Genomic DNA, 288,358 nt, shown 5'->3' with positions numbered 1-288,358 from the left:
GAAAATTCTGTGTTCTTAGAACATAGTTCTAGTAACTCAATCTCTCTTTTACTTTTACCTTTATATACGAACCTTAAGTGTCTGCGTTTCTCTGCTAATATTAATTGCGCTATACGCTTAGTAATTTCTATTAAATCATTAGCATTATGACTTTTCTTCCCATTATGGCTGGTGTAATGCAAACATATTTTATGAAATACACCGTCTACAGTGCTAATTTTTACATTAGGGCCTCTTCTAGACAGTAGTACTTTCTGAGAAAAGTTTACGTTGGACAATTTCAAAACCTCGATAAGAAATATCCACAAATGTTCCAACGGCAATGGGACGCTGGCTTCATTATACATAAACAGCACAAACTTATCAACGCATTCCTGTAGTTCTTTTAGGTGATCTGATACTTTTCTTACGTTCAGTGATTCTTTCATTGTGAGGGTGTCGTGAATCGTACGTAAAGCTTTAGAAATATCTTCTAGTTTCTCAGTTATGAAGATTTTTAAAAAAACGCACACCGTAATTAGAAATGACACTTCAACTTTGGCCGACATTATATAAAAATATCGTAACGGTAGTCCTGGGTTAATGTTCTCAGCATCCGCTGAAAGCAGAGCGTTTGTCAACATTTCGAAATTTTCAAAATTAGACATCTTGCAAACACTATTTTCTTTAATTACACTAGATACTATTGTTCATCTTCAAGCAAAACTATTTTAGCAGATAAAGCAGGATTACATTTGAATACTAAATTATTAAAGTTATGGTTTATGGAATTTACTCAAACTCAACAGTTGCACTATCTTTATCTTCAATCACATATATTTTAGCACATAACGCAGGATTGAATTTGAACACTAAATTATTAAAGTTGTGGTTTATGGAATTTAATCAAAGAAACACAGCAGTTGCACTATTACAAATGCGCAGAATTTAAAATTGGCCAATCAAATAGCTTCAAAAAAACAATGAAACAGTGTTGGCAAATCATTGTTTATCGGTTCTTGGTTTCCTGAATACAGTTCTTTTTCTTTTTATAACAATTTAGACGTTACTCTATTTATGGGCAAGAGTTGCTACCCAATTCCGCAGAGAGCCTCAGAAAGCTTGTCCTTACTAATTCCGAAGATTAGCAACATCTGCAAAGATTAAAAATGAAAAGTATTTTATTATTTCAGTACATTAAGCCTGAAGATATATCAGTATATTTATTAACCCTGTTACACACGATACCAAAATTTTATGCAATTTTTGGTTGTTTACAACATTTGATACAACCATTCTAAAATAGAACTTGTGGGCCTTATGCAGAGTCGTTTTGAAGTCTGATTAATCCATACTACGAGATTGACTACCGGATGGTTATCAAAATTGTATTCAGAGTCTCTGATTAGGACGTAGTATTTGACGAAGTTAATCACATGTGACTAATTAATCTAGAGCAGACGCTAATCTTTTACCCACGGTTTAGCGTGCGACGCAACATTTCGTATTTCATGTGTTTTCATTTTTACAGACTACGCATGCGCTCATCTACTTTTCCGCAGTTGCCACATTTATTTTTCTCACCCGATGCTTTGGGGTTATATAAGTTAATCATACCCAAATCAACTTTTTAGTTGTACTCAAAGTAGACTCTGAATACCAAAAAGTGCACCTTCCTTAGTAAAGAGTTAGTATGCTTCTAACTAGTCTGTGACTAACACTCGATTAACGAATTGTCACTGAACACCGCCCTCAAAGTCTACTTTCAGTATTACTGAAACTGATTTGAGTAAGATTAACTTACTCAACCCCAATGGATCGGATGAGAAAAATAAATGTGGTACCTACGAAAAAGTAGATGAGCGCATGCGTACTCTTTAAAAATGAAAATACATGAAATACGAAATACATAATATTGTGTCGCACGCTAAACAGTGGGTAAAAGATCAGCCTCTGCTCTAGATTAATTTATCAGCTATGATTAATTTCGTCACATACTATATCCTACTCAGAGACTCTGAATACAATTTTGATAACCATCCGTTAGTCAACCACATAGTATGGTTTTAATCAGACTTCAAAACGACTCTGCATAAGTCCCAACATTTCGTATTTCATGTATCTTCGTTTTTACAGACTACGCATGCGCTCATCTACTTTTCCGTTTCCCACATTTATTTTTCTCACCTGATGCGTTGGGGTTATATAAGTTATTAATAACCAAATCAACTTTTTAGTTGTACTCAAAGTAGACTTTGAATACCAAAAAGTGCACCTTCCTTAGGAAAGAGCTACTATTCCTCTAACTAGTCTTTAGACTAGGACTAAACCTCGATTAACGAATTCTCTATGAATATCGCCCTGTATTTCCATCCGATATTGCATTAAAGAAACAAAGATCGCGGAAATAGTTAGGCAGCGCTACTTCCCGTTTACGGAAGGACGAGAAACCTGATACTTTTAGGAATTATTCATTGACTATCCAGCTTTCTAAAAAGTTGGTAATATACCCAATTCTAATTAGTTAATGAGTCATTGATGAAGAAGAAAAGACGTGCCTGTGTTCCGCTCTCGTTGTGTTTTGGTTTGTTTATTTACTTTGACGAGTAGCGCTTTTCATATATTTCATGCTAGCGTAACTGAGTGCATGCTACTGCGTCTGCGCAGATTGATGTTACTGGCGAGTGGGTTGTCTGGAAGGAACGAAGGGAAGAAGATAGAGGAAACCAGGGGGGCACCGCAAACTGAAATTACGAACTATGCCGAACACGTGTGACGTCATGAGGTAAGCACAGCCAAGCCAGTGATGCCAGTTTGTGGGAAATTTCCCGTAAAATGCGAAATTCTAAGCACTGGCGGGAATTTTTCTTTAAAATAGGCTGGAAACGGGAAATGGAGACATTCTCAACTTTTTAAAATACGCTATAGTCGAACAAATATTGCATCATACATTGTATCAAATATTTCATCAAAGTGGAATTTGAACATTTATGATACCAAGTTGTATGCAACTTTTGGGTTGGTTACAACATTTGACACAACTGCTCTAAATTAGAACTTCTTCTATTTCTATCCAACATTATATCAAAGAAAACAAACGAAAATCGCTATGCGGTAGCACTAAAATTGAGTATGTGGACACGGAAAGCAATTGACATTATTTTGATGCATACTAGCAGTAATCTGTTTTGTATAACTATAAAATTAAAGAATATTAGGGCTAAGTACCACAGGCGACTTCCCAAAACTGGCGTAGATTGAGAATATTCCGTGACTTTTTTTTTTTTTAAAAAAAAAAGCAATTTTTTTCACTTTTCTTGATTTAAAATACTTCTTAAGACGTTCTGTCATCTTATTACTTTGGCGCATGCTCAGATTACTGCGTACAAATTGACAATATGCCTGTATATGATGTGTATAGAACGATCATGTGCTATCTTGTTATATGTAGTTATTTCTTCACAAAATTAATTCGTAATGCCTTAAAAATTGTTTCTCATTGTAGGAGTTGCATTCATGAGTGCAGATTCACTTTACGAGGACTTTCTTTAAGGGTCTGCACTTCAGCAAAATTAAACTACCGCTAATTTTAGTTTTTCTATAATATCTTCAAAACTAATAAAAATATTCGAAAAGCAGAAACGTAGTGAACTAGACAATACAATTGTGCATGTGATACTTTTACTACAATTCTCTATCTGTTTTTGGTATGCCGCTATTTATATAACCCACAAAAACTGTTAAATCTATCTACAGTTGCAGATCGAAAGCAGATAGATGAGTTATGATAACGGTATCACACACAAAATCGTATTGTTTAGTTTACTACGTTTCTACTTTTCGGGTATTTTTATTTATTTTGAGGATATTACAGAAAAACTCTAAAATTAGCGGTAGTTTAATTACGCAGTAGTGAAGACCTCTAAGTTGTAACTACGCATCGAACGAATATCATTTAAAAAGAGACTGCAGGAAAAGCATCTTACGATAGGTGGCCATTAAAAGCGAGGATGATATTCAACCGATTCAGAGCAGGAGCACAGCATGGGACCCACTAGTTAGCACAAGGTTTTGTTCGCAAGAGGCAGAGGCATCAATAGCTGAAGGTGAGAGCCAAAATGAGGGTAGCGAAAAACACTTGATGTTGCATAAAATCAAAATAGGTTAGAGTGCGTAATATTTTCGCATTTCTAAATATAAATTAGAAGTTTCCTACACTGAAAAATTCCTCGGGCATTTAATATCCTACAGAACCCTCGTTAATATGTACTCTCTCATTTTAACTGTAAAATCTAACATTTGGTAACTGTTTAGTAATGGGGGGGGCCAACACTAACGAAGACTGAAAACAATGTGCCCTGCGAGACTCTAACCCGCCTTTACTCGCTAACGCTCGCTCGGCAATACTGTGTGAATTAAATGTTATTAAGCTAATCTAACCGAATGTTAATAGAAAATCGCAAAAAAGTCAATTAAAAACCCGGCCCCTTAAAGCTAAACAATAGCCGAACATTTTTATGACGGACTATTTATTCTTAATCAGTGCCCCAAAGTTACAAAAGAAACTCGAAAATTAACTGAATTAGAAGAAATTTAAGCATCGGACTAATAAATAGAATGTAGATTCAAACGTATTTACTGAACAAGAAAGGAACCATGAAAATAAGATTTATTTGGGAATAGCAATAAAGGAGAGAAATGAGACAGAAGTAACTGAATAGTAATTCCATTCATTTCTACAACCTTATTCATTAAAGTTACACCAGCAGGTGCCACCATAAAACTCACATATACGTTCATGTGACCTAACAACTGAATCAAGAAATATAAACAACTGAGTAATGATATTCACCTTTATATTTGATCGTTTATAATGAGTGCGAAAGTTTTACCCATCTTATTTGACCAAATTATCGTCAAAGAAAAGTATGATACAATATTTGATGGAAAAGTTTGACGATGTATAATACGCTTTAGGTGTAAGACCCTTAACACTGAGCTCTTTTGTGATACAAATGAACCTCAAAAATACAAAAAGACTTGAAAAATCAAGTTAATGTAAAGCAATTCCAAAATACCCTGCTTTTCGCTGCTTTTTTGGTGACGGAACAAGCAATGTGCTGCAACACAAAAATCGTTAGGGCAAAATAACTGAATTTATTCTGGCTTTGCTGAACATAGCATTCCCTTCCAAACCATAAAGAACGACATAGTGTTCGTTACAAAAAAGTGTACACAGTATTTTTTAAAACAATGTTTTTTTTACCTTATCATGCATAACTATAAATAATACCTTTTTATACTACGAGAATGAATTCCATTGTACATCATAGTCCGTCTAAAGCGGTATTTTTAAAATTGTTTACTACTAGATGTAAACTATATCTATTTAGGTTAGCGGGAAATTTTGCATCACATCGGGAAATTTTGTGGCTTTGGACGGGAATTTTGCTGTTACAAAACTGGCATCACTAAGCCAAGAAAATACTCGCGTCTGCTTACCCGGTGACGTCACACATCCAACGATTGGGCTGGCGCAACCTGTAGTGTATATACGAACCTTGGAGGAAACATGGTGGAGGTGTGGTAACGTTTGGGACCACGTGCAGCACAGACAAAGGATATATCCTTTGTCTGTGACGTGCAGCGAGTGCACGTTATCAGAATATAGGATCTTGAAGTTAAGTATTGATTCTGAGAGGGAAGATGCGATACGATTGATGCAGGAACATGGCGTGCTGCCATTGAGTAAGTTGTGTTCTAAATGTTGTAGGACGCGTTTTTTTTTGGGGGGGGGGAAGGAATGTGTTTCGTTGTCCAATGAATATATTTTTCATACAGGAGAAAGTACATTATTCTTCACATGTTAGGAATTATTATTTTGCGTGAATAAAATACAAGCAGCATATCACATTTTGAAATTTACAACCTCGTAACGGTAAGCACTTGTATGCTGCTGAGTAGGTCCTTCTAGGCATTAACTTACAGGTGCTTTATATTGATTACAATTGTCACGGGCTATATTTCGTGACCATTCTGTATACTCCTAGGTTCTTGATTCAATTCTCATTAACTTTATTGGAAACAAAATTTTATAATTTCTTTCTTTGTTCTACATATGCATTGCTTATAGGAACAATAGTCTTAATGTTTGATTGCTATTTCCTTTAAATTGTCCAATTTACCTCAAGGAGTGAGTGATTCAAGAAGAGAGGAAATAGAGAGATAACGGTTGGTTGACTAATGCATTCTAGTTTCATCCAAACCTGGAAATTATGTAAACACTTCGTTTTCTTCCTGACGCAAAGGCATCGGATGACTAGTCAAGAAAACGCAAACAACTAACAACTCAAGGCTATGTTGCACGAACAGTGCATACGTGACCTAGTTTGCAAGAAACAGGATATTGGCTCGATATGAATCAAGTAATGCCACAATTCAGGAAATGTCAGTATGATAATGTCATAAAGTTTGGCTTAGGAGTGATGTGATGCTTCCGATCAAGTGAGATACCATCTCCCGAATATCCGACTTCTCCCTCTCCCTCCTTAGACAATCACTTATTTTGATTGTTGACGTAAACAGATTCCGGATAAGCAATTGCGAATGTCTCTTGTCCTATCTTTCTTCCCTCCTCACATTGACACGTGAAGAGGAGACTCATCCTACTTCTGAAAAAAATCCAGAATCGCACCACCACATGCGTCACCAATGACGGAGTCGGGCATAATAAAATGACCGAACACGTGAAACATAGGGTGAGTTGAGTGCGATTGAAAGTGTAATGTTCGTCAAGTGTCAACACCTTGTACGAAGCCTAACATCAGTTTTCAGGTAAATATGTTTATGTTTTAAGTTTTTTTTTTCGGCAGGCAGCCTCGGAACAAATTCAATATGGCAAAGTTCTAGTGGAGAACTCTCAACTAAATTCATTATCTTCCAAATGTTAGAATAACTTAACTCTTTAATTGATTGAAAATTATTGCAATTAATATCTTTCATTGTAATTTGTAATTTTGATTTTCACTTTATTCTCTTATTACTTAAACTTGAAGACAGACAAGATGTCATAATTTGTCAAGGCTTTCAAAATATTGTCTCAGTACTCCTCTGATATATTCTGAGTTTTGCAAACTATGTTTTCTTCTTTCTCTTTTCTTGTTATCTTTATTTTATTTTAATAAATTGTATATTGTTAAATGAAGAAAGAGAGTTCTTCCTTTATACTAGACCTAAACCCACCCTTTCCAGGATAGCATTGTAGGGTACAACTAGATGGGTGTATCTTGATCCCTATATCCCTAGACAAAATTTAACCTGTAGTATCTCATGTTTCTCTGCCTTCTGGCCGGGAAAACAGAGCCGTGAGACAATAATATTGCCCTTGTAATTAATCTGTTATCGTTTCCCTTGGTACTTCCTCTCTTTTATTTCATTCTCGAAATTTGCCCTTGTACTTGAGGTGTTTTTCTAGGAATACCTGTTTTTTCCTTATGGGAAGAATAATAATGTGCCCTTGTACTTAGTGTATGAGTATGTGTGGGGAGATTTCAAAAACACATATCGCATGTCCCGTGCATGTGGATACTTCTTACTGTTGCACTACCTACAAAAATGGTTGTTTATCATGTAAAAGTGGTAATTGAACACCTAACAAACGAAGATCACAGTGTATTCACGCTCCATGTTGGAGTGTAAATTCAACATGATCTTGGTTTGTTTTGTGTGCAATTACCACTTTTACATGATATACAATCATTTCTGTAGGTAGTGAAACAGTAAGAAGTATTCTCATGCACGGAAGATGAGAAGTAACTGTTCTTAACTATTACAAAGATCGCTATGCGGTGGCACTAAAATTGAGTATGACGTAGACACGGAAAGCAGTTGAAATCCTTTTGTTGCATAGGGTAAGAACTGGAGAGCATGAAGATATAGGAAAACACCCGGGAGAAGTTCTCAACAAGGTCACTGGGATATGGTCTTCTAGACTCAGGGTGCCAGTATCATGTAAATTATTTGGTTGCGATAGAAGACTACAATGACACTGGGGATATTCAGTAATGGTTTGCGTAAAGGCAACGCTAATGTTGCGATAATCTGCATAATAGTTATAATAACATTTACGTCGCGTAAAATAAAAACATGTTTTCATCCACATCATGCTCTATTTAAACTTCAATTTCTATGTATACATTTTTCGGTGTCAATAGACGATTTTTTTCTAAAGACAGCGGGCACATTCAGTAACGGTTTGCGTAAAGGCAAAGATAAACTTGCTATAATCGGCATAGTAGTTACAATGACATTTTGCTTTTTCGTGTGTGTTGCGTTAGTGTACGCAGAATTTTTTGAAGATTGGTACGAAATAAGTCGCAGCATTAATTAGGCCGCGCCTCCATTGCTTCCGAATGCGAATGCGAACTGTGAATTCATGTGCCCCTACTAGATCCGAAGTTTTACGAATGCGAATCAAGTTACAGTGTCTCTTTCAAAGCACCAATGTGAAATACTTTTGCTTGAAAATTCGTACCTTAAAGTCTTGAGAGCACGAAGAAGACGAATGTGGATAAATGACATATTTTTATCAAGAAATGAGGAGGGAGAATTTAACTTATTGCCTCAGCTAGAGCAACGAGAAGAGAAGTTTTTCGAGTATTTTAGAGGGACCGCGCCAAGGTTGGGTGACGACAAGCCTGGACACTTTTTGTGTCCAAGCTTGTCGTTGGCCAACCTTGTCGTCAGCGACCCAAAATGAGATATGTCAAAGCATCTCGGGGTCGATCCCGACAAGCCTGGACACATTCAGGAATGTGTCCAGGCTTGTCGTTGGCCAACCTTGTCTTCAGCGACCCAAAATGAGATGTTTCCAGGCTTGTCGGGATCGACCAGGACAAGCTTGGACACCCCAGGAATGTGTCCAGGCTTGTCGTCGTCCAACCTTGTCGTCAACGACCCAAAATAAGATGTGTCCAGGCTTGTCGGGATCGACCGCGACAAGCTTGGACACCCCAGGAATGTGTCCAGGCTTGTTGTCAACGACCCAATTTGAAATGTCTGTTCCAACAAACTCTACCAGTTAAGGCGTTTCCAGTTCGTACATACATGCACTTCAATATAGAGTTGCATGGCTCGCATCTATATCACGGTGGTATAAAAATAACACTGCAGTATAATCAGATAGAACAGTTGCCCTTGTACATTGATAACACTAACTGCCCTTGTACAACCGTACAAGTTAATAAACAGTTGTATTTCTCAGATCATTTAATTTAGAAAACGAACATCTGGTTGCTTAGTGGATTAATACCAAGGTTCTTCGAGACTTTTCGTATTCACCCACCAAGTGACACAAATGATGGTTAGTTGTCAAATATTGAAGGATATGACGAACACAACTATATATCCATTTGTTTATTAAATGTCCAGGCTTGTCGTTGGCCAACCTTGTCGCCAGCGATCCAAAATCGATCCCGACAAGCCTGGAAACCATTAGGAAGGTGTCCAGGCTTGCCGTCGACCAACCTTGTCGTCAGCGACTCAAAATGAGATGTTTCCAGGCTTGTCGGGATCGACCACGACAAGCTTGGACACCTCAGGAATTCGTTCGAGTCTGGCGTTAGAGGATAAATTGAGAAGTGTCCAAGCTTGTCGTCGTCCAACCTTGTCGGAAGCGACCAAAATTAAGTGTCCAGGCTTGTCGTCGTCCAACCTTGTCTGCGTCCCATTTTAGAATGACATCCGTAACATTCTATTACATACTTCACAAAGTCTCACCTGCACTTGAAAAACATTCCAATTTTCGAGAGTGCCTTTCTGCGAAGAATCGTTTGGTTTTGACATTAAGGTAAGAAGCGATTATATTTTTCTTGTATCTATTAATATACCATCAGTTTCGTTTGTTAAATGAATACCGTAAAGTGGGGTGACTTCGGACATTTTTAAAATTTATTTTGGATATAGTATACAACAGTTCCTCATCATTTCCCGAGGACTCACGAAGTTCAGTCTTTTACAGATTATTCATTGAGGATGTAGGAACTTGAAAATGGGGTAACAAAGCGACTTTTATTTACTTACCGACTGATACGAAAATAAAAAAGAACGAACCTGTATTCACCTTTGTTGTTCTTCTTACGTGTTGTTTTTATTCACAACTGCTGATGTTCAAATGTCTGAGGTGTACGGAGTAGTACCATGTCAAGCGTGATTGCTTAGCGGTGTTTGCAGACAGAAAGGAAGCTTTGGGGGTCATTCCGTACAGGTTTTCGTGAAGACTTGTACGTACCCGTTACTTTATGTGCACCTCTGTAGTGCCCTTGTACTTTATATTTCACTATGTGTGTGTGTGTGAGGGGGGACTTGAACGCATATTGCATGTCACGTGCTCGTGGATAGTTCTTACTGTTGCATTACGTACCTATCCTCGAGTATGGAACACGATGAGGAACTGTTGTATACTATTACCGTTTTTTTTGGTTTATGTTTGCAATAATTATAATACCATAATGAAAAAAATAATATAAATTAGTCAAAGCTTTACTTATCATTTGATGGCCAGCAAAGAAAGTAGGCATGGTTACAACAATAGTAAAAAAAACATAAACGATGTCCGGAGACACCTCACATTCTGGGGCTGCTTCGGACACAATTTATTTTTAATGTATTTCCGATTTATGTGCATCGACAGGAGTGTATTCGGACATAATTTGTTAAGTATATTATACGGGGTTATTAACTATGTCATAATTGACTTTTAATAATTGTTTTTCGTTTTCTTTTTATTTATTTTGCATTTATTGTTTTCATTTCAAGATTATGCTTTATTTCAATTTACAATGATGAAGAAACCAATACGGGTAGTGTTAAAAAAACAAGGAAATGAGACATAAGACATTTGAGATTGACAAAAGAAGATACACATTTTTTACTTATATGTAACACACTTATATTGCTTTCTGGGAAACCCTGTACACTGTTCGTGTGCCCATCCTTTGCAAACTTGACACCTGACCCACTCTTCTCCAGGCTTATTCGCGACCGCAGCTCACTGCAAACAATGCATGGGGTATCTTCTGAGTCACTGGCCTCAGAGAACGATGAACTGAAGACATCATCATCATCATCTTCATTTTCGTTCTGTGATCCCTGCTGCTTCAAATCTTGGGGTCCCACACTTGTTCCTGGAACGATGCTCAAGCGTTTCCCTCGACTCAAGGGCCTGTTCTCAGGAGCATTTCGAGCGGCACTAAGCATTTGGACGAATGAGTCCGTCCAAGCTTCATCATCAGGGCTCGCTGGTGGATGAAGATGAGGAATCCTTTTTATCACTTGCTGGCGGTCACATGGCACAATTCCAGCTGCACGAAACCCAGAACAAATGTTTTGTTTTGAATAAATATCAATTTCCACTAGGGGCTTGCTTCAGAATTTTCGAAAATTCTGACTTGGGAAGACATCCACGGTTTTTCTTCTTCCATTCCTCTAGACATCTCTTCCATGATCTCTTAAGTGCTCTGAAGAATGCAATGTCCAACGGTTGGGTGAGTTGTGTTGAATTCGGTGGAAGAAGTATAAACTTTACACCAATTTCATCACACTTCTGAATCACATGATGGGAAACATGGCTGGAAAGGTTGTCTCCAATTAAAACCTTTGTGCCTTGCAGACCCTGTAAGTATGGCACACACAACGTGAGAAACCAATCTTCGAAAACATCCATATCAAACCAACCGGATTTTGTCCTGTTGTATCGTGCACCATCAGGACCATTTTCAATCCATGTTGGATATAAACATGCCGCCTTATATACTACGTACGGTCCGTACATGTAGCCATCTGCAGCAGCTGTAAACATAACCGAAGTGCTGGCTTTTGACGTGTCCCTTATGAGTTCTAGGTGTTTACATCCTCTCTTTACAATCACCTTGGATTTGCCAGGGTCATCTGTAAAATTTGTCTCATCATAATTTATTATATTTGATGGTGGTACGCCATCTAGAGCCTCTTCCAAATTGTCGAAATAGTTGTTTAGCATCTCACAATTAACAGCAGCACGACCTCGTTTTATATTTTCTCCAAATCTGTGTGAAAGTTCAGGGTGACGCTTAAGAAATAACTTGCACCATTCGGAACCTGGGCAATTATTACTAAATCGCTTTTCTACTCTGCCTACTCTGTTCAAATAGCCCTGAACTATGAGCTGAACGTCTGATATTCGACACGGGAAACCCCATTCAGCGCATTTCATGAATCCCTGTACAAGCTGTTCTTCTTCTTTGGATGTCAAACACTTCTGACCTCCATGGTGACCTGGATGCTTGTTTCTTAGTTTGCCTGATACTGTCTCGCAGCTTGCCTTATTGATACTTCCTTCGAAAGGACCGCACTTACGGCCTTTTGTAAATTTTCACTGCTGTAATGTCGATAGGGCCGACCCCCTACAATTTTCTTATACACTCGTACCATGTCCGAAGTCACCTCACACTTGGCTAACAATTCAAATTAACGTTCTCAGCTGAACCTCTCTAATGATTACATTTGAACTGACTGGCTAAATTCAATACCGAACAACAGGTGCGTGCAAGCGGATATGCGACTTAAGTTGACATTCGGCGAAGGCTTCCCAACAAAGAGGTTTTTCAGCCACGCGGTAACAATATAAAATATTGTCGGCAAGAACAAAGACTATTTTTGAAGGGTTGGTGCCAACAATAGAACTTACAATAACTGAAGTCGGTAAAACAAACAATACAGACTTGATTGTAATGCATTGTGGTTTATTTGAAGCACGACAGCAATGAGAGAGTACATTAAAACTCATAGGCGTCATAATGTCCGAAGTCGCCTCAGTTTACGGTATATAATTAATTTAGGTCTTCTGGATATATATATTCAAATTCATATATGGAAACATACAATTTAAATCAAATTATGTAGATGTTACAAATTGCAGCAATTTTTAAATGTTCATAAATTGCCAACTACACACTATTCATTCCCTCTTTTTGTAAGTATACATGAAAATATGATGTAATCAGAGCGGCTCGTAAGGGAAGTCACGTCGGTAAAAAAATAATGTTTTATTGTTTCGAACTAGATGAAAGAAAACTTACCTATATAATCATTCGTATACAGTTAGCACGGCAAACTATCTTCTTTCCTTTTGTTTGAATTGATAAAACTTTAATTTTTGTCGATATGACTTCCCTCAGGTGCTAACTCTGAATATAATATAATATAATATAATATAGTAATATATGCAAGGGGTCTATATCAATTTATACAATTATTATATTGGCTGGTTTGTACTTATGAAACCATTTTCTCCTGGAATTTAATTCACCTTAAAAAATGCATACAAATTTATCAGCAAAATAAAATGAAGTAGTAGACAAGAGAATAACAATGTATTTGTTTCACTTTTTCTGAAGTTTATGTTTAAATAAAGAGAAACATGGTAATTAAGAATAATTCCGAGTGATGATATTTGATGTTTTTGGATTCTGAAACCACTAGCGCAAAGTTACATAATATGTTGAACCTGTCTCATCAGTTTGATAGATCAGTCCTTCTGATGTATGAGATAACTCACTTGGCGATGCAGATGTAGAACGTGATGGCGGTATTGAAGAAACTGTTTCCTCCAATTTTTGTTCATCAATAAAAACTTGTTGAAGTTTAGAGTGTACGGCGAGCTTCCTATGTGTTGGGACTGATTTTAAAAATGGGTGCAAACTCATTAAAAACTATTATATTCCCAAAATCAATAAACAATAAAAAGTTTAAAATTATTAAACACTCATATACTTCGTGATTTCTACTTCGTGATTTCTCCTTGTAAATATTCTATTTAAGATCAAGATTAACAATACAATACAACCACGAAAAACAACACGTCCTACGCAAACGGATTTTTCAGTGGCTTCAAAATATAAAAACCTTCAAAGTGATAATATCAAGCTTATTCAAGGTAATGGCGTCAAAACATATAAGTTAAAATCTTTCAAGGTGTCTATTTTAAATTAAAAAAACATATTTTCCAGCATAAACAGTGCCTTGCTAAAAACAGTTTTTGTAATACTATAAAACCAGGCATTTTTAAAAATTATTATCATTCGACCTACACCTGCTAAGAGTGTGGTATGGTACATTTATTCTGCGTCCAGAGGAACCACCCAGGACTAACAGCGGTGATGGAAGGCCTGTGTTTGTGAGTATAAGCTTTGCGCTGATGAACTTTTGCATGACATAAATGTCGTGAGGGGAGGACTACGGACATTATAAACACACAAGAGTATCAGGGATTTCTCCTTGATAGACCCCTACCATTGTACTACCTATATTTCACATCATAATTTTGTAAATATTGTTTGTATCTATATCGTTTGCATTTATGGTGACGGTTTTAATAAATACCACAAATATATGACACTTGTCATTTTATTAAAATTCTAATTACTTAACGTAACAATTGATTGTTGCTACATTCAATGACACTTGTCATTTTATTAAAATTCTAATTACTTAACGTAACAATTGATTGTTGCTACATTCAATAACATAATTAATATCACATTATTAGTAACATATTAAAACTGATAATCACTGTCATTATGCATAGCATTATTTTCGAGATACATCATCTTTTTTTTTCTTCCAACGCCAATAGTTTTTCACTGAAGTCGGATGACTGTTTTTTAGAAACTGGCTTCTTAAAGCGCTTGGTCCAACTGGCTACATCGGTATTTTCATGGGATGGTCCCGGTAACAGTAATTCGTCTGGAACAGCCTCATCTGTGGTGGCAATTGCCTGCTGTACCTCCGAAGGCGGTAACGTTTCTACATGTTCCAAAGAAATATTCCCTGAGGAAACTCTTGGTATCATTGTTTCGGAGAGAAACATTAAAGATTTAAAATGAGGCCAGGATGATGCCGATTGTGAACTAGCTGCATCTCCCAAACGACCTGACTTCTCTCTCTTTAATTCCTTCCTAAATGTGTCCCGTAATCCGCTCCATCTGGCTCTCAACTTCCCCTCTGAAAATATTAAACATGTAATATTTAGTATTTTTAGTCTCTCAAATAATGAAGCATAACACACTGTTAAATTTATAAACTTTGTTTAATCTCTAATTTGTATCCGGAATGAAATAATGAAAACCAGTGACGGCACCAGCTTTACTTTCTTGGGGGAAAAGGGACGGGCAGAGACTTTTTTGGGGGGCAGTTTATTCTTTGCATACCGAAAACATTTTAACATTCCTTCAGGTACATGATAATACAACATGTGTGGGGGAGGGGGCAGTCGGGGAGTCTTGCTTTCCCTCTAGCGTCGTCACTGGTAAAAACAATCAGTCTATTAAATATATTGTTTACACGTCTGGTTGGACATTAGTGCCACGTAAGATTTTTTTTTTTTTTAAACATAAGGTAAAATCATAGGTCAGCCCTGTTCACATATTATATATTTTGTATGGTGCGCCGCAGGGACATTTGAAACATTGACCTTGGGCTACAAAACCATTTATATCTATACTGGTATTTAAATTTGGGATTCCATACCTTTCCATACGCATACAGATATGAATTGAGTGTCATACAGTAAGCAGGGGTATGGCGAACCAGATGCCGAACGTTCAACGAAAATTTTGCTTCTCCACCAGACATCGAACTCGGGACCATGCGTACAGGCTTGTCCACTAACTATTCAGTACAGTAAGGTTTCTCCAACATTTTTTAAAAGTAGTTTTAGATTTAATAATTCACTGTTTGGGAATCGCTTTTTTTAGTTTTATGTCCCACAATTATGCCCTTTAGGCTAAAGGAGATGGATGAATAATGGAAGGGAAAGAACTGCTGGAATAACAATGTGAGAGGAAACAGGAGAATCTTAAGAAATTCCCCACAATGTTGTCTTCACAAACTCACATGGTCTGGAATCGAACCATGAACCCCAGAGGTAAGCGCTCTATAGCATAGATTAATTAATGTAATTAATCTATGTCTATAGCAACCACCACATCCCTTTAAGAATTCAACAACTGGAATGTAGACACAATAAAATATTATTTACATTCTGAAACTTTGCTCCATTATTGAAAGAAGTGCCAAAATGATAAGAAAAATGCAGGGCCATTCCATCGTCACAGGCAGGACATTTACACTACATTTTTGATGCTTTAAAGTTGTATATTTCTTGAAGTACAGCATAAATTCTGCTAATTGTATGATGTATGAGCAGTACAGACTTAGGAGTATATGTAGCTGATGTTTTCAGTATTTTTTTTGTGTTTAGAGTAGAAAATATTAATTCCTATACGTCTGTCACGGGCGGGGACAAAAAAGAGAAGTGACTTTCGACACACCAAGTGAATGCTACAAAACTCTGTGAATTCTTAGCTCAAAATGCTTTTATTTAAACGGATATGTATAAATGATGAATTTTTTAAAGAAACTTCACAGAAGAAATTTGCCAAATATTTATATTAATAAATAAACTAAACTTTACTGTGTCACAGGCAGGACACTGTGTGAATTATACAAAATCTCAATAAGAATGATTTCAAAAATTAAATAAAATCGAAAATAAGTCAATTTCTGCAGTTCTGTTATAGCATTGTACACAAATAATTCTATTTACTATACTTGAGGCTCGCTTTTATCACATAAAAATAATATGTCGTACACATATTTCTCACCACCTACAGTTTAGGAAATAGTTTTATTTGCCAATTTACACCTACCTTGTACGGAAATTCGTACAAAACACTGTCTAACAGGATATAAAATAGGTGCTGGTACCCAGTGCTCGTGCCGTGGAAAATCAGCGCCCGGGGCGAGAGTATACGACGCGTCGCGACGGGACCCCCGTAAATATGAGTGAGGTCGACAGACCAGCCGCAATGCGTCACCATGGTTTTCGCGATGCGCAAGAGAATTTTCAAAAATAAACCCTGCTTTCCCTTGATTTTGAGCGCTTTTTAATACTTTTTTCCTTCCATTTTATATATATCTTTTATTTTTTTCTCCTGAATTTTGCGCCCCCTTACTTTGACGCCCGGGGCCATCACCCCGCTCGCCGCTTCCCCCACGGCACGGCACTGCTGGTATCAGATATTATTTGATCGAAATCCACGTAGGACACATCTTCAACAGTCTTGAAAATTTTACCTCAATCGCTTACGGTCTTCATATGAATTTTCTTGACTTCTTCGTCTTCTTCCACTGGGCTTTGTGCGATAGTTGCATGTCTATATTTTCTTCTTCTGTCCACTAGAGAAAAATTCCATCAACAAAAATGTTTCTTGTGTTATATCTTCAACAGCTGGTCTAACACAAGCCTTGTTAACATGTAAACCTAAGTCGTCGCTCAGGGTAGCTTCATGGCTTTCGGAATCATCATTTTCAGAATAAGAATAAAAGTCTGTTAGAAATTTAAAGATTTTACACGGATGAAGCTCTGATTTAAAAGTTCGACGAATTACCAAATGTTCGCTGTCAAATTGCAGGGAAAAAACTGTTTTGATTGGAGACATTCAATTGACAAGAGCATTTTCCCGTCTTTTATTCAAAGGGTCTTTTCTTTTATTATTATTTCTGCTGATGATAGTAGTAATATAGTTATATTTTGAAATGAAGAGCTTAAAGCTGATACGAAATCAGCAGTACATTCTACAATTACTTTATTTTGTTTCACAAATTTCCATACTGGCCTTTTTGTACGTATTCCAATCCCATCCACTTCTCCCTTGAAACGAACAAAAAGGTGGCACTAATGATAATATTTATATGATAGTTATTTTAGGTTAAAACATCATACTCACAGTAATAGATAATCCTCTATTTAAGTAAATAATATTCATGCTTAGAAAAGTTTATTTTAGTGCACATGGAATCATTTTCTATCATCAATAACCAATGTACACAAACTTTCCCACCAGCGGCATGCCCACCGTCACGGGCAGGACAAGTTTTCAAATTGAAATAAATCGAAATATATTATTAGTGTTAGTCCAAAATTTGGTAAATGTGAAGTACACGTGCAAATTGTTACTTCTACTAAGTACGAACCACATTCTCAAATTCAGTAATTCAGCACAATAACTTTTGGTAGTTTTCTGCCACGGGCAGGACACTCAAATTGACATTTATATCTTTAATGATATTATAAGCAATTTTTATCCTGTAAACACTTTTTCAACTGCAGCTTGTAGCAAAAAGAAGCATCTTGAATAGCTCGAAGTTACTTCAGCCAAACATGCACAATATACCGTAAAATGTTGCCGATAATAAGAATAAAAAAATTTCCTCGCACCTGACATGTTACAAATTCACAACTTACATAAAATTTTACGTGAAGTCTAAGTATAAATAAGGTTTTCTTTGTGAAAAAGTAAATTTCGTTCCATTTACTTCATATATACGTAGAAATGCATTGGTTTTGATAGTTTTCGAAAATTTGGGTTCAGGCTCACTTTCGCGTGGAATGGCCCTGCAATAGAACATTAAGTTCACTGCTTTGATTATTGTGCGTATATCACCTCTACGGGTAGCATTTTCGCCGATCCCAAGAGGTTCAGCCAAAACATGGCTGAAGTAGCATTCTTATTGGCCACGTACCGATTACGTCACCTATTACTACTACTACTACTACTACTACTACTGCTTTTGCTTTGGATCTGTATAGTACAAGGGCAAACTTATTTTAATGAAAGAAGTTTAATGAAAATTTAAAAAATAATTGTTAAATGACTTTCTAAATATTATTTTAACAAAAGAAATATTTTAAAAATAATAAAAGAACTTTCCTTAGGCAGGAGGCAGGGTTTGAACCCACGCCAAAAACATTTTTTTTACTAGCATATTGCGCTAGCTCACTCAGCCACGAGGTCCGACAGGAGCAAGCGTTTACTTTGTGCTATATATATGTCATGACTCGTGATGTCTTATCTGTATCGGCCAATCAGATCAAAGGATATCTGAAGCTCTCGGGATCCGCGAAAATGCCTGCGTGTATCGTGCTTACGTCATAATTCAACGAAGGAAAGTGAGCATAGACAAAACAAAATATAAGTACGCAGTCAATATGATGTCACCATACCATTCATGCTATAGTTCATTCAAGGAACGTTCAGTACCTCATGTAAACAAATACACGTGGTGATTGTTTCATTTTATTGGTTAAAGAGCCTTGCCGCATCCATGCGGCAGAAGAAAATAGTCCATTGTCAAGTAAGCTGTTTTTCAACGTTTTCGTTGCTTATAAGGTTCATTACCAGAAATACAATTTACTTACAGTAAAATAACAGAAACAACACTCTATCTAAGAACTAAATTTAATTAATGCAATAAAAGAGAATACGCATGCGTAGAAACTGGGTTTGGCCCACCTTATGCGCGAATCACAGTTTACAATATGGCTGCGTGCGGGGAATATGCAAAACGCCGACAGGGTAGAAGCACGTGCTTCTCGAAAGAAGCGGTGACCGATAGCCAATCATCCGATGACTGGCGGAGTAATACCGTTCTACAATGTTTACATCAGGATCAGAAGGTTCGTTGAATGAACTTTAGTAGAATTTGCTGACGGAGCTAATGGAATTTTCTTTTCTTCTCTCTCTCTCTCTCTCCTTCTTTAAAAGGCAATCCACAGAGGTGGTTAAAGCGCTGTTTCTGGCTCGCAGTTTCCTGTCTGAATGTTTAATTTTTAAACATGATATCGTGTAGAAATTTCCTTGCGTTATTTTGATTTCCTTCACCATTTCCTCTGCTCGCAAATTATAGAATAGTCATATGTATGAGTACTATGTACCGGTAAAAATACAGCTCCTTCGTGGCTAAGTGGTTAGTGCACGCACCTTTGGCGTGGGAGACCCGGGTTCGATTCCCGGCGGGAGCTCATGTGGTTCAGATTTCACGTTAATCAGTAGGTCCACGTCTCATATAGCCTCGCTGCTGAAAGGGACGCTAAACTAAAATCAATCAATCAATCAACCGATAATAATAGAAGCGTCAGCTAAAAAGGAGGGACTTGGGGACATTTCCCCCCATATTTTAGAAATTAAATTATATCAGTATTTTAAGACCAGAAAAAATAATACGTAACCATGTATGAACGATTAAAAATAAACCAAAACTAGTGAACAGGCCGTGACAGAGAAGTTAGTCAAGCCTGCAAGTGTATCCCTTATTTAATGTAAACTTATACCAACTGATGGCATTATAAACATATCCTGCTTTCTTTTTTTTTTTTTTTTTTTTTGTTACGTGAAGGATATATCCACAACGTTAGTTATCACATTTACAGATAAATAAGGGGATACGCTGATTTACTGGTAAAGTGATCAGCTATGGGGCTAGGAGTCCGTAGTTCGATCCCAGACCATGTGAGTTGGTGGTGGTCATATTGTCTGTTGGTTTTCTCGGGGCTCTCAAAACTCCTCTCACATTCTCATTCCATCAATTCCTTTCATAATAATTAACTAATCTCTGTCTCATTTAGCCTGCAGAACATAAAGTAGGACGTAAAACTTAACAAATATTTCATTTCGTTTTTAAGTAAACATAGGCCTATTTTAATGTAGTAAAAAGTATTCTATATATCCTTATTCCCTCTTTCTTTTCATTTCAGGTACTTGGCTACTGGAATGCCATTTCGTGCATTGTCATCTTCTTTTCGAGTTTCGAATACCACAGTAGGAAGAGTTGTTCATGAAACATGTAAAGTTATTTATATTTACTTCGAAAAGGATAATTTATCCTTCCCATCTATAGCTTATTTGGAAGAGGTGTCGAACAATTTCTTTAAAATATGGAACTTTCCTAATTGTTACGGTTCCAGTGATGGAAAGCACATCCGCTTGCAATGTCCAAAAAAAATTCTGGAAGCATGTATTACAATTATAAGCGTTTCTATTCCATTGTCCTTCAAGCCGTAGCTGACGCTGATTACAGATTTTTATTTATCGATGTTGGTCACTGTGGAAAATAAAGCGATGGTGGAATATTTTGTAATTCCAGTCTTTATCACTTGTTAGAAACTGGTGCTTTTGGTATTAGGAGGGAAAAAGAGCTACCCGGAACAAATACTAAATTGCCGTATTTCTTTTGGGGGGATTAAGCCTACCCTCTGAAAACTTACTTGATGAAACCTTACCCAAATAGGAATTTACAACGTGAGCAAAGAATTTACAATGATCGTTTGTCACGCGCAAGACGTGTTGTTGAGTGTGCCTTCGGCATCATGACAAGCAAATGGAGAATATTAACAAAGGCAGAACATGCAGATGATATAGTGAAATGTGTTTGTCTACTTCATAATATTATAATTGATAAAGAAGGTGTTCACCCTGCTACTCTTCTTCATGTGCAAGACGCAGTATCAAGACAAGCTCCTAGACCAGAGCAGTCTCGAGTTCGACAGGCTTCAATTGGCCAAAACAGAGGAACCATTGCAGCACACAACATTCGAGAAGCACTTACAATTTACTTCAATAATCAGGGAAGGATACCACAGGAGATGAGTGTTGAATAAATTCGAAGTTCGGTATAAGATCATAACATACAAACTAAATCTGTAACTGTTACAATTATAGTGTTCAGGGAGGATATAACGAGGGCCGAATGGGTGCTTGCCCCTTCCAAATATTCAATGCTTTGATTTGTTTTTAAATTTTCTACAAAACAACGTACCTTGTTTGTAATCAATTAGTACATATTTAATATTGAAATGAATGTGAATTTTAGTTTCAACATTAAATAAGAATAAGAACTGTTGTCAAGGAGTATCGCACTTTTTCACAACTGTAAAAAGGAATTATAGTTAATATAGAAAGGTAGAAACATTCTCTTAAAATCAGCATCCCTCCGGGCAGGCATGAACGCAGAAAAATATTTCGGAAGGGGTCCAAATTCAGTATAAGAACAAATTGTATATAAATGTGTAAAATTAGGCAAAATTTCAAGAAAAGTCGGCATGTCGAGGGATCCAAACCCTAGGGTCCACTCCCTGCGTATGTCCCTGCCCCCGGGGATAATCTTAATTACTACTGACTTCCAGCAAAAGAATAGGGGTTATACATAGGGGGAAATCAATATACCAAAATACTTCGAGTCATTGAACTTTACGTTTCACAAGCTCTAGGAGGCACTTACTCCAGTATGTAAAATGGGCACCATACTTGAGTCTTCAATAAATATGAAACTGTATGAGAGTGTGTTTTAAGAAGTTCTTCGGGGTCTAAATAATAATAATAATAATAATAATAATAATAATAATATCTATTAACTTCCATTCTAGTACTCTTTTTGATTCTTAAGAAATAACAATTTACATAAAATAAAATAAAATTCATTTGTGTGCAAAATAGAGTGAATTTCGCTCCCGTTATTATTATGCTTCAGTGGTAACCGCTACTATTTTTACTTTAAAATAAATTAACTAAATAAAATTAGAGACTACAAAATCAACTCAGGGGCTGATCCATGACAGACTTCTGGCGGGGGGAGGCAGTAGGTTGTAATACTGCTACTTAGAGCTACTTTTAAGAGCTCCAAACCCTGGGATGGGTTTTATTAATATATAAAATAAGAAAGTTTCTTCTTCTGGGGGGATCCGCCCCTGAATCAACCTAATTTCTGAAGAAACTTTTCTCCATGAGTAGAAGAAACCCGTTTTCGCTATTTCAAACATATTTGTCAATAATTATATGTATTCGTAAAATCATCATTTGAGGAACAAAAAGGAAATATAAATTGAATAAACACTTTGCGGGTCGTGTATTAATTAAATCTTCATGTTTTAAAGACTAAACAAAGAAAAATATACATACCTTCCACTCCAAGTTCCTTGCTTACATCTGCCCATAATTTGTTTATGATGTGTCTTTTGTGATAATCAGGATGTGCTTGGTTCCACAATGGAACTTTATCAAAAACACAATTTATTAACGCCTCAACTTCTATTTCCATTATTTTTATTTTATTTTATTTTTAGCTCTGCAGCTTGCAACGTCGTCTGCTTTCACGCACAAGAAACTGTCTTCTCTCACGTAGCGCTCAATTTCTCTGCAGACGACGCTCCATTCGCATCAATTCGGACGAACAATTCCAGCAAGTTGGGATCGTTCGCATTCGCATCTTTTCGTCGGTTTTCGCAATTCGCAGGTCGAAACTAGTTGAGGCGCTCCAATTTATTTACACGTGCTGGGAAATTCGCATTCGCATTCACAATCACATTCGGAAGCAATGGAGGCGCGGCCTTAGAGTCACATGAATAGCTATTTAACCTGATGGGGCCTTATGCATTGTCGTATTGACATGTGATTAGAGTCATACTAAACGCCTGACTACTGCAGGCGTCGAACGCTTTAGTATTGCACTAATTACACGTCAGAACGACTCTGCACAAAGTGCATGGTCTTTAGTTGTAACGAATATTTCTTATTATTATCGGGAAACCCGTCGATTAAGTAATAATAACAAATTGAAAATCGTTATACTTGTTTTAAATTAGTGTAAAGCATCATTCAATGGAATTTAATAATAATACTGCATTAAGAACCCAATCAAGCCGTTTTATGTCGCTAGCATCAAAGTGCAACGTTAAGGGCACCAATTCTTAGGAGCCTAGGCTCTCCAATGCTCATGTGGGCCCCATGTGTTTTATGAATATGTATTTTTATGTATTTGTACAATATTTTACATACCTTGAATTCAATTTATCATAGAAACCTCATGTATGTCTTCTTAGAACCTTATTGTCTGCAACCAAACACACATATGAATCACCCCACACACCCCCAAAGTTACTGAGAAATAGGCGTCCTTGCTCACCGTGACTCCAGTTCAATATATTAAAAAAACACACACATCTGAAGAAAATTATTCATATAATCGAAATAGTCGTCAATGAGAAGGTTACTTGTTCTACACTATCTACTAGTTTGCGATACACAAGCAGTGGCAAAGGGTGGCAAGAGGCCCTGAGGTCCGGCCTACCCATTTACTTTCAGAAATTATAATTAATTTATTTTCCTTGCACAGAATGTATGATAATTTTCTAAGTTGAAAAAAATATTTTATTGTTCGATAAAGAATCGTGGTTAGCAACACTGCGGGGAGGCTCACCGAGCCAAGGATGTGGTAAAATAGAGGATATGTCCTTACCACGAAATCGTGAAGCAATACGTCACAGCATCGCCACGCCCACTCCGCCATCTTTGTTGGCTCAACTTATAATCAATGTCCCATAAGTTAAACCTAAAAATTGAGATTCCTTGCACAGTATTTCTTGAAAATAAAACAAATGAGAGGTGTTGTGAAAGGAATATTACTGTTTACGCAAAATATAACTTGGAATGAACAAAACAAATTTATTATCATTATTATTGGTTTAAAGAATTTGATGCAAATTATAATAGACACACAAGTACAGAATAACGCTTCTTAAGCATTCCAAACTGAAATAGTTGTGATTTATTCTCGTAAGTCCTCTATGCTTTCAACTGTATTCAAAGTTGTTTTTGGCATACGATTTAGGAAAATAATTGACGAAGAACATACTTAGTCTTCGCATTATTATCGAAGACATGCATTATCTTTCGCAAAATATTGCATCCGAAACACTCTTCCTCCCACAAGCATTTCTGATTCTATATGAAGAGATGCCCTTTAGGCTAAGAGAGACGGATGATTAAGGGAAGTGAATGATGGGAGAATCGGTGGAATGAGAATGAGGGAAGAAACGGGAATAACCCGAGAAAACCTACTTACACGATTCTGTCCACCGAAAACTTACTTAGCTGGGCAATAAACCAGGAACCACGCACCAGAGGTAAGCGCTCTGCCACTGAGCCCCCAATATAGTTCACGAAATGCAATATAAAACATGTTTACTACTACTACTACTGTTTTGTCTATTAATTCAAATGGGTCTAAGATAGGAAAATGCTCCTTGATATATTCTGACATATGGGGAACGTTAATTGCAATGGAAAAAAACTATCAGATTGCTGCGTCCTCGTGTTCCCTTTCTCCAGCATACAGTTTCAACTCGTGTGCAGTGGCGACTCTTAAGGGAAGTCACATCAGTAAAAATTAAAATTTTATTGCTACAAACTATTTTTCTTCCCGTAGCTTTTAGTATTTTTTTTTAAATATTAATATGAATTTCCTCCAGGACCACCTCTGTATCACGATTGTATATGTTTATAAAATGAAGATAAGAAGTGAATTTAAGCTGACAAGCCGTGAAATGAAGTATGTGCCCGTGCAATAAGTATTTCGAACCGTGAAATCATCGATTGGTTGGGGTTTAATTGAGAGTCTCTTTCAGCACCAAGGCTAAACGAAACTTGGACTTACAGATTAATGTGAATCCGAACATGAGCTCTCGTCGGGAATCTCCTGCATCTCCTCCACGAATTCGTGCTAATTTTGTTGAGTGTAACCTAGTCTTAACGTGCGTTGCGAACCACGACCAGGGTTGAATCCGTTGCAGATGACAGATGGGACGAACCATAATGTAAGATCAACCCTCACCCTATAAGACCGTTCCCTACCCCATTATCTCGCCTCCAAGAACTGGATTACAAGTAAAGTAACCCATGAGAAGAGAATTGGAGCTGTTTGTCTCGACAAAGTGTCTTGAAAAGGCATCGTCTCAAAAACTGTATATGCTTCTATCAGAACTGCGTGTCCCATCTCATCACGAAAATTCTCGTCTCGTGAGCAACATTAATTATAACACCACTTCACCAGCTCTGCAGTGGAGCACGCAAAGCACTATCCTGAAAAATAAATATTTACTGAATTTTGTAGATCGTGGTCCTGAAACGAACGTGGTGCAACGCTATTGATAAAGTGGGTATGAAATGTTGCCCACAGCTGCTATTTCTTTAGTTATAAAAACAAACTAGGAGAACAAAATAATGATGATTATCATATACATTTAGACGACGTGTTCACTACGTAGTTTATCAGGCTAATGAACAGTAATAATGAAACTTTACGACTCTAACTTATTTTCTAGATAAGAAGTGAGTCTACAGTTTAAATTAGGATCTGAACCCCTTTTGCGTTTAACGATCTACCGGAAATCGGACACGTGCTATATGAGCGTGGATGTCACCTGGCTTTTAGAAGATTTGTACTTGTAGTTACATGCTATATTGACATATGCGAATAGGAACGTTACAAGCGGAAGACGAATGCCAGAGCTTTCTGAGCACGATTGTACATAATTTTCAGTATTTTTCAATGAACGAAGGTTCTTCGATAGATCTTAAAACTATAAATTGCATCCAACGTCCCGTTGAACACCTATTGTGTTGGAGACAAAGGCTTGCTCCATAGTATCAGTAAAATACACAAATGTGAACAAAGTTAAAAATCACATTTTCAAAAGGGCAGGAGACATTGCTGACCACTCAGCTAAGTGGTTGCACACAACGTTACAAGGTATTAACTTTAAAACCAAACCGAAAGGCAATATACACTGAACCAAGGGTAATATCCTGATATTCTTCTGGTAAGAGTAAGGAAGCATATCGAAAGCTTGAGGGAAAAAAAACTGAGACTCAAACTTGGTTACTTACCCACACAAGTGTTATATTAGTAAAATCAGTTTTTTTTTTCTGTTCAGGATTAGAACCAATTCAGGGTCCTAAAAACATGAACGTACTTTTTTTATTTCAGTTACAAAAAAACAATATCCTCATGTGATTTTTTTCTTAATGTTATGAACTTCACATCTAAATATTAGTCGAAGTGAGGGGCTTGTGAATTCAGGCAATGTGCGTTACCTTTATCGAGTTGAAAGCAAACCTTCATCTAAAAATGACTTATTGTTGAATTTTAGAGTTGCTATTTAGACCAAGGTTACATGAGATATGGACTACATTTTAAGTTCCAATCCACAATAATGTGTTAAATTTTCAATGTTCTTTCATCCAGACCCCATGCACCCAAAGAAACATACCACTTCTGTATCGATTGATCACTCTGTCTAAATACATTGTCACAACAGGATAGAAATGCCATACAGAAGTATTTGATATTAGGACAACAAAGAAAAATATAAATCTTTGCCACTAACCTACAGTACCTTTGAACTCAGAAGTCTATGAAAGTCTTATATCAGACACATTTCTGTTGTGAGTTTTATAATAATATCATGGTTTTGTTGCAAAGGATCATAATACTAACTACCCTTATTATAAATGATAACAAATAACAAGAATCTTCAGACTAATTTGTTTGTAATATCCCCTCCCCTCTAAGGATAAAATTTTCAATGAACGCTACCATTTTCATCTGGCGCACAATAATATGCAAAAATTTCTCGGCACAGAAGTAACACGATTGAAGTACCATAAGTTCAGTACCAACTAACAGAAGCACTTTCTACAAAGCCTATTACTAATAGTAAGAAGTGGACACTATCATAGTAGATGTTACAATAGAAAATAACTTTATACATTCTTATTAGTGTTTCCATATTTAATGTCTAATCAATCCAAGAAGATAAGAAAAATAATAGAACACACTTGCTGCAATTAAAAAAAAAAACATTGCAAATTTATTTCCAATGTGATAAGACACTCTTGTACCTTTACGACGAGTTGAATCGTTACTGTAAATCTGGATATTCAGATTTTATCCATGAACAAAAATTACGTTAGAAATAGATCCAAAAACAACAAGGACTACAATTATTATAATATATATGTATAAAACGCAATTCCTAGTTATACAAAACTAATAAGCAAACAGATTAAGGTATAATCTCGGATTATTTTATTCTTTTTGGAAATACCACAGCGTCGACAAAATATTACAAGAGTAGCCTACATGAGAATTTTCGACATGAGCAACTATGACTCGTCGATCGAAAGCCTTACCAGCACTTTTCTCCAAGTATAAATATAAAGCATTAACAGAAATATTGTTTAACCTTACACAGAAACCATGTTACAACAATAAAACGAAAAAACTTAATATAGAAAGTACTCACATGTGCCTGATAAGAGACCGTACACTGTCTCATTTTTTTTATTTATTTATTCATTACATTGATACTGAAATTTTTGGGATAAATAGAATAATATTACAATATAGGTATAAATATACTACAAAAGAGAAAACACATACATCATAACTTTAGGGCGACGATAGATTGACTTTCAGTTTACCTATTAATGAAAGTATAATGCTGGAGAAAAATGTTATACAGCTACAATAATAATTTATAATCACTTTTCACTCCAAGCAGCACAACAAAGTATGAACTCAATAAATCTAACATTATTTTTTTAAACTGTAAAAGTACACAAATAATAAATTATAACTCAACATGTAATGAAAAACATTTATTAGTGAGCGAGCTCTACAACAATCTGAAGGGTTAATAAAAGGAGACTATACCTAGGTTCGATCTGCCATATTTCAGAACTGAGCTGCGATACTTAAAAAATATTTTTGCAGCAATCGGGACACAAAACGTGGACCAATACAAAGCGACTCAAAAATTACAGAATATATATTACGCGTTTCATCTATTGAATTTACCTCTACAATTCTATGCATATGTATTGTATGTACTTGAGTAATACAGAAGTAATAATCGTCTTACTTCCCTACAAAATCTCTTACCTAATACTTAACTAAAACAGACTATTAGAGCACCCCTTAACATTGTTGCGTTAGTCCTATACGGAATAATGGTTTCTACTTCTCTCTGGAATGCACTGTTACTGCCCTTTAAACAATATGTTTTGTGAAGTGTTGCCTTATTCTCTGTTCCCTGTCTGTAAATTTCTTTGCAAGGCTATGGTAGCGAATACTGAGGTATTTATGCGCTATAGCCTTGATCAACAGCACTAAATGATTATCCAATGGATCTTGGTCGAACATATGCTGTTCTAAGCTTTGAAATATTGGCTGTCCAGCAAAATATTTAACAATGGAAGTCACCAAAACATGTATGTTCCTCGGTTCCTTCTCTAGAGTACTTGCCAAACTTTTCCTCAACACTCTTTCGGCAACCTTCACTATTTTTACCACGTCATTACTAGGTCTTGTCAAGTAACCTTTAGTTTTTACTTCAATAAGTCTGGCATTCTGAACAATGTCTGATTTGTCTGCACATTGTAATACGCTTGCACATTCTTCACATCTGAGGGACTTAAGCAAAGAACGTACTACAAAGCCGGCAACATAAGCAACAACTTCCTCTGAATATTCTGACAAAGTCGAACAACTTAAACAATAAGTATGATCTTGAGCATCATCATCTTCGATGTTCATCTGTTCCCTTTCATCGACATCTGAAACGGTTGCTGAGCGGGCTGACGAGTTTAATGCGGCTAATGGTGACTTCACGACGCTGGAACAATATAAAATCTTGATGTTTTCCAACGGCAAACAATTTCCACTATTCACTTGTTGTAGCTGAGTGTGCACAAGTAACTTTCTGTAAGCACTTACAAACTGTAATGATGTCGGGTTGTTATTGAAACCTCCTTTCGAACGTATGTAGCCAAAAAAAATCAATATGGTCTTGGCACATTTTGTATAACGGCAAAAACGTCAGGAGGGGTGTTTGCGACGAAACAAGTGATTCATACAGAAACAGTGCACTCTTAATACACACTCTAAATCCCAGAAATCCTGTTTTACGGTTTGACTCAATCAATAAAGGTCCTCTTGTGGATACTCGAAGCGATGCCAGATAATTATCTGCTTCGTGTAAAAAAGGATAAATCTCATTGAAATTCGAAACATGCATTGGTTTCTTCCACCATGCTTGCTTAAGGTTTCTCGAATTTAAAATGTCGAACAGGCGATTAATTATTCGAATAAACCTAATCGTTGGACCCACATTTTCAAACCCCTTTATTCCCATTTCCATGCACAATGACAGCGCATCAGCCACAGAATCGCTGAACACTTGGGCAGCCAAACGAACTTTCATTTTTTTGCTTGTGGAAGTGAACGTGTGCTTGACGTACTTTATTTCCGAAATGAAGGCCTTCTGATTCCTGAAGATCATGTAGCCTCTTCACAAACTCCCAAGACACAATGTCACCATTATCATCTATAAATGATCCCTTTTCGCCCAAAGTATTGCGAACTAACTTTAACATATGACACACATCTAAAAACACAGCAATCCCCGTATTTTCATACTGAAAAGTTGTTATTAGTTCCTTAGAATCAAGAGAGCATTGCAAATTTCTAGCCATAAACATATTTTGCGCTGCACCATCGAATGTGATAGATGCAATCCTCACACCAGTCCTAAGCAGCAGAGAAAGAGCGCTTTTCACAATACTTGCAAGCTGTTCTCCAGTGAGAGCGTCAACAAGAAAATACCCTATAGGTATCTTCCAGGAGTCATTTACACTAACAACCAAAAGAGCTAAAGCTTCTTTAGCCACAAAGCCACAATCGTCATCAGCTGTAGTGCCAAAATCTACGTAACCATAGAACTTCCCATTCAAAAACGTTACATGTTTTCTTATGGCCATGGAGTCCAAAATTAATGTACAAACTATGGGATAGCTACAAGAAGTTGCCTTCGCCGAAAGAAAACGTAGCGATTTCTCTGTAAAGCCAGGATAACCTCCTACAGATGAATACCACTTGGAAAGGGTTCTTGGGTGAGGTAAGCAGGTATTGAAAGTTTCCCTTACGTATGAATAGGCCCTAAGCGAATAGAAGTGCAGTGTTAGAGCAAACGATCTGAGTTCATCACCATACTTTTTAGGTAGAGGTAAAGTTTCAATTTTCGCAACTTGGCGTTTAAGAAGTTCTTCAGGACCCTTAATTCTTGACAGCAGCTCCAAACCTTCCTCGGAAGTCTTTTTTTTTTTTTTTTTTTTTTTTTTTGCAAAGAAGTCAAGACGTTCTTTAAAGAGGAGTTCTTCGCTTTTTGTCCTGAGATTCTGCTGGATATTTTTTATTTTCTTACTTTTTTCTTCACATATATTTTCCATATGAAGAACTTTCCTTTTCAGTTCTTCTTTCGTTGGTGAGCGAATAGTGGTGTAAATAGTCGACTTGTCACTTGAGCTGCATGCAATCGGAGCAACAAGAGAAGTTTTCCAGATCCGTAGTAAGTGACTCTAAATCTTCCGAGGGAAAGTCTGTTGGACTTGCAGGAGATGAAATTACAGCTGAACATACCACTTGCGAGTTAGTTTCCTTGACTACTGTACTAGAAAACTCTCTTCTTTCTTCAGTCTTCTCTATTTTTGGTGTAGGTTCCTTGACTAGCGTACCTTTTTCTTCAGGCTTCTCTATTTTCGGCGATCTTCTGACAGTTCTTCTTTGCTTCTCTTTCTGGAAGAAACGAGCAAAAAGTCAATTAACACTTAGTTAATTAAGTTCAGTACAAAAATTCATATATCGCGAACTACGTGAAGTGTTAGAATAAAAATGTGCGCTGTGTGCACTAAATTACTTGAGATTCTAGCAAAAACGGGGGTTCCCAAGTACGTTGATCTGAAATTGCAAGAGTTTTTTCTTTTAATTTTTTTACGTCCCACGATTATGCCGGTTAGGCGAAAGGAGACGGTGATGATGAGAAATGAATGAAATGGTAGAATGAAGAAAGTTGGAGGAAACGGGAGAACCTGGAGAAATCCCACGAGCATGGTGTTTGTCCACCACAAAGTCCACACGGATGGCTAGTGCTCTTACTGTTACAAGCAGGACGCTTCTGTTCAAATTTCGTGATCAGACAACTGAAGGATCATCTTCTAAGATCATATTTCAATCCCACCAGGCAAATGCTTGAGTGATACCTACAAATATTAGCCTTGGTCGGTTCATCTCCAAAAATGTTTTTCCATGATTCATATAAACTAGTCCCACTCGAATATTGCTTAGGATCTGCCTAACACTACGCTAATAAATAAAAGTCTCCTTCCCCTGACGTCTCATCAATGATAGGCTGGAATGTTACCAATTAATTTGAAACCATTTAGTTATTTGTATTTGGTGTTTTGCATTCCCTGGTTGACTTTTAGACTAAAGCACACGATGAGAAATTAAACATGATAATTACATGAATGAGAAAAGAACAAAAACGTCCAACATACCCTCAACTCAACTCCCCTACCGCCAAGTAGTCTAGTGGCTAGCGCTCATGAATTTGGTGCACGGGTTCCTGGATTCGGTTTGGGGTAGAATAGTATTATAGAACGCATTACGGTGCTTTAGGTAAAAATGAGGACGGTACGTAGGCTTGCCTTACTGCTTACACCAGAAGAAGCACGCTTCGCCACTGGTTAAAATCATTCAAATTATTACATTCATGTGGGATACACGGTAGTTCTATTTCATTAAGTATTAATAATGTTACTGAGAAGAGAAATGTTCAGTTCCACTATGTAATATTACAGACCAGGGTTGGCTGGTTTAAACCAGCTGGCTATATATATATATATATATATATATATATATATATATATATATATATATATATATATATATATATATATATATATATATATATATATATGTTTAAACCAAAAAACGAAAAAATGTTCGTAAAAGTGTTTATCACGTGTCACTTCGCATATTATTCATATTATATTCAAACCTAAATTCTCCATTCATTACTCGAAGAGATTATACTACAAATGCAACTTTTTTAAATAAGTTTATGAATGTTTCTTTTATGATTTTTTATAGTTTGTTATTATTGTTATGCAATTCGAATCAAAGAAAAATTCTAAATATTGTTTCGTTTTAGTAATGTTTATTATTGATAAAACACATTAAAATACCGTACTTGGAGGGGGGGTCATATAAACCCCAGGAGAGGCATTTACTGCAATCAGAAGTATCTTTGGTATCTATTTATGTATAAAAGGATCAGAGCCAAAGTGGACTCAAATAATTCTTATCTTTATTCACTTTTCTTACTGATATACAAATTAAGTCGTTGTATTTCTTTAACTTGGACTAATAAAAGTCATAATGAACTAACTTGGAAATAATTAGTTCTTCTGTACTCTGCAGTATTTTGAAATTGTCCATATGTAATTTTCTATAATGGTTTCACTTGTGCAAATGTTTATCTTCTAGTCCTCAAAAGACAATTAGACAAATGTATTAAAAGTATGTAAGGATCAGTACAACATACTTTTATCAGGAGTCCTTCGTGAGTGAGTCGGCAAGTCGAGAAACGGTTTGGACTCCGCTCTAAGCTTATGTGACCCCTTCCAGCATAACCAGGTCGTTGCAAAATAACACCAAGGTGAAACAAACTTATCTCTGTCCATATGTAATATAAATACACAGAGCAAATTATTTTAACAAAAAAAAACTTTTTTTTCAATAAAAACCATGGTTTTTGCCAACCCTCTTACAGACATACAGACAAGCATGTACTAAAATACAGAAAATCAATTAAGATATGTCCTTCAGCGTTGGATATTATAATTAGCCACTGTATTAAAACCCTGCCTCCCCTCCCCATATACTTTTAAGACAATGCTAATTAAGTCACAACCCAGTCTGCGTCTTAATGCCAGTAATATTTAGTACATTCATTACCACTAAAAATCAAAGAATTTTGCACAAATCCTGAACGAGTTCTTTTAACTCCTAGCTACTTAAACGGCTTAGTATTCATTGTAATAATATGTTGTTTTCTTCGTGACAGATCACATTTATGTACGTAGCATACGGACACAATGAGCCTACAAGCAACTTATGTAATTTCCTTACATCTCTAAAACGTTCCCTTTCTTGGAACACTTAACTCACTTGCACCCTCCCCTAAATCTCCAACGTATACTTTAGGTTATAAATGTACAGTAATGCTTCTTTTTTACAGTGTTTGATGAAGCCAATATGTTCAGTTAGTTGGCGAAACTGTCACATTATTTTAAAATAAACGTTGTTTTATTCGGTTATTTATTTCCTAGTTCAAGATATTTAAGATAGCAAAACTATTATGAACCAGTTAGCTATAATTTCACCAGGAGTCAAGAGAAATCTTTGATCTTTCTAGTGATGATAATGTATAAAATTATCAAGGTTCAAATAAATAAATAAATAAAAATAAAGAAACTGAATATACCTTCTGCAAATACTTTGGAAAAGCAGGAAATACAGATGGAACTGCATTTTCGCGAATTCTCACACAAGAGAGGGACGTTCTATCAATGTCATCTTCTCGGAAATGTACAGAACAAAGTGCACTACCAGCACTAGGAGTCCAGTTTTTTCGTCGAATAGATCTAATCCAGGCTTCACGCAATTCTTTCTTCTTAGGTATCCTTCAATTACAAAATGTACAAAATTACCATTAAAAATTCAGATTATACAATACGAATATAGAATTGGTTATTGAGCTTATGGAACACACTTTAATAATAATAATAATAATAATAATAATAATAATAATAATAATAATAATAATAATAATAATAATAATAATAATAATGTTCCTATTTCAGGTATTTTTAGCCTATATTTCCATACTCCCAAGGATACTCTTCATCGGGCATAGGGCTTAACAATTTTTCTCTTATGCAGCTCTTCACGTAGAATTTCTTTTCTTTTCTTCTTTGGTAACAACAATGGTGTGAAAATATCTTTTTTAACTAAACTGATTCTGTATTTTTTTAAATCTACTACTGTAATTTTCTACGTTGCATGTAAGTTTGGAAGACGTGAAAAAGGAACATTATTCAGGTTAGTTGTAATTGTTATTACAAATACAGAACTTTAGCCATAAAAGTCTGACAATACAGATTATTACCCGGTCTTGCTATTTGCCCCCCCCCCCCCAAAGTAATCTACTGCTACACTGTGCGCGGACTTGGATTTGAATAAGTTATTCTATATTCTAATTCTGGAAAGTATAACCACAGCTTTACTTGGGAAACTCTTACATATCAAGTTTAACTGGTTACTCTCCAACAAATAGTAAATAAATAAATAAATAAAAATAATAAATAAATCTTGGCTGAAAGAAAAAAAAATTGTATCTACCCAGAAATAAATAAATAAAAGAAAATGTAATTACGCATCTGACTTATGTATTGTATGACGTTCACCTTCCCTTGATTGAGGTATGCCCAAATGCATTGCAAGTTTAACCAGTCACAGACCTGTTTGGGCCCCCACAGAAGTGCGCCTGGCAACCCACAAAACATTCGTGCACTCCACTATCATGTGAGAACGCTGAACTCAAACGGGGTAATGTGTGAAATATTTCTCTGATTCTGCACAACGACCGAAAGAAAGAAAAAAAATAAAAAAAAAATAAATTTTGAAAAGGTTGTTATGTCTACTTTTGGGTTCCCCTCAAACACTATCTGTACCGTTTCACCTTCAGTTGAACTTTTCACTATAATCATTACAGACCATTGTTACTGACTCTACCCTTGTACCATTTGAACGTACCTAAAATTCCCTAAACTACTGGGTATTCTCTGTATTTATTCGAAATGAAAATATTAGGTTTCAAATTTTATCCATTTAATTCGTATCTCAAGAAAATTTTAATTAAAATAAAAAAACAAAAAAAAACTGTAATGTGTACAGTTATGCTACATTTCTTTTGTTCAGCTGCACGCATATTCACCTTCTTTATCTGTATTACATTTACTATATTGAACGTTATTACATGTTCTTTACCACAAAATTAAAAAAAAATCATCTTTACAAAAGTTCGCTTTCAAATCTTAAAAAAAAAATCGAAATTGTTACTACATCGTCCCGGTTACTTATTAGAATCATTATGAATCATAGCATTCAGTTTTATATTTTATATATACTGCAGGGAATTAAACATCCTGCCCCTTCAGATTTTGTGTGCTATACTACTTATTTTGTCATAAATTATTCATTACAAATTACTCAAGCAGGAATACTCAACTGCTATCACAACATTCATTAAATTTGCACACATCAACATTACATTCTTACCCTAACTTAACCTAAGCTTAACCTACGCACAAGTACATACATAAACAAAACACAAAATATCACACTGTATAGATATATACGCACACATTAAGTATAGGGACGTGCCAGAAAGCGAAAACGGATATCTTTAATTTCCATCATTTTATGTCTAATTTAGCGTTAAAAAAAATCTTTCAAGGTGAACAGCAAACTGATGTTTTTAAATAAAAGTATCGAAGACGGGATACGAACTTCGTACCATCAGTGACGTGGTGCAACTGTACACACAATAAATTTTTCCTTGTATGAATCATTACGGTACTACCTAATTAATTTGGTACAGGATTATATTAAGTAAATTTTGTTATGCAAGCCTAAAGAGATATCGAAATTTCTATGGATTTAGTTACCTTCTACATTGCATACGAAATTAAGAGACTGTATGTTCTGTACATTTTTGATAACCCCCCTTTTCCAAAGAGAAACTGCTTGGCTTACATGTGAATGATCGAAAAGTAGCTCTGTAGGGAACGGGGTTCTTTACTCGCACATCGGGCAAATGGTAGCTATCACTAACATAATTTCTTGATCGTCAAACTGTACTGTAAAGTAATATGAATTTGGTTCACTAACCTGGTTTCCTATTTACACTTTCCAAACCATTGTTATACTCACAAACTCGAACACAATATTTTAGAACAAATTTTGCATCAAAAACATTTTGGATTCCACTCCTCGGACATCGAACCTGGACCTAGGATGCTTCACTTTACTGCAGGATTCTGCCTGTACACCTACTTTCCCGTTTTAATTAGCTGAAGATGAATGTTCATAATTTTCATTTCTACTGTTTGCTGCTTGCAAACAAAAATTGTAGACACAAAAAAATTATAATCTTCCTCCGAAGATACCAATTTATCACAGCAGCGTTATGACGCCATGAGGCCGTCAGCAACGAAGCACCAACTTCCTATTTTGTCCTCGTTTCGTTCCGTCACTCGGTCCTTTGTGGTTTTTTATAACTAACTTGAACGTTCACCACTTTGGCTTTCTTTCGAAGTTAATTTTTCACTTAAAATCATCCAGAATCTTTTGTATTTCGCCGAAAATTATTCACACTAATAAAATCCGTACCATCCACTATGGGTGCTACTCTTCAAGGCGTCTGTCTCACAAAGATGATTACGGGGATTGGCTGATAAATCTCGACAACAATAGGATGAACAAATCGTGATTTAAGATGAAAAATACCGACCAATTAACTTTTGACACCTGATAATTCTTCGTTTACGTCAGATGATGCATGTAGAAGAAAGTAATGTTCGATTTAAAGGACTTTTTAAGAATTTATGTTAAGATGGCCGAAAATATAGAAACCAGAAATTATTAAAATTTTCGTAGAAAATTATGAAACTTTTATAGATGACTCCTAACTTCAGAATTCGATAGGAAAATGTTCTGAAGACATGAAAAACACTGAAATATGAAATTTTTACCACAAAAAATCATAAAACACAAGAAAATATACAAAATGACACAAAAATCAATATACTACACTTCTACGAACTAAACTAACCTAACCAAGACACCATTTTTCCTAATAACACGAAATACGACCAAAAAATATAAGATTTTATACCATGAAATACATATCTATCTACAATATCTAATTTATCAATATATATAGGGTGTTCCAAATTTTTCCATCACATGATACCTGTCATCTTGGGAGGTATCATCTTCCGGGTGCCTTAGAGAAAAAAAATTGTTTTCATTGATAAAGGAATACTATTTTTTTTAAAAGAAAGAACAAAATACTCAGAATACTTACATCTACTCCTTAAATCTAATCCTTACATCTACGTGAACTTTTTTCTTTTTTTTGTTTTTCAATTTTTATCAAGTACCTCACTTATTTCGTTAAGAAGTTCTGCTCGCTTCTCCTCCGAACAGCGAAACAATTTTAAATTGTCGAAGTTCTGTGTTCCAATATTTTTACCAGTTAACGTCTGAAGTTGTGCTGAGTTTCTAAATAATTTTTTCACAAAATATGGTCCTTGGTATGTCAACATGAATTTAGCGAAGACTTTTTTCGGAATTGAAGAGATGTGGTGAGTCCTTACCATGACTAAACAGCCTTCTATAATTTCATCCTTCCCCTTTTCTTTTTCCTTGCTCCTTTCCCTTTTAGGTACTACTGCCGGGATGGCTATGATATATCTTTTCTCTTCTGGAACAGAGGTTGACTCCTTAGGCCATGGGAAATTTTGTTTAAAGCTTTTCGACGCTGAGTACGATAAGAATAACTCAGCCGGAGTACATCCGAGCGATTCACACCATGAATGGTTACATAAGTCTTGAGCGTGCTTGAGAAAATGGCTCCATTTGGACTGGCTGTCATGGCAATACAGTCGGAGGATTCGATGAAGGATCCGATGTCTTCTCTCGATAATGCCATGGGACGCCGGATGGTAGGGCGTGGTTCGTATATGTTGAATACGATGTTTTTGACAGAACTCCTTCCAGATACGCGAGAGGAACTGTGTCCTTGGTCACTCACCAAATATTTCGGGTAAGGTAGATGATGATAATACCTCTTTTCGAGGACTGTCACAATCTCCCTTGTATGCGCCGTTCGCAAAGGAAAGAAGCATACAAAGCGACTGTATACGTCCAAGACAGTTAAGATGTATTTATATCCGTGGCTATTAGGAAGTTGTCCCACCAGGTCCAGGCACTGCTTTTCGTGACAAAAAGACGCCTCTACATGGTAGGGCTCCTTCCTAATCACCCGATATGAATATCTGGTGCGTGCACAAGAAAGACAGTCCTGTATATACTTCGTGAAACTCTCACGCATACCCCTCCAGTAAAACATGGCTTTCGCGAAAGACAGACATCGTTTCACTCCTAAATGACCACGGTCGTGAACGGCCGAAACTACCAAATTTGTGAGACTGGCTGGAATGACCAGTAACCAATTGGAATTTTGCGAATTTCTAATATAAATTAAACCATTATCCTCACATATTCGTGCATTGCCTGGACAACCCTTCCAAATGTGATGCAATTTTCTACAATACTCATCCTGCTTTTGTTCTCGTCTAACATCCGCAAGGTTTAAGAAATTTGAATCTGCGGCTGTCAGGAAATTTATGAAATGTTCCTCCTTAACCTCAGGAACCTCAGGAGGGTAGCGACTCAAAAGATCTGCTATCTCATTATCCGTCCCCCGAATATGAACGAACTGAAGATCGAAACGTTGAAGTTTCAACAGAAGTCGTGTCGTTCTAGCATCTAAGTTACGAAGGCCAAACGCATAAGTAACTGCCGAATTGTCACAATGGACGATTGTTCGACGACCTAAAATAAAGTACGAAAATTTCTCGCATAAGAACAGAACCGCAGCCAATTCTAACTGAAAGATAGATAACGAAATCTCATGCGGTTTGATCCGCCGGCTCGCATAGGCAATAACCTCCGGATCATCCTGTCCCGGTGGAAATTGCGCAGCGAATCCAGCGAGGCACTCCGCAGAGGCGTCACTGTATAAATGAAAATCCAGGGAGAAGTTTGGTTGAGTCAACGCTGGAGGATTACTCAATAGTTCCCTAATATAATCAAAACGCTTAAGTAACTCCGTAGAATATTCTATTTTTCGATCTTTCTTAAGGAGATCATAAAATGGAGATGTCAGCTCTGCAAAATTTGGAAAATGCCGTTTTCGCCACCCCACGAGACCAAGAAATCTTCGGAGAGCTTTCTTCGTCCGTGGAAGAGGAAAATGGCTGATGGCCTGATTACTTTTAGGATTTATTTTTACTGATGATCCGGAAATGACATGACCTAAGAAAGGAATTTCGGTATTAAGAAAATTACATTTGTGAAAATTTAAAGAAAGATTTGCCGAACAAAGAATTTTGAAAATCGTTTCTAAATGATCGAAATGCTCCTCAAAAGAAGTCGAAAAACAGAGAGTATCGTCCAAGTATATGATAAGATAATCTTTGAAGGATGAAAGGTTAAAAAGAGAGTGCATTACTGACTGGAAAATGGCTGGTGAAGATTTTAGACCCATTGTAAGCCGTGTCATTTGATACTGATGACCCTGATACACAAAACTAACATATTTGTAAGAATCCGGATGGAGTGGTATACTGTGGTAAGATTGAGTACAATCCAACGAAGAAAAGACTCGAGCACCACTAACGCGAGCTATCAAGTCGGCAATAGGCTCTACCTGAATTTTTGGTGCAATAACTTTATCATTAATACCACGCAGATCTAGGACTGGCCGAAGACTCCCTGAGGATTTTCGCACAACATGAACTGGACACCGGTAAGGTGAAGGTCCTTCAATAATGATCCCTAATTTTAACCATTTGTCCAAGACTTCTTCGAACTCTTTTTGCAGATGAATCGGCACAGGATACAACTTACCCACCACAGGGACGTCGTCGGAAAGTTGTATTCTATACGGCTCAACTCTTACTACCCGAGGATTCTCAGTGAAGAGACACCGGTATTTAATGAGTAGTGAAGCTAATTTCTGCTGTTGATCAGCCTGAAGATCTGTTCGTTTACGAATTCTTGAATTTCCTCCTTAGTGACCGAGGGTGTATATAGAGACTCATTAGGTTCCTCTACGGACGATTCCGCGATAGCGACTAAACAGTAGTTAGGCTGATCCATCGAAATCGTAACAGTTTTAAACGAGTCTATTTCCAAAAGAATTTTCTTGGATTTACAATCTAAAAGCACCTTGTATCTAATGAAGAAAGGAAATCCGAGAATACAATCAGGTTTTAACTTCTGAACTACATACAGAGGAACTTCAAAAATATAACCCTGGATGGTAAAATTTAATACTTGGAAACCCTTCACATGGAATGTCTCTTCTCCCGCAAAACCCCTAAGTGCTAGGTTAGTTTTGGGATGAAGCTTCGCTGACGGATAGACAGCTTGTATTTTTCTCCAGGCATCGCCTGATAAAAGACATACGTCTGCCCCTGAATCTAATACACAAATAAGAGATAAATCTCCTACCGAACACGTTAAAGTTGGTGAGGGATAAGAGAGAAGAATGCCTTTGTCTTCTTCGGACTCATACTCCCTCTCATCAATTACAAAATGTACTGAGAACACAGGAGTGCTCAAGTTATGTCTCATTTTCTCCGAATTAACTGAATCTATTAATTTAGAATTTGGAGGATATTCATTCAACAAAAGAGGGTTTAATGCCAAACTTGAATTTTGAATTTCCGAAATTTTGTCTACTTTGTTTTGGGGAGACAGGGAATCCATCCCGCAGTTCGCAATCTCCCCTACTGTGAACTGCGATATGCATTTCCCGTTCCATTCGCATTTTGTTCCGAACTCACTGTGGTTGACACGAACTGCTGATAAGACGGAAACGAACCCGCTGCCGTAGCCATGTGCACCGCCTGGGGAGGCACAGTGTTGGGCACTGCTCCACCTCCAGGAGGAACACCTGATGCGTACATCGGATAGGTTGGCGTTCCACCAGAAGTTCCTGCACCTGTCATGTACGGCTGAGATGTACTCAGGTTGTTAAACTGTGGGCTTGCACCATATCGATACATCTGTCCTTGCTCCCCGATATACGGTTTGAAGCGTGGTCTTCCATTGCCTCTTTCCTGCGAGTTCCAATTTTGATAATTCCTATTTCGCCAATTATTCGATCTGAAGAAGGCTCTTCTTCCTCTATTACCAGTACTCGAAGTACTATGTGAATCATTCGACGGATTTTGTTTCTTGTTTTCCTCTTCCGTCTGGGACGAAGAATCCTTCATCTGTTTCAAGTTCTTCTCTGACTTCTTGGCAATCTTAACTTGACGCACGTATGGTCTTTTCCACTTCCGTTCAATGACAGACTCTGAGTTCTCGGGATAACCTTCAATTTCGGTTAGTTTCAGGATCAGCTGATGTATAGTTTTCGGTTCTACTGCTCTCAGAAGCTTGGATTCATTGGCCGGTAGACAGTCGAGTAGAATTTCCAACAGTTCTGCCTCATCGGGATTTTGAATGGCGGTATAATATTCATCAATTATCTTCCAAGCAAAATCAGTGAACCTTTGATATTTGTTCTTATCATATCGCATGCCTTGGATAAACTTTTTCTGAATTCTTTCCATCTTGCTCGACAAGAAATTTTCTTTAAAAAGTTGTACAAAGTCCGAATAACACTGAATTTTGTCTACTATCGTTCTATACCACGCTTTTGCTCGAGCCGTAAGGCACTGTGGTAATAGTAATAATTTACTACGCTCTGAAACGGCTAACAACTCAAAAGTCCGTTCAAGGTCTTCTAGAAAGGATCCAGCTAAACCATACTCACCCGCAAAAATCGGCAAATTCCTTATCTCGGATAAATTAAAGTTTAACGGTCTATTACCTATTAAAGTTTCATTGCGATAGTTGGCGTTCGGAAGAGTGTTACAACCAAGTACGGTACTCTTTGCCCGTTGCGAATTTTGTTCCGAAAAGGGTATAGTTACACAATTTTGTCCTAAATGATATGTTTCTGGCGCAGAGGAAACCGTATGATTGTAGACACCCTCCGGAATTCCAACGTTCATGGAAACCGGATTGGAAACAACCTGGCTAGACATAAGAGGCGAATGACTTAACCTACAACAACCTTGCGAAGCATTACTAACAGAATTGGACACAGGTAAACCAGAAATTCCTACAACACTCGGTATTCCATCAATTCTTTCATTGATCCGTACCGTACTCCCATCAATCGATGTCAATTGACCTGTTTTAATTATTGAACCCATATTCACAGTGTCACTGGCCGTTGAATGGCAGACAGACACCGTCATCGTGGTGACCGCTCCAGTTTCTCCAGTAGAAGATACCGGAACTTCCACCTGGATATCGGAATCTGACGTATCCAATCCAGCGGAACCACTATACCCACGCTTGAGCGACCGTTTACGTGAACTAACTTGCACAGATTGACGCGGTTAGTTAAAGTCTGCACCTTCACATCAAGTAAGCGAAAGCAATCTTTTTGCTTTGATTCCAGATGTGATAACTCTTTCGCAAGAGTATCGCATCTACGATTCAAAGTGTCTTCCGACAATGTGAACTCTTTCTCTATTTCCGTGACTTTGTTGTTCACCTGTCCTTGAAAATTACTGAATGTGGACTGAAGGTCCTTAACTTCCGTTCGAATTTCTTCAACGTCCCTACTCACAGATTCTACTTTTTCAGAAACAGATTGAGTTATCTCAATTTTGAACCTTTCAAATTTTTCATTAAAATTATCATTCATCTTAACAAAATTTTCATTTACATTTTCATTAATTTGTTCGATTTTTCTATCTAAATTTGTACTCAGCATTTGTGCAAATTGTTCTAAGATGGCAGTCATATTGACTGAAGACCCTGTCTCATTCGGTATCTGATCTACACCTGTATTTTCGCGCGCACTAAATGAGGGAGTTTCGTTCGTGCGACCATCGTTATCGTCACAATTGTCCGAAGACTCAGGAAGATTGACACGTGAAATCTTATTTAACTCACAATTCTTGCATAACCAAGGGTCTGTGCTTTTATCCAATTTTGCAACTTCCTCATCGGAAAGATCATAACATTTTGCATGTATCCACAAGCGACAACCATCGCAAAATACACTATATCCTTCTATTTGCTCATGGCAGCACATATATTCTTCCACTTCATGAGTTTCTGTGCTAGACTTCTGACTTGCCATTATTCTTTTTCTATTTCACATTGTTCCCCAGAGACTACCTTCCAAACACTCACATGCAACCACATTACTCTCGAGAAAAGGAAAGTAACTATGCTTTCACTTTTTTTTTTTACATTAACCTTAACCTATAGTTTCGATTAGTCTATTGTTATTCGTAAATTAATTAAGATTTATTTTCACACAAAACTATTTTACTAACACGAACATTCTTTTAAGGCTTGCATTACATTGATGTCTTCCGGTACAATTAAAGCTTGATAGTTCCAAAACCAGACATAATCCTGGCTGAAAAGGCGCCATTTTTGTAACTCTCCAACAAATAGTAAATAAATAAATAAATAAAAATAAAAATAATAAATAAATCTTGGCTGAAAGAAAAAAAAATTGTATCTACCCAGAAATAAATAAATAAAAGAAAATGTAATTACGCATCTGACTTATGTATTGTATGACGTTCACCTTCCCTTGATTGAGGTATGCCCAAATGCATTGCAAGTTTAACCAGTCACAGACCTGTTTGGGCCCCCACAGAAGTGCGCCTGGCAACCCACAAAACATTCGTGCACTCCACTATCATGTGAGAACGCTGAACTCAAACGGGGTAATGTGTGAAATATTTCTCTGATTCTGCACAACGACCGAAAGAAAGAAAAAAAATTAAAAAAAATAAATTTTGAAAAGGTTGTTATGTCTACTTTTGGGTTCCCCTCAAACACTATCTGTACCGTTTCACCTTCAGTTGAACTTTTCACTATAATCATTACAGACCATTGTTACTGACTCTACCCTTGTACCATTTGAACGTACCTAAAATTCCCTAAACTACTGGGTATTCTCTGTATTTATTCGAAATGAAAATATTAGGTTTCAAATTTTATCCATTTAATTCGTATCTCAAGAAAATTTTAATTAAAATAAAAAAACAAAAAAAACTGTAATGTGTACAGTTATGCTACATTTCTTTTGTTCAGCTGCACGCATATTCACCTTCTTTATCTGTATTACATTTACTATATTGAACGTTATTACATGTTCTTTACCACAAAATTAAAAAAAAATCATCTTTACAAAAGTTCGCTTTCAAATCTTAAAAAAAAATCCAAATTGTTACTACATCGTCCCGGTTACTTATTAGAATCATTATGAATCATAGCATTCAGTTTTATATTTTATATATACTGCAGGGAATTAAACATCCTGCCCCTTCAGATTTTGTGTGCTATACTACTTATTTTGTCATAAATTATTCATTACAAATTACTCAAGCAGGAATACTCAACTGCTATCACAACATTCATTAAATTTGCACACATCAACATTACATTCTTACCCTAACTTAACCTAAGCTTAACCTACGCACAAGTACATACATAAACAAAACACAAAATATCACACTGTATAGATATATACGCACACATTAAGTATAGGGACGTGCCAGAAAGCGAAAACGGATATCTTTAATTTCCATCATTTTATGTCTAATTTAGCGTTAAAAAAATCTTTCAAGGTGAACAGCAAACTGATGTTTTTAAATAAAAGTATCGAAGACGGGATACGAACTTCGTACCATCAGTGACGTGGTGCAGCTGTACACACAATAAATTTTTCCTTGTATGAATCATTACGGTACTACCTAATTAATTTGGTACAGGATTATATTAAGTAAATTTTGTTATGCAAGCCTAAAGAGATATCGAAATTTCTATGGATTTAGTTACCTTCTACATTGCATACGAAATTAAGAGACTGTATGTTCTGTACATTTTTGATAACCCCCCTTTTCCAAAGAGAAACTGCTTGGCTTACATGTGAATGATCGAAAAGTAGCTCTGTAGGGAACGGGGTTCTTTACTCGCACATCGGGCAAATGGTAGCTATCACTAACATAATTTCTTGATCGTCAAACTGTACTGTAAAGTAATATGAATTTGGTTCACTAACCTGGTTTCCTATTTACACTTTCCAAACCATTGTTATACTCACAAACTCGAACACAATATTTTAGAACAAATTTTGCATCAAAAACATTTTGGATTCCACTCCTCGGACATCGAACCTGGACCTAGGATGCTTCACTTTACTGCAGGATTCTGCCTGTACACCTACTTTCCCGTTTTAATTAGCTGAAGATGAATGTTCATAATTTTCATTTCTACTGTTTGCTGCTTGCAAACAAAAATTGTAGACACAAAAAAATTATAATCTTCCTCCGAAGATACCAATTTATCACAGCAGCGTTATGACGCCATGAGGCCGTCAGCAACGAAGCACCAACTTCCTATTTTGTCCTCGTTTCGTTCCGTCACTCGGTCCTTTGTGGTTTTTTATAACTAACTTGAACGTTCACCACTTTGGCTTTCTTTCGAAGTTAATTTTTCACTTAAAATCATCCAGAATCTTTTGTATTTCGCCGAAAATTATTCACACTAATAAAATCCGTACCATCCACTATGGGTGCTACTCTTCAAGGCGTCTGTCTCACAAAGATGATTACGGGGATTGGCTGATAAATCTCGACAACAATAGGATGAACAAATCGTGATTTAAGATGAAAAATACCGACCAATTAACTTTTGACACCTGATAATTCTTCGTTTACGTCAGATGATGCATGTAGAAGAAAGTAATGTTCGATTTAAAGGACTTTTTAAGAATTTATGTTAAGATGGCCGAAAATATAGAAACCAGAAATTATTAAAATTTTCGTAGAAAATTATGAAACTTTTATAGATGACTCCTAACTTCAGAATTCGATAGGAAAATGTTCTGAAGACATGAAAAACACTGAAATATGAAATTTTTACCACAAAAAATCATAAAACACAAGAAAATATACAAAATGACACAAAAATCAATATACTACACTTCTACGAACTAAACTAACCTAACCAAGACACCATTTTTCCTAATAACACGAAATACGACCAAAAAATATAAGATTTTATACCATGAAATACATATCTATCTACAATATCTAATTTATCAGTATATATAGGGTGTTCCAAATTTTTCCATCACATGATACCTGTCATCTTGGGAGGTATCAAACTTATCTATCGATCTTTTCCGCTTCCTCTCTAGCATATAATGACAGTGTGCTTTACTGATATCTTCTTTCACTGGAAGCTTTCTCATACACATGGATAATGAAACTATATTTAATTCCGACATTCAATCATATCTCAGGTTTGAAACTTATTACACTAATTTTATGTGAAACACAACTTCTCAGAACTTTTTAAATTCATGCAATAACAATAATAGAAATTGGAATTACTGATAAGTTTCTCATTTGAAGGGTAAGGGGAAAGAACAAGGAATGTCCATGCATGTGCTTTACCAGGTGCTTTGTCCTATCTGTTGGTGACTCTTGGTACTATTTGATTGTATATGCCATGCACGCGTAGATGTAGAAATATCCATGTAAAAAGGGGCGAAAGATTTAATAACCCTATTCTTTGTACGCGGTTTTCAATATTAAAATGCCGTTTTCTCAAAAATGTAATTTTGTGACATTCCTTCTTTTTTCCCCTTACCTTTCATTTATGAAGAATAATATGTAAAGCATTATATTTCAGAAATTGAAGATAAACCGATTCTTCTCAATTCTAAACTTCGCTGTAGGTTTCTGTTTTAATTTAACTTCACATCACACAACATACAAGTAGTCTTATCCTTGCGTACACACACAAAATAGGACTGTTTTAACAGTGTTCGCCGACAGATGGTGTTGTTGCATCTCTACAGATAATGCTGGGCGCAATTATGCAAAAAATATGTACCTGTTGGGCCAACTTCACGCTTTCTAAAAGTTGTTTCAAAATTCAAATTAAACGGTATAGGTAACTAGTGCTTAATTAGTACTCTTCATCTCACATAGTCCCAGAATTAGTGCTCAATAAATAAGGGCATACGCGGCATATGTATTTTTGGGGTAAATGTGAGTTGGCCCAACCACTCCGAAAGAAATCAAAAATTTTCATATCAATAATTAGTGCTTTCAATCCCGCATGGTCCCAGAATTAGTGCTCAATTTAGGACTGTTTTAACAGTGTTCGCCGACAGATGGTGTTGTTGCATCTCTACAGATAATGCTGGGCGCAATTATGCAAAAAATATGTACCTGTTGCTCCAACTTCACGCTTTCTAAAAGTTGTTTCAAAATTCAAATTAAACGGTATAGGTAATTAGTGCTTAATTAGTGCTCTTCATCCCACATGGTCCCAGAATTAGTGCTCAATAAATAAGGGCATACGGGGTATATGTATTTTTGGGAAAAATGTGAGTTGGCCCAACCACTTCGAATGAAATCAAAAAATTTCATGTCACGAATTAGTGCTTAATTAATGCTTTCAATCCTGCATGATCCCAGAATTAGTGCTCAATTTATTCTGGAGATATATTGGCGAAGTGGTTGGGCCAACTTCACGCTTTCTAAAAGTTGTTTCAAAATTCAAATTAAACGGTATAGGTAACTAGTGCTTAATTAGTACTCTTCATCCCACATAGTCCCAGAATTAGTGCTCAATAAATAAGGGCATACGCGGCATATGTATTTTTGGGGTAAATGTGAGTTGGCCCAACCACTCCGAAAGAAATCAAAAATTTTCATATCAATAATTAGTGCTTTCAATCCCGCATGGTCCCAGAATTAGTGCTCAATTTATTCTGGAGATATATTGATTATTAAAATGGTTGCTCCAACTTCACGCTTTCTAAAAGTTGTTTCAAAATTCAAATTAAACGGTATAGGTAATTAGTGCTTAATTAGTGCTCTCCATCCTACATGGTCCCAGAATTAGTGCTCAATAAATAAGGGCATACGGGGTATATGTATTTTTGGGGTAAATATGAGTTGGCCCAACCACTTCGAATGAAATCAAAAATTTTCATGTCACGAATTTGTGCTTTCAATCCTGCATGATCCCAGAATTAGTGCTCAATTTATTCTGGAGATATATTGATTATTAAGATGGTTGGGACAACTTCACGCTTTCTAAAAAAAATTTTAAAATTCAAATTAAACGGTATAGGTAATTAGTGCTTAATTAGTGCTCTTCATCCCACATGGTCTCAGAATTAGTGCTCAATAAATAAGGGCATACGGGGTATATGTATTTTTGGGGTAAATATGAGTTGGCTCAACCACTTCGAAAGAAATCAAAAATTTTCATGGCACGAATTAGTGCTTTCAATCCCGCATGGTGCCAGAATTAGTAAGGATGCGCACGAGTCGAGTCGAGTCGAGATTTAAGCCTGTCTCGATTCGTTTCGAGAAAATGTTGTCTCGACTCGAAAATATGTTACTGTCTCGACTCGACTCTCGACTCGACAGTTTCTGTCTCGACTCGACAGTTTCTGTCTCGACTCGACTCGAATTCGAGATGAGACGTCTCGAAATTCGAGTCGAGATAAAATATAGAAGTTAAAATATACGCACACATCAGCCAGAATATTATGACTACCTACCTTATTGTCAGTGTGTCCACCTTTTGCACGGATAACAATGGCGACGCGTCTTGGTATGGACTCAATGATCCTTGAAAGGTCACTGGAGAGAGTTGGTTGGTACAAACAGGGAAGGGTGCCGATTTTTCTGTAAATTTGCGGGGGGGCATTCAGATGCAGAAGGCATATATATGAGGATTTTAAGACAAAGTGCATTCAAATTATGCCAAATATTATATATTCATAAATACAACACGGGGGCCCACATGAGCTTTGGGGGGCCCGAGCCCCCTCGGGTCCCCAGGATCGGCGCCCTTGCACACAGGTCACCCAATTCCCGTAAATTCTGGCTAGGAAGGCGATGCGCTCTGAAGTCACGTTGCATCACATCCCATCTGTGTTTGATTAGGTTCATATCCGGCGAGTTGGGCGACCAGCACATCACTTGGAACTTGCCCCTGTGTTCCTCGAACCACTCCATCACAATCCTGGCCTTGTGATATGGTGCATTATCTTTTCGCAAAATGCCACTACCGTTGGGAAACATGGTCGTCATGAAGGGGTGTACGTAGTCTGCAAGCAGTGTGCAATACGCCTTGGCCGTCATGGTGCTTTGCTCGAGCTCTACTAGACACATGGATGTTCACGTGAATGTTCCCCGGAGCATAATTAAGCCGCCGCCAGTTTGTCTCCGTCCCGCAGTGCAGGTGTCAAGGAGCTGATCCCTTGGAACACGACGGATTCGCACCCTCCCATAGTCATGATGAAGAAGGTATCAGGTTTCAACAGACAATGCAACGCTCTACCACTGTGCCAAGGTTTAATGACGATGGTCATGTGTCCATTTCAGTCGTAGTTGCCGATGTCGTGATGTTAACATTCGCACATAGATGGGACATGGGCTTTGGAGGCCCATCGTTAGGGGTGTTCGGTGCACTGTGTGTTCAGACACACTTGTACTTTGTCCAGTAATAAAGTATGATGTTAGTTCTGCCACAGTTCGCTGAATGTCTTGTTTTACCAGTCTGCCCAGCCTATGACGTGCGACATCTGCAATGAGGTGGGGGCGCCAAACCCCTCGACGTTTGGACATCGTTTCCCCTTGGTTTCGCCACTTGTTGAAGACACTCACCACAGCACTCCTCGAACTCCCGATAAGTCCTACAGTTTCCGAAATTCTCCTGCCGAGTCTCCGAAGGCCATTACAACCTGCCCTTGGTCAAACTCAGATAGATCGCGCGCCTTCCCCATTCTACACATGGCCAGCACTCTCACTGATACTACATGCACCGTACGTGTGATTGACTAGCAGGCATTCGTAGGCAGGTGACACAGATATCGCCTGGACGGGTTTATATCGATAGTAGGTTGGTAGTCATAATGTTCTGACTGATCAGTACATAATAAATAAATTTAAAATGTAGGAAATTTTCAACATTCTGATTAACTTGCAGGAAATTTCAGAATGACAAGAACCAACTGACTTGGAAAGACAACGGTTAGTTGATGGGGCAATCTTTTTTTCTGGTTTTTGAGGTGTGAGCTTTGACCACGCCTTGTGAAATTTTGATGTTTGGTGCTCATCAGTCGCGCCTCCATTTTTTTAATTGTTCCAGTTCATGGTTTTTTAAAATTTTGAACCGTGCATTTGATAGAGCTTCAAAAACTATCAGAGAAAGTGATTAAATTTTTGCGTCACTCTTACCGTTCCCGATATATTGGTCAAAACTGGCCGACTTCCAGAGATTTAAGGAGCCATATGTCGGGAACCGTAAGTCATAGAGAGATCGTATTGGTATTGTTGATTACCTAAGAGGATAGTGAACATTTTGGTACCTAATAGTAACCGATTGCCACTGTTTAACTGGCCACTGGCTTGGCCAATAGCCAATTGCCCAGTGGCCACCAATTAATATCAGTACCAAAATGTTTACCTTCCTCTTAGGTATTGACTAACACCAATATCATCTCTCTTTGACTTACGGTTCTCGTGATATTGGCCAAAGATGGACAATTTCTAGCTATTTAAGGAGCCATAGCTTACGAACCATAAGTTGTAGAGAGATGACATTGATGTTGATCAATACCTAAGAAGATGGTGATTTTTTGGTACAAATAATAACCGGTGGCCACTGTCCAACTGACCACTGATTTGGTCAGTGGCCAGTTGTATAGTGGCCATCAATTAATATTGATACGAAAATGTGTAACATTCTATTAGGGATTGATTAACACCAATATCGTCTCTGTATGACTTACTGTTCCCTGATATTGGCCAAAGATGGTCGATGGCCAATTTCTAGATATTTAACGAGCCATAGCTCGGGAACCATAAGCTGTAGAGAGATGATATTGACGTTGATCAATACTTAAGAGAATGGTAAATATTTTGGTATCAAATAGTAACTGGTGGCCACTGTCCAACTGGCCATTAATTAATATCGGTACCAAATTGTTTACCTTTCTCTTAGGTATTGATTAACACTAATATTATCTCTGTATGACTTACCGTTCCCTTGATATTGGCCAAAAGTGGCTAATTTTTAGATATTTAACGAGCCCGTAGCTCGGGAACCATTAGTTGTAGAGAGATAGTATTGATGTTCACCAATACCTAAGATGGGAAAGATTTTGGTACTAAATAGTAACCAGTGGCCACTGTCCAACTGAACCAGTGGTTTGGTCAATGACCAGTTGGCCAGTGGCCACCAACTAATATTGGTACCAAATTTTTATCATTTTCTTAGGTATTGATTAACACCAATATCATCTCTCTATGACTTACCGTTCCCGTGATATTGGCCGAAAATGGCGAATTTCTAGATATTTAACGAGCCATAGCTTGGGAAGCGTAAGTTGTAGGGAGATCATATTGGTGTTGATCAATACCTAAGAGGATGGTGAACATTTTAATACCACATAATAACCATTGCCCACTGGCCACCGCTCCTCAGATATTGGCCAAAAAATTCAAATTTGTAGATATTTAAGCAGCCATATCTCAAGAACTGTAAGTCATAGAGAGATAATATTTTACTAATTTTTGCGAGAGAGAAGGTCGTGCGGATAAAAAGACTTACTTTTACAGGAACAATGAGAGTTTTCCTTCCCGTTGCATATCTCCATTCTTTTCAAGTTCGTTCTGGCAATGCTCATGGAGCATTCTCAACTGGTTTACTTCTGTGAAACTGTTAGAATTAATTATAGGCTGTGTAGAAACGCTTTCAAAATGCATTAAAATTATAAATGACAAGTAAAAGGTGCCTTACTGAGCGTACCTTGTAGAGGCCCTCACAAGTCTGCTTCCCCGCACCGCGGGGTCTGCGAGCCGTTTATCCCCGCCACTGACTAATATGAATATGAAACCGATGTCAGGGAAGGACAACTAGCGGTGTTTCCCATATGACCAGACGATGACTTATTTATGGCACGAGCCATAGTAGAAGGCGGCATAGTTGAAGAAACTATACCCTCTCAGTAACCTAAATTGCACGAAAATTTCCAAAGAAGGTTCATTGACCTGAGTACCCCATGTTGCCCACTTTGTCCAAGAGTGGGATGGTTTGTTTCTAACTTTTCTACCGAAAAGCATTTGTCTGGAATGGCGTTTCGGACACAATAAAATAAAGAAAATATACTAGGCAGGGAGAGAGCAGGGAGTACCAATTATTCCTTCCTCTAAACTTTCCTTCGACTGTGTATTTTTTTTTAATTTCCATTTTCTGCCTAGTCTTTCTAGAAAGCGAGGAAGGGCTGGGGGATGTGAGAAAAAAACCTGTAGGATTTCAGAAAAAGTTTATCTCTTGTTTGTCTTGGTTGCTAACAATATTGTTTCTCCATAAACTAGGCATTTCCTCATGCTCCCATGCAAAAAGTCATTCTGTTACATAGACATTTTTGCATGCTATAAGCATATATCTTAAACAAAAACATAGAATATGCTGAATATGCTCTTAAGCACTAATATATGCATATGCATTAACCTTTGAAATATGCATTTATATGCACTATAAAAAAACTTTAAATTCGAGCTGTATTATCGTTGTTAGAAACCCCTACCAAGTCTAACAGAGATGCATATAAGCAGATAAAATATGCATTTGCATAAAAATCCGATGTCTACTCACTATCAACCTTGTAAGTAGCATGGAAGCACAGTGCAGAGCATGCATCACTGTTTGTGGTAATCACAGAACTTTGTAAGGACCACTTAGTACCTTCTGTAATATCTGATGAGACATCATGAATCGCAGTGGTTTCAGCGTTGAGTTTGAATAAAAGTGTCATTTTTTTCTAATCATGTGTTTCTTTGTATTGCTTCCTATATCATACTTTCTATGTATGGTTCAAGTTCCACCAGTCTATGCCACTTCGGGCACACAAAACTTACTTTCGCAAGTGACATAGCACGTAGAATTTACTTTTATCCTAAGAGTTGCACAACAGTGTATACCTAGGTACATAAACTAGCAGATGTGTCCGAGTTAGTCAGGAAGAATAAAGTTTCATGAATAAAATCCCAGAAATTTCAGTGTCATACGAAATAACTTATTTCCTACTTTAAAAACGGGAACGCTGGATACGTGTTTGCTCATTCTTATTGAGGAGCTTATAATCAATAATTCACGTCTCTGACTTAAGTGAATCCTCACATTCAACATTATGTGCTTATAAGATCTGAAGTTAGAGCAGTATAGGAATTACTGTTTCTTACTTCATGAGCAACGTGTTTGCATCCTGGATTTCACATCTCCAACTCAGGTCTCCAACCATAACTTAAAACAGGGGAGGGCAAGATAATTTTGGGCGGCTAACTCAAAATGAAATCTTTCAGTATTACTTCACGTCGCACGATTTTGCCCTGTAAGCTAAAGCAAACAGTGAAGTTCAGAATGAACGAAATGGTGGAATGAAGTAAGTGGGAGGAAACTAGAGAACCATGAGAAAGTCCACATACACGGTGTTTCTGCGCCACAAAACCCACTTGGCACCAGCTGGGATCGAATCAGTGTCCTCACCCACCAAGGGTGAAAACTGTGCCACTGAGTCACAGCGGACCCGGGGCTAGGTCGAGTCCACTTTACGTTCAACGATTATGAAGCCTTCGAAATGCATTAAACAATTAGCTTGATTTGATTGTGAACTTATTTTAATAGTTTCTGTAAATTTAAAACTGATTGCAAAATGAATCCGTAATTTTATTAGGTGAATATAAAATATACTCCGGACACAAAACAAAACTATCTGGAATTGTCATAAAAAAAAAAAGGCAATAGCATTGCAACCAGAAGAGTAAAGTGAGAAGTGTATTTATCTCACAGTGAACTACTTTGATGCCAAGTGGTTTAACTCAAAGTTTAAATTTTCCAAGAGTGAAAATTGAAGTTCAATATCTCATGAACAATCCATATTTCTTTTATGTTGGGAACCAAAACCATAACTACTTTATGTAGTTTATTGTTTTATTTAGTGTTTAAAAAACTCCTTTTAAAAAAATACATATCTATAGAAGTTAAAGGTACCTGTACTAGTTCTTGGCATCCAAGCAGTCGATTTATTGTAATATATTTTGTAAAATAGTCTCGTATCATAATATGTGATGTACAATAAATGTTACATTATATATTATCCGTAACATTGTATGATTGGGGAAGCGAATAATCCAGAAGCAGGGCCGGATCCAGAATTGTCTGAGGGGGGTGCACCAATAACTAATAAAATAACCACTGAAACTCTTCAAAGTGACATGTGACAATATTCTTTACCCCTGACAACACTGATGCATAGAACGGAGGAAAGTGTTTTAAAGAGGGTCGTGATATGCACGAAAAACATTTTCTTCTTTCCTCCTGTCTTCTGTTTTCTTCCCTACTTGACAAATGCTATATTGTTTTCCTTGGCGAATCCTTTTCCTTCAACCTTATGGAAACCCTTTCCTTAAACTTTTGCAAAGCTCTGTTTTCTTTTAAGCCCCAAACGTAAACATGTTGGCAGAAAGTTTCGGAAAGTGTTGGTATTTTCACTGCTAGCTTCTCATTTTAGATAGTGTATATTTACAACAAAGGGGGATGCACGTGCACCTTTGCATCCCCTAAATCCGACCCTGTCCAGAAGTTATGTAGCCCTATTGCGTTCATGGAAATAAAAACACAATAGTTATAACTATGCTAAATTACTATAGACTGCCAATTGCTCATTCAGAGAATTTATGATGTTCACTTTATTGCAATGTTTTTATACAAACTACACAGAGAAAAATCCATTCTCCGGACAGCTGTATATTGTATGGTGTCTTCCTGTTTCGCCTTTTCCTGTTTTGCCTTACACAAGTTTTCCAGCTTTTTCTGCCCCCTCGCATCTTTACCAACATAACAAGATCAAACTTTGATTTAAGGCGTACCAGGAATTCCTGTTTTGCCTTTTCCTGTTTCGCCTTACAATTTGAAGGGAAATTTCATATAATAAGGGTATTTTAAAGGGATAATTCATTCAACAAAATTATTATTAAAACGAAAATGTTCTTAAAGTTACAAAAGGCGGCTTATGATTGGTCTACACAGTATAGGAAGCTACAGCTATTGATTCAGCGGGATTAGTTTCAAGGAAGAATGTTACTAACAACATGAAAAATCAAACACAGCTGAACTTCACCGAGTGCAGTACAAAATCCAAGGGAAAGAATCATATGGACATTCTAATAATATCCGTTACTTTCACAGTTAAATAATATCATAGTTACTTTTCACAGTTCCTGGATTTTGTCCCCGCCCCGTGTTCACCTCACAAAATTGTTATGAATGTATATTATCTTAAGCTTACAGAAGACAGGTCGTAGTTGGTCCAACCACTATAGAAAGCCAATCATTTAACGAAATTAGTTTCAAAGAAGAATGTTACTAGGGTTATAATCTAAGAGAGAGGTAATTCACCTCACAAAGCTATTTGAAATTCATTGAAAGAAAGAAGAAAAATTACAATAGGATACTGGAAATTACAAATGTACAGAAGCATATATATACAAAATTCGACGGAGAAAATAGCTAAATTATTTTTTTACCGCTTTTTGACATTTTCCCCGAGCCTGAAAAAAAAACCGAAAATTTGAAAAAATTGAAATTTTCGAATATTTTACTACATTATGCTTTTAACATGAAAAATATTTTATATTTACTAGTTTACAGTTAAGATCATTGAGTGTTTATGTTTCTTGTATTAGAATAGGGGAAATTTGTGTCAACAAATATATGTGCACCACTCCTTTAATGTTAGCACCGTGATAGAATGGTTACTAAAATAAAATTAATTTATGAAGAGACCCATTTAAATCTTAAGGAATCTTACGAAGTTATATATCGATCCTTTTTATATATCCCTTTTATATATCCTTTTTATATATCGATCCTTCCCCCTCAATGAAGTTAAGGCGCTGAATTTATATTTAAACGCCATCGCGGAAGTGTTACTCTTCATCTCAGCGACCCCAAAAACTATCGATTCGACACTAATATCGGCCATTTTCCATCACTTTATATATATATATATATATATATATATATATATATATATATATATATATATATATATATATATATATATATATATATATATATATCCTTCCCCCAACTTGCGGTAATGAATTTGGATTTAAACAGGATCGAAAGTGTCACTGTTCATCTCAGCGACCCCGAAAATTATGGATTTGACACTAGTAATATCGGCCATTTTCAATCATTTTTATACATCTTTTCCTCCCTAAAGTTGTGGACCTGAATTTGGATTTGAACGGCATCGAAAGTGTCACTGTTCATCTCAGCAGTCCCGGAAACTATGGATTCGACACTAATATCTGTCATTTTCAATATATATCCCCCTTCCTACCTCCAAGTTGCAACTTCAAAGTGAAATGATAAAAACTATCTTAGGCCCGAACCCCATCTATGTTGAAAATTTTATTGAGACCGGTCTGGTGGTTCAAAAGTTGTTAAGTTACAAATATAGTCACTTTCATTTTTATATAATTTGTCACACTACAAAACAGGTATTTGTTTACATACAAAATTTTGTGCATAGAGTTTATATAAAAGGATATAAGAGAATATTAAATAATAGTAGTTGTATGTTTTAGCGCTTGAGTATTAGTGAAATTTGCCTACTGCTGTGTCTTTTAAGAAGTAATTTGGTTAAAATTAACAAAATTTCAAAAGATCAAAGAGCACATTAAGAACTCAGTTTCATTCAAGAGACCTATTTGCTGCAACAGAAAAGCTTCATAATGTTATATGTATATGCAGCTGTTAAGGTCCTGTAATTAATGCACAACCACGAATAAACAACTAAAAAGCATATAAAGGAAATGCGTACAGACTATTAATTTTTAACAATAGTTACAGCAGTTTTATTTTCGATTGCTTCTTTTTTTAAATATTCGCAATATTGAAGTTTCTCAACTTACACTTTTACGTATTTGAGGGAAAAAAATCTGTTCCATTACTAGTAAAATTAACCTAATACAGAGATATTTGTTATTTTCCCATTTTTTTCAATTTTTAAGGAAAGAAACCGAAAAAAAAGTTTTTTTTACCAACGGGTTCAACATTTCCGGAAATTTTACAACACTAATAACAATACAAAAATACTTTAAAATACAAAGGAAAAGAAAGAAGTTGAAACTACTTTAATTGCATTGCCCATATATAAAAATTCATTATAAATTTTTGTTACTATAATGAGTCTGTACAATATATTTAGTGTGTCTTATTAAAATGTTCATTTTCTTAAGGTAACAGTATGGAGGCTGTGATTGGTTCAGTCAGTATGTGGAAGCCAATCATTTAACGAGATTAGTTTCAGGAGAGAATATTACTAGGAACATAAACAATCAGGGGGAGGGAGTTTACTTCACGAAACTATCATTAAAATGTATACTTCGTAAAATTACAAGAGGCGGATTCTGATTGGCCCTATCAGAATGGAAAGCCAATCATTTATCGAAATTAGTTTCAACAGAGATCTATTATAATACGGCCTATATGTCAATTTTTCTTAGTTTCTTGTTGACTTTCACAGTGTCTAGTAGTGGTTATTAGGAATCTGACGACTGATAGATGACGTTATGTCTGTGTCATTTGTAAGCAGTAAACGAGGTGGAAAGCTCCTCTCTTACGATAATTATTTGTATCGCATTAAGTATAAACGAAACACTAAGACTTACTGGAAATGCAACGAGGGTTGTAAAGCCACTGTAGTGTTACTTGAAGATGAAGTGGAATCTGTGTCTGGTATGCATAATCATGAACCTCAAACTGCACATATCGAAGCGAGGACAGTAGTGGACAAGATGAAGAAAAGGTCTGCTGAGGGACCAATAAAACCCATCACAAAAATATATAGGTATGTTCTGATATTTTTATATATTAATTGTATGAAAAATGGAATAATTGCAGTGCACATTCTATTCATGAGTGTCGTTAGAGGGGGACGGGTGGGACATGTCCCACCAATAATTTTCTGTCACGTCTAAAAGTGTTAACTGATGGTATTTTACCGGTAGGGCCAGAGATATTACTGCTGGTTTTGACGATCTTTCTCAAAAACGGCGATTTTGTCCGTATTTCATAAACTATTATTTGATAAATTACTCTAACATATGGCATAAGTTACTCACATTGAAAATATACTCCCTAAGGAGTTTGTTTACTTCCGGACTAAATTTTCTTCAAATGAAGTTATCCACAAATACATTATTTTATTCTTATTTCCCAAATAAATGTTTAATATATCCAGCCTAACACGATTTACTTTAAGAAATTGTAGCGAGAAAGTTTAGTGCTGTGTTCCGTACCCTTTAATTTCAGACCATATCGTTTTCTTAGAGTGTTGCTTTTCCTCGTATTATCATCAAATAGTTTGAACGTCTTTTTCTATTTGGGGGGTCTAGGAGAGATATCGCCCAACCCTTCTGGCACTTGCTTTTGCATGCTTATGAATTACATTTTTTTTTACTGCAAGAGTTACAACAAATAATTAAATTTCTTCTATCAAATTGAATCGAATCAAACCATAGTGTGCGATTAAAAAAAAAAAAAAAAACTTGTGCATGTGAAATGAAGCGTGCCCTATCTAATATTTAAAAGCTGACAACGCAAGTGGTTCTATTTAACGTATGCAAACCGCTTCTTAATTTATATTATACAAATGATTGTATTTTATCTGATTTATTTATTTATTAACTTTGCGTTACAGAGAGGAACTTGCTCAGGGAAATTTGGACATAGATACTGCTTCTGTTTTCCCAATTTTTGATGGTGTAAAGACTGCTCTGTACAACATGAGGGCTTCAGCTCGTCCAGCATTGCCGCAAACAATAAGCGAAGTAAATTTGGAAGGAGTTTGGAGCAAGACTGTGGATGGAAGGCAATTTCTAATGGTTGATGAGGGATTTGGATACAATCGTATTTTGGTAAGCATTCAACTGAAATACAAGAGCTTGAAGAAGTAATATGTGTTGGAGAGATATTACATTATTGCTAACTTGTTAATAATGGGGTACTTTTTCTGAGGTATGCGACATTTAAAATTTAAAGAACAACCTTCAGTATAATTTTAAGCTTTAATCAAATTACAGCATTTTTTTTAAATTCAGATACTAATTCAACAAGAAAAATAATTTGTAAAATGTTGCAGTCATTTGAATGTTTTTAAATTTAAATTTATCTTCTAATGTTTTCATACGGGGAAATTTCCATCACATATTTTTATTTTTTTATGTATGATAGCACTCTCTCGAACCAATGAATATTTTATATTGTTTAGACCATACTATAAGACAAGTAAAAGTAAGTCTATATATCGTTTTCTTTCTTTTTGTTCTGAAAAACTCAGACTCAGTTTTTAAGGAACTGCATTGTTTTCACATTGGGGATTAAGTAACTCAAGTTATTATTATTATTATTATTATTATTATTATTATTATTATTATTATTATTATTATTATTATTATTATTATTATTATTATTATTATTATTAATATTAATATTAATATTTCAGTCATTTGGAAATTATTTTAAAAAATATCAGTTTCTCTTATAACTGTGAATTACTATCCGTGACTTAGCTTTTTTTTTCAGTGTGATTCCACCCTCCCAGATAATGCATTTTGTTTTTCAGAACATACTATGACGCAAATAATGATTGTCGAAATTCCTGTTGGTATTGGATTTTACTGTCGGTTTGGTATCTTCGATTTTAACAATTATTATTGGCACCATAGTTATCTACAAAAAATTTTAAAAGTTCGTTATTTAGGGAGTGAATCATCAGCCTGAAAAAGATCAGTAAGTTACGGATAGTCTTCCATAGAACAGTTTCCGAACGACTGAAACATTAAAAAAAAAAAAAAAAAAAAAAAAAATTAGTTGAGTTACAGAACGTCCAATATGAAAAGAGTGTAGATTCTTGAAATATCAAATTTTGATTTTTAGACGGATAGGACCATTTTAGCACTCCAGTGAACTACTGAACTGAAATAAAAATGGCGCCATCTTGAATTTCGAATATTATCTACATCATCAAGTGGTCTACTAAACGGCCAGGAATACATAAATAAGCGTGTATAGATGCTGAGGAATCAATTTAAAAAAACGTATTTGAACACTTAACTCCATGGGCCTCATTAAAAAGTGTGCTTTGTTTCTCAATTTTCTTCATACTAATGTGGCAAAAAGAAAGAAAGAAAATGACATCTTGAATTCTTAATATTAGCTATTTGACTCAGAGTGGTGTAAACGGCATAAAAATTCATTGGTTTGGGAGTGTGCAATCTATATATATAAAAGAGAACGTACAATTCTTTGTCCGCTCATCACGCTAATACGGCTGAACCAATTTCTTTCATTTTTGGGGGGTTATTAGGATTTGGACCCTAGATGGTTTTTATCATATCACTTTAATTTTTAATTACCAGTGTCTTGAGATAATTGACCATTCAGGTGTCCACAAATCCTTTGTTAGTTCATCATAGGTAAAAATAAACGTATTTATATGCAACCCGCATGACCGTGTCACTCGGCGGGTTAACATAAATGACAGGCGATATACAGCGGAAAATAGCTTGAATCTTCTGTTTAAAATTTTTTAAAAGATTTGCTTATTTTTACAGACACTTTTACAATATGCCAGCACCGGGATGACCGCAGCGAAGCGGGGCGGGTTAACATAAATGACAGGCGATATAATGTTAAGATTTACTGCAATCTTCTATGGTTTTTATCATATCACTTGAAAGCGAAAAAGTAAAAATTATCTAAGTAACAAAGTTTATTGCGTTCCGGGGTGACCGCAGCGAAGCGGGGTGAACGCTGCTATCTATATATATAAAAGAGAACGTACAATTCTTTGTCCGCTCATCACGCTAATACGGCTGAACCAATTTCTTTCATTTTTGGGGGGTTATTAGGATTTGGACCCTAGATGGTTTTTATCATATCACTTTAATTTTTAATTACCAGTGTCTTGAGATAATTGACCATTCAGGTGTCCACAAATCCTTTGTTAGTTCATCATAGGTAAAAATAAACGTATTTATATGCAACCCGCATGACCGTGTCACTCGGCGGGTTAACATAAATGACAGGCGATATACAGCGGAAAATAGCTTGAATCTTCTGTTTAAAATTTTTTAAAAGATTTGCTTATTTTTACAGACACTTTTACAATATGCCAGCACCGGGATGACCGCAGCGAAGCGGGGCGGGTTAACATAAATGACAGGCGATATAATGTTAAGATTTACTGCAATCTTCTATGGTTTTTATCATATCACTTGAAAGCGAAAAAGTAAAAATTATCTAAGTAACAAAGTTTATTGCGTTCCGGGGTGACCGCAGCGAAGCGGGGTGAACGCTGCTAGTCATATCTAAAGAAAATATGTAGGTGATGGGGAAATCTCCCATAAAACAGGATTAGAAGACTGAATTTAAATCAATAATATTCAAATGGCTGCAACATTTTTAAAAGAGCATTTTTCTTGTTGAGTTACAGGACCCCTGATAAGAAAATGCTATAATTTGATAACTTAAAAGTTGATTTTCGCAATTTGGGTGCCTTGCCATAAGTCAACACTCTTTAATGATTTTTGTGAAACTTGTGATTACTGTTTCAGAAGTTATCAGCAACTACTGCAAGTGTGGTGGCAAACAAAACATTGTTTAAATATTTAAAACTAGCAGCGTTCACCCCGCTTCGCTGCGGTCACCCCGGAACGCAATAAACTTTGTTACTTAGATAATTTTTACTTTTTCGCTTTCAAGTGATATGATAAAAACCATAGAAGATTGCAGTAAATCTTAACATTATATCGCCTGTCATTTATGTTAACCCGCCCCGCTTCGCTGCGGTCATCCCGGTGCTGGCATATTGTAAAAGTGTCTCTAAAAATAAGCAAATCAATTAAAAAATTTTAAACAGAAGATTCAAGCTATTTTCCGCTGTATATCGCCTGTCATTTATGTTAACGCGCCGAGTGACACGGTCATGCGGGTTGCATATAAATACGTTTATTTTTACCTATGATGAACTAACAAAGGATTTGTGGACACCTGAATGGTCAATTATCTCAAGACACTGGTAATTAAAAATTAAAGTGATATGATAAAAACCATCTAGGGTCCAAATCCTAATAACCCCCCAAAAATGAAAGAAATTGGTTCAGCCGTATTAGCGTGATGAGCGGACAAAGAATTGTACGTTCTCTTTTATATATTTAAAATAATTTAGATGCTGTTTATTTGATTATGAAAAGTTTATTATATTTCGTCGGTAGGAAGACTCTTAACTGTTGAGTACTGAATTACATTATCTTACGTGATATTAAGAGAATTGTAGTAAGTTGAATGCCTTGTTTACATTGCAAGTGTTTGGTACAGTGGAAAACCTTGAGATGTTGTGTCGCTGTGATAAAATAACAATGGACGGGACATTCAAGATCGTTCCTAGGCTATTTTCTCAACTGCATACTTTACATGGAAAGCATCTTGGACAGTCGTTCCCGCTTATATTCTGTTTGCTTCCCAGTAAAGAAGAGGCTGTTTATGTTAGACTATTGCAAATCCTGAAGGAGCAAGCTCAGAAGAATGCTTTACAGCTAAAGCCAGATGAAATAGCGATAGATTTCGAAAGAGCTGCAATTAATTCAGCAACCCGTGTGTTTCCCAATACAACCATCAGAGGCTGTTTCTTCCATTTTGCTCAAGCTTTGTGGAGGAAAGTACAAACTTTGGGTTTATCGACCGTGTATCGGGAGAATTCTGAGCTGAGGAAATGGATTCGAAAAGCAGCAGCGCTACCACTAGTGCCAATTTCTCAGTTAGACGTTGTGTTTCTGCAACTACAAAAGGATGCTATGAACCTTCCAAAGGAACAAGAGTTTCTCGATTACCTGGTGGACACTTGGTTAGATGATAATAATGCTCTCTTCCCACCGTAAGTGCAAGTATTTAAGTTCTAGTTGATTTTAATTATATTTTAGTTATTTTGTCACCTATTGTTCATTTGAATTGTATATGAAGAAGTAGTTATATGGTTTTTGATTATATTTATGGTTATACTTAATTGTTATTTGCTGAATCTTTAGATTTTCTTATGGAGTATAACACGCTTGAATAACACTTTAGAAATTTCTTGCTCTACCAATTGATTTTTGGTGCAGAGTAGAATAAAACAGGACTTTATTATTTTCATTCATTCATTCATTTTATTGAATTTCCCTATTCATGTCCGTTTTTATTTTTGCAGCATATTATGGAACCACTTCGATAATGACGAGGAACGGACAACAAACCATGCAGAAGGATGGCACTCCAAGCTGCAGAGGGCTGCGTCAAGGGATCATCTGGAGATATTTTCTTTTGTAAATCTTCTGAAACAAGAACAACGTGAAAATGAGTCGCAAATGCGTCTACTTGAAGTTGGGAATGTTGCGAAGAAGAAGCTTAAATGGAAGCGTTTGAATAGGAAGATTCAAGTATTAAAGACAAGACTACAAGAAGGTGAAATTGATACCATATCATATGTAAATGCAATCTCACATTATGTTCATTTAGAATCATAAGCTTTCAGGTGTTTGGACATTTGTGATAATAATGTGCACTGTAAATTAGATTTATTTATATATGTCATTCTGAAAATACACTGAGTATCTTCTAGTTTGCGTTTCTTCGTTTGTAGAAATTCCCAATGTGAGCAGAAAATTCCCCTTTGAGAAATTTTGCTTCGTGTTGCATCACACATTAAGGCGAAACAGGAATTCCTGTTTCGCCTTAAGATAAGATGCTTATCAACATGTTTTCTAATATGGCTTAAGGATGTAAGGCGAAACAGGAAAAGGCGAAATAGGGAGGAATCATATTGGAATCATATATACATACAGAGAAAATGAAGGTTGATGCGCTCCATATATATATGAAATAAATTGCATTTCCACCTATCGCAATATTAAAAATATCTATGCAGAGAAAATATTTTAAGTAATGCCCACCCACTGTCCTATATATATATAGAACATTACCAATTGTATTTGGTGGTTTTTTTGTGGAGTTTATCGTCTTCGTTTTAGAACTTACACGTAAGTTACTTTTGCTTCTTCTTATGGTTTATGTATGAGAAGGAATAACAAGGTTTAGACTATTGAAAAAATAGTGCAATGATAATGTGAAAGGAACCGTGGGAACTTTGGGGAAAAATTCACGAATGCATTTTAAGAGAAACATATTTATTTGTTCCTAAAAAGATTAGTTGGTAATAATGCACTTTTGTTGAAAAAATAGTGGTATGGGAGGACACGGGCGTAGCCCGAGAAAATCCACCGGGCACGTTTAAGAGAATTTTGTTTTGATATAATAATTTACGGTCCGATTGTACAAGCTTTGCTTTTGTTTTATATTGTTTCATTAAAAACTCCTTGAGAATAAAGGACTGAAGAAAGTGGGAGGAAACGCGAGTAGACCGAGAAAACCCATAATAATCTTATAAAACTAGTTAGAGAAACTTATATTTAACGCGTCCTAAAAGATTAGTTGGTAATAAGGTACTATCATTGAAAAATAGTGGGATGGGAGAATCCCGAGAAAATTTACGGTGCACAGTAGAACCACAACTTGTTGATAATTATTTTAGTCTTCTTTTCTGTGAAAAGATGATGGAATATTTTACAATGCTTGAGAAAATAAATGCACACTTGAACCTACAGTTTAAGGGGGATTCCGAAAGAGGATAATTGGTTCAGATTTCCCACTGGGACTACGTGCAGTAAAGGTGTAAACACCGGGACTGTATGATACATGCTTTTATATTTATGCTATTGTACTTTTAGAAGCTGTACATAGCCAGGGGGAGGGAGCACTAAGATTTGAACCTGGACCACTTACACCAAAAGTGTCCATGCAAGTTTTAACTGTGCTACTATATCAGACGTGATTTACGTTTTGAAGACTTGTCTTTAAGCTAAACACTTGCGTTTCTTACGGTAGAAGCGGAAACAATATGTGGTATTGTTAGGATTTTTTAACGCGCCCCCAGTACTGAACGAAACGATTTATGGTATAAGTACTTCCCCTAAGATTTGAACTTAAAACTCTTGCTATAAAAGACGCACTAAATAGATGCTTTTGCCGGGACGTTGAATTCAGGGGTTGCGAGCTTGGGAACTTTTCCCGCAGAAGACACTTACATTTAAGACTTTGTATGTGTGTTGATATCAGGGGCGGATTAAAGGAGGGGGCGAGGGGGGCGATCGCCCCCCCCCCAAGAGCCCTCTAAAATATTAAAATTACACACACTGCCGCTCGTAGCTTACCGCCACATTAACGAAAGTTTGGGATCATTCTTGCATTATTTCAAAAGAGGGTTAATTCTTTAAATTCTATTTAAAAATAGTCTCCATTTAGCATGCCGCGTTTACGCTAACGATAATTCGAGTCATAATATCAGATAAATCTCAGGAAGAAGGTCGATGTTACTTGAGGCCAGAACATCTGGAAAACTATCCATGGCTGGTTCTTTCCCATAAGGAGAGGGATCTTTTTTGTAAATATTGCTCACTTTTTGCAACGGTTTTTTTTTGGGGGGGGGGGCTATCGAAGAAACGTGCCTCTCCAAACTCTTGAGATTAAACCTTTGAAGAAATTCGCTACTTTCTACGGTATTTTAGAAACTCACAGCAAGGCACAATATCACATTAACGCTCTTGAGGTCGGAAAAGTGTTTCTAAAAAACTACTGGGAACCAGTGAAATTAGTCGAGAATCAAATCAACTCGTCAAGAAGAGAAGTCATCCAAAATCGCGACAAACTGAAATTAATGTTGGGAAATGTGATATTCCTTGGAAGGCAAGGCATTGCTTTTCAAGGCCACACGGACAAGGGCACCGATTTCTCCGTAAATTTGGGGGACCATTCAGATGCAGAATTTATATATATGAGGATTTTAAGACAAATTGCATTCAAATTATGTCAAATATTGTATATTCATAAATACAATAGGGAGGCCCACATGAGATTTTGGGGGCCCGGCCCCCAGGATCGGCGCCCTTGCACAAGGACGGTGCGTGTGCGGATAATTGGATCTCAGATGGTGACAGTGCAGAAACTAAGTTCAACGAGGGCAATTTTCGAGAATTGCTCAAATTTAGAATGGCTTGTAGTGACGATCTCTTAAAAAATCACTGAAAGAAAGCATCGAAAAGGACCATGTTTGCCAATAAAACCACACCAAATGCCCTCATTGAGGGTTGGGGATGAAAAATCACGTCTGTAAAATTATCAATCGAGTGCGAGAGGATCAGTTTTATTATATTATGTTTGATGAGACTACGGTCGTTTCGCACACATCTCAGCTGTCTTTGATTCTAAGGTACGAACACATGGGTGAAATAAGAGAAGACTGCTTCGGTTTCATTGATCCTCGACCAGCAGAGCTGAAAGGTGAGGACATTGGTTTGAGCTCGGAATCCGAAGACGCAAAACCGCCCGAACTCTCACTGACTGGACGGAAAATTGGAGAAATTGTTCTATCTTTGCTACGAGACTTCTCACTCGACCCGAAAAACTGCGTTGGTATTGGTACAGATGGTTGCGCCGTCATGACCTCTCAAAGTCGCCGGGCAGTGCAGGAGATCCAGAAGGAGGCTTCAAACGCGCTGCACTGTTCATATTGCAGTCACAGCCTCAACTTGTCCATCTTCAGGTCGTCGTCAGTACAGTGCATGAGGAACTGTCTGGGAACAACGAAAGAGATCATTGCGTTTTTCACCGCATCGTCAAAACGTAATACTGTCCCTAAGCTTATGGTTAGTGGCCAGTTGGAGACATTGTATGAAACGAGATGGGTTGAACGGATCGACGCGGTGTTGCAATTTCACGTGAAATTTCAATAAATAAGTGAGGTTCTACAGTGTGTTCCAAGTGATCCGAGTTAGATACAGCAGCCAAAGCATGGGTAGTTTCTTCTTCTATGCACTACAGCGAGTTTATCGTAACTATTACGTGTCTTCAGGGTGTTCTCACGATAACCCTCCCCTCAATCGACTTTTGCAGAAGACAAATTTAGACATGAACGCAACGTCAGATTCCATTCAGGACACTATCGCAGCATTAAACAAGAAGTGTTCAAACAGCAAAGAATTCAAGGCAACTTTTGAAGCAATATCCAGAATGGTTACCAGTGTCGACGTGCAGATTCAAACTCCTCATCTCACCCAAAGACAACACATCGTACGAACTTCAGGCCAGATGACACGGCATCTTACTACTGAAGAACTGTCTACATTCCGTTGATAGAGTTGGTTGTAGAAGACCTCAAAACTCGTCTTGCGCAGGAAGTTTTAAATGTATACGGACTCAACATTCTATTGCCAACACGCGCAACTGATTAAACTCTGAACAACAACTTCCGCGTTCTAGCAGAAAGATTTTACAAAATTATCGGAACTCAAGAAAAAATGCTGTCTTCGTTCTTTAGTTCTGAATTTGCAATCTGCACTTCTAAATTGAAGAAAATTAAAGGAAAAGGTGGAACTCTATCACGGACTGTGTTGGAGGTCTTGACCACCAGCGACGAAGATCTTCACGTGACTATTCGAAAACTGCTGCGCATACTTGTAACCCTGTGTACGGATTCAACGTTAATCAGTAGGTCTCATATAGCCTCGCTGCTGAAAGGGGCGTTTAACTCAACATCAACTCAACTTGTAACCCTGCATTCGAGCGTGGCCAGTGCAGAACGATCTTAATCCACATTGCACCGACTTAAAACGTGGTTGCGATCTCGTTCTGGCGAAAAGCGGCTGAATGGACCAGCACTTTTAAATGTCATAGGGACATTGTCGTAGATCGCGACAGTATTATATCGACAAATACGCTTGGTGCGGTATTCGCCGAAAAGCGTGTTTTGCGTTGTAACTTGTAAGTTCTTTTGTCCTTTTGTTGAATTCGTTTTACTAAAATACAGAAACATTATGAGCGTTCTAAAATATGTTTAACCTGATATTTTTTCTAGCGAAATATTTAGTAAAGCATAGCCACGACCAGGCCTGTAGACAGAATGGGCCTTATACTGAATCGTTCTGACGCGTGATCAGTGCCATACTAAAGAGTTCGACTAACATATGTTCCCTGCAGTAGTAAGGCTTTTAGTATGACGCTAATCATAATGTCAAAATGACCCTGCAGTAGACGCAAAATAAGGCTGAATATCTTTTGCGGGGAGGGGGCATTGTGGTGTAAATTGCGTAGCAATTATATCTTTCACCCTCTTTTCCTGAATCCGTTTTATCTTTATTTTTTGGGGAGGGGAATTTCGGGGAACATATCCTACTCTACAATAAAGAGCCCCCCCTAAGACTTTTTGTTTAATCCGCCAATGGTTGATATTAGGGGTACACAAGTCGTAATTAACGCAAGTCCCTCTGATTATTATATCTGGATAATTGTTTTAAACAGCCATTTATTTATTTATAATAAATTTTTCTCATAGAATAGCTTACATACCTGTACAGAGCGGGAGAGTTTCTTCTTACATCCAACGCGAAGCACACTTAACACTATACTGATTAGTTTGAAAATCCGCCACCAGGGCGCGCCAGCTATTAGCGCTTACGACAACATGATACTTTATTAATTAATTAATATTATTATTATTATACAACAGCAAGCGATACGTAGAAATAAGAACCGATTCAGGAAAAGGATAAGAAATAAAGCGAACGTGCAAAAGAAAGAAAAAAAGTATGAAATGATAAAGAAAAAATAAAATATTTGTTTTGCGTCCCCCCAGTCACAATAATAGAAACTGTAATAGTTTTGCTTTTTTGAATGGTATTAAAAAAATATGAAAGTGTGAAAATTACACACATGATGGATGATCACAGTAAATTACAGAAATCCGATACATATTAAATTAAGAACTTAGATCATATGAAGTGAATGTTTTATTAGTACACCGGTTGTTATTAGGTAATTTTGTCTTAATCAGTGTTGTAAACATACGGGTTTCCGTAGTACTTTTGGTTGAATTGATTTAAGGTTGTTGTTTGTTTAGCAGTAATGTTATTCCCTTGTAAATTCCCATAATATTTTAAATCAGAGGAAGTTACGCTGGGAATTGAACCTGACAGTCTTACGTGAAAGAGTTGAACTTTTTCTTAATCGATTCACACAAAGTGGTCGAATAATTATGACGGAAATAATTTTGAATTATAGGAGTTTTACAACCGGGAAAGTTTTCGGATTAAGAAAATTTGAAAATGAAATGAAGTCTTTAAGTTTTACGTCCCACGTTTATACCGGCTAGGCTAAGGGAGATGGATAATTGAGGGAAGTGAATGATAATGTAAGTGCGAAACTGAAGTACTACGAGAACATCCAGAGATACGAGGTTGTTCATAATAAACTTATTTGGCGCGAGCTGGGATCGAACCAGGTACTCCACGCACCAGAGGTGAACGCTTTACCACTGAGCTACGCGCCCTTCCAAGCTAATTTTGAGTTTAATGTAAGCTTTAACACCAATGCTATATACATGATGGTACCAGTAATATAAATTTTAGCTAAGATTGCCTTGGAACCATGTTTAATATGACGTAATGTTTAGCAGCAAGGCTATATAAGACGGTACCTACTGATTAGTGCAAAATTCGATCTAATTGAGCGCCATCTGGGAAGTGAAGTCAGGTCTTTAACGCAAAAGGAGTGCATGCTAGCCACTTAGCCACGAATCGTCTGACTATACTTCATATTTTATGCAGTTATTAAAAAACTATAAAACACAACAATTCTACATATCGCAACATTTATTAGTGGCAGGCATTCAAGTTGCAGGACCGACGTCTATTAGCTTTGATTTCAGTATAACGTTCCGTTTAGCAGCGAGGTTATATAAGACATGAACCTATTAACGTTGTATTTGGAACATATAATCGCCCATTGGAAAATAAAACTCGGAACTCCGAGAGCAAAGACATGTACACTAATTTCCTACCAATTGAGAAGTCTGAATTGTGTTAAGAATATTATTGATTGATTTTGAGTTTACCAGCAAGGCTATATGAGACGTGGACCCACAGATTAAGGTGGAACCCGAACCACAAGAACTTAGACACAAAATTAAATAGCGGTCTCCCACGGTAAAAAGATATTTGAAAAGAGCAATAACTTATAGGAGATTAAAGTTAGGAATTCTTACTGTGGTAATTTTGTTAGTATTGGCTGTATATTGTACACATTAAAAAGTAAATATAATTTGTACTAATAACACTTTTTTGTTTATTTTGGAAACATGGAACCTTAACCAACAACCTCATTTAACAGCGAGGAATGGTTTGAAAAATGGATACACTATTAAATGATGCTGAAGAAAAGAGAGGAAGAGGAGGGAAAAACTTAAAAAAGAAAAATAAACGATATAACGGTTTGTCTTTTTTATATATAAATTATCGAGCCATTAAAAATGCAAACTCCGCTGAATAAATCTATTTATTATTTCTGTTGTCCTGACAACCACACACCAAAATCAGATTATTTAAAATCTATATGAAAACATATGAATATCTTTTTTTATATCGATATTATAACTAACATCTTTCTTTTTCTTTTTCGAATTACATAATCAGCCTAGTACATATATTAAAATGTCTTACGCCCCAAAATTTACAAGTAGTAAAAATATACAACGTGCTGTTGTAAATTATGGCGCTCGACGGACTTTTCTTTTTTTCTAAAAAAAAAAAAAAAAAACTCTGGACCGTCAACATTAAATACTTCTAAAATGCCCTCGTAAATTCTTTGAACAACGTTTAAACTTGATTTTCATTACTCGTACTTCTTTCCATGAAATACATGACATTAACTTTACATAATTGTCATTACTTTCATGTTTACATTAAAAATATCTTCTTTTATTCTTTAACATTTATATGATTTACAGAAATTCGAATATGGTAAGAACACAAAAGTAAGAATTGCTTGAATATGAATTTCTTAGGGAAATCATAAATTATTAACTTCAATATATATATTTTCGCATTACAAAAATGCTTTCAAATATACTCCATAACATGAAACACGAATAATGTGATTGATATGCGTTCTGCAATCAGGAAAATACATGAATAGTATGAAATACGAATATTAAAGTAAACACATAACATTAAGACATTTGTTGACATAAATTGAGTAACTGCTATTATAGACTTGAACTCAAAAATTAAATAACATAAAATAAAATACATTAAACCAACTCATTCATAATCAGAAAATTGATTGAAAGTATTTAACAAAGACGTGGATTCAACCTATTCCACATCAACACAATCTAGCCCAAATCACGCTGTCTCATAGCTTCAGTTAAATTACATTGTATTCCACAATCTTGAGTACTATCTTGGCGATTACGCACTGTTGTAACATTTGAATTTCTATTAACGTAATTTCTGCCACCTGCAAATCGATTTTGTGTAAAAATGCGATGATTATTATTCCTATTGAAATTCTGATTACTATTTCTAAAATTCGTATTTCCATTTCTGCGATTAGGTTGCATCTGATTACTGGTAACATTGTGATAATCTATTCTGCTATTAAAACAATATAAATTGGAAGTATTTTTTGACTGTATATTCAAGTTGTGAACTGGAGCATATTGTATACGGTTACTACCAGAATTACCTTGACCTCTGTCCTGCCCTCTATTATCATTTTGCATTACAGATTGACTTTCATAATTTTGGACAAGCATAATCAAATTGTTAAAATTGATACATTGCGCAGACATTAATAGCTGTTGTAACCTAAAAGGTAATACAATTCGGATAGAAGCAATAATTCGGGATTCTGGATGACTCGGATTTAATTATCTTAACTCGTATATAGAAACCACAAATTCAGTAACGCTTCTATGTATCTTGGGATTGAATGGTTTCGTTCTTAGCAAGGCATCCCTATTGGCTATCATAAAATCGTTCTCATAGTTAGATAGCAATGCGTTCTTAAAGTCGGAATAAGTACGGAGACTACTCCTAATGGCCTTGAACCAAGTTAGAGACGGTGGCAATAATATATGTGGTAGTAATTTTAAAAATTGAGATTCGTCTACGCCCATTAGTTCACATTCGTCCTCAAATTTTTCAAGAAACCCCCTTGCTGGTATATCTTCCGGTACGCCACTAAATTTAGTAAAAAAATTTACATCACTAAACCGTAACGGTTTATCTGCCTTGGCCCTCAAATACCTGTATTGGTTACGTTTCTGATAGGATGACTGCCTCACTCTTCTTTCTCCTTCTGCACTATCTTCATCACAGCTCGAGGATTCATTACGTTCACAAGTTGTTCTGGGATGACGTGTAGATTCCCAAGCGATAGATGTAGGGTGTACAGTATTCGAGTGCCCACCATTCTGCACTGCACTTTCGTGAATATACCGTTCTTTAATGTAGTTCATTTCATCTTGTAACTGCCTAATTTGATTGGCGGGTTCATTTACCGCTGTCTCTATGATATCTACAGAGTCTTGAACTTCGTTGAATTTCTGTACTATCTTGCTCATTTCTTCATCATAATGTTCGAACTTGACTGCAATCTGCTGATTCATTTGACTCAATTGCTGTTGTACTTGGTCCCATTTGCCATCATTACGTTGTTGTACTTGCTCTAGCTTTTCGTCAATATGTTGAGCTTGCTCCCTAATTTGTTGTGATATTCCCTTTAAAATATCCATCATATTTTCTGGAAAGTCCATATCAGTGTATATATTTTGATTATCCGTAGCACTCATGATATTTTTATATATTATCCTGCCACTTCTCAAAACAGTACGATTAATATCAGGCTCAATGTTGATCGTTTCTACTCTACTTCTAAACGATACAACCACTCCCGTCGTTTCGGCACCAATTTATAACGGTTTTGCTTTATATATATATATAAATTATTGAGCCATTAAAAATGCAAACTCCGCTGAATAAATCTATTTATTATTTCTGTTGTCCTGACAATCACACACCAAAATCAGATTATTTAAAATCTATATGAAAACATATGAATATCTTTTTTTTATATCGATATTATAACTAGCATCCTTCTTTTTCTTTTTCGAATTACATAATCAGCCTAGTACATATATTAAAATATCTTACGCCCCAAAACTTACAAGTAGTAAAAATATACAACGTGCTATTGTAACGAAAGAGGCATTTTCCCGTAGTAAAAGTGGTAAAAATACAAAGAATATCACCGACACCGGGGGAAATAGTGCACGCAGCAGAAATACTGCAATCATCGCAAGTATCGGTACCACCAGCATCAGAAAAAGAAAAATGGCAGAAGTGCGGCCGAGGAAAGAAGTGGGACCAGTGGATATGGCGGGGGAGGGGGAAATATTAATGAAATTGAATTAAGTTTATTAAATGATGAGGAAGACGATGTCTTGGTAAAAAGTATGGAAAAGTGGGAGAGACTTCAAAAAATAGAACTATTGAGGAAAAAACTGGGCGAAAAAATTCAAAAATATTTGTAAAAAAAAGTGTGTAAATAAATGGAAGTTCTGATGGTGTAGGTCAAAGGATAAATATATATTTTTCTTTCATGAATTTTTACCCTTCTTAATAGTATTCGTAAATCTGCAACTTTATATTTTCTGGTAAGACTGAAGTTATATCAGTAAATATAGTGTAATGAAAATTCAATCTGTGCAGAATACATAAGGTTATCGATTGCAAAGTGTACTCTTACTTGAAAAATTATCGTAAGTAACTATGTTTGATGGACGGATGAATTTTGAGTTTATTGTCTCTTTTCAGCACCGAGGGTCTATTTTCTTCTGAATCATCACAATAAGATTGCTCGTAAGGAATAATCCGAACCATATAAACTTCCACCGGAAATCTAACCCCCGGTCTCTTATGCCAAAGACTAGTGCACTAACCACTTAGCCATGGAAAGAACTTGGTAAATATTTTTTTTTTATTTTGCTTGTTTTGCAGGTCTTACCGGATTTAACAGTAGAGAACAAACTATGATTTTTTTTAAATCGAAGGCTGTATCTTGTATTCTCTCACACTAAAGTGTACAAACTGAAGTTTTGAAAGTAATTGAAAAAAAAATGATAATTGAAGTAGTATTTATCAGTTTTCAAGTATTGAAATGAATTTAACTTAATGTTGGTTGTTTATTGGTGGTGGTAAAGTGAAATGAAATCTTTGTTACGTCCTGGTTAGACTAAGGGAGACATGATTATGTGAAATGAATGATTTTGTTGTTTCGTTTTATAAAAAGAAAGCTCTTGAAAAAGATATATAAAAAGTGGAATAACTCATGCAAACAGAGTTTGCCTACAAAAAGTCCACTTGGTGCGAGCTGGGATCAAACTAAGGACCCCAGCACCGGGAAAACTACCACTGAGCCACCACTCCCCCCATAATTGAAAGGTTTTTCATTTGTTGATTGAACAATTAGCTATCTTTTATGGTTTTGGATTCGATTACTTTTGGTTGTGTATTGAAATTAAATATTTAGTTTATTATCCTACGATTATGCAACGAAGCTATATTAAGACTGAAAAATTGTGATGAGAGGGAAATTGCAGAATTGTTAAGATCTTATGGAGACATGATGTTCACAACAATCTTATTTGGCCAATGATTGAACCTGGGATCCCAAACCATCTAAGTTGAACTATAGTTAAAGAAATAGTTTGAAATATGTATTCATGGAAAAAGGAGGAAGAAGAGTAAGCTATAAGTACTATGTTAACTTCCATTTTAACAATTAACTGACGAAAAACTTGGCATGGTTTTTGAATTTGTGACCGGTTGTACATAAGTTGAAAACAATCCCAGATAGCAAAAATGACTTGCAACAAACCTGGAGCAGACTTGCAATTCAAGTCTGGCAAACTTGCAACAGACTTGTGATACAAGTCTGCAAGTTTGATGCAAGTTTAATGCAAACTTCCTAGTTGACGCTCTTCGAACTTGCAGCACAGCAAGCCTACTGCAAGTTTCTAATTGCACTGCGAGTGTACAGCAAGTCGGCAACAAGTTAGTGCAGGTTTAATGCAAGTCTGCAAGCGTATCTCTTGCACTGGAAGTGCACAACAAGTTGGCAACAAGTTTGTGTAGGTTGAAAGCAAGTCTCGGCAAGGATACCACTAGCATTACAAGTCCCCAGCAAGTTTGTAGTAAGTCTTCTGCAAGTATATACTTGCATTGCAAGTCTACAGCAGGTCTTCAGCAAGTGAGTGTAGTAAGTCTTCTGCAGGTATATACCTGCATTGCAAATCTACTGCAAGTGTGTGGAAGTTAGCACAGCAAGCCTGCAGAAAGCACTTTACTGTATACGAACATACACACAGTATATATTTCTCAACAACTTTGTCGAACAATACACGTTTAAAATATAAATTATCTCTACATACTGGATACTTACGTAATTATCTGAATTATCCACTTGTTTTAATTTTTCACACACTTCGCACCTAATACAAATGGCGGTCTGGCGGGGAGATTTCTAAGATTAGACTTTTGTGCCACCTGTTGGTAGAAACTAGAACTGACACACAAGCCTCCGAGGCAAGTAAAATCTAGCAAGTAAAAATTAAATTACGACAATTGTGGGTAACTCTTTCTAAAGGTCTACAGCAGGTGTATAGTGCACGGAAAGTCTAGCAAGTTAAAATCAAATATAGTGAAAGACTTCCTGCAAACCAACATGCTATTAGGGATCTTATTTTTATTTAATATACTGAAAATTTATTTGACAGCATTTGCGTGGTAGGACTACTTCAGTTAAGATACTCAATGGTAATAATGTTAGCAGTGGTGTTCAGCAACGAGGCTATGTGAGATGAGGATCTACAGCTTAATGTAAGATTTGGACCGTTGCAATTGTGTTATCATACTAAGGACCAGGGTGCTAATAGCTTAATTTTTTTTTAAAAAAAAGATTGATCTGATTTACATACTTTTAGCAGCTAGGCTATGTGAGACGTGGTCCTAAAGTGGATTCTAAGCTTTTTCGGGGAAACTGGGATGGGTTTTTATGCTTAAATCACGTACGCTAACCGCTTAAATATGGAAGAACTTTAATGGTGTATGGAATCATATGAATATGATCCTTAAGCTGAGACAGTTGGATAATGTTAACGTCCCTTTTCAGAACCGACGCTATTTTCTTCTAAATTCCAAACAAGAGGTGAGCACTTTACCACTGAGTCACCATCCGTATAGTTACAAAGATGTATAGTTTAAAATAGAAATCTTGAATGACAACTTGTTAATTGTATTCATTTAGCGAGAACCGAGGTTATTTTCTTCTAAATTTTCACATTAACATTGTTCGCGAGAAAACAATCTGAACCACATAAATTTCCACTGACATTAAAGTCAAACGCGGTAATCACTAGGCTAATAGAGAAAGGAACGTTTCGCTTGTATATACATTCGAGTAAATTATACCTAGGTTGTGTAGATAATTGTCATTGCAAACAACTGAAAACTTCCATGGCCCAGGTAGCTTCTTTGTTTTAACAGTATTAAACACCTCCTTTACCCCTACCTTTCTTTGCTGACCTTCCCTCATAATACAAATCCTTCTTAATCAATGTCACAATCAGTTTTCTTATTCGTCTTAATAATATGTAAAATTATCCCTTTCTTACCCACCATGTGTATCAGCTTATTATTGTTTTCCTCATAATCACATTTTCCAGTCTTCTTTCTTCGTAATATTAATGTTTCAGTCTGATGTCGGTACTATACTTTAAACGAAAGATTAGTTTTCTCAACCCTTTATTAAAAACCCCTGAAAATTGTATTTCCTTTCTCTTATAGGTTTCTACTTTTTGCTAAATACATATATATAAATATTAAGAAAAGACTAACGACTCTTAAAATAAATAGTCATCCTCAGAAATCTGCTAATATCAACTGAAGGCACCATCAAACACACAGTAAGGTATATTCTTGAAAACTTAGTACATATTATATAAAGCAGCATCACGTGAAAGAGTTTTGATTAGAGCCCTGAAAGTAAGTAAGTAAGTGAATAGCATACAACCAACTTCAGTTTTTAAGTACTGCGACGTTTCATGTATAATCATACCATTGGATAGAGTTTTGGTAATCGAAACTCATTAAAAAGAATAAAAAACATAATTTATTACAGTATAAGGGAAAACCAGTGAACAGTTTAAAACAAATTTCGGAAAAATGAAATTTTGTTAACCAACATTTTTAGAAGTTTTACAAAAAAATAGTATATACATTGTATGAAATACATTTTTGAATACAAATAGAAGTTCGCTTTAGGTAGATGTAGATTCAAGTATGCAGCGTGAAGAGAGAGAAAATCAAATATTTAATAAAAAGTTTTAATTTAGTATGAAGAATATAAGAAATGTGTGAGAACAAAGCAAAGTATTTGTTAAAAAAAAAGATAGAAAAACTTCTTATAAACTTTTAGACTACTCTGTATTCTGTGGAAGAACACATGGTAGTAGAAATCATTGATGTTAATTATAACAAGCTTCTAGTTCGCACTGTGGGGAACCTTTTCGAGACAAATTATGCTCTCATTGAAAATGTCTAAATCTTAATTTTATTTAAAGATCAATACTGCTTCTTTATTGAAATAATACAATTAAAAATCTTCTTTGCACTAACGATAAGGCAACTATCTTCTGTACGGGAACAATACTTGTATGATGTAAGCCTTAATATATAACAGCATGCAATTTAATACATAGTAGAACAATTACGTGGAAATATTCACATGTATGTCAGCAGCAAATGTTCTCTTGTTACTAACTTGGCAACAATATGCACGCTCTTTTTTTACTAACTATATTCACGTATGACGTAAAAAGAACAAGCAGGTCGTCATTCAATTACAGTATTCTATAAACTGTGCAACTTAACAGATATTGAAAAAAAATCTTTCAGTTTGACATTAAGGGTAATGCTCGTTCATTTCATCACATCACTTAAAAAAGTTGATTTTACGATGCACCCAGAGAAATCCCACAGACACGATATCACTGGTCAAGGATCAAACGAAGGACTACACGCAACAGAGTTAGTCGATGTACCACAATGTGTCTTTAACCTTTATAGATTTTTTTTTATCTTGTCTCATTTGTTAAATTTATATGGAAAATGTATAGTCTGATTTTTCTTTTCAAAAAAAAAAAAAAAAAAAATCATATGATCACGAAAAGGCCACATACAATGTAATATAAGATGTAAAGCATCTTTCTTACTAAAATATATAATCTGTAATGATTTGTTTATCTTTTATACGTTAATCTGCATAATGTTCGTACAATTACATTATCAATTTATATCTGAATCACGCCATAGTAATTAAAATAAGAAAATATAAAAGAGTACAGGAATTCAAAAATTCAAAACAGAAATAAAAGCAAAAATAACAAGAAACAAATGCTAACACTCATTAATAAAGTTACTAAAGCTGAAATACGTATCTAGAAATACCAAAAGTACAAGACCAGTCATAATGTGTAAATCATAAGTATAGGCACTAATAAGCAAGATAAAAGAAGGGGAAAAGTACACTTTTCTGTTTTTCATAAACTGCCCCTATCCGGAATTAATTCTGGATTCGTTCCATTTAAGCATATATTAGGCATGCTGATATAATTATGAAATAAGTTATGAATAAAAGTTAGACAATATTGGAAATTTATCAACTGTAAATGATTTGAACCTGACAATTGTTTTTAGCAAAGCTATAAATTAGGTAGTGTGAACCTGTATCATCATATACAGTAAATCCATAGAACTCAACTAAGACATACCAGTAAACAATATTATTATATTTCTTAAAATGTGTAATGGACAAAACTAGAAAAATGAATACTAAAAAAGAGTTAGCTATGCTGAAAGTAAGAAAATATGACTATTAGGAAAACTTAAATTTGGTTCACGAAAAATTAAATGTTAACTAAAAGCAAGGCAGTTCGGAATATAATGATGTCATAAATTTTCAAAATTTTATAGTTTTTAATATATAAAAATTGATAATCATGTCTGTTTGTACAGATGGTGATCAGCAAAATGGAAACACCTGTAGTTGGCAACACGTTAGATGTATGGGTTGCCAGTGTTGTGGCGCCCGCAGCGCCGGACCGCTGGTGGTGGTGTGTTAGGTTGGTCTCCATACTACGTCAGGCGCAGTGGAACAGCAGTGTCCAGTGGCTGCAGTAGACGGAGGTAGTGTAAAATGGGAGACCTCTCAGATTTTCAAAGAGGGCAAATTGTTGGTGCGCGGTTATGTGGAATGAGTGTGATGGCAGTGGCTACTGTGTTAGGTGTGTCGCGTGGGACAGTGTCGAAGGTGATGACGGCCTACACAACACACGGGAAAACCACATCGGGGAAGCGGAACAGTGGGCGGAAGAAAATCATGAGTGACAGGTCACGCCGGGTATTAAAGCGCATTGTCACGCAGAACCGTCGTGCCACTGCGGAGCAAGTGACGGAGGAACTCAATCAGCACCTGTTTCGACAATCACAGTCCGCCGCGAATTACATGACATGAACTTACGGGGTCGTGTTGCACGGGCCAAACCGCTCAACAGGGACCATAACGCTTTCGCACGCCGCAAATGGTGCCGCGACCATGCAACTTGGACCGTTGAGGACTGGAAACGTGTGATATGGTCGGATGAGTCATCCTTCATCCTATTCCCAACCACGGGCCGTGTTTATGTGTGGAGGACGCCCAAAGAAGCTTATGATCTGCAGTGTCTCCGCCCAACTGTGAAACATGGCGGCGGCTCGGTGATGCTGTGGGCCGCAACATCATGGTTTTCATTGGGTCCTGTGGTCACACTTAGCGGACGAATCACTGCCAACGATTATGTCGCAATTTTAGGAGACCACTTGCATCCTATGGTCCGGATGTTGTTCCCGGACAATGACGCCATCTTCCAGGATGATAATGCACCCATTCACACAGCTGGCGTTGTTGCAGCGTGATTTGAGGAACATCGGGATGAAGTTCAACACCTCCCCTGGCCCGCCCAATCCCCAGATCTCAACATAATTGAACATATGTGGTCCGTCTTGGAAACACGACTCCGGCGACGATTTCCACCTTCATCCTCTCACAGAACTGGCCGATGCCCTGCACGAGGAATGGTGTAAAATTCCACTTGCTACCATTCACGACCTCTATGCCTCCATCCCACGTCGCATCAAGGCTGTTCTGAAGGCAAAAGGTGGCCCGACACCATATTAATCTGGTAAGTTGCAATTTCGTTCAGGTGTTTCCATTTTTCTCATCACCATCTGTATATGCTTGTGAAACATTAGCTGTTTAATTTGAAACAAGAAGAACATAGACTCATAAGACGGATGAATGATAAATGACTGAAATGTTATAATGATATTATGCATCAAACAGGGTTAGGATATCAAAGTAGGAAAGACATTAGGTTAAATTATGTACTCAAAATGGACAAAAGTACAAACGCTTCCAAAATTTTAACCTGTAAATAAGAAAGAGCATTAGAAAAATCATGGATAAGACGAATCTTGCAAAAGTAGGAATACATAGTATAAACTCTAACGAAAGCCCTTTTTTTTTTCTTTCTTGTAAAGGCAGCAATTAACTTCCGGGACCCATAGAAATGAAATGAAATTTTTGAGTTTTACGTCCCACGGTTATGCCGGTTAGGCTAAAGGAGACGGTGATGATTACAGATGAATGAAATGATGGAATGAAGAAAGTGGGAGAACCCCGAGAAAACCCACGCACACAGTGTTTGTTCACCACAAAGTTCACTTGGCGGGAGCAGGGTTTGAACCCGGGACCCATAGAGTTAGTTATTCTGTTGTTATAAGCAATATTTGGTGAAAATCAACAAAGTAAATTCATAAAAGAAAACGTAAGATTACCTTTTAAATCCATGCATAAGAAGAATGAAATCTATTGGTTGCAGAAGAAAATCTGTTTTCAACTATGCGTTTCATATACAGGCGCCGCTAAAACTTGCTCAATGCTGTAATAAGGTCATGACAATGTATATAAATACCGCTGTTAAAAGGAAGAAAATTGTGTCTCTATTCTAGTAATATTTTAGTCATTTCTCGTTTCTAGTCATTGAAAAAATAATTCCATAGTTTTACCCGGTAATTTCTTCTGCGTACGTGCGTATATATGTAAATAAAAAGAAAAAGAAAAGAAAAATTCAATATTTAGAAACCACTTTATTTTGAAAAAAAAAAAAAACTTTCTAATTCCGCTTCTGCCTTTTTCCACGTACTGGTGAATAAAAAAATGTCCGATCAAACAGTGTACATTTGCCATTGCAATGAAAATGAAATAAACATTCAATGTTTAATAAAAACGTTCCATTTGTAGCAGTTTAAGAGAAGTAGTTTATTACTGTGAAATGGCTGTTCAGAAAATTATAAGGAAAGTATCAAACATGAATGTATGGTGATTCTTAAGGATAATTTAAAAACAAATGTAATAAACTTAATCACTGATCTCGAAATCCAAGACGATATTTTACGCCGGTTTCAAATATCGCACGGTAAAACGTTCACAAAACTATAGCAATTTTTTAATATATACGAAAAAGCGATTGAAAATGACGAATTTATTAAAGAACTGATAAAAATATTCTTAGAAAAGGACTTTAAAAGGTATATACTTGAAAATATTGTTTATTAAGTAGAATTCAAAGTGCTTAAAACTATAAAGTGTGTGTTGATACAACTATGTTTCAATGCTTATAGTGTTTGACATCGTAAAACTGATATAACTGTTTAAAAGTTTAGTGGTCAGTGCTGTGCAGTGGAACATTTCTTCTTCTGAATAGGAGGGGGTAGGTACATTTCGATGCAGTGACTATTTTTATTAATATTTTTACACCAACTGATAACAACTGATTCTTGCGGTTATAGCTGTCTAAAATGAATTGGGTACACTGTAAAATACTGGACAGTTCTTAATAAGAAGGAGGACGTGTAAATACTGTACATATAAAAGATAAGAGTTGAACCATGAATAAATGTTTATATATATTTTTAAAGGAGGTGGTCAATAAATAGTATTAATAATAATATTGTTTTCAAATATGTAAGTAATGAAAATCAGAAGAAAAAATTATAATTATATTGTTAACCCTATTCCAAGTATTTTACTGACCATCTTACATCAGTTCTGTTTACTTATCAGAGTTGTGATACCCTTAATTAATTTGTAGTTAGCATTCTCAGTTCAGACTGTTTCGTTCGTGTATGAGATTTTGGTACTTTGTATTGCTGAAATTTTTCACATCATCAATAGTACAGTCGTAATGCTCTTAGATGTTTACATCTGCGTCAGTGGTTATACCTGTTTAATTCATATATTTGTTTATAACACTGTTTAGCCATTGCAATTCCAAGAATATTGCTCTTTGAGATGTACTAATACTAGTATACATCTTTGTTCGGTGGGATGGAACTCTGTTGTCAATAAATACTACTAATAGTACGAGTACACAAATTACTTTTTCTCCTTTGCGAGTATTTATATTGTGTGCTCTAAAAATTACTAATAAGCATGTTTTCTACTGTTCTGAAGAATGTCTTTGAGTTCGATTTTCACATTTTTCATTTCAATTGAGGTCACACAAGAAGAGGACCTTTGGTTTCAATATTTTCTTTGGATGTCATATGATGTATATTGGTTTGTTTATCGATGAGTCTCAGCTCTCATTAGTAATCTCAACGTATGTGTTTAGCCTTTAATGTATTGGGTTCACATAATATATATTATCAGAATTTTGTATCTACTATTTGAAATTAAAGTGAGCTTAGAAACTTGCAGAAAACTTGATGATGCTAGGTTCAACTAGTGCTTTCGCTATGACCTCATCACATAAATTGAATTGTCTTACCTAATGATATCTTGTAGTTGTCATAACTTTTTATTTTTGTCTTTTGTTATTAACTTGTCAATGTGTCTTTGTCTCAGGTCGTGAAACAATGGTAAACAGAGGGACCGCGATGGCTCAGTGGCAGAGCGTTCACCTCTAGTGCTTGGGGTCCCGGATTCGATCCCAGCCCCCGCCAAGTGAACTTTGTGGTGGACAAACACCGTGTGCGTGGGTTTCCTCGGGGTTCTCCCGTTTCCTCCCACTTTCTGCATTCCACCATTTCATTCATTACTCATCATCGTCTCCTTTAACCTAACCGGCATAATCGTGGGACGTAAAACTCAAAGATTTCATTTCATTTTCATTTCAATGGTAAACAGCCTTACATACTGTCTTCCGTGGGATGTTTAACTCCTTCTTTTCAATTTTTCCTTGGACTAAATCATAAAAATGTTTAAAGTTTATTTATTTCTTTTCGCGTCCAGAGTAATACCCCTGATTTTGTATACATACTCTACTTTACCCGTTCCAATTTCTTTCATCCAATAGCTATAATTTTTCGCTCCCAAACCTATAAATTTCTCTATTTTCCACCCTTCCGGAACTTTGTCTGTTAGCTCTCCCAGGTAGAAACCCAACGCAAGCTTAAGTTTCTCATCATGGCGTTGTACGAACATGATGCTATCAGTATCGCAATAGACTGAAATAGTGTGACGTCACATCCTTTTCGTTGCCATGGTGATCGCCATTTTATTTTCTATACAAACACGAGCGAAGGCTGAGAAATAACGCATAAATGGTGATATGTTATGTATTTGATTGTAAGCATTAATGTAATTGAGCAGAAATGGAACAAGTAATGTCCTAGAATTCTTTACTAAGGATTTTCGATATTCTGTAGGCAACATAAAATTCTTAATCGTAAACGTAAAATTACTGAGGAAAAATAAATGAGCAAATATGATTCGATCAGAACACATTATTGTAATATTACATAATACAAACAAATCATCAGGATCTTTACACATGTTTTGTTCCCCTTCTGTGCAATATACGAGGATACAAACGAATAATGGATACAAACGAATAAGGAATACAAACTTACGTCTACTTCAGTTCTTCATGTTTGCCTCCACTCTGCCTTTTAGATATTTAAATTCACCATCATACATTACGGAAGACACGTGATTTGATTCAAGAACATTTTCGCCTTTTTGTACCAACTTTACTTCATTCTCAAAGTATTTTAAAATTCTAAATAATTTCACAGCCATTGTTTACTCAACATCTCATTTAGACACTCATGTTTGTATAGAAAACAAAATGGCGATCACCATGGTAACGGAGAGGAAATGACGTCACCACTATTCCAGTCTATACAATCCATTTTCAGGTCCTGCACTTGTCATCAAGTGATACAATTTTAACCGCGCCCATGACGTAATAAACGCCGCAAGAACAACGTTTGAAAATTTTTCATGGCTTCGTATTATGATACATAAGAATAAGGCGTTTATCTCCAACGGGCAATACGTTTGCAACTTGTATTGTGGTGCCCATAGTTAATGCAAATTTTTTTCCAGTATGTCAACAATTAACGATTGTCCGTTCTTTTGTTTCCATGTGCCGTAAAGCAAATTGAGGAATAGCTTGGGTATGGTCATGGTTTTCATTTAGCTATATGGCTTCCTGATTAAGATACTCTTCAACGTATTATTATTTTTTCATCTCCTTTAGCTTGAATTCCCTAATTTTTTTATTCTGTGTATTTTATATCCAGTCTTTAGTGCTCTGTGCAGCTCACGAGTGAAATACGTGTATATTAAAAACATTACATTGGCTCCAAATGTTTGATAACAAGTAAAAGCTTCACTGTATAACACAAATACAAGTCTACTGTTACATGTATATACCTGAGTAAAGTATTGAAATGATTCCTTAGTTTATGTATTGTTATTATTGTTGTTCTTCTAAGACAATATCATAACATGTAAATAGTAATTGATTAAATCAATACATAATATCTATTTCATCACATACAAATATGTATAAGGTTAATATGTTTCTTAAGTTATCGTAAGCAATGAAAAAACAAGTGAGGTCCGTGCCGAATTAAATATCTTCTGCGGAATGAATCCAACTATAAGTTTTGCGTAATGGGTGTGGTTCTGCGTGTACTTTTGAGTATACATTCTGCGCAGGGTTTCTGACTATAAATCAAAATGTGGGCTGGTTGTGGTATTGCTATAAAGTGGTTTGCGCGCTGTTAAGATGTACAATCAAAAGGAATGCGAAACGCAAAATAAATACAGCGTTACATATAAGAAATTTTCAACTTTTCATAATAAGCAAAGGAAAGGTGAAATTCAAACTAATCTTACCTTATCTCAAAGTAAATGTGCAGACTCCAACTATATTTCACCACGTGAAAAACCATTTCAACTTGAAAAACAAAAGAAAAATATTGTTCATCCAAATAATCGTGATATTCCTAAAGAAAAGGAAACATGTAGAATAATATATCCAACACAAGAATTGATGGGACATAGTTTAGACGAAATTTCAGATATTCATACGAATTCCATTTGAAGAGGAAGTAGTAGATCAAAATATAATTTCTAATGACATTCTAATATTTAATGAACTAAAGTGTGAATGTAGTCCTAATGAAGTAAGTGAACTTTGTGTAAAACAATTTTTAGAAAATTATAAACTTTCTGAACCTCTACTTTGTGAAGGGTGTTACTGTGCATAAATGTCTAACTGAAACTGATGAAGAATTAAATACAGCTGTGTGGAATTTCCTAATTAGAAAATCAACGCGTGATCAAATATTAAAACAATATCTGAAAACGTACATAAAATATATAGATGTAAATATTATACCATATCTTATAAACAAATTTAACTATACATGTCAAGAAATTACATTTAATGATTATCATATTTCTGATTTAAGAGAAATGTATCTTGAACAGGATAAAAATGTGTATCAACAATCCACACTGTATCAGTGTAATTTAGTAAATACATATGATAATTGCGATTATCAGTGTAGGTCTTTTCCTATAGAGGAACAATGTGTGTTATTATGTATTGCGCGATGGAAACCACAGCGTAAACTTTTGTGTTATGGTTGCTTAGCAAATCGCAGTAATTTAGATGAACATGAATGCATTACTTTAGACTATGATATACTATGCCATAATACGTGGTGTGTTTTGTCTAATGTGCAAACTTTTGATGACTTATATGAAGAATTTGCAAGAGTGCATTGTTATATTGAAATTGATCATTGGACATTTACATTCGCACTATATAACACATTGTTAAGCAGAGAAAATATTCAGTTAATTACTGAGTTATTCTTACAAAAGGATTTACAATATACATTTTTAAAAGTTGTAAATAATGATAATGAAAAAAAAAAAACTCTTCTGTAAATCAATTAGAAACCAATGTGTGTAAGTTAACGAAAAAAAGAAGTAAAAGACTTTCAGCATTAAACTGACCAGTATGTAATTGTACATGTAATATTATAAATTGTAATATTATAAGTATTAAACAATATTTTAAGGAATATGTTATTGAAATTTGTAAATAAATTTTTTATTACTTTATATATTTCTTGTTTTTATTATTAATATTTCCTTATATGGATTTATTTTTTAAATTTCTTATGTATAAATACAATTACACTATCATACTTTAAAAAGTTCTATGAAGAATGACCCGGTGCAACAAAACTTTGTTGTCTGATTAATCCATAATTTTTTCTTAACAGATTATTCAAATATTTCTTAATTTTATTCATTCAGTTCTGAAAGATCTTTTGTCAATTGAATGTAGTGTAATCAATCATTTTTCTTAATTTTATTTATTCATTCAGTTCTGCAAGAACTTTGCTGTTAGCTGATTGTAGTGTGATTAGTCAAATAATTAAATATTTTCAATACTCATCAAAATTTTAAGTAATACAAAGTAGTAGTAATAGTAAAAAACGAATTTGTGTAACAATTATTTAATGGATCACACTTTGCGAGTGTCTAGTTAAAAAGGAAGCAGAGTTTCTATAACAAACGATAGAACACTATTCAGGAAAAGTTTTTTATTATTAAATAAAAATCAAGAAATAAAATTTCTTTATATATTTATTTGCATATATTAAACAAAACATGAAAATATATACAAGTATAGAAAATAATATAATATATAATATAATATAATATGTATATATATATATATATATATGAAATCGCCAAATTATACATTAATATGACTTATCCTTTGTTAATAGGATATCTACTAATTCTCGCAAATAAACCGGGTTTGTAATTAATTTGAAATATTGTTCTTCAAATACATTTGTATTACTGTGTTTTGTATGTAATTTCACAAATATGTCATACAGTTCTTTTTTTACATTCTCTTTTATCATGATGCCCCATGTGAAGATTTCCAATGTTTCAATATCCACATAGAGACAACGATGGGACATATGTTGGGCAGAAATATAATAAAACATAATTAGGGTTCCACTTTACAATACTTTTTTGACACATTTTTTTATCTGCAAATACAGGTGAGCACTCACACTGACACTTTTCTTCTTTTTCTTTACCCCGCACCGATAAATCTAATGGATATTTTTGTTGTGAAGCTAAAAAGTCTGTTGAAAAATGTTCAAGTGAAAGTAATGCTTCTGGTGAATCACATTTAATTTCATCCAGCTCATCAAATAATTAAAGAATTTCTTCTTCATCACCTTCACTAAATATGTCTGGAGATGATGATGATGGTTTTTCCGCTAAGCTCCATCTCATTGTGGGAACCACTGTGTTTGCCAAATCCTCAACAGGATTTTTAACTAGAACCATTGGTTCAACTGAAACCACCGATTCAACAGAATCTTTAACTGCTGCCACTGCTTCAACCGGACCTTTAACTGCTGCCGCTGCTTCAACTGGGCCTTTAACTGTTGCCACTGCTTCAACTGGTCTATCTACTGATAATATTGATGGTGATCCGACACGAGATGATGGGATTAAAATTGGTTCGTCCCTTAGATTGATAATTTCCTTCTCTATAATAATACCTGGTGATGTTGGTGAAAAATACAAATCATCTTCTTCTATAAAAAGGTCAGGACAATCCCATGAAGACTTCAACTTCTTCTTCTTCTTGGGAGATTCCATAGTATCAAATAAAGAATCCCACTCTAGCTCGTTACAAAGCTCAATTTCTCGCAGTACTTGAGTGTTAAACGAGTCCATAATGATTCTATGCTCATCTTCTCTCCAAACCCCATGTATAAAGAAAATTTTACCAACGACTTCATACCACGTGATAGTTTAAATCGAATTATTCAAACTGTTAACTATTACTACATGTCAAATATTTTTCAAAAACAATCAGCTTTCACTTTCCCAAAATTTCATAAATATACGTTATAAGGAAAATCATACTAACACATTTTAACAGCGAGTTTTAAACATAATCATAATCAGAGATTGTGCATCGAGTAAATTACAATAGAAATAAATATGTCACGCGATCTCTTAAAAGAACAGCAACATAGCATTATGTTCTGAAAAAAAAAATCATTGTTCGTCATTAATGTTATTCAGGTAATTATACCGTTCATTCACATTTGCTTTAAGCAAACAATAATTCATCAATAATGTTGTTTACATCATCATTCAGATGTCACCCATTTGGATAAATTACATACATATTTTCAAAAAGGAAATCTATGTCCAAGATTAATATTGTTGTTCAAGTATAAATAAGTTATTTACAATATAAAACACATTTTTACTATTCCAGGTCATTATTTTCTAATGTCAAATTTCATTTTATATATATATATATATATATATATATATATATATATATATATATATATATATATATATATATATATATATATATATTCTGTGATTTTAAACTTTATTATTTTCTAATGCGTACTCAATATGATTCCAAAGTTCTTTGCTATTGTATTGTTGGTATCGTGATGTATACTCGTCGTGGCGCCAAAAGTATTTGCTAATGCGTCAACAATATGCTGTGATGATGCTTAATAGTAAGACCAATCCTAGTCACGTACAAATACGCCCGTCAAGTAACATATCGTACAATAAGTCCCGGGACTAACCCGCAGATAGCGTTAGTAATATCAACTCGACTTCATTTTTCGAAAGAACTAACCTTCAAATGACATGTGTCTGATTTTTACGTCAATCGGACTATAAACAGCAAAGCTACTGTGGTGAAAGTGACACTACTTGTGCATTTGTGGAAAAAATGGACAAAAACGAATTTTGTGTTGATAAAACATTGCTATTTAATAGGAAAAAATACCATGCAAGCTCAGCAATGGATTAAGAAATGTTATCCAGACTCCTCCGTCGAAAATAACCAATTGCCGGTGGTATGTTGATTTTAAGCGCGGTCGCAAGGATACAAATGATGCGGAACGCTCAGGTAGGCCAAATGAAGCAGTCCCTCCGGAAAATGTGAAACAAGTTTTGAAAATCGTTATGGATGACCGCAATGGGAAAGTTCGTGAGATTGCTGAGATGGTAAACATATCAACTGGAAGTGTACGATTTTACACGAAAAGTTGGGCATGAGAAAAGTATTTTCAAATGAGTGCCGCGTTTGCTCACAATGGAACAAAAGCAACAACGAGTCGACGATTCAGTTGTTTGTCACTGTTTACTCGCAATAAACTGGATTTCTTGCGTCGGTATGTGACAATGGATGAAACATGGATCCACCATTTCACTCCGGAGTTGAAGCGGCAGTCAACTAAGTGGAGTGCAGCCGGTGAAAGCCGTCCGAAGCGTCCAAATGCGCAACAGTCAGCTGGCAAAGTCATGGCGTCAGTTTTTTGGGATGCGCAAGGTATAATTTACATCGACTACCTTGAAAAGGGAAAATCTATCAATAGCGAATATTACGTTTAGTTATTGATGTTTTTGAAGGACAAAATCGAAAAAAAAAAAAAAAAGACCGCACATGAAGAATTAAAAATCATCGTTCATCAAGACAACGCGCCGTGCCACAAGTCAATGAAAACAATGAAAAAATTCAACCAGTTGGGCTTCAATCTGCTTCCCCACCCAACATACTCTCCAGATCTAGGCCTGAGCGACTACTGGCTGTTTGCTGATCTCAAACAGATGCTCCAGGGAAAAAGATTTGGCTCGAACGAGGAAGTCATCGCTGCAACTGAAGCTTATTTTGAGGACAAGGACAAATCGTTTTACAACCATGGTATCGAAAAGTATGATTGTATAGCTCTTGAAGGTGATTATGTTGAATAAAAATAAATTTTGTGAAACAAATGTTTTCTTAGTCCCGGAACTTATTGAACGATGTGTTACTTAAAAAAAAATTGATTCACATAAAGATACGAAAATTATTCGAGCAATTTGTCTTATTCTACTAAAATATGAGGCGGTTGTCTTAGTAAGGGATAACTGAACAAAGGTTACAAACTCGAAAATTACACTTGAGGTGTTGTTGCATTCACTTCTCATGCGTCTATGAATAGTTTGTGAAAGTTGTTGTTCTTAGGAAATACACCTTCAAAATAAACGGACGATTATCGTTTGAAATGGATTTTCAAGAAACAAGCCTTGGTTCAGCATCTCCATACTACCCAGAACGCTTCATATCATGGACTCAATGTTGCGGAAAGCATTGCCAACACACTGTACGAGTACTACATCAACTATCTTGTGGACTTGGCTCAATTCTCTTTAGCTATAATCTACACAGAAAATGACGAATACATCTAAAAACGTACATGAAAAATCGGACGATAGAAAATAGTACGAGACAAGTTGTTTTTTTTCCACTTCAGACAAACAAATTAAGAACGCTATTCATTGCAATATAATTAATTTATTTTTAATTACTGCACATTTGAAAAAAATACTGTTACATAATTAATTTTAGTTACATCTATGAAATGTATTCATGAATTACTGCTGAGTATTAATATAATTATGCACACACGTGTATCTTACACACATATATATATATATATATATATATATAGGGTGAGTTCGCCAATAGTCGACCGCTGAAAGAAATCTTACTTCTGAACACTTATAAAACGTGATGATTTCATAATATTTGACAAAAGTGAATTATTTGCTTCATTTGGGCTCTTTTCTACCATACTGTGTGTTAACTGCTCACTTTTAAAATTTTGCAGTGACATAAAAATACGTTTTACGAAAACTTATCAAAATTTCCACTTGTCGACCATCGTCATTCAGTAGTCGACCGCATTCATACTATTAGTCGACCGCGAGCGATTTCTATTTTTTCTATCGCGTAGAAGTAATTGATTGCCTTAGATGATGTTTGAAAATTGTATTATTCGTGAGATTTGAACTTGACAAAACGATTATAAAGATTTTATCTAATTTTCTTAAAGTTTTTCTCCTTAGTGGTTATAAGTCAAAGGATTAGACTATTAGGAAGCTACTTTACTTGGAATAATGGATTTGATTATTAAATGGTTCTTCCAAGTGAAACAATATTTCTCTCCTGCGTTATCTTATCACTTATTATAGCTTTACAAATTCTAAACAAAGTACTACTCTAGTAGCAAGAAAGCTTTCGGCCATTTGGCGCATGCTTGGCTTTTGGCTTCCTACGCTTGCACTTCAAAGGCATGCTTTCATACAATCTATTTTTTATTGTACTTGCAAGTGATGCTTTAGACCCTTCGCAGAGCGTCATGGCCGTTCCTTGGCCGTTCATTGATTATCGACTTGACTTTTAAAACGCTTGCGTCAAGCTTGAATGAAACTCTGCAAGGTTGCCTCCATGTAACTTCGTTACTTTAACCCAGCTTGCGGCATGCTTGCATGTTTTCCAATAAAGCTAGATGCACGCTTGGCGGACTTGTAATTCAAGCTTACAGCAAACGGTTTGGAAGTTATCTCTACTACTAAGGGAGTCACTAATAATTTTAAAATCCTATGTGTTCACGTTTCCCCCGTGTGAAATAGATTTCTCTCCCGTGTTACGTTTCTTTCCTGTGTTACTTGAGCACACCGAGTTATCTTCTCATATATGATAAGGTTTCTCTTCTGAGTTACTTTAGCACATTGAGTTATCTTTTCATGTAATAACAGTAAGTTCCTCATTGTTTGCTCAAATAATTTACATGGTAAACTCTGCACACAGGAACAGCTTATCGGCGAGATCTTCCCATGCCTAGCCAGCGGTACATCGAAAGTGGAACCATTTATCACATTCATCGCAACCCACTAGTTTATCCTCACTTTCCAAAGCAAAATCGTTAATTATCACTTCACATCCTCTGCATATGGCTCCATCGCCATAGTAAATTACATCTTTATTGTGATGTTCTACAACAGCAGTTGTTCTAAAGTTCTTCTTCGATCTTTTCTTAGGATTTTCCGTCTTGTTGCTCTTTTTGCCGTTCTTTAATCTCTGTTGCGTTTCTTTTCCTCCTCTAGTTTCTTCTGTTTTTATTGCTTTGCAGTCGGTACTCGGCGATATTATTTTGAGCTAACTGCAAACGGTATCTTCTCTACTTTCCTCTTAGGTTTTTTTGACTGGACTCTTGGGCCAGAACAGATGCTTTTTAAAAGTTGCCGTTATATATATATTGGTCTGATCATTTTAGGTGTTGTGATATTCTTCTGACTTGATTCACTTGGTCCATCAACAACATCGCTTTCAATGTCCTTTGTTTCTTGCTATGCTTCTGGTATATAAACCAGAGCTTCAGTAGGATGTTCTTTGGGAGAATAAGTATCTTGCTGAATATCCTTCATAGGTTCAGTTCATTTAGTGGAGTTGATGTGTTACCTTTCTTCTCATTTGATGGCACAAATTCTGGAATAGAAGCTTCCTTTCTCAGAATAATTAAAGACCTCTCTGATTCTGTTGTTGAAGCAGACATACAACTGATTCTTCGTTTGACACAATACTGATTTCTTCTTTCTTCTGTACTGCAATGGTGTCTGATTCCTCAGGTTTCGTTGGTAGAATAGGTGCTATATTCGCTGTTTTCAGTTGTTACACTTGGATTGGCCTCAGCAGTCAATGACTGGAGAAGTTCATTTAGTAAATCCTGACTAACAGTAAAAATACATTGATGCAAGTATTCATTGTTATCATCAAATACAGGGATTTCACCAACTACAACATCGTCATATACTGGTAAGCTGGCATTTTTATCATCAGTTTGTAGTGTTTCGTCCATCGGCTCTTCTGCTGGAAGTTTCAAAACTTCAAGGCCTGTGTTGAAGTCAACCGCAGCCTTTTGAAGTTCATCCTTGTACACAGTAATAACTTTTATTGCAGTAAGAAGATCTTCACTAACGTTTAGCTGAGTGGAAGTACTCTTTGTTTTTGCATACATTCTTGATGCATTTTGTGTTGTCAACGGCGTCCGGATTGAAATGATACAGTCCATATTTGCGAAATATATTATTGTTGACGATGTAGCTGCTGTTGCTAGGACCTCTGCAATAAGTGGTGCAAACTGAACTCTTGTAACGGAAGATAAATTATGTTCCGTTAGATAGGTGCGGACAACGAATTTCCAATTTGTTTTTAACACCTTGAAGACGGATACATCGCATGGTTGCAAGATATGCGTTGCATGAGGGTACAGGGCATACAATATGATCACGTTGTTGTCACAAAATTTGTTTACTTCATAAGTTAAGTGAGTTTTGTGACCGTCGATGAAAAATATTACAGGCTTAGGTACATCGTAATCTAACAGCCATTTACTGAAACCATTCGCGACCACTCAAAGAATGTATCGCTAATCATCCAGCCAGATTCGGATCGTTCTACCACAATTGACGAGGGAATATTGGACACAATGTGCCTTATGCAGAGTCATTTTGACGTATGATTAGAGTCATACTAAAGGCCTGACTACTGCAGGGAACACATGTTAGTCGAACGCTTTAGTATTGCACTAATCATGCGTCAGAACGACTCTGCATAAGGCCCAATATCTCTGAGTATTCGCGACTTGTATGGATAAACAATCGTTGGAGCAACTGTTTCTCTCGAAGCACTAAACGTCCATAGAAAAGTAAGCGTTAACTTTTCTTTATCTTGAACCTCATAAATATTCTTCCCGCCCTTTGATCCCAAAATTTTCCCGGGTGATGGGCACAATTGAAAAGAAGATTCATACGCGTTAAAAATTCTACGTGGATCTTCTAGAATGAAAAGATTCTTCGTACTGGTGAGGTAAGTCTTAAGATCGTGGCACGCGTGCTACCCATTAAATCAGCTAGGAGAGCTTCTTGTACTCGTGTCAAAAAAAAAAAAAAAAAAAAAAAAAAAAAAAAAAAAGTTCCACACTGAAATAGATTGTCAGAAAAATAAACTTTCAACTAATGTCACTGAACAAATTCTAGTCAGCAAAACGCAAAACACAGTATGAAACAGTGTGATCGACAGCTGGCAAGAAATATTCCAATAGTCGACCAACATGAGGAACAGGCGATCGATTTTTAAAATATGTCACGAAATCGAAAATTTTATACATGCATGTTGAAAAACAGGCCTTAATACCAAACAAGGAATAATTTGAAGCAATTTGGCGCACTCTCAAATAATCCAATAATCGACCACCCTTGATCGACAATTGGTTTGTATGGGAAAGGAAAAATGCCAAATTTCGATCACATTTTAACGCGTATTTTTTCATTTAATACTTTCCAGTTATTAACAAAATATGCTGGTACAGCTTCTAGACTAACTTAGTTATGTAACTAAAACATTTCTTATCTCACTTACTATCTATATCCTCAGAAAAATGAAAAACAACAGGAACACAAGATTCTCTTTACACGCTGTCGTAAAGTGCGCACTTGAGTCGTAATTTTACAGATACATCGAAATTTATTGGTCGAAGACGACCAGCTAAACAAGAGAGAGTTAATCAATGAATGTCATTAGTAGTATATGATGCAAGCTTTATCATGAATAATATTTCGCTCCAAAAGACCATCAGATATATTTTATTTAGACAATAGTAAGCAAAAATGCTCGACTATTGGATGGCGGTCGACTAGTGACGAACTCACCTATTAAACCTGGAGACAATTACATTATTAGGGACAATATACAAAGGAATCTCGTTTATCCTGACGTCATAATAATTTCGTACTTGTATTTTTTATTACTTTTCTGCGATATTAATAGCCTATGAAACCAGATGGTTCAATGCCACATTCACAGAAGCCCATTCACTTCTGTCCTTAGTCAATTGGAACTAGTTTCTACTTTGTATTCATATTTCTGCGAGATCCATCTTAATATTGTCCTACCATCTGCTCTTTTGCACTATTAGTACATATAAATGAATAATACTTAAAATGTGTTTGATTTTTTGTTTTTACAGAAAAACTAATTTGAGTAGAAATACTGTATTTTCGGATTCTATTAGATGTATTATTATTATTATATTGCACAACGTCTGTATTGGATATATTGCTATTATTCCATCTGCGTCAGGGTTCACAACGCCTTTTATTCCTAAATCGATTACCAAAATACATGCGACTCCTTTGATTTATTATTTTCTACATCGCTTCTGTCAACATAAGGTTCATGAGGTTTCCTGTGAGCGATATATCCATTTTCAAAATGAATGTTTCTGATCTGATAATTTCTCTTTTTAGACGTAAGTCTGTTTTCTTGATTAAAATTAATGTTATTGTTTAGGTCAAATAATGTATCACTTTAAGTTTCAAACTCATTCGCGTCCAGAAACTCAAGCTCCAGCAGATGATCTAGTAGAGAGTCTTAAGTCTCTATGACGCCATATTCTAAACAGTTTTCCCAGTAACTAATATGCGATGGTAGTGGGTCTACTATCAGATATAATAATTCCTCGGTATCACATTCTTCGTGGACTTCTTCTGACACGGAAGGATGGATCCTGATCACTTGTAGATGAAATTAAGAAAATAATTAGGGCATAAATTTCGTACATAAATTTATAAAACGAGACGGGGAAAGATTTATAAAACTCTTTAAAGAAGTAGAGAAATGGGAAGAATATACGCAGTGACAACTAAATTTGTCAGCAATACATTTCATTTCTAGCGCCATATACTCAAAATCATGAAGATCTGGTGCGTAATGGCTAGTTTTATATTCTCAAATTTGTCATTATAGCGCACTGTTTTTCAATCTTTCATTTTCTGGCACACATTAATTGTGTAATCTAAAATCCTACGACACCCACATCACAATTTCAAGTTGTTTTTCATAGATAATGGACGTTATTTAATATTCTCCGTCACGAAGGAACATCACCTACCAAACTACGACTGCCTGACATACTAGAAAATGCTGTAGCTATTGTTACCGTTTTGAAAGATAACACTTTTTTGTATAATATTCTGTGCAAATATTCTGTAATATTCTAACTCTTCACCACAGCAGTGATTTGTTGCGACTTTTATAGAGAGCATGTGTTTTGTTCGGTTTCTTGCATACTTTTCAATTCTCAACTTACACTTTATACAGGGTGTCTACTAGTCTGGAAACTTTGGAAAACCTGAAAAAGTCTGTGAATTTTCTGTATATTCTGGAAATTTTTGATAAATTTAGGTTTATTTCATTGTTTTTACATTTTATCTGCACAATGTTGGGAAAACAACTTTTCGCTACAGCAGAAATCATCATATAATGAAGGACTTCTGAAAGAAGTTGGCAACCCTAGCGTCTGGAGCTCGTGGATTTTAATCTTCACATTAAATCCTCATGTCCAGGGGTGCAGCTAGGCTATTACAACCGGTGACCCCAATAAAGTTCTAAATAACATTTGTTCTGATTTTGTTGATTTTCGTGTAGTAATAAGTGAGAGCCTAACTATGTATGGTTAACTCTTAATTTATAATACAAATATATTGTATTATCAATACTATTCTTGCCAGGAATAAATAGGTACTTATTTTAGCGTTGTTCGTATTTTTATAACAGCTGTCGCAACTAAGGGAACAGATATTATAAAACTACAAGTGTTTAGAGAATAACGGTTACTTAACTTCACTAAAACATAATCTGGACAATTTTGTTTTGTCTGGAAAACCTGGAAAAGTCAGGGAATTTTGTTTGTCTGAAATAGTAGATTCTGTAGTAGACATCCCGTTTATACTTTAGTTTATGCTCTTTACATGTATTTTAACTCCTAGTGTAGAGGGTCCGTATATTATTACAGCACACACTCTTACAATATTTATTATTTTTTACTTCATTCTTACACCATATAAAGATATGAGACAATATTTAACAAAACCTAGTACTTGGCAGCAACTTGTAAAAATTTCGATGCAATATGTTATTATTTTTCATAAATTATACAAATATGTTTCAAATATGTTATTACTTTATACAAATTATACCAATATGCGTAAAATTTATATTTAAATAAATACGTAGCAATAATTACGAATTGGCACTCTGTGAGAACAACAAAATATGACTAATTAAGTCTTTAAGGAATTGAAGAATCATTCCTTATACAACACTGTGACGGTGGAACTTTCCAATTATACATGTAAGAATTCCTTAATTTAAATTCAGTCTTACAAATATGGCCGTTTTTACGCAATAAGGCATATTTTTCTCTCATATCGCTTTCAGTTTGCTTATGGAGAACTATATACTGATTATTACAACCTCTAGATCGGTATTCTGTATCGAATCTAGGATCATGGAACCGATTAACTTCCACGGGTGCTAGCCACGTGCCAACTGATATATCTTCACTGTTGTACAGCTTAAAATATCTAACGTTTGACGTTAAATACTGTACTAGTTCTGAAGATAAAACATAACCTCCACCTAAAGCATACGGCAAATAACTATCACACAATATCCATTCGGTTTCTTTCCATTTTCCTCGTCTTTTCACAGTTGCATGTCCATTAAAGAATCCCCAATACAAGGGAGTTTTATGCTGCGACGTTTGAAGTTCATTCAAAACTTTATCTATCCGAACAAAGGTATCATCGTCACATTTTAGAACATACTGAAATTTAACGTTATTGTTTAACCACACAAACGACTGCAACACTTTCTTCGCTAAATTATCGTAAGAGTCTTTAATGCTTGATAACTGCAACACATCTTTGTATTCTGCATATTCTTGTTCTATTACTTCACTCTGAATTTCTGATAATGTTGAACCAACAACAAAATAATATCCAACATCTTTATTTCTTAAATTTAACCACGTTTCACGAATCGCATTTCTCTGTTTCACATTGCTTAAAGCACTTATAATCAGTATAACCAATGTATATGTCGGTTTCTCCAACGAAGAATGTTCGTACTCAAATCTTGAGAAACAATACGTGTTCCAGGTGAAGAAAATACTCGTTGCAACACAGCCCCCTATGAAGAATACGACGTTTTTCAGTCCAATTTTTCTTCTAGAATACATTACCAGCACATTTTTACCTGAAAAATACAAAGAATAATAAACGTGTTACAGAAACATGTTTTAGTAGAATTACAAAGCAAAACAATTTTTCTTCAGCAGCAGAACTGTTAAAGGTTTATCGGTCACGCCAGGACTGTCAGCAAGTCGAACGTCGCCATCGTTACAAACACTTAATCGCTTTCCGCTATTACGAGGAGGCGCAAGGAAGACTGATAGGTTCTTGCATTGAATAATATTACACTTTTAGATCTTCCCTTTTGAGAGGAAAGAGTTGTCTTTCTTTGTGCACAAACTATGTTCAAAAACATTCATTTATTCATTAAATGTCAATTCATAACATTTACATAGACCCTACTTGCCGCGGAAAAAGAAAGCAGTCTGTTACACGCTGTTACCACATTACTGTCAAGGGACTTAAAACGGTTTGTATTCGATCGAATAACAGCAGAACACCATTCACTCGCTGAGTGTATTAAACTACAATTTGAGACTTGCTGATAACTGATGTCAGTAGAAGCCAAAAGTCTATTGGATTAGCATACATAATGGCATACATAATGATAGCATACATAATACATAATGACATACATACATAACATAATGACTGAATACCATTGGAGAACTTCTCTGCAGTAAGGGGGGGGGATACGGAGAGACTTTGATCCCCCGCCAACAAAGTTTTCTGAAAAAAAAAAATCCTCTTATGTTTTATTATAGAGAATTATACATGAACAAGCTCAAAAACCGAATGAGGATATTAACAATTTCCTGCGGGAAAACTCCTGGTCCTCCCGCTCGACTGTGGGGTATTCCAAACCCCTGGAGCGTCCGCCTCATCTGCAGATAACCCCAAAGCCGCCCTTGCTCAAAACACGGCATTTATATGAACTAAGGCAAGAAGACACAAACACCTACATAACAAAGAAACAATTCAACATGGCATATAAAAATATAAACTAGGTGAACTTTGAAGACACCTCATTTTAAAAACATACGGTAGAAAAAGGATAACAAAAATGTCGGCCTTGTCAATTTAGAAATTATTTCTACATAGGAAATAAAATATTTTTACGTGCAAGGCTATTCGTCAATTACTATGTATAAAAATGGATTTATTAAAGGTATTTAGCATCTACTTTCCAGTGACGGTATGTTTTAATTATTAAAAAAAATTTAAAAAAAAACAGACGGTATGCCTTTATTACTGAAAACCCAGAGACGGTATGGCATACCACCGCATACCGTCACACTTCGACCACTGCCTACAAACTCAGTGAAGTCCAACTACATGGTAGTAGTATGCTATCGTTTATGTATCGTTGGTTGTGAAGATTGCAATATGGCACTTGCCTGGTATTTACGTTCGGGCAACATCCTAAGACGTTGATGACCACTTTCACGATTGAAAATGAGTAGCTTGTCTTGAGGAAAGATTCAGTAGCTTAGTGATAAACGCACTGCCACGGTCAACGAAAACCTGTGTTCGGTCCTTAAGCTCCCTCGTGGCGGGAGACCTGGGTTCGATTTTCGGTGGGAGCTCATGTGGTTCGGATTCTATGTGTAGTTGATTGTCTCATATAGACTCGGTGTTCAAAGGGACGCTCAATTCCGATTCAACCATCCAACTGTGTTCAATCCTTGGCCCAGCCGCACATTTCCACTCTGAAATTCAACAGCATCATCTACAGTAAAAGAGTTACGAAAAATCAGCTGCTGATATTATTCAAACATTTAATTGAACTGTAGCAACATTGCATCTGCTTGGGAGTTTTGTGCGAGAATATTACTCAGCTTGAACGATACCCTAAAAGGTTACTGTGAGTGAAGAGGTACAGGATTCAACAAGCTTGCAAAGGAACCTTGATTCAATTCCAGGCCATGTCAGTTTGTGGTGACAAACATCGTATCGTAGATTACCTTGGTTATTATCTCATTTCACTCTTACAACACATCTTGCTTCAGACAAGTCTCGATGCAAAAGCTCATGGACAAGTATTCTCTGTGAGAAGTTTACTTTCGGTTTCATTTAAACACAACTTAACTAGCTTTTTTGTGTTATACTGAATTCAGTAAGAATGTTGTATAGTGTTCCCCTCCTAACCAAGTAGTATGCTTTTCTGAAATAATAAATAACTGATGTACCGGTGTGTTGTATTTCCATTTCGTTTCGAGTATTTGGCGAATGGTAAATGTCTGATCGATTTCACCTAAAGCCGCACTGATAATCTCCAATAATTTCATCTGTATATGGAATCAATGTTACTAACAGAACGTTTGAGAGGATTTTATTGGATGTTGACACGAGAGGTGCCTCCATAATTATTACAATCAGTTTTGTTGCCTTCTTGTGAGCTGGGACAATGATTTTTTACACTCTTGCAACAATTCCTTCTTGTCCCATACGAATAGAATGACTTTGTGCATCTCCTATAATTTGTCCCTTCTAGCTAAAATTAACTAAAATTAAAATTTCGTCTACACCCAAATATTTATTGTTAACTTCCCTGTGTCAGTGTCTAAATTTGGAGATGATGACACAGGAAGTTACCTTCCGTTCACCATCTAGAATGAACGGGAAATAAGCTAACTTACTTAAATCATGTAGGAGGTAAAATACTCGAAATAACAAAACAGATTTAAAATGAATTATACTCATATATTTTCATTTGTCAGAATATTAAATGTGTGAGGTGTGTGTGTGTAGAGTGGATAAGTTAATCTTGTCAGATCTAGATAACGACATTGCCGGACATTATGCCACTGATAACAAATTCAAAGAAGGAAACACATACCTGATAGCTCTTGGACTTCCCCTTGTGTGCTGATGACGATATGGGCTTGCAGATACAACCTCCTGGAAACTCAGTGGGCTCGGTCTCCTTCTTGCGTCAACGAGGTCCTTCTATGGAGTCTCAAACTACCATTGTGAACTTAGGTATTCTCGGTCAACTTGTACTTGGATGTTTGAACTCGCTTGTTATATCTGACTGTCACACAAATCTCGCGTCGTTGACGTGACTCTCTTTCCTCCAACTTCTCCGCACTTCGATTACCGTCTCGACTACCTCCAACTGATCCGACCGTCTCCACTGATCCTCGAGTCCCGCAACCCTCTGGTTTTGTTGAGCTTCCTTGCTTCTGGATTCTGCTGCATCAGTATTATGTCAGAGGCGTGATGTTCCTTCTCCAGGAAGCTTCTCAATTTCCTCATTGTTTCCTCATTGATCAGTGATAAAAATCTCCAGAATGTCTACGTACGCGATACTTGCAGTTTTAACATTTCCAAAATTGTGTCTGTGTTAACAATTATTTACAAAATTTAATTACATCAAATTTTCTTAATTCTTTCCAAGTAATTAGTATTTCAGATTCTTTTCTCTTTCACATCAGTTAAGATAATGTGCCGCATCATGTCTTCCTTGATGCGAACGTTATGTAATCATTACATAAATCTAACTACACAACTTGTAGCTTGTGAAATGTTTTTGTTATTTAATATTTCTTAACCTCATTCTGTTAAAATACATCAATGGACAATTTCTGACTTTTCAAGAAACAAAAATAATTAATCAAAATAGAAAATTAAATGAAATAAATATTGAAAATATAGGCTCTGGGTTACATTATTATGTTTCTTTAATTTCTTTATATCAATTTTCATTTCTGTTCGGTTAGGATGTGGAATATGCGGTTCTGCTGTATTCACTTCACTTTCTCCGCAAACATTAATTTTTGACTATCTGCTCAGTAAATTAAAAATACCAATGATAACACCGGCCTGCAAAATAAAACTTCTTCCTCCGGCTAAAGGTTGAAGAAGTGATTTAGCCTAATTAAGGTATGCTATTTCAAATATCCAAACAGTTTTGTTGCTATATCAAATCAAAATTTTATACAGGGTGTCTCAGAAGTCCCCTGGCATAGGGTAACTGTTATTATTAGATTTACAACAAAATGTAAGAGGGAAAACCGTCTCCAAATACGATATTTTAAATCTAAAGTGAAGGATTTTTTTAAATCGGACAAGCCGTTTGGGCTGTACACTTTCTATGCGCCCAGTGTTAAATGAAAATACAACGTTTATATTTACCTGGATCCACAACGTAAGTTAATGAAGTTATTGCCTTTTACGCTAACATGTCGATGGCCAGTCCCTATTTCAAACATGCTCCCACTCACCATATTCTTACAAAATTTATCGACCTCCTAGTAAATGGAAACGTCGCATTTTCATTTAACATTGGGCGCATAAAGTGTGTACAGCCCAAACGGCTCGTCCGATTTCTTCACTTTAGATTGAAAACATCGTATTTGGAGACGGCTTCACCTGCTACATTTTGTTGTAATAATAACAGAGATCCTGTCGGGTACTTTTGAGACACTCTGTATATTGTTGTAATTTCAATACAAAGTATTATAGTATACAATATGTGCAATGACAATGGAGCATGATCAAATTGTAATGAATATACAAAAGCATTACTACAAGATTTTTTTGCTTCGGTTTGATGTGAATAAGCGCTGAGTTGATTTGCGTTTGTATTCCTGAGTAGGATTATAAAGCACTAGACACTAGCAGTAATCTAACATCATGAAGAACCTGATACAAGGATCAATCAAAAAGTAAGGTGAATTGTTGATTTACAGAAAAGCGTACAGAGATACGTCGATGAAGCTTTACTATGTTTGAAGTATGGTATCACACTATTATTCGAAGAAGGAACCGTAGTTTTCTGAACATTTATTCCAACGTGGCACCAAATCATCCATGCCCTGTTCAAAGAAATGTGGTTCCAGATTTCCTAACCAGGTACGTGTAGCCTGTTGTGCCTCTGTCAATGTCTGGAAACGCTGCCCACAGAGATGTTGCTTCAGGGGGCCGAACAAATGGTAATCCGACGGGGCAAAATCAGGGCTATACGGAGGGTGATCGAGAATTTCCCACTTGAACCCGCGGAGGTGTGTACGGGTCCGTTCGGCTGATTGTGGACGTGCGTTATCATGCAATAACAACACGCCCTCTCGGAGTGCCCCCCGCCGTTTCTGCCGTATGGCTGCTTTCAGCCTGTCCAGGGTTTGGCAGTAGGTGTCTGCATTAATGGTCGTACCCTTTTCCAGAAATTCAAAATGAATAACACCGAGACGGTCCCAAAAGACAGTAGCAATTGTTTTCTGGGCAGATGCTATTGTCTTGCATTTCTTGGCCTGTGGTGACGATGGATGTTTCCATGTCATGCTCTGACGTTTGGATTCAGGTGTATATAGAGGTATCGGAGTTTCATCGCCCGTTATGATGCGATGAAGGAATGGATTTCCTTCGTCGGCATAACGTGTGAGGTGGCTCAGGGAAATGCCCATTCGCTGGTTTTTGTGTTCGTTACTCAGAAGCTTGGGTACCCAGCGCGCACACACTTTTGTGAAGCCCAGTTGGTCATGGACGATACCGCTTATGGAATCATAAGAGATATTCAATTCATTGGCAATGTCCTGCAACCGCACTCTTCTGTCTTCACGAATCATGGCATCGACGACAGCCACATTCGTGTCGGTGATGGATGTTGATGGTCTGCCACTTCTGCCATCATCTGTGACAGTACTCCTACCATTTACAAATGCGTTACACCACACGTACACTTGTTTCAGCGACATAACACTATCTCCGTAGACCTGCACCAATTCTCGATGAATATCACATGGTTTTGTTCCCTTGGACCAGAAAAAACGAATGACACCGCGCACTTCCTCCTTGATGTAATGTTCCAGTCGTTGCGCCATCTTTGAGTTGCTCTCAGCACCAGACGGGTGGACATAGAATGTTGTACAAGCCGTCACACTTCTATTACCAGATTACCCGTAACATGGAAAAGAATTAATTAGCTACACACAATACTATGGGTTTGACAGGCAATTTCACCTTACTTTTTGATTTATCCTTGTATACTCGTTGGATTTCTTTTGTCTTGATAGAACCGCTCGCCGTATTCCTCGCTGAATGTCCCTAAATTTTACATTCTTAAATGATTCCCATGCCTGAAGCTGTGTTTCGTTCATCATTGTAGTGAATGTAGGATCTTTCATAAGCTTTCGAGTCTGGAAAAAGCTTACTTAGACTTAGAGTTAAAAAATACAGTGAACGCTCTTTCCATGGAAACTACCAATAACTCCGTACATGTATTGGGAATTTTTAGTGTTTCTAACAAAACTTGTACCTTAATGCTTGAAATACTTAATTCTATTTTCTAAGCACGTTACATCCAGTTATTTATTTTGCAATCCACTGGGAAATGCAGGAATCTGAGCAGTTGAATACAAGCGAGTGTTAGATCGGGAAAGAGGGATGGGCGTCATTTGAAGTTACTAGGACACAGGGTGGAAAAAATCATGATTTTTTAAATTTAAATCGATTTTTTAAAATTTAAATCAAATCTCTATTCTTGTATAATACAAGTCGAGAAACTGAAGAAAAACATTACGAATGAGTATAATATTAATTGTGCCATTTAAGTGAAAGTATTGGGGTTCAATTTTGAGTTAATCCCCAATCGTTAACCTATTAAAATCCCAAACAATGTTTCTTAAGCATTAAGGAAAAAGTACAGCAACGTTTATCAACGTATTTTTTTTTCCACAAAAGTTACTGATATTTTGGTAGGCGCATATTTTAAAAAAAATGAACTAGATTTGCGGCACGAAATACATATAAAATACACAAATTTCGCCTAAAGTTATGAAATCTTTTTTTTTTTAAAATGTTTCGGAGAGGGGATCGGACCCCTCAAAAATACGTCCCTATTATCTGGAAACAAACAAACAGACGCACACACAAAAGAATTTTCGTCGTAAATATCGATGGTGACTTCCCCGGTGGAATAGTTAACGATTTAAAAGCCTATGTTACGAAGAGAATAAAGCAGAATCAGCCCCCCCCCCTCCTCTTACCTGTTCAAAAACGAGATCATCCCTAATCATCATCTGCATGTCACTCGCATTCATACTATGCTGTACACACATTTGAGTCTCATTGTATTATGATTATTATCTTCCACAATCGAAATAACAGAACAGAAACGGATTTTACTTATTTTCACTTAACTTAATTTATTTCGGAATATGATTTAAATCAATCCACTCTGCTAGGACAATCAATGCTACTACTTGTTAGCTGGAGTTAAGCCTACTATTCAACACCTACACTATATGAAACATAAACCTACAGTTCACAAATAAGATCTAAACCATTGTAAATCGTTCAAATTTTAATTGTCTACCACCGGATTCGAGCATTGAGAGTTCTCACAGCCATGAAATATTCGAATTCATCACCTACTCTTAAGAAGAGCATACAAGAAGCATAACACAAGACGAATATGATGAACCACACAAACACACACATCCAACGTTGAGCTTAGCGTTAACTATTACGAGAAAAAACTAAAAGACTTTTATGATAGAAGAAAGAATAGACACAGAAGGGTTTCTCAACCCCACCTCGAGAGTTTAAGCATCCATCAATCATCCACTGTCCTTTAGAAAGAATAAAAGCTGAAGTGAGAATAAAGCTGACTGTTTCACATGTGGCAGCAAGTACTGAAGAGTAATGAGTAACAAGTTTCTGCCTTTTTCCATTTATTTTTATATTTTTCTTAGAAAACTGCCAATGCAAAACATAAATCACATGAAAAAGTCACTTTACCTCCCAAAATAGTAACTTTTAGTTAAAAAAAGTGAGTCGCTATGAGCCCTTTATTCTGCTCATCTTGAATTTTCTGTAGTTCATTCATCTTCAAGAATACGGTCTGGATCATTGCCTGGGCAACACTAACGTCAACCATGTCCTCTTTTGATAGCGCAGAAGATAATCTTGTCTGAGTATCTTTCATCAGTCTAATAGCTACATCCATTTCCTTCTGTACTGTTTCATCCATTTTATTTAATTTCTTCAGAGACGGTTCACTCTTTGAAACTTCCTTTGATATAGCTCCTTGCTTCGCATTACTTAACGCACTTTCTTCTTTGGAAATCTTTGAAACTGCGGCCTCTTTGGATCTGCTCTCTTCTAAGTAATCTTTATACTTTCTCCAGGCGTTCTGCACAACATCTATTAATTGCTTTGTAGCAGGTAGGTGTAATTATCTTTAGACAATAAGCAGGTAAGGATGAAACACAAAAGAGTATCCATTCAACCAACCTAGTGTAGAAAAAAAAGGCCCTCCAACCACCCAAACCTTATTTCCTTATGCAATTTTCACAGGTGGAAGTAGCAATGCCACAAAAATATAGGAGGTTTCGTTAAAATATAGGAGTTTATAGGAAGAAACACAAATATATACGAAAATTAGGAAATATAGGAGCATTGAAAAGCCTGAGCTTCCTAAAGTCAATTTGGTGTAAACCTACGCATTAACTACCACAGGTGGTTTTCGAAAACTACGAAAGTTAAGGGGATATTGAGTCAAGTATACGAAACTTAAGCATGAGATAAACTAAAAAAGTAATAAGGATCATTATGATATGGAGAAAAATTAGGTTTAATCTTGGAGTATACGAAGGTGTGTACTCACCGAGTTAAATAGCTCAAGCGGTAGAGCGTTGACTTTGCATTCGGGAGGTCGCGGGTTCGATTCCCGCTGACAACCATCCTGACTAGGGTTTTCCTCAGTCCTATTAGGGAAATGCCGGGACGGTACCTATTAAACAGGCCCTGGCCGATATCTTTCCATTGTTCTTGTTGTTGTTAGATATCCAGTATAAAATGGTTTCTGAGCTGTATCTAGTTATTGTTAAATAAATACACAATGTGATAAAATGACAATAGAGTAAAATGTGTTAGCATTTCAACCCCATACTAACCTAGGAAGTGTATGATGTAATAGGAGAAAAAGAGGTACCGTATAGATTGATTTTAGCAACAACGTACAGGTTCGGCTATGGAAAAAATATGTCAATTGATTTCACAATAAAATTGTACCAAGATAAAAATACCAAATGTAAAGTGTTCCTTCCTCATAGTTCCTATTACGGAAGACATGATTATGTGAAATGCTATGTGACGGTATTGCAAAATGTGCTCAATGGAACTGTAAGGTATGTCTATTTACATCATATAAAGTTTTACCACCATCCATCTTTATAAATATAATATCGTCACTGACGCGCCCAATCTCTACAGACGCCCGGACTTAGTTAGTTAGCAAGCTCCTTCTTCGTGATGCGGTTAGCGTACGCGTCCTTTGCATGGCAGACCATGGTTTGATTTCCGTCGAGAGCTCATGTGGTTCGGATTCCACGTTAATTAGTAAATCGTCTCATATAACCTCGCTGCTGAAAGGGACGTTAAACTCAAAAAAAAAAAAAAAAAAAAAAAAAAACATCTCTGTTAGATAGCATTCTTTTTCTTTAATGTGAGTATATTTAGATTAATACACTGGTTAATTAACACATGATCACAAATTCGTTCCGTAAGTTTTTATGGATATGTGGATCCGTACAGTAAATTGCTACGATATCGGATTGTTAAACTTATTAGACTGTAACTTCTTGTGTGCGTAAGGATACCAGCTGGAGAGGGTTACAGTCAATCTACATGGAGAGCACCTATGACATAATATAACTTAACTATGTTAAAATTACCAGAATGTGAAATTTATATTTTAAAGCAATTTGTTAACTGAAACATCTTGGCTCACATCTGCGGTAGATAATTTGGCCTATGTTTAGCAGAACGGGTCCAGCTCTTTCCTCCAAAAAATGTTACAATTTTGGTAATTTCAATTCACATTGTTAGTTTAGAGTAGGCTATGTTAGTTTAGGCTAGCTTAGGTTAGGTCAGTTTATGTTAAATTATTGTAGGGATCCCACATATTTTCAAAAAAAAAATGAGCTTATTTCTATAATATTAGGTAAGTTCATGTTAGGTTAGGTTAGATTTGGTTACGTTATGTTACGTCTAAGTACTTGCATCATTCATTTCTCCTGTAAATGTTATGTTTTTTACGTGCTTCTGGACCCCTTGTACTAAAACATACTCCTATAATTTTTACTATACAGGATAGGTTCTATAATTCTCAACGGCACGATATCATGCTCGAGGATTAAACCCAATCCCCTCCGTCTTGCGTACGATATTGCTTTAATTTACATAAGTAATATATTTTTCTATATTATTCTAATTTTCATGCTGGGATATTCTCAATGTAAGCTCATTGATAGAGCCTATGGGTTAAGTTTTAAAGTTGGGTGTCCGTTTCCTGCAAAATTTTCAAAATTTAGAGGAAAGATATGGATAATTTGTGTGCTTGATAATATATAAGGGTCTTGAAAAATCTGTTTATATGTTATACGCCGAGCGGAGTGAACTACTTGGCACAAGGTAACCAAGCAGTTGTATTGTGGGAAAGTCACTAGCATTTATGTTATCAATATGGCGAATGTACAAGGGCAATAATCTAACATTTTTAACATTTGTGAAGCAATACGTTTATAACTAGCAAAGTCTTTCAAAAGTTTGTGAACAGCACGGATTAATGAGCCTAATAACAAATTGCAGAAAATGTGGAAAGGAGATAACAGCGAAAAAACGTGGCGAAAGCGGACGCCCGACTTCGGAATAAATGCTGAGCCCAGTACACCTTACCTAAATGTTACTCTTTATCATTTTTTTTTTTCGTGTGATAGTATTATTGTACCACTGCTACACGAATTAATCAACTGGCAACTTAAGGCAAATATTAATTCCGAAAATAAATAATTTATAATAAAAACTTATTCTAACGTTTCTCTTCTTCTCGTCACCGAAACCAGTAATGGTTATAAAAGCACATTCCTCAGACATCTGATAATGTAGGCTACAATTTTAATATTCCATGTATACCTCACAAACAAAATTTTAAAATTCAAAATGAAATTAACGATCGGATAGGAATTACTATGTAAGTTTGCCAACGAGCACTGACGTATACAATTAGCTAAGCTCCATTAGTATGTAAGTTTCGTTAAAGAAATTTCCTTCTACTGACACAAAATGTTCCCTTTTTCTTATCAAATTTTCCCTAGTTTGTTGAGTGTCCGATTTCTATGAGAGAAGTTATGTACTAAAATTAATTTAACTATATTAAAGGAAGTGCCAACCACATTTGTTTTATACATTTGGTTTTAGCTTCTAATTTTTCCTTCACTTATCTTTAACGGTACCTCACGGTAGTGTTCACCTCAGAGACGTGAGATCCCCGGTTCGATCCCAGCTTACGCCAAGTAAACTAAGGCTGTGTCCAAAAGTGCATAGTGCACACTTCGAGGATGCAAACTCGAAATTAGGGCTACCAACTAAGTACCTGGTAATTATTGTGCATGTTGGTCAAAATTATGGTATTTTCTAGGGTATTATGGTACGATCAAAAAATCAAGCGTGCTATGCAGTAATTATTAATGCGCCCCCCACTTGTTGGGTAAACCATATAACTTATGTAGTTCCTCGTTATGAAGTTTCCGCCATTCCCCATTCCCGTTCCTTTTGGGTCCGAATATTCCTCTCAGGATCTTGTTCTCAAATACTTTCAGTCTATGTTCTTCCCTCAGAGTAAGCGACCATGTTTCGCAACCATAAAGAACAACAGGCATGATTATCATTATATATATTTTAAGCTTCGAATTCCTTGACAGAATTCGCGATGACAAGAGATTTTGAACTGAATAGTAACACGAATTCCCTGCTATTAGTCGGCATTTAATTTCTTCGTGAATATGATTTTTGTCTGTTAATATTGATCCTAGATATTTGAAACTATCCACTTTATCAAAAGTATTATTTAATATTTTAACGCATCCATAATTTGCTGTATTACGGTCCTGACGCACTTCCATGTATTTAGTTTTCTCTGCATTTACTTCTAAACCCATGTTCCTACAAGCGTTTAATATCTCTGCATTTCTTTCTATTGTTCTCCTATCACCCCCTATTAAATTTACATCATCAGTATATGCCGTAACCTGGTGAATACCGTTCAACTGTAGGCCCTGGTTGCTATCTTTGATTTTCCTTATAGCGTATTCCAGAACGAAGTTAAATAATAATGGCGACAACGCATCTCCTTGTTTAAGTCCATTTTCGACGTGAAAGCTCGTGGACAAAAATTCTCTACCTGGACATGTGCAGTAAAATTAGAATAACTAAAATACTTACTGACAGAACTCGAGATAAAGTTCAAATCACTTTATTCAAGATTCAAATGGAAGAAAGAAAATTAGTAGCTAATGTTGCATATATAGTGTTACACTGTCTTGTACGGAAGAAGCACTAGATTCATTACATACAAGACTATCAGTTTTATAATGCTACATTATGAGAAACCTAAAAGGAAAACGCAAAAATGCTCACAGAATTTTTGTGGCTAGACAGAAACGTTAACACCTCATAAATATGGCATATAAATAAAATCGTTAGAAATGTTTTTTTTTTTTAATCTTCCATTTTCAACTTTACTCCTCCAGTAACCTACCTCTATTTTTGGAAGTTGAAAATTCTAGAACAGCATTAAAGCTTGAGTTTCAAATTAAATGCTGGTACATTGAATGCAGTGGCCTCTATGCTTCACTAAATCATACGGGCGGACATCGAAAAACTAATTTCTCGTCATGTACAAGTCATGAAATATTAAAATCCGTCGAAATCTAAAATTCAAATTATTTCACGATAACAATTTCTTAAAATTTGTTATAGTAGACAGTAAAAGTACGTTCTACACAAAGTTTGAACTTAAAAATAATAGGCTCATTTATCCTCAAAGTTGAGTCTTTAATAAATCCTACGGTCTACTACAGTTTGAGCTTAAATCTAATACGCTCAATTATCCTCAAAGTTGAGTTTTTAATAAATCCTACGGTCTACTACAACGAATCTTTCTTTACACCTAACATTCCCCACTCCGAGTTTTCCGTACACCGAAATTTCCTACACCGAATTTTCCTGCTCCCAATAATTTCAATTAAGCTACATAAACCATGTAATATTTAAAAACAAATATCTTTATAGCATTATTAAAGAAACGTTTGGTTCCTTTCCCTATAGCAGCGGCGGCTGGTAGTATATGTTGCATGGTTGTGCAACCGGATATTTTTTTAATACTAAAAATATTTTTAAGTATTAAAGTAGTGTATCAGTAAAAATTAAACCTTTGCTCTTGAGCGCAAAACAGTATTGACGCAATTCTGAAAAAAAAAAGTCAATTAAAAAACGGAAAGAGAGATTTACATTTTCAGTGACAGCGAACGTTGCCACTGGAAGCAGTAACATTGAGCATATGGCAGGGAGCTCCTATCTCTTAACATGGGGAAGTGGATTTATTCTTGCATCGCTCCTATCTTCCCGTATTGCTCTCTTGCGGTTGCACTTTCTTCCGCAACTGGTCAGCTTCTGTAATAATTACGAATTCCTCCGCTTAGCAGAATTCCGTGTTCGATTTCCGGCGGAGAGCATAAATTAATACCAAATCATTCACTTCCAATACTCATCTGTCTTCTTTAGCCTAATTTGCTGGAACGTTAAACTGTTTTTTTTTTTTCATTTTCGAAGGAAAACATCTTAGATTTCATGCTTCTTTACAGACAAAAAGACGTGGTTTCTGAAAATGGACTTTTTGTACCGTATACTTATACAAAGAAATGCTAACAAAATGCATATTGTCGGAGGAGAGAGGTGTTTCTGGACCGTAAAGAAAATAAAGCGGAAACTATTTGCGGTAGCGATGGTATCTATTCAGAGCAACTTGGCGAGCAGCATTTCAGATTTCAATAAAGTCATATAAAAATTTGAAGCCCAAAAAATCGAAGAAAGACCTTCCATTCTAAAATAATGCATAGTTTATATAATTAAATAATTTTGTTTAACTGCGTGCATGCAATTTTCTTGCTTTTTTCTTCTTTTCGGATTAACGCCATCATTCATGGCTTACAGCACATACTATATATTCGATTTATCTCGTGTTCAATAACATGGGTGTAGAGGTTTTGTATATAAATAGTGTATAAACGTACATTGATAGTGGTTGTTTGAGAAAAAGGAAATGGCTTATAGATTAAATCAATATTAGAGAAATAGTTTAATATTCGATTTATCTCGTGTTCAATAACATGAGTGTAGAGGTTTTGTATATAAATAGTGTATAAACGTACATTGGTAGTGGTTGTTTGAGAAAAAGGAAATGGCTTATATATTAAATCAATATTAGAGAAATAATTTAATCAATAATATACAAATAGAGCTTAAAACACTTTCCTCTTCATATTTCCGGAATATTTTTTGGATAAGACTCAAGAATGCTGGGAGAGGGTAACACTTGCGCGTACCTACATACCTTTGATATTGCAACATTGCAACCGGTGCTTGTAGAGACTACGAGCCGCTACTGCCCTATAGTATTTTAAATTCCATTGCATACTCAAATTACACAACGTAAATACGTTTGTTATTTGCGTAACATTTTAAATTCCACTTGTAAAATCACTAATTTGTATATTTATCAAATAAGTTATTAGATCAGCCCACAAATATATTCACCTCAACTAAAATATTAAAAATATGTCTTTTAAAATTTTATTAATTCACTTTGACATTATTGTTGTTCCTACTACGAGAAACTCCCATCTTAAGTACGTAAGTGTGCTAACGTAGTGTACATCCTCGCACACTACGTACTATGCACTCGCAGACTCGTGAACTTGGACCTTTTGACACACACTACGTGACGTCAGTTCTGGAAATAAGCGTACTTCGAATGCACACTTGTATCTTTTGGACACAGCCATAGACTGCAGAAACAGCCATGACATGGGCCAAAAAAATTGTTTTCTTTTTCGGAAGAATTCGTACGGTATTTCTTCTTCTCTTGACATCTCCAAACGTCGAGGAAATTGTTGAAAAAAATATTTTAAAGGACATATTTTGTACCTTGTTTTCATATATTTTTGAATTCAAATATTAACTCACATACCGGTATACCCTTATCTTTTTTGTTTTGAATTTTGATTTATTTTGAAAGATAGATAATTTTCGACTTATTCTTGGTGAATCTAGTGTCATTTCGTTTTGCTGATCTTCCATTGGCTACTTATGATACTGGGTCGAAAACGACCCGGGGGGAATTATATAAACTTTAGCAATAACAAGATACGTAAGTGGGTCGTTTTTGTGCTGGGTGGCTTATATGGGTTAATTTTTTTAATGGATATCCCCCTTCTTTGAACCGCTTGTGACGGATTCAACTATTTTCAACACTCAGGGCACTTTAAGACGCAATTTTTCGCAATGTTTCGCAATTTTGGTATTATGTAACTCTGAAAATAATGATTTTCTGAGTTACGTTCATCAGAACTTTTTTTTTTTTTTTTTTTTTTTTATGTAAGGAAACATCTATAAACGAATGAGACTGAGTTCATTAACACCCTGTAATCATCCCCATTTGGAGAAGCACAATATTTTGTTATTTTTATTGCTTATGAAAAATTTCCTACGATGATTGTTAAAATTCATGTTTTATTTCATAAATATAATAATATAGTGATTCATGTGATTATGAGCCGAAAGCCCAAATACAAAAGTTTATGTTTTTAAAGATAATTTTTCTTCTCCATTTGTAGTAACTTTCGCGCTACGACGGAAAGCAATTGTCTGTCGACTGATCAACTCGAACGCCATCTATTTCATTCATTACAATTGGTAGATGCAATGGTTTGTTAAGTAGTTTTGAGTTGTGCAAGGGTCGTGTAATAAATTTTTTTTCAATGGCCTAGATCGAGTAAAATGAGTAGGATTTATCGATAACGGAAGAAAGTGATAACAAGAAACACCCGCAACTCAGCTAAATAACAATTTGCGGGTGCTGAAGTAAGTAGTTCATGAGATTTTGCACAATGACCATATGCTAATTATTAATGTGAGCGTATTTAACACCTGAATAAATTGAATTCACTTAATTAAGATGAGTCTTAAAAGTTTGATAGTGAAATAGGTATGCATAACATTTCGATAGATTATTTTCGAAGAAAGATATTAGCTCAATGAAGGATTTAAAATAAGCGAAAGTATAGGGCATCGTGTATTTTTTTTTCTGCGGTAGCAATATAAACGTGTGTATTATAAGTAGATATGCAGCGATTTGAGCATGATGTTGAATTTTCTTGGTAATGGTGCACTAATTGTTTTTTAACTGTACCACGTTAACTTAGAGTATGAATTGACGTATTTGAATAAAAATATATAATTTATCTTGTTATACCGTGCACTATTTTTACTGTAAATTTACAGTATCCAGGTTACGAAATTGAATTTTTAATACTGAAATTAAAAGATAAGTTTCGAATGAATATACACTATTGCTTTTCAGTAAAGCACAGAGTCTGAATTATTAATTTACCCTCTGGTGTACTAGGTATGGCGCCCGCACGTCTGTGGTGCACGGGGTCGCGTAGTTGAATCCCGGTGGTAGAGCCTTGATGTCTGAACTCATTACGGAGTTCGGATTCCACCTTAAACTGAATGCGACTAGAAATAGTTGTTTAAAAATTAAAAGTTTCACTTGTGTAGCAATTCTTACAAAAGAAAGTCAATGACCGACATTACATTGTACCTCTTTGGTACAAGGCAATTTTGCTTATTTAACAGGCAAGGGCTTAAATACAGTATTATTATTGTCAACTCTGAACTCTTTTTATATCCTCTTGTTCTTTCAATGTCTTTCCACCATCACTAGATACAGATGATTGCCAGATATTCTACAAATCATAAATGTAGCTTTATTTAAGTTGTTGCATGTCAGTTACTCTGCCTCCAAAGCTTTTCATAGGGTCATGATCATGATTGCAACATACCAATAAAGAAGGAAACTCAGCAATAGAATTCGGGGTTTTAAGGCATGAAAAGATCGATTTTAATGTTAGTTCAATTAACCTATCATGTCTGTGGATAAATCAAAAATCGTGTTAGCCATGTCTACAGTAAATGGTGGAGCAAGTGCAAAATCGATAAAAATACGGGTTTTGAAGATAATAAAAGCATAATTGTGCATAGAGCACTATATGTGAGGCCGTGATACAGTGACCGGAATTTACAACCATTGGTATGTTTATCCTAGTGTTAATTTGTGCAGTAATGAGTGGGAAAAGCGTTTAGTATGTCCCCCCAAATCCATCGACGACTCCGGATCCAGTGCTGTGACTTAGAATGAGCCGTTGTAAGCGACCTCGTTATGCGTATAACCACCGTCGCTGACACTTCTACTCCCTGCAGAAACCCCTCCCTACTGCGCTCCTGCTCTGACTTTTGGAGGCCGCGGTGGCTCAGTGATAGAGCGTTCACTTCAGGTGCGTGGGGGGTCTGGTTTGATCTCTGCGCTCGCGTCAAGTGGGCTTCGTGGTGGATAAACATACTGTGCTTGGATTTTCTCGAGGTTCTCCCGTTTCCTCCCACATTCTCCATTCCACAATTTCATTTGTTTCTCATCATTACCGCCTCCTTTACCCTAGATTTCATTTTTACCTGCCCTGATTCAGTTAGGTAGCATTCGTGGTTTTTAGTGGGCACCTAGCACAAGTTGGTTCGTGTTTTGTGCATTGTAGTTTTTATGCTATACGTCGACACTGTATATATACTGATGACTGCATTACAGTTACAACAAATAGTGAACCGTTATCAGTTCGAAGTGAGCCAGAGTAACTAGCAATTTGTTTGGGGAAGAAAGTTAATAATACTAAAGGCGGTGTTTGGTTATGAGTGCTTTGAACATTAGGAGATTTTTTTTGAATGGCACTTAAAGTCCAGAAGGCATAACGTCGTTGGTTTCCCGCATTTGGACTTGCTCGTCACTGAGGGTGTGGCAAGAGGGTAGCCAATCACTACCAACCGTCTACTGCGCTCAGCGAGCCACGAGTAACCAAGCTGGTTACTCCCTATAAACGTCACTACAAATTTTCTCAGGAAGACCAACGACGCTATACCTTCTTCCGTTGTATAGTATCTCCTCAACTCGTTTCATGGCTTCAGAATCTAGTACCTTGCTTTTGTCTAAATTGTGATAAAGGTAGGGAAAAAGGGTCCCTGCGGGGCTTCTAACCCCCTTCGCTCGCTCGATTATATTTTATGAAGTAACACTTGAGATCGATCTTATATGTGCAAGATTGGGGGGATTCGAAATATCAGCCTTTTTTAAAAATTATATACAGCCACAATTTGATAGCAAGTATCGTTTATCATATTGTGGCTGTATTATCGTTTATCATATAAGCTATTTTCAGTTGTAAATGTACTTTTAGTTTTATTATTATTATTATTATTATTATTATTATTATTATTATTATTATTATTATTATTATTATTATTATTATTATGTGAATTTTGCACAGTAGGCTTTACCAGATGTACGTAATTTCTTTGCGTAGAGGAATAATTATCCATTAGAGTTAAGGAGTGTAAAGTAAACGCCAAGAATAGTAACGATAATATGAAATTGTTTAAAAAGTATTGTTCCTTTGGAGGTCAAAGTTGAGAATACATATATTATGATTTGTAGGGAACATGGGTAGAGATGCAAAAAAGCCGGCTTTTTTGAATCGATGGTTTTTTTGCACGGTTTTTTGGGTTTTTTTGGGGGGGGGACGAGAATTTTGGAAATTTTAGCTTTTTTTCATTTTCATGATTTTTCTGTTTCAATAGCTTTCTTATAATATACTCTAAAGTTAAATAAGATTCCATGACCTAAATGCCCTATTTCGCTCTGGAATTCAGCATCATGATGGATGGAGTACATGGTTTATGAATTAAAGTAAACATAAAGTATGTAGTATTTGAGGGCAATTTTAGAAACTATTTAACTTTATTTTAACTTCTGAATTATCGACATTTTTTAATTCTCTAGATCATTTCTTTTTAGTCATCCGTGTTTCACTTCTTAGAGCTTAGTACTCTAGCTTCTAGCACATAATCAAACTTATGTTTTTCAATATATCCATCAGAGCGAACTTCCACATTTCCGCTATACTGTAGTTGTGCAATGATTTAACAGTAATCTTCCCGAACACAACCTTCAATACCATTTGATAGAAATAATCAGTATCGGATTTAGAAAAATATTTGAGAGGGTTTTTTTCTGAATAATGTTTGGTTTTCTTAAAAAATTCCTAACTTTTATTTAAGAGGAGCTTAAGTTTATGAGTACAGGCATAACAAATATTTCGTTTCGTTTGTATATTCAGCTATAATCTTCCAGACATAACCTTGAAGATCATTTTATACTGATAATCAGTGGCGCATTTAGAAAAGTATTTTGGGAGGGGCTTTTCTTATTAATGTGTAGTTTTTCTAAAAATTCCTAATTTTTTATTTGAGGAAAGCTTGAAGTTTATGAGTAAAGGCAAAATTAATATTTAGTTTTAGAAATTCCGTAATTTCGGGGTAGAGGCTTCAATCCGAAAGACATCCCCACCCTAACTCTCTTCGCGTATCCATCACTGAGTAATTAGTAATAACAAAGATTTAAAAATGATTAGAAAGGAAGTCGGCCAGGAGTCACAGTACACGCACTATCTCTACATTCACAGATGGTATTAAGAAAAACTTTTGTCAAAATGGTCGAATGCGGGGTTGAATCCCGGACTTCACGGTAGAAGTGCGAAAGGTAACCACTCACTCATGTTTGTTGGGCAGTTGTGCTTAACTTAAATGTATTCTCTCTTTCTCTATGGTTACAAAAGCTCTCCATGGGCTTCTGTCCTTATCCAATTTGATCCAGTTGCATGGGTTTTCTCGGGCTTCTCCCGTTTGCTACCACTTTTTAAATTCCACCATTTTCATTCATTATGATCTTGAAGCTTTGCTGGCGTCTACTATTAATCCAATGTTCTCGGGATTGCTGCCAGAGTGAGTGTTGCTGTGCTGAGCTTTCGTTATCATACAGCGGCAACATCTTCAGAGCTATGTGTTGGAGTGTGCTGGTCGTACAATTTATATTGTTGTCTTTAAGAATCGCTGTGTTTCTATTGGTTGTTTTTGTTGGCCAATGGCTTGCTCTGATTTTGCTGGTGGAAACTGCTCTCCGAAAAGAACCATCAGCCAATCAGAGAGCAGTTTCCACCAGCAAAATCAGAGCACGCCATTGGCCAACAAAAACAACCAATAGAAACACAGCGATTCTTAAAGACAGCAATATAAATTGTACGACCAGCACACTCCAACACATAGCTCTGAAGATGTTGCCGCTGTATGGTAACAAAAGCTCAGCACAGCAACACTCACTCTGGCAGCAATCCCGAGAACATTGGATTAATTTTCATTTATTTCTCATCATCACGGTCTCCTTTAGCCTACATGGCGTAACCGTGGGACGTAAAACTGAAAGATTTAATTTTTTTCTAATGAAAGTAGAGTGGGGTCAGTGTTTCAGCCAAAATTACAGTATCTCATGAGCCCGTTAAATTAGGAAGATGAAACTTGGTATATAAACTCTCATTAGAAATAAGAAGACCCATGTCCCAGTGTTTTTAAAAATGCCCATTTTAAGAGAAGAAGGGCATTTTCTATAATTTAATTCTTCATTTTAAATTGACGTTTCCTGTTGTTTGTGATCGCGTCACGAGAAAGTGGCTAAACAGTTTAAAATGAGTTTTAAAACATAGTACCTACTTCAAGTTGGGATTTTATCATGTAACTTTACTTAGAGGGCGTATCCTAAGGAAGAAGAAAACAAAATTCATGCCAAAATGGAATTACTCACGGAGTATTTTTTATTACACTTTCATTTATGTGCGTATCCTAAGGGAGAGAGGAGACATTTTCCTTGAACCTAATTCTCTCCGTCCTATCGTTTCAACTAGTCTAAAATAAAATTAAAAAAAAAAAAAAGTAATGCGACTACATTCCCTTTGTTTTTGTAGTACATACTTGCGAACTAGTATCTAATAATAATAAAATGTGTTTCTCCATGTGTGAGTTAATTTCAAATCGAGAACGCTTCACTTAAAAAAGGAGATTACGAAAGATATACCTCTATCTTCTTACTAATCATGGCAATGAAATCGTGATACTCCCGAATTATTCTTGCGTATCTGGTGGAGTGTGTGACGTATAGTACAATTATCGCATGTTACAAAGACCCTTTAATCGTAAAATCTGTAGTAAAAAGGGAGCAAATTGGAAACTGGAAATGAGAATGAAAAGAAAAACATTTCCAACTTCTCAGTTCCATATATACTATCCCAGTGTTTGCCTGACATGTTTTGAGGAAAACAGAAGGAATCTTTAGTCAGTACGGCTGGCTCAGGGATTTGAATTCTGAGTGTAATAGTATTCCTATTCTATATTATATAGAACTACCAACCTCTTTAGTTACTTTACAAAATTGTCTACTTTCTTCGTTCTAGAAATCAAAATACAAGCGAGTGTCAGTGGTGCAAAGTTTGTCCCACGAAACGTGGACTGTGCTTCACGGATTCCCTGGTTCAATGTCTCATGATTATGCATCGAGGAGGCTAAGGTAGACTGTGATGATGAGACGGATGATAATAGTGCCATGATGAAAGTGGAAGGAAACCATAGAACCCTGATGAAACCCATACACGTAGTTTTTGTCCTCCACAAAGCCCAATTGGCGGGAAATAGAATCACACCAGGAACCCGTGCCAGAGGTGTGCCACCGCGATCCCACAAGAAATTCCATCGTTTCATGTGTGCAATAGAACTTGAATGCTTGAATTGTACTTTAAGTAGGAATATGGCTTTAAATATTACAAAATTTAATAAAACCCAATTTTACCCAATAAAACCTACTGGGCCGAGTTTTTTTTTTTTAATAAACGCGTTTTTTTTTTTTTTTTTTCACAGCCCTGGTTTATATGCACATCTTTGTTGTCACTGTAACTTAGTGACAAACATCGTGTTTGTAGTTTTCTCGAGGTTTTTTTACTTTCCTTATTCCACCATTTCGTTCGCTACTATCATCACACGGTCTCGTAAATTTGAAGTATAATTGTGGGCCGTTAAAAAACTCAAGCTCTGAACATGATCTAACAGACGGATAATGGTGGCGTGACGAAAGTGGAAGGAAACGGTAGAACCCCGAAAATTGTGAGAAATATAAGCACGCGTGCAAACCTGTTGGCTTCGGAGGAGTTGAACAAGTCTTATCAGTTGCTACATTTAATTATAGTGCACTTGAATTTATGTCTGGAAACACCTTAAAGAGATCAGGTATAATGCACAGGCACTAACCTCATTGTGTATCCTATGTTAGAAGTTTTATCTCTTTACTTTCTCGTAAACCACTGGAATTATTTTCGACACCAGGTGAGGTTTTTTGTAATAGATGTAATTAGATCTTCTTACATACTTATGTTAAAAAAAACACTTTCACTGAAATCCTATGTCCAGGGTTCCCGCATTCTGGAAAATCAGGGAAATAAAAACATGTCAGGGAAATCATGCTTTTTGCGTAAAATGTCATGGGAAGTCAAGTAACGTAAATATACAAGACAATTCATGAATTATAAATTATGTTTCTTCGAAACTGTCACAGCAAAGTGTGAACCATTTTAAAAGAAATTCCAGTGTCTTAACCCATTTGTTTGTTTCCTGTACTCAGAACTTCTTCCTTTCGTAATGAATCTAATGAGTCATTGTGTCAAACAAAGCATTATGAATTTTCCTGGCAGTGCAATGAAGCTTCTTTCTTTGGATTAGACTGCAAATAAAATTTACTAGAAGTAAGAAAGGTGGACGTTGGTTTTAAGATCGAAAAACTAGTGAACGAACTGGAAACACCAGATAAACTAGGCTTTCAGGCTTTACTGACGAAAATTTTTGCTAGGCTACAAAAGAACAATCCAGAACTTGCTCAGATTAGGATGAAACGCATCCTAGAAACTCTGCATGAGCATAACAGAATATCTGATTCTGTATCTGAGAAAGTAAAGTGTCAATTTATGTCTTTCTGTACTGAAATTCAAGGGTCTCATGGTTTCAGAGAATACGAAGAGAAGATGGACATCATCAGGTTAGATGACTTCTTTGCAAAGGTAATGTCCAAGAAACAAGAATATTTAGATTTGTGGCATGTTGTGAAAATGTTTAATTTTATCCCACAATGTCTCAGTGAAGGGCGGGTTTTCAGTCAATAAGACACTTATGTAGAAAACCAAATCGAAGATTCTTTGGTAGCACAGAGGAGAGTGCATAACGCAATTATGTACTATGGTGGTGTGGAATCTCTTTCTATTGATCGAAGAATGCTTCTCTCTCGGAGACGCCATGAAGAATATCTTAAACAGAAACGAATCCAAAGTGCAGAGGAAAGTAAAATGAAAGGTGAAAAAAAAAAGAAAAAAGAAAGAAAACCAAAGTGCTGAAGTAAAGAAGAAACAAATGGAATTATGTTACAGAGTTGGTAATATTAGGACTGATAGTATTAGGCGCAGAGAGAGTTGGCAATATATTCTTGATTGCTTTTAATTGTTTTTTTAAGCAAAAAATGTCTAATTTCCAATGTCAAGGTATCATACATATATTATTATATACTTACCACAATTACTCATACTGAACATAACAAATATGTAAATGGTAGTTAAAGGTGTGTGTTGGACGACTGTGGGGATGAAGGAGGCCGTTAAAAAAGTGTATGATAGAACGTACCCTACATCTTTCCATTTCAGGGTGTCTATCGGTCACGAAATCAGAAAACGGTCCCAATCGAATTTTAATAGTTCCACTTTCGCCTCCAGCTCTACTACTACTGCTGCTAGTATTACTATACCTACTATTATTACCGCTATTTCTATAGTAAGGCCACAATTGCTACTACTAGTACTATTACATCTACTTCTAGTACTATTACAGCTAGTACGCATATTAAAATAGCCCTATTTTGTGTTTGTTTATATATATATATATATATATATATATATATATATATATATATATATATATACAGATGATGATCAGAAAAATGGAAACACCTGAACGAAATTGCAACTTACCAGATTAATATGGTGTCGGGCCACCTTTCGCCTTCAGAACAGCCTTGATGCGACGTGGGATGGAGGCATAGAGGTCGTGAATGGTAGCAAGTGGAATTTTGCACCATTCCTCGTGCAGGGCATTGGCCAGTTCTGTGAGAGAGGATGGAGCTGGCCGGAGTCATGTTTCCAAGACGGACCACAGATGTTCAATTATGTTGAGATCTGGGGATTGGGCAGGCTAGGGGAGGTGTTGAACTTCATCCCGATGTTCCTCAAACCACGCTTCAACAACGCCAGCTGTGTGAATGGGTGCATTATCATCCTGGAAGATGGCGTCGTTGTCCGGGAACAACATCCGGACCATAGGATGCAAGTGGTCTCCTAAAATTGCGACATAATCGTTGGCAGTGATTCGTCCGCTAAGTGTGACCACAGGACCCAATGAAAACCATGATATTGCGGCCCACAGCATCACCGAGCCGCCACCATGTTTCACAGTTGGGCGGAGACACTGCAGATCATATGCTTCTTTGGGCGTTCTCCACACATAAACACGGCCCGTGGTTGGGAATAGGGTGAAGGATGACTCATCCGACCATATCACACGTTTCCAGTCCTCAACGGTCCAAGTTGCATGGTCGCGGCACCATTTGCGGCGTGCGAAAGCGTTATGGTCCCTGATGAGCGATTTGGCCCGTGCAACACGACTTCGTAAGTTCATGTCATGTAATTCGCGGCGGACTGTGATTGTCGAAACAGGGTGGGGGAGGTGCTGATTGAGTTCCACCGTCACTTGCTCCGCAGTGGCACGACAGTTCTGCGTGACAATGCGCTTTAATACCTGGCGTGACCTGTCACTCATGATTTTCTTCCGCCCACTGTTCCGCTTCCCCGATGTGGTTTTCCCGTGTGTTGTGTAGGCCGTCATCACCTTCGACACTGTCCCATGCGACACACCTAACACAGTAGCCACTACCGTCACACTCACTCCACATAACCGCGCACCAACAATTTGCCCTCTTTGAAAATCTGAGAGGTCTCCCATTTTACACTACCTCCGTCTAATGCAGCCACTGGACACTGCTGTTCCACTGCGCCTGACGTAGTATGGAGACCGACCTAACACACCACCACCAGCGGTCCGGCGCTGTGGGCGCCACGACACCACTGCCAACCCATACATCTGACGTGTTGCCAACTACATGTGTTTCCATTTTTCTGATCACCATCTGTATATATATGTGTGTGTGTGTGTCTGTCTGTCTTGAGGTCCGAAGTAGTCTAAGATCACGGAAGAACAGGAAACTTTGTAATTTTTATCCATAAATACAGAATAAAACCTTGTAGTTCAAACGTTTCTCAGTTTTATTTTTCTGAGTTTTTCATAACTTTAATTGGGTATATATTCAATTTTTATTTTAATACTTTTATAATTACAATATATTCGTATTGTATACTACTTAATGATAGTTTGATGAATTAATGCTTGCAATAACTGTAAACGTTTTAGGATAAGTAAGCCTAGGTCTACTATGTAAAGGTGAGGTGCCAACAACTAGGCATTTTGAGGTTCTCAATAAAAAATGTATTTTAAAGGAATAAATACTTTCCGTTTTCGCTATGTCTCACTAGTTTTCACTTCAGAAAAGGTGTAAAAGTTTATAAAATGACTCAACCCAAAAATTGTAGCGATACAATACGCTTATTTACTTTTTTCTTTAAAAAATCCTCTTAAAGTGCCAATAACTGGTGTGTTTACCCTAGATAATAAAATGAAGATAAGTGTCATTTATTTCGTTTCAAAATGTACATTCCAAAACAGACATTTTTAGGTTTCCAACATCAATGTTCAGAGCTTATTTCACCGACGTTCTAAAGTACGTTTCAATGTCCACAGGACACAGAATGTTGTCCATTCCATTATCTTTCATAGGGTTTTGGTTACAACTCATTATCTTTAAAACCTAAAAAGTTACAGCGTTTATCGTAATCCTCTGAAAAGTGCAAAATACGCACACGGGCTTATACAAAATGGCCGCTACAAACAAACCTGTGCGGCTAAAAAATAAATGAATACCCATTTACAACTCCCTGAATGTGGTACAATCTTAGGTAAAATAAATAAATAAATTTTGTCAGCAACCTTTGTCCTGGAAATTGGTCGATTTTATTTGGATTGCCCCAGTTGGGATTGTAAATTACTATTAATGAAGCGAAAAAATTTTTTTTCAACTATTCATTGAAAAGTTAAACAAAGATTTACTTTAAGCCTCGGTTTAATGGATTAATTGTAGACAGCTATTAGGGCTCTCTACCTCCATTCTTAGCAATTTTGAAAATAACTTACCCTCATATAAGGATTACATTGAGAACTTCTAGAAAAAAAGGTGAGTGAATACAAGGAAAGTAACTAATCTTTTTTTCTTGGCTTTGAGACTGTTTGCTGATATTCCATTCAGTGAGACTTAAGATGACTTTCTCTTTAAATATTCCATGTTTCCAGTTGTATTCATACATGCATGAAAATTCACTTCACTCGATTGTAATTAAATTGAACGTTTGGATTAATTAAGAGCAAACTGATCGATGTCCCTCAGATGTTCATATTAAGTAGTTATAGTAATTAGGCCCCAGAAGAATCGTTATGATGTATGTACTTTTAAAAAATGGCATTCAGTTTCTTTCAACCAACTTTCAAAATATGATTCCGGAGAAAAAGATCAATACAAAATACATTATAGAAGCCAGGACCACAGCACTGAATTTTCTCACTCGTATATCGTAATTTAAATCATGCCATGCTCTGGAGAAACCTTTAATACGAAACATGAACAGAATCCTAAGAGACACTTTCAGAAAAATATCCAAACAATACCTTTCCCTCATTTCGGATTTTTCATGAGAAATTGCTTATGCCATATTGTAGGAATGTTCATACTGCATTCACTTTTGTATCGCTGTACAGAGTGCAGAGTTGAATATAATATTTCTTACGTAATATGTACCCCATAGCTTCCATTAATAGTTACGTTTATTTATGAAATAACGAAGTTCGTTCGGAAAGTAAGTTCCGTTTGGTAATAAAAAAGAAATCGCATACAGATAAAGAAAGCAATATATTGTACAAAAATCAATAACACACTACTTTTCCACATAGCTCCCGTAATTTTCAAGGCATTTTTCATAGCGTGGTATAAGTTTGTATTCCTGCGTCATAGAATGTTGCATCCTGTGTTGTCAACCATGTGGTAATATGTTCTTTTAACCCTTCATCGTTGTTGAAGCGCTTACCAAGAAAAGGCTTCTGATGCAGAAAGAGATGGAAGTCGCTAGGAGCGAGGTTAGGACTGAACGGAGGATTGCCGAAAACGTCCCAGCCAAAGTTTTCAAGAAGTTGTTTGGTCACATTCGCAGTGTGTGGTCGGGCATTGTCATGAATGAACATCATACCTTTTAAAAGCATTCTTCTGCTCTTGTTCTATTGCACGGCGCGTCTCGCAATAAACATCTTTATTGATTGTTGCACCTCGTGTTAAAAATTCAATCAGTATAATGCCTTCTCTTTCCCAAAACACTGCACATGACTTTTCAGGGTGTCAAAAATTGGTTTTGTTTACCCTTTGTTGGGAACGAAGTGTGTCCCCATTTCATAGATTGCCGTGTCGTTTCAGGGGTGTCATAAGCAACCCAAGTTTCGCCCCCGTGACTATCTGCGATAAAAAGTCCTCGCCATCATCGTGATAACGTGTCAGAAAATCAAGTACGCTGCACATCCATTGTTTTTTATGTTCTTCAATAAAAAGTTTAGGCACCCAACGTGCACAAAAGTTTACGAAACCAGTTTTTCAGTAATAATTTCGTAAAGTACTATTCGTGAAATTCCTGGAAATTCTAGACTTAAGAGCATTAATCGTCCGTCAATTGGTTTTACGTTCTTCGGATTCAGAAAACGAATCACAGATCTAATTTCACAAGGAGCGGGATTTTTGATCAACGCTGTCATTGAATAATCGCTACGAACGAGACACAACACAGCAATCGCAAAATTACGTCATTTCGTTCTGCTTGTGTCAAAGTAATTAGTGCGCATGAGCGGAACTGCGATCGTAGCGCTGCCGTGGAGAAAAATCGAAACGGAACTTATTTTACGAACTTGCTATCGTATGAACAAAAATTGAATGAGTCATTTATAATGTTTTCAAAACTAGAAACAAATTGACATTTGGAGAAGCACGTGGCACGCTGTTGTTACTTCGTGCGCATCCCGGTGAGTCATCTGCTGGAACTGTCCTGTGAGTCTTAACGGAAAGGAAAATCTCAAAATATTGGTTCGTTTGTTTGAATAAAAGAATATATACTTGTCGTCCCAGTTCGTGCATGTTGGAAGGGGGGAGGGAGTTTTTTTTTTTTTTTTAATCACTTTCACGCACAAAGAAACCCCGTCTTCCTTCTGAAAACACGTGTTTACTGTTTGGCGGCAACATTGGAATGTTAAGGTCTGTTGCCAAGGAAACCCTCCACGCACTGTTGCTAAAATGATGTTTATGATTCGACCCTCGCTGAGTGACCGCAATAACTGTGACGTAGATTCCCTTCTTCAAAACAAATCTGCACGTGTTTTTGAGCTGTCAATTTGTTTCTAAAGTGCTGCCAAAATGTCTTGAGCCGTGGCAAAAATGTGAACTAAAGCTCACTCTCGACACACCCACGCGTTGAGCCAATAAGGGTTCAGATGTTGCTACGCGAGAGAGCCTCAGTGGAAGGGAGTGGAATTCCTTCAGCCGATAGCAGCGCTCGGAACGGAAGGTTAGGTGTCAAGTCAATGTGGTACATTTATAGTTTTGAAAGCACTTTAGTAGAAAATCGCCCCCTCCCCCAAATCAACTACCAATTGTGGATTTTTTGGGAAATCATATTGCTGGGATGTTTATGAATAGGGTTGTTAATGGTATATTAATTTATGAAAAAGAAGCAAAATCGTTACGGCTGGTTTCGAGAATTTTTGTTTTCATCTTCCAGTTTTTCCTCTTCTAATTTCTTTTTCTTTCAGTTAGCTAGAGTTGGCTTTTCGAATCGGTCCCCTACATGTTTCCATCTTGTATCATATACGGCTGCAACACCACACTGCACCATATCAATCTTAACACAATCCCCTCACTTCTTCTTTGCTGGCCATGAGCTCGTTTCCTATTCAGTTCTATAGCATCTCATTTTTAGGGTTAACTAATTAACTCTCTCAAAATAACTAATTAACTCTATGACCTATGGAACCCAGAGATTCAATGCTGCGTTCACAAAAGCTGCCCACTGACTTCTATCCTTAGCCAATTGGATCCAATTTCTACTTTGTATTCCTATTTCTGCGAGGTCCATCTTAATATTGTCCTCTCATCTGCGCCTAGGTCTTCCTAATGGTCGTTTTCCGGTTGGTCTTCCAGTTAAGATTTTGAAAGTGTTCCTACTTTCTTCCATCCTGGCTACATGACCTGCCCACCTGAGCCTCCTCGACTTGATAACCTTAATAATGTTGGGTCATCATCATAGGTATTCTGCCTTTATTAGCAGGTCACTTGCCGCAGCTGAGAAGCTTCTATGCTCCACGGTCCTCCGCTAACCTCTTCGTCTTCGCGTATGATCTTTCTGTTCTCCTTCGCCCCTTCCCTCTCTTTCCCGCCACCATGCCCTCTAGGACATCCCTCATGATACAATCTCTTCTTAGGCAATGTCCCAACCAGTTTCTCTTCCTCTTCCTAATAATATCTAAAAGTGTTCTTTTCTCACCCACCATTTCTAACACCTCTCATTCGTTTTCCACTCGACCCAATTAATTCGTTCCATTCTCCTTCACACCCACATTTCGAAGGCTTCCAGTCGATTTTCGTCACCTTTACGTAATGTCCATGTTTCCGCTCCATACAGTACAACACTCTACACGAAGCATTTTATGAGTCTTTTTCTCAACTCTTTATTCAAGGTCCCACAAAACAATTTTTCTTCCTCCTAAAGGCTTCTTTCGCCTTCCTATCCTTGCTTTTATTTCACGTTCGCACTTCATGTTATTACTAAGAATACTACCCAGATATCGAAAACTATTCACTTGTTCTATTTTCTCCCCTCCTACTTTTATATTCAACACAGACCCCTTCGTTCCAATCTCCGCGCTAAATAGTGTTTTTTTTTTTTTTTTTTTTTTAATGTATTAAACTAGATTAAACAACACAGAAAACCAAAAAGTAATGGTTCTGACGAATAATTGTTGTAATTGTTAAGTAAGAGTTTTTGTGCTCATTATTATTGCATTCTAGGTATGGGTATTTGTACGTATAGCAGAATAATAAGTGAATATATTTGTGCATTTTTTTTTTAAAAAAAATAATAATAGACATAATGATTTAGTGAAAGTGGATCTTGCAACGTTTATAAGTATGTAAAATGAAAGTAAGTTTTCTTTAATAATAATAATTTGCCTAAATTTCTTAGACTAAGATTACAACCAAGTTACTGAAGCCAATAAATTCCGTTGACCACTTTTAACTGGTCTTCAGAGGAGTATGCAATAATGGGACTATAAGAAGAAAGGACAAATAAATAAATATTATCTGAGATTTATTGTTATTATTTATATCACTTGGTTGATGCACATTCTCATAATTGAAGAAATAATAAAAGAAAGGAAAAAGTAGAAAGTACCAACATTCGTCCTCACACACACACACACACACACACACACACACATATATATATATATATATATATATATATATATATATATATATATATATATATATATATATATATATATATATATATATATATATATACAGGGTGGTTCAGTAATGTTGGACAGCCCTGAATAAATCGAAAACCAGAAGAGATATTAGCAAGAGTGTGGTGGATCCAGATACTTGTGGAAGGGGGACGTCTTTTGAGGTACCACACAATGTTACCAGGTCAACAGTGTTGCCAGCTCAGTACAAAGTTGTATTTTTTTAAATGGAACATATAAAAGTTTATGCCATCAAAAGAATTAGTACAGAATGTGAATACCAACAAGCGAAACCGCACCTGTCAGTGTTGCCAAATAAGGAAGTTATAAAGCTTCAAAGATCAAGAAATTAAAGTGTCCGTAGAGCAAAACTAGCAAAAAGGCAAGAAAAATAATACTACGGAATGAAAAGGAGTAACCGAAAGAGTAAACCAAAGAACGCACAGCATCCAGTGAGTAACAGGGTTGCCACAGTAAAGGGGGAAAAAATTGAAAATTTTGCAGTTGCTATAGAAGGAAAAGTGCCCATATGACATAATGCTGGAAACACCATAGAAAGTCTATGTAAGATTCAGGAATCCTAATAGCGTTTGTTCGAAAGCGATATCTCTAACCGTTTTCGAGATACACCAAAGGTGTGCGGGGTTTGCAACACTGCATAATTGATTTGACGATTAGACCCGTGTAGTTCTTACATTTTGTTGGGCGTATCATTTTCACATTACTCGTTCCTGTAGTTTGGAGGGCGAGGGAATTATTATGCAGTGTTGCAAACTCCGCACACCTTTGGTGTATCTCGGAAACGGTTAGAGATATTGATTTCGAACAAACGCTATTAGGATTCCTGAATTTTACATGAACTTTCTATGGTGTTTCCAGCATTATGTCATATGGGCACTTTTCCTCCTATAGCAACTGCAAAATTTTCAATTTTTCCCCCTTTGCTGTGGCAACCCTGTTACTCACTGGATGCTGTGCGTTCTTTGGTTTACTCTTTCGGTTACTCCTTTTCATTCCGTAGTATTATTTTTCTTGCCTTTTTGCTAGTTTTGCTCTACGGACACTTTAATTTCTTGATCTTTGAAGCTTTATAACTTCCTTATTTGGCAACACTGACAGGTGCGGTTTCGCTTGTTGGTATTCACATTCTGTACTAATTCTTTTGATGGCATAAACTTCTATATGTTTCATTTAAAAAAATACAACTTTGTACTGAGCTGGCAACACTGTTGACCTGGTAACATTGTGTGGTGCCTCAAAAGACGTCCCCCTTCCACAAGTATCTGGATCCACCAAACGCTTGCTAATATCTCTTCTGGTTTTCGATTTATTCAGGGCTGTCCAACATTACTGAACCAACCTCTGTATATATATATATATATATATATATATATATACACTACTTTATCATAATGTCGGTCTCCCTTGCCTGCTCAATATTAATGAACACATTATCTGATTATTTTTAATTCACTAAAAACAGGAACCCAAGAATAAATTAAAACTGTATTATTGAGCAAAATTTGAAAGACAGTTTTAGGTTATTTAGAGCAGTGGTTCTCAACCTTTTTTGACTGGCGACACCCTTTACTGAATGTACAGGATATAGCGGCGCACTTGTTTGATATTTTGATTATAAATAGAGATAATAATAACAGGTGATACAGCAAAATGTGGACTGCCCGCAACTAAACATATATCAATAGCAGGTTGTTATAAAACAAAAAGGAAGGGAGCAATAGAAAGGGTAACACAAGTTCTGCGACACACACATTTCTTCAACTTTCAACTACATCATTGTGCCTAATCTGATGGATCCTCTTCTTAGTGCTTTACACGTCTTAGATCCATTTATCGTAGGTATAACTTGATGCGATTCATGAGCTGGCGAATGTTTTCTGCTCTCCGGGCATTGGCATAGACTCGGGCTTTCGACAGAGCCGAGAAGTCCTCAATACATCTGGCCTCCGGGAGGTTGGCAGGGCTGTCTTCTTTGGCGACGAAATGAATGCCTTTTTCTAAATGCTCCATCTCCACTTTAGCGTAATGCGCACTGGCTTTGTCCGGCCAGAACACGTAGTTGTCGTCGTAGTGTGCTCTAATGTACAGAATCAGACGTTTCTTAATGCATTCCTCCAATTAAACCCTGCCATCGACGGCGAAATTGGACTCCTTGATCAGGGGTTCTGACTATCCGTGAGGTCCGATGTCACGCCAGACCAGAACCTTCTTCTCAAACGTAGTTTTGGGATAGAGTTACACCCTAGGTGACATACCGTCTCTGTTTGCAGTATAAAAGGTGTTGGCGTTAATGGTGGAGTGGGATGGCGTGAAATAAGATTCGTCATCGAGGATCCAGGAGGCCTTTGCAAACTTTCGATACAGCCGACCACACAACCTCTTCGCCTCGGACTTCTGCCTGTCAGTACGTCGTGGGATACGATTCTTCTTCTATGCCTTCACAATCACCTTCTGTAGCTTCCGACAGATCGTATAGCCCCTGAGCTGCTTGTCGCTGCGAAATCCCGTCCTTGTGATCGAACAAACGCTTGAGGGTGGTCAATTTTCTTCCAGTGATTTTGGCGTTGGATCCACCTGAGCCAGGTCGACGAGAGACTGGTTTGTTGTGATGAAAACGTTTCAAAATATTATAGATAATACTTCTGGGCACTCCTTCAGCCATAAAGTGTCGTACAGTGGACTATTTTCCGAACAGGATGTTGGCGGAGTAGAACTTGTACACTCGGGAACGCAGGGTGTTTTCGCTTGATGCCATTGTTCTAGTTAGTGGTTCCTGTTGGAAACACAAACAAGAACATATCAATGGTAGTTGAAACGCTCTCCATATTACATATACTAATTTTGTCCCTAATACTTAGCATTGAATGTCACAGGGTGCAACACGTAGTCCAGTTTTTGCTGCATCACCTGTTAACCTATTATTATAGTGGAACCAGTTAGTTTTTATGATGACTCTATATAGCACTGAGCATTATTGCTACCACTGGAGATGTTGACTGGTACAGTATGTCTCGATTTTAAGTAAAGATTATTATTAAATTCTTCATGATTTTTAAATTCTAAAATTTCACGACACACCGTAGGGAACTGCATGACACACTAGTGTGTCGCGACACATCGGTTGAGAACTACCGATTTAGAGAATAAAGGAGGGGGCGCAAAGTTCCCAGAAAGTGTCAGTTCTGGGCAACAATAGCAGCCAGCTGAGGAATACAGAATCAATTTGGCCTCTTGTGGTTTCAGTAACGTTTAATTTCCGTTCTCAGATATGTAATTAATCTTTGTTTCCCCCTATTCTAAATACTCTTTTGACACCAATTGGAGAAATCGAAGTGTTCGCTGAAACATTATGTGAATGATGTTGAAGTTTTAAATGATGTGAATCTTTCTTAATCATTATAGAAGTTGATAAGCAACTAAATAAGAAAACTATGAATTCTTGCTCTGCATGCTATTAATAAGAATTTAATATTATTTAGATGTATTTCTCATACTACAGAGAGTACATACTGCAGAGTATTACTCATACTACTCTGCATCCAACTACATAGCATAAAACTAACTGGATCGAAATTTGTTAACTAAGCCAACAAAATAAAACACAGCAGTGTCTATATTTTGTAATATATATGTTTGTATGTCTTAATTCTTTGAATTACTGAGATTCTTTTAATTGCCACTGAAATTCTTTATTTTTAGCTTGGTACCATTGATAAGAAGTTCATTTGGTGAAACATAGAAGACTTAAGAATGGCTAACTGGAATGGATCGTACTCGTACAACGGGCAGAACTATTATCCGCAAAACTACTATCCGTACACGAATACACCACCCTATCCGCCGCCGCAAAATTGGTGGATGGTTCCCAATCAGCAAATGTCGCAAATGTTCTCGACTCCTCCTCCAGATATGTATCGCACTCCGCCTCCGACGCAGAATTATTATGAAGGCAACCAGCCCCCACCGCCGCCGAATCCTCGACAGGGTGGCGCTCCAGTGCAGTATGGAGATACCGGTGGGTATTTAAGTGTAGCAAACAAAGCCGATAAACCTGCCGGTAATATCGGCAACGTTTACCAGAATAACTACATTCCAAAACCTAAACCGGCAGTTCTGCAAACAAACTCAAATGCTTATGTGAACCATCAAATGGCTCACTACAGTAATGTGCCCAGTGTTGATGTTAATCAGATGGTGCCTGGTACTATATACCCTAGTGAGTTCGTAAACAGTACTAATTCAAGACCCGGGACTACTGATTTTAGTGTAGTTCAAAGAGAAGCGGCAACTACTAATCATCGGCCTCCGATGGAAGCTCCGCCGCAACCACAAATCCCAGTACCAACGCAAGTTCAACAGGAGTACCAACACCATCAGTCACCGGCGACAAATATCCCAAATTCGAATTCCGGTTTCAAAAGAGGGCAGCCGAGACGAAATAACATGGGCGACAGGTTTAAAAGGGATAATACTAATACTAGTAAAATTAATAACACTAGTAATTCTGGAATACAGAAACCACCACCGATGCAAGACACGCGTCCGGGGAATAATAGGTACCACGAGGAGAGAAAACCCAATCTGAAAACTCCGCGAGAACGATTCATTCCCAGAAACATTGAATACACGGCATCCGAAATAGAAGAGGACAAAAACCAGGGACGGAAGAAACTGCTTGCTGAAGCGGCTGCCTTTATGACTTCTGTGAATCAGGAAATGGAAGCCCAAAAGCAGACAGCTTACGTTGAACACAGTGCGAGTAACAGTAGTAGTGGGAGTTCAGACATCTCTCGTGTAGCGAGTGGTGCCAGCACAACCACGGTTAATTGGTGTGATGAGGATCCCACTCAAAATGTTGTAACACCAAACATTAAAATTATGCAGAAAAGTGATCGGGACGTACAAAAGACGGATAGTAGAGGAAATCGAATCTTTACGAATAGTAAATTTACCAAACCACCTGCACGGACGTTCCAGGATAATAGAAGAGAGAAGAAGGCCCAGTCTGACAACAGCGAGCATTTTAATGTCACCCAAATTTATACTCGAGATTATGCAAGAGAAAAAGGCCGTAATAGCGTGCCTGATTTTGGGAATCGGAATTGGCAAAGTAAGAAAGAGAATGAAAAAGGGAATAATAATAATAAATTTTCCAATAAGTCTCCATCGCCGAGGAAAGAAGTGATGCAAGACGATGATACAAGCCAGCGTGAAAGGCTGGTGGATCAGTTAGCTAGAGGTACCTACGAGTGTATGGTTTGCTGTGAACGAGTTCGACAACATGACCCAATTTGGAGTTGCAGTAACTGTTATCACATGTTTCACTTGAAGTGTATCAAAAAATGGGCAAAATCGTCCAAAGCAGGTAGGTTTTTAAAGTAATATAATAAGATGTACTTTACATGGCGATCTTAAGTATCACGCAAGCTAACCATAATTCTGACCTATTTTTGTGCAGTATTCTTCACTCGAAATGATCTGATGACAGTTTTTCGGTTTGTACACCTGTTAATGTTTTTGTGTGCGAGATACTTCAGTAACCATGTAAGTTATGTGACTGGACGTATATTTATATAATTTGTAAAAAAATAACTTGTGTCCAAGACAACAGAGATCGCTGAAAGAATTTAGTATTGTTAAAGTACATTTTGATGCAAAAAGTTGTTAATCGAAATGTTAATGTTCTTCTTACAAATTAGTACATTCAATTTTTTCATATTAAATTTTTTCACTGTTATTTTCAAATGATTTAATTGTTTTAAGGTTTAATATATGTAACGGTCGTCAGTGAGGCTTGTGAATTATAATATTAATTATTTTAACTCTCATTCATGAGAGAGCCATTCTCTAGGTTGTGGTGCCAGTTTGATCGAGCTATCTTTGTTTATAATTACCATAACTATTTTGCGTGTACTGGTAGGTTATTTGTCTTATTTATTCCGAATTCATTCACCGATTGCATTCTTTTTCATGTCTCCTTGGGAAGAACGATAGCTCGTTGGTAGAACTTTTACCTCTAGTACGAGGGGCCCCTGGTTCTATCCCAGATCATGTGTGCGTATGGTAGACAATGTCATCTTCATAGATTGTCTCGAGCTTACCTCATTTTCCCTCATAATTTGATTCTACCATTGCGTTTTCTTTGGCCCACCGGAATCTACCTCATATTCCTTCTTCTGTGACTTCCCTCACGATCCTCAGAATACAATTTCATCTCAGTCCTCTCCTTCCTACTGTAGTCTGCACTTTGTTATATGTTTCCCGTCCCACCCAGCAAATTTTTCCTATACTAGTGTATAGGTCATGTAATTTGGAAGTTAAAGTTAAAAGGTAAATGTACGCTTCAGATCGTAATTACTTTAGAGAAATACACAGGATGCAGTATGACTGATAAAAATCTGATCGTGAGAGGAAAATATGTATTACTATTAATGACAAACGAAATGGTGGTGGTGGCTTATCTTCAGGAATGACATGCTGCCGACTAGAGTTTGTATCAAAGTCACGGAAAGTATGATCATTCTTTAGCAAAATCCTTGGAAGTGTATTCAGATGATCTAAATGAGGTCCCATTAGTTAATTGTTTCATTATTGTATGCGTATTATTATTACGCGAACAGTGTCGAAGTATGGATTGTCTAGAATCTTGTAATTGTTTGCTCGCTTTTTAGGTGGATGTACACCAGGGATTGATTCTCGATACAAGCCATTTCTGTACCTTATAAAGTAAATTGTACGTCAAACTAAACAGAATTCCAGAGAATTCGTTAAAAATAGAATAAGTTTATGTGTAACATCAAAGTTTCTTCTAAGAGATATGTATATTTGTGGTCACCTTCAGGGTTTGTAGCAGGAGGGGGCGGAGCAATTGAACATCCGTGGATTTTCGAAGGGACTTCAGTCATACAAAATAATATTACAATATAACTTACTAATTTAATTACACGGTAGTGTTTGATATACAGGTTTAGTCATAATTGTCCTCAGGGCTTTGAAAGTCCTGAATCAATACTGAAACAACTATGACAGATACAGCAAATTTATTCATATCGAAAGTTACAGAATCTCTCCGAGTGCGCATCAACGAAAAGTAATGTGGAATGGTTGTAGATTAGCCATTAGAGGCGAGGGAACAACAAACATGTCAACATTTCCTGCTGAAAGAAATTAGTGCGTTGTAGAATTCGCTAAGTGTGAGTCAATTGTGACGGTACAACGGCGGAAGATCACATGTGCGTACCCCTTATGTCACGTGATTTACCAGAACTGCGGCACATAATCGTGGGAGCATACGCTGATATTGATTGTCACATGTTGGATATGGTTAATGTAAAATTTCCGGAAATTTTGAACCTGTTGATAAAAAATTGTTTTTTCTGGTTCTGTCTCCGAAAAAGTGGGAAAAGAACAAAAATCTTTGGATTAGGTTAATTTTACTAGTAATGGAACTTTTTTTTTTTTTTCGGACTCGTGAAAAATGTAAATTGAGAAGTTTCAATATTGCAAATATTTTTAAAAAATGTAAAAAAAAAAAAAAAGCACTGGAAAATAACTTTTGCAATTTCTCTTGAAAATAAATAGTCTGCACTCATTTTCTTTGTGCTTTTTAGTCATTTTTTCGTGGATGTCCGTTAATTACAGAACTTTTACAGTTACATACAAGTCTGCCATCATTGAAGCGTTTATATTGCAACGAAATAGAGCTCTTGAATGAAAGTGAGTTCTTAATATGCTCTTTAATCTGGTGAAGTTTTGTTAATTTTAACCATATTACTCCTTGAAAGAAAGGGCAGTAGGCAAATTTCACTAAAACTCATGAACTAGAACATACAATTACTATTTAATATCTAATCTAGACTGTTATATAAACTTTATGTACAAATTCCTGTATGAAAACACAATACCTGTTCTCTAGTGTGACAAATTATCTGTAATAATAACGAAATATTTTGTGAAAAATGTAACGCATATTGCTGAAGCAACTTCAGCGTCACCAACTGAAAGAAACATTTTTTTTATTTGTTATTGACGCATGTGTATTGTTATTCTCGTATTTTCCTATTCTAATACAAGAAACATAAGTACTCAGCTATCATAGACGTAAACTAGTAAATATGAAATAGTTTTCATTTTAAAAGCATAATATACTAAAATGTTCGAAAATTTAAATTTTTCCCAAACTTTTAATTTTTTTCCCAAGCTCGCGAAAAAAAAAACTTTTTTTGCCCAAAATTTTCCGTTTTTTTTTCAGGCCTTCACAACACTAGATATGGCAAGAACTCGAATATAGGATTAATGTCTCCCGAGTTAACGGGGGTACTCATATTGTGTGTAAGAATCATGGAAAGATTCTGCAGCTTTCTGTATGAATAACTATTTTTATTTGTCATGGTAGTTTAATGTTCTAAACCCTGGAGTGAATTCTAAGTAACCCTGTGTTTTATATTAAAATACTGTACTCGCATAAAGTTACACAACGTGTATAAGTAAATGTTGTTGTTATGAAGTATTATATGCACACGTATTTGCGGCCGCGTTTTTTTCAATCTTCTCCCTTTGGGGAAAAAAATCCTTCAGCTGTCCTTGCACGGATGTATCAAAGTTTAGTTCTGAAGAAGATTAACTTCTTACAACATACGAATTTGTGTATTTTTAATAGGCATGAAATAGTAATTTTTGTTTATATTCTTAGGCAATAAATTATTTGATTTGTCGTTTAGATTCTGGGTGGCGATGTCCTGCTTGTCAGAATGTGACTGAGAAAGTTCCCTACCAGTATCTGTGTTTTTGTGGGAAGGTTCAGGAGCCGGAATGGAACCGCCAAGACACTCCTCACACTTGCGGAGAAGTGTGTGGAAAACCTCGGAAGCAGGTTGATTGTACACATCGGTGTAAGTTGCTCTGTCATCCAGGACCGTGTCCTTCATGTACTGCTCAAGTCACCAGGTAACTATCACCTTCAAACTATTCATACTTTGCTTCACATTCCAATGCCATGTATATCTATATACTTGTGGTTAATAATACGAGGAGTAGACATATAGTTGTTTAAGAGAATACAAATGTTATAATAGATAGCGATCTACGAGGGCCACTATTTATATTTTGAGCCTTGGCAACACTGATTGTAGTTAGACGCTATTTTTTGTTTGCATAGAAACGTTTGAAATTGTTGACCATAACGTACTTCAAATGTTTTGTCAATAGCTTTATTTGTGTTGTTTACGTTGACTTAAGGATTGCGTGACAACAGAAAAATGGAATTAACTCGTGAAAATTTTCGTGCAATGATTTATTACGATTTTCGACGTGGATTATCAAGACAAGAGTACATCGATCAACTTAGTTCCACATTTGGCGATGAAGCCCCATCCTTTACCACTGTGAAACGGTGATATAACGATTTTACTCGTGGCCGCCATTCGCTCACTGACGAAATTCGTGAAGGTCGTCCAAAATCAGTTGTTATCCAAAAAAAACATTGATGCTGTGCGAAACCTGATACTGCAAGATCGTCATGTGACATACTGAGAGATCGAGGCAACCCTAGGCATTAGTTCCACCAGCATATATAAAATATTGCATGAACATTTAGCTGTGAGAAAGGTTTGTTCTCGTTGGATGCCACATAATTTGACAAAAACTCAAAAAGAAGCTCGCGTCGATTGGTGCACACAAATGCTCAATAAATACAATGGCGGTGCTTCAAAAGACGTATATAAGATTGTAACAGGTGACAAATCATGGATATATGCATATGAGCTGGAACTTAAACTGAGTTGATTGTACGGGTGTTTCAAGATGAACCAAATCCAACAAAAGTTGTTCGCGCTCTAAGCACGTCGAAACAAATGGTCGCTTTTTTTTTCCCTCAGGAAAACTGGTCATGTGGCAACTGTGCTTTTAGAGAAACGTACAACGGTCAACTCTGAATGGTACACAGCAATTTGTTTGCCAGACATCTCCGGTCAAATACGGAAAACAAAGAAGCACTGTCGGATCATTCTTTATCAAGACAATGCGAGCTTTCACACATCTCGTCTAACAACCGACTGTTTGAACACTCAAAAACTCGAATTGATGAGTCATCCGCCGTACAGTCCTGATTTGGCACCCAATGATTTCTTCTTGTTCCCGAATGTCAAGAATAAATTGCGTGGACAACTATTTTCGTCGGTGGAAGAAGCCATTGATGTGTTCAAAAACCATATTATGGAAGTGTCTCAAGAAGATTGGAAAAAATACTTTGACAAATGGTTCGAACGAATGCAAAAGTGTATTGATCATAAAGGAGAATATTTCGAAAAATAATTAATCAATTTTCAATGACAAATTACTGTTTTTTCATTGTTAGGCTCAAAATATAAGTAGTGGCCCTCGACAATCTAGCCCGAGCGATTACGAGCCCAGTGAGTTTAGTGAGATCGAACACTAGTGGCTGCGAGCTCCATTGAAGATCATGACCCCGAGTACTTAAAGAAAGTGTGAATCCAATAAGGATAGTGCCCTCTACTCTTGTCTTTGGTGCACAGTGTCCAGAGTTCGATTCCCGATATCATTTATCACACTTATAACAGAGCTATAGCTCCTAGTACAATAGACATTACATTTATTAAGTTTGAAATATGCAGGGTATTACAAAAATGTGTCAGAATACTGGGAACAGAAAAAAAAAAAAGTCCATATGGACCTGTGCCCGAAAGTGGATAGTTTCGGAGTTATAAGGTGCCGTAAATGTGAATCAAGTTAAATGTAAAAGGTCATGGCTTCACTGCTATGAGACCTATCGTAATCGGGTCAAGACATCATTGAGGATCTGGTTTGTGAACTATCCAAATATCCATGTTTAAGAATGCTCCAGTACTTGCACATCAATTTTGAGAGGTAGGTGGAGAGTGATCAATTACTCCCAAACAGCCTCTCTAAAAATGTGCAACTACCGGAGATTCTGAAAGATAGATATTCTGATAGTTCACATACTAGTTCCTCAGTGATATCTTAAACCGACTAGATCAGTCCTGTTGGAACTGTGGATCTTTAACGTTCATTTTTTCACGTTTTCGGCACCTTATAATTACGAAACTATACATTTCCGACTACAGGCCCATAGGAACTTTTTTACTATTTTGATGAGGGGAATCTGTTCTCAAAATATTGTGACGAATTTTTTTATTACACCCTGTATATGTAAATATCAATACTTAATACAATAATGGAAAAGGGAGAAGAAAACCTGTCTCGTCGCGCTTTCAAAGAAAAGCAACTCAAACAATAATGGATATATATATATATATATATATATATAATCTTCTGTAACTATAAATACTGTAATTATTGTTAATATTAAGTCTAATGACTTTTCATTTTTTTAAATGTTATTAACTGATAGTAAATTAAACAATATTAAAAAAATGTGTAAATTAAACAATGTTAAAAAAATGGATAGTGCTGCACATATAAGATCTGCTTCTATTAAATCATAAGTTGTCGTATATTGAGGGTATATTAAAAGTGCCCTATAATAAATATATTGTTGGATTGAAAATGCAGAGCATGTTCAAAACTTTTTTTTTTTTTTTTTTTAATGTTATGATTCGAGACTTCGGTGAAAAGTATACTGTAATTATATAATATATAAGCTCGTGGCCAATGTTACCTTAACACAAACGGCTTCTACTAGTGCTCGGAAACTGGAACAGATTCTGGACTGCTAGTCTGCTCGCCCGTTGGATTGATATTGCATTTTTTACCCGTATGAAACTGGTTGACCCGATGGCACCGTTTGTCCTGTCTCGCTCGTTAGGACCGTTTGACTTCATAGACATGATCTAGATAGTATACATTGTGTACACCTAATGAATATGTCAGCTTAATTCTCCATAGCCTAATTGCGACGGTACTCACTTTTGCTGTTCACGGTCTGAGGTTGAACTCTCTAAGGGATTACACGCAAACTACGATGTCTCACGCACTTCGAATCCCACTTTATATGTACTTTGTTTCCTATACTACTTTACAAGATTTGTAAATGCATTATACGTGTATGTCCGGACTTTGTTCTTTCATCTAGTTTAGAATTGTATGCCCTCGTGTTTGTAGTGAAGTAAAATGAAACTGTTAACTTTAGATACAGTCATGTAAAAAAATATGAATCAAATTTAAACCTCAGAATGCTGTGTCGAGTTTGTTTGATGTTAACATCTATACTCTTGTGTTTTTTGTTCGACTTTTTTTTCTTGTTTGTAAAAAGTAATTATTTCTTTTGCTTTAATGTGCAAAAAATCGGTGTCAAAACTTTATCTGTGTTTCAGTTCATTTTAAAAAATAAAATAAAACCAGGTTTTCACTTTAGTTCTAAGATTACTAGTATCATAGTTAAGCAGACTTGCATTCAGTTCATTTTTATTTTGAGGTGACTAATTTGGTGTATTGAGTCAACTCAGAATTACGAAACAGTCTCTCTTCCAATACATTTAAAATAAACTAAAATACATTGCCAAGTTTGAATAAATTTTTCGCAGATTAAAGAAAGAGAAATAATCTGCTTTGTGCAGATAACTATGCAAGGCTAATTATGGCGAGCAAAAACCAAAATCAGAGAACGAATGCTTAAGTTAATCATAGTAAATACAGTATTGTAATGTTGACATTTGATTTGCTTTTCTCTGTTTTGCTTTCTGCATGATTATATCTAAAGTTATATTGTTAAATTAGGCATTTTATTGATTTGTGAAGAGATGTTCCGGCCCATATTAAAACAAACCGACATTACGGTCATAAAAGAATGAGAAATTAATAAGTACATATCAGGCAGATCCTGGATTGAATCGCCAATTATAACAAATCGTTTTCAGGGTATTGAAAAGAAAAAAAAAAAAACAAGGTTATATTAGACTTAATGTTCAGGTTGCATTAGCTTTAGCAAACAAAGAAGAAAGACGCAACGATAAAGTTATTATTTATCATCAGAAGATTTCCAAATTCTTGTTTTGTGGCCAACCAAGAAATAAGAGTTAACATTGTCCAGCTTAATTAGTATATATAAAGAAAACAAGCAGTTATAACTGTCTAAGTTCAAGTTTATAAATCGCATTTGAAATCATAAAGTCAAATTCTCAAGACTAGTTTATTTGTGCCATTAATTAACGATTACATTATAATAGATTTTAAAAAAAAATTGTGTCATTAAACATTTGCCTCCATCATGGTATCTCAAAGATACTTTATCGACATTTTATATGGAAATATGGTATCATAGTAGTTTAACATATTCATATTATCAAACATGATTCTCAACGTTGATACATATAGGAAATTCTTAATACTAAAACAAAATTGGCGATCCATCCTCTCTACTTCTATATTTCTAAATAAACATCTTAATTGAGCGTTCATTTTTTTTTTTTTTATAGTATCCCTGTCGTATATCAAATGAAACACAAACATAGGCCATATCATTACTACTACAACGTCATTCTTTTAACTTCAATTGAATAAGTAGCATTATTACTTCACATTAGCCTATTCATCATTTTCATAACACATATAACGGGGAAAACACTGCTATCAATGAAGAATGACATATTTACAAATGTATAGTGAGTGAATGAAAAGAAAAATCTACTCGACAGGTTCAAATATTAGAACGCCTTTCCAACTATTATTATTTTAACTTATTATTGTCTCTGTTCATAATCAGTTTATCTTGAAGAGGAATGGATACGCGTAAGGAATCATACTCTAATTGGATGAAGCAAGTTGAGACATATTCCAACGTTATTAGTTTCGATGAGGCAAACTATATGTTTAATGGATTGAATAGGCACGTAATTATTATCATGGCACGTTCAAAGTAAGCATCTACCTACCGAAAGGAAAGGAAAAAAAAAAAAAAAACGTTGCACGCAGTGATAGTTTTAGCAATAATGATATTAAATCCAAAGGTATGTCCAAATAAAATTTCACCGGATCAGCATAAACCGATATCGACATCAAAGAACACGTTAATTTTCTCTTAAATTTTCCCTAACCTACAATACTGAATATATGTCACGAAAACAAATGTGACAAGACATATAAAAAAAAAAGAATTTTAAATTACGAGCATATTACGAGATACTAAAAAAAAAAAATCACTAAATACTAACACATGTTCAAAGTACAATTTTTCCGATTTCATACATATTGCGCATGTAGAAATGTATTACAATTCAATATTAAAGAGCACACGATGAAATATGGAAAGCGCACATACAAGATATATTACAGGGCACACGACAAAATATGGAAAACACGTTCGAAGTACGATTATTACTGGCTCTACACTTACGATATACTTTTCCTAACCTACACAAATGTACTCTAAAGGGACATATTAATGTATATATTTGCGCATATATATATATGAAGCCACTCTCAAAGAAATTTCATCATTATTAACACTTACAAATGACATACGTTGCGAAGCATTTAACATTCTAACATAAACCGTCAAGTGATCACGAGTGCGTCCAAAGTAAAGTTCACCCCGGCAAAACAAAATATCTCACGCGACAAAACAAAAGGCAGATATTGGATTTGTCATCTATTGGATTTGACATCACGGACAAAATTAATTTCCCTAACCTAACCGAAGCACGGACAAAATTAAATTCCCTAACCTAACCGACATAAAAATTATGGTTCACACACTCAAAATTCTACCTAACCTAAATCTACAGCGAATATTTCACAAAACAAAATATCATCATTAGACATGTGTTTACTAAGCTTACCTACCCTAAACATTCAGAAATCTCAAAGTACATTCCTATGAAAAGTGTGTACAAAGTAAAGTTTTACCGTATCAACACATAAAATTTTCAGGTTCACGTATCAAATACATAAAATTTAATACTTCGATCATACATGCTTATGGCATGCAATTATCTGTACATGAGTGGACTATGATAATGAGCTTGAAAGACGCGTAACGCTTTTCGATTTAACTACGCATAGTAATCCTGAAGCACTTCATGATTGAACAAGGGAAAACAAAGAAAAGATATTACCAGTTAGGACGTTCCACAGGTTATGTAAGTCCAATCTTTCAGTCCAATGGGCAGATTTCGTATACCCACTTCTTAAACTTCAAAAGAATTGATGCCACTGGATCACCAGTTCGATACCCTACAGTCGTAGGAGACCGTCCGTGTGGCCCATTGTCGTCAACTTTGAAAAACTATATCCCCTGCCATCACCAGTGATGGCGGAGATGGTATTTGGCGGCCTTGGGCCTAGAAATATTTAAATTAATTTTGAAGTCAGGCTCCTCGATTGCTTTCTTTACTTTCTAATTGTCTAGGTTGACCAAAAGATGAAAATTTAGACAAGGTTAACTTCCCAGATATATACTTTAGCTATCAAATTTCCAAATTTAAAGGAGCCCAACTCAGACCGCCTTCTATATTCTTTACATCATGGTGGTAAACTACGTCATCTTAGTCGCGTCACCCGACCTTAATAAGCGCGATTTTAATATTACATAATCGACTACGAACTACAACCAATTTATATGTCTTCTGTTACTATATAAAACCCTATTCAAATAAACAGTCATTCTATCTATTAAATGACATTTCTTGATTATCGGAAATAACCACATAACATAAATTTCAAACTCACCTAACCACGTCTTGAAAATAGTTTGCGTTGTTATGACGACCGCTGTTCTCACTGTTTAAGCAGGTCGCCATTGCAAAAATAGATGCCCGCATAGCGATTCAAACGCCCTCTTGTAGTGATAGCCAGAATGAGTCACAAATGAACATCAGAATGAACAACAAATGAACATCAGAGTGCATAACAAATGATGGATAGTATTACAACTAACTAACTGACGGAATTATATAAGGTAAAGTAAAAGTATAAACTAAATTTCATTATTTAAGCTATGAATGCAATTATTACAGTAACGCGAACAGTTGCAGGAAAGACAGTTCGAAATTTTGGTGGTAAATTATTGGTGTGTTTGCGTATTTCATATAAAACTAATCACCCTTTGCACCATTTATTTCATTGGCAACGAAACAAATTAACGTCAAAACAAATCTTTAGAAACATTAGGGCGCAGTATTACAATACAATAACCAACTTTAACGCTGCGTAAACCACCGGTAAACATTAAAATACGGGAACCAACTTAAACAGAAATGTAACCGGTAATCGGTCGGTTACATTTTTCCCGGCGGCTGTAAAAAAAAAAATTTTTTTTTAACTACTTAAAACATTAACATTTAACTTTTTTTTTTCTTTTTTTTTTCTTTGTGACTATTTAAAGTCTTTCAATAATTCTTCTCTCTTTTCTGGAGAGCAATTGAATAATTTTATATTTGATAAATTTTGAGTCGGCACTTCTCTCCCCTCCAAATCTTTTAAAGAAACAGAGTTGTGATGCACCCGAATCACAACAAAAGGCCCTGTAAATACAGGCATGTATTTATGGGTGACCTTCTTAAATGCATCAGATTGAAAATGGGTTTTAACCATTACCAAATCCATTTCCTTAATTTCAATCACATTATTTTGCGACTTTCGTTTTCGTTTTGATAACAAACGGGGTTCCACCTGAATATGCCGTTTAGAATTTTCTGTTGTTTTCAATTCTAAAGGCCATGGAAATTTTTCTCGAAATCTATCGGCAGCTGAAAAAGAAATAAACACCTCAGCAGGCGTACATCCAATGGTGCTATTATAAGAATAGTTTAGCAGATCTTGTGCCGTCTTTAGCACTATTTTCCACTTCGTGTGGTTATGGCTGCACAATAATCGAATAATTCGGTTGAGTTCTCGATGCGAACGTTCGATAATGCCATTTCCAGAAGGGTTGTACGGCGAGACCAAAATATGCTGAATTTGGTGGTCATTACAGTAATTTTTCCACGTGTTCGAGAGGAACTGGGGGCCCTGATCGGATATAATAAAATTTGGGTAAGGGAAGAGATAGAAATATTCCTTTTCTAGAGTCCGAACAATCTCAGCAGCTGTGGCAGTTTTTAAAGGTTAGTGATACAAGAGTCTTAAATAGATATCAACAATTGAAAGTATATAGTAGAATCCATAACTACATGGCAATTTCCTCACGAGACCGATGCACAATTTGATATGTGGCTTATCTGCCTCAATATGCAGATCCTCACGAGCAATAATTCTATTGGAGAACTTCGTCCGGGCACACGATTCACAATTATTGATAAAATTTTGGAACGTACATTTTTGTCCTTTCCAGGAAAACAATTCTTGAACTAATTTCAAACATTCACTAACACCAAAATGCCCCGTTTCATGAACCTTCCTAATCGTTCTCTCAACCAATAACTCTGGGATTACTAGCAGCCAACGTTTCGTTTTTGAATTTTGAATATAGACCAAATTATTTACTATACGAATTCGAGAATCAGCACTGTCTGACATTTTCGCTTTTAATTCGTTACAGTACTTATCACCCGCTTGCATTTGCATTAACTCATTTATAGGGAACCACGTACTCTCATCATAACGAACAAAATTAACAAAATTAATAGAATTAACATGGTATTCTTCAGGTTCGGCAGGGAGTTCCGGAGTATTGCGACTTAAAATGTCAGCTATTTTATTGTCCACCCCTTTAATGTGCTCGAACCGAAGATCGAACCTCTGTAACTTCAACAAAATTTTTGTGGTTCGGGGATCTAAGTTCTGTAACGTAAAAGCGTATGTCACTGCGCTGTTGTCACAATGGACCGTGACTTTTCTTCCTAAAATATAATACGAGAAATGCTCGCACAGAAACAACACTGCCAGCAACTCCAGTTGGAGGATCGAATAGGAAACTTCATATAACTTTAATTTTCTACTTGCGTATCCGATAACGAGAAGTTCTCCAGTATCATCATACTGAGCCAGATAGCCGGCCAAATTCTCTAGTGACGCATCTGAAAATAAATGAAAGGGTTGATCGAAATTAGGCTGACTGAGCGCCGGAGGCTCACTCAACAACTCCCTCAATTGTTGGAATCTATTCAGCAATTCCTCAGTTAGACAATATTTCTTGTCTTTCTTTAACAAATCGAAAAATGGTACTGTTAGAGCGGCGAACTGAGGAATGAATTTTCTTCGCCAAGAAAGGATGCCTAAGAACGACCGAAGTTTCTTCTTAATTTTAGTGCAAAATTTCCCAAAGGTTAAAAATTTTCAAAAGTTGTTACTAATAAATAAAGTGTTCGTCCAGCTTAGAACCAAAGTACATCGCAAGTCGTAAAGAGAAGTAAACCTATCAATAATTCAGTCTTCATTCCTAACTATAAATACTGGTATACTAGAGGAAGACTATATTTTTTTTTTTTTTTCGAAACCGCATTTCAAATGTACACTGGACACAGGTCGATCTTAACCGAACGAAAAGAATTTTTAAAAGGTTTGCCAAATATTATAATTTATAAAGTTCAGCTCGACTCCTGTATTTAGAATACATTTCACTCATATTTCGATTCGCTGTACTTCCTCCTTCTTCCTTCAGAACAAAATACGTCAATAAAATTTTAAGGAAGACAGTACAACTCACTTCATCTCGAAACGAATTCATTTTACATTTAAAATATTGTTTTGAGGAGAGAAGTTTAATTGAGCAAACATCACTTCCTTTTATGACAACTGCTCAGTTTGTTTTCACGAATTAAGACCGAAATGGCTAACAAAATGGGAAACTTTATTGTTATTATTGTTATTGGTATCAACCAATTCTACTGCGACAAAAGAATGCGGCGATACAACGAAGTGGTACGTTTGAAGAAGACAGAGGAATCATCAGTGGACCCGAATAGAATTAAATAACAGGTAGGTTTATACTGTTAAACTATACATTTCCGGTACCGCATACTATACTGGTACGTAAACAACTTCTAAATATTCTGAATTAGTTCTAACAATCCTTAAAAAAAAAATCCTTTTCGTGGGTTTAGCCGAACCGGAAGATTTATTTATTTATTTTCTTTAAGCTCAAATTATTATGCCCACTAATCGAAAGATCATGACTCAACTTGCCACTCCTTTACAAAATTTCAGTTCTTCAGTTAACTAAAACCACTAAAAGAGAAGTTTCTAGATCAAGATTCTAAATCCCATTTTGTTATTGAATATCTATTTTATAATATTTTACCTCCTACGTTATTTATAAAACATCATAAACATAACTTTAACTAATAAAAGTACAACGAAAGAAAAGGAAAACAAAGTTCAAGGTTACAAGTTCCGTTGTAGGAGGAGCTAATACAGGCGGCGAGATCTTTGCCTGTCTTATTCTATGAAGTGCTTCTAGCCACTTCCTACAATATTTTCCAATCATCATATGTCTCCGCCCCTGGCTAGAGCAATTTCCAACTAACCACATAAACATTTTAGATCTATTTACCTTAACATCCATAAATAATGTCAAGTTAGGTTTTCCTATCTCCTTTCTCCCTTTTCGAGATCTACCTACTCTTTTGTCATCAGTATCGAGGAAATCATCAACGTCATCACTACGCAGTATGTGAATCTTTATCGTATCAACTATACTCGACTTCGCTACCCTATCATACTGCTTTCTTTCATAACCGACATACATAAGAGAGCTATCATTTACATCATCATGCATTACTGGGGTTTCATTTATCAAATATTTACTGACACGTATATGAAATCTACTACTACATACTAAATCTAAACCTAAATCTACATTTACATCATCATAATAATCATCAGTCTCATCATTTAAATTATCCTTAGTAACATCTATATGAGACTTAAGTTCAGGCGCTCCTAACGCAGCCATATCATTTAAACTATTACTTATTTTATCTGATACACCACACAAATTATTTACTAAAAGTGTATCCGTGTCTTCAATATAACTGTTCGTACATAAACCCCTAGCTCTTATGTCTAGTTTATCATTAGCGGTTACAGTTTTAATTTCTTCAGAAGTTAATATTGATGACGTTACAGATGACAATTTAGATGCTACTTTATTTTCCAGTTCTTGTTTAACAGTGGATAAATCCGACTGTACACTGGAGAGAGACTCTTTAATCGTAACAATATCTGCTTTTAAGTCATTCGTGTTAGCGTCCATTTTATCATTTAACCTATTTATATCAGATTTTAAGTCATTGTTACCGGCATCCATTTTACCGCTCATGACAGACATTTCTGTTCGCAAGTCTGTAATGATATCAATCAACGTTTTAAGCAATGGTTCTCCATTAGTTTCAGTTTCAGGGTTCTCAACGGGTTGCTCAATTTCTGTAGCTAACATCTTATCCAACTTACAGTCGAAACAAACCCAATTATTATTCATGGTACGTAAAATTTCCTGTTCCTCATCAGGAATATTTAAACAACGGATATGGAACCATTGATCACATGTTCCACAGCGTATGGATACACTGTCACTAGAATCGTACTTATTGTCACAACATTTAAAATGTTCGGTAGAACCATCTACACTAAGACTTTCGTCACTCATTTTCATGAATTGGGTCACGCGTCTAATAGCTCACTATCCTCAATCCACTCATTACTTCACATACTTATCTCAGTTTGGCACACAAAACAATAATTATAAAAATATTAATACATATCCTTGGCTAAGGGTCGCCAATTAAAACAAACCGACATTACGGTCATAAAAGAATGAGAAATTAATAAGTACATATCAGGCAGATCCTGGATTGAATCGCCAATTATAACAAATCGTTTTCAGGGTATTGAAAAGAAAAAAAAAAAACAAGGTTATATTAGACTTAATGTTCAGGTTGCATTAGCTTTAGCAAACAAAGAAGAAAGACGCAACGATAAAGTTATTATTTATCATCAGAAGATTTCCAAATTCTTGTTTTGTGGCCAACCAAGAAATAAGAGTTAACATTGTCCAGCTTAATTAGTATATATAAAGAAAACAAGCAGTTATAACTGTCTAAGTTCAAGTTTATAAATCGCATTTGAAATCATAAAGTCAAATTCTCAAGACTAGTTTATTTGTGCCATTAATTAACGATTACATTATAATAGATTTTAAAAAAAAATTGTGTCATTAAACATTTGCCTCCATCATGGTATCTCAAAGATACTTTATCGACATTTTATATGGAAATATGGTATCATAGTAGTTTAACATATTCATATTATCAAACATGATTCTCAACGTTGATACATATAGGAAATTCTTAATACTAAAACAAAATTGGCGATCCATCCTCTCTACTTCTATATTTCTAAATAAACATCTTAATTGAGCGTTCATTTTTTTTTTTTATAGTATCCCTGTCGTATATCAAATGAAACACAAACATAGGCCATATCATTACTACTACAACGTCATTCTTTTAACTTCAATTGAATAAGTAGCATTATTACTTCACATTAGCCTATTCATCATTTTCATAACACATATAACGGGGAAAACACTGCTATCAATGAAGAATGACATATTTACAAATGTATAGTGAGTGAATGAAAAGAAAAATCTACTCGACAGGTTCAAATATTAGAACGCCTTTCCAACTATTATTATTTTAACTTATTATTGTCTCTGTTCATAATCAGTTTATCTTGAAGAGGAATGGATACGCGTAAGGAATCATACTCTAATTGGATGAAGCAAGTTGAGACATATTCCAACGTTATTAGTTTCGATGAGGCAAACTATATGTTTAATGGATTGAATAGGCACGTAATTATTATCATGGCACGTTCAAAGTAAGCATCTACCTACCGAAAGGAAAGGAAAAAAAAAAAAAACGTTGCACGCAGTGATAGTTTTAGCAATAATGATATTAAATCCAAAGGTATGTCCAAATAAAATTTCACCGGATCAGCATAAACCGATATCGACATCAAAGAACACGTTAATTTTCTCTTAAATTTTCCCTAACCTACAATACTGAATATATGTCACGAAAACAAATGTGACAAGACATATAAAAAAAAAAAGAATTTTAAATTACGAGCATATTACGAGATACTAAAAAAAAAAAAATCACTAAATACTAACACATGTTCAAAGTACAATTTTTCCGATTTCATACATATTGCGCATGTAGAAATGTATTACAATTCAATATTAAAGAGCACACGATGAAATATGGAAAGCGCACATACAAGATATATTACAGGGCACACGACAAAATATGGAAAACACGTTCGAAGTACGATTATTACTGGCTCTACACTTACGATATACTTTTCCTAACCTACACAAATGTACTCTAAAGGGACATATTAATGTATATATTTGCGCATATATATATATGAAGGCACTCTCAAAGAAATTTCATCATTATTAACACTTACAAATGACATACGTTGCGAAGCATTTAACATTCTAACATAAACCGTCAAGTGATCACGAGTGCGTCCAAAGTAAAGTTCACCCCGGCAAAACAAAATATCTCACGCGACAAAACAAAAGGCAGATATTGGATTTGTCATCTATTGGATTTGACATCACGGACAAAATTAATTTCCCTAACCTAACCGAAGCACGGACAAAATTAAATTCCCTAACCTAACCGACATAAAAATTATGGTTCACACACTCAAAATTCTACCTAACCTAAATCTACAGCGAATATTTCACAAAACAAAATATCATCATTAGACATGTGTTTACTAAGCTTACCTACCCTAAACATTCAGAAATCTCAAAGTACATTCCTATGAAAAGTGTGTACAAAGTAAAGTTTTACCGTATCAACACATAAAATTTTCAGGTTCACGTATCAAATACATAAAATTTAATACTTCGATCATACATGCTTATGGCATGCAATTATCTGTACATGAGTGGACTATGATAATGAGCTTGAAAGACGCGTAACGCTTTTCGATTTAACTACGCATAGTAATCCTGAAGCACTTCATGATTGAACAAGGGAAAACAAAGAAAAGATATTACCAGTTAGGACGTTCCACAGGTTATGTAAGTCCAATCTTTCAGTCCAATGGGCAGATTTCGTATACCCACTTCTTAAACTTCAAAAGAATTGATGCCACTGGATCACCAGTTCGATACCCTACAGTCGTAGGAGACCGTCCGTGTGGCCCATTGTCGTCAACTTTGAAAAACTATATCCCCTGCCATCACCAGTGATGGCGGAGATGGTATTTGGCGGCCTTGGGCCTAGAAATATTTAAATTAATTTTGAAGTCAGGCTCCTCGATTGCTTTCTTTACTTTCTAATTGTCTAGGTTGACCAAAAGATGAAAATTTAGACAAGGTTAACTTCCCAGATATATACTTTAGCTATCAAATTTCCAAATTTAAAGGAGCCCAACTCAGACCGCCTTCTATATTCTTTACATCATGGTGGTAAACTACGTCATCTTAGTCGCGTCACCCGACCTTAATAAGCGCGATTTTAATATTACATAATCGACTACGAACTACAACCAATTTATATGTCTTCTGTTACTATATAAAACCCTATTCAAATAAACAGTCATTCTATCTATTAAATGACATTTCTTGATTATCGGAAATAACCACATAACATAAATTTCAAACTCACCTAACCACGTCTTGAAAATAGTTTGCGTTGTTATGACGACCGCTGTTCTCACTGTTTAAGCAGGTCGCCATTGCAAAAATAGATGCCCGCATAGCGATTCAAACGCCCTCTTGTAGTGATAGCCAGAATGAGTCACAAATGAACATCAGAATGAACAACAAATGAACATCAGAGTGCATAACAAATGATGGATAGTATTACAACTAACTAACTGACGGAATTATATAAGGTAAAGTAAAAGTATAAACTAAATTTCATTATTTAAGCTATGAATGCAATTATTACAGTAACGCGAACAGTTGCAGGAAAGACAGTTCGAAATTTTGGTGGTAAATTATTGGTGTGTTTGCGTATTTCATATGAAACTAATCACCCTTTGCACCATTTATTTCATTGGCAACGAAACAAATTAACGTCAAAACAAATCTTTAGAAACATTAGGGCGCAGTATTACAATACAATAACCAACTTTAACGCTGCGTAAACCACCGGTAAACATTAAAATACGGGAACCAACTTAAACAGAAATGTAACCGGTAATCGGTCGGTTACAATATGGGTTTTTTCGGCCAGTAATTCAAACCCTGAGTATAGTTCTTCGATAATAGCTGATAATAGCTATATTCAAATTTATAACTATGTGTTTACCGAATACTGTAAGCAATTACCACATAAGTTATGGGTAATCAAAATTTGTGTAACTTTGTAACAGACACCTCTCATTTACGGACAGAAAATCGTGTCCAATCGATGTCCGTTATTTAGAGGTTTCACTGCACTGTGGAACAAATGTGAGACTGATTACAAAAATGTTGTTTGTTTTTCAGGAATTGTCCTTGTGGGAAATTATCCCAGGTTGTGAAATGTGGCTTGGATCAGCCGCTGCTTTGTGGGCAAATATGTGGTAAAGCTCTTAATTGTTTAGTGCATTCGTGTACCATGCAGTGTCACGTCGGCCCTTGTGGGGACTGCAAGGATCAAGTAAAGCAAGGTACTGTATTGGTCAGTAATATTTTACCTTCCGTGTTATCTCTTTCAGTAAAGAGATCTTAAAAATTTAGTGATTGCTTGTAAATTTTCTTTGATACGTTGATATAATAGACCACTTCAACCTTAGCTTTTACCGAATAGCTTGTAATTGGCACGATCTTGTTTGATTTGATATAAAAGTAATTTGTCATTACTGTAAATTAGATATGCAAGGTTGAATAGATTTCAATTTTGCTGTTCAGGGTTACATTCCCTTTAGTATGTAAAACAAATGTTGGCATAACACTTCAGACTATGACCGAGTAATTCTCTCATTTTTGTTTAGTCAGATAGTATGTATACCAAGATGCAGCTGATATTCTGTGAAGTACGTATCAAAGCATGGAATAATACCCAAAAAGTCACTATTATTTGGGCTTCATACGAACAATAGAGTATTGGTGAAAAAGTGGTTCGAGCTGTTGTAGGTTCTATCAAATAACAATCCTATTGGAAATTCCAAGACATTTTTCCCGTTAAAAGTTTTCTTTCTTCTTACATATGTTTCAGACTTCAAGACCAATGTCCCCATTCGTCTTTGATGTCATAAGGAAACTTTTACAAGATATCGTGATTCGATATGGGAAAATTAAGTGTTGATGTGAAACAAGCAGAAAATCTTATTGTGAGCAAAAATGTCGACATTGGATTTGCTGCCTGACGTTTCCTCTCACAAATAAGAACAGAGATCAAGGAACAACAGAAATTGGAATTTTTATTACTGCCGTTGGATCCTAACTTCTGTGATTACCAAGGGGGCCGCGGTGGCTCAGTGGTAGAGCGTTCACCTCTGGTGCTTGGGGTCTTGGGTTCAAACCCTGCTCTCGTCAAGTGAACCTTGTGGTGGACAAACACCTTGTGCGTGGGTTTTCTCGGGGTTCTCCCGTTTCCTCCCACTTTATTCATTCCACCATTTCACTCATCTCTCATCATCACCGTCTCCTTTAGCCTAACCGGCATAACCGTGGGACGTAAAACTCAAAAATTTCATTTCATTTTTTTTCTATGATTACCAGACTTCAATAGAGTATAGAACTTGACTAGTAGTCTTCGTTAGATCGTAAGGTAGTTCGACATTAACCTCATGTAGGTCAAGAACTGGTTCTATCTTCTAGACGAACTTCATATGTATGTCTTGAAATCATTGGATATGTGTTTGCTACAAACTCTTTCTCCAGTCTAAACTCAGCAGAACTTGGAGAGGTCTTCCCAAATTGTAACGAATCAGGACTTGACGCTGCTTAGAGCAAGTTTTTCTAGCATTTGAAAACACAGATATTTATGGAAGATAGTAAAAATTGCGCTGTCATTCTCGCATGGAAATGCAATGATCGAAAGAGGGCTTTAATCACCAGAAAATGCTACTTCTCTTGAAAGGTTCTAGAGACGCTGCGAAGAGTATTGCATCAGTAGAAGGAAGAGATAAGTGAGCACCACAAGAAGAACGGTGAGAAAATACAGGATGCACAGCTGAGAGACTTGAAGTAACAGGAGATACGTGTAAAACGGATAAATGATGAAAAGTAGCTAACCATTGGTACCGAACTGAGCGAGATCAAGAACAAAGGGACTTCCTTGCCGTCAATTTCAGTAACTCCTTTGCGCGAAAGTCTGTGTTTGGTCACAATTTTGCGTTAATATTGTTTTTAATTATAGTGTAATAATTTTAATTCAAATACATGTTGTTTTCCTTTTTCTATTTCAAAGTTTTGGTCATGTTTGTACCTATTTGTAGAGTATGTGATCTAGTTTGTATGTAATTGTGGAGTCTATTTAAAAACAAATAAAATAGTGACAATATATATGAAAATAAAAGTAGAGCTCCTCCGTGGCTAAGCGGTTAGCATACGCGCCTTTGGCGTGGGAGACCCGGGTTCGATTCCCGGCGGGAGCTCATGTGGTTCGGATTCCACGTTAATCAGTAGGTCCACGTCTTATATAGCTTCGCTGCTGCAAGGGACGTTAAACTCAAAATCAAGAAAATAAAAGTAAGATCAGTCAAAAACAAAATGCTGAAAATAAATTGTCAAATTAGTGAGATGAGGTCTGTTAGGGTAAGAGGATGCCGATTTCACAAGAATTTCTATGTAGTCGTGGAATTCTTATGAAGAGTCATCAAAAGTCAAGGAAATTTATCAGAACACATATAACTAAAAATAGGTACAAAAGCATAAAATTATCGGCAAATATCACACGAAATGCTTTCAATCCGGCTTCAGATAACGAACAGAACGTATGGATGTCCGAAGCACAGGGGAAACGTACGCACAAACGTGAGAAAGCCAAGTAGGCTTCATGGTGGAAGAACACAGTGTGCATGAGTGTCTCGGAGTTTTCCAGTTTGCTCCTACATTCGTCGTTCATTATCATCATCGTTTCCTTTAGCCTCGGTGCACAATTGTTGGATGTTAAATTAAAAAAAAAAAAAAAAAAAGTGTTCGGATTCCGAGGCAAAATTTCCTCGAATTTTTTGTTTGTATTCCAGGTTGTTCAGTTTTTGAGGGCAGTACTATATTTAGATTTTTCAGCTATATAACTAGTTGAAGAAAACCTGTAACATTTATATAGTTTATACCCAAACAAAACCAACTTTTTTTCCTATTATTTAAGGGAATAGGAAGTAAATATATATATATATTTTTTTTTCCTGGTCAATGGCAAACTCTTGGTAACGATGGCAACATAGGACTCACTGACAGTCCGCATGTGAGCCTAACGCCTTTTTTGACAGTCTTAGCTGACAAGAAAGCTGGAACTATATTCAGGTGGATGTTTCGGTGAATTGAAATATGTTAACAGTATTGAAGAGTACAAAATATAAAGAATGATAGTGTCTTTGTATTTGTGTGTACATTATTTTTAGTTTTTGGTAATACGCAATAACTATTTTTTTCGTGTTTTCGTGTAGTTTGCTACTGTGGGAAAAAGGAGCAAGAGGTCGCTTGCACTTCTGAAACTGCTGGAGTACATGAATTCTCATGTGAAGATGTGTGTGGCCGTCAGTTGGGGTGCCAGAATCATTCCTGTTTAGCGATATGTCACCCTGGCGAATGTGAACCATGTGTTCTTTTGCCGGAGAAAGTGACACTTTGTCCTTGTGGACAAACTGAAATTATCAAGTTGCAAGAGCGTGATGGTGCTGAACCTCGAAAAAGCTGTCTTGACCCGGTTCCCACATGTGGGAAAACCTGTAGCAAGAAGTTAGCCTGTGGACAGCCAGGTAAGATGAATTGAAATGACTCACTTTTCATTAAAAGTAGTAAACATTTGATTTTTACTTCTCAAACTATTTTCACAGTAGATACTGTTGTCTATTGAGGATTAAGTAAAGCACACCAATTGATCTTGCAAAGAATACAGTTATACCACTATAAAAGTATTAAAATTGTCTGTTTAAGTACATGATTAAAATTGACCTATTTTTTAAGTTAATACGTAGAAGTTCGTCACATAAATTGGAAAGTTTGCATTGCAGCTGGTGCTGAAAGTCATAGTCCTGCTATAATTAATGTTGCACTAGAATTATTTAGGGGGCTATCGGGCTCAAGCCCCTTCCCCCCTCTTCAAATAATAAATTTGTTCGTTTTTCGCATTCCATGTACAACAATAATCCTTGTTACCGTTTCTAAGAATTTCATTGACTTTCCATTTTCTTAGGCTCTTTGTTCAGAAATAATATTGTATTTGTCAAATTTCATTCCATGTAAAAAAAAAAAAAAAAAAAAAAAAAAAGTGTGTTTGTTTTTTCTTTCTTTCGTTTCTCGTATCATACTTTCGACCGTTGTTAGTTGTTATTCAAGTCAGCCGTCGTCAATGACACTAAAACTAAGAGGAGCTGATAAGCGAAACTGGTATTCCACCCCAACTTGCACCGATATCAATATAACGGGACTTTAGTTATTATATCAAAGATACATATATTTACATTGTTTAGTTATAAAGAAAGGATGGGGAAATAAGTAGCTCGGAAGACTAGATAGGCCTAGAGAGTGCTTCCTTTTTCTTCTATGAATAGACGAAAGGTTAGTCACATTGCTAAATTTTTGTATATCATATCATATCATGTAAGATTCACCAGTCTGCAATTCTTGCCATTAAAACTGCAATCAGTATATTACAGTTTCAACTTGTCTCAACATTTTCTTTCAGGTAAAAACGTACTCAGATAACTGATTTCCTTTTAGAAATATTCAGTTTTAAGTTGAAATGAGATTAAAAATATTCAACGTATGTTTGCAGGAGCGTCATTTCAAATTTGCCTGGGTCGTAAGATCCTCCACCGACATACGAGTTTCACTTTTTCCTAGTATGTTAGTAGACAATCGATTAAAATATATTTAATTATCAAACTCAGGTGGGTAATTGCTCCCCCCCACTCCTGCTTCCCCGTGTTGTGCGTGACCCTCGAAACAAAATCCTAAATACGCTATTGACTAAAATTAAACTTTTAAACATTCAGAAAAGTTGTTACAAAACCTGATGTACAAGGTAGTAACAGAAAGGGGGGAAAAAAAGGAAGAAAAACGTTATTCTATATTAAGTGTTGCTTTATCAGCTTTTAATTAACATAATAGTCGCAGTGAGTTCAGCATTACATTCTCAATCACATTTTTAAATGTAAACAAGAGGCACAACATAATGAAGAGAATTTACTGTTAAGCTCGTTTTTGTAATAAATTTTCAGCATAATCTTTCCTTGGCTACAATATTCAACGGTTACTTCATAGAGAGGATAAAGAAATGGCACATTGATTTTATATATATAAACATAAGAAAGGAAATTAACCTTTTTAAATATGAGATCATCTTTCTACTCTGTCGAATTCATATATTTTATCATGCCATTTTAGCTCTGGCTGAGTAGATGATGGTCGAAAGTGTCAGCAAGCGATTGAAAAATTGGGTTGAAAATTCATTACAAAAAAACGCTTAAGTGAGTATTTCCCTTCGATATCAAATCATTTTTGTCTAACTAATACTAATACATAATAAATGCAAAAACTGACTATATCTTCTTTCCTTTCGAAGGTGATCCCCATCTGTGCAAAGCCCTGTGTCACATGGGCCCATGTCCAACATGCTCCGGAACAACATTGGTGAGATGTCGCTGTGGCCACATGGATAAAGAAGTTCCATGTTCAGAACTGAAAACCAAAGCAGACGATGCACGTTGTGAGAAAAAATGCAACAAGGTAGGTACTGAAATATACAAACCGCCTGTCATATAACAACAGTGTTATTTGTTTTCAAAATGACGCCTAACCTTATAGTCTCGCTGTCGTGATCCAAGTAAAATCATCTCAAGAACTACTTTTGTTTTCATCTAAGGTCGCTCCCAAGTACGAAGATTGACAAATAAACATGTGAGTTCAGTGAATCATCGATTTTCGAACTTGGAGCTATCGAAGATGAGAGCAGGCGCGGATCTAGAAACGATTTCACTGAGATAAACACAATGGTACTGGAAGACTAGTCATTTATATACTTAAAATAAATATTTAGAAGGGTCTTTGTTAAAAGTTAAAATTATTTATCTGTAACCGTTTTGTATTCGTTTATTACTCGGAGAACTACCCTGTGTAATACCTTCCTTCGCTTCCATTCAACATTACCTTCTACTTTAGTTGTCGTTGTGGTTGAGTGATGGAGCGCTCATCTCTGGTGCATGGGTTCTCTGATTCGATCCCAGCTTGCGTCATGTGAACTTTGTAGTAGACAAATACCGTTGGCTTTCTCTCCGGTACCGTAACGGTTTTCTCTCGTTTTCTTGCACTTTTCATCATTCCGCCATTTGCGTTTGCTGTCATCATCATCACAGTCTTCCTCCGGAGCATAACTAGTGACGTTTACTCCATAGAATGGTAATCCAAGTAGAGCAGACATTACATTAGATAGTCATTAATTGAATTTTTCTCCCGAGCGTTAACGAAGAAACAAGTTATCACAAATGATAGCTTCTTCCACCGCTAACTACACATAGGTGAAAATTCAAAGAATAACTTTAGATTGACAAATAAGACAAAATTTCAGCATCATTTAACATGAAAATTAATTGAACACTCTAACAAAATTTACGTATATTGCACCATGCACGACAAGGCAAAGAACATGAGGCAGTACTTTTCCATACACATATCGTAAATGAAACACACAAATAGAAGTTTATATTTACTAAAATAACATGCTTACATACTCTCAAATTAGAAAGGGATTAGTATTATTACAATAATTGGTATGGATGTTCTACATATACGTATATATGAATGGATGCAGTGATTTGATATTTCTAGCACATTTTTTCTGTTGCAGAGATATTCGAAAAGGTTCCTCGTGCTTTTTCTTTTCTTTCCGGTGCCGAATGATGGCTGCTTCCCGTGGTTTCTCTCTTGTTCTCGCTATTTATATGAGCTATTTATATATATCTTTCCGCTGTCACAATAACAGTTTGCTCACGTTTATCAGCGAAAAAAGTATGGCCCAACAACACCCATAGCCACCACACCACACAAGTTTTTCACTGTGGAGGGGCTTTAAATGTGAGTGTGCATTTTCAGGTGCTCAATATCTAAAATTCTGTTTATTCACATACCCTTTCAGAAGGAAGCTCGTTTCATCTGTCATGAGAATTGAATCAAGAATGTTCTGGTTAATTAATTCCAGTATGACGCGGCAGTACTGCACTTGTACTCGATACACTTTTACTTGCCTTCGATAATTCTTGCGCCACTCCCATTTTGTATGGGTAAAACTTGAGATCATCTCGCAAGATTCGTCCAACATTGGTCTGAGGGAGATTTAATGTGAGGGAAATGTTGCTGCGCTGAACGTCTGGGACTTGCAAGAACTGCCTCCTGCATGCGTGCTATGTTTTCAGGTGTACGGACTGTTTTATTATGTGGGTGTGCGTTGTCATCAGCATTACTATTTGTGCGCCACTGTGTAACCCACTTACGTTATTGTTTCTCCTGATGACCGAAAGTATGTTGCAGCTTCGATGACAGAAAATTCTAAGTAATTGCATAGAAGAGGTAGTTATTAACTTTGTAGAAATGTCGTGGTTGTTCTGTACTAAGAAACTGAGACTACTTGCTGCACTGCAGTTAAGAATCTGGTACTTTTTGGTTAAGCAATACCATAGTACCTGAAGTATGAAATATAACATTGTAAATGTGGAGTGAATGATGCTTCAAATAACGAAGTATTCTCTTATTCTTTTCCAGAAACGATCCTGCGGACGACACAAGTGTTCCCAATTGTGTTGTATTGACGCGGATCATATATGTCCCTTAATTTGTAATCATAATTTAAGTTGCGGATTGCATAAATGCGAGGAACCATGTCACAGAGGAAACTGCCCGCCATGTTGGAGGACAAGTAAGTCAATATTTTGTAATTATTAAGAGGTAATTTAAAATGTTTTTTGTAAATCTGATTTTCTGAAGTTTAATAGATGGGTATCTGCTTGACTCACTAAAATCACATATAAGTAATTGGTTTTAACCTTTTATGGTAGTTAACATCTCGAAATTTCTGCATAATATCAAATTTTAACCTTAAAATCTAAAAGGATCTTTAATTACACTTTTCAAATAACTTTTCCTCGCGTTTTCTAGTTTTTTGTACCATATAAATCCTTGCTTAGTCTCAAAAAGTCGTAAGTAAACAGTAATCGGAGGTATGTATTGGAATTTACGGGAATGGTTGGTTGATCTGTAATGACATCATTAATTAGCAAAGCATAAAACGTCTTGACTAAATTAGTTCTGTTGAAGGGAGGTCTTATTAACAGGAGACACTAGTAGTTTACCAAAGTCTTTTAAGTTAGCAGTATAAAGTTGTAGAATCTGTTATAGTTTTCATTCTTCCGACAGAAGAATTTTGTGTAGGAGGTTATAACTCTAAAACTGAAAGATTTGGACTATCATGCAGATAGTAATAAGAAGAGAAGGATATCATACACTGTATTAGGATCACGCAAGTGGGACTTACAAGATTATGTTGTTAATTCGTCCTCCGTTTGTTCGTTGCTCCACAATGATAACTTGAACAAAAACGAATTGTAGAAGCCTTGTTTTGGCAATGTATAGTTAGGTCATTTCGGCGAGTTCGTCAATGAAGTAAAAATGACTTTAACTCGTCCATTAAGTATCTCGTGATTATATGGATAGCATACGCGCCTTTGGCTCGGGAGACCCGGGTTCGACTCCCGGCGGAAGCTCATGTTCGGATCGCACGTTAAGCTGTAGATCTACCTCTCATATAGCGTCGCTGGCGAAAGGGACGGTAAGTTCAAAGCAAATAAAAAAAATGTTACTCCATACAATAACTTTTGAATGAAAGTGATTTTTTTTTTTTTTTTTTTTTGCTGTAGATAGCTAGATTGGTTATCTCGTTAATGGGGTCAGCCCGTTAACATGTAACGGGTAACGACGAATTTAGCAAGTTATCATATCCCATCTTCAAGTATTAAAAGAAAGGTAGTAAAAGTTACACATCGCGCCATTGGATGACAGCATACATCATCCAGCGATCGACATCTATCGGACCAAATGAAATTTCAAGCGCGTAATGATTTTTACTGTGTACCAGTGTATTTTTTTAAACTTCTACTCGAATCCTTAACGTGTCTGCTGTACTACTTAGTCGTAGTAGTCATTGAGACAAAAATTAAGAAGTAATTAGGTAGTCCGTGGTTAGAACAAAGGAATCGCGAAATGCAAACGAAAAATTACCACACAGTAGTGGCACACTATTATTCAACACGAACGAATAAAGGAACGCCGAAGCAGGATTTAAAAAGTACACATTAATCTCTTTTGATAAAGGCTTCATCAGATAGGGTGAGATAAGTAGTTGGAAGAAAGAAAAAAAGAGCATTATTCCAGTATATGTATATATTTAGTTCCAAGTACAGTAGTTGAATTCGTATGCTCAGCGTACGATAGATGTATAGATTTGATAAATAAAACCAATATAGTTAAAAATGTAATATTTCGGTGTATGTCGAAGGACTTATCGAAGATTAAAAAGGCAAGAAGGAAGAGATGAAAATGATAAAAACAAACATAGTGCACTTTCCTCCTTAATCGTTGACAACGTTGATTTAGAATGCCAGAAAGGTGGAGGAATAATGCGCAAATATGATGAGTAGTGTTAAAATACCAAAAAAAAGACGCATCATCAGGTAAGATCTTTTGACTCTCTTGGACGAAAGAAGAATTAGTACATTAATGCTTAAGAAGAAGAAGAAGAATTAAGAAATTGACTGGAATGGTTTGAGAAATTTCGAATACACTGTAAAATCTCCGCTAACTTAATAATGTGACCAGAGTACAAACTTGTAAACCTGTGCTCCATATAAGCTCTCTACCTCTCTACTACATATCCATTGGGTCTGAGAAGTTTGATAGAAGTAGTTTGCTTTGAATCATTTGTAAACAATTTACACAAATTGTGTTTGTTTCCCATAAAGAATTATCTGTCATGTGCATTGATGTTATTTCAGGTTTTGAAGAACTATATTGTGAGTGTGGAGCAAGTGTTCGATATCCTCCTGTGCCATGTGGGACCAAACCTCCGGAGTGTTCACAGCCATGCCCTCGGCGCCATGCGTGTGATCATCCAGTCCTTCATAGTTGTCACAGTGAACTTACGTGTCCCCCCTGTACTGTGCTCACGGAGAAATGGTGTCATGGAAACCATGAGGTAACTACCTAACTATGGCCGTTCTATCTCGGGCTCTAATAGCTATATAAAGAAGAGCGTTGGAATCCACACTGCCTCAATGAACCGTCATTTTCCCATCTTTAAGTAGCTGTTATTCTGAAACCAGATAATATTGTAACTAAAGATCTCCTGGTTCGACTGAATTCTTCTATAGTGCATTGTTTCGTCTGTGCAAAGTGCCTTCCATTAAAACCAAGACGGAATGGCAAGATAGTTGCATGTAATTAGTTGTCAGAATCATGAGATAGGATTGCGTGCCTATATTAATTACTAATTGAGTTTTCGGCATATAATTGCTCAGTTCTTGCAATGTTTAAACATATTTCTCGCACAAGTCAATTTAATTTTAAATCATAGTAACTTAAGTAAAACATGTTAAATCCGTGAAATGTTTGGGATTGGAATTATCGTAAATGTTCTCATAGTTAAGAGACTAGATATGCGGGTTTGCTTAACATGGGGATTTACTTCATTGAAACATGATACTAAATAATGGAAATAACATTGACATTATTCTCTGTGATACTCAAATCTACAGGTACGGGAAATTCTCGGACAACCTGTAGGTATTTCATTATTCTCTTAGGTACGCACTGAAAAGTTCACTTATTGAGTTCTGCTGATGCGACGTGTATCTAATTTTCAGAGTATTAATCACTGTTCCTTGTTGACTGAGCTCTGTTATTTTTGTTACACTGAGTGACTCTTTATAAATAGCTCAATATTCTCAAAAAGTAAATATATTTACGTCCATTTGTAAAGAAATTACTGGAAAGAATACATCTCAACTTTTTATGAAATTCTTTCTGTTCCTAGTAGCAGTGCTCTTAAGGAAGATTCCCTGCTTACGGTTGTTGATCGAAAAATACTTTTTAAAAAAATCTTTTTAAATATAGTTTCAGGAGGTTTTGAATATGAAAAGTAATGGTATTATTTTCACGTGTATGAATCAAACCGTAATGCAGAAGTGAAAATAATAACTTGAAAGGGATATAGAATTGTTTCATAGTTAAATGGCCAGCGTTTTTGAGCTTTGTATGGGAGACCAGGGTTCCATTCCTGGTGAAAGTTTCAAGTTGCTTTGATCCGATGTTGAACGATAGCTATTCTGTTGAACGAAGTCATATAAATTCGATGCTGAAACATGTACATGAGTGTATGTGATGCGCAGTGGAAGGTTAGAGCAGGGATAGGGTAACCAGTTCCAGGGTGTCTTATCGGTCACGAAAGTTACGAAAAAGTCACGAAATCAGAAAACGATCATGGAAGTCACGAAATTTAGTTTTTGGGTTGTTTTTTGTACAAATTTAAGTAGAGACTGGAAAATTTTGTTCTATAAAACGTCAAAATTCATTGGCAAGAATGTCTATGGTCGGCTTTAGACGCTACCAAGTCGCAAGCAAGACACACTTCTATCGCATGCATGAAAGATTCAATGAGGAACATGAAAGACAAAACAAAATCAAAATGAAAGCAGAATATCTTAATGAATTGGAGAAGAAAAGGATATTGTTACAACAGACCGAAGAGGAAGTTGAAGCACTTCAGAAGATCAAAAAAACTCGAAAAAAGGTTAAAACAATATTAGCCAACTTAAAAGAGAGTATAACGATACTATTATATATACTCCTTAAACAATCCTCGTATATACACCCGAGCAGCGAGGCAGAATTCTTGGAAATTAAAAACTATGAAGTTTTCGTCTCACAAGTGTTTCCATGTGTGTGTGTGTGTCGTTGCTCGCCCACTTGTCTCTTCGCATAGCCTAATTTGGAAGAATTCGTCACAGCGTTTCTTTCTCCCCACTCTTGTACAATCCGCGGCAAAAAACCTGCAACATGAGCATATAAGTTTATTGTGAAATGACGAAGTCTTTTGCTCCGAAATAAGTGTGCACGGGAGGGGGCCGAGGTTTATCCTGGCGTGATTCGTTCCACTTAGACGTTATGGTCATTCCCTGTGCTATTAGGCGTAGTTTCACAAACTTACATCCTCATGTTGCAGGTTTTTTGCCGCGCATTGTACAAGTTGAGCTGCAGAGCAATGGACTACATTTTATAATTTGCATATTTTATATCAATCTGTAATTATTCATTTCATTTTCTGTTTAAGCGTAATCAATATACTTTTAATAACGCAGTAACTAACCAATCAGTTCCTATCAGAGGAGCAACTACCTAAAAAAGTAACTGTTTTATGGGAAATATTTTTGTTCTAACAGTGTATTCATACGCGTCCGTTGTGTGGCAGAAGAGTAGTGCTCACACAAAGCGCGAACAGTGGGATTTCTGACGTGCTTCTAACAAAAATCTATTCTTTTGTGATTCTAGTGTAACGAATATATCATGAAATAATTGATTTTACTTTCCTAAAACGCTGCAGTTCATTTAGTGTTGTCGATTTAGTTCAAAATGCATTTTGGAAGAAATAACGCCTGGCGAGCGTAAAAGAGGAATTATTCTTTCAGTGGAGCTGTACTTTCCCGATTAACAGTGGAATGATAACCTACAAGGAGAAACCAGTTAACGCAATGGAACAGAACTTTCTCACTCTGAATGGATAAGTTTTTTCATCGTGGATTGTGCTTACATTTTTTGAATATCCGACCCTCAATACCGTAAGCAAATGCATGACGCGGGCAGTGCGATTGATGATAATATTCGCGCGCGATCACCGGTAATTACTCTCACCGACATTGAGTATTTTCTTTGTGTGAAATCAAAGTTGTGTTCATAAAGTATTAGTGCTTAAAATAAATTAATGTCTCCTACGTCATTTTAATCTTTTCGTCCTATTAAAATCTGTATTTGCTGTGAAAATCAAGTAGGTTAAGTTCAACAAGTTATGTGAATAATGTTATTTATGTGGTTAATATGTGGTTTAATTTATTTATTATCGAAATCTATTCGTGATATCTTAGCAAAGGATAGATATTCCAAGTAAGCTCTGAACGTGCTTGTGTGGATTCTATGTTAAGTTGTCTACCACTATAATTTACCTATACAAACATTGAGTGTTCACGTTAATTACGTTTTACTTCTGTGGATTTCTCCCGAGGTTACGATAGACGTGGTAGATAACCGGACCATAGATATATGAGATTTTTCTACTATGAAGTTCAATGTACGGCTGTAATTACACCGCGAAGTCCCGTCAGTGACGGTGGGTATCCTGATTAGACCTTAGTCTCCATCATGTCTTGACGTTCCCTCACAGGAACATACCGGTTCGAATCCCAGTCTTCTAGTATATCTTGACATCCAAACCCGAGCTACCGTCGTAAGAGATAGAATCCAACAGCACAACTGTTTACAATCAGTGTGACACATTTAAAGGATTGCTAAGGATTTGTCAATTTGTGTATTTAGGTATGTAATCTTAAGATTATTGGATTTTATGAGTGTTAATTACCGAACAAAACAGACTATATACACTGAATATACTGGAAATGATGTGAGAAGACACCAGGTTTTTATTGCTCCAGGGAACAGCTTTCGAAAGTAGAGATAAGTGCTAAAGAATATACGTACATTTATTCGTTTTCAAATGTTACGAAATTTTATGGTTTGGTAAAGAAAAGATCACGAAATTTCATTTTGGAATTTTACTAGACACCCTGAGTTCTGCTCCCTGTGGTTTGAGTACATGGAAAGCTGGAAATTGTGTTGGAGGGAGGGAATAGATTGACAAGGTTACCATATATCTAAACAAGACTCCTATTTATAATACAAAAAACACGTCAGTCTGTAACACTAATTCCTAATAGTACACAGTTAAGCTAATAAAATGTCGCTACTTGGCACTACCTGTCCCCTTTACCTGTTAACAAAAGATACTGCTAGCATACATGCAATTTGGTCATTTAAAACTATTACGCGATTTAATTGCAATTTAGAAACCGGATTGTTTCAATTTAAATATTTCAAAATAAGAAAGGACCATAATCATAGATGTAAGCATTAATATTAATATTTGTCTATTTCTGCAGTACTATATTTCCAATCAATTTAAAATGTAATGTCTCAGTTTAATTATTTGAAACTGGATCTTGATTATACTGAGCATGAACGTGATTTTCTGTTTATTATTAGAGCAAGTAAAGTTAGAGTTTTAATTAAGCACAGTTTTAACGTACAGTGTGTAGAGATCCGAAAGCTTGGGCGCAAAACTTCACTTACACACGTTAGCCTATAGTCCTATGATATAAGGATCTCTACACATCTTGAGCCAACAAGCCGGATCCGTACTAAAACTCTTAATTAATTAAAAATTTGAGATAGTTAATTTCGTTGTATTAGTTGAAAAATGTAGTACATTGAAGTGGCCAATATCAGTTAAACTTGAAAGTATTGGACCGTGGCGATTCTATCTGATTTTCAGTAAGTTTTCGTTCAGATTCTGCACAGAATGTCAGAAAATTAAGGTATAATAATATGAACTTAATTGCTAAGTAAATTCTGTAAATACAAGTGTTTGAAAATAATGCAAGCTTGAGTAGAAATCATGTCGTTGCTACTGCTCCGAAACCAAGTCAGCGGTAAAAGCGACTGAGTTAAACAATAAGGATAGTTTGATCAAATTACTAAGAAAGTAAATTATTAGATTTTGGGTCTTACAAATTTTAATGTACAAATAATAAGGTATTACAGTAGACTCGCGATTGTCTGAGGTAATTGGGACCGAATCTATGACGACGTATGGAGAGACAGGTACAGTAGTACGTTATTAGGTATATAAAACACACACACACACATATATATATATATATATATATATATATATATATATATATATATATATATATATATATATAGGAATTGTTTATTACAGTATATTAACATTTATAAAAATCCAATATTTTTACATACATACAATGAAATGAAAATTTTTTTGAGGTTTACGTCCCACGATTATGTCAGCTAGGCTAAAGGAGACGGTAATTATGAGAAATAAATGAAATAATGGAATGAAAAAGTGGGAGGAAACGGGAGAACCCCGAGGAAACCCACGCACGGTGTTTGTCCACCACAAATTTCACTTGGCAGGAGGAGCATACAGTACCATACGAAACTTATTTCTTGAAATAGTCAATAATTGTTTTCTAGGACACCTTTTCACTTCTCTTTGATTCTGCGATGTTATAGCGATATATGATGACAGCAAACGATAGAACTGGAAGATTTGGATTCGACAAGAGACTGTGTGTGTGTGCCATCTCTTACAACTAATTTTGTTTTTTGAAGACTGCCTTGGTTAATCGGGATTCGGATAAAGACGAGTCTAGTCATAGATGTGAAATACATATTGTGAACGAAGTTACTAATGAGTTTTGTCATTTTGTCTTAGGTGATGCGTGCCTATTAACTTCGTTATCCTTTTATTTCAGCTTAGGAAAAATGTGCCTTGTCATCAAACGGAGATATCGTGTGGTCTTCCATGTAACAAAGATCTTCCCTGCGGAAGACACAAGTGCATTCAGATATGCCACAAGGGAGAATGTTTGAAAGAGGGTCAGATTTGCCAGCAGCCGTGCACGAAACCCAGGCAGATGTGTGGTCATGCGTGTGGAAGTCCATGTCATGATGGCACTTGCCCAGACACCCCATGCAAGGAAATGGTAAGGAATGTTATCTTCAGTATTTTCATTTTTAAGGTGAACCTTTAAACAATTTTAATTCTGCATGAAATGGGAAAAATAAGCAATAAGTTAACAATTGTCTTTAAAAATAATGTATGCCCGTGTGCTGCTATTTAGAAGCGAAATTAACTTGTAACATGCCGTTGTGTGTTGTGATTATTTAAAAAGTTGACAGGTACGTATCGTAATACAGTGGACTGTCTCGAGCGCATTATATTTAGGCGTACTCTTCCAAGACACTAAAATTCTTCTGTGTTACTGTCTAACGTGCTTCCTTTTTTTGTGCACTCGATTTCGATTCCTGGTAGACTTGCTTTCTCGACCACAAAACATAGTAGTGGCTTGTCTCGTTCTTTAAGCAGCATGTCCCGTTAAGTCAACTGAAGATATTAATATTGTTTGGGAATCGTAAATTATTGGTCTTAATCTACTGAAAATATTTTGTGAAAAGTATATTAAATCTGTCGTATAGTGGAGATTTCGTTGTCTGATTAATGCGCATGTCGACGAAGTGCAATTTTTTGATAAAAATGAAAATTTTTTTAGATGAAGAAAAAAGAACTTGGGACTGCTTAACGTCTATTCGTTATTTAGTGTGTGTTTCAGGAAAGAAAGATCTCGTAACTAACTCACCCTATGACTTATGAAACCTGGAGTTCAATGCTGCGTTCACGAAAGCTCTGTATTGATTTCTGTCCTTAGCCAACTGGATCCACTTTCTACTTCGTATTCCTGTTTCTGCGAGATCCATTTTAATATTGTCCTCCATCTGCGCCTATCTTCTCAGTGGTCGTTTTTTGATTAGTTTTGCAGTTAAAACTTTGAAAGCGTTCCTACTTTTTTCCATTCTGGCTACATAACCTGCCTACCTGAGTCTCCTAGATTTGATAATCCTAGCAATGTTAGGTAAACAGTATAAATCATGCAGTTCATTGTTATGAGGTTTCCACCATTCCTTATTCCCGTTACTTTTGGTTCGAGTATTCGTCTCAGGATTTTATTCTCAAATACTTTGTTTACGTTTTTCCCTCAGAGTAAGCGACCATGTTTCGCAACCATACAGCACAACAGGCGTGATTATGCTTTTATATATTTTAAGTTTCACATTCCTTGACAGAATTCGCGACGACAAAAGATTTGAACTGAATAATAACACTAACTTCCTGCTTTCAGCTGAAATCTAATTTCCTAATTTCTTCATAGATATGGTTTTGATCTGTTTTCTGTGCATTTCTTTCTGTTCTCCTTCCATCCCCTGTCAGTTTACATCATACGGCATAACCTGGTGAATAAACATCAGCTCTAGGCCCTACTTGCTATCTTCGATTTTCTTCTAGCGTGCTCCAGAACAACGTTGAATTATAAAGTCGTAAGCCCTTCTAAAAACAATAAATAGTTGATGTACTGGGGTATTGTATTCCCACTTCTTTTCGAGTACTTGTTGAATGGTAAATATTTGGTCGATAGTTGATCGATTTCACCTAAATCCGCACTGATAATCTCTAATAAGTTCGTCTGCGTGTGGGGTGAATCTTGCTCATAGGATGTTTGAGAGGATTTTATAGAATGTCGACAGAAGAGAAATGCCTCGATAATTATTACAATCAGTTTTATCGCCTTTTTTGTGAATTAGAACAACGATTGATTCTTTCCACTCTTGGGGCATTTCCTCGTTTCCGAGTAGCAGAACGAGTTTGTGTATCTTGTTCCACAATTTTTTCCCTTCAGCTAAAATTAACTCAGCTGAAATTTCGTCTGCAGCCGAGATTTATATTTCTTTAATTTCTTTATAGCGATTTCCACTTTAGTTCGGTTAGGCTCTGGAATATTCGATTCTACTGTGTGCATTTCCCTTTCTCCACGAACAGTAGATTTTGGCAGCGTGTTAAGCAAATCGTCAAAAGAAATCTATCTATTCAAGATGCTGTTCTGTATTAGTGAGAATTGTTCCTTCGGCTTTAATATATAATAGCGAGATTGATAGTCTTTCTTAAATTCGTGGATGCCCCTACAGATGTCTGGATGTTTTTATTTTTCCTTTTATCTTCAAGTTGATTAATTTTAGCTTTCAAATAATCGCATTTCTTTGTTCTAAAGGTTTTGTAAGTTTCCCCCCTGATGTTAACGAAACTTTCTGTAGTCATTTTGTTCGGATTTTGTAGCCAACGCAGTTTTGCTTGTTCTCTTTTCGTTGCTAGTTTAGTGCATTCCGCTTCAAACCGTGGTTTATTCCTATATATTTCCGCGTGCCACAATTTTTCTTTTGCTGAAATCTTAATGCTATTCCTAATTTCAACCCAAGAATGCACCAATGCTATTCCTAAGTTCCTCCACACGAATGCATTCCGAAACTTCTGAAACGGAGAATCTATTCAACAGTTCAATCTGGTATTCCTGTTTCGCCTGGCCAGTCTCTTAACTTCTTTAAATTAAACCTCTCTGTTTCCAGATATTGAATATTTCCTTTATTCAACGATAATCTCTATCGTATTGTTGCTACCGGGTAGTGATGAGTGTCACAGTCAGTTCCTCTGAACGACCGAACATCAGTTATGCTAGACTGTCTTCTATCTAGTAAAACGTGATCTATTTGATCATATGATTTTCCATCTGGTGAACTCCACGTATATTTATGAATATTGTGATGTGGAAATTTTGTTACTCTTCACGGTAAGCTTACTCTTCAGGATAACGTTTGACGGATATTGAAAAATTCACTAGTCTGATGCCGTTGTCATTACTTTCGTTATGAAGACTTTTTTTTTTCCCTATAATCGGTTTGAAAATGTCCTCTCGTCCTACCTTCGCATTGAAATCCCCTAATAGAATTTTCATATGGTGTCGCAGGTGTTGGTCAAATACACGTTCTACTACTTCGTGAATAGTCTCTCGTATCTCGTCATCCTTATCTTCTGTTGGGGTATGTACACTCAGAGCAGTAATGTCATACCACCGACCCTTAAGAATAATAAAATAAAAGTATGTCATTAACAAATTTAACCCGTTTAATTGCTGATTTATTTGATTGTGAACGAGATTTGTTCTCAGTTGTTGATTTTTATTTCCATCCCATCCAACTTCCTGAACTTCTACTAGGTCCATCGTATATTTCTCTAGCTCATTCGTTAGGATTTTAACGCACCTGCTCTATAAAGAGTTCTTATATTTCTTGTTCTAAATCTTATATCCGATCGTGTCAAGTATCAGTCGTGGTCCGAGGCTTTTCTGTATGTTTCTCGACAAGTGCTTTTTTTTTTTTTTTTTTTTTTTACAGGAGGAGTTTGTTAGCCTCACAAGCCCCCTAACGGGAGGACCACCCCTTTGTCGTCCTGCGACTGCTTATTCAATATATATTCACAGCTAACTTCCATACATACAGAGGCCTTTCCCACGATCCACAATTTGAGGACGCGCCATGCCTTGGTGACAAGAGCCCACGTTACACAAAGGAAGATCTTATAGTTATTCTCACAGTCCCAGGTTAAACACGATGCAAAGTACCTTAAATAAATCTTCGGATTCTCTGTTTAAGAATTTTATACAAGTACAGGAAGTAACAAAATTTACCTGTTCAAAGACTTGAGGTAAAGAATATGACATTATGGTACTTTCATTTTTGTCAGATATGCTCTTGGTCCATACAGAGTTTAAAAACCACTATATAGATCGAACTAAAGCTTTTTTTTTTTTTTTTTTTTTTTTTTTTTTTTTTTTTTTCTCTTTTCTCTCAGGCGATATAGAAGTTCATCTTACTGATCTTTTCAATATTTGGGAGTACTTCAAGTAAGGTTTTTACTTTTAGATTTATAAACGCCTCCTCTTTCTTTCTAAAGCCGAAAGTAAAGTATGTACTACATGTGATTGCTCATAACTTGATAAAATATATAGGTTTGTTTCAATGTATAACATTAGCATATGTTGTAAATTATTAAGAACTTGATTTTTAAAGCTGGATATACTTAAAAAGTTCAATTTTAATCGGGCTGGGAAGGTCTGTAATTCAGAAACTATATATGATGATTTTAGAACTAGTCTTCTGGAATGTCAAAATTCCATAATACATTTTTTCCTATGGCGTGTAGAGTGTTTTCTACTGTCATAGTTTTTTATTTTTTTCTCCATCTACGACACTGAATTAAACAAGAAGTCTGTCTATATCATTATGCATATATTGTTTTTTTTTTTTTTTTTTTTTTTCGTAGGTAAAAGTGACCTGTGAATGTGGCCACCGTAGTATGACTAAAAGTTGTTCTGAGAACGAGCGAGAGTATCAGCGGATAGCAACTTCGTTACTTGCTTCTAAGATGGCTGACATGCAACTTGGGCATTCTGTTGACATAGGAGACCTGATCAGTAACCCTGCTACAAGGAAAGAAGCTTTAAAAACGTAAGTATAAAAAGCAACAAGGTCGAAATAAACTTCGTGTGTTTTGGTTGGCAGAGTTCAAGGGAGCGAGAGGCCTCATAATCGTCCGAACCTATGTATAATTACTGATTTTGTATATTTGAAATATATTTGAACTACTCAAAGTACAAATGAATGATATAATTTCAATGTTAAATCGGAAAATGAGTTTGCTCTGGCGGCTGTGCAAGGCAAATAACATTCTACGAAAATAAAGAACAAGACTTACGTTATTTTTCCACATAAAAACTAGGGACATTGATGCATTAATCACATTGCTCTATAAAATTTAGAAGCCTCTTTTGGAAAAATTGCGTGTTGTGCTTACAGAAAAATGCCTTCACATCTGTCTTCACTTTGTCATTGATTCTAAAGTCTTCGGCAAGAGCCTCCATCAGTGCCGGAAAGAGATTGGCAAGGCGCTACCAACCGAGAGTGGCAAGATGGTTTTGCGTTTATGCCGCTGAATTTGGTGACGCATTGTTGTCCAAAAGGAGAACACCAGATGTCAGAAACTCAGTCCGCTTCCTGTGGATAGCGTACAGTTTAGTTTCGTCAGTATCAGATACTTTCTCCTTTGCCCCAGTTCGAAACACGTCTTCTTTCCATACTTGCCTGGCACAGAATGGGCCGCGTGTCATAATTTTCTGCTAACACTGCGATAACGCTATCTGCAGGGTCTTGTTCGTTTGTTACCAATGGTTCTCGGTTAAACTGAACTCTTTTTGCGCCATTGCTTTACGATTTCTCGGGGAGGGGAGGACAGGAAACTTATTTTCTGACTTCTCGTACATGGGAAAACATGAACGCTAGACTGGCAGAAAACAGTCTCTTGACAATGCAGCCCTAATTTTACGTAAATTGTAACAGCAATTACTCGACTTACGGGGCATTGAGATTAGAATTCACCAAAGCGTGTGTGCACTTGACCAGCGGTAAGATTTAACGTAATGATTGAATTATTTTATTTAATTCATGGCTATGCGGTTAGCGTATGACCCTTTGGCATCCCATGTTAAATTAGGTCCACGTCTCACATAGTTTCGCTTCTAAGAGAGTCGCTAAACTTTAAAAAAAAAAAAAAGCTTTTTTTATAAATACAATCGAGATACGTGAGAGTGCTTTCTCCTATCTGAAATAGGAAATTAACTACATTTCTTGTCTCTAAATGAGTGTGTTCCTGAGTTAAGGCCTAGCTAAATCATCTTCTCGCACTGGAAGCCCTCATTTGCCAAACATAGTTTTGTTTGTATGCGATAATTTCGAAACTCCTTAAGATAGATTGTAAGAACTTGAGACTGTTTGATGATTTAAGACCTATAGGCTTTAAACTGCCAGTCTTTCAGCACATTTTAAAGTAATTTTTGTGCTGGAATTCTGCGTATTTAAAAAAAAAAAACCTCTTATTTCATGCGTAAGGAAATCCAAGAATGGACTGTTACATGCAACTGCAAGTGTTAGAAAGGTGGAATATATTGCTTCTGAATGAGAAAGATTTAGTGCGTGATCCGTCAATGTGTTGTCTCTGTTCATGTGGAAAAGAGCTTTTTAAAATGTAAGAGCACCTATCGAGTAACTGACTCATAATCGTTCATTCAAGGAAACTTGCATATTATAATTACTTACAAGATGTTTGATTTTACTCATCTCCATCTTCCTTATAATTATTGTTACATATTGCACTGCAGAAAATGTAGGAGTTTACTTTAGTAATTGTTATCCTATAGTACTCAGATTTATTTAAGTTGAGAGAGAAACTATAATTGTAACAACGTATAAAACTTACAAATAGTGTGCATACGTTGTGTGTTAGAAACGTAGTGAGACTGTCAACACTGTGCACAAACCGACAATGCTGTTGCCTCCACCTTCACACAGTAGTTCGATTAACTCTTGCCATTGACTCAGTACAAGTTTGAACTTATTGCAATTGCTAGACTATTGTTGATAGCGTCTGAGGTGAAGTTTTGTTTGTGAGGTGCGTTACGAAAATGAAATGGCAAGAGCTTGGGCTATGTTGTGCCATTAAATTTTGTGTGAATCTTGGCTAGTCTGTTTCTGTGACTTACAAAATGTTACAAAGTGCTTATGGACAACTTTTCCTAACCAGGGCATAAGTGTTTAGGTGGCATAAATCCATTTTGGAAAGATCAAGAACAAGTGAAAGATGAACCTCATGCGGGAAAACTCAGTCTTAAAAACAAATTACAAGAATAATCAGTGGAGAGTTACAGGGGCGGACTGGGATGAAAATTTCACTGTGGAACAATTCCACCAACTGGCCCCTTTCAAAAAAAAGTAGCCCCCCTTTTTTTGTTATCCAATAATAATTTTTATAATTTTATATTTTTAAATTTACCCTTTTTAAATTAAAATACATAAACTATATTGTAAATGAATCTATATTCAATTCGAGATAGGTCTACTTTGTGCTTAGTATTCTCAATGTTCCTTTACCACACAATCGTCACAATACTACAGGTATTTTACTGTTTTAAGAGAAAGATTTTTTTTTTGGGGGGGGGGGGGGTTTTAGCTTTTTATTTTCAACTTCATACAAAACAAAATTTGTACACAAATTTACAAACGACCTTTTTACCGAGTCGCTCTTCTCTGAAACTCGAACATGTTCTAAGGGTTTCATCGTTTCCATTCCACGTTTACCTTCTTTCCATTGACTCGAGATAAAATATCGGTATAGACACATGATTCTTTTTACATTACAGCCCTTGCCTAAGCGTTATGCAAAATAAAGAACAGTGTTGTATTTCGAAAATGAAGGCCTATTACCTCAGGAAAGGAATTAATTTTTGAATTGGAAATTAAGAAATTAATTATTTTGACTTTTCAATAGGCCTACATTTTAAAAATATTTTACAGATATAGCCTACATCTTTTGATTTGGTCATATTTTACTGTCTGAAAGTCTTTTAGATCTACTGGCTCCTTGAAATTGTAATGGACCGGCCCCTATGGAAAGCTCCACAACTCCACTAGGCCCGTCCGCCTTCCCCCCTGGTGAGTTACATTACAGCTTGTTTACAATCCATCAACTTTTAAAGAATTTTGGCATGAGAAAAGTATACACCAAGATTGTTTCACAGAACTATGTTACATAGCAGTCTTCATCAGTGAAATTTTGGCAGAAAAAGTATGTTTGTGATTTCTCAACATCCCTATTCACTGGATCTCTGACCCTTTGGCTTCTTCCTCTTCCTCAAAAACCACGTGAAACCGCGCCACTTTGATACTTTGGATAATACCCAGAAGAGTGTGACCGGCGAGTTGAAAGGTATCCAGCAGAAATTTTGTAGCACTGCTGCGAAAAATGGGAACAACTCTATCATTGTGTAGCTGTCGAACCGGACCATTGTAAAGGGGATAACCTTGATTTCTAAAAATGATTAAATTCATTATTAAAAGAAAATCAGTCTCTACCTTTCTAACACACACTGTACGTTAGAAACCTACAATTCACATTGTGAAAATAAAATATGAAAATGAATGTGAACGGCGAACATACTTTATTTTTCTCACAATGTGAATTGTAGGTTTCATCATTAGAATTTAAATTCATATCTTATTTTCAATTTTAAAGAATATTAACTCATTTTTGTTGATTCTTGTCATATTTAAGAATTCCGTAATACAATATTGTTGTTCATTTTCAGGCTAGAATGTAATGAAGAGTGTCAGTTAATAGAACGAAACCGGAAATTGGCTCTTGGTCTTCAAATCCGTAATCCTGATCTTAGTAACAAGCTTCAACCTCGTTACTCCGATTTTATGAAGCAGTGGGCCAAGAAAGATGCTCGTTTTGTTCAGATGATTCATGAGAAATTGACGGAATTAGTCCAGTTAGCAAAACAGGTATGAGCTCCAACAATTTGTGGAAGTTTCATTTTGTAGTGATAGTTCCGTAGCACAATGGAAATTTTTTGAATTTCGAGATCTTACATTTTACGTCTAAAGGTGATTTTAGTATGTACATGTTAAGAAAAGTACATGTTCACGCATGTACAGAAATATTGAATTAAGTACTTATTTATTTCAGCTGTTTTAAATGCCAGCTATGTACGTCATGCAATGCTTTTGCCATTTATGTCAATTTTTCTGACGCAGCACATAGTCCAACACAGTGTACGGTCCCGCCTGAATGCATCACATCGGCTGGTTCTCGTAACTGTCTGACACTCAAAGACAATTCACTAACTTACGATTGCTGAAAAGATTTCCGCTACTGAGTCCAAGTGCCACATCAAACCGGCATATACTTTTACCTCAGTTTTTTTCATCTGCTACGAAATCTGTTCGTTCGCACAGAAAACAGATTGTTGATGTCAGCACTGATACATGTCATCTCTCTGTTGCGCCAGCAGTGAATACTGCGCAGCAGCTAACAATATCCATTGCTACTCAAATCATTTCCGTCTCCGGGACAATCTCAGCCGTGCAGACGGGGGACAGTTTTCTGACAGCTTTGGCTTTATACTAGACCCCCAGATTTCTGTTAATAAACATCTTGAGGCCTTTCACGCAAGTGTGGTCTGCTGCTAATGCCTCGATTCCATTGTTAGGTGGGGTGCTCGAAAACTTATTGTTCTTTGGTAGTCGAAAGAAATACGTCGAGCTATTCTTGCACGACTCTGAGCACTTCGCTTTATACGTGCTTGTACTGCTGACAATTTGGCAGTTCCTTCTCCGTGTTGGAACACGCCACTTGATTCAAGAAGAGAAAGAACATAACTTTCGCGAGTATGGTTCCAGTTTAATTGCACATAGTTCAATGCGTGCTGTTTGGTCCCAAGTTCTTACTCTTCAGGATTATTCCGCTTCAGTCGATGTTTCTGCGCTCCTTGTGCAAGACGAACTGATCACTAACCAAAAGCATATTGCCAATAAATTGGACAGCATTTTGCTGCTCTTTCTAGTTCGACAAATTATTTGCCTGACTTCCTACAAGTTAAAACACGAGCAGAACGTAGGCGCTTACAGTTTACGTCAGCAAACAATGAAAATTACAACTTCCTTTTTACTTCTGCTGAACTTAACTTCTGTTTCTGCTTTTAGTGCTTCAGTTCTGTCACTGACACTAGAAAGCACTACATCTGGACCAGATCCAATTCATTATACTATGCTTCGTAGTCTTCCTGTCACTGACTGACAACTTCTAAACCTCTATAATTGTATCTGGATTGGAGGATCCTCCCTGTTCCCTGACGTGAAGCTTATATTTTTCCTATCCTGAAACCAGGGAAATCGGCTACGTCACTCCTAGCTGCAGTTATAGACTAATTGTTTTAATCAATTGTTTATGGAAGTTATTGGATGAAATGATCAATGTACAGGTAGCATGGTATTTAGAAACTAACTACATGCTTTCCAGCCAATGATGTGGTTTCCGGAACCGCCGTTCCAGTACTGATCATCTTGTTCATCTTAAAATTGAAATCCAGGATACTTTTCGCTATCACCATCTTCTTTGATCTTCTGAAGGCTTATAACACTACTTGGCATTACGGAATTATACGTCAGCTACTTCTTTTGGCAGTAGGAGGCCATACGGGCTTCTTTCTACACCAGTTTTGGGAGATCGATATTTTCCAAATCCGATTAGAATCCTGACTCTTCAACCGCTTCTTGCAAGAAGATGGCATTCCACAAGATGGTGTCTTGCGTGTGGCTCTTAGCAGTAAATGTTGCTGTGATACAAATACTCACTTCTGTTCGTGGAATGTATGTGGATGACTTGGCAATTTATTGCCGCTCATGTAATCTGTGTTGCAGCTAAACAGCTCCAACTCATTCTGAGCAAGTTTCACGATGGTCAACGACCACTGGATTTACTTTTTCCATCGACAAGATTGTCCACTTTTGTCGCTTATGCAGCTGCGAATATCATCCAGATTTTTACCTGGGCCAATACGCTTGCCTTCTGTCGCAGCACCCGATTTCTAGGCCTTTAGTTTGATCACCGGTTGTCTTGGGCAGTCCATCTACAAGAGGTTAACTATCACTGTCTACGAGCACTCGTCTTTTAAAAGTGTTGTCTCATATTTCTTATGTTGGCGCATTTTTCTTCTATGACTTCTTTCTCAGTTCGTTCGAAGTTGGAGTATGGATGCATTGTAACTCAGCGCCGTCATCAGCTGATCTACTATTTTCTCATCTAAAATCAATGCCTCACTATCCTTCATCTTTTGCACTTGAAACGAGAGATCGCTACCAGCATTATCAAGCACGACTCAACACGATTAGACCTTTTGGAATTGGTGCTCTGGGACTTCTGGATGACCTTGCCGTTATGTCATGTTGGTTTTCTACCCGCAATCCCATGAAAGGTACTTCGTCCAGCTATTTCTTTACATCTGGTTCAGTATAAGGAGCCAAGCACTAGCCCACACGAATTTCAACGCGAATTTTGCTCCTCCTCACAGCAGTTTCAAGACTCCACTGTCTGTTTTTAATGATGGTTCCAGAGATTCTGATTCTGTTGGATGTATCTTCTAAGAACTACACATACTTATGGATTTAAATTACACACCTTCTCTTCAATATTCACATTATAGACTCGTTATGTCCATATATGTCATATATGCAGGATCTTAATCTGTTGTGACTCGCAAAGTGTCCTGAGTAGCCTTCTTGATATACAAAATAAATATCCTTTCGTCCAGTAAATCCTTCTATAATTAGTACGTACAAATATGTGAGGTGCAGCTCTTTCCGGTTCCGAGCCATGTTGGCATAGGTGGAATGAAGAGGTAGACCGTACAACGAAAGTTGTTGCCTATGAAGGAAGAGAAATTAATCTTCCCATACCCAGCACGAACCTGCGATCGCTATTCACTACTCAGTTGCATCAGTGCTGGCAGCTCGAATGGGATCAGGCTGTCACCAGCTCAAGATCTTCTCGATAGGAGGAACGAATTCTAACTCTATTTCACATTGGATATTCACACTTAAGACATGGATATCTACTTCGTGCCGAAGACCCACTATTGTGTATAGCCAGTGGAGAAAGACTAAGTATTCAAGATCTGCTTGTAAGTTGTCATAATGCTGGGCTTCGAGCTGACTTTGCCTTACCAGCAGGTGTATCAACACTAGTCGGAGATGACCACTGAACGACCTCTGAAGTTTTCGTTTCTTCGTCACCTCCATGTCCTATCCGCATTGAATTTCCCTAGGTTCATACTTAATTCATTTCTTGCTTCCTTCTATGTATTGTCCCCTGTCTGTTGTCACTAAAAGTACTTCTCATTTCTAGTTCAATTGGCAATCCCGACAAATATTTGACTTTCTATCTTTCATACTAACGGTTGCAGCGAAGTCCCGGCAAAAGAAGATTAATATCCCACTGTGTTACTAATGTTACCCTAATGCCTTTATCACTTTGTTTGCATATTTTCTATCTTACATTTTTCTTTCATAGCGGGCTTGTTATTGAATTTAGACATTAATGGGTGCAGAAAGACCTTTGGAGTATACACCCACTCCAATCTCTTGCTATGTTTTTGTTCACACTATCCAACAGACGTGCCATATTGAGGTTTTGACAGCCGCATTGAGATCTTCGCAACTTAATGTTTAAATATTTGATACTATTATTTGAAGGAACAGCTCGTGCGAGTATCTGTTCTTATAAAATATGTAAAGAGGTAAATTCTTCCATGCTTTTAGTTAAAAAAAAAAAAAAAAAAAAAAATTAAAATATTGTTTAAAAATGCTTTGGAATCCAAGGTTAGAAAATTATGTAATATTCTATATAAAAAAAATGAATGAATGTATTATGTTTTCGTCAATATTAGTACACTTTCCGTACAAGTTTGATTCTGATTTGCTTCATTCTAATTTAATTTTTTTTTTAGCTGTTTCTATCCACTGTATACCCGATTGAACCTCATAATTTTTAAGATTAAAATAATAAAAAAAAAGTACTCACTGTAAAAATAATACGTAGTAAAACGTTGTAAAATGTAATGTATTGTTAAATATAAGGCTAATAGTGTTCTGGCAGTAAAATTTTTTTTTTATTAGAATTGAGCAAAATTATAGAAAAACTTTGACACGAGTTTTGTTTGTAGTTCTTTCTGAAGAGAGAGTGAGAAGGGACGAATGTGCTGAACTCTTAAGAACCTAGTTTAACTACTGTGATATCTATTTAAAACTACGTAACATCTAAAATTTCCCAGACTACTGGGGAGCCTGATGCTCCACAAGGGAAATATTGTGGGTTTCAAAAAAGCTGAGATTTCTAGGTTCCAGTGCCATGCTCTTAAACTTTGAGCCAGAATCAAGAGAAAGTTTTTAAAAGATTAGGAAAGTATCTAAAAAAAAATTGATCATACCGTTACAACCTTCTTATGTTCATGTAACGCCATTTTTGTGCCTATACCTTCACTTGTATAGTGTTTTTTTGACACCGTTACAGAAAACATAAGAAGCTGCTTATGTAAGCAATTTCCATTACAGTTTTGTAACTTACCTCTCTCTCTCTCTCTCTCTCTCTCTCTCTCTCTCTCTCTCTCTCTCTCTCTCTCTCTCTCTCTCTCTCTCTCTCTCTCTCTCTCTCTCTCTCTCTCTCTCTGTCTGTCTGTCTGTCTGTCTGTCTGTCTGTCTGATTCTACCTTGAAATTCTGAAGTGCATAAACTTGTATAGAAATGAATGTTTTCATTATCATTTCAGTCTAAGCAGAAGAGTCGAAGTTTCTCCTTTGAACCCATGAACAGAGATAAGCGACAGTTTGTTCATGAATATTGTGAACATTTTGGATGTGAATCAGTAGCATATGATAAAGAACCCAAGCGCAACGTAGTAGCAACAGCGTCAAAGGAGAAAGTAAGCAATCTGTTTTCTAAATGAACTGATACAATGCTTATTTAATAATGAAATAATAACCTTGAGCTCAATTTATTAATCTAATTGTGTATATATATATATATATATATATATATATATATATATATATATAACTTGTCATTATCAGTACATGGCTATTAAGGAATATTTACATTGTTTCATAAACACGCATTTTTTTTTAGTTCTCAGTTTTAAAAAAGTCATTATGCTTTAATAAGAACAAAAAATACAACTCTGAATTTATAACTCACGGATTCGTATTTATGTATTTGGCAAAGAAAATTCGTGGATGCAGAACCAACTCATTTAAATCATATATCCATAATCTATGCCTTTACATGGGCTCGAATTACTAGATTAACAATTCCTTTTTTTTAATTCTTCAGTTTTTAAAGTCTGCTATTCGATATAATTACACCGTCTGTGTTTTAAAAAATCATGTTTGAACTCATCTCAACTTTAGTACCAAACTGTTAAACCTATACTGTAAGAAATTTTCTCTGTAAGAACGCATTGGTGTTGAGTTTTGTGTGTAATAATATAAAATAAGAATCTTGGTATTGGAAAACTTATTTAGGGATGTCTTTGAACAGTGATATTTCTGTATTAACTAGGAAATTACGAAACTACATTGCGTATTTTTCTTTCCTCGTTAGGGGAACAATTTCGGAACCTCGTCGCCTTTGTCAAGTGCACTTCACCTTAAAGTTAAAGAATCAGGTTGCCTACCTACATCTAGAGTTGTTCGCCAACTTCGTCTAAATTCTCGAATACTTGGTCGGTTACAAGTTGTTCGTTATTAAATAAGAGTTTTAGTTCATTTCACTGTTTTAAATGACAAAATGGACTTGAAAAAAGCAACCAGGAATTTTTACGGGTGCCGAAATTGTTCTAAGGAACGAAGTAAAATGCGAAAGATACGTTCGTCATTTCCTTTTATTGTTATTGTAAATTAATGCCTATTATACAAAATGAAAATCGTAAGATTTAACTAGGGTACGCACGATCAGCTGAATTTAGCATCTCAAACGTGTTGGTATGTATTTTAAGATCTTGCTGAGTAAATCATATTCTAAGGATAAGATAAATGGGATGGAAGAGAAGAGAGAAGAGTGTGTTGATGGATGGATAGTCGGTTAAGAGTTTAGTTTTCCCTTTGAGCAGTGATTTTATATGAGTCATGAACATGCAGCATTATATGGGATCCAAACCACACGAGCTCCCACAGGGAATCGAACGCGTTTCTATTAATAGACAGTGTTACAGTGAGATTAGTATTTATATTAAAGAGGAGGATATTGTGGAGGATCCGTTGATCAGGAAATGATTGCAGGATACAAGTAATCGTGATGTATAATTTAGAATAAAATTTTGTATTTTTTGCAACTGAACTGAACTAAACTTTCGTTTTCTGAACCGAACTAAACTCACTGACATTACTGTTCATGAAGGAGTGTGTCTGACATGGCTTTAATACAAATATTATATCACGTTTGATAATGTATGTCTTCTAAAAATATTTGAGTAATTGGGGTCTATATCGAATACATTTATTATATGTAAAATATTTTGTGCAAGTCTTTGACGTGAAAAGAATCATATCCATTTCAAGTCCTAGATCAAATTATTACTTTTTATTTATTAATTTATTCATTGTGAGTAATAAACTAGATTTTAAAATGCTTTTGTATTATAAACTAACTGTTTTGTTTCCCAGAGCTGGTTACCTAGTATGAGTCTTTTAGAAGTTATTCAACGGGAGATGGGACAGAGGAAAGTTCCAGGACCGATTCTAAATACTAAGGACTCTAATATGAGGTATGCAGAGCTAATACTAATCGCAATGTATTTAGGCAATTCATTTGCATGTTTCTAGTTTTACGTCTGACGGATATGCCCTAATAATAAAGGTGTATGATTTTGAAAGAATTGAAAGACTGAGAATGAGGGAAGAACTCCCAGAAATTCCACGGACACGATGTTCATTCATTCTAAAATCAAAACGGGGCCGCGGTGGCTCAGTAGTAGAGCGTTCATCTCTGGTGCATGGTGTCTCTGGTTCGATCCCAGCTCGCCAAGGGAACTTTGTGATGGACAAACAGTGTATGCATGGTTTTCTCGGGATTCTTCTGTGTCCTTTCACTTTCTTCATTCCACCATTAGATTTATTTCTCATCATCACCGTCTCCTTTAGCTTAACCGGCGTTACCGTGGCACGTAAAACTCGGATTTCATTTCATTTTCTAAGGTCGAAACTGAGACTTCTCGCACCAGAAGTGAGCGCTTTATCACTGAACTACGTAACCTATATCTAAGAGTATTGTCTGGGAGATAACAGATTACTTGAACTCTATACTAGAGAATTTTGAAAATGCCATATATCCACATTTCAAGTTGTTTGTTTACTTGTATCTTTTAAATGTGCGGCTGAGGTACAAGGAACTGCAAACACAAAATAATACTTTAAGATTATTTAGACTTTTTATTTCTTTGTTCCTTTAGTTGCTGTGGAGAGAAAGATCCGAATCTTAAGATTCCTTAAACGCCACAGGTATTATTAATTAATTTTCTAATATTTCATGAGGATGTAAATAACAGGTAACCTAGAGTGAACATACACCGCGCCGGTAGGAAACAAAACATTGGTGTCCTACGTGACCCCAGAAACCAAGTAATAGTCCATGAACTGGCAACATAGTAGTTCGCCCGTCAACACCAAATTCAAACAAATATTGTCTACTTGAAAAGTTGTGCTTAATTTTCTCGGATCACAGGGTTTTTTCGCCCAGTTCTGACTTAACGGGCATATTACCAGATCCTAATGGTACTTTAACACTTTGCGGAAACTGTGGAGAGTGATTCACAATAAGAGACGTGGAATGCTGAGCGTAGGAACAACTTTATTACATGATAACGCTTATCCGCATACTGCAAGGCTTACGCAGGCTACTCTGCAGCAATATGGTTGGAGGATATATTTGACTATATTGCCTATGCCCAGTGACACTGTTCTAGACGTTGGTTACGACCTTCCACTATTCTGACCATTTACGATTTTCGTATAAGATCTGTATTTCACCAGAAGTGATCGTCCGATGTAATAAGTTTTAACTAAACCGTACACTCAAAGAACTGCACACTTCCAGACAGCGATTCTTGTTTGGAGGTGGTAACGCATGTGGCACCCATGAATCCAATCGTTTTGCCTTACCGATTGCACTGAGCCGCTGAATGGCATTTGAGTTTGCCTAACTAGTCTGCGATGGCACGAACACTTTCCAGAGGAGATCATCCAAACATGGTGATCTTCATCGGGGCTTGTTTTACAGTTTTGTCACCGGAACAAAATTTGGCAAAGTAACGGCAAATTGTGGGTTTATTCTCCGTTCGAGGCCCATGTTTTTGAGTGTGCAGAATGTCTTAGTTTGAATTAATATAAAAAAATGACTTGCAGTTGTGTGTTCTCCATTGTGTACTTTCGTAGGACGCTGTTCAATAATAGACTGCCTTCTGATGACTGTCTGAATAACCCACAGCTTGTTTGCTGGACTTATATTATGTGACGTGACCTTAGTCCATCCCTGTGTTGTGTTGCTAAGATTAGTTCCCCAAGACGTCAAAACGGACATATTATTTTCACGAAACTAATTGATTTGAAGAACCCAGTAAAATTACTGTTAAATTCCCATTCATTTCACTAATAATAATAATAATAATAATAATAATAATAATAATAATAATAATAATGTAAATTAATACTCTATAAAACATTGGACACCATTAATCTGACTTCATGGCGTTACAGCTCATGAAAGTTTATGGTAGGCCCAGTGCCGTGCCGTAAGGGCGGGGAGCGAGCGGAGCAACGGGCCCGGGCTCCGAAGTATGGGGGTGCAGAAATCGGGAGGAAAAAAGATATATATATATATATATATATATATATATATATATATATATATATATATATATATATATATATATCAAAATCAAGGAAAAGCAGGGTTTATTTTTGAAATATTTCTTATGCTTCGCGGCTGGACTGTTGATCTCACTCATATGTATGGGAGCGCCGTCGTATATTCGCTCCGAGCGCTGATTTTCTATGTCGGCACGGCACTGGGTAGGCAACACGAGTTTCATCTAGCTATTTGGTCTCAGCGAAGTTATTTCTGGTTTTCTGTACCAGTTCGCTTCTTCTCTACGCATGAAGATACTTTAAGTGACATTCTCGTTGCGTTTATTTTCTTACACATAGCTGACACGTCTCTATCTTATTTCAGGGTCGAAATGCTACCAGTGAAACTAGCACAAAATTCATCATCACCAGATAAGATGGAAGCAAATCAAACTGGAAAACCATCCCAAGAAAGCAACATTGACTACTTCGATTACGCAAATGACTGACGAAATTGTTCTGATTAGAGTAAATTAGTGTTTTGTTGGAACACGGTTAAATAGCAAGTGAAATTTTTTTGAAGTAATGTTGATTCAACGAATAAATAAATAAATAAATAAATAAAATCGTGGTTTAATGTGTCATTTCGGTAATTCAATTGTTGTTAATGGTGATATTGATAAAGGAAGAAAACATTTTCGGAAAATATTGTTAGATATCTTACACAGAGAAATACTGTTATACACCGTTGTGGATAATTAGCACGGCTATTCGTAGAGAGTTTTTTTTTGCACACACTGTAAATTTAATATTAAAACTGTTTTTGTTTCATGGTGAAGAAAAATGTATTTTTTCTAATAATTTCTTTTTTTTTTTTTTTTAACTAGTCAAATAATATTTTGTAAATTTCTTTTCTGTACTTGAGGTTTCTTTTTTTTTTTTCTTTCTTTTTTTTAGGTTTACAGTGATCATTTGTAAGAAATGATAAATGTACTGTTTCTTTTTGGTACTTCAATGAGGCTTTGTGTTAATTTCGTCAAACGTTAAAAACTCTTCACAATGTTGATCATTCCTTTGTATTGAAATAATATTTTTCGTTGTCTGTTTAAAATCTGTGATTGTCATATAAATTAATATTGTAAATATTATATTGAAGAAATAAAAATTGGTAACTAAAAGAGTGCATCTCTCTACAATCTCTAATATTACACCTTCTTCTTCTTACATCTTACATCTTCATTGAAACCAGTTATCTATCTTTGTCCTAATAATGATGTTTCATGGTGGCACGGCAACTTAAGGGCACCTTACTTATTCCCGTACATACGACACTGGTGGGTAATATCGCTTGTCGTGTGCCACCACCTCGCGGGGAAAAATCTGCATTTCAGCATGACAAGTATAGGTAAACTAATATCACTTGTTGCATATATAACACTCACATTACCGGAACGTGATAACTGTAACAGTCTAACAGTCGTCCTCATTCAGTTCAACATAAATACAAAGGTCTTAAGTTGAAGAGTTGGAGTTGTCATTCTACTTTTAGTTCTGGCAACAGCCTTCGTAGAATATGGTCTTCCTTGGTAAATGGTAATGATCACTAACGTACAAATGCTTAAAATCTGGAAATTTTAACTTTGTTTATAAAACATTTCTCCAATAGTCCTAAAAATTCATCTGTATTATTTGAGTGAAACTGGATTCCTGAACCTATTTATTGAATCTGTGGAGGAATGGCTCACGGCTCAGCCAGAGACTTTTGTTGAAGCTAGCATAGTGGCTTTACAGGATAAGTGGAAGAAGTGCATGACTATGAAAGGAGACTTTTTGGAAAAGTAGTACTCCTTATAGGTCAGGGGACAGTAATTATTGAACCACCCTCGTGTATATATATATATATATATATATATATATATATATATATATATATATATATATATATATATATATATATATATATATATGAGAGAGAGAGAATATTATTTCTTCATATTTTTTGTAAAATTGTTTGTGTATTCGTTTTTTAAGTGTAAGTTAAAATTGTAAATTAACTGTAGTAAAATCTCTCATAATTGGGGATGATCGTCCCTGTTGGAATTGTTGTAAATAAATGAATAAACTTAGAATACATAAAACTTTTTAACACTGGAAGTATGATACAAATATCATTATTTCGTCGGCATCGAAAAGTTTTAATCAACTATTAGAATTATTTATCTTCACCATTCTTTTAGTCACAAATTCAAGGTCGGTATATGGACGTATTTCGGACAAGATGAACGCTTGATGGGTTTTTACGCTAAAATTGTCCTTTATATAATAGAACGCAATGAGTGCTCGCAAGTAGTGTACATATCAGGGGTAATAGTGTAGGGGAACGCAGGAGGACGTCGTCCTCCCACTTCCAGAAAATATCTGTAGCGTCCTCCCATTTTCTAAGAAAAATACAATGGGCAAAGATAGGCGCAAGGGACGGCGTGACGTCATGTCCCCCCTACCTTTTCAGATCCACTTTTACCCCAGGTAGAGATAATGTAAAGCTGATGTAGAACTGCCATAATAGAATAGTCCTTCGTTAATAAGAATATCTGCTTAATAAAGGATTCATTCGTGGCAGCTCATTTATATATATATCGACCTAATATTTCCTTGATTTTATAGTATTTTTAAGGCTGCACATATATTGTTTTGTGTCCATATCTGTAGTGAAGATTTATGACTATTTTTCAATATTCCTGAACTGTAAATTTTAACTTTTATCATCAAAGGTTTAGAAGAAAGGACACTTATAGATAAGAGAAGACAATTCAAAAGCTGTTTACTAATATTTAGAGAAAAATAACTGCATGCATTTTTTTAACTTTTTAAATTTTGCATATAAAGTATTTTTAACGTTTCAAGGTTAATTAAATTAATTGAAAGGATACGTTATTTGAACTTGAACACTACTACCTCAGGCAAACACAGTACATTGAACTATAAATCACTGATTGCTATAAATTTATTGTTCATTGTACTGTGTTTATCTGAGTAACAACATTTGGCTGTCATTTGACTTTCAATAAAGCTAAAGAAATTCTTCGGTTTATTCTAACAGAATAATAAATCATGGAAATAAATTTTGCTAGCAACGTTTCCACTTTTCGGAGGTACCGAAAGCAGACGGTTAAGATAGTAGTATTAGTAGTTATTGTCCTTTGTGATTGGTTGGGGCTCTAGGCTTTTTTCTGCTGGACTCTTAAGCTTACGAATGATAAATATATCAGATATTCTTAATCACACAATAAGGAAACATCTAAATATCTTGCATACTACTGACCTGATGTATCCTCTAATATACAATATTGTGACACTAAGAGATTTCGATTTGGACGAGATTCTCACGATTATTTTGTGTTGGCCACCATCGTGAATGAAAGGAATGATATTAAAACACCAGAAAGAAAACAGATATTGTATGCTAGTTTTCCCATGATTGTTGCAATGTTCCTTTATATTTGTAAACAACATGTGCTTTTTACGAGTATTAGTAACCAGCCGACAGAAGCCACTTACGAAAAAAAGACAAAATCCAAAAAGGATTTTTATAAACGTGCCTGAAGTTGGCCCCCCCACCTCTCCCAAATTACACCAAACATTGCACATCGTTAGTGCATCGTTAGTGCACGTTAGTGCACTCAGAACTAACGTTAGTGCTATCAGCGTTTACGAGATATTGAAGATTTTTGGTGGGGGGGCCAACTTCATATGAAGTTAGCCCCCCCACCCATCTTTATGCAGACAGATTTTCACAAAACTTAGCGCATCGTTAGTGCATCGTTAGTGCACTTAAACACACTAAGCACTACCGTTAGTGCTATCATATTTTGGGATTTATTCAAGATTTTCGGTGGGGGGGCCAACTTCAGAAATATCAAATTCTATACAAATAGAGGTAGAAACATGGGGTCAACGGCAATCGTTAGTGCATCGTTAGTGCACCTAAACGCACTAAGCACTAACGTTAGTGCTACCATATTTTGGGATTTATTCAAGATTTTTGGTGGGGGGGCCAACTTCAGAAATATCAAACTCTATACAAATAGAGGTAGAAACATGGGGTCAACGGCAATCGTTAGTGCATCGTTAGTGCACCTAAACGCACTAAGCACTAACGTTAGTGCTACCATATTTTGGAATTTATTCAAGATTTTTGGTGGGGGGGCCAACTTCAGAAATATCAAATTCTATACAAATTGAGGTAGAAACATGGGGTCAACGGCAAACGTTAGTGCATCGTTAGTGCACCTAAACGCACTAAGCACTAACGTTAGTGCTACCATATTTTGGGATTTATTCAAGATTTTCGGTGGGGGGGCCAACTTCAGAAATATCAAATTCTATACAAATAAAGGTAGAAACATGGGGTCAACGGCAATCGTTAGTGCATCGTTAGTGCACCTAAACGCACTAAGCACTAACATTAGTGCTAGCATATTTTGGGATTTATTCAAGATTTTTGGTGGGGGGGCCAACTTCAGAAATATCAAATTCTATACAAATGGAGGTAGAAACATGGGGTCAACGGCAATCGTTAGTGCATCGTTAGTGCACCTAAACGCAGTAAGTACTAACGTTAGTGCTACCATATTTTGGGATTTATTCAAGATTTTTGGTGGGGGGGCCAACTTCAGAAATATGAAATTCTATACAAATGGAGGTAGAAACATGGGGTTAACGACAACCGTTAGTGTATCGTTAGTGCACTTAAACGTACTAAGCACTATCATTAGTGCTACCATATTTTGGAATTTATTCTATATTTTTGGTGGAGTGGGCAACTCAATAATATCAAATTCTATACAAATAGAGATAGTGACATAGGATTAACGGCAATCGTTAGTGCATCGTTAGTGCACTTAAACGCAGTAAGCACTAATGTCAGTTCTACCGTATTTTGTTATTTATTCAAGATTTTTGGTTAGATGTCAGAGTTAGAAATATCAAATTCCATACAAATTGATGTAGAAACATGGGTTTAACAGCAATCGTTAGTGCTTCGTTAGTGCACTTAAATGCACTAAGCACTAACGTTAGCATTACCATATTTTGGGATTTATTCAATATTTTTTTGGGGGGTGGGGCAACTTCAGAAATATGAAATTCTATACAAATAGAGGTAGAAACATGGGGTTAACGACAACCGTTAGTGTATCGTTAGTGCACTTAAACGTACTAAGCACTATCGTTAGTGCTACCATATTTTGGAATTTATTCTAGATTTTTGGTGGAGTGCGCAACTTCAATATTATCAAATTCTATACAAATAGAGATAGTAACATAGGATTAACGGCAGTCGTTAGTGCATCGTTAGTGCACTTAAACGCAGTAAGCACTAATGTCAGTTCTACCGTATTTTGGGATTTATTCAAGGTTTTTGGTTAGATGTCAGCGTTAGAAATATCAAATTCCATACAAATTGATGTAGAAACATGGGGTTAACAGCAATGGTTAGTGCTTCGTTAGTACATTTAAATGCACTAAGCATTAACGTTAGCATTACCATATTTTGGGATTCATTCAAGATTTTTGTTGGGCGGGCCAACTTCAGAAATATCAAAATCCATACAAACCTTTAGTGCTTTCTAGAAGCACTAACGAATGACATTAATTTTTTGTTAGTGCTTGAAGTTGGGGCAAGTTCCCGTGCCCTCCAAAGATATTGTACTTGTAACACCTACACTAATGAAGTACTAACGTTAGAGGTTGGTGCACTTAGGACCACTAACAATTGCACTAGAAGATATCCTTAGTGCTTTCGAATTTGACGGAAATTTGATACAATTAAAAATTCCCAATAAATTTCTTATGGGAGTTTCGTGACATGTAATTGTCCATAACTACCCTAATATTGAAGTACTAACGAAACTGTTAGTATTTTCTAGAAGCACTAACTATAGCACTAGAAGAGATCATTAGTGCTCTTGCATTTGACGGAAATTTGATGCAATGTAAAATTTCCCATAAATTTATTATGTGAGTTTGGTAACATGTAATTAGCCATAACTAAACTAATAGTGAAGTACTAACTAAACTGTTAGTGTTTTCTAGAAGCACTAACAATCCACTAACGAATTGCACTAAGTTTTTAGTTAGTGCTTGAAGTGGGGGCGCTAAGGTCACTCTGGCCTCAAAAAGTATTTTAATTGTAGCACCTATACTAATAAAGCACTAACCTTAGGTGTAGATGCACTAAGAAGCACTAACAATGCACTAACGATTGCTCCAGAAGAGATCTTTAGTGATTTTGAATTTGGCGGAAATACGATTCAATAAAAAATTTGCCATAAATTTCTTGAGTCTCGTGATATGTAATTGGCCATATACTACACTAATAGTGAGGCACTAATGAAATTGTTAGTGCTTTATAGAAGCACTAACGAATGGCACTATTTTTTTCGTTAGTGCTTAAAGTGTGGAAATCTTTGAGTTTTACGTCCCACGGTTATGCCGGTTAGGCTAAAGGAGACGGTGATGATGAGAAATGAATGAAATGGTGGAATGAAGAAAGTGGGAGGAAACGGGAGAACCCCGAGAAAACCCACGCACACGGTGTTTGTCCACCACAAAGTTCACTTGGCGGGAGCAGGGTTTGAACCCGAGACCCCATGCACCAGAGGTGAACGCTCTACCACTGAGCCACCGCGGCCCCTGCTTAAAGTGTGGGTGCGTAATTCATGCTGACTTCCCCAAAGGTTTTTTTTTACTTGTAACACCTACACTAATGAAACACTAACGTTAGGTGTTTGTGCTCTAAGAAGCACTTATGATGCACTAACAATTGCACTAACAGAGGTAATTAGTGCTTTTGAATGCGATGGGAATTTGACACAATGAATAATTCCTCATTTGTTTTTTATGGGAGTTTTGTGTGATTGGCCATATCCACACTAAGTGTGAAACACTAACAAAACTACTTGTAACTTCTAAAGGTACTAACAATGCACTAACGAATAAAACTAATTTTTTCGTTTGTGCTTGTAGTAGGGGCTAAGTTCACGCTAATTTCGAAAATTTTCTTTACTTGTAACATTAGTGTTTCCTAGTACACCAACACCTAACTTTAGTGCTTCATTAGTGTAGGTGCTACAAGTAAAAAACCTTTGCGGGCCAGCGTGAATTTGGTTCTCACTTCAAGCACTAACGAAAAATAAGTCCATTCGTTAATGTATCGTTAGCGCTTCTGCAAAACACCCATAGTTCCGTTAATGCTTAACTATCGATGTAGATATGGCCAATTATATGAACTTGGCGCCCCCACTTCAACCAATAAGGAAAAATTAAAGCAGTTTATTAGTGCATCGTATGTGGTTCTAAAAATACGTTCAGTTTCGTTAGTGCTTCACTATTAGTATAGTTATGACCAGTTACATCTCAGGAAACTCACATAAGAAATTTAAGGGAAGTTTTTCACTGTGTCAAATTTCTGCCAAATTAAAAATCACTAATGATCACTTCTAGTACAATCCTCAGTGCATCGTTAGTGCTTCATCGTGCACCAACCACTAACGTTAGTGCTTAATTAGTGCAGGTGCTACAAGTAAAATATTATTGGTGGTCAGCGTGAATTTGCGCCCACTTCAAGCACTAACAAAGTAATTGCTGCGTTCGTTAGTGCTTGCTGAAAATACCGACATTTTGAATAAAATTTGGGCAAGTCTTTACTTTGACTCCAACTGTGACTTTAATCGGTTCTTATAGGTTTAGTAACATTGTGGCCCTTGTACTTATAGTATAATTCTTAACTTCGTATAGTAACATTGTGGCCCTTGTACTTATAGTATAATTCTTAACATCCTATAATAACATTGTGGCCCTTGTACTTATAGTATAATTCTTAACAGAAGTCACAGTTGGAGTCAAAGTAAAAATTTGCCAAAATTTGTTATTTCTGAAGTTGGCTCCCCACAAAAAATCTTGAATAAATTCCAAAATATGGTAGCACTAACGTTAGTGCTTAGTGCGTTTAAGTGCACTAACGAAGCACTAACGATTGCCGTTAACCCCATATTTTTACATCTTGTATGGAATTTGATATTTCTGAAGTTCCCCCACCAAAAATCTTGAATAAATCTCAAAATATTGTAGAACTGACATTAGTCCTTAGTGCGTTTAAGTGCACTAAAGATGCACTAACGATTGCCGTTAACTCTATATTTCTACCTCTATTTGTATAGAATTTGATATTTCTGAGGTTAGTCCCTCCACCAAAACTTATGAATAAATCCCAAAATATGGTAGCACTAACGTTAGTGCTTATTGCGTTTAAGTGCACTAACGATGCACTAACGTTTGCCGTTAACTCTATGTTTCGACCTTTATTTTTATAGAATTTGATATTTCTGAAGTTGGCCCCCCCACCAAAAATCTTGAATAAATTCCAAAATATGGTAGCACTAACGTTAGTGCTTAGTGCGTTTAGGTGCACTAACGATGCACTAACGTTTGCCGTTGACCCCATGTTTCTACCTCAATTTGTATAGAATTTGATATTTCTGAAGTTGGCCCCCCCACCAAAAATCTTGAATAAATTCCAAAATATGGTAGCACTAACGTTAGTGCTTAGTGCGTTTAGGTGCACTAACGATGCACTAACGTTTGCCGTTGACCCCATGTTTCTACCTCAATTTGTATAGAATTTGATATTTCTGAAGTTGGCCCCCCCACCAAAAATCTTGAATAAATTCCAAAATATGGTAGCACTAACGTTAGTGCTTAGTGCGTTTAGGTGCACTAACGATGCACTAACGATTGCCGTTGACCCCATGTTTCTACCTCCATTTGTATAGAATTTGATATTTCTGAAGTTGGCCCCCCCACCAAAAATCTTGAATAAATCCCAAAATATGGTAGCACTAACGTTAGTGCTTAGTGCGTTTAGGTGCACTAACGATGCACTAACGATTGCCGTTGACCCCATGTTTCTACCTTTATTTGTATAGAATTTGATATTTCTGAAGTTGGCCCCCCCACCGAAAATCTTGAATAAATCCCAAAATATGGTAGCACTAACGTTAGTGCTTAGTGCGTTTAGGTGCACTAACGATGCACTAACGTTTGCCGTTGACCCCATGTTTCTACCTCAATTTGTATAGAATTTGATATTTCTGAAGTTGGCCCCCCTACCAAAAATCTTGAATAAATTCCAAAATATGGTAGCACTAACGTTAGTGCTTAGTGCGTTTAGGTGCACTAACGATGCACTAACGATTGCCGTTGACCCCATGTTTCTACCTCCATTTGTATAGAATTTGATATTTCTGAAGTTGGCCCCCCCACCAAAAATCTTGAATAAATCCCAAAATATGGTAGCACTAACGTTAGTGCTTAGTGCGTTTAGGTGCACTAACGATGCACTAACGATTGCCGTTGACCCCATGTTTCTACCTTTATTTGTATAGAATTTGATATTTCTGAAGTTGGCCCCCCCACCGAAAATCTTGAATAAATCCCAAAATATGATAGCACTAACGGTAGTGCTTAGTGTGTTTAAGTGCACTAACGATGCACTAACGATGCGCTAAGTTTTGTGAAAATCTGTCTGCATAAAGATGGGTGGGGGGGCTAACTTCATATGAAGTTGGCCCCCCCACCAAAAATCTTCAATATCTCGTAAACGCTGATAGCACTAACGTTAGTTCTGAGTGCACTAACGTGCACTAACGATGCACTAACGATGTGCAATGTTTGGTGTAATTTGGGAGAGGTGGGGGGGCCAACTTCAGGCACGTTTTTTATAACCCTTTCTTAGACTTTCCTTCTAAATTTCGGCTATAAAAGAGCACGTCGAGACCAGTCATCAGTTTTAGTTGATTATTTTTACGCTGTTTTGCGCTGCTCGGCATGAGAGATTTCCTAACCTTACATTGCGTTGTTTAAACAAGAGGTTTTTGTCTCCGCGCTGCACTAGACAAGAGAGTTTACTTACCACCGCGTTGCACTTGGCAGAAGACACCAACTCACTTCCGAACTACTTTTGGCAGGAGGTTCTTTTCGTCTTCCGCTGCACTTCCAGTGAGGGAATATGAAACAAACCCATGTACCGTCTCTACCATTACATTACAATATAGGAGGAAGGAAAGAACTCGAAAACACTGAAACACTCCATATTACACTACATATATTTCCTATTGGCTGTTGATTTTTAGATTCTCTATTGGCCAAAGATTTAATGTAACTATAAAATTAAATCCAACTTTCCATATGTAGCAACTGTACGATGGCGTTGTTCTCTATTCTAGCTCTCTTGAAAGTGAAATTCCGTGTGCGGACGAGACCTACACTTTGCGAGTTGACTTCGTATGATTGCATGTGAATCACCCATCTGTACCGGATTTAAATTTCTGACGTGGTTTGGAGTTGAGTTGATTTTGAGTTTAACGTCTATTTTAGCGGCGAGACTATATGAGACGGGACCTACTGATTAACGTGGAATCCGAACCACATGAAACTCCGCCGGGAATCGAAAATAGGTCTCCCACGCCAAAGGCACGTACACTAACCTCTTAGCCACGAAGGAGCTCAGACGTGGCTTGGAGCTCATATTTCTGTCCTTCATAACCAAGACATTCAATAAGAACCAAAAAATATAAAACCCAACCCCCCAAATTTGAATAATGTTTGTAAATCAGATAATGTTTACGCACTTCATCATGGAATAGATAGGTAAAATAAAGTAACGGTTACACCATATAAAGTGACGATTTCTAAACGTGCAACCCTTTTGAAGTTACAATATTTCTCTTCTAATGCTTTCAGAATTGTATTTCATTAAAAATTTCATGCTTGTATTATCTGATGTGTAGATTAACAACAGTTGCAACTGAAGATAATAACCATCGTAACATAGTTTCCTTTTACGCGTACACAAACTATGTTTTAAAGTAGAGGTCCAGGCATACATCAGCGTGGGAAAATTTTGACCGTGGGAACGTTCTCAGGGGAGCTTAAACCGGCCTGTTGCTATGCTCATGCTCTTGGACAGCTACCAGCAATAGAAACAAGATGAAACATGCATTTTCGTCGTCTTCTCGTATTGTATTGAATAGCTATTTCGGACACCAACGCCCGCCACTCGCATATTTGCGGATCCCAAACGTTTCAGATATCCTCTAATCTGATTGGTCGATACAGATACGATATCACAAGACATGATCTACATATAGTACAAAGTAAACGGCAAATGGTGTCGGCTCTGGTAGCCGAGTAAGCTAGCGCAACATGCTAGTAAAGAAAATGTTTTTGGCGTGGGTTCAAATCCTGTCTACGGACAGTTTTTTTTATAACACTTCTTTCGTTAAAATAAGATTAAAAATAATATTCAAAAAGTGATTTAACGATCATTTTTTAAAATTTTCATTAAAATAAGTTTGCCCTTGTACTATATAGATCCACAGCTAATGTAGTAGTAGTTGTTGTAGTAGTAGTAGTAGGAACGGGTTAGAAGCCCCGCAGGGGTTGTTTGGGTTCTGTTCTCGACATCAAATTGGCAAGAATGCTGAAACGTTTGGGATCGGCAACAATGCCCGCCGCTCGTGCGAAGAGTGTAAGCGGAACGTATGTGTTTGTGTACATCATTCCGTTAGCAGCTGTTGCGAAGGAAGAAACGTCAAATTAAAGATGACATCGTCAATTAATTTATTAGATAAGCTTAATATGACATCATTGGTACCCTTTACAAAAATGAGATTTGGAGATTGGCGTACCATTTCGTATTGTAAACTGTGAGATAATTACAACGGTATATGGCAGGAAGGTATGTGTGACATTTGAATGAAACGAAAAAATGATTTTACGAGAACGCTGTACTGAAAAATTGAAGCAGATAATGGTGCATTATTAACGTATTTACAAAGTGGAAATATACGTTTAACATATAAAGGAATGAAGATTAATGTATCGACGTAACATGCACGATCTTGAATTTACTGAATTGGTATACTCATCGTAAGTGTATGGCGGCATGTAGAAACAAGATGAAACATGAATTTTCCTCTTCGTCCTCCCCTTCATGTATGCATGCGCAGTCATCAGCATGCATAGTGCCGTTATTCTGTGTTGAACAGCTACTGGAGTAACATGTCTTTGAGTGCTTGTGCATCAACTATGGATACCAAGAAAGAGTACTTGTTAAATATGGAATATGTACTTAATTCAATGAAAACCAAATTAATTCGTATTGGACTGGATAGTGATACATTTGAACCAGTGATTCGTATTGCCAAAGGACTTGTGTTTGGACTTGAGTTAAATTTGGCAGAGTGGGAGAAACTTGTACATTTGACCCGGTTCATTTCGGACTATTTAAATTCTCAAGTGGAAATTACATTTATAAAATCTCTTGGACGAAGAAACAAGCTGGTAGTGCGAAAACTAATGAGTGAAAAATTAGTTATGTTAGGGAAGAAAGGAACACTTTATGCTCCCCGAAATACTGTGTACTTAACTTCGAGTTATTGGCTTTATTTCTTGGAAATTTTACCGTGTATTGAACATGCTGTGAAAAACAGTAAAGTTTGCAGTGTTATGCTACGTGAATATTTTGACTTGGGTACAGATACTATTCGGAATCATGTACAATCGCAGTGTCTTACATGCATAGGACTTGCTGGAAGTCATACATGTGTGGATGAACAGAATATTATTAATGGAATGAACATCAGTTTTCCAAGTGTCTCTCTTGATAAGAACAGTTATGTGAACATTGATGGTGAAAGATTAAAATTGGAAATGAAAGTATTTTACAAACAAAAACTTACAGATTCAATTATGGCTGATTTATTTGATAGTGTACAGAGATAGCCATGGTGGTGGGAAGCCGATACTCAACCTTCGGAGAGTATCAACGAAGTACGTCTGTTGATAAAGAAGAAAATTGATTTATACTGAACAGTGTAGTTATAAATTCAATAATTAAAAAATATATAGTGATAGTGAAATGTTTTATTTGTGTTTTGTATTCGTTTCATACACTTCAATATGATAGGATTTTTTTTATTAATGTATTAATGTTTTGTTTTGTGATAAGAAAATCCTAACATTTTTCTTGTATATGTAAGTATTATGTATAATAATAATGAATTCAAATACTTGAATTGTTTGATAAAAAAGAAAAAAGTTCGGATTTGAAATCATTATTATTATACAATTGTCTTAAGTATAAGCCTTTTTATTTTGAAAAAAGAAACTTTAAAATAATTAATATTAAATTTTAAAACAGTCCTATCATCATAATAAATATATTCCGCCTTATGCAGAGTCGTTTGACGTACGACTAGCGTCATACTAAGGTATTGACAACAGCAGCAAACACATGTTAGTCGGACTCTTTAGTATGACTGTAATCACACTTCAGAACGTCTCGTCATAAGGCCTATTGAATTCACATACTTGGATTAATTTACGAAAGAATAACTGATTAAGTATTTGAATTCATTATTATTAATATTTAGTTATATGATTACATCATTGAATTTAAAAAAATCAGTTTTAGATTCTTTTTTCGAAAACAGTATGAAATTCTTTAATTCAATGAGTTTAAAATGTATTTATTACCTAATTGATCATAAAACATATTTATTAGGAAATGGAAGAAAATAACAAATAAAACATTTTTCAAAAAGAAAAAAGAATACAAAGTATTTATTGATGATATTTATACAAGAAATACGGTGGTAAGTATAGTACATCTTTTTTTTTAAAAAAAAACGTGTTTAAAGATTTCTTCATCTTCATGTTCACTGTGCGAATTATTAAAAAAAGACTTTTTACACACACACACGGTTCTTTAGCAGTCTTTCATTGTACACTTGATGATGACTCCACAGATGTCATATATGACGATGATGCTGATGATGATAATGGAGCGTAGATAGAAGTTACAATGATGCTGTCCATACACACGCTGAAGTTTTTGTTCTCTGAAATGAAATAAATTGAAAAACATAACAAAATTTATTTTATCTATAATCATGAACAAATAAAACAACAAATGAAAAATGATAATATGTATACAAAACACGTTATAATAAGGAAGGAGAAATGACTACCTGCAGTAATAGATAGAATTTAAGGGTTATTTTACCTATAATAAAATGTATCCAAAACAAACGAAGAAGAAATAACATCCATAATAATAATAATGAAGACATGATAATATGTATACAGGAGAAATGATTATCTGGACTAGTAAATAGAATAAACGGCGAAAACGAAACAAGATTCACTTCTAAATTTACAATGTTCTCTTTAGCTGTGTTGTAAAGTTTTGTTCAGGAGTAAACATTTTATATCCTGTTAGCAATGTATTGTGATTTTGCGCTAGTCTATAAAACTACGAGTGTTTTACAATTGATAGTCTAGGTGTCTCCGAAGTTAGTAAATTTAGAGAACGAGTTCGCCGAGGAGGAACTCGAAAGTTAATCTGTAATAGTAAAAATTTACAATTAATTGTACCATAGATAATCTTATATAGTTGAAGTAGATCTGCAGCTCGGCATCGTTTGTCTGGGGTACGTAAGTTCATTAAAGACATTGGGCTTAGTTCATGTGATATCGTCTCGAATTACAAGTGCTTGTCTCGATTTCGGTTTCGTCTTGATTTATAAACATCGTTTCGATCTCGATCGCTTCTCTTAATTTCTAGCAGAGACTGACAGGGTCGGTTCTAGACATTTCTTAAGTGTAAGCAAACAATATTTAGGCGCCCCTCACCTACATGATAATAGGTGAGTAGAAAGTAGCAATGTACAGAAATACTTCAAATAATTGTTACAATTGCAAATTTCTTCAATATCTGTAGTCTTCCAGTGAATATTAACGAAAAATGGTGAAGTTATAAGCAATTGTCTAGATGAATACTGAACAAAGTTCCAATTTTAATAACTAATAGCATTTTTATTAAATGAACACAATATATAACTAAGATAGGATTGAGTATAGCCCGCTCCCCCCAGTGATTTTTAACGAATCATAGTGATTCTACCGATTCATACTAGTTCGTAATGAATCGGAATCGCATGTTATAAAGATTTAAGATGTAAATCTTGTGGTAAGGAAGCTTTAGTATAAGTAGTAGTAGTAGTAGCGGTAGTAGAAGTAGTGGTAGTTAGTAGCAATAGTAGTAGTAGTAGGAACGGTTTAGAAGCCCTGCAGGGGTTGGTTGGGTTCTGTTCTCGATATAAGTAGTAGTAAAAGTAGTAGTAGTAGTAGTAGTAGTAGTAGCAGTAGTAGTAGCAGTTGCAATAGTAGTAGTAGTGACTCTTCCAGTTCCGGTGACAAAGTACTGGGGAAGCGGGCTATACACGAATCCTAAGATGTATTTTGTCAAGTACAATTGAAACATAAAAGTCGAAACAGAGTAAAGCTCACGAAGTTCTAGTCTAATATTAAAACATGTTTGATTTTGAGAAAGAAGTATGGACTTATCGCTTCATTAAAATCATGTTCACGTAACATTTCTAGGGATACGATTATGGTAATTGCTTAATTTATCGTCTTCTTTGTTACTGAAAAGTTCATGTTATAAAGACACTGTTCTGGCTTTCAATTTGCCAAATATCTTATTATTGCATTCGTATACATTTCATTGAGTATGCCATTTTCAATGGAGATCGAAGCTAGTCCATTTGACCGTTCTTGAGAAATAATTGATGTTAAATAATTCTTTATTAATTTTATCTGAATTGTTTTACTATACAACAAATAACAAAAACGTATGCCTTAATCGATATTTAATTTGTTTTCGTGCAGCGGCGGAACTTTAGAATCAGGTCTCCTTCGCAAAAATTCTTTTCAAGGCCCCTTAGGTCTATAAAACAATTCAGTCCTTTCATGTCTCTTTCCAACATAGACATTCGAAATCAGGCAATGAGTAACACAAAGTAAACGTAAGCAGTGTCACACCAAGAGTTATCTTTGGGGTCCGAAGATGTTTCGGAGTAACCTTCAAAATGCAAATAATTTTGTGTTTGTCCCCTGAAATTCTGCTAATTTTCCTAAAAATTAAAAGATCTGGGTGATCCAGACTCTGGACCACCTCCGTCGGTGCATTCCTGAAAACTAATCAAAAACTAATAATGAAAAACTCTACTTTTCATTAGAATGCTTATCAAATGTTTAAAAATATCGCTCCAGCTAAATTTAATACAAGAGAATAAATTGATAATGATTGTCATACTGTTGTAATACAACAAGCATATGTATATGCTGCTGTGATTGACACTGAAAGTTCAGGGGAAAATATTACTTATAATCCTAATGACCTTTCGATTACACTTTCGATTTCGATTACAATTACCCTTTTGAGTTATATGCGCATATTCTGCGTGAAAACTATTCAAACAAATTTTGAAATATATTGAATTTAACTCAAACCCATTTATCCAAAGAGGCCTATCCATTTCATTTTAATTTAACAATTCAATTACTGCAATCAAATAAAATAGTTTCAGAAGTTTATAAACTTAGAAATGTTTTGTTAACAGTAACTGGTTCTAACAACTCTCCCATCCCAATATTTGTATGATATCACTTTCGAAATTTTGTCCAGAAGTCTAAAGAAATTTTTTCAGAACCCTTACTTTCCTTCATATTCTTTCAAGTTTCGTGGCTTTCTTTTCCTATAAAATGCTCACCTGTTTTTTTATCGTTGGCCATTATTATTACATGTAAAACAAAGTACTATTGAAAAGTAAAAACACATATAAATAAAAACACAAGAAAAACAAAACCCGAAACGACTCAGGACAAACCGAAAATGTTGAATGACAAATTGATTAATAGACATTAAGAAAGTGAGCATTAAGCAGTGCGCAGCGATTGGGAGCTACTGATATTAGGAACTTAAGTTAATATTTCCCTCAGAAATGATCAAAAATTCCATTTGGTCCGCCCATCTTTTGTTAGTGTTCGCCCACTTAATTAACCAATGGACAATAAAAGCCTAGTCGCTTGAACTTCGCTAATGTACATTCCACTTACGCTTATCTTCCTCAACCCTAAACTGTCAATGAACCGAAGCACTATGCGAGGACACTGTTTATGATAAGTCGAAGCGCACTTGAAGACATTTCTTTCTACTGTAATAATGTTACCCAATCCATAAGCAAGACGTGCAGCTGTCATCCTTCTGTTTGTTGATTCATTCACATTTCGAAGATATATTTGGCAGTTATATTCTCTAGTAAGGTCTCGGAAGAGCTGTTGTGAGAGGAATTAAGTCTGTTACATTTGTATTTTGTGCTTATGGTGGGATTGTGGAAAGAATACAGCTGTCTTTAGTCGTACTGCCGTACTGCTTAATATAACATTTATTGAAAAGATAGATTTCCCTACATTTTATCTCATATTCGTAAAATCTCCCTTTTTTCCGCTCTTTAAAAATTTTTCTTAAATCGCCCTGCGCCGCGGAAAATTTTCCTCAAACTAGCATCACTTGTGAGTGTACCATTGGCGCCAATTAATGTACGGGTCCATTTTAATTGTAAAGGCGTGTTTTACAGTCAAATATCAAACCACGTATTTCAGTCTGTATAATATTTATTTGAAGCCATTTGGAAACTTTTTCATCATAACATTTTCTCTAGTAAATAGGGTGTAACGTGGGTTCCTGTCACCACGGCATGGCGCGTCCTCAGGTTGCGGATCGAGGAGAAGGCCTCTAGATATAGAGGTTAGCTGCGAATATACTGAATAAGCAGTCGCGGACAGACGACTAGGAGTGGTCCTCCAGCTTGGGGGTTTGGGTAAGGCTAACACCCTCATCCTGTAAAAAAGGTACTTGTTCAGAAACATTCACAAAAGCCTCGGACAAGGACTGATAACTTGGCACGACATAAGCAAAAGAAAATGGACATGAGATTTGGAACATGGAATATTAGAAGTCTTTATAGGGCAGGCGCGTTAAAATCTGTAACGAGTGAGTTAGAGAAATACAGGATGGACTTAGTAGGAGTTCAGGAAGTTAGGTGGGAAGGAAATGGATCTGAGAATTCCGGAAATTTTACGTTCTTTTACGGGGAAGGAAATAAAAATCACCAGTTAGGAACAGGGTTTTTCGTTCACAAACGAATATTACCAGCAATTAAACGGGTTGAATTTGTTACTGACAGACTTTCTTTTATTACTCTTAAGGGACGGTGGTGTGATATTATTGTTTTAAATGTACATGCTCCAACTGAAGATAAGGGTGACGATATAAAAGATAGTTTTTACGAAGAAGTGGAACGGATATTTGACCAACTCCCGCGATACCATATGAAGATTCTATTAGGGGATCTCAATGCGAAGGTAGGACGAGAGGATATTTTCAAACCGATTATAGGGAACGAAAGTTTGCATAAGGAAAGTAATGACAACGGTGTTAGACTCGTGAACTTTGCAACATCCAAAAACCTAACCGTGAAGAGTACAAAATCCCCACATCGCGACGTTCATAAATACACTTGGACATCACCAGACGGAAAAACACATAATCAAATTGATCACGTTTTAGTAGATAGAAGACAATCTAGCATAATTGACATCCGGTCGTTTAGAGGAGCTGATTGTGACACTGATCACTACCTGGTAGTAGCAATAATACGGAAGAGATTATCGTTGAATAAAGGTAATATTCAATGTCCGAAAACGGAGAGATTTATTTTAAAGAAATTAGAAGAGAGCCAGGTAAGAGAGGAATACCAGATTGAAGTTTCGAATAGATTCGCGGTTTTAGAAGACTCGGAGTGCACTACTGTTGAGGATACTTGGATTGAAATTAGAGATAGCATTAAAAGTTCAGCAATAGAAAAATTGGGACACGCGGAAATACGTAGGAACAAACCATGGTTCGACCAAGAATGCATTAAACTAGCAGAGAAGAGAAAACAGGCAAAATTACGGTGGCTACAAAATCCGAATGAAACAACTACACAAAATTTCGCAGATATCAGGCGGGAAACTTCCAAAACTTTTAGAACAAAGAAACGGGATTTTTTGAAAGCTAAAATTAAGGAACTTGAAGATAATAGTAAAAATAAAAATATTCGGGACATGTATAAGGGGATCAGCGAATTTAAGAAAAGCTATCAACCTCGTGCTTATATAGTAAAGAAATCTGACGGAACAGTTCTCACCGATACGGATAGCCTCTTAAATAGATGGAAAGATTTCTTTGACGATTTGCTGAACACGCAGCCAAAAACTAATGTGCGTGGAGAAAAGGAGATACACACCGCAGAACCGTATATTCCAGAACCCAAATCGAATAGAAGTGGAAGCCGCTATAAAGAAATTGAAGAAACACAAATCTCCGGGTGTAGATGAAATTCCGGCTGAGTTAATTTTAGCTGGAGGCGAAAAATTGTGGAACAAGATACACAAACTCATTCTCCTTATCTGGAACAAGGAAGAATTGCCACAAGAGTGGAAAGAATCAATCATTGTTCCAATTCACAAGAAAGGCGACAAAACTGACTGTAATAATTATCGAGGCATTTCTCTTCTGTCAACATCCTATAAAATCCTTTCAAATATTCTGTTAGCAAGATTGACCCCATACGCAGATGAAATTATTGGAGATTATCAGTGCGGATTTAGACGAAATCGATCAACTATCGACCAAATATTTACCATTCGCCAAATACTCGAAAAGAAGTGGGAATACAATACCCCGGTACATCAACTATTTATTGATTTTAGAAAGGCTTACGACTCGGTTAGGAGAGAAACATTATACAACGTTCTTACAGAACTTGGAATACCGAGAAAGCTAATTAGATTAATTAAGATATGTTTAAGTGAATCCCAAAGTAAAGTCCGGGTAGGAAAATTTTTGTCCACGAGCTTCCACGTCGAAAATGGCCTGAAACAAGGAGATGCGTTGTCGCCATTATTATTTAACTTTGTGCTGGAATACGCCATAAGGAAAATCAAAGATAGCAACCAGGGCCTAGAGTTGAACGGCATTCACCAAGTTATGGCATATGCTGATGATGTAAATTTAATAGGGGATGATAGGAGAACAGTAGAAATAAATGCAGAGATCTTATTAAACGCTTGCAGGGACATGGGTTTAGAAGTAAATGCAGAGAAAACTAAATACATGGAAGTGCGTCGGGACCGTAATACGGCAAATTGTGGAGGCGTTAAAATATTAAATAATACTTTTGATAAAGTGGATACTTTCAAATATTTAGGATCAATATTAACAGACGAAAATCATATTCACGAAGAAATTAAATGTCAACTAAAAGCAGGGAATTCGTGTTACTATTCGGTTCAAAATCTCTTGTTGTCGCGAATTCTGTCGAGGGATTTGAAGCTTAAAATATATAAAACGATAATCATGCCTGTTGTTCTGTATGGTTGTGAAACATGGTCGCTTACACTGAGAGAAGAACATAGACTGAAAGTATTTGAGAACAGGATCCTGAGAAGAATATTCGGACCCAAGAGGAACGAGAATGGGGAATGGCGGAAGCTTCATAACGAGGAACTACATAGTTTATACGGTTTATCCAACATTGTTAGGGTCGTCAAGTCTAGGAGGCTTAGGTGGGCAGGTCATGTAGCTAGAATGGAAGAAAGTAGAAACGCTTTCAAAGTCTTGACTGGTAGACCCATAGGAAAACGACCATTAGGAAGACCTAGGCGCAGATGGGAGGACAATATTAAGATGGATCTCGCAGAGATAGGAATACAAAGTAGAAACTGGATGCAATTAGCTAAGGATAGAAGTCAGTGGAGAGCTTTTGTGAACGCGGCACTGAACCTCCGGGTTCCATAGGCCATAGAGTTAGTTAGTTAGTTAATAGGGTTATTTACATTTAAAACAAAAAGGTATTTTTTCAATTTGGCGCCTCTTGCAAACGCTTAGTAGCATGATTAAGGATCGGCCCTGGAGACTGAGAATGACCATCCATGCCTGTTTGTTTAACACTCTTTCTAGGCGGAATTGGACCTTATCCTGTGCAGTCTTCGCAAAAGTTGGTAAGTGAAACTGGTCACAAAACGAACAAAAATAAGTTATAACTGCTACTATGTCTATTACCGCAAACTAAAGCTCAGATTTTACATTGCATTAACAAACCATCCTGGAATAGGATTTGTTCTTTCTGCGACTGCAGCACTATAGGCAGGGACGTTATTTCGAAAGGGCAGGAGGACCAATTGCCCTTATGAATTTGATAAACACACATTTTTCAATAAATTGTATACTAATAAATAAACATCAGACACTTACTGTATGTAGTTGGACAATTTTGTCCCATCCCGGGGTAAAATGTAAAATGACACTCCTAGCTATACAGGCCCGTAGCCAGCCCAAAAATGTAGGGGGGCGGCTGAAGTTAGGGGGGCCGATGCAACCATATGATAATTCATCACCATATTATAGATCTTTTGCAAGCCTACTGTAAAACTTCTACGGGGCCAGCAAAAATTTAGGGGGGGCGTCCCCCTAGACCCCCCTTGGATACGGGCCTGTAGCTTTAGGTAGTCGTTTGAGGCAGAATCACACTTTGTTCTATCTATAGCCTGTTAAACGAATGGAGCATATGTGCTTTTCTATCCTATGTGCCGTAGAAAACTTCTGTTCAGTCATTTACCACGATTAAAACTTAATACATAAATAAAACTAATATTTTACGTGAGCTAAAATGTGTTTTTTCTTTCTTTTGTATATTTTCATCTCTTGCGTTATTCGAGAGTGCGGCTGGGTATTTAACACCAGTCCACGTCAATTTATACAACGGGGGGTACATATGTTAACCGCTGCTAGCAAACAACAAATTTAGAATCTGACGCATAACTAACAGTTTAATCAGTATTGTTAACTTACAAAGGAAGTTTCCCCTAGATAAAACAAAATATGGATTTCATCGAAACCCTTATATTAAAAAACACAGTTTTAAATAGACATGAAGGTCTAAGGCCGCGCCTCCATTGCATCCGAATGCGACTGCGAACGCGAATGCGAATGCGAACTGCGAATTCATGTGCCTCTACTACATCCGAAGTTTTGTGAATGCGAATCAAGTTGTAATATCTCTTTCAAATCTTCAATGTGAAATATTTTTGCTTGAAAATTCATATCTTAAAGTTTTCAGAGCAATAATAATAATAATAATAATAATAATAATAATAATAATAATAATAATAATAATAATAATACTGTATTAATTTCCTTTGTGTGCAAAATAGAGTGAATGTCGCAAATGTCGCTCCTGTTATTATTATGCTTTTGTGGTAACCGCTATTTTCACTTTAAAATAAATAAACTAAATAAAATTAGAGATTGCAAAATCAACCAACTTTCTAAGAAAATTTTCTCCATGAGTAAAAAACCCGTTTTTGCTATTTCAAACATATTAGTCAATAATTACATGTATTCGTAAAATCATTATTTGAGGAACAAAGAGGAAATATAAATTGAATAAAAATTTGCGGTTCGTGTATTAATTAGATCTTCATATTTTAAAGAGAAAACAAAGAAAATTATAAATATCTTCCACTCCAAGTTCTTTACTTACATCTGCCTATAATTTGTTCACGACGTGTCATTTGTGGTAATCTGGATGAGCTTGGATCCACAATGGAACTTTATAAAAAACACAATTTATTAAAACATCAACATATATTTCCATTATTATTTTCATTTTTATCTCCGCACCTCGCAACGTCGACTACTTTCACGCAGAAAGAACTTTCTTCTCTCACGTAGCGCTCAATTTCCCTGCAGACGACGCTCCATTCGCATCAATTCTGACGAACAATCCCAGCATGTTGGGATCGTTCGCATTCGCATCTTTTCGTCGGTTTTCGCAATTCGCAGATCGGAACTAGTCGAGGCACTCCAATTCATTTACACGTGCTGGGAAATTCGCATTCGCATTCGCAATCGCATTCGGATGCAATGGAGGCGAGGCCTAACAGAGGCAACTTGGAGTTGACCCATGGCCGGCTTTGAATTAACTAAGGAGAAAATTAGAAATAGCAGGGAGTCATTCCGCACGGGTTTGTGTCAACGAAACTCAACATATACTTTTAAATTTGCAAGAATTGGTATAGCACTTGTTGAATAAATTATTGTTCCACCTTTTGCATTGGACCAATATATTTCCTAGGATTTATCTCGTATTGCATAGTTGGCCTGACGGTCGGCAACATTTTACGGAGACTGGTGCGGAATGTGGCCCCAGGAATTTTTCTGGGCCTTATGACTTATCAGTCTTCATAAAAATTGAGAAGAGAAGCTCAACTCAAAACTTGTTAATACCAACTTTTCCTATTATGGCCAACTGAAACGTATACTTCGGGTAACGTTGTCACAGGCCGTTACGGAATGGGACTCCGCATAAGTTTTCTCAAAATTTTTTAGTCCCCCCTAAAAAATGTTATGAAATTTTGGTTGTGTGTGAAAAATACAGCTGAGATTATTACATAAAGTAAATTTGCGTGACTAATGTCTGTAAAGTAATTGTGTGATATCAAATATTGCTAGTTAAACAGCAAAACGATACGAAATGAAGCCGCATAATCGCAATAACATATAGGTAATTAAATGCTATTTTATTATCTTTTAATTAAATGCTAATTAAATGCTGGTTTTATTTTAAGAAAACAGAATATTTTCTCTTGGAACTGCACTCTAAAAGATTTTACTTTTTCCCAGGTTTTTGTTCTTCAAACATTTCTCAAGTGGATTTTCTTCAAATTTAGTAGGAAAAGGTTCTGTTTTGCAGCGGTGAAATCTTCTACCTTGGCAAAAACAAGCTATATAACTCCTGTTTGGAAACTTCAACGCGATAGGCTGGACTCTCCGAATGGGAACCAATCGTAACCAGTGAAAGTAGAGGTAAAATTGAGAAATCAGCTGTGCAAGATGGAAATGCGGAAGGGGTAGTGTGTGTGTGTGTTAAACTTACGTAAGGTTTAGTTATGAATTAGGAATGATACGTTCAATTAAATGAGTTGTAAGTATTTATCAAATATATATAGAAAAGTGTAATGTGTAAAATAGATTGAAAAATTATTTGCAATAAATCAAATAACGTAACGAAAATTGTGCACTGTAACGCTTTTTCCTTGTTTGATATCTGTTAAAGAATTTTATCATTATATGCAAATATTTTTTAAAATTAAATACAAAGGGACATTTTTATCTGCCCTATGATCAAATTGCTTAAGTTAGGCCTACACGAACTACACCATGAATTGTAAAGTATTCAAATTATAGCATCCAACTGTGCCCAAGATATGAATATTTTTGTGTGACTAAGGCATATTCTAAGTGAAATATAAGTAAAAAGAAAAAAAAATACTATCCCAGTTAGGGAGATAAATTGTGCAGTTTTACCATACGGATCCATAGATTTATAAAATTTACAGAATAAATTTTTAATAATATTTTAATAGAGTAGTGTATAAGTAATAGAAATATGATGTACACTTACCTCTGAGATGGTTATTTACGTGGAAATATAGAAATTAAAGTCGAACCTGAAATGCAAGTAATACTCATAAGCTGCCATAAAATTTTAGCAAGTCGGTAATTTCCCTATTTTATGTCGAGAACAGAACCCAACCAACCCCTGCGGGGCTTCTAACCCGTTACTATTACTACTACTGCTAATACAACCACCACCCGTTCCTACTACTACCCCTACTAATACTATGGATCCATATAGTAAAACTACACGTTGCTTGCTGTTTTGCATAAGACTTGTTAAAGTGAACCTGCACCGGAGAATGCAAGAGCACACCTCGAAAATGATTGCTGAAGGTAAAGAAAATTAAACCAGAGAGAAACAAGTATGCTTTTTATGGATTTGTGTGCATCCATATAGTAAAACCGCACGAAATAAATTTGTAAAAGTTCACAGAAGAAATATCTAATGTTATTTCTGTGCACTTTTACTGTAAGTATCCACATATATGTAAAATTTACAGAATATAATTGTAATAATTTAATAAACCAGTGAGTAAATAATCGAAATATGTTACTATCTTAGCTGTGAGAAGTTAACTGCAGAAGATGAGGGATCAGAAATTCAAAATTTACTGAGAAATGAACAGAATCTGATGAAATTTTAGCATGAGAGTAACATTAAAAGTAATAAAGATAATCAGTTTATTGGGAAGAAAAACAAAGTTAAATTCTGGATTATATGAGTTTGCAAGACGAATTGTGCTATGTGAAGGCAGTATACAAAGTGATTGTAGAAGTCGCGCAAAAGTGTACCACGCGCAAGGCATGTGTTCTTATGCCAAATAGTATTTTTTTTTTTTCGTGCAGTTTTAATATATGGTTTCATAGTATAAGTAGTAGTAGGAACGGGTTAGAAGCCCCACAGGCGTTGGTTGGGTTCTGTTCTCGACACAAAATGGGCAAATTAGAGAGTTGCCCAAATTTTTCTGTACTTTTTTAAATTTGGATCTGTATAGTGAAACTGCACAGTTTTTTCTACTATTCTAGTCTATGCTTACATCCACCGTTGCTGATGCGCTTACTCCCTATCAACGCACTCCCCCTTACTACCGCCCTGTTGTGTTCCTACTTGTGACTCGGTTAAATAGTACGGTATCCTAGCTTTTTAGTTGGTATGTAGCACAGGTTGTGTTGTTTTTAAGTCAGTTCGTGTTTTATGCACTGCAATATCTGTTAGTGCGCACTCTGTAGTTATACTCAACCCTGTTAAAATCCATGAGTCCCTATTAATGCAACTATTCAGTTAAGAAAAACTTTTTAAGGCAATAAAAGTGCATTTCCTGCTAGTAGTAGTTCATATTTTGTGAATATAGATATCTTGTGTGGCATCCTAGTAGAGGAAACAAATATTTTCATACGCGTTTTGTAATTCTGTGCTCCATAGGATAACCGTCAACACATCATACAAATGAGCTTTTGCCAAGTGCACTTTGCGGTGGGTACACACAATGTGCGGGGTTTTTCTCGGTGTTCTCCCGTTTCCTCCCAATTTCTTCATTCCATCATTTCATTTATTTTCTTATCGTCAGTGTCTCTTTTAGCCTAACCGACATAACCCTGGGACGTATACAAAAGAGGTGAGTTGACATTAAGTACCTGAATTCAGAGTTCTAACTCGTCATGCGCTAATGTGTAAGGAATGAAAAAAAAAAAAAAAAAATATCGGGATATTACCAATAATGTCCATAATAACGGAAAATACCTAATTCAAGATGTAGGGTAAATGTCTTTGTGCAACATGCTGCATTATGCGGTACCTTCGTTTTGTATACCCACCATCGCTGATGCGTCTTCTCCCTACGAAGGCACTGTCATGCGCGCCTTACTGCTGCGCTTCTGCCCTCAGTCGGTTAGTTCAGCACTCGTGCTTTTAAGTGGCCACCTAGCACAAGTTGATTAGCGTTCTTCGCACAATAAGTTTTTATGGCATACGTACACTGAAGTTCTCCTAAAGGGAATCTGCAGCGAGCAATGCAAGTCTACATCTCAAAAATGTTTGTGTCTACGGTGCAATGTACTGAAAAATAATTTACATGCAATGAAATTAAGTATTGGTCCGTACAATAAATCTGCACCATTATTTCAAATGAGGAATATGTAACTGGTCAAAATGTGTGGGGTTCTTACCTCTTGACATACCTAATGATATTAAAAACTTAGTGGAAAGTATACGCTTCTAAGCACATAATGGTCCATAAGACATCCACGATGGAGTGAATTTCAGTGTCAGAGCATTGTGCTACGACATCGATAACGGGAAAGCCGTCCTACAGGCATATTCTAAGCTCTAGTAACATGTACACAGTGTATTTCCTCGATTTTCACGCACATACGTATCGTCGCGGACTCGCGTGCTTGACTGGGACGCACTACCACTTGCTCTGCATGACTCTTGGATACCATTCATTCATTCTATGTAGACACGTAGCACAAGTTTGTTTTTCGTACAATAGTTTATGTAACATACTTTGTATATCTAGCAGTTGTATTTATATCCAAAGTGGTTCAAGTGAATCTGCGCCTAGATTACATGGAAACTGAACCCCTGTCACAAGAAATAATTCGTACGGAGTGCATTTCCTGATGAAGGACATACACATCACGTGAGTTCATTTCCTTAAACTGGGAGAGCAAGAAACTATTTGCACACAATACCGGTAGTTATAAATGCTGTAGGTTAATACAGCGTTTAATTACTAATTTGTGCGCTTCCTTTAACATTGAGTTTCTATGTCAACTATGATCGCGATTTTACATGCTTTAAAATCCACAAAAAATACCGTGTTGATAGTTTATTGGTAGAGCACACCAAGGTTAATAAAGTTGTAAGGTTTGGTCATATCGGAAACATGGCGCTAATTGCGTGGTGGTATTACGTCACTATAGGAGCAAAGCGAGAGAAGCGCACAGCCACAAACACGATGCATGGTGTTAGTAGAGGAAATAATGAAACTGACTGCTGCGTGTCTTTCTTTCTGGTTGTTTGTTTGGGTACATTTTAGTTAACGAAATTTTCTTTTATAGATTGAAATTGATTTTTTTTTTTTTTTAATGTTATCGTTCCTATTAAGGTACTGCATGTAAATGAACATCCTAATTCTTATAATATCTTAATTACACATACACTTTAGGATTTTTTAAACTTATTTTTATGATGATTTTATTTTTACATTCTTTTAATGAACGTTATGTTGCTGTCATTTGCATAACCGAGAAATCAGCTCGTATCAATTTATTTTTGTCACCCATTTTTCTGATCAAACGTATAAATCACCCACGGCACCGATTTCTGTTTAACTTGGGGTAGGAGGCTTTAGGTATACGTTTCGTTGTTTCAAAGTATATTCTTCAGACTACTGTGAAAAGTAAAGAAGTAAGTTTTACCAAGCAACCAAGGCCAATTCAAACATAGAAAGGTATGTTGTTTCGATTTATATGATAGCGGAATACTAATGCCACTGGTAGTAGTAGTAGTAGTTGTGCAGAAGCTTTTCCAGCATCCCTCGTACTTCTTTAATACCTTAATCATAAATGTTAGATTAAACAACATCTTAAAGACAAATTTATTTATAAGTTTCATTTCATATTGTTTCTGTTTCCAATTTACATTAATTTGTTTTGTTTATTAAGTTTTAGGTACCGTGTAACATCAAAACTACCAGCTTTTGATATTTCATTGAGTAAGTATCAGTTTCAGGATGAACGCTGTTTGGATATTAAGTATTTATTTTGTTTGCTCTCAATGTGTCGTGGTAAACGGCCAATTTCTCAGTTGGATTTGGCCGGCCAGAACGTTGTCAAAGCAAGAGTCTGAGCAGAAACAGCTGGCGGGTGAGGTTCCAGCAGTGAAAGTACCGTTTGAAGTCAGTGCTGAAGATGAGAAATTTTTACAAGAAGCTGAGAAGTATTCAAATCTTAGATTGTCTGAACTGGATTCTTGTCAGCATAAGGTAAGAAGAGTTTAGCTCTCATCATTTGTGTGTGGAAGAAATAAAAACTAAGCTCGGTGGTAAGAAACTGCTTTGGTGCGAAGTGTTCCTGGTTGATTCCAGGCCGGAGGGGTTTCCTGAAAAATATCTTGTCCATGGATATGGTCATTATCTTCAGTCTGTCAATGTTTCTATTAATTGCCCACCTTCTTCACCTTACAAGCCATCGGACGTGAAACCAGTATTTTTTAATTACAGAGTTGCACCTTCTCTCAATTTAAGGATTTTAAAAACTATATTGTAAATTAGCTGTTGCAAGAATACAGAATAATTTAACCACTGAACTACTTGAGCAGCCGATTTTTCTGTTGTCTCCTCATTGTTCTGTGCGTATTGGTAGTTAAATTCTGAATAATAATTTTAAAAAAATCTTTGTTTTTATATTTTGTTATTGATTCTCTTTGTCTTTCCAATGCTCCTATTTTTCCTATATATTTGCGTCTCTTCCTATAAACTCTTATATTTTCTACATTTTAACGAAATCTCTCATATTTTTGTGGCATTGCTACTTCACTTGTCAAAATAACATAAGGAAATAAGGTGTGGATGGTTGGATGGCCTTTTGTCTCCACACTAGGGTGGTTGAATGGAGACTCTTCTGTTTTTCACCCTTTCCTGCTTATTGTCTAAAGATAATTACACCAAGCAATATATAGTTAGCGCAAAAGTATTCAGGCCATGCAATAATCCAGACCCCATCCTTGAAGATGAATGAACTACAGAAAATTCAAGACGAGCAAAACAAATTTAGTCACTGAAGAAACTGTCACTGATACTTTTACTGTTAATATATATTTCCTTAGATGTTAAGTTCTGTGTGTAATTGTGTATTTAGATAATTAACAAACTAAGTCTTTGTACCATATGTTCTTATCATAAAATTTAAATGTGTTTCCTATATTCTTTAAGTTACTATAAATAATATAGTGCTGAGTCATGGTCTTACTTCATTTCAGGTAGTAATGCAAATAAGAACTTCGTGTTCTAAAATGACTGAAGAGGAACTGGCAAAAATGAGCGTGAACCTCCTAAATTGCCAGTCGCTAGTGGAAGGACGAAAAATATTTCCTTGTACAGAAAGCATGGTAGGTGATTTTTTGGGTAATAGGATTGTAGCAAATAAACTGTTCGTCCTACATAGAAAACGTACTGAAAGTTTTATAACATGGATAGTATTGGTATAGTAATGTGATTTATTCCTTAAGGCAGCTGCTTAATCAGAAGACTAACTTCTTCATCTAAGCTAGAAGATTTGAAAAGAATAAAAGTTAGAGCAGTCATTAATACTGAAGCATCTCTTGAAAAAGTCTGCAGTTACATAGAGTTATTCCTGTATCAGCATTTTTGTGATAGCGAACGAAGCTACAGACACGTAACGAATGGAACTGCCAGAGTAGAGCTGTTTGGGATAAAACAGGTTGCAATCTTACTAAATTAAAACCAACATGAATCATAAATTTGCAGCATGCGAGCGGTCCCGGGTTCGATTCCCGGTGGGGACACTCGGCCGATAAAGTAACAGCTTTTTCAGGCCAGTCATCTTGAGTGAGGTTTTTCCTGAGTTTCCTTCATTCACGCCAGGCAAATGCCGGGATGGTACTTAACTTATAGGTCCCAGGTCGCTTTCTTCCTTCCCTTTCATCGGATAGTGTGCTCCCCGAGAAACGTCATCCTTCAGGTACGTGACGGGCTATGTTATGTTGCTCTTACATTGATTCTTAATGTAGACACAAACATACTTACAAGCATGTATTTAAACTTCTAGTTCTGAAACCGAAAGGAGGAGCATGATACGAAAAAGTGTTACGGAAACATCAAACTTAATACGAGCTTCTCCACATCTGATTTCATATGCTTAGAAGAATCTTCATTTCGTTTATACAAAGTGACTACAAATAAATTAGATATTTTCAATATAGTGTAGAAATCGAGCTACGGTTATTGTTTGTATTCTTGTTTTTCCAGGTTATAGCGTATTGTCAACCATATTTCTAAATTTGTTGCACATGGTCTTCACGAACCCACAGATTTCAAGTGCCCATATATTGCACAAACAAAACTGTGAAATATCATCGTATTGAAGGACTTTGGTTGAGTCAGTACGATTGTCAAATTCGTTCCAAACTCGTCGATGTCGGTCCATTTTAGCATTATTAGCACAATTGTATTGGATTGTTTCGTCTCAAGTCGTGACAGTTCTTGTGTCAATCGTAGACTGCTTTGCTTACCATATTTGTTTAAAATAACAGTTTGTGATACTTCAAAAGTGGATACATTTTTGTTCGTACACTAAATGTTACCCAAGATGTGTTTAAAAGTGAAACGAGACTTCTCATGAACTCGGTACTGTTAACTTTAGAAACTCTCTAAGGGTATACGGACAGAATCTCGCGGCCAAAACATCTCCGTTCAGAATATCACCTAGCAAAAGTCTTGCTGTCTAAAAACTTGCAGGCTGAAATCTCGCCAAGATAAACCCTCGCCATAACAACTCTGGTGTAGGTCGTTCGTTACTTACTGAAATTTTCCTCCATTGCTGGTATATATAATGTAAGTTAATAATTATTTGCAGGATCAGAATTGTTGAAAGATTAGAACAATAATCATTTATATAAATAAAAAAATAAATTTAAAAAAAACTAAGGAAATTACTTTTGAAAAGTAATAAATCGTAGTTAGCACGCTTTAATTTTATTTTATTAAGGAAGATATATTTTTATTTTTTTTTTTTTTTTAACTTTATGTTTTCACATTCAATCCGTCCTTGAATCTATCGTATTTTCACAATAAGTAATTTACGAAGAATTACTGGTTGCTGGTTTCTGGCGGTCTGAGAATTTTTGGTTGCATAACGGAATAGGATATATAGTTAGTAGAGAGGAATGTTAATAAAGATATGTAAATACTCAGTGCGGCAATTTGAAATCGAGATTGGAGCTGTAGAAGAAGAAAAAAAGTGAATGTAGAAAGTTTCTTACCTTGGTTCATTTAAGATACAACCCTCCTGCAAATATACACCCTGTTTCAAAAAGAATATACGTATTACAAAGAATTATTTTGTCCAAACTATCGATCGCTGGGTCCCGGCTCGGCTATTGGAAAAACGAATACATAGTCTAGTTTATATTAATAGCCGCTAGATTTCAGTTGTCTTCTGTTTTGCTTGGTAACCGTCGTATGTTTAAAATGGCTACTCCGCAGCAGAAATCGTTTTGTGTTCTCGAGTTTGCGAAGTGCAATTCCGTGATTCCGGGAGGTACCAAATTGATCCTCCGAATGGGTGGAACATTCGCAGATGGTATAGACAGTTTATAGATACAGGATGTGTATGTAAAGGAAAGAGCCCTGGCCGCCCTCGTGTTCCTGAAAAAATGTTGCACGATTTCAAACTGCTTTCCAACGTAGTCCTTCAAAATCAACTCGTCGTGCCAGTCGGGAGTTATAAGTGCCGATAACAACAATTTGGCGTGTTTTGAAGCGTCGGTTGGTTATGAAGCCGTAGAAGTTACAGCTGTTATAAGCTCTGCCTCTGATGATAAACGCAAACATGTGGCATTTTGTAACGAGATTCTGGATGCTATTGACAATGATAACACTTTTGAATAATGCATCGTGTTCAGTGATGAAGCGACTTTCCGTGTTAGTGGTCAGGTAAATAAACCAAATGTTCGAATTTGGGGCCTACAGAACTCACATGCAGTCATTGAACATTACGAGATTCGCCCAAAGTCAATGTGTTTTGTGCGATATCCCAATCGTCTGTTTACGGCCCACTCTTCTTTAATAGAAACACGATTAACAGTCAGCATTATCTCGCTATGTTACAAAACTGGTTGTTTCTGAGGCTGTACGAAGATAACTTCATTTTTCAACAAGACGGGGCACCCCCTCACTGGAGTCTCCAAGTGCGTGAATATCTGAATGAAGCTCTACAGAACCGTTGGATTGGTCGTCAAGGGGCTGGCCTCCACGGTCACCGAATTTGATACCCTGTGACTTCTTCCTGTAGGGTTTCGTTAGAGACAACATTTATGTACCACCACTCCCAAAGAACCTAGAAGAGTTGAAGAACCGGATCCGTACTGCCATAACATCAGTGACGCAGGACATGCTTGCCCGAGTATGGGAGGAATTTGAGTATCGATGTGATATTGTTCGTGTCGCTGATGGAGGACATATTGAATATGTGTAATTTGAACTTTGAACTGTAATTTGAACATGAGAGGTTCGTAAATATGTGTGTAAAATTTCATATTTGTATGTCTTAAAGTTTAATAAATATATGCATTCGAAATACGTATATTCTTTTTTAAACAGGGTGTACATCCTTGCGCCCTGGCTGTCAGTGCATATATAAGGATTGCTTGAGATCCTTTTGTGGAATGCTGTTGAAAATCCTTGTCGTAGCCCTCTTCAAGGCCGATACGTTATAACAGTACAAACCTGTGAGTGCGAACTTGAATTTAGGAAATAGAAAATAATCACACGGGGCCAGATCTGGTGAATGGGAGGGTGGGACAACACATAGATTCCTTTTTGGAATAAGTTTTGCACAATCACTGCTGTGTAACTTAGCATTGTCATGGAGGAGAACGCCACTGAACATTACCCCGATACTCGGGCCTCTTATATGTGATGGTTTGCAGTAAGCGCTTCAATAGCTAAAGGTAAAATGTGTAAGGCATAAACTGTCTGTCATGTAGGCAAAGATTCTTCTTGAACAGTGCTCTTTCGTTATTTAAAAAAAAAAAAAAAAAAAATGGTGCAGGGTTTGTTTTAAATTGTGGAGAGTGAGAAGACCTCCACTCTGCACTCTGAGGTTTTGTCGATAGGTCATCCTCAAACCCATGTCTCATCCTCAGTAACGATATTCAGGAGGAAGTTGGGGTCCCTATTGCAGGTAGTAATCAGTTCTTTGCCGTGATTAACCCTGTCCGTTTGTTGGCCATTTGTTAAGGAATGAGGCACGAAACGGGCACAGACCTTCCTCTTGTTCAGATCGTGGGTTATTATTTGTTCTACAGTTTCTTTATTTACGTGCAACTCAAAAAGGATTGGCAGTGTCGCATTTCAGGCTTCACTTTCTCCATCAATTCTTGTTCTCACTGTACTTGCTACTCCTGGTTGTTCGTTGTCTTCAGTTGACTTTAGTCCCTTCCTGAAACGCCTGTGCTATACAGATACAAGTGCATGGGATAAACAAGTGGCTCCACACTGTTGAAACATTTGATAAGTTTCGGTAGTAGTCTTATTTAGATGCGCACAAAACTTGATGTTCGCTCTTTGTTTCGTGTTGAACTCATGACGCAACATAGCTACCTTTCTACACTCATCACGTCTATACACGTAACTGTCAGTCAAGAGAAATGCACTTGGTATCAGTTACGCATGAAACATTCCTCTTTTGTTTGCACTACAGCTCACTTGCACAACTGCGCTACATGTCGAGAAAAAAGATTAGTCTCTATTTCAATCACTGTGTGTATTAATATATATATAAAAGTAACATTTGGAGCATTCTATTGTCAACCGACTTCGTCACTGTGCAGAATTTCAACATTCCATGACGTCGGAAATGATTTTAAGTTGCATGATTTTGGGGGGGAAGGGGACCAGGACACGTACGAACCATTGTGAGTTAAATAAAAACATGTAATAAGGATGTGGCCTATGCACGCGAACAAGCTCGATTTTACAACCCTGGACCCAAGAAAATTGTGCTCCCCAATAATTTGTACATATTTAGTTATGGGTACTCCTCCACTACCCCCCCCCCTAAAAAAATAAATAAACCAACAGATAATAAATAAAATCATGGTATGTGTCTCAAGGATACAAAATAAAAACAAAAATCACTAAAATACAAAATACTGATGTAAAATGAATACATTAACTTTGTACACACAGTATTTTCAATGCTTTTTTTTTTTTTTTTTTTTTTTTTTTTTTTTTTTTTTTTTGCATAGCTTCTGTTTTCTGCATTCTCTACTTCAATCTCGATTTTTTTTTATAGCCATGCCTCTATATGCGTATGTGAATACGGTCCTATACACAAATGATAAACACACACCTGCGTCAAAGCAGCAGCACTTCGTACATGTGTACTTTGAAGCATGAGTCGTCATTCTTGGGTTAACATCATGCTATTTAATTAAGTAGAACTAATTAATAAAGTTTGTTGTCCTTTATAGAGGGATGTCAAGCGAAAGAATTAGATATAAGGCTTGTTTTAAACTTTTTCATTTGGAGCTATTTTCACGTAGACTTTGAAATACTTTTTATAAGCTTGTTGCCTCTTACAAATGCGATTTCTTTTCTCTGAAATTGTAGGTAAAAATTACATTCATTTTATCATGTAAGAATGTGATGGCTTAAAATAATGTTTCAAATATGTATGTGTACTTTTAATGTTTTTGTTCCAGACTTTAAAAGAATGCACACGAGATATGGACCCCGATGTGTGGAATTCGTACCATTTGATGAATAATAGGGCTAGAGCCGTATGTTACGCTGCAAGACAACAACAGTTCAGAGCTCTCACAGAAATGACTGTGAACAAGCTGGTGAATACTGCGCAAGATCAACTGGACACGATGAAAACACTCTATGTATGTTTTTTTACTTACTCTTAAATTTTATCTTTTAATCATACTTAACTCACTAAAACTTTGCAGAGCGATATGTTTGTGTCATGATGGCTCAATAGTAAAACACAGGGCCATAAATTCAGTTTTAGGTTTCGCCTTGTTGCGTGTATTGCGGAAAAACCTATTTACGTATGCTTTGTTAGGACTAGAAATACAAGAAGTCAGTATCATTTCACAGTGTACAACTAAAGACTTCCACTATTCCAATTCAGCACTCAAATTTGAAGTAGTACATCTATATGTACTGATTGCAATAGAGTAATAACACTAAAGATGGAACCTGTTCCTCGGGCGCCGAATCCATATAAAAAAAATCCCATTACTCGCTATCTCTTAATGTTTTTATTCTATGTCAATAAAGGTTCAAAACAAAAATCGTTCATTTCAACCACTTTTGGTTTGAATAGAGGGCTAAGCGAGGAGATAGAATCTATTCTTGGGAGACTAAATCGATTGCAAACAGCCGTTTCTTGATATCTTTTACCGTTTTTGCTCCACGGATATCAGTATTTAATACGGAAATAAGTTTGAACCATTTCCGGTTTTGTTAAGAAAAAAAGAAAGAAGCTTGGTAAGGTAAGTGGGGGGGGGGGCGAATTCTACTTCGCTCCGGGCGCTGAAATTTCTAGCTACGGCTCTTGTAGTACCCGAGCGCAGGCACGTAGCCAAGGGGTGGGTCCGGGGGGTCCGGACCCCCCCCTTCGAGATCATATATGAAAAAAATTAAGATGAAACAAAAAGAAACGAGAAAAAGAAGAATCAGCGCTGAAAGTATAAAAATACAGCAAATAATTGATATTACTTGAACGGACCGTTCAGAATTCCATTTAGCTCCATGCTAATTCTATGGACTACAAATGACAATCAACAAACCTGTTCTATCAGGTAGATTCTCAGATAGAACTTAAGAAATGCCAACAATTACCAGAGCCTGGCAACATAAATTCCAGTTACACTTTAAAGTAATTTTCAATTTCGCGGCAACACTAATCCATTTTATAGGATGTGTTTACCGCCGAAAGAGATCTCGTTGCTATCTTTGACGGCATTAATCGAAGATAAGAAAAAGAAGGAAGACAACAAGAACCCAGTTCGAGTTACTTAGGAAGACTGTATATTTTTCAATATTTTTTTAAATATTATTTTACTTCAGATTTCTTTATAGTTTTTTATTAAAAGATTAATATATCCTCATTTTATTGTCCTAACAAACTAATATGGGTGTGTTGCCAGTAAAATAGTTTAGATTGATTGAGCCCCATGGTGTGTAACCACAGTATTTCATGTCACGGATCCCCCCCCCCCCCTATTACGAAATCCTGGCTACGTGCCTGCCGAGCAGATACGTAACATGAGCATTTGTCCTGCTGGTGCACTCAGTTTCCATCTGGAGGACAAAATAATCATTAAGGGATGTATGTCATCTTCCAATGGTTCTATGTCCTTCGAAGTAGTGGAATTACGTGGTACATGCAATAAAGATGCCAGACATTACGAAAAGAAAACACCCCAGTCATCACTAAACTTCCATGGCCTTGTACAGTTCCATCCTCCTGGCACCTTGGATCCATGGCCTCTCGGAGCCTGTGTAATATTCGCAGTTTGCCGTCAGCGTATTATCGGAATTGAGGCTCATCACCCTATGCTATTCTCCTCCAATCGTCAATTGTCTAGTAATGGTGTTCTGTAGGCCATGTAAGACGTTGGGCGTGGTGGCGTACAGTGAGAAGTGGTACTTTCATTAGTCGTCGAATTCTAAAGCCCATACTGTGAAGCAAACGTAGCACGTATAGAATATGATTTCACAGTTTGTTTACTGAATATCCTACTGGACTTATCCACTCAGTTGGATAGTCATCCTGGCTGAGATTTAAAGGCAATGGCTACATACTGTGCAGCTGAGTCTTCAAATGTTACAATCATTTAAGGCTTTTTGTCAATGCTGTTCAATCGATTACTCTTCCTTTCACCACTATCTATGCATTCTCACCATACTCTAGACACTGTGTAATGAGTAAATCTCATTTCTGAAATTGGAAGCCTCCCGTGCGGAGCATCTATTATTTGTCCTTGATCGAAGGCGTCTAAATCGTGCATTTTACCCATTCTTTCTCTTTTACCATTTGCTTTCAGAGGGCTACACTTCTACTTATATACGAGGGTAATTTAACTCGAAGTCGCAACATAGTTGTGAAATGGAATGTAGTCAATTATTCACTTCGAGGAGCTTACAGTCCTTCGATGTAGTCTCCGCCAGCCTGTTGAAATCTTCGCCAGATGTCGGATAGCCGTTGAATATCTATCAAAGCCCCACTTTGTGAGAGGGTGGTGACAGTGCGTCCTAAGGCACGAACAATGCTGGGAATGTCTATGAAACGTTTGCCCCTGAGAGGTTCTTTAATTTTGGGAAAATATCAAAATCGCAGGGGCTCTTATCCTGGGAGTATGGTGGATGCTTCAGTTCCTCCCAACCCCATCGTCGTAACAGTCTGTACTGGATTGGCTGTGTGGCGTCTGGTGTTGTGTAGGATAATTCGTCCAGACTCCAGGAGGTGTGGACATTTGCGCCGCAATGCTGGTCACAAATGGTGACTGAGGTATGAAGCATACTATACAGAATTGTCGGTAACGCCCGGTGGAACTTCATGTGACAGGATAATGCCTTCGTAGTCGTATGACATTATCATAATCACCTTCACGTTTGCTGGCTCTTGCCTAAGCTTTTTCGGTCGTGGAGATTCTGGGTGGCGCCATTCACTCGACTGACGTTTTAATTCAGGCTCGTAGGATCTTTCCCACGTTTCATCACTTGCAGTAATGCAGTGCAAGAAGTCATCACCTTCCTCATTGTAACGTTAAAAGTGTAGCGCACACATTCCCACCTATGCCACTTTTGAACCTTGGTCAAGAGCATGGGGTACCCATCTGGCTGCAATTTTCCGCATGCATGTCTTGTATTAGCATGCGGAGCACTGATCCGGAAGAAATGTTCCGCTCATGCATTCACTACAAGTCCAGTGCCGATCACCGTCAAGCAGTGTCCGTAGTCTTGCAAGATGAATTTCGTCCATAGCCGTTCGCATATGTCCTCCATCGTGCATTTTGTTTGACTGTTGTCCCGCCTGAAATGCTGCAACCCATCTCGCTACTGTCCGATACGGTAGAGCAGCTTCACCACAGGCTTCTACTAATCCTCTGTGAATCGTCCTAGCATTTCGCCCTCGTGCAACCTGGAATTCACACGCTGTTCTGCACGCGCAAACATTGTGTTGGGGCGGTATTTCACACAACAATCACTTTAACAATGTCTATTCGCCACACACACCGTAATATGGGACCGCAGCAACGTTGAACTGACTCGTACACATCCAGGGCTTACACTACGTTCGTCATTTGTCTCCTGCTCACACGACACCAATCGTAACAAAGTTGCCACTTCGAGTTAAATGACCCTCGTATATGTATATCCTACTGCAGCGTCCATGCGCAGAAAGGAGAAGGCAGCGTCTTAATATCTGCATTACGCAGTCCACCCCTAATTCAGTGGTGTTTCATTGTATGAGAATATACTTATGTTTTATAGATGTTTGCTTTTAATTCCTTCCATATTATTCACGTCCATAAAATATTTTATATGGAGTAGTAACGTTTGTTTCTCGCCATTTATTTACTTTAAAAAAAAAGTTCTAATTTGCTACAACTGCATCCTATCGTTGTTACCATTAGTTCTCGATTCCAACATCCCACGAGCTCTGGGTGTGTATGAGGCATCTTCATTGACTTCTTTCACCTTATTCTTTATCTAACCTTTTTCATCATATTTTCTTTTTATCCTGTCATATTCTTGTTCTTAGCCCTTTTCTGTTTTTTTCCCATGCGTAAAAAGCTTCTTAGATACCCATTGTTCTTCCATTCTTCATACGTGTTCCTATCAGCATAGTGTTCGATATTGAATTAAGAGTTGCTGTGGTAGTTTCTATAACGATAGTAAGGAAGGAATATTTAGACCGACTATGTCTTACTTATCTGTTTTTATTTATTTATTTACTATTTTAGATAAATGATTATGTAGAACACATTAAAATAGTCGGATAATTGATGTTCATATTAATAAAGGGTTCCCACTCGTCCTGGAAATCCTGGAAAACCTGGAAATGTCGTTGAATTGATTTTGTCCTGGAAACCTCGTGGAAATGTTCTTGTAAATCTATTTCTGTCCTTGAAATTTACAGAAATACTGATGTTAGATTTTTCATAATTATAATGAAGGTTTTAATTGATTGCTCTTCCTGTTTTTGAGCTGAATAACAATTTGTCATGATCGTTCACGTGTGGGTGGTTGGTGGGCTTTTTCTTCCAACAAGGTGGTTGACTGGGAGAACTTCTCTCTTCTTCTTTCATCCACTAGTCTCTCAACCCATTCTTGGATGTTGTCTTCACTAGCACTATTCTCCAGACACTCAATCCTCTATAATCAGTCTATTTTCGCAAGACAGTACTTACTCTTCTGTAAAATTTCATATGAATGCTACTGGTGACAAGATCATATCTAGGTGAAATTCAATTCCTTGCTATACCAAAGAAACTTTAAGTTTCTTGTACATGAAGCAGAGCAGAAGTCTTGCTTTACTTTATTGGCAAAGTCAAATCTATCCGTAGAGCAGTTTCGTAAAAGAAGAAAGATTATGTCTATAGATAAGGAAATCACACAACTCCACGCTCAGTTGAAAAACTTGTAATATAATTCCTTTTTTTTTTTCCTAACTATATCTGTCATACTGGCACGCAATGAAGATGCCATGTACGAAAAATAGATTTTTGTTGTTTGTAAATTTGTTCGGTGCACAATTAAAATGTCATGTACAAAGAATGAAAGTACATGTACTGGATGTGAATGGATCGGGTGGCCATAAGGGGAGTAAGGAGGGGGGGGGAAACTCTCCGCTTTGTGTATTTGATTATTGTTGTTAATACTGTACTTGCATTAATATTCACTGCATAAGCTACTATACTTTTCATTTTACTTTTGTGAGTTTTGAACCTACAGTTGCAATCCTATTATACTTTTCTATGTCGGAAGTCCTGGAAAATTGATGATTTTTCCTGGAAACGTCATGGAATTTTTTGGGGGGAAAGATAGTGGGAACCCTGCAATATAAACGTTTAAAGTTGGTATACCAATGCAAGTTGGTATAACTTGTGTGGTGGAAGTTGAAGATATTAAAAATTAAAGTGAATTTTCAAGTGTAAATTTGTTTTTTATTCGTTAGGCCTATTTTGGTTAAGTGAGTGATGGTAACAACTTGTTCGAGTTTTTATAGAAGCATAATAGTAATGAATACGTAATAGAAATATTATATAATCTATCTTGTAGAGAAATGTTGAACATTATAAGCGTAGCCTGTCTCGTTAGTGTAGTGGCTAGGTGCCCCTTTGGTGTACGGGGTCCTGGGTTTGATTCCTGGTGAGATTTTTTTAAAAAGGTGGTTTAATTAATTCATTGTTTTATTTACGTTTTATTTTGTAACATAAAGTTATTTCCTTTAAGTTCTGTAGCACAATTTAAAGATGCGGGATGCACTCTCCCAGTTGTAAAGGGTTAATTCTATTATGTATGATCCTTGATTTAAGTGAACATGTAGTGGATTGGGAACATTGCCACCTTCATTATTCATTTGCGCTTGTCTTTCGTATCCTGTAGCCTATAGATTAGGTACCTTAAAAAATAAATTAATTTAAAGAATTTAAATACTGTATCTGCGTAGATTAGTTATGTATGTGTGTGCTGCTTTCTGTGCTCAGTCCTGGGTTCGGTTCCTGGTAAGAGCAGAAGGCCTATCATAAATATCCCGGTATTAAGCTGAGTCACAGTTTAAATAAGTAGGTTCCGTCTCTATAGCGTTGGTGTTGAAGTGTTACGTGAAATTCCCATTAATCGATCAAGCTATATTTTCGTGTATTAACTTAATAAAGAAAGTTATATTATTATGCCTGTATATTTATGCAGCAATATAATTTTAAAGCATGTACTGTTTCCTTCATCTGTCACGATGTACATTGACATAAGCTAAGAACTATTAAATCAAGGTTTAAAATACACAGAAATGATATCTTCACGAGGAAAACAAAATCATAATCAGTGTCTAAGAAGAATTCACGTAAATAATTTATCCAGCTGTGTTTATTAGATCGTAACTTTTTAGTCTCGAAAATTTTGTTTTTCAGGTAGGCCAAGAGAAGTTGGAAAAATTAACGAATCATACCTTGAGTTCTGTATCGGATGGCCACAAGGAATTATTGCTCCAACAGGAGCGGTTAAGAATGACGCAGCAAAATCTGCGTGAGTTCATCAGCTTCAATTTACAAGAATTGAACCGCGAAAAAGCATTGATAGCTGCAGGGCACAAAGAATTGTCAGAATTAGTGAAGAATGTAAAAAATAAACTTGGTAAGTTACGCTCTATCCATTAGAATTCGGTAAAATTATATATATATATATATATATATATATATATATATATATATATATATATATATATATATATATATATATATAAAATGTGTGTGTGTGTGAATTCGTCATTTGTACGAATTTCAAAGTAACAAAAAATTATTTCACAGACCATGATGAAAAATTACATCAAAAGAATTTTAAGTTGATGTTACATTTTGTTTATTTAGCTTTCATTAGCATGGACTTAGTTTAAAATGTTGAATTGATTTTCAAAATACTGAATTGTTTCTACACACAAGACGGGATGCTAGTTGGTATTTCACATGGTTCGGATCCCAGAAAGGAACGTTAAACTCTCCAGAGACCAATATCGCTAAAGGCCAGATGCACGTAGTTTAGGTATTAAATGATCACATACATTATATTAAAAGGCAACTTGGTTTTCAATAACTTTCAGTTCTCCCCCTCCCGCCCTCATTTAATTCAGTTTTACTCAACAAGATGTAAGTACAGGGTGGTTTAAAGACAGCTGGTGTCGTGCTTGAATAAACTTGAACATAGGCATAATCAAGAAAACCAGGCCATTGTTCGATATACAGAGTGATTACGTGTTTTACTACTATAAAAATGTTGGTCTCCGTTATCAAGGTCATGGTATGAAAACAGAGGGACATATAAGTGCCACAGTGTGCTGAAAGTAGAGATGATTAACAATAACAACAATTAGCAATTTATCTTATATTTCATGGCGATGGTTCAGTATTATTATATAGCTGTGTTTTCACTGAAAGCATTCCATGTAGATACTAATTATTATCCGATTGAACAAAGGGAAGTTGAAACCTGAAGTTAATAACAAAGTTAAGAAAACGTAATCAAAAAAGAATTTTTCTGCGCAGCCTAAGACTTGAGACTAGAAAGTCAGAAATAATGACAGTCGGATTCGATACGCTAACCACACATTACCTGGTTGAAGCTTGCATCGTCTGGCCGCTGGTAGTGTCTTCCATGGACTGAAAAAGGCCATGGCTTGTGTATTTTTAGTTCTAGTTTAACATCCGACGATTATGTTCCGAGGTTAAAGGAGATTGGTGATAATAGGGAAGGATTGAAAAAGGCCAACTAGATAGCTACAGAATATACTCAAAGATACTCACCCCGCTTCTCTTCGCTACTATAAATTTATTAATTAAAAAAAGTGGAGGCATCGATTTTTTGTGCCTGAGATATCTGATTCGATCCCAGCTCATGTCAAGTGGGCTTTGGGGTGGATAAAAACACTGGGTGCGTGGATTTTCTTTGGGTGTTCCAGTTTCCTCCCATTTTATTCATTGCACCATTCCCTTCATTATCATAATTACCACCTGTCTTAACCTTCGAGCGTAATCGTGAAACGTTAAACGGAAAAAACGACAGCTTGATCAAGACAAGAGGTTTACTTGGAATATGATAAATAGGAATTAATTACAGAGGCAACAACTATATATAATGAAATTCTTATGTTTATCATAGTTCTCACTCGTCCTGGAAAACCTGGAAATGCCCTTGAATTGATTTTGTCTGAAAACCTCGTGGAAATGTTCTTGAACATGCATTTCTGTCCTTGAAATTTACAGAAATACTGAATGTTAGATTTTTCATAATTATAATGAAGATTTTAATCGATTGCTATTTTTGTTCGCTATTCCTGCTTTGTACTGAAAAATTGTCATGATCCTACATGTGTGGGTAGTTGGTGGGCTTTTTCTTTCTCCCAACAAGGTGGTTGACTGGGAGAACTTCTCTCTTCTTCTTTCATCCATTAGTCTCTCAACCCATTCTTAGATGCTGTCTTCACTAGCACTATCCTCCAGAAACTGTGCTTTGTACCAGTATCAATCCTCCATAATCAGTCTATTTTCGCAACAGTACTTACTCTTCAGTAAAATTTCATATGAATGCTATTAGTGACAAGGTCATATCTATGTGAAACTCAATTCCTTGCTATATCAAAGAAACTTCAAGTTTTCATGAGTTGTTTAAGTTAGGATTTCATTGGAAGGTAATGAGGAGAAAGTCAAGTGGATAGCAAGAGGAAAGAGATAACTGAAAATGTACAGCAGTTGCAGAGAAAGAAAAGGAAATTGATGGAAACAACTGAAGCTTTGGAGACTGAATCAAACCAGCTTACACATGAAGCAGAGCAGAAGTCTTGCTGTACTTTATTAACAAAGTCAAATGCTATACGTAGAGCAGCTTCGCTAAAGGAGATATCACACAACTCTATACTCAGTTGAAAAACTGTAATATAGTTCCTTTTTTCCCCTGTAATTATATCTGTCAAACTGTCACGCAATGAATATGCCATGTACGAAAAATAGATTTTTGATGTTTGTAAATTTGTTCGGTGCACAATTAATATGTCATGTAGAAAGAATAAAAATATATGCGCTGGATGTGGGTGGATCGGGTGGCTATAAGGGAAGTTAAATGCCACCAAAATCAAGCAGCAATTACGCTCCGCTTTATGCATATAATTATTGGGTATTAATACTGTAGTTGCATTAATATTCACTGCATAAGCTACTGTACTTGTCATTTCACTGTTGTGAGTTTTGAACCTACAGTTGAAATCCTGTTATCCCTTCCTGTGTCGAAGTCCTGGAGAATTGGTGATTTGTCCTGGAAACTTTTTGAGGATAGAGAGTGGGAACCCTGGTTTATATATAAAAAGTCCTGTAGAATGTCCTGTTCCCTGTAACCTGGCAAGTGATCCCTATGTTCCTTTGAGGAATCCCTCGCAAACAACTTGCGGAGGTTTGAAACATACATTTTTCAATCAAGCAGGAATGATTTCGAGTGTCATGTTCTAAACTGCACTCTCTATGTTGCGTTATTTTTGAATTACAGCCCTACGAAGTTCATTTTTTCATACTTGCGACACCTTATTTCGCCGAAACTACCCCTCACTGACCAAAGTTCCAGAGGACTTTTTTGCTGGTGTCGGTGTCGGGAATCAGCTCCCGAAGTTTCTTCAAATAGTTTTACCACCCTGTATATATATATATATATATATATATATATATATATATATATATATATATATATATAATATGTGTGTGTGTGATACTTGCATCATTACTTTGCATTCATACTATCCTATTTCTATGTTAAAGGTTTATATATATAATTTTTAATGACATCTCTTAAACTGGTTCACATTAGCAATAGATGGGTCCAAGCTTGAATAATCTAGCTCAAATGTCCCTACTTCGTTCATATATATTGTTAATATAAATTTATTAGATATACCGGTATATTCAGAGATAATTATTTATTTTTTTTTATTTAAAGCAGTTAACAGTTTTTTAGTTTGACCAAAACCTTATTCAGAACGCATTATACAAAGAAATGTGCACTTCCTTGTACTGACTAAAACATCTGTACTGGATATCTCTTATGTAACAGATAGTGCTGGTGACCAGCTCGTGAATCAGTCGTCAATCCAAGAACAGAATCATAGGCGGATTTTGCAAGACTTAACCGCTATACGTAAGGAGGCGATGGATATATTTGATCGAATTGGTAAGTTGATCTTTTTAATTTATCCTGAAATTTCAGAAGTAATAAGAACTTCCTTGAGATTAATGTCTGTATAATGTGGTAGTGGGGAAAAATTGTAAGATTGATTGTGCTTCAATTTAGTGTTTGAAATTAATATAATCTAGTGTAAATAGAAAGTATCTGAGTAATTATATAGCCATCATTTTGAGGGTATCCGGGAATTGTATCGGACGACATCTTGATTGGCTAATAGTCTCTTTCAGCGTTCTTCATTGGTCATTGCATTCTCGATTGGAGAATGGGTTTGCATTACTCGTGCAACTTCCATTTCTGAACTTGAGCGTAACATTAAATGCAACCGTTCCTGTAATGCGGTACTCAGCAGCTTAGTGATAAACTGTGTATATATTCATCATTTCATTGAAGTACATTTCATTTAATTTCATTTAAGGACTAACCATTACTATCTAATTAGGTAATGGAAAAATGGAACTAGACAATAGAAGGGGCTACAAAATATTAATAAAGATTAAAAGTTGCTCTCGTACGTTTTGAATGGTTAGCGCACATGATCTTGGATTTGGTGCGGATAGACAGTTTTCGCTCTTGGTCTAGTATTGTAAGACATTTCGAGAACTGAAGAACAGTTGATCAAGCGACTTTAAAAAGAAAGAAAGAAAGAAAGAAAAAAAAAAGTAATTCCTCTTATAACAATTTGTATTGGAAACAAATGGCCATTTATCCAGTCATGTAAATACTGAAGTGCATGTACATGCAGTTTTTAAGAAGCTGGCTTTACGTTCCCAGCTGTAGGTAGGACATCTCTATCACCACACTTTATATTTGTTACTTCATTAGTATCAGAGGGACATGGAAGGAGACATTGGATTCTCGAGGATATATAGGACTTCGAGACGAAATGGTTTTGGGTTTCTCGTCAAACTATAAGACCAAGTCTGGCGCTATCTCGAAGCCATACTCAAATAACTATGAAAGTAATACGTTGACGTCTGCATCTTTACGCTTATTCTGTATAATATAAGCATGAAATTTGAACCTGAATAGCTAGTTCCTGTTTAAGACTTAAAACATGATGGATTAAAGTAGCAGTCGAAAACACCTTGGAAGAATGACTGAAAAAGTTAGCAGGACTTCACTAATGAAGTCTTGAAACTAAACGAGAATTACATTATTAAAAATTTCATTCGTATATTACAGGTACGAAAGTACGTGCAGCGTTCAAGCTTGGCCTGTAATTTCTAGTAACACTTCTTTCCAGTAAATAGTTATTATTGAAGTGCGTTAAACATCGTTCAAATCTCACACTAACAGTTTGATTTTATGTTTAACATTAAGTCAGAGACGTGAACCTTAGTCTTAACATGAGATTCAAATCACGTAAGCTTCCACTGGGTATGAAATTGGAGTTCCACGTACCAAAAGCGATTATACTAGCCATATAGCGATAGAAGCTTCTTTTTCACGAGAACAGGATGTCGCTTTTTCGTTACCGTGACAACTCGCGTATTACAATAAGAAAACAGCTAGCAAATATCTTACAGCACCAAATAACTAGCATAGTGCAAATAAGGGAATTTAAAATTGAATTGACCGAGCTTATACCTAATGTTAAATCTGTTGAAAAAAATATGTTTGATCTGTGATATCTTGGGTACAATTGCCTTCATTTCTTTCCTTTTTTTTTTTTTTTTTTCGTTAGATTGTGTATTTGGGATTCTCTTCTCATTTTTCTTCGTGCTTCTTATTTTTGTAGCTGTATTTATCAACATTTCTGTAATATTCTCCATTATACCAATTTTGCCTATTATATATTTAATTAAATAATAAACTAATCGCTGAGTAAAGCAAACTAATTTTATTATAAAACTGATATTTTGTGCGGCAGCTAAACATGTGGCTTCATCAAACTATGACTTGCATGAGGATAAACGGCAGATTAAATACTACGAGACAACTAAAGCCTTCATAGGTATATATATATATATATATATATATATATATATAAAACTGTTAAAACCTTTCACCTCCACTGAGACTGTATACACATACGGAGGTTGGGTCATTAATACTGAGCCGAAATCAATGTGCAACTGTACCGCGTATTTGCAACCCATCGTCGTGATATTGCCACGAGGAAACAACAATATCTTGTTAGTTTTGTTGCCACCGAAACAACAATTCCGAGAGGGGTTCACTGTTGCCCTTTTCGACGTCAAGTTTACGGCGTTGCATATCGTAGAAGAGTGTCAAGTGTGAACTTTTAGTGTAGGTCGTATCACTGTGAATCGTATTACACAGAAATATGAGACACAGTCCTTGGCTCACCACACCGACGCGAGCAGATAAAAACCGGTCTTCCGTGAGGACTATTCTGCCACTGTTGCCTGTGGTTTGGCATATGACGACCTCCGAAAATCCTCCCACATAGTGTGCGATGTCGAGCAAATTCCATACATTGCTGGCAACAGTTAACCATGTCATTTACAGGGATTTACTATGTCGTTCCCAAGAGCAATAGGCACACCCCGAAACCGTGTCATGTGTGACTGAGCGAAAACGGAACTGCAGGAGGCTGTATGAGCGTCATCTCGAGGGTGATCGGTGGAAGTTTGTTGTTACCCTTGATGAGGTGTGGATTTATCTCGCTGACTGGTAAAATGTGTACTCTTTGATGTTTCGGTTCCTATTTCCACCTTTTTCCTTTTTGCTGCTTTAATTGCACGGTCCTTTATAGTTTTGGGAATGCTACTGCACTGCACCCAAAAATGATCGTAATGTTTCCAAATTTCTAGGTTCCGGTAACTTTTCAATAGATTCTGCATATTTTGGATCTCGACGAACTTCAGAAGCTGATACATAATAGTCAAAATAATCAATTTCACTAAGAGTAAAAATACATTTTGTAAGGTTCAATGTCGTATTGGCTTCACTCAACAAAGTATGCACTACATCTAAACGCGCTAAAAATCAGAAACTATTTCAGCGGCAATGGTAACATCAACATACTTAGATGTTCTTGTAACACTAATGGAAATACTTCATTTAAACACAGTTGCAGTACAGAAAAAAAAGTTACACCAAACATCATTCGTGTATATTCATACCAATTTCCTTCAAACAAAAATGCTAAATATTGCAAGAATCTTCAGTAATACCATACTGTTGGTAAGAACTCGAAAAATCTAAGATACCGAGCACTTTCTTTCCACTAACTCCGTAAATGTCTGATAATTTTTCTACACACGAAGCTGTGTTCATAGTGTGTAGATTCAAAGCTCTACACCACAATTTGTAGTGACTCATTCTTTTTCAAAACATAACATATGACATGAGGACCTTGGTCGTATTACACCCATTCTAATAATTTACGAATTTCTTCACGAATACTTTCCTTGTACTTTTATGGAATATTAAGTTCTTGCAACTATAGGTTCATTTGTTTCAACTTCTAGGCGATACTGAAACTTATTACACAAATTAGAGAAATAGAGCAAAAACTTTTTGATGCTTCAACAACAGTTGATGTAATTGTTTCTTTTCTTCTTCACTAAATAATGTAGCACGTTCAACTGCATCACTTATTAAAATACAGATCTAATTGGAAATTTTGAATATTCTCCTTAACATCATTTCTATTCACTGTAACAGTGCTCTTACTTCGGGAAACGTTCACTGTTTGCTCATAATAAAATTTTACTTTGCTCTTTTGGAAAGAAAAAAAAAACATAAAATAAATAGGATACTTCAAAATTTTGAAAGAGACTTTTAAAAAAAAAGGCAAAACACAGAATCAGTATTATGTACAGCGGGGGACACTTCTAAATGGTACAGCCATATGGAGATTTACGGCTAAGGTGTACCATTTAGAAGTGTCCCCCGCTGTACAAAAGGTTAAGAGGAACTAGAGTGATTGAAACCCAGCTAAATCTCTAGCGTGTGCAGGTGTGGAATGTCAGTTCAATTAGCTCAGTAATTGACATATATTTTACTTACAAATTACCATGAAATTACTTAAAGGGATGTAAATGGTGATGAGAACTGAGAATTCACAGCGGCTAAGTTCATGAGAGGCTATGCTTCACTGAAACTCAACAATTTCAAATGATGAAGTGACTAATAGATTAAATGGAAGGGTAAAAGAGGAGAGAGAAGAGAAGAGATTTGACTACTAGGACAGGGAATGAGCTCTTGTTTCAATTACCCTTTATTCACGGCGATGCTGAAGTTGATGTTCCAATTGGTGAGATGATTCTCCAAAGTTGTTGTATAAATTCCTAGCGTAGATAGAGTAGTATCAATGCTGAACTTGACGATTGGATTTCATATCCCGTCAGATCTACCAGGAGCGACGAATGGATAGTCGTAGGTCAACTTAAGGGTGATATCTGGATGGTAGCCTGGGCTTCATTTTGTGAGCTGCTTCTGTGATAGTGAACTTTCGGAGGTTGGCCTGGAAACTATCCTAGCCTCCAATAGTGGTTGTTATGGCGATACACTTCACTCTGCGATAACATTCACAATCCTCCAAGAAAAATGTGTTCCAGCAATTTTGATGGGAGAGGACAATGACGTCTTCGGTCATACAACGAGGAAGGCTCGTGCAATCCAAAGGAATGGGGCGTGATGGTGAAAGGAATACTAGTTTATCATTTATTGGTGTCTCTTGCAGAATTATGAAATGATAAGTTATTTTACTTGTCTAGCAGTGTACATCAAGAATAAAAGATTTTTGAAGGTAAACTAATAAATTGAATGAGATTTAGCAAAGACTCTAAATGATTCGATTTTAACAATAATTTGAGTAGTCCATTGAATATACTATAGTTGTAATAATTTTACAGTATTGTACAGAACCTCACTGTAATTGCACATCATTACAGATTATGATCTTAAACTTTTGGTTGACATTGTGCTTCCTATTGTACTGCAGTCTATTAGATTATAATATCCTCTAGTATGTCACTGTGAATCAACACAGGCATAAAATCTAATGATGAAGTTAGTTATTTGATTTATTTTATTTTCAGACAAGCGAACACAGCAAATACTGAGTCACCATGCAGCTGCAGAGGCTCAATATCAAGACACTCTTCAGAATCTTGCACAGATCAATACTAGCGTTCACTATCTCCTGCATATATTGAATCAAACTCGCACTGAGTTCAATCATCATCTTGGTTGGATCATGAAACTTATGGGAGGGACAGGTATGTCATTTTCAAGTTCTCTAAATTCTAAGCGAATACGAACGGTTAATATTCTCGTTTCTTTATTTAAAGATCTCGTGGCATGTCATCCTGATATGCTTTTATAAGATTTTTCCTGTATCTCACCGAATCAGCGCTGTTATGGCATCTCTTCAACCCTGACTTTCTTCCTCACTCACATTAATGCCGATATAGACACTGGGTCAAAGTTGAAATAACAATTTACGCCTTCATCATCATTGCTAATCATAAATGAAGAACAAAGATTTAGAATTTGGACAGGGTAATCACTAATGATTCATCGAGCTTGAGAGGGCTATCTTAAAGTAGTACCTAGTACGTACGATAACAAATGATACATGAAAATATACAAAAACGCTCCATATATACTGATACAAATGTACGATGTAGCTAGCTTTCATCACACGATACACATGTATACGGTAGCCTAGTTCGCTCCACACACGGTCTAGCATATCCTTACTAATAGTCGTAAATGCAGCTGTAATCCTTGAGCTTCCCCAAAGTTGTTGTCAATCAAAGCACATACATTGTGTCTTTCACATGCACAAAAGTCACAACTCCTAGATCGGGAGATCTAGGAGGCCATGAGAAAAGCGCTAAGTCATCTTTAACATATTGCCCAATCCAAGGACGTGGGAGTTCTTCGTTTAGGTAGCACATAGATGTGTGTTGTGTGACGAAAGGAAACCACATCATGTATCTGTAGCAGTATGTCTAAAAACTTGGACAATTTCTGTATATTTTCATTATCATTTGTTATTGTATGGTATATATTTTTTAATATGAGGGGCACTGTGGTTCAGTGGTAGATCGCTTACCTCTGGTGCATAGGGACCATGGTTCGATCTCCGGCTAAGTTAGTTTGTGATGGACAACATCGTGTCCGTGGATTTTCTCGCGATACTCCCGTTTCCTCGTACTTCCTCATTCCACCACTTCCATCATCATTCACTTGCCTTAATCATCTGTCTCCCTTAACCTAAAGGCCATAATCGTGAGACGTTAAACTGAAAGATTTTATTTCATTTTTTCATGTTTTAATATACACCACAGTTCTTTCAAACTTGATTTATCATTTATAATCACCCTGTATATCGTCGCAGTGAACCTTGAGAAACCGCTATGTGACATTTTCGTCAAAAATGAGGTATATACTACAGTATAAGCAGAATGTCTTGTTGCATCTTTCCTTATATTCGTGTGTGTGAATTCTTAATAGCTTTCCCGGAATAAGGAATTAAAAATGACTCCTATTGATAATGTAAATTATGAGAAAGCTCGTGTTTTGCTTCTTCTGGAAACTTGCCAGTTCTGCACATAGCGTATTTTCGAGGCCCACTGACGATGAATCCTCAAGAAATTAGTATAATGTAAATATTTTAAGTATGTATATATTATTTCATGTGCAGTTAATTCTCGTACATTTTATCCCCACTTTCATTTATGTTTTAACAATGCTGCCAACTGTCAGCAGAAATCCGACCTTTAATATGAATTTTAAACTAATTTATAACATAATACGAAACAGCAAAGTGAGTATTTTTCGATTTATATATATATATGTATAAATATATGACTGCTTTTCAGACGGCTTACATTATAATAAATTGCATGTTATTTCTGTTTGCTGTAGCATTGAAATACGTGAGAATGCGTGAGAGTGTAAAACGCGAAGCATGTTCTTCTCTTGATATTCGAGATTGAGAGTAGTTTAGGTACACGAGGGCTTCTTCGGAGAATTAAAAAAAAAAAAAAAAAATCTTGCTGTATTGGGTAACATGTTTTGATATTAATCATAAAATGTTCCCAACGGTGAACGTTTTCGATTGTTGATAGCATAATCTGCCGATCGAATGAAGGGTAGTGACTAGCGTATTTGCTTCGCAATCGGGAGTTCCGATTCGAATTCAGTGACAGAATATCTTGAGTTCTTTTATCAGGAATTTTCCTGTTTTCCCAGGCGAATGCTGGAATGACCTATTTGTGAAGCCCGACTTCCACTTTCTTTCCCATTCTTGCTGTTATTGTTGTTCATTGTTAATTATTCTAATAGAAATTGACCTCACCGTCTGTGTCTAAAATGTCATAAATAAATAAAACTAAACTCTCGTATGTTGTAGACTGAGGACTTGAGAACTAGGACTAGTTAGGTCGTTCTAATTGACTTAGATGATGCCCCCAGCACCATTCATTTGGGTCAACTTTGTTATGTAATTAAAGTATTTGCCAATTCACTCAACCTTACATCAGAGCTGCTGAAATGTTTCGTTCAGTCATATAAATGTATTTTCAATTTACTTAATTGCGTTATTCCTTAATTGACTTCATCCCGTGATTCTCGAACCTTGAAATTAGTGCTGTAATGGAAGTTTTGATTTTATATATATATGTATATATATTCATTTAAGCATCTTTTGTAAATGTAGACGATTTACTTCCCAAAACTGTTATTTTCTTTTATTACTAATGCATTATTTAAATAATAATAGTAGTAATAATATTGGAAGCGTAGAGAATAGTCACTATGATTTATATATTTCTTTCTAGGTGATCAGCTTGACCAGCTCTTCAGTTGCATATTTCACGTTTCATATTTACTCATTGCGATGATCGCATCATCATTCTTACAAGTTCCGACTTCCGTCCGCGTGCTGCTTTTAATGATAGTACCACTAAATTTGGTCACTGTGTTACATCGAGGCACGGAGATAGCGCTGGATTTTCCTTCTATTACGATGCTTCTGATTATTGGTTCAGGAGGTGAGATAAACTTATTCAATTTTATAATTTAAAACTTTCACTATTAGGTATGTAGTTTCGTGAAGTATATTTTATAATTTTTAGTGGTTCAATTTACATTTATGCTATTCCAGTAATTTTCTTTGTTTTTTTCGTTGTGTTGAAAATGCACTCAACAAAGCAGGGTAAACTTGCTATATGAACGTTTAATGAATTAAGGACAGCAGAGAATAGCAATATTTGTAGTTTTCAATTGATACCAGAAGTTACATTCCTTTATAAATATTTTAGTTCGTAAGTAAGGCACCTGACATAACTGCATATATATATATATATATATATATATATATATATATATATATATATATATATATATATATATATATATACAGGGTGTTTCAAAACAACACCGACTTTTGTTGCGTGAGTACCTTAGGATTATGAAACTTGTATTTTTGGATAGTGCACATATTAGTTCCTAAGTGATGTCTTGAACCGACTACGGTAGGTCCCATAGTTTTGGAGCTATGGACCTTTAAAGTTCATTTTTTTTTTCATATTTTCGGCATCCTACAACTCCGAAAGGAAGCATTTATGCAACCAGGTTGGTCTATACTTTTTGTCTTATCTTGGTGTCAGGAATCACCTCCCAAACGTTGTCGGTGTTGTTTTGAAATACCCTATATATATATATATCGGTGTTCTAAAAATGGCGCCCAGGGACCACAGAGCACTATTTTGCGAGTCAAACCAAAAAGTATATATACATTTGTATACCTTTAAGGTCCTCGTCTGGAAACGTGAATTGCACTATATGGCAACGTCGCAGATAAAGAACCATAAATTAGATCTACCAATTCATCAAATAATTACATCGATTTTTACCAGATGATAGTTAAAGTCAATAGACGTTGACACTAGCACTACTTTTACCTTAACAATCGATGTAACTGTTCGATGGATTTGTAGAGCAATGCTAATGATTCCAAGTTAGTATGCGATGTTGACGCATAGTGAAATTTTGATTCCTCATAGCGGCTAAAGGAGGCCCCGGAGGGCATTCCATTATATAACATTTTCTCTTTATTTTTGACATTTTGACCTGAAAAATAGTGTGGTCCGTGGGTGCCATTTTTAGAACACACACACACATATATATATATATATATATATATATATATATATATATATATGAGGGAGAGAGAAATGTAGTAAATGCGTTCTTTATTGGCGCTGGGCTTGTCAGTTAAAATTCAAAGCTTAAGAAAAAATCACATGGTACATATATCATAGTATAACAAGTTGTATCGCAATTTTAGCTCTTGAGTGCGAAGAAATTATAATAATTTCCGATTGCAATATAATTTTTGTAAGTATTTGTATTGATGTATAAGATAAAAGTTATTAACTGTCTTTTTCTACAGTACATTGGATGATGACCAGAGTACAAAAGATCTGGCTCTCAAGAACAAAGCCCGTCTACTATTTAAGAAGTTCCTCAGAAAACCTCAATGGCCACGTGACTTCTTCTGCAGACTCAGAGAAATTCTCTCCTTCGAAACGAGGACCTGAAACACCTGCTGCAGATGTACTTACTAAAACTTCATTGAATCTTAAACGTTTCGGTGAGGACTTATATTTATTTACTGTATTTATTTATTTGTTGAACGAATTCTTAGGTACATCATAGTTTTGCCATTTTACACATGAGAATGTTAAACAGGAAAGAAAATGAAAGAATAAAAATAACATCAACAACAATAAAAACAACAGTGTCAACGTCAACAAGAAGTGGAAAAGTAATATCATTTGACCAACACATATTTAATTACTGTCAAATACTGGGTAACTCGAATAAATGTTTACATCAGTTGTTAGGTCATTATAATAGTTCGGTATCTTGCGAGAAAAAGACCTCTGTATAATTACCAACCGAGGGTGGGCAAGATGAAGCAGGTGGGTATTCCGGATTATGTCTGAAGGGACACGTAAGGATAGTTCTTGAAGTAGGATTTCCAATCTGAAATTCCCATTAACCATCTTACGAAGTAATTTCATGTCAGCTATTTCTGCGTTCTCCCGGAGTCTATATATTAAGATCTCAAGAGTTCCTCCTTAGGTTAATATTCGCAGTGTAGGAACACGAAAGCATACTATTGCAGAGTTAAGTCCAGAGAGATGGGTAGGTGCTGCCTATAACTCATAGGGAGAGCAGTATTTGATATTGGTAGCTATTAAAGTTTTATAGAATGTTGCTAAGGATGACATGGTGCGTACTTCAGTAAATCGGTTAAGAAGCTCCAACATACGCACTGATTTCTTAACTATTCAGGAGATGTGGTCAGAGAACGTGAGTTTCGAGTTGACATCAAAATCATTGATTGCATTATAGTTGGTACTAAAGCAGTGGTTCTCAACCTTTTCTGACTGACGACACAATTTTTGAACGTCCAGGATACGGTGACACACCTTGTTTAATATTTTTATTATAAATAATAATAATAATAATAATTTCTATTATAATAGTGAAACCAAATAGTTTTTATAATGAGTCAATATAGCACTGAACATTATTGCTGCCGCTGGAAGTGTTGACTGGTTCAGTCTGTCTCGATTTTAACTAATTATTATTAAATTCTTCATGATTTTTTAATTCTAAAATTTCCCGACACAGCTTAGGGGACTGCATGACATCAGTGTGTCGCGACACATCGGTTGAGAACCATTGTGCTAAAATATAAACTATTACCGATCACACATTACACTGGGTTGCTTTAGATTAATAAGACATCTTCTCTATAAATCTTACACTATTTTTTTTTCTTAAGTAGAAAGATAAAATTTGATCAAAACAAACTCTCATTTATATTAATAAACTGTGTTACAGTTTCCAAAATATATCAATCCCATTTTCCCTTTTTCAGACAAATTATAAATGTAAAATTTAAAACATTCTGAATGCACAATTTAAAGCTACAGCTTATAAATCTCAGAAAATAGGAGAAAATTACTTCTAACAACCAATGAAATTGTTCCTTTCATTTTTACAAATTCTAAATTTTTAATAAACTACAAACTTCAACTTTTATTAATATTTGCATTCCCCCCCTCCCTTTTTTTTTTTTTTTTTTAAGCCTCAACAAATACTGATTGAATATAAAACAAATCCTGTAGAAGCTGTTAATAAAAGGACTAAGAACAAGTAGAGAACGCCAGTAAATTGATTTATCCTTTTCAGACCCAAAATTATTAGCATACTACCTGAATACTAGAGATACTTCCCACGACAAACTGCTGGTAATTAATGACATACCGCTGGTAATTAATGACATACTAATTAATTTAAGCAGTTCTATGACTTATAACAGATTTACTCCATCAAGTAGTTTAACTGGCGTCCTTGTGTAGAACGTGGTTTGAATCTGAACACATTTCGATATACAAAAAATATATACGTAATTTCACACTTTGTAAAAAATAAAACTGTCCGGCGTCCCCTCCATGACTAGCGTTCTCATATTATGTTAGTTTTACATTGCGATGTTTCCTAACTAACGTCCTTTAAGTGGATTTCGAAACATTGACATTTTACATGTCACATAGTTGGCTTATGCTTTGAACTTTGTGCCAATGAGTGTTAAGTTTTTGGTTTAAATATAGGTGGACCTTACAAAACAAGTAATTACTGAAAGTGTGTTATCTGGTGACTCTTTTCCTTCAGAATAATCAAAACAAATTGCCTTCAAAGTATACTTGACATAGAAATTGTGCCAATTTCCGTAAGGACCTTCGCTAAGTTTTTTCTTTTCTTTTTTCTTTTAAGTAAATTACTTAGAGGCAATGAAAAACATCAAAAATCGAGAAAGTGAGTGAAATAGTATATGCAAAATGCTATTATATGACCTAATAATTGTTTTCATAGCTCTTCGTATAGTGTTGAAATTTGGATGCGTAAGTAGTATGACGTCATTAACTGCGTACTAAATCTCTGGTCCATAGGACAAAGTTTGGAAACGCTTTTATATTACACAAGGCTCCCGTGTATCCGGCTCGCGACTATCAGGCCTACGTACTATCCGACCTAGTTTTCTTTTATCGTAATTAAATGAGGAAGGCAAGGCGTTGAATTGGTAACATTGCCAAGGCATTGGAAGCGGGTGTCTGCTACGATCATCCTACGTGTCGTGTGCAAAATACAAGTTGTGACAGGAAAAGAGCAACGTTCTGCTCCTTGTTCATTGTTTCGTCAGTGTGTAACGGACCTCGATACAGTACACTTGCCGCTGTTCCTGATTATAAGGGTACAGTACTATATTCGTAAAATATTTGTCTTCTGGTGTTGGTGGGGCAAAGAAATGTGTTCATAGGACTCCAGCCTACCCGGCTTTTTTGTTATCTGGGCTGCCCTTCCGCTACATTGGGCCGGGTACTTGGAGTCTACTGTATTTAATAGCATTTTGTAGATACTATCTGGCTTACTTGCTATATTTTTGTATTCCTTGCCTGTTATTCTCTAAAATAACAAAAATGAGGGTGAGGTTTGCGTCGAGATTTAATAAAGAAATAATATTAACTCAATATTTTTTTTTATTACGGTTTGTTGTAGATTATATGAAATTAGTGATCAAAATGTTAATGTCCTTGATAGAACGAAGTTTCGTTGCTAGTAGTACAGATTACGAAAATTTTTATTAATATTATTATTAATTATTTTTACAGTCACAGCTCTTAATCCTGCAGTATGGCTCTCTTCAGCAAGTTGTAAATCTCAAGAAGAGGAACGTTCTGAAACGAACTCTGTATCTGACGCTTCCGATGTATTTTGTGATTCACCTATTAAAGGAAGCCTTGATGAATCTAGCGATAGTGATGTGTCTGTAGAAAATAATTCCATAGAAGTAAGTTTAGTTTATTGTTGTCAATTTCTCTTTTCCACCATAAAATAGAGTAAGTAATTTTAACATTTTTAAAAATCTGTTTTAAAATTATAGTATTGCAGAAATATTTCATTGAGAACCTGTAGTAGTTAGACAGTTGTAAAATTGTTAAAGGTACAGTAAAACCTGTCTATGTTGGCCACCATCGGTTCGATTGAAAAGTGGTCAACTTAGACAGGTGGTCAACTTACAGAAAATAAGAGTGATTGGTGAATTCTTAGAATAGGATTTCTAGTATTACTTGATTGTAAAATTTTAATAAGAAAAATGTACTACAGCTACTTTTAAATAATGTATATAGAGTAATCATAACAATATACCGCACTAGAAATAATACATATTTTATGGTGGTTCATTTTACACGTATTTCTTTGTCTTTTTTGGCAAATATGCACATTCTAATTTTGTAGTTCTTGTATAGTCTCTTCTCTTGTTAATGAGCTACAAGTATTTCTCTTGGACCAAAAGATGTTTTGAGAAAACCTTAAGGGATCTCAAAAACTCTACCTTTCAACAAGCCTTCAGATGGTTAGCTTTAACCTTGAGAATTTTCCAGAATTACTAAAGCTCACCACTGATGAAAGGAGCAAATATAGCTAATGGTTTTACCAAAACTGACAGGGCATACAAATTTCTACAACCATTTTCTGAACTTCAGTACATGCTATTTCTTATTCACATCTTCCTTCACCATCCTTTATCAGGGTAGTGTTCTGGCCATTGACCTCCAAGAACAAATCGTGGGAATCCATGATTCTTCCTCTCCAGACACGAAGGACATTTGCTTCTCATATGGAAATACGAAAGAGTTAAGAAAAATAACAAAATGGTATTTTACGTGGTCAAGATACGCAGGTAAATTTATCAGTATCATCATAGGGAAACACTGCTTCAATGCGGCCAACTTCTAAGATAGACAGGTGGACAACCTACAGAGTAATAAGTAACGAATGCCTTGTGGGAAAATGCAAGTTGAAGAGGAACCAGGTCAAGGTAAGCAGGTGGCCAACTTAGAGAGGTGGCCAAGTTGACAGGTTTTAGTGTAATATACAAGGATCATCCAAAAAAGTAAGTTCCGAAAGTACCCCCAAGATGGCGCGGATAGTCAGTGAGACACGCTAGCGCAGATGTGGAGGAGGAACACATGGTAACCTTAACCTAGCGCGAGTGCAGTTAGGAGAGTCAGTAATGAGACAAATTGTGATACGGTAAACATGGTTGCGATCATAGTCTACAGCGAAGGGCAAGGTACGCGGGTTTCTCAGGTTTCTCCACGCTGAGAACGGAAAATCTCAAGAGTTAAGATTGCATTTGTGTGAAGTGTATGGACTGGATGTCATGAGTGAAGGTGTGGTTAAAAGATGAAATGAAATCTTTAAGTTTTACGCCTCACAGTTATGCCGGTTAGGCTAAACAAGACGGTGATGATGAGAAATGAATGAAATGTTGGAATGGAGAAAGTGGGAGGAAACGGGAGAACCCAGAGAAAACCCACGAGCACGGTGTTTCTCCACCACAAAGTCCACACGGCGCGAGCTGGGATCGAACCAGAGACTCCAAGCACCGGAGGTGAACGCTCTTCCACTGAGCCACCGCGCCCCAGGTTAAAAGATGGTGCAAACGATTCATAGCACGCCGCACCAATGTCACGATGAACTTGTAGTGGCCTACCGTCCGTGGTTACGCCTAAGTTGGTGAAAAGTATGTAGCAAACAATTCTGCAGAGCCGGCAGTCCCAATGTCCGAATTCTCGTAATAATTTCCATAGAATTTCCGTTCCCTGCTGCATGATATCGTCACTCAGCAACTGCAGTTTCGCAAGACGATGAATTCTAAAACAACTGAACTTTGACCTTCCTGCTACGTTACCACCAGAAAAGTGACCCGTTCCTCGATCGCATCGATACCGGAGTCAAGACATGGGTGTCCTTCGTGACCTCTCCTACCCCTAGCGACTTCTACCGTTCCTCCAGTTGAAGCGATTTCTGGCTGGACAACGTTTCGACAGCCAGCTGAATTGTAGAAGGTTGTGACATCGTGGTGCCAGTCCTTGGTGGCAAAATTCTTTGACATTGGCATTTAAAGGGTGGTGCCGTTTTACGACAAATGCGGTGTATGTATATAAAGGAATGTGCATATATTGAAAAGTATGCGATGTATCAATCCACAGTAATAAAATATTTTTCTTCTGATGTTCTTTCATTTTACAGTCCATCGAAAATTGCTTTCTGGGTGTCCTTATTTTCAGAAAAAAAAACAGATATTGTAAATTTTAACTTGAATTTAAATTTGAATTTGAAAGCAAATTTATATATATATAGGGTGTCTTAAAAGTCCCCAGACATAGAGTAATTCTGTTATTATCAGAGTTACAACAAAATGTAAGAGGGGAAATCGTCTCCAAATATGTTTTCAATCTAAAGTGAAAGAATTTTTTAAATCAAATGAGCCGTTTGGCTGCACTATCTTTAAGTGCCCAATGTTAAATGAAAATGCAACGTTGCCATTTACCTGGACCCACAACATAAGTGAATGAGGTTACGGTTTGAAATGGGGGCTGGCCATCTATACGTTAGTGTAAAAGACAGTAACTTCATTCACTTATGTTGTGGGTCCAGGTAAATGGCAACGTTGCATTTTCATTTAACATTGGGCGCATAAGGAGTGTACAGCCCAAACGGCTCGTCCGATTTAAAAAATTAATTCACTTTAGATTGAAATTATATTTGGAGACAGTTTTCCCTCTTACATTTTGTAATTCTGATAAGTTACCCTATGTCAAGGGACTTTCGAGACACCCGTTATTTAGGGCTTTGCTGAAAGTATCTGCACTAATTAATGACTTTTTAAGACTTGTTTGCCACTAAGTCTGTCAAGTAGGTAAAAGTGAAGTCCAGGAATTGAATTTTCATTATGACAACTCTGTTTTTGGATGTTTAAAATATAATTAAATTTTTTAAGTTTTTCAGATTTTATCTATTCCTAATATACATAAATGAAAACATCCAATTTTGGATTTGAATAGTATGCTACATTGTATGACAACTACAATTCTCTCTTGTTTTCTGTGTACATATATAAATGTATACTGAATTACTTCCAGAAAATAGTGAGAAAGTAATCAGAGTAGAAACCCGTTTATTGAACGTTTTTATCAGATGGGGGGGGGGAGCAGTGAAAAGAGAAGATCAAGGACAGAAAAAGCAAGCGTCCAGTGGTCTGTAGTCAATTTTTTTTCGCGCTAAACTCTAATACAGTAAAACCTGTCAATTTGACCACCTCTCTAAATTGTCCACCTGCTCATCTTGGCCTGGTTCGTCTTGAACCTGCATTTTCCCATAAAATATTCATTACTTATTATTCTATAAGTTGGCCACCTGTCAATCTTGGAAGTTGGCCGCATTGAAGCAATGTTTACCCTATGATGATAATGGTAAATTTATCTGCGTATCTTGGCCAAGCAAAATACCGTTTTATTATTTATCTTAACTCTTTCGTATTCCTATATGAGAGACAGATGTTCTGTATTTGTGACTAGAGACAAAGAAGCACGGATTCCCACGATTTGTTCTTGAAGGTCAATGGCAAGAAGGGGTGGTGAAGGAAGATGTGAATGCGAAATGGTTGTAATTCAGGAAATGGTTGTACGTATTTGTTTACTCTGTCCGTTTTGGTAAAACCATTAGCTATGTCGGTTCCTTTCATCAGTGGGGAGCTTTAGTATTTCCGGAAAATTCTCAAGGTTAAACTTAACCATCTCAATTGACAATTATTTGTACCTGACGGCTTATCGAAAAGTAGCGGGGGTTTTGAGATATGAATTCCCTTAAGATTTTCTCAAAACATCTTTTGCTCTGAGGGATACACTTGTATCTCATTAACAAGAGGTAGTTAACTACAAAATTAAAATGTAAAAAAAAGAATAGAAATAGAGTACTGTATATTATAATTATTCTATATACATTATTTGAAAGTAGCTGTGGTGCCATTGCTTATTAAAATTTCACAATCAAGTAATACTAAAAATCCTATTCTAAAAATACACCAATCACACTAATTTTCTGTAAGTTGGCCACTTTTCAATCGAACCGATGGTGGCCAACATAGACATGTTTCACTGTAACATTGTAGAAATTTTTTGTAGATATGTTCGAATTTGTCTGATATGATGAACTACATTCGTTAGATTAGGAACTGTGTGTTGGATTTTTGAGGTTCGGGGTGCGTATACAGGAATTCAAATACAGTAATAATTGGATGAATGTTCTTTTTGTTGTATTTGTCTGATCGTAAGTCGACCCTTTTTACTTTTCTCTTAGTTCAAGAAACTTCCACTTGGCTTATAATCGGTATCGTTAACATGGCCGGTAAAAGAGACTACAACCTTGATGGACGCAATAAGAAAAAGTTCCGAAATATATCGCCAGAAGCCGCCGGAAGTAGGCTTTTGCTATCGTGCAGACTCGGTGTCGCCACATTAGTGGATTTTTTTTTAGAAAAATTACTAGTTGAACCTCTATTGACAGCACACAGTTTTAATATGATCGTGAATCTCCTTCCCACTTGTCGCTATATCTGCGCAAGTCCCGTTACGGACACAAGTAAAAGACAGGAAGACTCAAAGGGAAGTGAATTGTTATAGACAAACATATAAATGTACTATTTTAATATATAAACACCGTGCTCGTGGGTTTTCTCGGGATTCTCCCATTTCCTTCCACTTTCTTCATTCCACCGTTTCATTCGTTTCTCATCATCACCGTCTCCTTTAGCCTAATCGGCATAACCATGGAACGTACACCTTAAAGATTTTATTTCATTTCATTTTCATTTTATTTTAGTGTGTAGAATGTTAGGGTGAGTTTGTGGCAAACTCGGATAAATGATAGATGATACTAAATGCAAGTACTTTATATATATAATATACCATATCCGAGTACGCCTTATTGTGGGTCTACAAGCCTTCGAAATTGCCAGCTTGCAATAGGTTTTGTCATTCAGATTAAAGCAAAACACCTGAAATGTCCATCAACCCTCTTTACATAGCTCCTCTACTGGTTGCCTTTCATAAGGGTATAGACCTTAACGTCCTAGTTGCAATACTAAACTTATAGGGTCAAAACGACGTCTAAAATGTGGAATAGAAAAATAAAGAAAAGTTTTTTAATTTGAATAAGAGCTGGTAAATCTACACCAAATTTGGAATCGACCAACAAAAACGGCACGTTTCTAACACTTGCGGTTTTCGAGATCGCATTATAGAAAGGATTAGCCACAAACATGTAAACCTTACCTTCTAGCATTTTAGTATATAGATAGTGGATTTGTAGACTCGAGCGAAATCCTGTCATGCTTGTAGAAAGTGTTCGATCTCTCGAATACGCTTCACGGCACCGAAGACGATGCTCTGTACGAAGATAGTGACAAAAATGAGTGACGATGAATCTGAATCATATGGTGGTGGAGACTGAGTAAACTATTAAATGACGTAAACGTTTTTCTTTGTTTTCTATACGTCATTAATAACTTTCATTATTATTATTTTCGTTTTTGAGTTTCAGGAGGTCGGCAATGTTAATGAAGTTACTCTACGGAGGTTAAGATGTTATTCAGAGATATATGAAACAATGGCTAGGAAATAATTGTATCCGTGAAATATAAACGGAGTAATGAGAGGAATCAACATACCTTTCTTTTCACCGTATCTCCTACAAATGCAAATTCAATTAAAATCCAAGGACGAAACAATGTGTAACAGCTGAGAATCAAACTCGGCTCTCCGGCTTACAAGGTCGATGCATTAACCACTGAGCAGCCGCACATATTTCGAATTTTCATCAAATTCGTAGAAGATATTGTGTAAGGAAAAGTCGTAGATCCCTCTCATTTCTTATTTAGTAAAATTAATAAGTTTCAAATCCTTTTTGAAAGAAGATAAATTTTAAGTGAACGATATTTTACACTTCTGGAGGGAGAGAATACTGTAATACAGAAAGTTGTTAGCTGTATATCCGACCATTTTCGATTCGGTGCTGCCACCTGGCTTATCTTGTAGGAACTATGGGTTTGCTGGTGGGAACAGTGTTGTCTTACCTTGTACGCGCGTGAGTGTTATGAAATGGTGCCGAATATCAACCGGTATTGGGAAGGTTATGTAATGGCCCTTTTTCATGCTAAGTTTTCGTACCTATGTATTGTGAAAGTGTCAGGAGAATGGGTTAACACTCGGGGTGACTACTGCGAAAGTTACTGTGACCCGTTACTCACAGCAGGCTCCCCTTGCAAAACATTCACCCACGAAGGGCTGTAAGGGCATCCACTCATGAAGAAGGGTTGCAAGCAAAGTGACGCACGTAGTGCTAAGGGAAATATGTCGATTGACGTGTCAAAGAAAATCTCTCTACGAACGTGATATGGGCTGCAGATTCCTCCTCGCACCGTCAACTGTGAATAAAACAATTCGCAAGTGCCTCAGGTTGAAGTGTGTGCAGAATACCCGTGTACACTACCTATTACCGCGTCACATTGCCGAACGTAAGACGAACTGCAGGAAACCATATGAGAAGTACCTGGCGGGTTCCAAATGGAAGAAAGTTGTCACAATGGATGAATTACATGTCCATCGTACTGCTGGTGGTCACACTCGGGCGATCATATACCGTGGCATTGGCCGCAATAGGCGCAACTTCATTTGTCATTGCAGGGAAAGTTTCCCTCATGGCGTTGTGGTTGTTTCGGGATTCGGATATGAGGGTAAGTTGGTGATACGCAAGGGGGACAAAAACGTAGAATCCATTCTGACACCTATCTATCCGAGAGACGTTCCAGAATTGTATGGAATGGACGCGAACCAGGAGATAATTCATATAGACAATGCTTCGAATTATACCGTCAGAACATCACTACGTTTATATCAGGAAATGGCAGAGAAATTAGGAATTCGTGTCAGTCCATTTGAAGACATTTCTGTGAAAAGTCCAATGGATTTTTGCACATTTGGACTGTTGAAACGTCGTCTTCACCCGCTCGCGCATCCTGAATGGAGAGCTTACAGGGAGAAGTGGGACAGAATTCCCATGCCTCTCCTGCGCCGAAACTTGCTGCAATGGAAACTGCGATGCCGTGTGATAGCCCATAATGCTGGGGGTCCAATAGAACACTATCGGTGGTGGCGGTGCGATATCTCTTAAGGTGAGTACGCGTCAAAAATGGTTGGATATAAAGCGAACAACCTTCTGTGTTATCCATAGTTACCAGCTTTTAGATTTAATTTGTACTACTCGCTGAGCAAACCAGTGCTTTAATTAAAAATAAATAACGTGTATTAGTGTCGCCAACTATCTGCTTAAGCTTATTGATAGTGTGAGATTCATTTTATTTGTGCTTACAAATAGGATTTATTTTTATATTTATTATTCTGTGTTATTTCTTTTAGCTCCGTCTCAGTGGAAATCGTAGTGCTGTAAGGAGACTGGATGAGTTGTCTCAAGGAATGTCTCTCCGAAGTCCTTCAAGAAGACTCTCTATATCAAGTAGGGCGTCAAATAATTCACGGAGGTATAACAACACTTTTCAAATTAATATATTATTGTTTATACATTGATTCTATATTTGGTGTGGAAAATACACAAGAATATACGCTGATTTGCCATGAAATCAGGAATTTTTGATTGTCAAATTCTGTAATGGGCACAAAATTGTAGATGAACACTCCTATGAATATTCTTACTTCAATAATGTACAATTACATTAGTACTAAAGCAGTTGATAAGTTTACACACCCGTTGCCAAAGATTAATAATTTCACTGAGATCTGAATATTTGGTAGAATCACTTTCAGGGTTTGTTACATCCTAAATATGATTTGCTATCGAAAGTATTGATTCACCTGCTTTTCCTATCCAAATCTTTTACGACTTGTTGTTCATATTCTACCAGTCAACTTTATTATTATTATTATTATTATTATTATTATTATTATTATTATTATTATTATTATTATTATTATTATTATTATTATTATTATTATTATTATTATTGTCACATTTCACTAATTTTGTCTTCTAACATCTTCCAAAATACTGGGCGAGTATCTGGACTGTTTCCTTGCCAGTACAGCGGAGTGCCATTTTGCTGTAGCTGATTATAACATTGGCCTTCTTGCATGAAAGTGCAATTTTCAGGGAAAAAAACTTTCTTATTTGTGAAATGCCCTATCTATTCTAAACATTGTTTTCTTGTATTATCCACAGAAGAAATTGGATTTATTACCGTAGTAGATATTACTCTCCGTATCACAACTTCGGTTGGATGCTTCATTGTTTTCCTTACACAATGGGTCAAAGTTTTCAGGAGGCCGACGACGAAGAAACTGCCCCATGTTATTCGTATTTTCCAGAGTTGGTTCATCTGAGACGAAAGATTACACTTCTCATTTAATTTTATATAATTATTTTTGTGCTTGTCAGTTTTTTAAGAAGAAATATTAGTTTAAAAAACTTTCCTTTGGTCTCCCGCAGTCCATAGGCTTATTTCTTAAAGACTAGTCTTGTTCTACTATTGTGAAACTTTTCAAAATAATACATTTTATAATTGCGTATAGCATAAAATCATAATAAGTAAACATTGGTATTTAGCATTAGTCAGATATCAGCATTAGTAGTTAAAGGTGACGCATTTATTATTTTAGTGTTTCTCCTTCATGGTAGTTTACGACTTGAAGGACAAAAACCTTTGAGAAATACGCTCCAGAACGTATACTAGCACGAAATATGTCTGTTTTTCATAGGCACAGTTAACTTTTTGAACTTTTTTTTAACTTTCAGGATAAATTCAAAACCTCAATTCACCTGCACCCAACTGAAGTGTAAAAGTGCAAGGATAAGCCAGAGGAGCCCAATGGCTTGATGGAGATAAACTCCACGTTCCGACCGTTTTTACCCCAATATTTTTCCTTTTATCCACATATCAACTTCACAAAGGGTAACCCTGAGCAGCATTGGAATGAGAGTAGAAAAAAAAATGCTCCACAGCGGGTCGAACTCGGTTCACCAAGTTGTATTTTAACCCCTGACCGACTACACCACCGTATAACCATCCTTGAAGTTTCTTTGTGCTTATTCGATATCGTGATTTTTCAAAATTATCTTAAATGTCCTGTCCTCTTTGTAGATTTTTTTCATATTTTAATTAACATTCTTGATCAATGAGTCCCGAATGGTGAGGTCGCAGTTTTTACATTTTGTGAGATTCGCTGGTAATCCTAATTCAATCATTTTACTAATCTACTAGCTGAACCTGTACTTTCTACACAGCGCGTCATTCACATATGAACATGGATCTCTTTTTCATTCCTCACATCATCTGTACATGTCCCTTTACAGACACAAGTGAGAGACATCTTGATAAAAGTCGGCAATGGTTCCATAAAGGGGAGACTTTTTTTAAAAAAATATTTTTCAATATCTCGCACCGTTTGCAAGATTGAGCTTACTTCCGCTTGGAGCTTCTAATTCATGTATGATCAGAGTTTTCTTTCTTCTTGCGTGCAGTATGTAATAAGCAAATACATTACACACACACAATCAGTTATAATGTCAGTGATATATGGTGTTCATTGGGCAAACAATAGAAATTCATCTTAGCCTGGAGAAATGGCTATATTTCTTTTCTATCATTTTGCCATAAAACAAACGCCTGAGAGAGATACAACCCACATATACAGATATGTTGAGCTGGACTGTATAACTTGTAGGATATGATGCTTTTTATTTTAAAAAAATCAACACTTCCAGTGTACCCCTAAAAATGTAATAAAGAATTAACGGCCTCGACACAAAAGTTAGAATCGACCAGCGAAAACTGCACGTTTCTAGCACTTGTGGTTTTCGAGATTTCATTGTCGAAAGGATTGGAGAGAAACATATAAACTTTTCTTTACGAACATATAAACCTGGCATTTTAATATGTAGACCCCTTTTTCTGTTTGAGGCAATGCTTTTGTTATTTTTGCTATTTCGTAATTTTTAGGTTTGCTTCTTTTTCTTTAAGCTAATATCGCAAGTTTTTACCATTTCTTTTTATGTTCTTTTTGAAGTGTGAGCTCATGCTTTGTAGATCCTGTTCTTGCGTTGGTCTGCAATATAATATTCTCATTTATGTGACTATATTTAGGAAAATATTCCACGATATGAATATAAGCTTGAAAATTCAAAAATTCCTATGTTAATGGCAACCTGTATGTGATTTTTCTTATATAGTATTTTAAAATTTTTTTTTGCTTAGTATCTTTTATTTTCATAAATACTTAATACATATAAAATATAGTGTGTTAATGAACTATACTGACAAATTTTAAGAGTTGATTCTTTACATTAAAATAAGAAAAGAAGTTCATATAACTCTTTTGCCAAGTGTGCAATGTGGCTTTTCTCGCATTCTGCTGTTAGCAATATTCTTCACTAGTGTTGCTGTGGGTGTGATTAGACAGAGTCACAACTAGAGGAAAGAAACGAGATTGAGAGCCTTGACTGGACTAACCATTCATACTACTTTGTTTTACTACACAACAACGAGTTTCCAGTTGAATTTGTGAACAAAACACCTAGAGTATGACGTAATTTCTTGATACTTTGACCCCCTTCTACTCAAGAACACAAAACGTGTTGTTGTGTGTGTCATGGTATACTAAGGGAGTAACTATTCCCAAAGTTTCAGATTTTTCAATGCCCATTGGAGATATTGAACAATGAAATATGCCGAATTGGCATAATTTCCCAACTTCACAGCTTTTTTTCCAGGCCTGTGGGAGCAGCTACAGGTCTGCAAATTTTTGTGTACAAACTTATGACCCCGTACTACATGCACACACAAATTCAGATCTTTACGTCAGTTGTTTTCTCTTCCCAAACATGTCTTCAATGTCCAAACATGTTGCTACTTGTAGGCCCTGTTTTCACCCCTTTCAAGTGGTTTTAGGCAAAAATGTTACGAATCCAATTTTTAGCTCTGTACAAGTTGGAGACGCCCAGCAATTTTCAGTTTGCTAGGACAAATACATGTTGTGATATTCAAAACAACGTAAAGTGTGAAATCGAGAAAATGCAAAATGGCGGCAGACGCTGCGTTGCCATTGGATGTTGTAAAAAATAATTACTTGTGGTTTTGAAGTACCCAAACCTCTTATATCGACCCAACATTTCTGAACAAATTAGATTTTTTCTCGATTTTTCTTTTGCTCGATCACTTAGTATGGATTGACCTTGCTTCGATGTATTGTTTCTTGCTTATAAATGCAAAAGAAACGTGAAATATTCCGTGAAACAATACCTCGCAACACACATTATTCTAAATACGTGGAACAGTGGAGTTGATTTCTGTATTGTTACGATACTACACGTCTGAGGCTGTTGGTTCGATTCCATGGACAGACCTGTGGATTTACATCACCTACTTCATTGGATTGTTTTTATTTTATTTTATTTATTTATTTATTTATTTATTTATTTTCGTAGTAAACTTTAATTATGTAGTCTCAAGCTTCCTGGAAGCATTTCTGTATTTCTTTTTGTTTTATTGAAGATAAGTGCAGTAGCAGATTCCTGTAACCATAATAATGAGTCAATATCCTTGTTCTTCACCTTTACCTTTGTGCAGTCTGTTAACTTTCTACTTGTGTCTGGCTACATTTCATTTCTTCGCCGTGTCACTAAACTGCATTGAGGACATTGCTCACACATCGTTTATTTGTAAATATTTTGAGCGTCTAGTTAGCACTCCTCTAACTTCCTCAATTGATTGCTTTAGCCACAAGATATTGTCATGTTATTACGTCGGCGTTTATTTCCATGTTGGAATTTGTGTTTACTCCTTTCTGCTGAGGTTTAGCTTCGTACTTGGATTTCCTCAGAAAGCTACAATTCTGGATCATGAGGTGATTTCCCCAGTTTTTGAGGTCTACGATTCACGAACGACTTGTCATATTTGACGTCACGAACACGTTGTTATGAGGAGTTCGAAATATTATGGATTGACCATATTTGGTACGGAGGAGGACAGGGGGTGTGGTTTATACCTCTGTCCGGGAAACGAAACTGGATGGTTGGGATATGTTGGGGAACTTCGATTGGGATTGTCAGACGAACAACAAAGTTGACAGAGAGGAGAGTATGTTGAGGAAGGTAAAGTAAAACGTGGAAACATATAGTGACAACACCAAACAAACACGGTCTATTCTATCTTTTACCTATCTCCAACTGCTGCACTTAAAATGAAGCGCTTGGAGGATAAAGGTGTTATGTAACAAATTGAATATGACGGAAAAATTGACTTTCACAACTTTGTCCCTAACATACCGCCTTCATCCTTTCTAAATTCCTACACCCAGACGGACTCACTAAATAAGGCGTTACGTGGCATGATTAACATATAACACGTGCATGAACCGTCAGAATGCAACGTTTCAAAAAATGTAACATGACACCTTTATCCTCCAAGCGCTTCAAATATGAAATTTGTGTTCGAGTATTAATTTCCCATAACCTTTGAGCTACATTTCCCATATTTATAGTTTTGGTAAAGTTGTTATATTTTAATGAATACCACATTCTTAAACCAGTTCTTAAAGCTAATGGTGGAGAAAAGTCCCCTAAGTTCGACGTCTATTGGTCACGATGTTTATTGGTTTATTGGTCACTTAATAAAAGAGATACATATAATAAGTTGAACATGATAGCAAGCTAGTCATGTTTCAGTATTCACTTCTACCAAGACTTACCTTTTGTTTACGTTAGATTCACCTTTATATCAGAATATACCAGAGAATTCTATTGGAAACGTGCCTATCTGGGAACCTGTAGAGAATTCCTTGCGCACAAATTACTGAAACATCTGTTTTTGGATGGCGTATGTGTAACTTCTTTTACGCGTGTTCGAAATAACGAGTGTTGAAATGTAGTTTTTTTCACGCGTTTGGGCTGTCCTAACTGAAACTATGCGCTTTCCCCTACAGGTCTTTGTGAACCTTTTTCCTACCTTGATGTGAGGAAACGCCTCTTACAGTTTGTTGGTATGGTTCATTATCACCCTGTATATATTTTATATGTACTATACAAAATAATTATAATATTATGACAATAGTTCATACTGTGCTACACAAAACTTTATCTATCTATCTATCTATATCTATCTATCTATCTATCTGTCTATCTATCTATCTATATATATATATATATATTATTATTATTATTATTATTATTATTATTATTATTATTATTATTGTATATAGTACAGCACGAATTATTATTATAATAAAGAACCTTTATTAAGCCTGTCCACCTCCATAGGTGCTACATTACCTTTCACATATCCTACATCTCATTTCTAAAACATTACAAAACAAAATTACTTCAAGTGCTTAGGGTTTATTCTTGATATTGTCCTGAATGTACTGATAATGTGATTTCGACTGATTTAATAGAAAAATAGTTACACAAAAATTATCAGTATCGAAAGTTTCTTGGAACAGAGATTCAACCACAAATTATATTTAATCTTAGAAGTGTGTAGATTTGTTGTGTATGTCAAAATCGAAAGTAGTCTGTTTCCTACACGTTTTAGCAATAAATTTGTTATTGAATCTCCTGAATGTCAAATCAAGGAAGTCCAAACTATCATCATTTTGAACGTAAGCTGTACTGAAAAGTTCATTTCGACTGCGTACGCGCGAAGATCTCCTGACCAAGGCATAATGATGGCTGAAAGCTATAGGGCAGTAGTGACCAGAAGCTACGACCTCCACTCCTATTGCTTTTCCACTGGCAGTGATACAACGGATCAAAAAGTGTGAGAAGTTTTATTAGGAATTATTGGCAATAATTGCATTGTCGATTGTTGTCCAACATCACTTGCATTTTAACAAGTAAGGGGGACGGGGGTCGAAAGAAGTTCGCTACTAATATGAAATTTTAAAATGTACATATCTCACATTTGCAAAATAAATAACAGAATCAAGCAATACGAGCTTCAAACAGCGGGATGGGAGCCCTGATGCTTTGCATAACGTGCACCCGATTGTAACAGAAGAAGAGGGAGTATTTATAATTCGAACTCTCCAGCCAAATCTACACCTCGAAAAACTGCCCCCACAATTATAAAGGTAACCAAGAAAGTTCTGTCGCTTTTTCACCCTTCACCTTCGAACATTGATATGTCACCTGAGACGTACCTGGAAGTTCAAAAATAGTCCCCATCAGCATGGACGACCTTCTGCCAACGTTCTGGAAGGCCATGGATTCCATCGCGGTAGAACTTGCTGGGCCGTGAAGCAAAGAAGGTATCAAGAGCATTTTGCATCTCTACTAGGAATTTGAACTGGCTCGTCCTCTAAGATGATTGTCCAAGGAATAGAACAGGTGATAATCGGACGGCGCAATGTCCGGGTAGTATGGCAGATGCAATAGTGTTTCCGATTCAAGCGTAGAATAGTGTTCCGGGTCATCTTAGCCACGTGGGGTGTATCATTGTCCTGTAACAGGACGACCCCGTTGAGATTCAGAAGTGCAACACCAGAGTTTTTGAGTTTTTCTAGAATACGGCTCGACTGCTGACAATACACAGTTGCATTGATGCTCTGACCAGCTGGTAGCAGTTTCCGATGCACGATGCAGCGAGCAGTCCACCAAACACACAGGAGGATCATCTGGTGCAGTGTTGATTTCGGCTATTTTGGAACCGGTTCATAGTATGCTAACCAATGATGATGGCACCGTGGAGCTTCGTACAGGACCCACTTCTCATCACATGTCAACACCCTGTCCAGAAATGGCTCCTTCCTCAGACAAGACAGCAAAGACACACAAGTGTCTGCTCGCGTTGTCTTCTGGCCCGGAGTCAAATCATGTGGGACCCATCGACCCAACTTGTAGTGCTTCCCAAGTTGATGGAGGTGCTGTCGAATGGTTTCTTCACTCACTGAATTGCAGTCCTAATTCCTCACATATCTGACCATTGTTCGCCTCAATTGCTGCCTGGAGATCTTCACTTTGTGCATGTGTAGGTCTTGAGGCATGTGGTGAGTCTTCGAGTGTTTCGTCACCGTCCTTAAACTTGTTAAAGCACCGCTGCACTGTCCGAATAGTCACGACATCCTCACCAAAGGCCTGGCATATCTTCCGCCCTGCTGCAGCGGCGTTTGACCCCAGTTTGAACTCGTACAGCATACACGCCTTTATGACCTAAAGTCCCATGTTCACTTTGTCCTTACGCAAGTTCACGGTGTAACTGAACTGCCACAACCAGGTAGTATGTTGGATATACCCACACCAACAACTGATCTTCGCCTTATCTCCATTCGCAATCAAGTCATGGTGTGAGGGTTAATTGAACACAGACCTCCATAAAAGCGACAGAACTTTCTTGGTTACCTTTATACAATTGTAATGTATGTTCAAGTTCATAAGTGAAGAAATGAAGACTGGATTTCTACAACAACAGGCTATTCAATTCGAAAATCCTCCTGGGTACATTCACGTGTGACTGCTCTCAATTTCTTGGCTTTGTGTGTGTGTGTGTGTGTGTGTGTGTGTGTGTGTGTGTGTGTGTGTGTGTGTGTGTGTGTGTGTGTGTGTGTGTGTGTGTTGTGTGTGTGTGTGTGTGTTTGTTTGTTTGTTTGTTTGTTTGTTTTTTTGTCGTTCTGTGAAATAATATTTCAAAACCTGCCTGTTTATAAAAACGTGAGCGTGGTTGAAGACATCTCTGAACGTTTAGCTTTGTTACCTTACGAAATAATATCTAAATAATTTCCTAATTAAAGGAATGATTCTCATTAAATAACGTTCTCTTTGTAACGCAGATGCTCTTCAGTGAAAAATAATTTTTCATATAACTTCTTGAAAAGCTATAAATATACATAATAAATTTTGATTTCATTGCCTAATAGTTCCCAAGTTTTTTTCTGGTTTTCTGAAGTTCGTGTCCCACTTCCCTGTCATTATCCATACAAACTGTGTAATTAAATGAGTGTATTATCAGTGTACTGGCAAAGACTTGCATCATGAAAATGCAGTCGAATCTCAGCCGACGAAACATGTTTCGGTCACATGTTCCTCGATGGTAATAAAAGCTTTCCGACCTTGAAATTGAAACATTTTGGACCGTGAAAAAGCCGTTAATTCGATTTAGTTTGAATGAAAACTGTTTTCTAAATTGCCATTTAGTCTGAGTGAAGTTGCAAAGAGAGTGGATTTCAGGTGAGCTTTAAATAACCCACACATGTTGAAAAGTCATGGTGCGGATTGAAAGAAAGAAAGAAAAAAAATAACACTCTACGTTCTGGTATCTTATCAAGTTAGTGCTATACTTCTTACTAGGAACTAGACTAAAACAACGTACAAAAGATTAAATTATAAAGATTCTACTGTTTGTGGCTTTCAAAGAAAGCGCCTGTGCATAGTCAAGTATAAAACTTAAAAGAGATCAAAATTATTACGAAAACGTCATTACAGATAGAATGAAATGTATTTGAATTATATTACATTAGGGCCAGACATGCAGCGTTAAATTTGGATGAGGGTAACTCGGACAAAAATTGAAATAGTATTATGAACAGCTTCATTCAAAAATGTCAGTGTAATAATGCTAAATTGTGTAGATAGTTGTATTTCCTGGTTCTACTCAAGAGACTAAGAGATTGAACATTTTGTCCGATTGTGAACTTTGGCACTGAAAACTCGACAACGTTCATCCTTTCATAAGAACAACATGGAAAATTTCAAATAGGAAATATTGGTTGTATATAGTGTGAGATGCTACCCAGAATAATCGAGAATGTCATTGTAAAAATCAGAATTCTCCGTCATCTTCAAAGTAGTCCCCTTCGACATGTATGCAATGATCCTAGCATTGTAACCACTTTTAGAAGCACTTCTGGAAGTCCTCAGGGTGAAGAGTGTTCAGGACCTGTTGCAATTCCACTTGGATGTATTCAATGGAGTCAAAATGTCGCTCAACGCGAGTTTAATCTTCGGAAACAGGTAGAAGTCGCACGGAGCTAAGTCAGGGGAGTAGGGAGGGGAGGGGACCGTTTTCATGTTGATTTTGGCCAGGAATTCCCTCACAACGAGCGAGGTGTGCGCGGGCGCGTTGTCATAGTGCAGCAACCAGTCTTTTGTTTGCCACAGCTCTGGCCGTTTGCGCAGAACATCTTTTCTCAGTCTTTTCAAAACCTCGCAATTAAACTTCCCGTTAACATTCTGACAAGGTGGAACAAACTCCTTATGCGCAATTCCTCGAATGTCGAAAAAAGAATAACCAGCGTCGACTTGATGTTGCTGAGAAATTGTCGAGCTTTTTTCGGCCTTGGAGAGGATGGCGTCTTTCATTGTGATGATTGCTGCTTCGTTTCCGAGTCATAATCATACTTAAGATTCATCACCTATAATGACCCTGGATAAGAAGTTCGGACACTCTCGAACACTGGTGCAACTCAATACACGTCTGATTTTTTTTTCCGATGCTGAGAAGGCGAGGGACAAACTTCATTGCAATTCGTCTCATTTTCAGTTCATCGAATAGAATTCTTTGATATGTACCGTACGACACTCGAAATCTGTTACAAACATCGTGAATTGTCTGCCTTCTGTCTTCGCGAATCACATCACGCACTTTCATGATCTTTTCCTGTGTTGTTCATGTTGACGGTCGCCCAGAATATTTGTCATTTTCCACAGATTCGCAGCTTTCTTTGAAACGCGTGAACCACTGAAATGTTGTTTGTTCATGCTTGATTCAGTGCACTCTCACCAAATGCCTCTTTCAGCATGCGGTGGGTTTCGGCTGCAGTTTTCTTCAACTTGACACAGAACTTGATGCAAATCCGTTACTCTTTAATGTCATCTATTTGACAAATCTCAGAAGCACTGAAACACGTCCTGACACGCACAGCTACATCTCACAATTGAATGCGCCAAAGATGACGCAACTTTGAGGTGCAGTAATACATGTACCTCGAGACATCTAGCGGCAGAATGTCGTATTGCTACTGGTTTGCCCGGTAAAAAAAGGTCTCGGAAATTTTGGGTAGTATTTCATGGATGCATCTTATGTTTTATTTGTGTAGAACTGTCATTTTCAAGTGTTTTTAGCTCCAATACTATGGGACGTACGGGTCAAGACTTCACTTAGGAACTAATATGTGCGCTATACAAAAATATATTTGTTCCAGAATCCTGCTGTACCCACGCATTATTATTATTTTTTAATGAGCAAGGTGAATAATATTTAAAAGTTTCTAGAACAGTGTATTCTTTAGATGTGTTCGGCCAATAATAGCAGCAGAATGTCTTCTTGAATAAAATAGTACTTAGAAAAGGAATCCTAGGGCACATAAAAATGTTAGTGGTTAAACAACAAAAATTTGCCAAACTTTTGTCTGTTTTAAAATCTACTCAAATATTTCTCTCTTTTATACGCGTCCTCAGTGCGAGAGGCTCAAGTTCGATCCTCAGTAGGAGCTCCTGTGGTTTTCGGATCCCGCGTTAAACTGTAGGTCCACGTCTTAAATAACCTTGGTGCTAAACGGGATACTGAAACTCTAAATTGTCCAATGAACCAAATAGTTGTCTACCTTTAAAAAATGTATAATTAATTACCTACTTTTGTGGGACATAAAATTCGCGATGTAGTTAGACATAGAACCTTACGGGTCATAATGTGTCAATGCGTTTCATCAAAAGTAAACTTTGTTATAATTATTAATATCTCTCTCTCTCTCTCTCTTTTCAGTTCAACTCCACTACGTACTCCAAGGAGTGGTACACCAAGACCGCCGTGCCTGGCGCTATGCAAAAACGGAACACATTGCAGACTGACAGCGTTACCAGGAAAAAGTTTTTGTTTTAAACACCAAACTGAATAATTGAGTGTTTTGTTGAGAGAAGTTTGCAATGATGGTAGAAAAGTGTTGAGGCTGGATGATAAGTTTTTTTATAGTTATTTGTGCACCAATTTTTGAGGTAATTTGTACGTGTGGTTGTGATGAAGATAAAGCCTGTATTTTGTGTTGTGATAATATTTTACATATTGCTTGCCGTAAAAATATCCTTTGTATGTGAGAAAGAAGTAATATAACAATATAGTCTTTTGCAGAGATGGTAGGAAAGTATTCTTAAAGTTTTGAGTCGGGATAATAAGCTTTATATAGTCATTTGTATATCAATTTGTGAGGTTGGTTTGTATGTGTGGTTGTGATGAAGCTAAAAGCCTGTCTTTTGTATGTGGAAAGAAGTAATATAAAAATATAGTCTTTTACGATTTCTTCAACCTGTTCCTTACAAAAAGGTAATACTCATTTTTTACGAAGTTTTACGAACCGTGATACTAACTTTTGTTTTGACTGACAAGCTTGTCTAGTGCTTAAGAAAAGTGTTCTTATTCCTATAATTTTGATTAACTTCTGCATTAATTATATCATGCTATTTTATTTGTATCAATTTCATTTACCAGAAGTGGAAATGCATAATTTAATGGACAGTTTTTTTTAAAAAAAATGTTCATTAAGCGCATTTAGTTAGTTTTAAAATATGCTTTAATTGGGTTTTATGTGAATATTAATTAAGGATGCCAGCCTAGCAAGGGCGTATAAGGGATACGTTGTTGTGAGGAAAGTAGGTTTTAAAGTGTTTATTTGTAAAAATGTTCCATTGGATGTATGCCGAAATATATTATTGGTAATATTCAGGAATAAGCTAACCAGTGAGGAAAGCAATAGGGACGTGTGTGTGTGTTTTATATAGTGTTTCAAAACACCGACAACGTTAGGGAGGTGATTCCTGACATCAAGATAAGGTAAAAATTATAGACCAGTCTTGGTGCAGAAATTCGTCATTTTGGGATGCCATAGGCTGCCGATAACATGAAAAAATGAACTTTAAAGGTCCATAGCTCCAATACTATTGGACCTACCGTAGTCGGGTCAAGACTTCGCGTAGGACCTAATATGTGTGCTATCCAAGAATACACGCTTTAGAATGCTGCGGTACTCACGCAACAATTTTTATATAAGGTGTTTGGCTACGAGCATATAATTTGAAGTACTCACTAACTACCAGTATAAAAATTGTTGCGGAAGTACTGCAGGATTGTGAAACTTGGATATTTGTATAGAACATATACTAGTTCCTAAGTGAAGTCTTGATCCGACTACGGTAGGTCCAATAGTATTGGAGCTGTGGACCTTTAAAGTTCATTTTTTCATGTTATCAACAGCCTATAACTCCAAAATGATGGATTTCTGCATCCAGGTTTTTTTTTTTCTTTCTTATCTTAGTGTCAGGAATCACCTCCCTGAAGGTGTCTGTTGTTTCGGAACACCCGATATATATGATTTCATTTTACGTTTGACTCAAAAATGATAACCTGCGAAAAGCAATCCAAAATGTGAAACATAGTTTTCAGTTTTCATCGTAAATACTCAATATTACAAATATATTTGCATGGTCAGTTGAAATTTGTGCAGTGTATATCTTTTAATAAATGAAATTAATTCCTTAGCTATTTCTGCAATGCTTTAATTCCTTCGGGAGGATGATTTTGGTTACAGGTTGACAACCGAAATCATCGTGCCGAAGATATTACTACTCGAATAAGTAAGCAGTTTCTTAGTCTTTCAACATCTTTTCGTATTTGAAGCATAAATGAAGTTTAAAAAATAACACTTTTCATATGTTTTTACAATTTTGAGACTGAATGATAAGCTATTTTTATAGCTACTTTTACACCAGTTTGAGAGGTGATTTTGGTGATTGTCTGATTGTGATTAAGTTAAATTACTATCTTTTGTATTATGGTAGACTTTTACACATGGTTTCATGAGCTTTTCGTTCATGAAGTGATTTTGATTCACGAATTTACACTTCACAACATTTTTCTCATACTAATATATGTATATAAAGTCTTATTCTGAACTTTTTTTTTTCCATCCTGCTTTTCATGTTATTTGTTTCCGAGTTTTTCTGCCTATGTTGCTTTTGATCATTTCAAACTCGCATGCTTACAATCTGCACGAAATTAACATTAAAGAACCTATTGCTACTTGTCACCACCAATGTCAGGTAGTATCATCAAGACAACTAGGATCAAAATATTAACGTAGCAGACACGGAGGTTTAATTACTTTCCTTAAGAACGAAATAATTGTTCGTTAGTTTATAGAGATAAGGAACGTGTAATAATTGAATAGAAAATGGCATTATACGCCTTTGTTATTTTGGCATCCTCAATTAAAGAAACATTTATGAAGACGAAGTAGCGATTGGAATTAAATAATGTTAAAAAGTATGCAGTGCATCGATTTGTTTGTATATAACAAGATTTATTGTGAAATTGTTTTGGATTTGTATAAACATCAATTGTGATAGTAATATATTCAGTAATTTATTCGTACATGGGATTTTTAAGGTTTTATAACAACTAACATGTAACTTATTTAGAATAAAATTTATAAAAAAGTTAGTTTTATTTTAATATATTCCTTCTAGATACTTTTTTTTTTTTTTTAAGACAATGTATTTCCTTTCAAAGTTGCTTTTCAAACGGGCAAGAGAGAGTTTATTTTAGAATATTTTACTTTTGAGCAATAATATACTATCTTAACTTCAACTGTCCTGGCTAGAGGAATCCTACAATACTTTGAAACATACGTTCACTAGTAAATATCTTTTTTTAGAGTATCAAATCTATAAATTTAATAGACGAAGCAATGAGAATTTCGCCGTCGACTCTGGTTGAAATAAAAACTTTACAGCAAGCGACACATGGTGCTACTGTCAGTACTAAACGTAAATGATCTAAAGTCGCAGTTCCAGTTTTATTCCAGTAATAGTGTTGTATATACTAACTTAAGTATTCTACCTGTTGGCAGGTCCAGGGACTAATGAGTCTCTTCTCAGGGTCGGGTAGGAAATGTTTCTTCTACATTACTCGATCTCAGCTTCCTCTTTTAAGTCCCAATATTTTCTTCTGTTTTTCAAATCATCGATCAGTTGGGTTCTCTTTCTCATACTTTTCTCTTTCCTTCCATCTTTCCCTCTATAACAGTTTGAAGAAGACAAATTCTTCGCAAGATGTTCCAATCCAATTGGCCCTCCTACGAGGATGCTTGCCAAAAGCATTCTCTTTTCCACCTGTTTTAGAACATTTTCGTTCGTTACTCTCTCTCTCTCGTTCACTTTATCTTTTCCATCTTCTTCCAGCATCATAATTCGAAGTTCTGTAAATGTTTCTTCTCTACCTTCTGTAATGTCCAAGTCTCCGAACCATACAGTCCAATATTCCATGTAGCACTTGACTAGCTGCTTCCTTAGTTCAATATTGTCTGCTAGTTAAAAGTGATCTTTTCTTATTGAATACCTCTTTGGCTATGGCAATTCTTGAGCTGATCTTTTTTAGTGCACTAAACGTCCATCGTCAAAATACTACGCAAATTTTTGAAATCATCTTCCTCTTCAAGTTCTCTTCTCTCACCCGTAAAGGCATGTTTCAGTGAAAGATGGATATCCTGCGCAGTGTGGCATTGGTCACTTGAGTTATAACATTTGTCTGGGTGTCGCTTTTCTGGCCCGGAAGCAGCTGAAATACCAAGTTTACAACATTTAGACAGAATTTTATAATGATCTAGCAGAATACCAGTTTCTCACACGGAGAGAATGTGTTTCATTTTGAACATAAAACTGAATTTGGCTTTAAACGACATCGGAAGTGTCAGTGTTCGTCTCAGCGACCCCGAAAAGTATGGATTCGACTCTAATATCTGTTATTTTCGATCACTTTTAAATATCTCCCCCTCCCCTAAGTTGCACTTTTAAAGTAAAATGATTAAAACCATCCCAGGCCCGAACCTTATCCATGTTGAAATTTTGACTCTTGAGGACGGTTGGGTGAGTTAGTAAGTCACAAACATAGTCATTTTCATTTTTATTATATATAGATTAACTATGTCCTACTCGAGTTCGAATATTCACGCGTATGATTTCTAGTGTAACGTTTCTTCAAATATTAAATAATTATGTTTATTCGCCTTCTCTTGCTAAAAAGAAATACAGTGGTTTTGACCACAGACTACATAAAACGATATAATGAACGTAGTTTGGCTTAGCCTTAGCGGTCTCTTATATACATGTTTTACAGGCTCAATCCATTAAATTTTTGTTTCCTCATAAGAAAAACATGTAACTTTCAATTTCTGTGATTTTCACACGTTTAGATTCTAATACACCTTGTAGTTTTCTTTCAATGCAAGCTTTGACACACGCATACAAGAGGAAATCGTGTTTGTTAGAATTATTTGTAATCTTTTAATGCTCTCCATAGATATGCTATGTTCCGTCAGGTGTCTGATATATCATGGATCTGAACTTCGACATTTTTTTTTAGGAATAAAAGGATACAAAAGAATACTAGGTGAATTTAGAAAGAGGAAGAGAATCTGTAGGGAGGTACTCTGAACGTGAATTGTATTCTAAACCCTGTAATAGAATGTATGATAGAAGAAAAGATGAAGGTAAGAAATTGCTACAGTTGATGATGGCTGGTGTTAAGATGTGTTACGTGAAAATAGAGAAGTTAGCTAAGAACCGTGATGAATGGGGACTTATTGATTTGGGTCAAGCGCCCTTCTTATACAGTTGATTGGATATTGAGGGAGGTATTCAAATCTGCCTACATTTACTAGTGCGGAGGTGTATTTACACTTGTGTTCCTTGTATATTTTGAGAGCAGTGCTTCTTTCAAAAAAAAAGTTCCATATTGTATATGTATTATTTTGGTCTCCTCCGGGGAGGGCACCCAAAGAGCTCCGGGGAGCTTCCCCCCCAAAAAAAGTTTGAAAGAAACACTGAGTTGCATGGTGGCTCACAAGTCAATGATGAATCACCTTCTGGTGCGGGAGTTCGATTCTAGACCGTATAAACTTATGGAGCACAAGATCGAATTCGGTGTTTTTCCCCCCTCAGGTTTCCCCCCACATGCTCATTCCACCAACTCGTTCATAATAATTCATTTTCATTATCTAAAATATAGGACAAAGATTTTTTAAGAGTTGATTTGACTTCAATTGGATTTTGAACAGTATTTCTCCCGGGGAAAGTTCCTTTACTCTCGAGCTAAAATAAATTAAATTACCATTAAGTGTTAGCGTCTTTTAGCGCAGAATGTCTCAATGAATCGCCCTCACTTAGATGTTACTCTCCGTGCATTTTTTTTTTCAAGATAGCTGATTTTGAAATGCCGAATCGATAATAATCTAAAAATTGACTCCTATTTTTGTAGTTCTTTTTGTCTCATTAGCGAATGTACGTAGAGATTGTTACAAGTTTCGCTTAGAGGACGCTCCTTCTGAAATTCTAATACTCTCTGCTTTCCCGACCTACTTGTTTTAGCAGTTCTACTTCTGGTGTAATTCTGTTAGTTCACAGAAATTCATACAGATGGCAGCAAGAGAACAGTAATCTAGCGCCATGGTGGCAACCTGTAAAACGCGTTTCAACATTTTCACTATGTTGCAGATTCTCAACTTCGGTTATCACTATCATTTTGTTTTCAGTGCCGAAACTCGTATGATCTGTTATATTAATATGAATATAGAGTGAAGAACATTTGACGAAGGGAAATGAAGATTAATATACAGTAATTATGCGATTTAGTTAGTCCAAGAAACGCCAATATTTTTGCACCTTTGAAACGCCAAGATGAGGTTATTTTTTAACTCGTGTAAATTTCTTATAACAAATGAGGTACAAACATGGCCATTGTTAAATATTCATTTAGATATTTACGTTCGCTAACTCGTTATATGCATTTCCTTGACTAGCAGCACCATCTAGCCGTAACTTAAAATAATTTTTTCCCCTTATGAAAATAATAATGGTACTGGCCATAATTTTAGTATATGCACCAGGGGTAAAATTGACGAGGAACGCGGGAGGACGTCGTCGCCCCACTTCCAAAAAAATATCTATAACGAATCCCACTTCCAACAAAAATTACAATGGCTAAAGATAGACACGGGGATGGCATGACGTCATCCGTCCTACCTTTTCAGATCTACTTTTAGGGCCAACCCCTGATATGCACTAGATGGTAATTACATATAAGCAACCTGAGATGACCCCAAATTGAACGAGATTTTTCCCAAGTTATTGTCAGAGCTGAAGACACAGACCATAACAAATACATCACGACTTCCAAAACAAGGATGTTATAAAATAAAGGTCTTCTTTGACAAGGGTTAGGTGGTAGCATGGGCGGAGTTCAGGGGGGTATTGCCCCCAAACGTTTTGACAAAAAACAAAAATGCTACTTATAAGATCCTTCAATTCTCATTTGTATTTACCGTGCCCCCTCCAAGCAAATGAAAGGTCTGCCCCCCAGTAGACAATTCCTAACTCCGCCTATGGGTGGTAGAGCAGCAATATGCTGAACCTCGCCTGCTTGAATAAAGCCTTTTTCAATTCAATCAATACGTATTTTTATCCAATCAATACGTAATACTCCCGGAATACATTTTTTCGCGCGCTAGCCTAGCCAGCTGTTTTAAGTTGGTCACAAAATTTTTATCATGGGTCAGGTGGAACAAAACGAGCCCTGCGGGGCTTTTAACCCGTTCTAACTCCTCCTTCTACTACTACTTCTTCTACTCCTACTACTACTACTACTTACCTGCACAAAAGTAAGTAAATCACCTTTTGAGTATTATTTTCATCTTATTTTAATGAAAAAACAGTTATGAAAATTTTAAAAAATATAAAAAAAACTTTCCTTGGGCCGGGCTTGAACTCACGCCAAAAGCAATTTCCATTACTCGCATGTTGCGCTAACACGCGCGGCTACGAGAGTCGACAGCAACAAGTGTTTGATTTCTGCTATGTGTAGGCTACATGGTAGGACAGGGATAACGCCAAACAATCAGAACCGTGTACTTAGTTCCTACTTCCGGGAGTATTACTTTCCCGAGCTAGTCTTCATCATATGAATTCAATGAAGCCAAAAACAACCGAGTATCGTCTGAACCGGCACGTCTGATTGGGTACTCTCGTTTCCGCCATGATTGTTGGCTCGAAACATTGCGATTTTAGTAGTGCGGAGCGAGCGGAGTAGGTGTGGCGAAACTGTGACGTATGGCTTCACGATTTTGTTGTATGGGCAAATTCTCTATTTTATAATCCTTGTTCTAAACATACAACAATTTTCATACGAGTAACGACTTCTGATCGTTGCCCTTATTCCGTAACGATTTGCATCAACGTAACACAAAATTTGCCATGATTACGAAGGATTAGAATCTGTACATGTATTTAGTATGTTCGCAAATTTGCGAAGGCTGTTATGGAATGAGATTTTGAATTCAAGTACTTTGTAACGATGAAATCACCATTATTCCAAATGATTACATATACCGGTACTTGGGATTCGGTACAACTTTGACATATATACAGTTATCACTAGAGACCGGATGTTAGGCAAAATGCCTATTCTTTAATATTAAAGATATTCTCAAAAATAACGTTTTAAAGTTTATATGGGGAATTATAGTTTCGATTTAAGCTAATTTTATTTTGCCTATTTTGCCTATTTCGACCTTTACTGCCTAAATAATTGCTTTAGTACCTAATGTTGCCTATTCTATGCATTCTCTTCAAAATAAGCCTTCACTGTGAAAATATATAATTTATATAACATAAATAATACTCGTATAATAATACGTATATTAGGTGTTTGTAAACACAAGCACGTGGTACGTTACAATATATATTACATCATGTCATCATCAATATATGTTGTCACAATATATATATACAGGGTGAACATGAAAGATGTGGACATACTTCGGAAGGTGATTAATGATATCAAAAGAAAACAAAAAGTCCTCTTGTAATTTGTCGAATTTCATGTCGTGTACGAGTGACAGGGGTGCCAACTTGGAATCGAAAGTCAAATCCTGACAATTGGAACGGAACCGAAAGATGTGCACATACTTCGAGAGGCGATTCGTGACATTAAAAAAAAAAAAAAAAAAAAAAAAAAATACAAAAGTCCTCTTGAATGTCACGAATCACCTCCCGAAGTATGTGCACACTTTTATGTCTCGTTCCAATTGTCAGGACTCGAATTTCGGTTCCAAGTTGGCCCCTTGTCACTCGCACAAGACGTGGAATTTCATAACATGCAAAAGGACTTTTTGTCTTCTTTTAATGACACAAATCACCAAAGTATTTGCACATCTTTCAGGTTTACCCAGTATATATGAAATGCGTAACAAGCTTCGTTTTTTTATATATAATAAAATAAGATATTAACAAACAAGTACGTTTCTATATTCTTTGAACATGATCTATGACTTGAATATATTTTTAATGGTATTGAGTATTTATCTTCATTATTGCGAGTTACATTTTAGTGCCTATTTTTTAAAATTTTTAGTGCCTATTTGCCTGCCTATTTTCCAGGTTTTTAGTGCCTAAACATCCGGTCTCTAGTTATCATTATATGCAAAGTAACTCCCTACTTTAATAGCTTTCTCCTAAAATATTGCAGGTATAAACACAATTTTTCCCACACATGTAGTTTATTATACACCATTATCTTTCTGAAAGTTACAACTCAATGTGTGCTCCAGTGATTTCTAGACACTGTCTCAAACGAACAAGTACGTTTGCTACAACTTACTTCAAGAACTCAGTAGGAACACCACTTATGACCTTACGGATCTTATTATTACGTTCGCCAAGAGTTTGTAGTTTGCTGCAATACACTTCTTCCTTAGCCCACCTCCATAAAATGAAATCGCATGGGGCTAGGTCTAGAGTTCGCACTGACCATTCTGTGGGACCCCGGCGACCTATCCAGCTGTCCTGTGAAGCGTTCATCAAGTCATTGTCTTGCAGGTAAGGCATAATGAGGGTGAGCTCCATTTTGCATAAATAATAGTTCATGTGACTCATCCCATTCAGAAATTGTAGGCCATACAAAAGTTTCTAACGTCTCAAGGTATATTTCAGCGCCCCCTCATCGTGTCTCTCAACAGATAGAGTCCAATAATGCGGGAAAAGGTTAATGCACACCACACTGTTACTTTCGGCTTGACCTGTATTTTTGAATGGTCTATCACCTTCTGCCCAATAATGGCTATTATGACAATTAATGAACCTCCCTACCCGTGTAACGTGGGTTCCTGTCACCACGACATGGCGCGTCCTCAGGTTGCGGATCAAGGAGAAGGCCTCTAGATATAGAGGTTAGCTGCGAATATAGTGAATAAGCAGTCACGGACAGACGACTATGAGTGGTCCTCCAGCTTGGGGGTTTGGGTAAGGCTAACAACCTCATCCTGTTAAAAAAAAATGCACTTGTTCAGAAATATTCACAAAAGCTTCGGACAAGGACTGATAACTTGACAAGGACTGATGACCTCAGCAAAAGAAAATGGACATGAGATTTGGAACATGGAATATTTGAAGTCTTTATAGGGCAAGCACACTTAAATCCGTAACGAGTGAGTTAGAGAAATACAGGACGTTCCTAGTAAGAGTTCAGGAAGTTAGGTGGGAAGGAAATGGATCTGTGAATTCCGGAAATTTTACGTTCTTTTACGGGGAAGGAAATAAAAACCACCAATTAGGAACAGGGTTTTTCGTTCACAAACGAATATTACCAGCAATTAAGTGGATTGAATTTGTTACTGACAGACTTTCTTTTATTACTCTTAAAGGTCGGTGGTGTGATATTGTTTTAAATGTACATACCCCAATAGAAGATAAGGATGACGATATAAAAGACAGTTTTTACGAAGAAGTGGAACGGATATTTGACCAACTCCCGCGATACTATATGAAAATTCTATTAGGGGATTTCAATGCGAAGGTAGGACGAGAGGATATTTTCAAACCGATTATAGGGAACGAAAGTCTGCATAAGGAAAGTAATGACAACGGTGATAGACTCGTGAACTTTGCAACATCCAAAAACCTAATCGTGAAGAGTACAAAATTCCCACATCGCGACATTCATAAATACACTTGGACCTCACCAGACGGACAAATTGATCACGTTTTAGTAGATAGAAGAAGGTAATCTACCATAATTGATGTCCAGTCGTTTAGAGGGGCTGATTGTGACACTGATCACTACCTGGCAGCAGCGATAATACGAGAGAGATTATCGTTGAATAAAGGTACGTAATATTCATTATCCGAAAACGGAGAGATTCAATTTAAAGAAATTAGATGAGAGCCAGGTAAGAGAGGAATACAAGATTGAAGTTTCGAATAGATTCTCGGCTTTAGAAGATTCGGAGTGCACTAGTGTTGAGGACACTTGGATTGAAATTAGAGATAGTATTAAAATTTCAGCAAAAGAAAAATTGAGACACGCGGAAATACATAGGAACAAACCATGGTTCGACTAGGCATGCATTAAACTAGCAGAGAAGAGAAAACAAGCAAAATTACACTGGCTACAAAATCCGAATGAAATAACTACACAAAATTTTGTAAGGTGGGAAACCTCCAAAACTTTTAGAACAAAGAAACGCGATTTTTTGAAAGCTAAATTAAGGAACTTGAAGATAATAGTAAAAATAAAAACATTCGGGACATGTATAAGGGGATCAACGAATTTAAGAAAGGCTATCAACCTCGTGCTTATATATTAAAGAAAGCTGACGGTACAGTTCTCACTGATGCGGATCGCATCTTAAATAGATGGAACGATTTCTTTGACGATTTGCTAAACACGTAGCCAAAAGCTAATGTGCGTGGAGAAAAGGAGATACACACCGCAGAACCGTATATTCCAGAACCCAACCGAATAGAAGTAGAAACCGCTATAAAGAAATTAAATAAACACAAATCTCCGGGTGTAGACGAGATTCCGGCTGAGTTAATTCTAGCTGGAGGCGAAAAATTGTGGAACAAGATACACAAACTCATTCTCCTTATCTGGAACAAGGAAGAATTACCACAAGAGTGGAAACAATCAATCATTGTTCCAATTCACAAGAAAGGCGACAAAACTGACTGTAATAATTATCGAAGCATTTTCTTCTGTCAACATCCTATAAAATCCTTTCAAATATTCTATTAGCAAGATTGACCCCATACGCAGATGAAATTATTGGAGATTATCAGTGCGGATTTAGACGAAATCGATCAACTACCGATCAAATATTTACCATTCGCCAAATACTCGAAAAGTAGTGGGAATACAATACCCTGGTACATCAACTATTTATTGATTTTAGAAAGGCTTACGACTCGGTTAGGAGAGAAACATTATACAACGTTCTTACAGAACTTGGAATACCGAGAATGCTAATTAGATTAATTAAGATATGTTTAAATGAATCCCAAAGTAAAGTCCGGGTAGGAAAATATGTGTCCACGAGCTTTCACGTCGAAAATGGCCTGAAACAAGGAGATGTGTTGTCTCCATTATTATTCAACTTTGTTCTGGAATACGCTATAAGGAAAATTAAAGATAGCAACCAGGGCCTAGAGTTGAACGGTATTCACCAGGTTATGGCATATGCTGATGATGTAAATTTAATAGGGGATGACATAACAATAGAAAGAAATGCAGAGATCTTATTAAACGCTTGCAGGGAAATGGGTTTAGAAGTAAATGTAGAGAAAACTAAATACATGGAAGTGTGTCGGGACCGTAATGTAGCAAATTATGGATGCGTTAAAATATTCAATAATTCTTTTGATAAAGTGGATACTTTCAAATATCTAGGATCAATATTAACAGACGAAAATCACATTCACGAAGAAATTAAATTTCAACCAAAAGCAAGTAATTCATGTTATTATTCAGTTCAAAATATTTTGTCGTCGCGAATTCTGTCTAAGAATTTGAAGCTTAAAATATATAAAACGATAATCATGCCTGTTGTTGTATGTGGTTGCGAAACATGGTCGCTTACTTTGAAAGAAGAACATAGACTGAAAGTATTTGAGAACAAGATCCTGAGACGAATATTCGGACCCAAGAGGAACGGGAATGGGGAATTGCGGAAACTTCATAACGAGGAACTACATAGTTTATACGGTTTACCCAACATTGTTAGGATCATCAAGTCTAGAAGGCTTAGGTGGGCAGGTCATGTAGCTAGGATGGAAGAAAGTAGAAACGCCTTCAAAGTCTTGAGTTGAAGACCAATTGGAAAACGACCATTAGGAAGACCTAGGCGCAGATGGGAGGACAATATTAAGATGGATCTCGCAGAGATTAGAATACAAAGTAGAAACTGGATGCAGTTAGCTAAGGATAGAAGTCAGTGGAGAGCTTTTGTGAACGCGGCATTGAACCTTTGGGTTCCATAAGCCATAGAGTTAGTTAGTTAGTTGTTCATAAACCGTCCTACATGAAACACACTTCATCACTCCCCATAATTTCCTCAAACAGGCGTGCATGATTTTCATGCCATGCAAGCATAGCTTTACAAAATTCAACATGCCTATCGCAATAATCTAGATACAACTTTCGAGTGTAATGAGGCTTCCATGGTCTGTAATGTAATACTTTGTGGATAATTGCACGCATAGAATAGCGAGAACTGCCACTCTCTCTCTTGCAGCCAGCTTTGTTGATTTTGAAGGGCTTCGTTCGAATATCTCCTTCACTGTGGACATCTTTTCCTAGGGCCTACCTGATCTCTTAATCCCCACGTTACTTTCGGTAGTCATTAATTTTCTGTGGCAATTTTTAATTGTTTTTGCATCCAGAACAGATTCCCTCCCATGTTGACCTCTCCCACCGTTTGTCGTGCCAGACCTCAAATCTTGCTGCAATTTTGGCATGTTTAAAAAAAAAAAAAAAAAAAACGCCCACATTCAACACCAGCCTTGCATTTGCTGTTGAAATTAGTGTATGGAAAGTAACGGCGCCGAGTTTCCAAAATTTCTGTGGGTGCTTGTCAATAGCAGGTCGTGTTATATGTTTTTATGTTATAAAAAATTATATATTTTTTTGACTGATTTCCTTTTAGTTAAAATCTTTTATGAACACTGCTGAGGGGGAGTGTGTTGCTTGGTTGCCTTTGTGTAAACACATTTGAAACAAACAATTGTTTTAGAGGTTAGACATTTTAACTTCCATCGTTTCTATCAAACTAAAAATCTTGTGTGGGTGCTGGAGCCCCGGAGCACCAGCGTAGTTGGCGCGCACGGTGGAAAGAGCGGAGCGAATAAATATATAGATTTAGAAATGGACACTGTTACTTCAAATATGAAGATAATTTTTCTGCAGATGACATTTAAAATAGCTGAGGATACAATTTACTTTCGATGTCCAGTGGAAGCCATTATGTAAATTATTCTCATAAAATCCCCATTAATTGGTCGATCCCACTTTACCACATATTTTTCTTTACTTTTAAATATATTGAAAGGGGAAAAGCGATAAGTTATGCGAGGGAAACAGATAGTTGAGGGACGGAGGATTTTGAATTCTTGCCAACATGCTCAACTTCACTCTTCTTTTTCTTTGCTTTTAGATTCTCAACACGTCATCTCCTGATAAAAAGATGATGGGAAAGGGGAGGAATCTGTAAAAAGAATAAAGAGGAAGAAAATATATAAGAATACTTTATTGGAATATATATTTTTTGTCTGCGTTAACGCAGAGTGCGGCACACTGCAGTGTTTCGCATTCATGTTTCAACACAAAACGTTGAGGATTCGATGGGAAAATTTTCATAAATGCTATTTACAATGATATTAGTTTCTACAGGGTGATCCAAAAGTCAGAAACAATTTCATTTTCATCACATTCTTGATAGATGAAGATGGTTCGGGTTAAGACAGAATGCATGAGGGTATCTGGCTGGTGACGATACACAGTAACATGTGACTTAGAAGAAACAATAATTTCTTGAAATGTAACGTATGACCAACGTTCCGGAGAAAGTTCCAAGAGCCAGTAAGAATGGAAGATATAACTCAAGGTTAGTGACGACACTAGATTTAATTTCTTGCTGGGTACATGCGGAGGAGCAGAGAAATTTTTAAGGGAGTAGCTACTTTTTGTATAACAAAAATAATACTTTATGTTACTTAAACAAGTTTAACTACATTACTATACAACACATCCAGGAACAATTCGAGAGTCGGTCTTGCCACCAGGGGGCGCTCGTCCCTTCCGTCCCTCTAGCAATGTCACTGCTCGATAGGTTAAGTTAGGAATCATATTTCTGGCCATTATTGGCATCTGTAGTATATCTAAGCCCGTCTGAGGGATGATCTGTCTCGGTGATCACACTATTACTCCGGGAATTGAGGAAGGAAGGAAGCACCCTCTGGCCATTATTTTAGGCATACCAACATTTAACTGATGTGAATGAGAAAAATCCAGGATTGTTGGCCTCAAAAAGCTTTTACATTTTTTCAACTGAGTGTCTCCCTCAGGATCGAACTTGGGATCACTACTACGCTTCGCAGGTTCACACCCATCACTGCTCGAGAGCCAATGAGTATCAATGATGACACTACAACTGTAATGTTAAGATCCCGAAGAAACCAACTCATCTTTTCTCGTTGAAAACAGAATAGCACTCTGCACTTGCATGAGTGGATCCCTCCGAACTAGTAGGTAGTGTTAGATGCAGGATGAGGGTGGTCCTAACAAGAGGATAGAATTCTACCAGCGGGTACTGAATATATATTATGCTAAGACAAAGTAAATGTTTCCGTTCCTTCCGTTTAAGCCACTTCTTATACGTATATCGTAATAAGCGTAACGCTCGTTGCTGGTCTCCTGAAAATTCACATCGGTTTGAGTCCAGGAGAGAACTAGATAGCCGCCAGTTGGATCTGCTGTGGAATATGAGAGAACCAGTTTTTTTTTCATCTTCCTTTTTCAGAGGTACTCTCGTAGGTAGAAATTACCTAAACATGTTGGATGCTGAAAAACCAGTTAGTCTGTTTGAACCGAGAAGGCAAGCGGATCATGACCGCGTGATGGATCATTATTATTATTATTATTTTTTTTTTTTTTTTTTTTTGGTCAAGAATGTTCTAATAACAAATTTCCGGGTCACTGGATAGGTCGCCTCGAGACTCAGGCCTGATACAACGGGACTTTTATCTTTTGGAAAACTTCAAGCCAAGATTTATACTGAGAAGCGTGTCAATCTGCAGCACATAGCAGAATCAGACACGCTAATTTATGCTGATCTTTCTATTATAAATCAAGTATTAATAAGAAGTAACATCGGGTAGATTTCTGTTTGAACAGCAAATATCACCCAGAACATAATCTATAAAATTCCCTTACATCTATATAAAATTTTGTTAGTGGTAAGTGTTTGGTCAGACATCAGTCGATTCCATGATTCATGTGTATATGAACTAATTTCATTCAGAATTTTGAAACAGGATATTTAGAGGACGAACTTTTGGGAACACCTCTACACAAGTCACTCAATAATCTAGTGTCTTTTTTATTTCATTTAATCTGCAACCTGCCTCAAACAGTATTAAATTTTAGGGGATCCAAAAGTATTTTTAAAAAGTTCTATGTTACTGCAGAAACTAAATAATCAATCATTTTCATACTCATGGAATAAATGTGGCTGGTAGGTTTTCTTTTGGAGTATGGTGAGGTGCTCAACGGTGATTAACTTACATTGACGGTGAGAAAGCAACAAAAAAATATTTAAAAGAAATATAAAAGACTAAACATCAAGTGCTAAAATTCGAAATAATCTCACGGAGACCTTGTTTTCTTTCAAGAAAGGAGTACAATTCCTGCAGCAACATAGCGAAAGCGAAAGCATAAGAAAAAACATAGCCACAATATTTGAACGAGGGTAATTAAAAAAAAAAAAACTTTCATCTGGTGGCTATGGACAAAGATGTACATGCAAGACAAATAATATAGTGGGTAAATAAAGAACAAGATTTCTATTATTTTTCCACATAAGAATTAAGGACGCAGGTTTGCAATTTGGTCTTGGATAAATGCGTGATCTGTATACGGAAATGCTCCTTCATGGCTGACTTCATTTCGTCATTAGTCGTAAATTGCCTTCCGCTGAGAGCCTTCTTTAGAGTAGGGAAGAGATGGAAGTCCCTGGGCGCGAGGTCAGGACTGTAAAACGGATAGGCAAAGTATCCGCTAATTGAGAGTAGAAAGATGGGTTTGAGTTGCCGCCGCCGAGTGTGGTCTCGCATTGTCGTCCAAAAGGAGGACGCCAGATGTCAGAAAGGCCAAGCCACTTTCTGTGAATATTATACTTGAGTCTCGGCAGTTTCTGACAATACCGCTGACTATTGATTGTTGCAATCTTCATACGTGCCTGACACAGAATGGGCCGCTCGTCCCAACTCTTTGCTGCGCCATCTGTAAATCTGTAGCCAACTGCGATAACGCCGTCTGTAGAATCTTGAATCGCAGGCCATAAAATGACGCTTGACGTTAAACGGATCTCTTGTTTGCCTCATTGCTTTATGATTTCTTGAGAATGAGGAGAGAAGCTTGTTTTCTGACTACTCCTTGTCACTAAGATACTTCTTTGAAAAGGGAAATTAGCAACCAAAAATAGATTTTCAGACAAGTAAGTTTATCTTCCTCTGGAACATCACATAATTCATTGAAGCTTATGATCTTGACTGTGAAGTGTCTATTGCTTTCTTTCCTGGACCTTGAAATCTGAGCGTTTTTGGTCAGAATCAAAAGAAGGAAATCTAATAGTTGAGGAGAAATATAACGTCCACTGCCAGCAACAAAACCATGTGATGTGAGATGAGTTTTCTTTGGGATCCAAAGACGTCTTCAAACTTGTTTTAAAAATGTAAGACTTGGTCACGTGAAGTGGAAGTAGAGGTTTAGTGACGAATACATCGAAATCTGGATGACCTAGAACACCCATAACAGAGGGAATAAAATGAGGGTCTCTATGACTTTTGTTAACAGTCCGGAAAAGCCTACATGACGTACAGCGTAGGAATTATCTTTGCGACACCTACTGAAAACGCTCAGTTTAAAACCATTCTGCCAAGACTATTATATATATATATATTGGCTGGAGGACGACTAGACTAGCAATAAGATCATTTGATTAGACGAAGCCTTTTTGAGTTTTTGAGATCTCAGACTGCTTAAAGAGGTGTAACTCTGTCTATTCGCCTGATGAAAATATCCATTTGACAACTTAAACGCAATTAAAGCAGTCATACTTCACAGTATGTGGTGCAATCTGCAGTGGAGATGCTGTTGGGTCAGTTTTCTTAGATGATAACAACTACCTGAACATGTTCTTCGATATAGTAGTGTCACAACTCAGTACTAGTGCGAGCTTCAATGAACGATACTTCCAAAGATGGTGGTATATCTAAGGAACTACCTCTAGAATGTCTTCCTACAGTACTCGATCGGAGGACGAGGCAGCATTGACTGCCTGCCACGTTCACCTGGCCTGGCTGTATGCCAATGGCTTTCTTTTTATGGAGTGTAGTGAAAACAAAGATACAGTATATATAAGAGAGACCTCGAAATGCCAGACAAAATGTAGAAGTTTATAACAGAAGCATTTAGAGACACTGATGCAGATTGAGCTTTTGTGTCAAATTATGTGAAAGTGATTCGGATAGGTTGCATGCATATTGTAACGCTCATAGAGAACACTTCGAACACTTAAAGGGTTTAACATCTTGAGTTAAAGCCAACCGTTCCATCACTACATATTGTATACCTACCCTAGCTACTGTACAGTAGATCTACTTTTGGGTTCACTCTGTATAAGGTACTCTGACTTCATTTTAGTGATAAGAAACCAGATACTTTAAAAAGATTAATTACCCTTAGATGAAATAATTTTTAGCCATTATTCTAAGAAAGAACGTGGCAACAATTTGAGAAGAATATTTCAATATTGGATTCAGTACAGCTGTATTTTTTAAATGACATCATGATGATGATATTTTTATTTAGATGGTAAAACGCCATCTTTGATAATGGGAATTTCGAGTTTCGCTGTTTTGATATCTGTTCCATCACGGCTTTGAGCAAAGAATGTAGGTTAAAACATCTGAGAATTGAACCTTTTAGAAATTGGCTCAATTTAAAACGAAAAGAACATTGAAGGTTACTGCGCAGGTTGAAGGTTTGATATCTATCTTATTTCGTCGTCTTCTTTTGGGAAACATCAGCGTGTCATCGCTTTTACTTTGTCCTCTCCTCCTCTTCTCCTTCCACTGTTTGTGAGACAGATTTATTTGTTGGTGTATTTCAAGCACGAATTCCATCCCGATTGAGGTTCAGCGAACTCTATCTTCATTTTATGTTGCTCTGTGAACTGTTTTTTGGGGAGAGCGAACGTTGAGCGAAGACAAATAACGAAAAAAAAAAAAAACCGAAGCGAGAAGAAATATTGTCATGTCGTGTTTTGAAACCGTTCATCACAAAAATAAGAAACACTGAATTCAGAGAAAGACCAAGAGACAATAAAGCTCGTTTGGATTTTGTTTTCTTCGCGGAATGCTTCATACCAAGATCTACGATTGCTCCATTGTTTATTTATAGCTGGAAATGATATAAAAAGGAGGCACCAAAAGGCAGTGAGATCGAAATGAAGACATATGTGCTTTTAAGCGAAGTTCTAGTAATATCTTTTTGTTCTCTGCCTTTAGAAATATTCCTCGCTAACGGAATAGCAAAGGAATCTATTTAATTTGGAAAGCGGGGTGGAGAATAGTAGCTTTCGAAAGTACCACTGCACAATGAATCTTGAGTAAAAAGCGAACTCCTCACTTCAGTTAGAGATATGTTTTCTCGGGATTAATGAACATTACAGGAATTTCTGGATATGTATGTATATAAATATACATTCTTTGCTTATTAATCCAAGGAAGGAGGCGCCAAGTTTTTGGAGTTAGTGACGACACCAGAAAAGCGATAAACGAGGCGAATGTTTCCTTGTAATGACGCCTGCTTCTCCTACTCCCCCCATCCCACAAGACATGTAATTTAATTCTAGGTGAAGTAATATAAAACTTTGTTTCGGTATACAAAAAATTAATGCTCGCTCCGAAAATTCTCTCCGCCCACACTACCTTCTTAAATTAAAGCTGGCACCGCCACTGTTTAGAGCCATTTCTTCTGTCTTCTTTAATACCAAATGCGATGAATGCCTCAATTGTAACACTTGCTGGATTGATTGACTTTGCTTTGCGTTCTTATGAAACTCCAAGGTTATGAATGAGAAAGCTTACTAAAAGTGTTGCCCACTAGTCTTGTCTAGAAAAAAAAAAAAAAAAGACACGAGAAGTGTATTTTCAATTCGAGACAAGAGGAAAAAGATGAGAATTCTTGTCTCGAAAGCATGCTATGTGTGGAAACGTGCTATGCATGTAAACGTATGGAAGGTTGTGCTCTTGTATGAAACTTACGTAGTAAGTGTGCCATTGTCTTCAGACACTAATGTGTAAGTTACATTGCTAGCAATGGCACAACGAGCTATGAGCTCAGGGAGCCCAAGCCCCTCCGAAACTAACCTGCCTATCTTATACGCATCGCTGTAGACAAATTTTGGTGTGAAATTTCTTTAAAAAATCATTATTGCTTGTCATTTGTTCAGAATCTTTAAAAATGTGCTAACTCTCTCTCACACACGCACAGTGCTGGAAGAGTGCTCTTAACCTGCATTGAGATACGATATATCACGTGCGAAATATCGTCTTGGGATAGTTTACTTCTATCCTTTTGGAATAACTGGACTTGCAGAGAAGCCAAGGAGATTAGATATCAAACTGTAAATATGGGAAACTTCTTAAGGTTATTCTTAACGTCCAAATAGTGTGTGTCTAACACGGTAGATGGCGCCACCGTCACCAATGTTAACATATGCAACTAATAAAATTAAAACAATCAAAAATAAAATGAATAATTCAAAAACTAAGTAAAAACTGATACACTCTGGTTAACGGACGTTACAAAATCTTGGGAATGGTACGTGTGGATTTCACATATTGTTGCTAGTTTCATTGTTAGAGGATACCATTTTTAAATAAACAATCAACTTTATCTGCCAAATTTTCTACCAGAAAGTGACCAAACTTTGCACACCCATTTAAGATTCAAATATCTAGGGAATGGTACGTGTCGATTTCACATATTGTTGTTAGTTTCATTGTTGAAGGCCGGTATCTTCCCGTTCTGCCTACAGGTCCTCCAGCACTTTGTAGAGAATATTTTTAATGATCTTATCTTTTACTTCTCGTTCTGCCTAATCTTTCGAGACGGGGAATTCTGTGCACTGAGGGATCTTTTCTAGGGAATTTTTCTTTACTAATTCTAACAGATTCTGTAAGAAGAATAACAATTTCCTCAAGTTTCATCATATATTTTAGATGTTATTCTACTTGTTCTTCTCGGAAAAATGACTAAGTACAGTTCTATTATTAGCAGCGTTATTCACGTCTACTTTAGTAAAGATGTAATTTTTTAATACTTACAGAGAAATTTAAAATTAATTGATTGAGTTACAAGAAAGTCGTTTGACATTGTAACTGAAACGAACATAAAATAAACTTATTTCGGTCTAATATCAAGTCATTTCACAACAAAATTTTATTCAGTTTTCCAGTAGTTCATCTCCACCATCCTAAGGTTCGCAGTAAGTAAAAGGTGCTACAGTTCACATCCTCAAGATATGTTTGGCCATATATTAAACAAAAATGCAAGAAGATGCATAATTCGGTCTGTTTTCTTTTTCTAAAAAGAGCCTTTGTCTTCTACATCACAGCTCTTTTTTCGGCATCACGTCTATACATGATCAGGTGATTTGTAGTCTATACATGATTCTGTACTACACGCAATATGTCGTACTTATATTTAAAAAAAACAACAAAAAAACGCAATGGCTCAGGGGTAGAGCGTTCACCTCTAGTGCATGGGGTCCATGGTTTGATTCCAGCTCGAGCCAGATGAGCTTTGTGGTGGACAAACACCGTGTGCGTTGGTTTTCTCGGCGTTCTACTGTTTCCTCCCACTTTCCATTATTTCATTCATTTCTCATCATCACCGACTCCATTACCGTAGGACGTAAAACTTAAACATTTCATTTATATTGTCAATGTAAATATTAACAATACTAAATACCACATATTGTTAATATAGCCAATACAATTTAAATAAAGATCTCATCGCCGTTCAAAATGTAAACAGTATGCAACCACATCTACGTAAGCCACCAAGCCTATTACACGTGGTTCCAACCTTCCTAATAATCGTAAATATCTGTGATTTTATTCTGTATGTGACCAGTGTTGGGTAAGTTACTTGTAAAAATGTAACGTGTTACAAGTTACTTTACTTTCTCTTAAAATGTAACACGTTAGTAACGCGTTACTTGCACAAAAAAGTAACTGTTACTTTACTTCGAAAGTAACGCGTAACGCGATAAGAATAGGAGACACAGATATTCTTCACGAGCTTCTGAATTTGGGCTGAGGGTCTAGGTTGAGTATTCGGGCTCGAGCCAAACACTGTTAAAAGTTATAGGGCTCTGGCCAAATATCTTCAAAACTGCTCGGCCCGCGTTTAGAATTGTCAACGACTCGAGCAGCTCGGTTCACACCTCATTCACTATCGAACGGAACCGAGAAGTGAGCCGAGCCAACAGCTCACCCAACCGACTCGGCTAGAGTCATCGGCTCAGTTGAGCCGAACCGAGCAAATGGCTCATCCCTACCAAGCCAGCTCGAACCGATGGTTCACCCCAAGTGAGCCGGCTTGAGCCATCTTCTAAGTTAAGCCGAACCGAGCTGAGCTTGTTATATAAAAAAATCTCTTGTGGTCTCGTTATCGAGACGAGATGAGGTGCGAGCAGTGTCCCCTCTCGTGAACAACACTCAAAGTATTCCATGGCTTTCGTTTTCCAGTGTAATCAGGCCACAATTTCAAGACGACTTAAAACGAACGAGCCATTTATCAAACTCGACTGGACTCGAAACTCGACTTGAATTCGAGTCGAGTCGAGTTTTAGCTTGACTCGTGTTTACCCCTATGCGTTAGAAAAAATGGTTGCTTATTATTATTCTGCTAAACTAATTGTATAATAATAACAATGTTGTTATGTAAAATTAAAAATAAAGAATATAGAGAAACATTACACTACTCTATAATCAACGGGACTCTAGGATAAGCAAACTGATCTGAAAGAACTCCAATATTACATACCATCAGCAAACTATTTTCTAGTAATAAAGTAGGCCTGCTCATCAAAACACAGTTTATTCATATTAACCCCTTACTGTAAATCGCTAATTATGACACCCTAGTTGTTGATAAATATTTTCCGCCGGGGCACATCAGACACTACTTTTAAGCTCTGTCCACCATCATCCTCAGCTCCTAAGAAAAAAGTATTCTTTCAAATGTTCGAACGGTAAAATATTTTCGTTCTCCATCTTTATAAAAACATCACCAATCAAAGTAAAATAGACTACCGGTATCATTGTACTCCTAGTTCACTCACTGAATGTATTGATTTGGAGCTGTCAAAATCTACGACAAAATCTTCCAGGTGCTTGCATTCAGTGCACGTGATTTCCCTAAGGCTGTCCTAATCTTCAAAAAACAGCAAGTGGCACTATGAACTTAACTGTTTCTCTGTGTGTCTTTGACTGTTGGTCACTGACATACGTAGTTCATGCTCGATTGTTTCATTCTGAGAAATTCACTTACAGGAAAGAAACATTTGTTTCCGAAAAAAATACACATATATTGTAGTTACTCATCCGAAATGTAACGCGAAAAAAGTAACGCATACTAGGTACGTTACTTAAAAATTTGTAACGCGTTACCGTTACAGTTACTTTGGAAAACAATGTAACGCGTTACTAGGAAACGTTACTTAAAAAGTAACGCGTTACTTGCGTTACGTTACTTCCCAACACTGTATGTGACCACACAAATAGCATTTTAATTTCGATTATTTTACGGTAAAAATATTCTGTGAAATGTAATGGAAATTCAGAAGGAGCCTTCTTTGCGAATTTCTCAAAGCCTTCATTCTCACCGTCGTGAGTAATCCGATTGGGTATAGAAGCGTGATTATCTAAGCAAACTCATCACCAACAAAACGCCGAACACGTATTTCAGACTTTGACCGTTTCTGATTTTGAAAACACTCCTGTGTAGACTATAAGTCATTACTCGGCACCTTGCATATCACACTGATATTAACAAATCATAGGTCTATATAATAACTTTTTAACGTAATAAGTAAAAGCTTGCTCTGATTCTTATTGAAACGTTTATGTTGCGAGCGGAGCAAGCAAGAAAATTTTTATCAAATCTATTTCTTTGCAAACTAACAACAATATTGATTTAATAGGACGCCAATACGTTTTCAGGGCGACGCGTCGTTTACTTACTACCAATATTTTTTCTTTCTTCTTGCTCGTTCGGCGACCCCTGCTATTAGCGCCCGGGGCAACTGCCCCGCTCACTCCCCTCTAGCTACGCCTGTGATTACTATGACAGTCTTATGTTTTTCATTGGGTTTTCAGTATTTAGAAAATGTTATTTCAATAAAGTGAAGAATTACATATAACACTTTAGATGCATGGCCGCTGAAGAAAGAAAAAATCTCTTTATTAGGCTACAACCAGTGATGAAAATTTTCCGGAAAATTTTGAAACGGAAAATTTTCCGAAAAATTTTCCAGAAAATTTTCGGGAAAATTTTCCGATTCATAAAAACATATTCCACATATTGCTTCATTGTTGTTTAGTCGAAATGTGAGGTGGAAAATTTTCTTCTATATTTTTCCGGAAAATTTTCCGTTCTTAACAAATATCAGTAATTAAGTAACAATTCGTCAGTATTCATAAAATTGATTGAATTCATATATAGAAACGTTAAAAACTGAAAGATCGTTTAAAGAATCTGAAAATTTTCATGGCTCAGACAATTTTCAGTACGATGTAGGAACTAGTGGAACAATTTTTCATGAATCGAAAAATTGTCGGTCCTGTACAGTGATGAAAATTTTCCGATTCATAAAAATATACTCCATTTATTCCTACATCGTTGCTTAGTCGAGATGTGAGGTGAAAAATTTTCTTCTATATTTTTCCGGAAAATTTTCCGTTCTTAACAAATATCAGTGATTAAGCAACAATTAGTCAGTATTCATAAAATTGATTGAATTCATATATAGAAATGTTAAAAAGTGAAAGACCGTTTAAAGAATCTGAAAATCTTCATGGCTTAGACAATTTTTAGTACTATGTAGGAACAAGTGGAACAATTTTTCATGAATCGAAAAATTGTCTGTCCTGTACAGTGATGAAAAGTTTCCGGAAAATT

General features: G+C 36.3%; 3 protein-coding genes across 4 annotated transcripts; 2 read left to right on the top strand and 1 right to left on the bottom strand.

The window, feature by feature from the left end:
* Window positions 1-87,672: 87,672 nt before the first annotated feature.
* On the bottom strand, window positions 87,673-109,971 carry LOC145668920 (beta-1,3-galactosyltransferase 6-like). The gene is made up of 2 exons (XM_081737199.1): window positions 109,949-109,971; window positions 87,673-99,040 (listed from the first exon to the last, which is right to left on the bottom strand). Exon 2 carries the CDS (start codon window positions 99,021-99,023, stop codon window positions 98,073-98,075), a length of 951 nt encoding a protein of 316 aa, XP_081593325.1. The 5' UTR covers window positions 99,024-99,040; window positions 109,949-109,971; the 3' UTR covers window positions 87,673-98,072.
* Window positions 109,972-114,703: 4,732 nt separating this feature from the next.
* On the top strand, window positions 114,704-188,099 carry LOC145668919 (protein shuttle craft-like). The gene is made up of 14 exons (XM_081737198.1): window positions 114,704-114,900; window positions 133,501-135,166; window positions 138,522-138,747; window positions 154,193-154,356; window positions 157,303-157,614; window positions 159,423-159,586; window positions 161,615-161,768; window positions 163,900-164,099; window positions 169,507-169,737; window positions 173,961-174,145; window positions 177,835-178,033; window positions 182,853-183,005; window positions 184,744-184,844; window positions 187,307-188,099. Exons 2-14 carry the CDS (start codon window positions 133,552-133,554, stop codon window positions 187,428-187,430), a joined length of 3,828 nt encoding a protein of 1,275 aa, XP_081593324.1. The 5' UTR covers window positions 114,704-114,900; window positions 133,501-133,551; the 3' UTR covers window positions 187,431-188,099.
* Window positions 188,100-210,664: 22,565 nt separating this feature from the next.
* On the top strand, window positions 210,665-266,498 carry LOC145668921 (protein brambleberry-like). 2 transcript variants are annotated; one of them, XM_081737201.1, is made up of 12 exons: window positions 210,665-210,799; window positions 215,063-215,382; window positions 216,378-216,506; window positions 221,844-222,029; window positions 228,294-228,516; window positions 231,970-232,086; window positions 237,114-237,293; window positions 239,865-240,077; window positions 241,481-241,681; window positions 244,776-244,954; window positions 252,429-252,550; window positions 263,774-266,498. In XM_081737201.1, exons 2-12 carry the CDS (start codon window positions 215,131-215,133, stop codon window positions 263,904-263,906), a joined length of 1,935 nt encoding a protein of 644 aa, XP_081593327.1. In that variant the 5' UTR covers window positions 210,665-210,799; window positions 215,063-215,130; the 3' UTR covers window positions 263,907-266,498. The 2 variants fall into 2 exon arrangements, with proteins under 2 accessions (XP_081593327.1, XP_081593326.1); XM_081737200.1 differs by having other exon boundaries at window positions 210,760-210,917.
* Window positions 266,499-288,358: the final 21,860 nt, after the last annotated feature.

The sequence above is a fragment of the Thermobia domestica genome, chromosome 13 (genome assembly GCF_964235325.1).
Source record: "Thermobia domestica chromosome 13, izTheDome1.hap1.1, whole genome shotgun sequence".
Classification (NCBI taxonomy): domain Eukaryota; kingdom Metazoa; phylum Arthropoda; class Insecta; order Zygentoma; family Lepismatidae; genus Thermobia; species Thermobia domestica.
The sequence above is the reverse complement of the archived record's forward strand: the minus strand, read 5'-3'. Positions and strand labels throughout refer to the sequence as shown.

Bases quoted from the DNA above. Each gene is read 5' to 3' on its own strand.
- LOC145668920 (XM_081737199.1), bottom strand. From the start codon at position 99,023: ATGTATTCTAGAAGAAAAATTGGACTGAAAAACGTCGTATTCTTCATA.
- LOC145668919 (XM_081737198.1), top strand. From the start codon at position 133,552: ATGGCTAACTGGAATGGATCGTACTCGTACAACGGGCAGAACTATTAT. The intron at 138,748-154,192 runs GTAACTATCACC...TTTGTTTTTCAG, and splicing joins TGTACTGCTCAAGTCACCAG to GAATTGTCCTTGTGGGAAAT. The intron at 164,100-169,506 runs GTAACTACCTAA...CTTTTATTTCAG, and splicing joins GGTGTCATGGAAACCATGAG to CTTAGGAAAAATGTGCCTTG.
- LOC145668921 (XM_081737201.1), top strand. From the start codon at position 215,131: ATGAACGCTGTTTGGATATTAAGTATTTATTTTGTTTGCTCTCAATGT. The intron at 222,030-228,293 runs GTATGTTTTTTT...TTTGTTTTTCAG, and splicing joins ACACGATGAAAACACTCTAT to GTAGGCCAAGAGAAGTTGGA. The intron at 252,551-263,773 runs GTATAACAACAC...CTCTCTTTTCAG, and splicing joins GCGTCAAATAATTCACGGAG to TTCAACTCCACTACGTACTC.